Genomic DNA, 288,358 nt, shown 5'->3' with positions numbered 1-288,358 from the left:
AGTGGCAGCCAGGGACCGCACCAGCGGGTGGTCATGCAAAGCAGAGGAGCCATGCACGCATGTATGGCTACGCAGCGGGACAAGGAACTGAGCAGCATCCATAATGGTAACGGACAACAGTATCCCTGCAGGTTAGGAGGAGAGGAGCAAAGGGTTAATGCAGACATGCAGAGTAATGCCGGGGAAGCAAAGTACAAACACACCGGCGTTACACTGCCTAATTATTCTGAGACTTTCAGATATTGTGTCTCAAACCTGCACATCTGGCATGAGTTGTACCTCTATACCTTGGAGGTGTTGTACTGCCCTGTTGCTAGTGTCTTGTCTGAGCAGGTTTTTAGTGCCATCGTTGGGGGGAGTCAAAACAGACAGCCAAAATTTCAATTTATTGTTCATCAAGTCACTTAGATTCTACTTTTGCCTTGTCATATTGTGCTCCATAATGCTGGATAAAGCATTGTTCATTTCTAGTCTCTATTGAGCACTGAAATGCTCGACTGCTCGGAATGCGAATCGAGCACATCGAACTCTCCCTTCCTCTACCTTGCTCTTACTATATCTCTCTTACTTTCTTCATCTCTCTTCCTTTCTTTCTCTGGCTTAGGTAATTCATTTATGGGGATAGATGCACCCGAGCACCACACAGTACTCGGAACTGCTAGCTACTCGATTTTGCACATCGAAGCTCGAGCGAGTTTCAAGTAGTGCCGAGCACAATCGTCCATCAGTATTCAACAAAAAATATCTCCGGGAGCATTAAGAAAATTAGTTCTTGAAGGATTAAATACTATTCTCTATTCATGGCAGTGATCTTAGGAAAAATTGTGATTGATTTCACTTCCTTGAATGAAAAGCAACCCTTCTCACAAATGCTTCACTGTTGGCAAAACACACAAGACTCGCGGTAGTGCTCACCTTTTCTTCTTCATCGAGATGTTCCATACAGTGTGAAAAGTACTTCATGAGAGAAAAGGATTTCACAGGAACTACAAGAATTGGACAGCAGAGGACTTGGGAAAAGATTTTTCCTGATGAAGACCCCTTCGGACTGTTTTGGAAATCTGGAAGAATTTAGGTTTCACCTTTTTTGTAAATATTTTGACTTTCTATTCTAATTGCCTTATATATTTTTCATCTCTAAATGTCTTTGATAAGTTCAAGTTAAATGCAATAATTTTCATGCTTTATTATGAAACCATGATGGCATAACATTTTTGGGTAAATAAACAAGTAATTTCAAATGTCAGAGGTTTCCAGAGTTCTCAGAGCAGGACTTGGCACCTAAGTTGACAGTGAGTTATTAATAGAATAAAATAGCATGATAAACAACTGGTGATTAAAAATCTGTCTAGAATATATTTTTATGACATAAACCCAAATCCATTTTTAACATTTCTAAAATAATTCTAATTTTTTTCTCAGCTGAATTATATGGTACTGTGTTATCTGCAGTATTTTCATTGTAAAACATTTGTTTTTAAGTGCAACATTATTATTTACATTGTGCTTATCATTGGAATGTAACTTTAAAAAAAAAACAATGATTGTTATAAGAAGCTTTCTGGGCTATAGGCAATCCATCAGCAGAATGCCGTAAGTATAGGTATTATAAAAAAAAAAACAGAAAAAAAAAACCTGTTAATATTTAAGAGCTGTTTCACTTTTAAATGATATAATTATGATAACAGGACATATAAGTTCTTCATTTTTTAAGATTTTAAAAAAGGGTCTTAAATTTTTGCAAAAATACTACTAAGGGCTCGCTCACACGAGCACATGGCTTTGTGCAACCCGATGTTTTAACCGGATAGCAATCGGCCCAATATTATACTGTAGGGCAGTGCAGATCTCTGATTTTTTTTTCTATGCCAATTTGGCATGAAAAACAATTGCAGCATGCTTCGAGTGCATCCGATAATTGGATCACGCACACCCATACAAGTCTATGGGTGCGAGCGAAACATCGAATGGCACTCAGAGATACAATTAAGAAGATGGAGAAATTAAGTGTTCTGTCTTCTCTGCACCTGTGATGTAATTCTCTGATGCAAGAGAATCGTATCACACTAAGATGACATTCGGCTCCAGCTCTGACAAAGTATGAGCCAAGTCTTAAAGGGAATCTGTCACCTATTTTTTGGCCTATAAGCTGCTGGCACCACCATCAGGGGCTTATCTACAGCATTACAGAACCTGAAAGAGAAGAAAAATGAGTTATATTATACTCTCCCAGGGGCGGTCCGGGTCCGGTTTTGTTCCGATGGGTGTAGCGGTCCGGTCCGGCACCTCCCACCTTCTAACGGTGACATCCTCTTCTTTGCTTCCGGTCCCGGCTCCGGCGCAGGCGCACTGCTTTGCCCTGTTGAGGGTAGAGCAGAGTACTGCAGTGCTCAGGCGCTGGACCTTTTCTCTTTGCACTAAAGGGATGAAATTTACTATAGGTAAATCCACACTTTAAAGCTTATTCGCATAATGCGATTGTGCTGTTTTGTCCTTATTTACCAAAATAATAGAAAAACACAAAACATTTGCTGTGATTTTTAAAAAATCATGGAAAACCATAAATTATATAGGCACAAACTTTAGATTGATTGCTATTGTAGTATTTTTGTACAAAGCTAGTATTGGAAAGATTCATTAGTACTAGCACATTACTTGCTATCAGTGTGCAAAGAGTGGGAGAAGAGGGTTGCATTGACAATCCAACACAATGGGCAGCACTTTGAACACATTTTATAAGTTGTCATAAACTTGTAAATAACTCATGAAAGAATAAAGTTACGTTAAAACAAAGCACACCATTGTTTTTCTTGTGAAATTCTCAATAAGTTTGATGTGTCACATGACACTCTTCCCATTGAAGAAAAATAAAGTTGTATCCAAAATGGCCAACTTCAACATGGCCGCCATTGTCACCACTAGTGTTGAGCGATACCAGCCGATACTGAAAAATATCGTATCGGAATGGATCGGCCGATCTAAAAAAAAGTATCGGGTATCGCCGATTCCGATACCGGAAGTCCCATTCAAGTCTGTGAGACTTCCGGTATCAGAATAAGAAAAACCCTTTTCTGTCCTTGTACAGCCTCTCGGGGGTGTGTACGGACCTTCCGGGGGTCTGTGCCGGCCTGCCTGGGGTCTGTGCCGACTGCCCGGGGGTCTGTGAGGACTGCCGGGGATCTGTACCGGCCTGCTGGGGGGCTGTGCCGGCTGCCGGGGGTCTGTGCCGACTGCCTGGGGGTCTGTGCCGACTGCCGGGGGTCTGTGCAGGCTGCGGGGGTCTGTGCAGGCATCGTCCGATGGGACTACAAGTCCCATCGGGCTATGCCTGCTACCATGACGGTAATTGACAGATTAGCCAATGATAGGACAGAAGTAGTCCCATCATCCGGCTAATGTGTTGAATGTAAAAAAAAAAAAAAAACATACTACATACATACTACATATATACATACTACATACATACTACATATATACATACTACATACATACTACATACATACTACATATATACATAATACATATATACTTACTACATACATACTACATACATACTACATATATACATACTACATATATGCATACTATATACATACTACATATATACATACTACATACATACTACAGTCATGCCAAAAGTTTTGAGAATGACACAAATATTAATTTTACAAAGTCTACTGCTTCATTTTTTCTAATGGCAATTTGCATATACTCCAGAATGTTATAAAGAGTGATCAGCTTAACAGCAATTACTTGCAAAGTCAATATTTGCCTAGAAAATTAACTCTATCCCCCAAAACACATTTCAACATCATTGCACCCTGCCTTAAAAGGACCAGCTAACATCGTTTCAGTGATTGCTCCATTAACACATGTGTGGGTGTTGATGAGGACAGGGCTGGAGATCAATCTGTCATGATTAAGTAAGAATGACACCACTGGACACTTTAAAAGGAGGCTGGTGCTTGGCATAATTGTTTCTCTTCTGTTAACCATGGTTATCTCTAAAGAAATACGTGCAGTCATCACTGCACTGCACAAAAATGGCCTAACAGGGAAGAGTATCGCAGCTAGAAAGATTGCACTTCAGTCAACAATCTATCGCATCATCAAGAACTTCAAGGAGAGAGGTTCCCTTGTTGCCAAAAAGGCTCCAGGGCACCCAAGAAAGACCAGCAAGCGCCAGGACCGCCTCTTAAAAGTATTTCAGCTGCGAGATCGGGCTACCAGAAGTGCAGAGCATGCTCAGGAATGGCAGCAGGCAGGTGTGAGTGCATCTGCACGCACTGTGAGGCGGAGACTCTTGGAGCAAGGCCTGGTCTCAAGGAGGGCAGCAAAGAAGCCACTTCTCTCCAGAAAAAACATCATGGACAGACTGATATTCTGCAAGAGGTACAGGGAGTGGACTGCTAAAGACTGGGGTAAAGTCATTTTCTCTGATGAATCCCCTTTTCGATTGTTTGGGACATCTGGAAAACGGCTTATTCGGAGAAGACCAGGTGAGCACTACCACCAGTCTTGTCTCATGCCAACTGTCAAGCATCCTGAAACCATTCATGTGTGGGGTTGCTTCTCAGCCAAGGGAATGGGCTCTCTCTCAGTCTTGCCTAAAAACACAGCCATGAATAAAGAATGGTACCAGAATGTCCTCCAAGAGCAACTTCTCCCAACCGTCCAAGAGCAGTTTGGCGATCAACAATGCCTTTTTCAACATGATGGAGCACCTTGCCATAAAGCAAAGGTGATAACTAAATGGCTCAGGGAACAAAACATAGAGATTTTGGGACCATGGCCTGGAAACTCCCCAGATCTTAATCCCATTGAGAACTTGTGGTCAATCATCAAGAGACGGGTGGACAAACAAAAACCTTCAAATTCAGACAAAATAAAAGCATTGATTTTGCAAGAATGGACTGCTGTCAGTCAGGATTTGATCCAGAAGTTGATTGAGAGCATGCCAGGGAGAATTGCTGAGGTCCTGAAGAAGAAGGGTCAACACTGCAAATATTGACTTGCTGCATTAACTCATTCTAACTGTCAATATAACCTTTTGTTACTCATAATATGATTGCAATTATATTTCTGTATGTGATAAAAACATCTGACAAACACACATAAAAACCAGAGGGCAGCAGATCATGTGAAAATATAATATTTGTGTCATTCTCAAAACTTTTGGCCATGACTGTACATACATACTACATATATACATACTACATATATACATACTACATACATACTATATATATATATATATATATATATATATACTGCATACATACTACATACATACTACATACATACATACTACATATATACATACTACATACATACTACATACATACTGCATATATACATACTACATACATACTACATACATACTACATATATACTACATTCATACAACATACATATATACTACATACATACAACATACATACTACATACAACATACAGTACATACATACTACATACATGCTACATATATACTACATTCATACAACATACATATATACTACATACATAAAACATGCTACAGACATACAACATACATACTACATACAATACATTCATACAATACATACATATAGACATACAGTACATACAACATAGAGTACATACTCACCATTACTTGTCACTTTGATCCCCGAAGCCAGTGTCATCTAAGGAAAAATATGAAAATAACAAACCACCAAATACTCCCTGATCCACAGAAATCCACGAGTGAGTGTCCCACGCCGATCTTCCGTGGAGAGCAGCAGCATCAGCTGATGCGACCGCTCTCTACGGGGCTCAGGAATCCAGTGTCGGGAGGTAGGTATCCTTCCGCACTGTATTCCTCCGCCACTGTAAAAAAATAGTCCCTGGTCTCACTTTATGGCAAATGCTGTGTGGGAACTTTTTCACACAGCAATGCCAAAAGTGAGACTAGGGACTATTTTTTTACAGTGGCAGAGGAATACAGTGCAGAAGGATACCTACCTCCCGACACTGGATTCCTTGAGCCCCTAGAGAGCGGTCGCATCAGCTGATGCTGCTGCTCTCCACGGGAGATCGGCGTGGGACACGCATGGATTTCTGTGGATCAGAGAGTATATGGCTTGTTTGTTATTTTCATATTTTTCCTTAGATGACACTGGCTTCGGGGAACAATGTGACAAGTATTGGTGAGTATGTACTCTGTGTTATGTGTACTGTATGTCTATGTGTGTATTGTATGAATGTTTGAATGTATTGTATGTAGTATGTATGTATTTTATGAATGTTTGTATGTATGCAGTATGTAGTATGTATGTATGTTGTATGTCTGTAGCATGTTGTATGTATGCAGTATGTATGTAGCATGTATGTAGTATATATGTATGTTGTATGAATGTAGTATATATGTAGCATGTATGTAGTATCTATGTATGTTGCATGAATGTAGTATATATGTAGCATGTATGTAGTATGTATGTAGTATGTATGTATGTTGTATGCAGTATGTATGTTGTATGAATGTAGTATATATGAAGCATGTATGTAGTATGTAGTATGTATGTTGTATGTAGTATATATGTAGTATGTAGTATATATGTAGTATGTATGTAGTATGTATATAGTATGTATGTAGTATGTATATATGTAGCATGTATGTAGCATGTATCTAGTATGTATGTAGTATATATGTATGTTGTATGTATGTAGTATGTATGTAGTATGTATATATGTAGTATGTATGTAGTATGTATGTATGCTGTATGAATGTAGTATGTATGTAGTATGTATATATGTAGCATGTATGTAGCATGTATGTAGTATGTATGTAGTATATATGTATACTGTATGAATGTAGTATATATGTAGTATGTATATAGTATGTATGTAGTATGTATATATGTAGTATGTATGTAGCATGTATGTAGTATGTATGTAGTATGTATGTAGTATACATGTATGTTTTATGAATGTAGTATATATGTAGTATGTATGTACTATGTATGTAGTATATATGTATGTATTATGTATGTAGCATGTATGTAGCATGTATGTAGTATGTATGTATGTTGTATGTATGTATGTATGTAGTATGTATGTTTGTAGCATGTATGTAGTATTTATGTAGCATGTATGTAGTATGAATGTAGTATGTATGTAGTATGTATATATGTAGTATGTATGTAGCATGTATGTAGTATGTATGTATGCTGTATGAATGTAGCATGTATGTAGTATGTATGTAGTATGTATATATGTAGTATGTATGTAGCATATATGTAGTATGTATGTAGTACTGTATATATGTATGCTGTATGAATGTAGTATATATGTAGTATGTATATAGTATGTATGTAGTATGTATATATGTAGCATGTATGTAGCATGTATGTAGTGTGTATGTAGTATGTATGGAGTATGTAAGTATGTTGTATGAATGTAGTATATATGTAGTATGTATGTAGTATGTATGTATGTAGTATGTATGTATGTAGTATGTATGTTTTTTTCTTTTACATTCAACACATTAGCCGGATGATGGGACTACTACTGTCCCATCATTGGCTAATGTGTCAATCACTATCAGTGTAGCAGGCATCACCCGATGGGACTTGTAGTCCCATCGGACGATGCCTGCACACACACAAGACCCCCGGCAGGCCCGCACAAACCACCGGCAGCCGGCACAGGCACCCGGCAGTCGGCACAGGCCCCTGAGAGGCCCGTACAGACCCACGACAGTCGGCACAGACCCCCCGCAGTCGGCACAGACCCCCCGCAGTCGGCACAGACCGCGCATCTTGATGCGCACAGACCGCGCATCATGATGACGTCATTTCAGCAGCCAATCACAGCCATGCCAATAGTTAACATGCCTAACAGGATGTGCCCACACTTCTGAGGATTCCCATTGGCTGAATCAAATCGAGCAGGCTGATAGCTTTATGGGAACTTCCGATTCCGGTATCCGATACGAAAAAAGTATCGGAAGTCAGTATCGGAATTCCGATACAGCTAATATCGGCCGATACCCGATACTTGCGGTATCGGAAAGCTCAACACTAGTCACCACCCATCTTGAAAAGTTTCCCCCCTCCCATATACTAATGTGCCACAAACAGGAAGTTGATATCACCAACCATTCCCATTTTATTTAGGTGTATCCATGTAAATGGCCCACCCTGTACTTCATCATCAGCACACTGCAATTAATCAATACACGAATTCAGCTATTACTATACACATAAAAAATGTCTGGTACTTAGTTAGCATTTTTTGATCTAGAAATGAAAAACCATTCAACCACCACAAGTTGTTCCTTAATTATGGATGGTCCCTAAATCTAATGGCTCCCCTTTCAATGTACCCAAACAGAACTCATGTGAACTGGTGAAAAGATTGGATCCACTCTAATCCACCTATCTTTCCCAGAAAGGCTTTAATATAGAGCTAAGCCTGAATTCCATCTCTTCCACACATACTACATGTATATTAATGGAATCTGTCACCAGGTGTTTGCTTAGTTCCTCCGAGGACAGCATAATGGAACGGCCCAAAACCTGATTTCACTTACTTTACTTAATGTTGCAATTTTGATTAAAAACAGTTTATCTGCTGCAGACTTACCAGTTCACAGAATGCTGAGCTCCGTGTAACCCACACCATTGATTGGCAGCTCTCTGCACACTGTGGATAGGCAGAAATCTGCTCATTAGTGCTGGGGTGTGGTTGGACCTGACTGCAAGTTTACTAATTCTATAATGATAACCTCCTGCTGATAAAACAATGATTTCATAGACAAAAGAAAATACATTAAGAAGTCCAGTAAGTGATACATATGTGAAATCAGCGTCTGTGCCCTGATTAGGAAACAAAAACCTGGGGATACATATAAAGGTGATACATATATACATACAAATACACATGTATTTGTACTTTTTATATGGTGGATGGTAATGATATAATGCAAAAACTCTAGTCCATGCCCTCATCATCTCTCGCCTTGACTACTGCAACCTCCTGCTCAGTGGCCTCCCCTCGAACACTCTCGCACCCCTCCAATCTATTCTAAACTCTGCTGCCCGACTAATCCACCTGTCCCCCCGCTATTCCCCAGCTTCTCCCCTCTGTCAATCCCTTCACTGGCTCCCCATTGCCCAGAGACTCCAGTACAAAACCCTATCCATGACATACAAAGCCATCCACAACCTGTCTCCTCCATACATCTGTGACCTCGTCTCCCGGTACTTTCCTGCACGCAACCTCCGATCCTCACAAGATCTCCTTCTCTACTCCCCTCTTATCTCCTCTTCCCACAATCGCATACAAGATTTCTCTCACTCATCACCACTACTCTGGAACTTTCTACCACAACATATCAGACTCTTACCTACCATCGAAACCTTCAAAAAGAGCCTGAAGGCCCACCTCTTCCGACAAGCCTATAACCTGCAGTAACCACCAATCGACCAAACCGCTGCATGACCAGCTCTACCCTCGCCTACTGTATTCTCACCCATCCCTTGTAGATTGTGAGCCTTCGCGGGCAGGGTCCTCTCTCCTCCTGTACCAGTTATGACTTGTATTGTTTAACATTATTGTACTTGTTTTTATTATGTATACCCCTCCTTACATGTAAAGCGCCATGGAATAAATGGCGCTATAACAATAAATAATAATAATAATAATAATAATATTGTTCAGATCATGAGTTTATGTCTTTTTGGAGTTATGGACAGGGCATACAAATTTGGTAGACTTTATATGAGGTTTTACTTTAGATATTGGACATTCATATCAATTACTTTTTTATGCAAAGCTAGATAAATATATTTGATGTTGAGAGTAAATGCAAGTAAGAAAAGTTATTTTTAGCCCCTTAAGGACCCGGGGTATTTCAGTTTTTGTGTTTCAATTTTTTGCTCCACTTCTTCCCTGAGCCATAACTTTGGCATTTTTCTGTCACTATGGCCATGTGAGGGCTTGTTTTTTGCGGGATGAGTTATACCTTTCAACGGCATCATTGATTTTATCATAGTGCACTGAAACTGCCCAAAAAGTGCAATTCCACAATTGTTTTTTGGATTTTTTTTAACCATATTCATTAAATGTTAAAACTGACCTGTTATTATGATTCTCTAGGTCATTACGAATTCACAGATACCAAACATGTATAGGTTCCTTTTTATTTAAATAGTGAAAAAAATGGTTTCCTGAGACCTGTAGCGTCTTTACATTTCGGGATCTGGGGCCGAGTAAAGGCTTATTCTTTGCGCACCGATCTGTTTTTTTTTATAACATTTTGGTGTAGATACGATATTTTGATCACTTTTTGCATTTTAATACAATGTTGCAGAGGCCAAAAAAAATTAACTCTAGAGCTTTGATTTTTTTTTCGTTACGCCATTTACTGATCACATTAATTCTTTTTATATATTGATAGATCAGGCAATTTTGAATGCGTAGATACCAAATATGTGTATTTTTACATTTTTTTTAATTCTTTTATTTTGAATGGGGTGAATGGGTGGTGATTTGAACTTTTATACATCTATTTATATAATTGCCTTGTAATGTTTTCATTTCCTGTTCTGTCCAGATGTCACCGTATCCCAGAATTCCAAGTGGAGGAAGCTCACGACCGCCATATTGGGACACCCAAGTTACGGGTGTCTCAATGTGGAAACTGCTGCTGGTATCAACCTAATGCACGGTACCACCAGCGGAACACCGTGGCATCACACACATACTCTATACACCGTACGCACCACACTCAGACACTCACACTCACACACTCACCCAGCCTCTTGTGCGGTACCACCAGCGGAACACCGTCGCACTGAACCTATGCTAATTCCGAGCAGGGGCAGTGAATCATTGGGCTGATCCCGGACGCAGATGCACGATGTGTCTACAGGCAGAGGAAGCTGGTCACATTAAATGGGTTTTCCCACAAATGAAAGTTCATTTTAAAAATTGTCTGTGTCTGACCATGTACGGAGCATACCACATCTTCTGGGCAGGGGAGGAAGCAAAAGACAATACTGACATTACAGCAGCGGATCACAGAGGATTCATCTTGTGTGGTAAAATATTTCACCGATTGTTTTTAAACAATATTTTACCTCACAAAATGTATCCTCTGCAATATCCTGCTGTAACGTCAGTATTGTCTTTTGCTTCCTCCCCTGCCCAGGAGCTGTGGTATGTTCTGCACATGGTCAGACACAGAGGTGAGAGAGACAGAGCACAGGGGGAGACAGCTCAAATAGGACAGCACATGAGGGGAGAACACAGCACAGGAAGGAGAGACAGCAGACAAGGGGAATTGCACATGGGGTAGACAGGTCAAAGAAGGGAGCACAGATGGGAGAAGTCAGCACATGTGGAAACAGAGAGTGGATAGGTGGGTGAGCACATGGGGGAGAGATTCTCAATGCTGCAAAGCCTGCCCCTATCATGACATTACCGCCCTCCCGATGCGGTAGCATCGGGCCTCCATCTAGTTTTTTATATTTTTTTTTAATTTTTACTCCATGGAATCATCCAAATCACTTGTGCTTCTGTTCAGCCCTGCTCTATGTAGCAGAAAAGCTCATTTGCTATGAGAGCCAACCGCTGGTTTGAGCTCATGGCAATCCGGCAATGACAACCACAGGGCACTCCTGCAGACCCCGAGTTGTCATGCCAACCCATCGGCGACCCACGGTCATTAGACACGGGCGCCGATGGGGGGTTGTTGGCGTGCTTCCTGCGCGTGCATGTTAAATGCCGCTCTCAGAGTTTGTCAGTGGCCTTTAACATGTTAACAGTCGCGGGTGTAATGTGATTCCTCCTGCAGCTGTTTGAGGCTCATGACATCTGATCAGATGAGCTTTCATGGGCCAGAAAAGGTGCAGGCTCATCGGCAGAGCCCGCACCAAACAGTAGGAGCCATCCAATGTCTGATGTATCCATCATTGGACGTTAAGGGGTTAATCATCAGCATATTTCATTAGACATAATCTCCACCTCATATCAAGAACAAAATTTTTTGTTTACAGTTTACTAAACCTATTTCTGTTATTATGCTTACAGTTTATTTCTCTAAAAGTGTGTTGGGTGACCATTACTGTAGTATGCATTCATAATTTATTTATTTTTTCTTTTCTAGTGGACTCTAAACATATTTAGCACAAGAAGGAACACTTTTTTGTAACTGTTGATATTGATTTGTAGTTTCATGCTGTGCAGTCTCAACAAAATGAGCTTCTTATATCTTTTTAAAAATAGCCACTATTTCTGATTTAAAAAATAGTGGTCTTTCATCTGATCTGAAAAAGTATAATTACTGACTCAATTTATGATGTTCTTTTTCTAATTGTCTGTGGTCAGCAAAAAAACAAGCAAAAGAGAGGCAACAGAAGACTAGGGAGGTTAATAAGTGGCTCAGGAATTGGTGTAGGAAGGAGGGGTTTGGGTTCCTGCAGAACTGGGCCAACTTCTCAGTTGGCTACAGGTTCTACGCTAGGGACGGGCTGCACCTCAATGGGGAGGGTGCAGCTGTGCTGGGGGAGAAAATGGCTAGAATGTTGGAGGAGTGTTTAAACTAGGGACGGGGGGAGGGTATTCCTTTTATAGGAGGGGAAGACAGTGCAGATAGAGACCTGGGCACAAATAATGAAATTGGGGATGGGGATGGCATGGGGGGTGGGGTTAGAACAGTTAATAATTTAAGAAAGAATAGAGGTACAGAGAGATACATAAAGTGCATGTATACTAATGCCAGAAGCCTCGCCAACAAGATGGAGGAATTGGAGTTAATGTTGTTGGAACATAATTATGACATGGTGGGGATATCTGAGACATGGCTGGACGAGAGCCATGAGTGGGCGGTTAATTTAAAGGGCTATAGTGTGTTCACAATTGACCGAAAAAATAAGCGAGGGCGAGGCGTGTGTTTATATGTAAAATCATCCTTAAAACCCATGTGTCATGATCCAGGTCAGATCTGACAGTTTAAATGCACAAAGTAACCTTTTTTTTTCCTTTGGCTGTGTGCCAAAGATAGTTTTCCCCCCGGTGACCATTAGGGTCATTGCACTCTGGTTATCTTAGTTTGTGCACATGATTATGTAACAGGTATGATTGCTCTATAAAAGAGTATCAGGTGTGTTAATCACTGTTGGTGATTAGTCCTCAGTTACATGCAAAACCTGGGTGAAGGAGGGAGCTGAAAGAGAGTCCCGGGCAGCTCAGTGTGAGTCCTGGAGTGGCAGCTATGGTGTCTGCAAGTAGGGCTGGCATGGCTTGGTGGAGTTGCAGCTATGGTGTAGAGCTGCACTCATGATGCTGGATTCAGTTGCTGAAAAGCTGGACTCAAGATGATAGACTCTTTTGCGGAAAGCTGAACCCATATGCTGGACTCTGGTTTCTGGACAGCTGCATTCAGGTGGTGGACTCTGTTTGCTCCAAGGCTGCACTATGGTGTTGGACCCGGACGGAAGAAAAGATGCACGCAGGTGGTGGGCTCTGTTGCTGGGAGCATAAGCAACAGAGCAAAGCTAAGTGGTGTTCCTCTGTTTTGTCACTTTTCCTTATGTGTGTTTAGTGCAGTGGTGGGATTAGTTTCCACACCGACCAATTCCCTAGTGAGGGTTTAGGTGCAGGGCGAGCTAGGGTTTAAAGGTATCCTGAGCGGCGCCCGGTGTGGAAACGGCCTAGGTAACGTTAGGAGTGTAGAGACACTGACTCAGGGGAGTGCAGGAGGTCTCCACTTCCCCGTTTCCCTTTCGCAGGGCCACTATTGTTATTGTTACCCAGGTTTTTCCTTATTGTTTAAATTCGCCTTACTGGAGGCGGGTCTCCAGATTTACGTGTTACGTGTATTACCTAAATTCGCCTGTTGGAGGCGGCGTATCCAGCTGCACGTGTTATTATTTAATATCGCCCAACTGGAGGCGGTGTATCCAGGATCACGCGTGTTATCTAAATCCGCCCTGCTGTGGGCGCTGTGTCCAGCCACGCGTGACCGTGACACCATCCTTCGTGATAATATATATGAATCTAATGAAAATGTAGAGACCCTGTGGGTAGAGATAAGGGGAGGGGGGAAAAATAATAAATTACTGACAGGGGTTTGTTAGAAGTCTCCAAAAATAATGGAAGCAAGAGAGAATATCCTCATAAAGCAAATAGATGAAGCTGCGACTCAAGGAGAAGTCATTATAATGGGGGACTTCAACTACCCTGAAATACATTGGGGAACCAAACCTGCAGTTCCAGCAAAGGTAATAGGTTTTTGACAAATATGAGAGACAATTACCATTCACAACTGGTTCAGGACCCAACAAGAGGGGGGCACTGCTAGACCTAATATTAACCAACAGGCCAGACTGCATATCAAATGTAAGGGTTGAGGGTCACTTGGGTAATAGTGATCACAAATTAATACGTTTTCATGTATCCATTAATAAGATGTGTAGTAGAGGGGTTACAAGGACACTAAACTTCAGGAAGGCAAATTTCCAACGGATGAGAGATGATCTTGGTGCAATTAACTGGGACGATATCCTGAGACATAAAAATACACAAAGAAAATGGGAGATGTTTATTAGCATCCTGAATAGGACCTGTGCACAATATATACCGTATGGGAATAAACATGCTAGAAATCGGAGGAAACCACTATAGCTAAAAAGAGCAGTAAGGGGTGCAATAAGAGATAAAAAATAAAGCATTTAGAGAATTAAAGCAAGTCGGTAGTGATGAGGCATTAAATAAATACAGAAAATTAAAAATATTCTGTAAAAAGCAAATCAAGACAGCAAAGATTGAGACAGAGAGACTCATTGCCAGAGAAAGTAAAATAATCCCAAAATATTCTTTAACTACATAAATAGTAAGAAACTAAAAAATGATACTGTTGGCAACCTTAAAAATAGTCTGGGTGAAATGGTGGATGAGGATGAGGAAAAAGCCAATATGCTAAATGACTTTTTTTTCAACAGTATTTACACAAGAAAATCCCATGACGGATAACATGATCAGGGATAAAAATTCTCCATTAAATGTCACCTGATTAACCCAGCAGGAAGTCCGGCGTCGTCGAAAAATCACTAAAGTTGACAAATCCCTGGGCCCGGATGGGATACACCCCCGAGTACTGCAGGAATTAAGCACAGTCATAGATAGACCATTATTTTTAATCTTTAAAGATTCCATAATAACAGGGTCTGTACCACAGGACTGGCGTATAGCAAATGTGTTGCCAATATTCAAAAAGGGGACAAAAACTGAACTTGGAAATTATAGGCCAGTAAGTTTAACCTCAACTGTGGGTAAAATCCTGGAGGGTTTTCTAAGAGATACTATACTGGAGTATCTGGAGAAGAATAACCTCATGACCCAATATCAACATGGGTTTACAAGGGACCGTTTGTGTCAGACTAATCTGATAAGTTTTTATGAAGAGGTAAGTTCAAGACTGGACCAAGGGAATGCAGTGGACGTGGTGTACATTGACTTTTCAAAAGCTTTTGATACGATACCACACAAAAGGTTGATACATAAAATGAGAACAATGGGTATATGGGGAAAATATGCGTAGGTGGGTTAAGAGCTGGCTCAGGGATAGGAAACAAAGGGTGGTTATTAATGGAGCACACTCGGACTGGGTCACGGTTAGCAGTGGGGTACCACAGGGGTCATTTTTGGGCCCACTTCTTTTTAACATATTTATTAATAGCTTTAATGGGGATAAATGTAAGGTCATGCACTTGGGTAGAACGAACAAGATGTATAATTATGTGCTTAATTGTAAAACACTGGGCAAAACTGTCACTGAAAAAAGACCTGGGTGTATGGGTGGACGACAAACTCACATTTAGTGGCCAGTGTCAGGCAGCTGCTGCAAAGGCAAATAAAATAATGGGATGCATTAAAAGAGGCATAGATACTCATGAGGAGAACATAATTTTACCTCTATATAAGTCATTAGTGCGACCACACTTAGAATACTGTGTACAGTTCTGGTCTCTGGTGTATAAGAAAGACATAGCTGAACTGGAGCGGGTGCAGAGAAGAGCGACCAAGGTTATTAGGGAACTAGGGGGTCTGCAATACCAAGACAGGTTATTACACTTGGGGTTATTTAGTTTGGAAAATCGAAGGCTTAAGGGTGATCTTATTACAATGTATAAATATATGCGGGGACAATACAAAGACCTTTCTAATGATCTTTTTACTCTTAGACCTGTGACGGGGACAAGGGGGCATTCTCTACATCTGGAGGAAAGAAGGTTTAAGCATACTCACAGACGTGGATTCTTTACTGTAAGAGCAGTGAGACTATGGATGCCTTTCTTGAAAAGTATAATATTACAGGGTATGTACACTAGTTTCCGTAATATTGCGTTGATCCAGGGAGCTAGTCTGATTGCCGTATGTGGAGTCGGGAAAGAATGTTTTTCCCCAATGTGAAGATTACTGTTTGCCACATTGGTTTTTTTTTTGCCTTCCTCTGGATCAACATGTTAGGGCAAGTTAGGATAGGATATGGGTTGAACTAGATGGACTTAACGTCTTCCTTCAACCTTAATAACTATGTTACTATGTTACTATGTAACAATCTAAAAGTAACTAGATTAAGGCCCGATGCTATCGCATCAAGAGGATAGTGACACACCTCTTGCCATGTTAACCCTCAACACACACACCTCCTCAACACACACTTCTCTCACCTTTCACTATCTCCACTCACGTCCCCCCTCTTTCACTCCACATACGACCCTTTCTCTCACTCCGTCTCTCATACTCACGCCGTCATCGCCGCTGCTCCACGATCCCCGACATCTTCTGCCGGTGCCATCCTGGATCCAGACGTTGTCCACGTCGGTGACATGTTCTTGCGGAGATGCCATCTTGAGTATCGTGAAATCCCGTGATACTCAAGATGGCGTCGCCGCAAGAACATGTCGCCGGCGTGGACGATGTCGGGATCCAAAATAGCGTCGGCGAAATCTCGCGAGGACGATGTCTGGATCCAAAATGGCGTCGGCGAAATTTCGCAAGATTTTGCCGACGCCATTTTGGATCCGGACGTCGTCCACGCCGGCGACATGTTCTTGCGGCGACGTCATCTTGAGTATCGCGGGATTTCACGATACTCAAGATGGCGTCGCCACAAGAACATGTCGCCGGCGTGGACAACGTCTGGATCCAGGATGGCGCCAGCGGAAGAAGTTGTCAGGGATCGTGGAGCAGCGGCGATGGCGGCGTGAGTATGAGAGACGGAGTGAGAGAAAGGGTCGTATGTGGAGTGAAAGAGGGGGGGACGTGAGTGGAGATGGTGAAAGGTGAGAGAATTGTGTGTTGAGGAGGTGTGTGTTGAGGAGGAGTGGTGTGTTGAGGGTTAACATGGCAAGAGGTGTGCGGTGACGTCACCAGTTACAACTGGACGGAAGTTGTTACAACCGAAAGCTGCTTAGCGCATTTATTATTATAGATAAGAAATTAATGTTATAATTGCATACCTTTTATTAAACAATTTAATGCAAAACACAGGACAATGTGACTAATTATCCTTTTCCACGCCTCAAAGAATGTGTTTAGAAATGAATCCTGGAAACGTTAATTTCCTTGTTAACTAACTTCACCCGCCTACTGTTACTGCAAACAGTCTAAATTAATTCCATGGAATTACAGTATGTCCACACATTAAAAGCAATTAATGTTAATTCAATGTGTAATCATCAGTTATAAGCTGGGTTGTGGAGTTTCATCCACAATTTCCATTAGAAAATGAAAACTACACACATAGCTCTATAACCAAATGAATAGGTTGCATTTTAACATGGAAGAAATAGATAATTATTTCTACAAGTTAGAAGTTTTCAATTATGGCACCTTCTTCAGAACAATGGAGACAAGCAGCAAGAAATTTTTGTTTTTTAAGAGTATGATAAAGGACTGTTTGACTTGGGAACTTTTCATTTGCATTGGAAATATCTCAGTTTGCATACACATAGACAACAATGCATATATGATTATTCATATTGCTGTAAGCAATAAAAAACTCTGAATAAACTATAGGACAAAGTTTTTATATTTGTTGGAGCTAATTTGCATGTCATTTGTTTAGCTACATTTTCTGTCAAAATTAAAGAGACATATTCAAGAAAAAAAAGTGTAAATACATGTGTTAGGCTTCGGAATTCTCTCACTGCGCAAGATGGATCCCAAGCTTTGTCTGGTGCTGTGGTCTCCGATGCAGCTCTGGCCACTGCTCAGCACAGATGTCAGTCCCAGCATCTTGCTCAGGCTCATGATATACGTTTGGTTACTGCTGGCTCTCCGGCCAAGTCTATGGTAACCAGTGATATACAGGTGCAGTCTTGCGCTCTGGAGCCTAAGTCCAGAGATCACCTTACTGAGCATATTCGTGATGTGGCATCTGCTTATTGGTGGTTTGATGTTAGCTTCTCTGGTGATGCGGCAACTCTGAATTGGTCCACGGGCGATGTCTCGACTGACTGGGGTGGAGGCTAGCATATAAAAGGCTCTCAGCAGCACACATGGGTGCGCTAGTGCTGTTTAGGTTTGGTGTGTGTGGGTGGATACTCTACAAGTTTGTGTGTGTCTGTCTATGCTTGAAGACTGTACACGTTGGCAGGCAGGTATTTCATTTATGTGATTTTGCACACATGGCTTCACGCCTGAGTGTCTAGACTGCTACATGCTTTGGGTGCCGGTCAGGCACAAGTTCGGTACTGTGAGGACTGGGCTAACTAGTCTCTTGGCTTAGCATGTGTTTCGTTCTTGTGTGCGGTTAGCACAGAACAGTCACAGAGCAAGCTCAACCCTTCTGTTTTACTTCTCTATGAAGGCAACAGGGTATTGTACCTAGTTTCATAAGAGTTCATTCTTTTGGCTTAGCATCTGCTTCATTCATGTGTGCGGCTAGCACAGTTTAGTTGCAGAGCTAGCTCAATCCACGTGTTAACATCTCTGTGACGTTAACAGGGTATAGTCCTTACTAGAGTTGAGCGACTTTTGGTTTTTTAGGGTCGCGTTTCATTTCGTGAAACCCGACTTTTCCAAAAGTCGGGTCGAGCAAGATCGTCCGATTATAGGGAAAAGTCGGGGTCGTCCCGAAACACGAAACCCAATGTAAGTCAATGGGGAATAAAAGTCGGCAGTGAGAGGAGGACAGGAAACACACCTACAGTGCCCATTTGAATGCCAAAAGCATCAATTCTTCTTTCTTAAGCTTGTCAACCTTAATTAACTTCATAATACAAGTTACGCACTGAAAAATGGGGGTTATTTGGCTAAAGTTGTGGGGGGGGAGGGCTGGCTACAGGTTTTCATGTGCCCTGGGTGAAAGAGCGTCCCTTTAACACATACCACAACTCATCATGCTCCGATACGGCAGAGAAATAGCGGTATAGTACAATGAAAAATACCTCACTTTTTACATCTCATGACGAGGCCCATCTATTTCTCCATATAGAATCATTGGTCCCATATAATGTTTGAAACAGTATATGATGAGCTCCACATAATGCTACAGTATATGTTGGTCCCCATGGATGAAGCTCCACTGTCTTATGGGCCCAAATAATGCTCCAAACATAATGGGCCCCATTTCTAATGCTCTAGTGTATAATGGGCCCTGTAAATGCTGCTCCAGTGTCTGATGTCCACCTTTGGAATGTTCCAGTGTATGGTGGGCCCCATCTATCATTCTCCAGAGTATAGTGCTCCCCAAAAATTGCTGTCCCAACATTGAAAACAATCAAATAAGTCTCCTCGCTAGGGAATCCCTGTACTTGTCTGGACAGGTGCTGTAGCTTGCTTAACAGCTCGCCAGCCGTTCTCACGCCCAGTATGGATTACACGTGATTGCACAAAGGTGAGAAAGGGTACCGTATCACCAGATAACATGTATGGATAGCGTACACATTCAAAATATATGTCTCAGGAGGCAGGCTCAGACGGTGTTAGGCCCAGTATGGATTGCACGTGATTGCACAAAGGTTAGAAAGGGTACCGTATCCCTGGATAACATGTATGGATAGCGTACATATTCAAAATATATGTCTATACAGCATGAGGCAGGCTCAGACGGTGTTAGGCCCAGTATGGATTGCACGTGATTGCACAAAGGTTAGAAAGGGTACTGTATCCCCGGATAACATGTATGGATAGCGTACACATTCAAAATATATGTCTATACAGCATGAGGCAGGCTCAGACGGTGTTAGGCCCAGTATGGATTGCACGTGATTGCACAAAGGTTAGAAAGGGTACCGTATCCCTGGATAACATGTATGGATAGCGTACACATTCAAAATATATGTCTCAGGAGGCAGGCTCAGACGGTGTTAGGCCCAGTATGGATTGCACGTGATTGCACAAAGGTTAGAAAGGGTACCGTATCCCTGGATAACATGTATGGATAGCGTACACATTCAAAATATATGTCTATACAGCATGAGGCAGGCTCAGACGGTGTTAGGCCCAGTATGGATTGCACGTGATTGCACAAAGGTTAGAAAGGGTACCGTATCCCCGGATAACATGTATGGATAGCATACACAATCAAAATATATGTCTCAGGAGGCAGGCTCAGACGGTGTTAGGCCCAGTATGGATTGCACGTGATTGCACAAAGGTTAGAAAGGGTACCGTATCCCTGGATAACATGTATGGATAGCGTACACATTCAAAATATATGTCTATACAGCATGAGGCAGGCTCAGACGGTGTTAGGCCCAGTATGGATTGCACGTGATTGCACAAAGGTTAGAAAGGGTACCGTATCCCCGGATAACATGTATGGATAGCGTACACATTCAAAATATATGTCTCAGGAGGCAGGCTCAGACGGTGTTAGGCCCAGTATGGATTGCACGTGATTGCACAAAGGTTAGAAAGTGTACCGTATCCCTGGATAACATGTATGGATAGCGTACACATTCAAAATATATGTCTATACAGCAAGAGGCAGGCTCAGACGGTGTTAGGCCCAGTATGGATTGCACGTGATTGCACAAAGGTTAGAAAGGGTACCGTATCCCCGGATAACATGTATGGATAGCGTACACATTCAAAATATATGTCTCAGGAGGCAGGCTCAGACGGTGTTAGGCCCAGTATGGATTGCACGTGATTGCACAAAGGTTAGAAAGGGTACCGTATCCCTGGATAACATGTATGGATAGCGTACACATTCAAAATATATGTCTATACAGCATGAGGCAGGCTCAGATGGTGTTAGGCCCAGTATGGATTGCACGTGATTGCACAAAGGTTAGAAAGGGTACCGTATCCCTGGATAACATGTATGGATAGTGTACACATTCAAAATATATGTCTCAGGAGGCAGGCTCAGACGGTGTCAGGCACAGTATGGATTTGACGGCCCAGATTACACAGCGGAGGAGCAGGGAGAGGTAAAGATTGCAAATGCTGGGGCCCTGCCCAAGCAAGGGGGGCCCACTCGTGGGCGTCGGTACTGGCACTGGGCCCCTCATAGTACAGCGGTGTGTCTGACGGCGGGTGTGCACCACCACCATCAGAGACACTTGATTGCACTATGAGGGACCATGTGCCAGTGCCCACGCCCAAGAGTCGGCCTACCCACCTGTCCAGGGCAACGGCACTCGCACGGTGTCGTGCGGTAGGTGGTGACCCCGGCCATGGGGGGGGAGGCAGCACAGTTAGGGAGTTTTAGAAAGTGGCATATGTTGATGTTGGACATTCAGCTGATGCAAAAGGCGAAATAGGTGAAGTACCAGGAAGAGGTGGACCAAAGCAAGCCATTTTTCTGTCACCCTATGTGTCATCAGGGGAAGGTGGGACAAAATCCTTGGAAACCCATGCGTGGTTCATTTTAATGAAGGTTAGATCATCCACATTTTGGGTTGACAGACGGGTCCTTTTTTCTGTCAGGATTGATCCAGCTGCACTGAAGACTCTTTCCGATAGCACACTTGCAGCTGGGCAAGCGAGCTCCTGTAAGGCATATTGGGCCAATTCAGGCCAGGTGTCCAGTTTAGCGGCCCAATAGTCAAAGGGGAATGACCTGTGTGGGAGAACATCGATATGGGAGGAAAAGTAGTTTGTAACCATAGTTGACAACTGCTGTCTCCTGTCACTTTCCATCGATGCAGTATTACCAGTTGTGTGAACGGTATTTGAAAAATCAGTCCACAACATTGTCATGAAACCCCTGTCTCCAACGCCACTTCTGCTGTGTGCACCACGAACACCTCTGCCAAGCTGCCCCCGGCCCGTACGGCTCGTGTGAGAACCATCACCGCTGCTGTGTGCTGGGAATGCCTCAAGCAACCGATTTACCAGAGTTGCTTGTTTATTAGCCAATATTAGGTCAAGGTTCTCCTGTGGCATGATGTTTTGTAATTTGCCTTTATAGCGTGGATCCAGGATGCTGGCCAACCAGTAGTCGTCATCGTTCATCATTTTGGCAATGCGGGGGTCCCTTTTTAGGATCCGCAAGGCATAATCTGACATGTGGGCCAATGTTCCCGGTGTCAATGATGCACTGCGAGTGCTGGGTGGAGGAGCACTTTCTGGCAAATCCACATCCCTCCAGTCACGCACAAACCCTGTTCCAGACCTTGCCACGTCAACATTTTCACTTGCCCCACGAGATGCATCCTCCTCCCCTAAGTAATCATCCCCATCATCCTCCTCCTCCTCCTCTTCTTCCTCCACCTCGTCCAGGAGAGGTCCCTGAGCAGACAATGGCTGAATGTCATCAAGGATTCCCTCCTCCTCTTCCTCCTCATCAACATTGGCTGCAGACGCCTGCTCCCTAAGGTGCGTCAAAGTTTGCATGAGCAGACGCATAAGTGGTATGCTCATGCTTAGGATGGCGTCGTCTGCGCTTACCAGCCGTGTGCATTCCTCAAAACACTGAAGGACTTTACAAAGGTCTTTCAGCTTCGACCACTGCACACCTGTCAACTCCATGTCTGCTCTCAAAGTGCCTGGCCGTGTATCCTCCCACAAATGCATTATGGCCTGCCTCTGCTCGCATAGCCGCTCCACCATGTGCAGGGTGGAGTTCCACCATGTTGCAATGTCGATAATGAGGCGGTGGTTTGGAAGGTGGAGCAATCGCTGCAGCTTCTGCATACGAACGGAGTGTACAGGCAACCGGCGGATGTGCGCGCACAGTCTTCGCACCTTCTGGAGCAGGGCTGTTAACTCCAGATAATTTTTGAGGAAGCACTGCACCACCAGGTTCAAGGTGTGAGCCAAGCAAGGTATGTGGCTGAGTTTTGAAAGGGCTATGGCTGCCACAAAATTACGGCCGTTATCACTAACTACCTTGCCTGCCTCAAGATGTACACTGCCCAGCCATGACTCAGTTTGTCGCTTCAAGTACTCGGCCAGCACCTCAGCGGTGTGTCTGTCGCCCAAACACATCATCTGCAACACAGCCTGCTGACGCTTTCCACTAGCTGCTCGATAGGGGGACACATCGTGTGCAACAGTGGCAGCTGCAGATGGAGTGCTCGTACGACTGCGCTCTGTGGACGAGCTTTCGCTTCTGGAGGAGGAGGAGGAGGAGGGTCGAACGCCTACAGCCAACTGTTTCCTATACCATGGGCTAGGCAGCACTGTCCCACCACCGCTGTCCCCTGTGGACCCTGCATCCACCACATTAACCCAGTGCGCAGTGATGGACACGTAACGACCCTGGCCATGCCGACTGGACCATGCATCAGTTGTGAGGTGCACCTTTCCGCTCACTGACTGCTTGAGTGCATGGACAATGCGGTCTTTCACATGATGGTGGAGGGCTGGGATGGCTTTGCGAGAGAAGAAGTGGCGACTGGGTAGGTCATAGCGTGGTACTGCATAGGCCATGAGTTCGCGGAAAGCTGTGCTTTCCACCAACCGAAAGGGCATCATCTCAAACGAGATTAGTTTGGCAATGTGGGCGTTCAAACCCAGTGTACGCGGATGAGAGACTGAGTACTTTCTTGACCTACTCATAGCGTCTGGGAGGGTGAGCTGGACTTGAGAGCTGCATATGGTGGAAGTAGCGGTGGACAGGGCGGACTGAGAGAGGGTTGATGATGGTGATGGAGTTGGTGTTCTTTCTGATGGCCTAGATTCAGTCTTTCATTGCAATAGCAGTGTGATTCCCTGACTGCTGTGGCCTTGCAACAACACCTCAACATTTGCTGCTGTGCTAACCGGTGAGCTTACAGTGGGGGAAACAATGTAGCGTTGCTGACTACCTTCGTTGTGATCAGTTGCACATGTGGCACTTGAGGTTTGGTGTTGTGTCCACGCTTGCAAGTGCATGCTGTTTAAATGTCTAAGCATGCAACTGGTATTCAAATTTTTCAGATTTTTCCCTCGGCTAAAGGTCTTTGCGCACTTCTTACAGATAACCTTGGCCTGATCATGAGGATTTTGTTCAAAAAAGTGCCACACTGCACTCTTCCTACTTTGGCAGACATTTTGCGGCCTAGCACGCTGTGATCTTTTGACCCTCTGGACAAGCTGTCCAGCAACTCTTTTGATGTTTGGAACCTGTCTTTGGAGTGCTCCGGGCCTGCCAGATAATAGCTGTTGCGATGTCGATGTCTGCTGTGGATGCTCCTCATCTGAGCTATTGGAAGCAGCACCCTCTTCCCCCAATGGATGCCAATCTGGGTCAACAACTGGGTCATCCATCACCTCCTCTTCTATGTCATGTGCACCTTCCTCTGTGTCACCGTGTATGGTGGTATAGTGTGCGGGAAGGGGCACCTGAGTCTCATCAGGGTCAGAATCTGGCTCTGTACACTGCGAGGACAATGTAGTGCTCTGAGTGAATGTACCAGCAGAATCATCCATCAGCGGCTGTGCATCAGTGCACTCCATGTCAGATTCATCTTGGCCTGGGTAATTCACCATTTCACTTGATAATCCAGGCATGGTATGTGAAAACAGCTCCATGGAGTAATCAGTAGTATGGCCTGCGTCATCCTTCAATCTTGGTTGGGGTGAAGGACACAAGGAAAGGTGTGGTTCATGAACATGAGCCTCCAATGACGACTCAGTGCTTTTACTTTTTACAACTGAAGAAGAGGAGGCGATAGAGCTGGAGGCTGAGTCAGCAATGTAAGACAAAACTTTTTCCTGATGCTCTGGCTTTAAAAGCGGTTTGCCAACTCCTAGAAAACTAAGCGTTCGAGGCCTTATGTAGCCAGACGATGACGCAGGGTCAGCACCTCCTGCATTCGGTCCTATTTTGCTCTTGCCACTACCATCAGATCCACCACCAACACCATCATTACCAGCTGCCAACCCCCGCCCAATTCCACGGCCTCTTCCACCAGCCTTCCTCATTTTTGGTAGAAATGTAGACAAAATCCAACAAACTATATAGTAATGTAAAACAAGGTACAAGGTGTCTGTAGGACAGGGGAGATTTTGAATTTCTGCACACACTTTTGGACACTGGACACTTTTGGATTGTGTGAGGCCCACTGATATCTGAGCGCTATGTGACAGGCTCGATGGCACAGCTGTGACAAAAGTGACTAGAGGATAAGGGAGATTTTGAATTTCTGCACACACTTGTGGACAGTGGACACTTTTGGATTGTGTGAGGCCCACTGATATCTGAGCGCTATGTGACAGGCTCGATGGCACAGCTGTGACAAAAGTGACTAGAGGATAAGGGAGATTTTGAATTTCTGCACACACTTGTGGACAGTGGACACTTTTGGATTGTGTGAGGCCCACTGATATCTGAGCGCTATGTGACAGGCTCGATGGCACAGCTGTGACAAAAGTGACTAGAGGATAAGGGAGATTTTGAATCTCTGCACACACTTTTGGACACTGGACACTTTTGGATTGTGTGAGGCCCAATGAATATCTGAGCGCTATGTGACAGGCTCGATGGCACAGCTGTGACAAAAGTGACTAGAGGATAAGGGAGATTTTGAATCTCTGCACACACTTTTGGACACTGGACACTTTTGGATTGTGTGAGGCCCAATGAATATCTGAGCGCTATGTGACAGGCTCGATGGCACAGCTGTGACAAAAGTGACTAGAGGATAAGGGAGATTTTGAATCTCTGCACACACTTTTGGACACTGGACACTTTTGGATTGTGTGAGGCCCAATGAATATCTGAGCGCTATGTGACAGGCTCGATGGCACAGCTGTGACAAAAGTGACTAGAGGATAAGGGAGATTGGATTGCTTTTAAAAAAGCAGTTTGCGGAGCAGTGGGTAAACAGCAATGCCAGCCTGTCAGGAAGCCTTAAAAGGCAGCCCAACAACCAACACCACTGATACACCACTATATAGCCTCCCCTTGCACTGCACACACAGTGACTGGTGTGTTGTGCAGGCCAAATTGCTAGCAGCAGAAGCAGTTTTTTTTTCTTCTCAGCAGGACAAAAAAAAAAATTGGGATTGCTTTTAAAAAAGCAGTTTGCGGAGCAGTGGGTAAACAGCAATGCCAGCCTGTCAGGAAGCCTTAAAAGGCAGCCCAACAACCAACACCACTGATACACCACTATATAGCCTCCCCTTGCACTGCACACACAGTGACTGGTGTGTTGTCCAGGCCAAATCGCTAGCAGCAGAAGCAGTTTTTTTGTCTTCTTCCCTGCCTAACACTCTCCCTACAGAATCAGCAGCAACCTCTCCCTATACTAAGATCGGCAGAAGATGGCGGTCGGCGTGCACGCCCTTTTATACCCCCTGTGACGCCCACCAAAGCAAGCCAATCACTTGCATGCCCTTCTGAAAGATGGTGGTGACCCGTGCCTATGTCATCACGTTGCCCACAGTGTCCGTGGATCCTGATTGGCTGAAAAAGAGCGCAAAACAAACTTTTGAAACGCGACTTTGGCGCGTAAGTCGCCGACCTCATGGCCGACCTCATCCTAGGGTCGGGTTTCGTTTCATGAAACCCGACTTTGCCAAAAGTCGCCGACTTTTGAATTTTTTCGACCCGTTTCGCTCAACTCTAGTCCTTACCATTCTTAGTGCAGTACCTCTCAGTGAAGTAACTGAGCTTGGTACGCTGCATTCCATGCACACTGTGTGGTGTTAACACAGTGTGCTTAAGGCCTCTTTCACACATCAGGTTTTCGCCGTCAGGCGCGATCCGGCGCTTTTGACAAAAACCGGATCCGGCGAAATGCAATGCCGGATCCGGTTTCCCCCCCATTGACTTGCGTTAGAGCCGGATCGAGCCGGATGGTCATGCGTTTCATCCGATTTTCGCCGGATCCGGCAATGTGACGCGATCCGGCGTCTGGAAAAAACGGCTACTGTAACGTTTTTTGTCTCCGGCGAAAAAGCCGGACACGCCGGATCCGGCGTGTCCGGCTTTTTCATACAATGAAAGCCTATGAGCGCCGCAATGCGCCTGATCCGGCGATAGCCGGATCCGGCGGCCGGATCCGGTTTCTTTGGTCTGAGCATGCTCAGTAGCTCTGCCCACAAGACATATATAAAAGCAAGACAGTTGGACCCTCAGCCACACCCAACATGCCACCCAAGCCAAGAACCAGGAGCAGGAGAAGGCAGCAGACATCTGCAGCAGCACCAGCACCACCCCAAATGGAGCAGCATGCTGAACAACGGGAGGGGAGTCCAGCAGCAGATGAGAGACGGTAATTATCAAATCCCCCATTCCTCCAAACTAGGGCTATGGAATATCAAGATATTCATTGGCCCTTTGTTTCTCTTTATTCAACAGCCGCCCAATAGATGCAGCAGCAGCAGCAGCAATGGCAGCAGCAGAAACACCACCCACAGCCATGGAGTCTGGCCATGAGGAAAACATCACATCTTCTTCTGGGAGCCCTCCCTCGCATCGTCAGCATTTGACGGTAAGTTTTTATTTCCAAAATCCATCATCTCTGTAATATATGTCTATTCATTGCCTTTTATTTCAAAACAGGAATCACAAGATGAAGAGGAGCTCCCAGAAGAAGAAGGAAGGGGTGGACAGACACTTGGAGTGGGCTCACAATTTGTAAGTTTTTTGCATCAAACGCAGAAACACAACATCACACTACACACAACACATAGAAAACAATGTTCTGCAGACCACACACAGCAAACAAATGCCTACATCCAAAGACATAACATTTTTTGTTTTCTTCTCTAGTCTTCCCAATCTGGTGCTCGGCCAAGAGGTCCTCGCAGTGCCTCCCAGGGTCGTCGGCGACAGCAACGCGGCGGTCACCAGCGTGTAAGTATAAATATTTTTGCTTTGTTTTTTTTGCACTTTTTATTTCATTTCTTTTGTGGAGGCTAATTTTGTTATTTTTGTCTTTTTCTTTAACAGCCTTCACAGCGTGCTCCCGACTCTGACGGTGAGGATGGAGGGATTGATGTGGACCGCCTCATCGATCTCGTCAGAGAAAGGGAGCCGCTCTGGAATATGGCTGACCGCCGCCACGCTGACCTGATCGTTACCCGACGACTCTGGGAGGAAATCTGTTCGCTCCTTGTGGACCGCTGGGAGGACCTCGAAGCTCGGGCCCAGATTAAAGAGCGTAAGTATATACAGTACCGGTTGCTTGATTTAAACCAGTGTTTCCCGAACTCCAGTCCTCGTGGTCCCCACGGATCATGTGTTCAGGATTTCTATTTACTTTGGAAATCCTGAAAACATGACCCCTGGGGACCATGAGGACTGGAGTTTGGGAAACACTGATGTTGTATACTAACCACTTTGTCCTTTCTCGTTTCAGGGGAGAGAATTGTGAAGCGGTGGCGGTCTGTGAGGGATCGTTTCAAGAAGGAGTTCAATAAAGAGATGCGGGCCCCGAGTGGATCTGGAGGACGCAGGAGCAAGTACAAGTACGCACGAGCCCTGTCGTTCCTCCGGGAGACAATGCTCACCAGAAGGTAAATATTACACACCACATGTGACAAAAAAATGTTTAGATGTAACTTTTTTTTTTCAGCCAGGGCCATACCATGTCACTATTTTAATTGTTTTTTTTTCTCTTTATTCCACAGCACGGTGAGCAGCACTCGGGAGCCTGCACGACTGGACCCTTCTGAGGCGATCCCTGAGGAGACCGGCACCGAGGGACACTTCGACCGCCCCGGTACATCTGCACCTTCCCAGCCTTCCCACACATTCGACCCATCTGTCCCATCCACCAGCACAGGAGCATCGTGGCCGCCTACATTACATGAAGCTGCTGGTGAGGAGATCGCTTTCCCTTTACCCCACCCTTCTGCCCCTGCCACCTCTAGTACACCTGCGGGTACTGGGCGGCAGCGGCAGAGGGGTCAGGAAAAGAGTTATGCACCAGAGTTCTTGCATCTGAATGCATCTTTCCAGAACTGTCTAAAAGTCTTGTCAGAGCAAATCTCCTCAGGCTTTCAGCAGATCAACTCCAGCATTCTGGAGGTGAAGACACTTCTGCAAACCATGCATTCAGAAACAAGATCTTCGCCAAACCACACCTTTTTCAGGTCTGTTGTGGAGCGCATGGCAACACTATCTCCTACCCAGCAGATGCATGTAATGCATTCGTGCCACGGTGCTCTACAGCAGGTTACCTCCCAACCTCCACCTCCCACCACTGTAGATCCTCCACCTGCACCCCCTCCAGTCACTTTCCATCCTCCCCCTCCTATTACATCTGCACCCCCTCCAGCCACTTTCCATCCTCCCCCTCCTATTACATCTGCACCCCCTCCAGCCACTTTCCATCCTCCCCCTCCTATTACATCTGCACCCCCTCCAGCCACTTTCCATCCTCCCCCTCCTATTACATACCAGCAACCTCCCCAGTACCAGCAACCTCCCCAGTACCAGCAACCTCCCCAGTACCAGACATCTCCCCACTTCCAGCAACCTGCCCCGTATCAAACTCCTTCCCCGTACCAAACTCCTTCCCCGTACCAAACTCCTTCCCCATACAACTTTCCATCAACATCATCTGCTCCTACAGTCCCTGCCCAACCCTCCACTCCACCGCCCACCACCTCTTCTGCCTCCCACATGTCCACCCATTCTGTAGCTTTTTCCACACCATCACCTCTAACTGTTCCTTCCACACCACGATCCCAGTCCTCTCTCCACACTCCCATTGTCGAAGTGTCCCGCAGCCCCTCCAGCAGTATTTCCACCCCACACTACACAGATTTATGATGTGTTTTGTAATAAAAATGCCCAGTTGGTTTCAAACCTTTATTAAAAATTTTTTTTTAACTTTAAAAAACAGTTTACAAAAAAAAAATATTTTAAATAAAAGTTAAATTATTGTTTACACTGGTTGTCTGTCATTTCTTTCTGCGGCGAAATATGTTTAAAAAAAAGGTTAAATACAGGGTATTTAAAAGGTAAAAAGGTATTCAAAACCAGGTATATAACTGTGGGTAAATTTTAGCTTTTTGCCACAGTTGTGTTCCTGGTTGTGTTTGAAGCAAAGTATTTCACCTAAAAAGTTGTGTTTATTGTTGGTGATTTCCTAACAATGTACACAACTTTTGTTAAAAGGTGAAATACTTTGCATAAAACACAACCAGGTACACACCTGTGGCCTAAAGCTAAAAATAGAGCAAAGGTTGGCAAAGGTATATACTGTTGGTACAGAAGGTACACAAGTTTGGTTAGGGCACAAATCTTTCACACTCTGTCATCCTGCCAGTGTACTCTGCCTTGAGGTGACATAAAGTATAGTGCAAAATTGTCCCTCATTACTGAAACCGTCACAGAACTTCTAGTGGTAATGTCATGGTAATCTTGCAAGGTGGTTTCTTCAGAGGTGTCCTCAATGGAAATGGGTTCCTTGCAGATAACAAAATTGTGGAGTACCACGCAAGCTTTGATCACCTCGTCAACAGTTTCTGTCTTGAGGTTGATCGCAGTCAATAGGACCCGCCATTTGGCTGTCAGAATACCAAAGGTACATTCAACCATTCTTCTTGCTCTTGTGAGGCGGTAATTAAAAATGCGTTTTGGTCTTGTCAATCCTCTGCTAGAGTACGGTTTCAAAAGGTGTTCTGACAGCTGGAAGGCTTCATCCCCTACACAGACAAATGGCATAGGTGGACCAGATGTTTGCGGCAGCGGTCTAGGTGGTGGGAACTGGAAGGTGTTTCCATACAGTTTACGCCCCATGGCAGACAGTTTGAAAACTTGAGAGTCATTGGAGCGGCCATAGGCCCCAATATCAACAGCAATAAATTTGTATTCCGCGTCAGCAATGGCCATGAGGACAATTGAAAAATATTTCTTGTAATTGAAATATTCCGATCCCGATCCGGCTGGCTTTACAATGCGGATATGTTTCCCGTCCACAGCGCCCAAGCAGTTGGGAAACTGACATATCTGTTGAAACTTGTCAGCAATTTCAATCCACCTCTCTGTTGTGGGCTCTGGTAAAAACTCTTCAGCTAAGGAGTCCCACAGTGCACGGCATGTGTACTTCACTATTCCTGATATGGTGGAAATCCCGAGTCTGTACTGGAAATGCAGTGACGAAAGGGATTCTCCAGTTGCAAGAAATCTGTGGGGAATTAAAAAACAATAAATTAGTTTAAAATCACAGCATTACATACCAAAACTCAGCTATAACACTTGGAGATACAAACTACCACCAACAAGATTGCAGTGAAAGTGTGCTCTGATGCGATCACATCCAATAAATGTGGCTTACCTTAAAGTCACCATCAGACGCTCTGCGGGTGAAACAGAGAAGCAGCAATAGGTGTCCGCTTTTCTTATGAGGTGTGCAATGCGCTCCACCAAGTAATCAAAATTCTCCATTTTCATCCGCACATATCCAAAAAATTTATCCGGGTTTCGTCAAAGGTCCATGCAGAGTGTAGAATAGACCCCACGCGTCATTCTCTTGGCTGTGATGGGGTGGATCCACAAACGTCGTCTACGATGCCTGATGCGCTGCTGTCTCGCTCTCTCCTTCTCCAGAACAATCACCCTCAAACGATTCGCCTCCGCTATAAAATCCGCCAAATTCTTAAAAATATTTCCAATCACAACATCCATCTTCGCCAGTAACTTGCTCTTCTCTCCAACCTGCACTTTCTCCTCGACAACCTGTCAAAGAAGGGCTGTAGGAACACTCTATATATAGTTTTCCAGTAGCCAATCCCGTTCGGAAGGCCACAAGGGTCAATTTTAAAAACCGGATCCGGCGTAATCCGTCGAAAAACGGATAGAAAAACGGATGAACCGGATGAGACGGATCCTGTTTTGTCTGTCAAGAACAAGACGGATCCGGCAGAAAACTGGATCCGGAACATCAGGTTTTACAAAACATTTGCCGGATCCGGCGTTCCGGCACGACGCCGGATCGCGCCTGACGCCGAAAACCTGATGTGTGAAAGTAGCCTAAGGTAACGTTCGCAGTTTCGTTCAGTCATTATTCTCACTAGCAGCAGGCTACATCTCTGCATGGTGGACCCCGGGGTGCCAGAGTACTTTATTTATTTTTTTTTATTTAGTGCAATCCACCAACCCTAGCAACATGTTTGTTTTTCCCATTTTTCGATTAGCTCAAAGTACCACTAAATATGCTTTAACCGGTTCCCAACCTTCCAGTGTACATAAACGTCGATACTTGCTGGGTTTCATGTAGAGCACACGTTTATCAGCAGTTGGTGGTTTTACAATTCTCAGGATCCTACAAGCGCTGCGATTACAGTGTAGAGCGATAGCTCTGACAGGTGACATCATCGGGACCTGATTGGATCAGGTTCCCATGATGTTAAGCTTTTGCTATCTTCTAGATGCCGCAATCGTGGCATTTAGTAGATAGCAGAGAGAGAACAAAACTAGACTCACTAGAGATGAGCGAATATGCTTGGAAAACTATCACCAAACGTAAATTCAGCACGAATAAGGCACATTTGGATTTGTGATCGAAAACCCGAGCAAAATTTGATAAAATCAGAAATAAATCAGTAACATTCGGTAAAAAGTGCCACAAAAGAATTTTCAGCACTTTAGCAACTATTATGGATGGGGGTATATCATGAGCGTTTAGCATGTGTTTGGTGAAGGGAGGGGGTTTGCAGAGCTCAGAGGCGCGGCGTTCTTCTTCTAACTTTATGAGTGCACATTGCGGCTAGCCAATCAGGGTGCAGGAAACACCCGCAATGTTCTGACAAAATGGCTTGTGTCATTGGCTGCTCAAATCACATGTCCCTCTGTTTATAAATAGTGGACATCTTGTTTTACTGCCATTTTGACAGCAAGATTTTAAGCTAGTTAGGCGGTTGTATATCAGTCAAATAGTGTAGCGAGCTACTGTCCAGTGTGGCTGTTAAATTTACCTTTCAGCATTTTTTTTTTCTTTTTTGCACATTACTGAGGTCCACAAAGAAAGTCAGCAGGGTACGTATTGTGCACTGCTTCTACTGTGCTCCATGCACGAGTATAGCATTCAAATTAATATTTTTTCACTAGCTAAATGTGAAACAGTCTGTTGTATCCCATATTGTCATTTAGTGCTATGGTGATATAAAACTGTCTGCAGACCTAAGGCTCATTAAAAAAAGTTATAATTTTTTCTGTTGCAAAATGTGAAACAGCCTGCTGTATCCCACGCTGTCATTTTGTGGAGGTGATATGAACCTATATGCAGACCTAAGACATATTAAAAAAATGTATAATTTTTCTGTTGCAAAAAGTTAGACAAACCGCCGTATCACACTTTGTCATTTGGTTAGGTTGAAATTAAGCGGAAGAGGCCTGATCCAGAGGCCACAAAACATTCTTCTGTTATTAATGTCATACAGTAAGGGACCTGACTTTAAAATTGTTTGTAGCATAACTTCTTTGTCATACAGGCCACATCCACACTCAAACAATTCTTTTTTATGTGACTAACATGATACAGCATGCCATATTTCAACTTTGAATTTAATGTTGCTGAAATTCAGCTGTTTTCAGAGGTGGTGCAGAGTTTAAATTAAAATCTAAATTTTTGTTGCTAATACTGTGCTCCTACCACACTATCTGAGCAATATGACAGGGAAAAAGTGAGGCTGTAGTGGAAGGGGAATTAGGCTTGGTGTTCAAGGTGTATGTGGAGTAGGTGGTAATGTTTGTGAAAGCACTAGTGAAGCAACATCAAGTCATATGCAAAGACAACTGACAAATTATGTTTTTTGACAGGCTACACCACTACCTTTTTTTGGCAGACACACAGTGGTATGCCTTGTCGATGATGCCCAGAAAGAGTCTGTACTCGAGTGGATGGCAAATGCAGTTTCAAGTGGCCTCTCCTCTTCCACCATCTCAACATCACACCCAGTACAGTCAAGAGTAAGAAATCTGCACAGATGCCCCAAATTATTTTGCCTGGATCCGGGGAAGGATGAAGTACGGTCTGAACAGCATCCTGACCTTTGTCCTCCCTGGGGGGGGTGATTCTGATGAGGCTCAAATTACTGAAGCTCATGAGGACTGTACTGTGCTTTCAGGGCAAGAAGAGGAGGGTGATTCCAAGGGCAAGGAGAGGAATATGATAACACAGAGGATGATGATGATGATGAATTGTTAGATCCCAATTGGCTGGAACATAGAGGCACACAGCTGAGTATCTCATCTGAGGAGGAGGACAAGGAGGTTACGTTGCACCGTACATCGCAGAAATGTAGTGAGGCAGCCACAGTGAGCGATGCATACTCAGCAATAACTGTGCCTGTGACCAGCAGCTCGCATGGGTGGCATGGGTTGCCTAGCTTGGATCTTTTTTGACACTACAAAGGATGAGCCAACTCACATAATCTGCCAACTTTGCAAAAAAAATCTGAGTCGAGGTAAAAGGTGTAATAATTTGACTATTACATGTATGAACCTTCACGTGCGCAATCAACATGCTTTACTGGGAAAATCCCACTACGCAAAAATGCGGACCAGCGGACCTCAACAACCATCAGCCACTCCATCAATCATATCTGCTGCTTCTTCCTCATACTCTGTTACTGTGCCAACTATTGAGATGCAGGTCTTTGACCGAAGAACCTTGGGTTCTTTACCCACTCTAGTCATGCTGGCTGAGAGTCCATCTTCTGCTGTAACGGAAGTGGATATGCCTGCTGTTTTTGACTGATCTCAGAGAATGAGCACACCGCAAGTTTCTAAATCAACCGTAACATCTGCACCTCTTTCACAGACCATCAATTTTTCTGGTTCACTGTACTCTGCCCTCTCAGAACTACAGCAAGCCCAAGGTTCCGCAGTTGTGGTCACGTAAAAGATTGTTTCCTCCTACGTATGACAAAGCTAAGAGGTTGAACTACACCATCTCCAATCTGTTGGCCATGGAAATGCTGCCTTTCTGCATGGTAGAAACAGACGGTTTCCGAAAGCTGATGTCCGTCACAGTCCCCCAGTATCAATTACCCAGTCACTATTAATTTTCTAAGAAAGCTGTGCCTGTGCTACACCAGCATGTCACAAACAACATCACCCGTTCCTTGACAAAATCTGTCTGCCAGGGTGCATTTCACCACCGGCACTTGGACGAGCAAGCATGGCCAAGGGTGTTACATCTCACTGACTGGGTACTGGGTGACTCTGGTAGCTGTGGGGACAGGTGCTGCTCCACAAGTCTTGGAATCCCCAAGGCTTGCAGGTCAAACCTCTACATTTAACACTTCCTTCACTGCTTCTGCCTCCTCTGTCTCCTCTAGGGCCTCCACCTGCACCCTCAACCTCTGCCTTCACAAGACACGCATTCCATCAGTGCAGAGCGAACCCCCACCACCTCCATACTGCGCAGCCAGAGCTCACCACAATCAAGCAGTTTTAAAATTGATATGTTTCGGAGATTGCAGTCATACAGCTGAAGAGTTGTGGACAGATCTCCAGGCTGGGTTTGATCAATGGCTGTCTCCGCTGAACCTGTATCCAGGGAAGGCCGTGTCCAATAACTGTGCGAACCTGGTGGCAGCCCTTCGGCGAGGCAAGCTAACACATGTACCTTGCATGGCTCACATCGTCAACTTGGTGGTACAGTGTTTTCTCAGTGACTATCCTGGCCTGGGTGAGCTGCTCCAGAAAGCATGTAAGCTGTGTGCTTATTGCTGCCATTCGCACCCCTCTACTCATCGACTTGCATTGATACAGAGGTCTTTGTCCATGCCAGTTAACAGGTTGATATGCAATGTGCCGGCACAGTGGAATTCCATTCTGCACATGTTGCAGCGACTGTGGTAGCAGCAATAAGCCCTGATGCAGTGTGTCATGTCGCATAGCCTGGGCTAACACAGTACGGAAATGGTGCATATCACGTTTACAGAGTGGGCACAGATTAAGGACCTCTGCACCCTTCTGCACAGTTTCAAAATGGCTACTAAGATGATTAGCGCTGACAGTGCCGTCACCAGCATCACTATTCCGGTCATCTATATGATGGAGCAGACTTTGAATAGCCTGCGGGAGGAGATGGTGGTCACAAAAGAAGAGGAGGAAGCATAGGAGGCTGCAGAAGGGATTACATTGCCTCTAAGTTCAAGACTGTCATCACACAGGCGGGTGCCAAGGGAGGGTGGATTACTGCTATAGAGGGGGGCTGGTGATAACAGACAAACTGTTATCAAAGGTGCAAGATCTGAGTAACAAATGGAAGAGGAAGAAGTGATGGGCGAGAAACAGTGAGATGAAGAGGATAATCCTCCCCTCTCTGTTGTTCATGGTTGGTGGGAGGGGAGGGAGGAAACAAGCCCCATTTTTACCCAGCCACCAACACAGCATGGGCTTGGACCTAATTTTAGAGCCCGACATATGAGTGTCTTCTTGCTGCGCTATCTGCAACATGATCCTATTATAGTTATGATTAGGAATAATGCTGGGTTGCCACTCTGTTAGATCCACACTATAAAACCAAATTTTCTCAGATGATTCCCACCCTAGAAGGGGACCCGTGATTGCTGGAATATCTAAACACGCTATTACACAACCTTAAGAGAACTTTTCCCCAAGACAGTAGTGAAGCACACAGTTCTCATCACAGCTATAGACTTCCAACCTCCGGCCCATCAATTAGTCAATGTCAAAACATTAACAGCGGCAGCAGCAGTGGTGGAAGTGGAAGAAGCAATTTCTGTGAGTCCTTTGTGTCATGATCCAGGCCAGGTTTTGTTCTGTCTGTCCTTTCACGGTCTGGTCAAGTCAGGGTTTAATTTTCCCTGCCTCGTTCCTGTGCCAGGTCTACTATATATCTGTGCTGCAACCTCTGTGCAGTGCCAGTTATATTGCTTGCCTTCAGCGTGTGTAGCTGGCTCTGGTGAGGTCCTGATTTGTCCTGCTGCTTACATCTGACCCTATCCGTGTCTGTTACCTCCCTTCTGCCCTCCCCTGGTCCATATTTCTCTGTATGTTTGGATTCCCTGGTATTTGACTTTGGCTCGTCCCTGACTTGATTTGTCTCTTCCTTCTAAACCTCTGCTACTGACTGGTACTGACCTGTTGCTCTCCTGACACTGTGTTTTGGATTCCCCCTTTGAACTATGCATCTCTGGTTACTACTTGGCTCTCTGACTGTTCTGTTGCCACCAAGTGGTTGTTTTGCTGTGATACTGCTGGTCTGCTTGCGAGCTGACATTCAACTCTCTATCATCTCTGCTGCCATCTAGAGGAGTTGGTGTACTCTGTTTAACCCTCCGTAGCACAGTTTGACACTATGATACTTTTTTTAGAATAACTCGCGCTCCAGCACAACAGGGTGCAAGTCTTACATGTGGTGAATGAATGGAGAGGATGATGCAGGAGTATCTAGAACTGAATTTCAATACCATCAGGAAGGGTTTGGACCCTTTCACATTTTGGTCTTCAACATGTGATGACCTCCTAATATGTCTTGGAGGTTTTATCGTGCCTGGCAGCCAGCGTTCTCTCAGAACGTGTCTTCAGCGCTGCAGGTGGTGTCCATTTTTTAGTGTGATGCACTAATGTCACGTAACCGCACTCTGTTTTAACTTTAGTGTGGCTTCTGTAGCTGTAGTGGAAGACATCTCGGTCCCAATCATTCTATTTCTATTCTCATGACAGTTATTCCACTTCGGTGGTGTCAGGACCTCATTTCTTTAAATATGAACACTCCTTGTTGGGAGTCCATCTGCTGCATTGGGTGTAGTGGAAGACCTGTCGGTCCCAATAATACTATTTCTACTATGTGAACTTGATGCCACTTCTGTGGTGTAAGGCCCTCATTTCTTTAAAAGGAAGAGAATGCCCCCTTGTTCTTGTCACAGTCCTTGGTACAAACAGTTCATTGGAGAGATCTCTGTATTGCCCTCTGATATACTTGTACATATATATTATGTCTCCCCTAAGTCTTCTCTTTTCTAGAGTAAATAGACCAAATTTTGATAACCTTTCTGGGTATTGTAGTGAACCAACTCTATTTATCATTTTAGTAGCCCGCTTTTGAACCCTTTCAAGTTCAGTAATGTCTTTCTTGAGCACCGGCGTCCAAAATTGCACACAATACTCCAAGTGTGGTCTGACGAGTGATTTGTACAGAGGGAGAATTATGTTTTCATCTCGTGTCCCCAGATCTCTTCTAATGCATCCCATGACCTTATTTGCTTTGGTGGCAGCTGCCTGACACTGGGCACTCCAATTTAGCTTCTTATTGACTAAGATGCCTAAGTCTTTTTCCATGTCTGATTTCCCTAGCAGTCTCTCATTTAGTAAGTAATTATAGCATCTGTTTCTCCTTCCCATCTGCATAACCTTACACTTACCTGCGTTAAACCTCATTTGCCATTTTTCAGCCCAATTCTCCAATTTACTCAAATCTGTCTGTAGTTGCAAACTGTCCTCCTTTGTGTTAACTACCTTACATAGTTTTGTATCATCTGCAAATACTGATATTTTGCTGTGTAAGCCATTCACTAGATCATTAATAAATATATTAAATAGTAGGGGGCCCAATACAGAACCCTGTGGTACCACACTAGTAACCCTGGCCCAATCTGAGTATGCACCATTAATAACCACTCTTTGTTTTCTATCACTAAGCCAGCTACCTACCCATCTACACACATTTTCCCCTAGCCCAAGCTTTCTTATTTTACTTACCAATCTGTTATGTGGGACAGTGTCGAATGCTTTAGAGAAGTCGAGATAAATGACATTCAATGATTCTCCTTGGTCCATTTGAGAGCTTACATCCTCATAGAAGCTGATCAGGTTAGTTTGACAGGAGCGATCCTTCATAAATCCATGTTGATATGGAGTTAAACATTTATTAACATTGAGAAATTCCATAATGGCATCTGTTGTGAGTTCATTCTCTGGTTCACCAGTTGTGAGTTCTCCTTCCAGACTCCCTCTGGTGGTAACAGGAGGTAGTGCGGCTGATTTGATCAGTGGAAATCTGCCACCTGAGAATGAGGATGACGATTGGACCTCAGGAATCTCAGATTGGATTTAAGACAGCCGACGCCCTATTCAGTTGCTGGTGATTCCTTCTGGCTTGTCAGCTCTTGGTTTTCAGCTCTGTTCCAGTCATCTAAAGCTAAGTTTTTCTGCTAATGTTCACAATTGATTTTGTTGGTCTATTCAGTTTTTTGTGTGGTCAGCCAGCCCCGGCTGGGGGCTGTGCTGAATTTCCACTCTTATTTATCTGTATTTGCCAATTTGCTTTTTGTCCCTTACTAGTTTGGCCTCTTTTTGCTCTGTCTCAGAATATTTCAGAGTGCTGATATAGTGGGAGAAGTCTAGTGACTTCAGGGTTAATTTTGCTATCAGAAGTGTTGGACATTATTTTTGTAGGTTGTTTTTGGCAGATTGCAGACAGTGTCTTTCCTTTTCTGTCCATTTTAGTTAGCCGGGCCCCATCGTTTGCTCAGCCTATTTTCCTGCCTGTGCTTGTGCTTTCATCTTGTTTCACCGTCAATTCATGTGTGGGGGCTGTCTTTCCTTTGGGGTCTGCTCTGGGGCAGTTAGTTTTCCCCTTTTCTTGCTTTAGGCTATGTGCACACACTGCGGATTGGTCTGCGGATTTTTACCTGCAGAACCGCAGGTAAAACCGCAGGTAAAATACCTGCGGTTTTACCTGCGGTTTGGACTGCGGTTTTGCCCTGCGGTTTGCCACCTGGACAGTGGAATAGGTGGCAAACCGCAGCAGAATCCGCAGAAATAATTGACATGTCAATTGTTTCTGCGGATTTAAAACCGCAGCTTTTCCACAGTTAAAAATCCGCAGCGTGTGCACAGCAGAATATTAATCCCATAGGATAACATGCTACTGTACACTGTCTGCAGAACTGCTGCAGTTCTGCTGCGGCTAAAACCGCAGCAGAACCGCAGCAAAAACCGCAGCGTGTGCACATAGCCTTAGGCTTATTTAGTCCTCCGGCATTGAGGAGGCGTTTAGGATCATCGTAGGTACGCTCCACGGCTGCTGCTAGTTGTGTGGTAGGATTAGGGATCTGCAATCTGCATAGATACCATCCTCTCTGGTTTTCTGTGACTTAGCTTGTTTTGCTTTTTTCTCCTCGGTGACCCATTCATAACAGGTATCCCTTAGAAACCCTTCAAAAATTTTACCCACAACAGATGTCAAGTTTACTGGCCTATAGTTTACAGGTTCCCTTTTACACCGCTTTTTGAATATTGGTACCACATTTGCTTGCCGCCAATCAAAAGGAACAGACCCTGTTTCTATAGAGTCTTTAAATATAAGGAATAGAGGTCTGTCTATCACATTACTTAACTCCCTTAATACCCGAGGGTGAATGCCATCAGGGCCTGGTGATTTGTCAATTTTAATCTTACTAAGGTGGTTCTGCACTTCTTCCTGGGTTAGGCTGGTAATACTTAATGGGGAGTTTACATTATCACTTTTCATTTGCCCTGGCAAATCCTTTTCCTGTGTGAACACTGTTGAGAAAAAAGTATTTAAAACATTTGCTTTTCCCACATCGCTCTCTATGATTTCATCCTCATTGTTCTTTAAAGGGCCAACACCATCAATTTTAATCTTTTTACTGTTTATATAATTAAAGAATAGTTTGGGGTTTGTTTTACTTTCCTTAGCAATGAGTCTCTCAGTTTCCACTTTTGCTAAATGTATTTGTTTTTTACACATTTTATTTTTTTCTCTATAACTTTTTAATGCTTCTTCATTGCCTTCTTGTTTTAGCTTCCTAAATGCCTTGTTCTTGTTATTTATTGCCCTTTTTACATCCTTACTTAGCCACATTAGTGTTCTCCTGTTCCTAGCCCTTTTTTTTCTGTATGGTATAGCTAGCTCGCAGTGGGTGTGTAAAACTGATTTAAATATTTCCCATTTATTTTCTGTGCTTTTATTTTTGAGGACATTGTCCTAATCAATTCGGCAAAGGTCCTCTCTAAGCTGATCAAACTTTGTCCATCTGCTGGATTGGTTGTAGCAAAAGACCTGTCATTCCCTATTATACTTTTTATACTGTGATGAAATTGATGCCACTTTGGTGGTGTCTGCCAAAAACTTTTGGAAATGTGAGCACTCCTGGTTGGTTTTCCATCCGTTGGATTGGGTGTAGTGGAAGACCTGTTAGTCCTTATTATACTATTTCTTCTGTGGTGAAATTGATACCACTTTGGTGGTGTCTGCCAATAATTTTTGGAAATGTGAACACTCCTGGTTGGGTCTCCTTAATGCATGCTGGCTGTAGCAATAGAACTCCGACTCCACTACCTTGATCTCAACTACCCGTGTTACTATTATTAAATTTTTCTGACAATGGTAGTCTACAAAACTGATATTTTTGCCACCTGAGTGTGGCTCAGCCTGAAAGCAGGTAGACGTGTTATGTGATATCAAGGCTCCCAGCACAGGAGCCCTACACCGATCCCTCACCGACCTCGTCTTTCTGTGATGTTCAATTGAAAGCTGTAACTGTGGTCCCAGACCCCGATACCTCATGCCTGGCTGATTGCTGCAGTGCCATGCTAAAATCTGTATTGTGGGTGAATTGAGGCCACTTTCCTGGTGTCTGTCCTCATTTGATGTGTTTTGGCAGCATTCGGGGGCCGTTATAATTTGTTGTGCATGCGTTTATTTTTGCCTCCCATTGACGTGAATGGCATTCAGCTATGTTCAGCGAATATTCGATGAATTACTCTGTGAATATTGCAAAATCAGGCGAATGTAATCCGAACCCAAAATTGAAATATTTGCCCACCTCTAGTACTCACCTCTCCGACACCCCCGTTATGAGATCTGTTCATATCATGGGAGATTCAGTCATGGCAGCATGGCATGGCATGGCATGTGATGACCTCTGGGTCTGCCAACTACAGTGTAGCAGCTGCCTCTAACATGCGATCTGACAGTGTAAAACTGTCAGGTCTCATACAGTGCAATACATGTGTATTGCAGAGCATGAGACCAGTGATTAGAGAAATAAACATGAAGTCACATACACATTTGGTATTGTCGCGTCTGGAACGACCCAACCTATAAAATTGTCACATTAATTAACTCCTTCAGTGCACATCAGAAAAAAAATAAAAAACAAAGCAAAAACCTTTGCTTTTTCATTGTGCATCAGAAACGCAATCCAAAATTTAAATTGGAAATAAAAATTGGACAGTTGGAAACGTCGTCTTGTTCCACAAAAAAACAGCTACCACACAGCTAAATTAGCAGAAAAATAAAAAAGTTATAGCTCTCAGAATAAAGCAATGCAGAACAATTCTTTTTTCTATAAGGCTGAGTTCACACGTGGCGTTTTTTTCGCGTTTCCGCGGCGGTTTTAACCGCGCGATTTTGCTGCGAAAACGCAAAAAATAAGCATCCCATGCATTCCTATGGGATTCCGCAATGCTGTGCTAATGCTGCGGTTTTTACCGCGGCGGAATCGCTTTGCGGTAAAAAACGCAGCATGCTCATTATTTTGCGGAATCGCGGCGATCCCACACCCATAGGAAGCATTGTTCCGCTTACTTCCCGCATGTGGCTGTGCACAACATGCGGAAAGTAAGCAGAACAATTGCGGATGGTACCCACGGTCTGGAGGAGAGGAGACTGTCCTCCGGGCTTTGGGTACCATATCCCTGTAAAAAATAGAATTAAAAATAAAAAATATTGTTATTCTTACCTTCCGGCGTCCCGCGCAGCCTTCCCACCTCTCTCCACGCTCTCGTTCCCAGTAATCCTTTGCGAAAATGCCCGCGATGGCGTCCGTACTCACGGGATCGCGAAGTCTCGCGGTCATTCACACGACGTCATTGCGAATTACCGCGAGACGTCGCGATCCCGTGAGAACGGACGCCATCACGGGCATTTTCGCAAAGGATTACTGGGAATGGCTGCGCGGGACGTCGGAAGGTAAGAATAACACCATTTTTAATTTTTTTTTACATTCTATCTTTTACTACTGATGCTGCATAGGCGGCCTCAGTAGTAAAAAGTTGGTCACACTCGTCAAACACTATGTTTGATGAGTGTGACAACCTGTCAATCAGTTCTCCAAGCGATGCTACAGATCACTTGGAAAACCCTAGCAATTCTGCAAGCTAATTACGCTTGCAAAATGCTAGTTTTTCCGCGGGAAAATCGCAGGAATTTAAAATGCGATTTTCCAGCGGAATGGAATTCCGGAATTCTCGCGGTAATTTCCGCAAGAGTACCGTTACGTGTGCACATAGCCTAAAACAGTTTTTATTGGGTAAAAGTAGCAAAACATAAAAAAATTATATAAATGTAGTAACAGTACTGACCAGCAGAATAAAGCCACCTTGTCTATTTTACCATATGCGGAACAACAATAAAAAGAGCCCAAAAATCAATTCCTGAATTGCTGTTTTTTATTCATTATACTGCACACAAATCGGAAAAGAAAGCAATCAAAAAGTCATGTGACCGAAAATGGTACGAATAAAACGTCAAGTTGTCACGCTAAAAACAAGCTGTCACATGACTCTGTTGGCAGAAATGTGGAAAAATTATAGCTCTCAAAATATGGTAATGCAAAAACTTGTTTTTGTCAAAAGAAAAAAAACCTTTTTTAATGTGTGACAGCGGTCAAACATATATCGCAGCTGCTTTTCGTTCTGACCCAAAGTCAGATAAGCTAGATCACCAGTGAGTCCAGATTAGGAGTTTTACGCCCTTAATTTACAAGCGCTTGGAGACAAAAGAGACTGCTCACACACGGGCCATGGGCATATCACTTTATCTGATGTAATTAAATATAAGGCAATCTTTTATACCATTTACAATAATATGTACAGTTGCGGCCAAAAGTATTGACACTCCTGCAATTTTGTCAGATGATACTCAGTTTCTTCCTGAAAACGATTGCAATCACAAATTCTTTGGTATTATTATCTTCATTTAATTTATCTTCAATGAAAACACAAAAGAGAATGAAGCAAAAAGCAAAACATTGATCATTTCACACAAAACTCCAAAAATGGGCCAGACAAAAGTATTGGCACCCTCAGCCTAATACTTGGTTGCACAACCTTTAGCCAAAATAACTGCGACCAACCGCTTCCGGTAACCATCAAAGAGATTCTTACAATGCTCTGCTGGAATTTTAGACCATTCTTCTTTGGCAAACTGCTCCAGGTCCCTGATATTAGAAGGGTACCTTCTCCAAACTGCCATTTTTAGATCTATCCACAGGTGTTCTATGGGATTCAGGTCTGGACTCATTGCTGGCCACTAGAGTTGAGCGACTTTTGGTTTTTTAGGGTCGCGTTTCGTTTCGTGAAACCCGACTTTTCCAAAAGTCGGGTCGAGCAAGATCGTCCGATTATAGGGAAAAGTCGGGGTCGTCCCGAAACACGAAACCCAATGTAAGTCAATGGGGAATAAAAGTCGGCAGTGAGAGGAGGACAGGAAACACACCTACAGTGCCCATTTGAATGCCAAAAGCATCAATTCTTCTTACTTAAGCGTGTCAACCTTAATTAACTTCATAATACAAGTTACGCACTGAAAAATGGGGGTTATTTGGCTAAAGTTGTAGGGGGGGAGGGCTGGCTGCAGGTTTTCATGTGCCCTGGGCGAAAGAGCGCCCCTTTAACACATACCACAACTCATCATGCTCCGATACGGCAGATAAATAGCGGTATAGTACAATGAAAAATACCTCACTTTTTACATCTCATGACGAGGCCCATCTATTTCTCCATACAGAATCATTGGTCCCATATAATGTTTGAAACAGTATATGATGAGCTCCACATAATGCTACAGTATATGATGGTCCCCATGGATGAAGCTCCACTGTCTTATGGGCCCAAATAATGCTCCAAACATAATGGGCCCCATTTCTAATGCTCTAGTGTATATTGGGCCCTGTAAATGCTGCTCCAGTGTCTGATGTCCACCTTTGGAATGTTCCAGTGTATGGTGGGCCCCATCTATCATTCTCCAGAGTATAGTGCTCACCCAAAAATTGCTGTCCCAACATTGAAAACAATCAAATAAGTCTCTTCGCTAGGGAATCCCTGTACTTGTCTGGACAGGTGCTGTAGCTTGCTAAACAGCTGGCCAGCCGTTCTCACGCCCAGTATGGATTGCACGTGATTGCACAAAGGTTAGAAAGGGTACCGTATCCCTGGATAACATGTATGGATAGCGTACACATTCAAAATATATGTCTCAGGAGGCAGGCTCAGACGGTGTCAGGCCCAGTATGGATTGCACGTGATTGCACAAAGGTTAGAAAGGGTACCGTATCCCTGGATAACATGTATGGATAGCGTACACATTCAAAATATATGTCTCAGGAGGCAGGCTCAGACAGTGTCAGGCCCAGTATGGATTGCACGTGATTGCACAAAGGTTAGAAAGGGTACCGTTTCCCCGGATAACATGTATGGATAGCGTACACATTCAAAATATATGTCTCAGGAGGCAGGCTCAGACGGTGTTAGGCCCAGTATGGATTGCACATGATTGCACAAAGGTTAGAAAGGGTACCGTTTCCCCGGATAACAAGTATGGATAGCGTACACATTCAAAATATATGTATCAGGAGGCAGGCTCAGACGGTGTTAGGCCCAGTATGGATTGCACGTGATTGCACAAAGGTTAGAAAGGGTACCGTATCCCTGGATAACATGTATGGATAGCGTACACATTCAAAATATATGTCTCAGGAGGCAGGCTCAGACGGTGTCAGGCCCAGTATGGATTGCACGTGATTGCACAAAGGTTAGAAAGGGTACCGTATCCCTGGATAACATGTATGGATAGCGTACACATTCAAAATATATGTCTATAGAGCATGAGGCAGGCTCAGACGGTGTTAGGCCCAGTATGGATTGCACGTGATTGCACAAAGGTTAGAAAGGGTACCGTATCCCCGGATAACATGTATGGATAGCGTACACATTCAAAATATATGTCTATACAGCATGAGGCAGGCTCAGACGGTGTTAGGCCCAGTATGGATTGCACGTGATTGCACAAAGGTTAGAAAGGGTACCCTATCCCTGGATAACATGTATGGATAGCGTACACATTCAAAATATATGTCTATACAGCATGAGGCAGGCTCAGACAGTGTTAGGCCCAGTATGGATTGCACGTGATTGCACAAAGGTTAGAAAGGGTACCGTATCCCTGGATAACATGTATGGATAGCGTACACATTCAAAATATATGTCTATACAGCATGAGGCAGGCTCAGACGGTGTTAGGCCCAGTATGGATTGCACGTGATTGCACAAAGGTAAGAAAGGGTACCGTATCCCTGGATAACATGTATGGATAGCGTACACATTCAAAATATATGTCTATACAGCATGAGGCAGGCTCAGATGGTGTTAGGCCCAGTATGGATTGCACGTGATTGCACAAAGGTTAGAAAGGGTACCGTATCCCCGGATAACATGTATGGATAGCGTACACATTCAAAATATATGTCTATACAGCATGAGGCAGGCTCAGACGGTGTTAGGCCCAGTATGGATTGCACGTGATTGCACAAAGGTTAGAAAGGGTACCGTATCCCTGGATAACATGTATGGATAGCGTACACATTCAAAATATATGTCTATACAGCATGAGGCAGGCTCAGACGGTGTTAGGCCCAGTATGGATTGCACGTGATTGCACAAAGGTTAGAAAGGGTACCGTATCCCTGGATAACATGTATGGATAGCGTACACATTCAAAATATATGTCTATACAGCATGAGGCAGGCTCAGACGGTGTTAGGCCCAGTATGGATTGCACGTGATTGCACAAAGGTTAGAAAGGGTACCGTATCCCCTGATAACATGTATGGATAGCGTACACATTCAAAATATATGTCTCAGGAGGCAGGCTCAGACGGTGTCAGGCACAGTATGGATTTGACGGCCCAGATTACACAGCGGAGGAGCAGGGAGAGGTAAAGATTGCAAATGCTGGGGCCCTGCCCAAGCAAGGGGGGCCCACTCGTGGGCGTCGGTACTGGCACTGGGCCCCTCATAGTACAGCGGTGTGTCTGACGGCGGGTGTGCACCACCACCGTCAGAGACACTTGATTGCACTATGAGGGACCCTGTGCCAGTGCCCGCGCCCAAGAGTCGGCCTACCCACCTGTCCAGGGCAACGGCACTCGCACGGTGTCGTGCGGTAGGTGGTGACCCCGGCCATGGGGGGGGAGGCAGCACAGTTAGGGAGTTTTAGAAAGTGGCATATGTTGATGTTGGACATTCAGCTGATGCAAAAGGCGAAATAGGTGAAGTACCTGGAAGAGGTGGACCAAAGCAAGCCATTTTTCTGTCACCCTATGTGTCATCAGGGGAAGGTGGGACAAAATCCTTGGAAACCCATGCGTGGTTCATTTTAATGAAGGTTAGATTATCCACATTTTGGGTTGACAGACGGGTCCTTTTTTCTGTCAGGATTGATCCAGCTGCACTGAAGACTCTTTCCGATAGCACACTTGCAGCTGGGCAAGCGAGCTCCTGTAAGGCATATTGGGCCAATTCAGGCCAGGTGTCCAGTTTAGCGTCCCAATAGTCAAAGGGGAATGACCTGTGTGGGAGAACATCGATATGGGAGGAAAAGTAGTTTGTAACCATAGTTGACAACTGCTGTCTCCTGTCACTTTCCATCGATGCAGTATTACCAGTTGTGTGAGCGGTATTTGAAAATTGAAAAATCAGTCCACAACATTGTCATGAAACCCCTGTCTCCAACGCCACTTCTGCTGTGTGCACCATGAACACCTCTGCCCAGCTGCCCCCGGCCCGTACGGCTCGTGTGAGAACCATCACCGCTGCTGTGTGCTGGGAATGCCTCAAGCAACCGATTTACCAGAGTTGCTTGTTTATTAGCCAATATTAGGTCAAGGTTCTCCTGTGGCATGATGTTTTGTAATTTGCCTTTATAGCGTGGATCCAGGATGCTGGCCAACCAGTAGTCGTCATCGTTCATCATTTTGGCAATGCGGGGGTCCCATTTTAGGATCCGCAAGGCATAATCTGACATGTGGGCCAATGTTCCCGGTGTCAATGATGCACTGCGAGTGCTGGGTGGAGGAGCACTTTCTGGCAAATCCACATCCCTCCAGTCACGCACAAACCCTGTACCAGACCTTGCCACGCCAACATTTTCACTTGCCCCACGAGATGCATCCTCCTCCCCTAAGTAATCATCCCCATCATCCTCCTCCTCCTCCTCTTCTTCCTCCACCTCGTCCAGGAGAGGTCCCTGAGCAGACAATGGCTGAATGTCATCAAGGATTCCCTCCTCCTCTTCCTCCTCATCAACATTGGCTGCAGACGCCTGCTCCTTAAGGTGCGTCAAAGTTTGCATGAGCAGACGCATAAGTGGGATGCTCATGCTTAGGCTGGCGTCGTCTGCGCTTACCAGCCGTGTGCATTCCTCAAAACACTGAAGGACTTTACAAAGGTCTTTCAGCTTCGACCACTGCACGCCTGTCAACTCCATGTCTGCTCTCAAAGTGCCTGGCCGTGTATCCTCCCACAAATGCATTATGGCCTGCCTCTGCTCGCACAGCCGCTCCACCATGTGCAGGGTGGAGTTCCACCTTGTTGCAATGTCGATAATGAGGCGGTGGTTGGGAAGGTGGAGCAATCGCTGTAGCTTCTGCATACGAACGGAGTGTACAGGCGACCGGCGGATGTGCGCGCACAGTCTTCGCACCTTCTGGAGCAGGGCTGTTAACTCCGGATAATTTTTGAGGAAGCACTGCACCACCAGGTTCAAGGTGTGAGCCAAGCAAGGTATGTGGCTGAGTTTTGAAAGCGCTATGGCTGCCACAAAATTACGGCCGTTATCACTAACTACCTTGCCTGCCTCAAGATGTACACTGCCCAGCCATGACTCAGTTTGTCGCTTCAAGTACTCGGCCAGCACCTCGGCGGTGTGTCTGTCGCCCAAACACATCATCTGCAACACAGCCTGCTGACGCTTTCCACTAGCTGCTCGATAGGGGGACACATCGTGTGCAACAGTGGCAGCTGCAGATGGAGTGCTCGTACGACTGCGCTCTGTGGACGAGCTTTCGCTTCTGGAGATGGAGGAGGAGGAGGAGGGTCGAACGCCTACAGCCAACTGTTTCCTATACCATGGGCTAGGCAGCACTGTCCCACCACCGCTGTCCCCTGTGGACCCTGCATCCACCACATTAACCCAGTGCGCAGTGATGGACACGTAACGGCCCTGGCCATGCCGACTGGACCATGCATCAGTTGTGAGGTGCACCTTTCCGCTCACTGACTGCTTGAGTGCATGGACAATGCGGTCTTTCACATGATGGTGGAGGGCTGGGATGGTTTTGCGAGAGAAGAAGTGGCGACTGGGTAGGTCATAGCGTGGTACTGCATAGGCCATGAGTTCGCGGAAAGCTGTGCTTTCCACCAACCGAAAGGGCATCATCTCAAACGAGATTAGTTTGGCAATGTGGGCGTTCAAACCCAGTGTACGCGGATGAGAGACTGAGTACTTTCTTGACCTACTCATAGTGTCTGGGAGGGTGAGCTGGACTTGAGAGCTGCATATGGTGGAAGTAGCGGTGGACAGGGCGGACTGAGAGAGGGTTGATGATGGTGATGGAGTTGGTGTTCTTTCTGATGGCCTAGAATCAGTCTTTCATTGATATAACAGTGGGATTCCCTGACTGCTGTGGTCTTGCAACGACACCTCAACATTTGCTGCTGTGCTAACCGGTGGGCTTACAGTGGGGGAAACAATGTAGCATTGCTGACTACCTTCGTTGTGATCAGTTGCACATGTGGCACTTGAGGTTTGGTGTTGTGTCCACGCTTGCAAGTGCATGCTGGTTAAATGTCTAAGCATGCAACTGGTATTCAAATTTTTCAGATTTTTCCCTCGGCTAAAGGTCTTTGCGCACTTCTTACAGATAACCTTGGCCTGATCATGAGGATTTTGTTCAAAAAAGTGCCACACTGCACTCTTCCTACTTTGGCAGACATTTTGCGGCCTAGCACGCTGTGATCTTTTGACCCTCTGGACAAGCTGTCCAGCAACTCTTTTGATGTTTGGAACCTGTCTTTGGAGTGCTCCGGGCCTGCCAGATAACAGCTGTTGCGATGTCGATGTCTGCTGTGGATGCTCCTCATCTGAGCTATTGGAAGCAGCACCCTCTTCCCCCAATGGATGCCAATCTGGGTCAACAACTGGGTCATCCATCACCTCCTCTTCTATGTCATGTGCACCTTTCTCTGTGTCACTGTGTATGGTGGTATAGTGTGCGGGAAGGGGCACCTGAGTCTCATCAGGGTCAAAATCTGGCTCTGTACACTGCGTGGACAATGTAGTGCTCTGAGTGAATGTACCAGCAGAATCATCCATCAGCGGCTGTGCATCAGTGCACTCCATGTCAGATTCATCTTGGCCTGGGTAATTCACCATTTCACTTGATAATCCAGGCATGGTATGTGAAAACAGCTCCATGGAGTAATCAGTAGTATGGCCTGCGTCATCCTTCAATCTTGGTTGGGGTGAAGGACACAAGGAAAGGTGTGGTTCATGAACATGAGCCTCCAATGACGACTCAGTGTTTTTACTTTTTACAACTGAAGAAGAGGAGGCGATAGAGCTGGAGGCTGAGTCAGCAATGTAAGACAAAACTTTTTCCTGATGCTCTGCCTTTAAAAGCGGTTTGCCAACTCCTAGAAAACTAAGCATTCGAGGCCTTATGTAGCCAGACGATGACGCAGGGTCAGCACCTCCTGCATTCGGTCCTATTTTGCTCTTGCCACTACCATCAGATCCACCACCAACACCATCATTACCAGCTGCCAACCCCCGCCCAATTCCACGGCCTCTTCCACCAGCCTTCCTCATTTTTGGTAGAAATGTAGACAAAATCCAACAAACTATATAGTAATGTAAAACAAGGTACAAGGTGTCTATAGGACAGGGGAGATTTAGAATTTCTGCACACACTTGTGGACAGTGGACACTTTTGGATTGTGTGAGGCCCACTGATATCTGAGCGCTATGTGACACGCTCGATGGCACAGCTGCCTGTGACCAAAGTGACGAGAGGATAATGGAGATTTTGAATCTCTGCGCACACTTTTGGACACTGGACACTTGTGGATTGTGTGAGGCCCACTGATATCTGAGCGCTATGTGACAGGCTCGATGGCACAGCTGCCTGTGACCAAAGTGACGAGAGGATAATGGAGATTTTGAATCTCTGCGCACACTTTTGGACACTGGACACTTGTGGATTGTGTGAGGCCCACTGATATCTGAGCGCTATGTGACAGGCTCGATGGCACAGCTGCCTGTGACAAAAGTGACGAGAGGATAATGGAGATTTTGAATCTCTGCGCACACTTTTGGACACTGGACACTTGTGGATTGTGTGAGGCCCACTGATATCTGAGCGCTATGTGATACGCTCGATGGCACAACTGCCTGTGACCAAAGTGACGAGAGGATAATGGAGATTTTGAATCTCTGCGCACACTTTTGGACACTGGACACTTGTGGATTGTGTGAGGCCCACTGATATCTGAGCGCTATGTGACACGCTCGATGGCACAGCTGCCTGTGACAAAAGTGACGAGAGGATAATGGAGATTTTGAATCACTGCGCACACTTTTGGACACTGGACACTTGTGGATTGTGTGAGGCCCACTGATATCTGAGCGCTATGTGACAGGCTCGATGGCACAGCTGCCTGTGACCAAAGTGACGAGAGGATAATGGAGATTTTGAATCTCTGCGCACACTTTTGGACACTGGACACTTGTGGATTGTGTGAGGCCCACTGATATCTGAGCGCTATGTGACAGGCTCGATGGCACAGCTGCCTGTGACAAAAGTGACGAGAGGATAATGGAGATTTTGAATCTCTGCGCACACTTTTGGACACTGGACACTTGTGGATTGTGTGAGGCCCACTGATATCTGAGCGCTATGTGATACGCTCGATGGCACAACTGCCTGTGACCAAAGTGACGAGAGGATAATGGAGATTTTGAATCTCTGCGCACACTTTTGGACACTGGACACTTGTGGATTGTGTGAGGCCCACTGATATCTGAGCGCTATGTGACACGCTCGATGGCACAGCTGCCTGTGACAAAAGTGACGAGAGGATAATGGAGATTTTGAATCACTGCGCACACTTTTGGACACTGGACACTTGTGGATTGTGTGAGGCCCACTGATATCTGAGCGCTATGTGACAGGCTCGATGGCACAGCTGTGACCAAAGTGACGAGAGGATAATGGAGATTTTGAATCTCTGCGCACACTTTTGGACACTGGACACTTGTGGATTGTGTGAGGCCCACTGATATCTGAGCGCTATGTGACAGGCTCGATGGCACAGCTGCCTGTGACAAAAGTGACGAGAGGATAATGGAGATTTTGAATCTCTGCGCACACTTTTGGACACTGGACACTTGTGGATTGTGTGAGGCCCACTGATATCTGAGCGCTATGTGACAGGCTCGATGGCACAGCTGTGACCAAAGTGACGAGAGGATAATGGAGATTTTGAATCTCTGCGCACACTTTTGGACACTGGACACTTGTGGATTGTGTGAGGCCCACTGATATCTGAGCGCTATGTGACACGCTCGATGGCACAGCTGCCTGTGACCAAAGTGACGAGAGGATAATGGAGATTTTGAATCTCTGCGCACACTTTTGGACACTGGACACTTGTGGATTGTGTGAGGCCCACTGATATCTGAGCGCTATGTGACACGCTCGATGGCAGAGCTGTGACAAAAGTGACTAGAGGATAAGGGAGATTGGATTGCTTTTAAAAAAGCAGTTTGCAGAGCAGTGGGTAAACAGCAATGCCAGCGTGTCAGGAAGCCTTAAAAGGCAGCCCAACAACCAACACCACTGATACACCACAATATAGCCACCCCTTGCACTGCACACACAATGACTTGTGTGTTGTGCATGCCAAATCGCTAGCAGCAGAAGCAGTTTTTTTGTCTTCTTCCCTGCCTAACGCTCTCCCTACAGAATCAGCAGCAACCTCTCCCTATACTAAGATCGGCAGAAGTAAGATGGCGGTCGGCGTGCACGCCCTTTTATACCCCCTGTGACGCCCACCAAAGCAAGCCAATCACTTGCATGCCCTTCTGAAAGATGGTGGTGACCCGTGCCTAGGTCATCACATTGCCCACAGTGTCCGTGGATCCTGATTGGCTGAAAAAGAGCGCAAAACAAACTTTTGAAACGCGACTTTGGCGCGTAAGTCGCCGACCTCATGGCCGACCTCATCCTAGGGTCGGGTTTCGTTTCATGAAACCCGACTTTGCCAAAAGTCGGCGACTTTTGAATTTTTTCGACCCGTTTCGCTCAACTCTAGTTACAACCATTAAAGAATGAGGCCCTCATTCGGGCTGATGCGCATAGTAAACTGTATATGGCAATACATGTAGGACAGTCATATTGTTAACATGAAGGAAAGTGATGGCTGTTGGATAGACATGCTTTTAGACCTTCACTATAAAAGCACAATGAGGATATGTTTTCCAGCTCCTGAACGGCAGTCCTAGTTGACTTACTGCCAGGCTATGCTCTGTTACCTGCTCTGCAAAGCTTTGCCTAACAAACGCAATCCATGCAGCAACAACATTCATCCACATGTGCCAGAGATAGGGCTACAAGAAGTAGCCAAGACAGTATCAGCAACACCTGCAATATACTTGACGTGATAGATCAGTTGTTTTTTTCTTCAGTTGCAACAACCTGGTGTACTCCAGCAACCATAAACCCCTCTACTACCACCAATGCCGATGAACCACAGTCTACCAGGCATCTACCTATTCTTCATGTCATCTGTATGGCAGTTTTCCTACTATGAGGGTTGGGGTTGCTGGCTTTATACTGCCAAGCATCTCCTTGCTGGCCCCTTCTTAATTTTCTAACATGCTGCTCCTCCACAGCCACTGCACAGCCTTGACAGCCACACACTTTTTCACTGGCCACTGTTTTTCATATTGTTTGACTTTACTGCTGCTTGGGATGCTATTGTTGGCCCTGATCTCCCACGCATAGCTTTGTCTGCCGCATCTTATTTCTCTGCCATGCTTCTCCTGCAGCAGCGACCCCACCAAACACCACCTGGCTGACCACTGTGTTATAGTGCTACAGTTTACTGCTGCTGGGGCTGCCATTGCTGGCCCTAAAGTGCCAAGCACATCCTTGACTGTCCTGTCTTAATTTTCCACCGTGCTGCTCCTGCTATAGCCACTTCACAGTTATGCCAGCCACACACTTACTACCACCTGCATTTTATATTGCTAGACAGTACTACTGATTTTGGAAAATGTTCTCTCATGCTTTTTTCCCAAGGCAACAGCTCTGAAAGTAGAGCTAATTTTAGGAAAGTCTTAGGGAACACAAGCCATAACTTCCTCACGTTCAAAACAGAGCTACTCTTTAGTCTCTGGAAAAAGGGATACTTTTTGGATTGCTTGATAAAAAGTATTTGTAATTACCAGTTGAGGAATAAAAAAAATGGATTTTTTTCATTTCTTATTGAGAGACTATTACTTTTTCACATTCAAAAGAGTACAGCACACCTGCTCTTTCATACTAATTAAAGGTATCATTTTGGGACAGCTAATGAAAAGCTTTTACTTCTTTATCTTGCAAAGTGCAAAACCCTTTTGCAATTTTTTGAAACAAATTCAAATTTGAAAAACTACACTTAACTTTAGTATTGAGCCCTTATTAACAGTTATTAACTTGTCCTTTTAACTATGGGGACTGCAGAAACTCAGTAGAAAAAAAGATACATATAAATATCTTTATAGTGAACAAACCATAATTTCGAGTTTAAAAAAATATCAAAGCAGCTGTCATCAGCAGGAAGACATGACAAAAACAGGATCAGAAGAATTGTCAATACATCATTACTAAAACCTAAATGAAACATGCATAATAGAATTAGATCAAAACACTGGATTATCTGCTGGAAAAGTCTTATGAAATAGTGGTGTACTGCTATCAGCGGCAGATCACACAGGTCCGCTTCCAGTGTTAAACTTTGATGCAGGGGTGACACTGACAGCTTGGGGTCCCTTTGCAAGAAATGTGTCTGGGTCCCCCCTCCTTTTATGGCGACATAAAATATATATACTGTATGTACCCACACAAACATACATGTAAATTTATTACATAGTCTCCTTTATTATGTATATTGCCTTCCCTTATTACACAGTGCCCTCTCTTTAATTGTACAGCACAGTCCTTTACATATCGGATTATATAGAGCCCTGTCTTTCTTACACACCATCCTCTCCTGCTAGATACAGTGTATAATGCAATGATAGCTGTTGGAGCATGGGAAAGCTTCTTTTCTAATGGAGGAGCTGATGGATGGTCTTCTGGTCACTCGCTGATCCATCAGCAGTCATTTTATATCTAATAAGAAAGGGAGCTATGTAATAAAAGAGGGCGCTGTGAATAACAAAAATAACAAGAATACACTATGTCGGAGACAGTGCTGTACATTACAGCAGAGGAAGCTATATAATAAGGGATGGTATTATATATATATAACTAGATAGGATGCTATGTAATAAGGGACGGTGTTATACATAATAAAAGAGGAAACTATTTAACTAAGGACAGAGTTATACATAATACATGAGTACACTATATGCTAAGGGACTGTGCTATACATAATAAGTGAGAACACTATATACTAAGGGACTGGGCTATACATAATAAGTGAGTACAGTGTATATTAAGGGACTATGCTATACATAATAAGTGAGTACACTATATACTAAGGGACTGTGTTATTCATAATAAGCGAGTAAACTACATACTAAGGGACTGTATTATACATAATTAGTGAGTACACTATATACTAAGAGATTGTGCTATACATAATAAGGCTGCATTCCTATATCCGTGTGCAATGTCGGTGTGTTGCCCGCTTTTACACACGCATTGAGCATATCCTACTCTGATCCTGAAAATCGGATGAGAAAAGGACATTCTCAGATCCGTGATTTTCACATATGTGTGAGTGGACCTATAAAACTCTATGAATCCGTATGTTGTCCAATAAAAAAAATCTGGAAGCACACAGGCATATCACACAAATGTGAGAATGTAGAATAAGGGATTTTACAGATAACATTATTTCTCCAAGTCACGTAGAACAGATACAGAATAATATTTACAACCAGGAACTTACTGGTGATGTCTCGCCTAATTAGAGCTGTTTTCTGCTGTTTTTTTTTCTCCATCTGGTCAGACAGTCATGTCGACATCTCCCAGCCATAACTCATCTTGTCACAATGATAATCACAGCCTTGAAAATAACAAGATCACATATACTGTATACATACATGTGTCTCCCCCCTGAATACAGATATATACCCCACCATTAAAAATATAAAGTGATAAGCAGCACTGTTCCCCTTATTACCTATATTCTCTGCCGCCCAATGATATAAACTATTCAGTCTGTGACTCTCCCCAATTAACTGTAAGGATATGTGCACATGGAAAATATGCAAGGTTTTACAGTGCAAGCCTTGAAGTCTCATCCACACATTGCTTATTTTTCCTTGCAGATTTGCAGTTAATTCAAATCTGCATAATGTCAATTCTTGCAGCGTATTTCAACGCAACAAAAGCATGGCAAAAACATTGCCAAAAAATAAATATTTTACGCAGAATCCTTCCCTCCAACACATTAGGATATTCAGCAAAATGTTCTCCTGCAAATCTGGAATGTGTGCACAAAGTCTTAGTCCCTGTCCTGTGCCCCCTCCATTCATTGGAAGTCCTTGATAGCATCATAATGAATTTGGGGTGGGTATCAGGTACTGAGCATCCTCCACCACCTCTCAATTAATTACAAGTCGATGAAAGCATCTTCTCCCACCTTTCAGTTCATTATAAAGTGTCCTATGTAACTTATTGCCTCCTCTCCCACTCCCCAATAAATTTTAAGTCCCCGATAACATCACAATGAATTGAGATGGGGAGGACGCTATCAGGGGCTTAGCACCTTCTTCCACCATCCAATTCATTTCACATCCATATCTAATGCCCTCCTTTCCCTCCTCCTGTTCATTTGTCCATTATAAGTCCTCTTACTCCCATCCCAATCCACCACCTACATCATTTCCCTCTCCACCACCCCATCATTGCCCTTTTCACCACCTCCATCATTGCCTTCTCCCCCACCACTCCCATTATTGCCCTTTCCACCATCTCCATCATTGCTTTCTCCCTGACCACCTCCATTATTGCTCTTTCCACCACCTCCATCATTGCCTCTCCACAACTCCAATCATTGTTCTCCCTCACCACCCCCATTACTGCCCTCTCCACACCTCTATCATTGTCCTTTCCATCACTCTAGTCATTTGTCTCCTTCACCACCTCCATCATTGCTCTCTCCACTACCCCAATCACTGTTCTCCTCCACTACCTCCATCATTGCCTTCTCTGTTGTGAGTTCATTTTTCCCTTCACCAGTGAGGTCTAATGAACTCCCTCTTCTGGCGAAGGAAGGTAGTGAGGCTGATTACCAAACAACTGAGCAGGTAGATGATGACTGGGTCACAGGAACTGATGACTGGATATAAGGCAGCCGACGCCCTGCTGCCTTGCTGGTGATTTTCCTGCTGCATTCTTGGAGACCAGTCTGATTTCTGCTTCTCAAAGCTAAGTTTTGCTCTGCCTTTTGTACACTTTAGTTCTGGTTTTGCTTGCCTTGTTTTTTGGAGTTCAGCCATCCCGGCCAGGGGTGAGCTGAATTCCATTTTTGTCTCTGATCTGTTGATCTCTGGCTCTGTCTTCAGAATATACCTGAGTGCTGATATAGTCTTTTTGAAGCCTAGCGACTTCAGGGCCTGTTTTTCCTATCAGTCTGTTGGTTCATTTTTGGATAGGGTTTTTGCGGATTGCAGACACAAGCTTTTCTATCCTGTCCTATTTAGCTAGCTTGGGCCCCATCATTTGCTCAACCTATCTTTCTATCTGTGTTAGTGTTTTTTCATCTTGCTTCACAGTCATTATATGTTGGGGGCTGCCTATCGCTTTGGGGTCTGCTCTGGGGCAGTTTAGATTTCCCCTTTCTGTCTTTAGGCTAATTTAGCTCTCCGGCTGTGATCGAGGGGTCTAGGGCACCGTAGGAACCCCCCACGGCTACTGCTAGTGTTGTGGATAGGTTCAGGGGTCTGCAATCCGATAGCTTCCAACTTCTCTGGTTTTCTGGACTTAGCTATTATTTTTGTTTTTTCCTCCTTCGGTGACTCATCCATAACAGAATCACCGGCCACACCGCAGATCCTAGGGTACTCAATAGCAGGAAAGAATTGTAAGAAAAAAAAAAAAGATGTCAGAATTTCTTTGTGTATATTTTTTCCTCTATATCTCTGAGGCCGTAGGGGGATTTTTTTTTCTCTCAGTGGAGATGAAGCAATTGTCTGATTGTGTGGAGCAGCTTGCTGCGGAAGTGCGGGGAATTTCTGCCTATCTTGCTCATTCACATGCTGCTGAACCAAAGATCCCCACTCCTGATGTGTTTTTTGGGGATCGGTCTAAATTTTTGAATTTCAAGAATAATTGTAAATTATTTTTTGCCTTGAAGCCTAACTCGTCGGGGAGCTCCGCGCAGCGGGTTAAAATTGTCATCTCTTTGCTGCGCGGCGATCCCCAGGATTGGGCGTTTTCTTTGAAACCTGATGATCCTATTCTAAATAATGTGGATGCATTTTTTCAAGACTTGGGGTTGTTGTATGATTAACCTAATGCTATTGATCAGGCTGAAAAGGCCCTGTTGGCATTGAGCCATGGTCGGGATTCTGCAGAGTTGTACTGTCAAAAATTCCGAAAGTGGGCGGTCCTTACTACCTGGAATGATGATGCCTTGGCAGCTCTCTTTCGGAAAGGTTTGTCAGAAACCGTAAAAGATACTATGGTGTGATTTCCTGTTCCCTCTGGTCTTGACGATTCTATGTCATTAGCCATTCAGGTTGATCGGCGTTTGCGTGAACGCAAGACCGCACAAGAGGTGTTGCCACCTGTTGAACAAATGTCTGAACCTATGCAATGTGAAAGAGTTTTGTCCAGGGCGCAACGTCAGGAGTTCAGAAGGCATAATAAGCTGTGTCTTTTTTTGTGGAGATGCCTCGCATATTATTTCTGTCTGCCCTAAACGAGAGAAACGTTGTGCTCACACGTTTTCTGTGGGTGGTGTTCAACCTAAGTTTCTTCTGGCAATTACTTTGATCTTCTCCCTGTCCACATTTTCCGCCAAGGCTTTTGTGGATTCAGGAGCAGCTCTGAACCTGATGGACTTGGATTTTGCTAAACGTTGTGGATTTCCTATGACGCCTTTGCGGACGCCTATCCCTTTGAGGGGTATTGATGCGACTCCTTTGGCGAAAAATAAACCTCAGTTTTGGTCCCAGGTGGTAATGTGGGTTGCCCCAGACCATCAAGGAAATTGCAGCTTTTTGGTGTTGCATAATTTGCATGATACCATTGTTCTGGGGTTTCCCTGGTTGCAAATCCATAATCCAGTTTTGGATTGGAAATCTGTGTCTGTGGTGAGTTGGGGTTGTCGGTGTGCCCTTAGTAATGCTCCTGTTTTCTCCACCTCTCCCCAGTCGCATGATGTTCCTGACTATTTGGCTGACTTTTATGATGTATTTAGTGAGAATGAGTCTGCGTCTTTGCCTCCTCATAGGAGTTATGACTGTGCAATTGAGCTGAGCCCGGGGTGTAAATTTACCAAGGGTCGGCTTTTCAATTTATCTGTACCCGAGCACGAGGCTATGCGATCCTATATTAAGGAGTCGTTGGAGAAGGGTCATATTAGACCATCCTCTTCACCCTTAGGTGCTGGGTTTTTTTTCGTGGCTAAAAAAGATGGTTCATTAAGGCCTTGTATTGACTATCGTGCCCTCAACAAAATTACTTTTAAATATCAGTATCCGTTACCCCTGGATTTCTGATCTATTCTCCAGAGTTAAAGATGCTTGCTGGTTTACCAAGCTTGACCTCAGGGGGGCGTATAATCTTATTCGCATTAAGCATGGGGATGAACGGAAGACGGCATTTAATACTCCGGAGGGACATTTTGAGTACCTGGTGATGCCTTTTGGGCTCACTAATGCCCATTCTGTCTTCCAATCCTTCATGAACGATATTTTCCGAGACTTTGTGAATAAATGTTTGATTATCTATCTGGATGATATTTTGATCTTTTCCAAGGATTGGGACTCTCATGTGGAGCATGTTCGGACTGTGTTCCGGATTTTGAGGGAGAATTCCCTGTATGTCAAGGGATCGAAATGCCTTTTTGGGGTACAGAGGATTTCATTTTTGGGATTCACTTTGTCTCCATCAACTATTGAAATGGACCCGGCCAAGGTACAGGCCATTTATGATTGGGTTCAGCTCACTTCTTTGAAGGCCCTCCTGAAGTTTTTGGGTTTTGCTAATTTTTATCGGAAATTTATAGCTAATTTTTCTAGTATTGCCAAGCCATTGACTGATTTGACTAAGAAGGGTGCTGATGTGCTGAATTGGTCTCCGGAGGCTGTTTCTTCCTTTCAGGAGCTGAAGCGAAGATTCACTTCTGCTCCGGTTCTGCGGCAACCTGATGTCTCACTCCCGTTTCAGGTAGAGGTGGACGCCTCTGAGATTGGTGCATGAGCTGTTTAGTCCCCAAAAGATCCTGTGACGTCTAAAATGAATCCCCGTGCTTTCTTTTCCCAAAAGTTCTCCCCATCTGAATGTAACTATGATGTGGGGAATCGGGAACTGTTGGCCATGAAATGGGCATATGAGGAGTGGAGACATTGGTTGGAGGTAGCTAAACACCAGGTCGTGGTCCTTACTGACCACAAGAATTTGATTTACCTGGAGTCGGCCAAACGCTTGAATCCTAGACAGTTTAGGTGGGCCTTGCTTTTCACACGTTTTGATTTTGTGGTCTCTTTTCTTCCTGGCACTAAGAATGTCAAGGCAGACGCCCTCTCTAGGAGTTTCTTTGCTGATTCTCCTGTTGTGACCAAGCCTGCTACCATCTTAGGCGACGGGGTAGTTCTTTCTGCCATCTCGCCTGATTTGAGACGTGCTCTGGAAGAGTTTCAGGAGGACAAACCTGAGCGTTGTCCCAGTGGAAAGTTGTATGTTCCTGACCAGTGGAGGAAGAGAGTGATGTCTGAAGTTCATTGCTCTGCATTGGCTGGTCATCCAGGTATTTTTGGTACTAGAGATCTGATGAGTCGGTCTTTTTGGTGGCCTGCCTTGTCTCGTGATGTCAGGAATTTTGTGCAGTCCTGTGGGACTTGCTCCCGGTCTAAACCTTGTTCTCGCTCTAGTGGGTTGTTGATGCCTTTGCCAGTGCCCAAGAGGCCATGGACCCATATTTCAATGGATTTTATCTCTGATATGCCTGTCTCTCAGAGAATGACCGTTATTTGGGTGATTTGTGATAGATTCTCTAAAATGGTCCATCTTGTACCACTCCCTAAGTTGCCATCTTCCTCTGAGTTGGTGCCCTTGTTTTTGCAACAGGTAGTTCGCATGCACGGGATTCCTGAGAACATTGTGTCTGACAGAGGAATTCAGTTTGTGTCTAGATTTTGGAGGACTTTCTGTTCCAAGCTGGGAATTCAGTTGTCCTTCTCCTCTGCGTTTCACCCTCAGACCAACGGGCAGACGGAGAGAACAAACCAGACTTTGGAGTCGTATTTGAGATGTTTTATTTCGGCTGATCAGGATGATTGGGTTTCATTTTTGCCCTTGGTCAAATTTGCTTTAAATAATAGAGCTAGTTCTGCCACTTTGATGTCACCTTTTTTTTGTAACTTTGGGTTTCATCCTCGATTTTCTTCAGGGCCGGTGGAGCCTTCTGCCTGCCCAGGTGTTGACACTGTGGTGGAGAGAATGCACCAGATCTGGGACCAAGTGGTGGAGAAGTTGTCTCTCTCCCAGGAAAAGGCCCAGCGGCTTTCCAACCGGCATAGGACCATTGGTCCCCAGTTTAAGGTGGGTGATATGGTTTGGTTGTCATCAAAAAATATCGCTATGAAGGTGGCTTCTCCTAAGTTTAAGCCTAGATTTATTGGACCTTACAAGATTTTGGAGATTATTAATCCGGTCTCTTTTCGGTTGGCTCTTCCTGTCACGTTTAAGATTCATAATGTGTTCCATAAGTCCTTGTTGAAGAGGTTTGTTGAACCAGTAGTTCCTGGGGTGGCACCTCCTGACCCTGTATTGGTTGAAGGTAACATGGAGTATGAGGTAGAGAAGATACTGGATTCCCGTCTGGTTAGACGGAGACTCCAGTATTTGGTTAAGTGGAAGGGTTATGGTCGGGAGGATATTTCCTAGGTCTCTGCCTCTGATATTCATGCCGAAAGATTGGTGCGTGCCTTTCATCGGGCTCACCCTGATCGCCCTGGTGGCATGGATGAGGGTTCGGTGACCCCTCCTCAAAGGGGAGGTACTGTTGTGAGTTCATTTTTCCCTTCACCAGTGAGGTCTGATGAACTCCCTCTTCTGGCAAAGGAAGGTAGTGAGGCTGATTACCAAACAGCTGAGCAGGTAGATGATGACTGGGTCACAGGAACTGATGACTGGATATAAGGCAGCCGACGCCCTGCTGCCTTGCTGGTGATTTTCCTGCTGGATTCTTGGAGACCAGTCTGATTTCTGCTTCTCAAAGCTAAGTTTTGCTCTGCCTTTTGTACACTTTAGTTCTGGTTTTGTTTGCCTTGTTTTTTGGAGTTCAGCCATCCCCGGCGGGGGGTGAGCTGAATTCCATTTTTGTCTCTGATCTGTTTATCTCTGGCTCTGTCTTCAGAATATACCTGAGTGCTGATATAATCTTTTTGAAGCCTAGCGACCTCAGAGCCTGTTTTTCCTATCAGTCTGTTGGTTCATTTTTGGATAGGGTTTTTGCGGATTGCAGACAGCAGCTTCTCTATCCTGTCCTATTTAGTTAGCTTGGGCCCCATCATTTGCTCAACCTATCTTTCTATCTGTGTTAGTGTTTTTTCATCTTGCTTCACAGTCATTATATGTTGGGGGCTGCCTATTGCTTTGGGGTCTGCTCTGGGGCAGTTTAGATTTCCCCTTTCTGTCTTTAGGCTAATTTAGTTCTCCGGCTGTGATCGAGGGGTCTAGGGCACCGTAGGAACCCCCCACGGCTACTGCTAGTTGTTGTGGATAGGTTCAGGGGTCTGCAATCCGATAGCTTCCAACTTCTCTGGTTTTCTGGACTTAGCTATTATTTTTGTTTTTTCTTCCTTCAGTGACTCATCCATAACACTTCTCCCCCACCCCATTCATTTTTCTCTCCCACCATCTCCATCATTGCCCTCTCCAACACCCCAATCATTATTCCCCCCACCACTCCAATAATTATCCATACACACAGCACCCCTCACCTCTCTGCACATTCCCCCGCAGCCATACACATACACACACAAACAGGACTTCTCACCTCTCCGCACGTTCCCTGCAGCCGCAGCATGTCCCCACAGCATCTTCATCACCGGCAGCTTTCTGTCTGACACAGAAGCGTGCTGAATGCTGATGTCATCCAGTTGCGCTGTTGTGTCAGACAGGAAACGCGGGCAAGAAGCACAGGACGGATACCTGCAGCTCCTCTCCGCTGCCATTTTCTCCTGTAGGCAGCGAAGCTGCAGAGGTCACTCCCTACCAGCTACACATGAGGACAATCTGGCCAGGGGCCCCCAGAGCCTCGGGGCTGGAGAAACAGGCCCTCATTATTAGCCACCCTGCATGGGCCCCTCTCTACCTCTGGGCCATGATGCAGCCACACTGCCTGCACATGCAGTATGTGCACCCCTGATTAGATGATATCATCTTTCCCAGGAGCCTATGACTTCCTGTCCATCATTTAGCCTATGCATCTCAGTTTCTACGCAGCAGGCGTGAATGATGACTAAATCGCTCCTACTGCATGGAGCCTCAAGCCAAACAGTACGCAGAGCAGCACATAGTGGTAACTTGGTGAGGTGAGTAGTTTACATTTTTATATTGTCTGACCTTGTTGGGGGAATTTATGGAGAAGCATACCATGTGGGGGCTCTGAAGATTATGATTATGAGTATGGGAGCTTTTTGAGGCCATGATTCTATTTGTGTGGGCCAAGATTCTGGGAGGTTCTGTTGGGGCTTAATATTTTGATAGGAGTTGTGGAGCTCATCATACTGATTGGAGGGGACTTTGGGGCCATCATATTGTTTAGAGGGCTGTGGTGACTATCTTTTACGTCTATATTCTGGCTGTGGGGGCTATGATACTGCATGGAGGGTTGTTGTTACTGTGTGTTTAAGGTCTATGGTGGCCATTATGCTGTGTATGGAGGCAATAGTTCTGTGTGGGGGCCATTATGTGGTGTGCTATCCATCTTACTGTTGGTAATGTTGGTAATTACAATTGGTAATTGCATTGTGTGTGGAAGGCTGTGGGGGCCATGATTGTGGCATTTATGTTGGGGGAGATTTGGAGGACTTTATACTGTTAAATGGGACTGTGGTAAGTTTTACTGTGTGTGTGGTTGTGGTTGTGAGTCTGTAAAGGCCATGATACTGTTTGGTTGGGCAGGCAAGAGTCTTCCTATTATGAATGGGGCAACATAATGTGTGGGAGCACTGTACTGTGGGGGGGGGGGCAATTTTATGTGTAGCAGTTGTGGAGAGGAAACTAAGGATATCATACTGTGGGTGGAGGGTGTGGGGACCATGATATTGTCTGTGGAAGTCATAATAATATACGGGAGTGGCTGTGGACAACTCTATACTGTGTTCGAGAGAACTGTTGGGCAATCAAACTGTGTGGAAGGCTGTTAAGGCATCATACTGAGGGTACTTTTAGGACCAAAATAATCCCTGTGTAGTGGCTACAAGGACTATGATACTGTGTTGGGAGATCTTGGGCCATGAAAAGATACCACATGTGGGGATGTGGGAGCCATGATACTGTATTTGGGGGCCATAATACAATGTGGGGAATATCATATTGTGTGCAGGGCATTTTACTTTGTGGGGGACTGTGGTAAAGAAACTGTAGGGACATTAAGCTGTGTGTTTGGACTGTGGAGGCCATGATACTGTATGTGTGGGGCTAAAGGGGAAACATATTGTGTGAAGGGCTATTAGATCATTATACTGTGTGGGGACGGGCTATTAAAGGGGCTAAAGGATGCAGTGGAGAGAAATAGCCGGCCTGAAGCCAGAATAAGGCAAAGTTAACCCTTGACATGATCAGACCGGGAAAGAGAGACAGGATACAAAACCTGGTCTGGATCATGACAGTACCCTCCTCTCAAGTGGGCCACCGGACCCCCAGGCTTCCCAGGATAATGAGCATGAAAGGCCCGCGCCAAGCAATCAGCATGGACAGATCGTGCCGTGACCCATGATTGATCCTCAGGGCCGTAACCCCTCCAGCGAACCAAATACTGAAGTGAATGTGTCACGGGGGGCTTAGTTCAACTAAGGCTGTAACTCCCGGGGCCCCTGTGATGTCCCTCTAACTAGGGGAAACCCTGTCTGGCCCTCAACCCAGGGTTTTTGCTGATGGTGAAAATGCCTGAGCCTCCACCCTTTCCTTATCTCCTGCTCAGCCCTGCACTTAACCCTCCACCCTCCACCCAGTGAGGAGTCACAACACCAAAGCCCCCACACAAATATGACAGACAGGGGGAACTGCGCCGCACACACACAGGAATAAACAGTAATGTGAACAGGGCACAACTAAACACAAATATGGGAAGGAGAAAGGATAACAACGGATCATACGCCACCAGACACGAATCTCTCTCTCTGCAACACCTCCACTCCAGACCGGAACCACTTGGTATGAAACACAAGCTATAATCGGCGACGCCCATAGGCCAGCATGACTATTTAAAGACCGTGGGCGTGACTAACCATCCAACCTGGTCTCCAGCAGGATTAACCCCCGAGAGCCTGAAGATCAAGCCGGCGCCACTGAGGCTATAGTGGCTGGAGGTGGAACTACCTCTGCCTGCCGGACGCAGTGGTGTGAACAGCGTCTGACATGACATTACCCCGTCTTCTACGAGGGACCTCCGGACCCTCAAGACTCATAGGACCCGGCTTGTCCGGATGACGACGGTGAAAAGAACTGACCAGCCGATCCGCATGTATGTCTGAGGCTGGAACCCAAGACCTCTCCTCCGGACCATACCCCCGCCAGTGCACCAAATACTGAAGAGTACGGCATACTACTCGAGAGTCCACTACCTTGGCGACCTCAAACTCTAAATCGCCATCCACCATGACTGGAAGTGGCATCGGCGTTGTGTCCACAGAGCCTACCACCTTTTTCAATAAAGCCCTGTGAAACACGTTGTGTATCTTGTACACCGCGGGAAGTTCCAACCGATAAGCCACTGGGTTAATGATGGCAGAAATCCTAAAAGGCCCAATAAACCTTGGACCCAGTTTTAAAGATGGAATTTTGAGTTTTATGTTCTTCGTAGCTAACCACACCCATTCACCCACACACAGGTCTGGACCTGGCACGCGTCTACTGTCAGCCACCCGTTTGTACCTGGCACTCATGCTCAACAAAAGCTGTTTCACCCGCCTCCAGACTGATGACAATTGGGCTCCTAGCTGATCCTCCTCCGGGACACCCCCTGAGTCACCCTGACTTAAGGTACAAAACTGAGGATGTTGACCGTACACACAAAAGAATGGAGACTCTCCTGATGACTCTTGGCGGTGATTATTTAGCGCGAATTCGGCCAGGGGAAGGAAAGTAGACCACTCCTCCTGGTTGTCGGACACAAAGCATCGTAAATACTGTTCTAGATTTTGGTTCATGCGCTCAGTTTGTCCATTAGACTGTGGATGAAACGCCGATGAATGTGACAACTTGATCCCCAAACGTGAGCAAAAAGCTTTCCAAAACCTCGCCACAAATTGCGTACCCCTATCAGATACTATGTCCGACGGTACTCCGTGGAGTCTGACCACCTCCTTCACAAATACCTGAGCCAATGTCTTAGCATTGGGCAATGAAGACAATGCCACAAAATGCGCCATCTTTGAAAAACGGTCAACCACCACCTGGATGACCGTGTTCCCCGCCGAGGCTGGCAAGTCAGTGATGAAATCCATGGAGATTTCTGTCCATGGCCTATTGGGTACCCCCAGAGGCTGTAGCGTGCCAGCAGGATGGGTACGGGGTGACTTAGCCCTAGCGCACGTGATGCAAGCTGCCACGTATGAGACCACGTCCTGCCGGATTTTGGGCCACCAGAAACGACGCGATACCAGCTCTAAGGTGCCCCTCACCCCTGGATGACCAGCCAGTACCGAGTCGTGGTGTTCCTTCAACAGCTTAAGCCGAAGATGCAGGGGTACAAATGATTTGTTGGCGGGAAGTCCTGGTGGTACCTCCTCTTGGGCCTTGGCAATCTCTGCCTCTACCTCCGTCGTGAGAGCAGAGACCACTACCCCTTTCTGGAGGATGGGTACCGGCTCTTCCCGAGGTTCTCCCCCCGGAAAACACCTAGACAAAGCATCCGCCTTGGTGTTTTTAGCCCCGGGACGGTAAGTCACAAGAAAATTGAAACGAGTAAAAAACAATGCCCAGCGAGCCTGCCTAGGAGACAGACGCTTGGCAAACTCCAGATAGAGCAGATTCTTATGGTCGGTGATGACTGTGACCTGGTGAGCCGCCCCCTCCAAGAAGTGTCGCCATTCCTCAAAAGCCAGTTTGATGGCCAACAACTCCCTGTTGCCGATATCATAATTCCGTTCGGCCGGCGACAGCTTCTTGGAGAAGTAGGCGCATGGATGCATCTCGCTCAAGGACGAGCCTTGAGACAGTACTGCCCCCACTCCCACCTCCGACGCATCAACCTCCACCACGAAAGGTTTAGACATGTCTGGTTGCACCAGAATGGGGGCTGAAGCAAAACTATTCTTCAGACGCTCAAATGCACGTATAGCCACCTCAGGCCAGTTCGCTAGATCGGCACCCTTTTTTGTCATGTCCGTGAGCGGTTTGGCGATAGTCGAAAAGTGTCTTATAAATTTCCTATAATAATTGGCAAACCCAAGGAACCGCTGCAGTGCTTTCAGACTCTCCGGCCTCTCCCATTGCAGCACCGCTTGCACCTTAGCGGTGTCCATTTTAAACCCGGCTGCGGACACAATATATCCCAAAAAGGGCAACTCCTGGACAAAAAATAAGCATTTTTCCAGCTTAGCATAGAGCTGATTCTCCCGGAGCAACTGTAACACCTGCCTGACATGCTCCAAATGAGTGTCCCGATCGCTAGAATAAATGAGGATATCATCCAGGTATACAATCACAAATCTCCCCAGGATATGAGCAAATACATCATTAATAAAATGTTGGAAAACGGCAGGAGCGGTGGTCAACCCAAACGGCATAACCAGACTCTCAAAATGACCCTCAGGAGTGTTAAACGCCATCTTCCACTCATCCCCCTGATGGACCCTTATGAGGTTATATGCCCCCCTGAGGTCCAGCTTGGAAAACCATTTCGCCCCCGCTACCTGGTTGAACAAATCCGGGATTAACGGCATTGGGTAGGGATCACGGATAGTAATCTGGTTTAACTCTTGGAAATCCAGACACAGGCGTAACCCCCCATCTTTCTTCTTAATGAAGAAAAACCCCGCGGCTACAGGCGAGGACGAAGGCCGGATGTGTCCTTTGCTCAGACTCTCCGCGATGTAGTCTTTCAGAGCTTGTCTCTCAGGACCAGAAATATTAAACATCCTGGCCTTAGGTAATTTGGCCCCGGGTTTTAACCTAATAGCACAGTCATAGGCTCTATGTGGAGGCAGTTCTGAGCAACCCTTCTCAGAGAAAACATCCGCGAAATCCTGCAAAGCCTCCGGCAGGCTGGGCGTCACGGCGGACACACATGTGGCCAAGCAATTGTCTTGGCAGAAACCACTCCATTGTACTATGTCCTGAGTTGTCCAATCAATTACCGGGTTGTGCCTGGACAACCATGGAAAACCCAGGACCATTTGTGCTGGGAGATTACGGAGGACCCTACATGTAACCGACTCAGAATGTAGGACCCCAATGTGGAGTTTCACCTCTGCCACAAACTCCGTAATCTCCCCTTGAGGGAGGGGAACAACATTAATGGTCACCACCTGTATGGGGTGAGGAAGTTTTTCGATCTTAAACCCGGCGGTGTGTGCAAACTTCTCATCTATGAGATTGGTGGCGGAACCGCTATCCACAAATACTGATATTGGTAGCTCTCTGCCCGCGATAATAACCTTGGCAGGGAGCATACATTGAGATACCATCATGGAGGATATGCATACTCTCAGTTGGGTCTCCTCCATACCCACTGAGCTTAACAGTTTTCCGCCGATGTGACCCTCTTAGGTAGTACCGGGCAAAAGTTAACATAATGACCAGTTTTACCACAGTAGAAACATGCTCCGGGCTTCCGGAATCCCGGAGCGCGACGCTTAACCTGTGCCACGCCAGCAATCTGCATAGGTTCAGAGAACTCATCAACTTCAACCACACTTGCACCTCTGCTTTCCCCCAGAGGTAGCGTCTCCTGTGCCCCCTGACGAAAACGGCGATCAATACGTATCACCAAACTCATGGCAGACTCCAACGATGCCGGAGTCTCATACATCAGGAGGGCTTGTTTAACCCTCCCTGATACCCCATGAATAAACTGGCTCCGCAGGGCTGGGTCATTCCACTGTGTGTCTACGGCCCAGCGGCAAAATTCTGAACAATAGTCCTCTGCCAAGCGCTCCCCCTGGCGGAGGGCGCGGATTTTAGATTCTGCTAGAGCCAGTCGGTCAGGATCATCGTAAATGAGCCCGAGGGCAGAAAAAACATTATCAACAGAATGAAATGTAGCAGAGTCAGCTGGTAAAGAAAATGCCCATGCTTGGGGGTCACCACTCAGTAATGACAACACTAGCCCTACCCGCTGGGCCTCATTACCTGAGGAGATTGGCCGCATGCGGAAGTATAACTTGCAGGCCTCCCGAAATACGACATATTCGCTGCGATCCCCTGAAAATCGTTCTGGCAGCGGAAACTTCGGCTCTGCACCGATACCTGCAGATGCCGTTTGCACCTTCGCTACTACCAGGGCCTGCTGCTGAACTGCCCCTTTCAACTCGGAGACCTGTATGGACAGCGCCGCCAACTGGCGGGTTATGGACTCTAATGGATCCATGGACTCTTGAAAAAATGTGGGCCGATTATAATGTCACGGGGGGCTTAGTTCAACTAAGGCTGTAACTCCCGGGGCCCCTGTGATGTCCCTCTAACTAGGGGAAACCCTGTCTGGCCCTCAACCCAGGGTTTTTGCTGATGGTGCAAATGCCTGAGCCTCCACCCTTTCCTTATCTCCTGCTCAGCCCTGCACTTAACCCTCCACCCTCCACCCAGTGAGGAGTCACAACACCAAAGCCCCCACACAAATATGACAGACAGGGGGAACTTAAACTGCACTGCGCCGCACACACACAGGAATAAACAGTAATGTGAACAGGGCACAACTAAACACAAATATGGGAAGGAGAAAGGATAACAACGGATCATACGCCACCAGACACGAATCTCTCTCTCTGCAACACCTCCACTCCAGACCGGAACCACTTGGTATGAAACACAAGCTATAATCGGCGACGCCCATAGGCCAGCATGACTATTTAAAGACCGTGGGCGTGACTAACCATCCAACCTGGTCTCCAGCAGGATTAACCCCCGAGAGCCTGAAGATCAAGCCGGCGCCACTGAGGCTATAGTGGCTGGAGATGGAACTACCTCTGCCTGCCGGACGCAGTGGTGTGAACAGCGTCCGACATGACAGAATGTCAGACCATACGAGAATCCACAATCCGTTCCATTTCATTTTCAGTCTGACAATCCACAGAGACAGGCAGCGGAAGGGATGGCGTCCCAACAGAGGAAGGTACAAATGACTTCAGAAGGGACTTATGGAACACATTGGGGATCAGAAGCGACGAAGGAAGGCGCAAACGAAAGGCAACTGGAATGACAACCTCCATAATTTCGTAAGGGCCAATAAACTTGGGACCCAGCTTAACAGAAGGAACCTTCAACCATAAGTTCTTGGTAGACAACCACACCTTATCTCGTACTAGAAATACTGGCCCTAAAGACTGTTGCTTGTTCACAAAATGTTTATGTTTGCCCTGAGCCTCCCCAATGTTCCTCTGAACCTCCCTCCATACCTCCCCCAACCACTGAATAGCAGAATCAACCACTGGACACCTTGAATTCAGCCCGGAAAATTCACCAAAATGGGAATGAAAACTGTAGTTACAAAAGAACGGAGAGGTGCCAGTGGATGATTAATCTGATTATTAAATGCAAACTCAGCCACTGGCAATGAAGAACACCAATCATCCTGCTGAACCGTGGCAATACACCGCAAAATTTGTTCAAGTGACTGATTGGTCCTCTACGTCTGACTGTTAGTCTCGGGATGGTAGGCCGAGGAGAAAGTCAAGATAATACCTAACCTTTTACAAAAAGCCCTCCAGAATTTGGACACAAATTGTATCCCTCTATCCGAAACCACGCTCAGAGGCACGCCAGTAACCGCACCATGTGCTCAACAAACAACTTAAATAGTGTTTCTGCACTAGGCAGACCTGCCAAAGGTGCAAAATGCACCTGTTTACTGAATCTGTCATCCACCACCCGGACCTCAGTTTTGCGATTGGAAGGATGGAGAACAGTGATAAAGTCCATGGACAAATGAGTCCAAGGTCCATCCGGAATTGGCAATGGCAGCAATTCCCTGGCCAGCCGGTTATGGGGAGCTTTAGCACGGGTACATGTATCACAAGAAGACACAAACACGGCGACATCGGAGGCCATAGAGGACCACCAAAACAGCCTAGTAATAGCTCTTCGAGTGGCAGAGATTCCAGGATGCCCACTAAGAACAGAATCGTGGAACTGCCGGAGCACCCTCAACCAATACTGAACAGGGACGAAGAGCTTGCTATCAGGCAATGATGGAGGAGCAAGAGATGGAGCCTTACGAATCTCTCGCTCCATTTCTGAAGCATCCCTGCCACGACCACCCCATGCTGAAGAATGGAGGAAGGAGGTTTGGCAGGTGATATAGCATCCACACTGCGAGATAAGGCATCAGCCTTGACATTCTTGGAACCACGTCAAAAGGTGATGAAAAATGAAAACATGAAAGAAAAAATGACCACTTCGCCTGTCTAGGAGTCAAACATTTGGCAGACTCAATGTAGGACAGGTTTTTGTAGTCCGTAATCACCGTGATCCAATGAACAGGTACCTCCAAAAAGTGCGTCCATTCTTCAAAAGCCAACTTGATTGCTAATAACTCCCGATTCCCAACATCGTAATTTGCCTCAGCAGGAGAACATTTCTTGCAGAAGAAGGCACAAGGTCTTAATTTAGTTAAAGTGATGGGTCCTTGGAACAACACCGCCCCCACCCCAACATCCAACGTGTCCTACTCAACAATGAACGGTTCAGAAGGATCGGGCTGGACCAAAACAGGGGCAGACATAAAACATTCCTTTAATGAAGAAAGCGCCGCCACTGCCGGAGCTGACCAGTTTTTAAGATCAGTCCTCTTACGAGTAAGATCAGTGAGAGGCTTGACCACCTGCGAAAACCCCTTAATGAATTTCCTGTAATAATAAAAGGGCAGACCTGGTCTGGTTCATCAAAAAGAAATCCTAAGACCTCAAAGAACCTATCCACAGACACACATTCAGGGGCAGTTGCAGGTAAAGAGAAAGCCCATGATTGAGGACCCTCCCACAGTAAGGAAATAATAATCCCTACCCGCTGACTCTCATCTCCAGAGGATCGGGGTCTAAGAGGAAATAGCAGCTTACAACTCTCTCTGAAATTATGGAATTTCTCCTTTTCTCAGGAGAAGGTATCTGGGACTCTGACCGTAGGTTCAGGAGAGTGCAGCTAAATATCAACAGTGTCAGAGTGCTTACAGACAGATTGGGAAATAGAACCCTGAAAAAGATTTAACTGTCTCAGAAAGCTCCATCTGCAATTGGTTATGAGATGTGGCCAGAGCCCTATTTTTCACAGACAAGTCCTACATCATTTGCGTTAAACTAGACATCTGATCCGCCAAGGTACTGAGCAGATCCAAACCAAGGGGAGCAAAAAAATAAAAAATTGTCTTCGGTCAGTTATAAGGTCACGCTGCTGCTAAACAGGTAGATGCAAGCTTCACTAGATGGCAACAGAGTATAGGGAAGACTGCACACAGCAAGAGCAGACATGCAGCGCAGCAGTGAGGCTACCAGCAGGTGGCAACAGAATAGTCAAACAAGCCAGGTCGATATCAGTCTGTAGCGCAGTACCAAAGGAATAAACAAACACAGAGTCAGAACAAAGCCAAATGGTCAGTATCAGTCAGGAGCAGATATGCCAAAGACAAGAGACAAATAGCAGGTCAGGGTCCAAGCCAAGTCAAATACCATAGAGTCCAAAATATGAAAGGGGGAACACAGTCGGGAAGCAAGGGGGGAACAAAACAGGCATGGGCAAAGTCAGCACCAGCAGGAGGACCAATCAGGGTATACACGGAGTCAGCTACTCATGCTGTAGGCAGAAACTATAACTGACACCACCTGCAGGATGCAGTGGAGAGAAATAGCCGGACTGAAGCCAGAATGAAGCAGAGAAAAGTTAATCCTTGACATGATCATTCCGGGAAAGAGACAGGATGCAAAACCTGGCCTGGATCATGACAGCAGTCTTATGAATCCCCCCCCACACGCACTGTGCTCAGTGGGGATTCACCAGTTTCTACTCGGGACCAGAAGGTACAGTTGTGGGCAAAAGTATTGACACCCCTGCAATTCTGTCAGATAATACTCAGTTTCTTCCTGAAAATGATTGCAAACACAAATTCTTTGGTATTATCTTCATTTAATTTGTCTTAAATGAAAAAACACAAAAGAGAATGAAGCAAAAAGCAAAACACTGATCATTTCACACAAATCTCCAAAAATGGGCCAGACAAATGTATTTGCACCCTCAGCCTAATACTTGGTTGCACAACCTTTAGCCTAAATAACTGCGACCAACCGCTTCCGGTAAACATCAATGAGTTTCTTCAATGCTCTGCTGGAATTTTAGACCATTCTTCTTTGGCAAACTGCTCCAGGTCCCTGATATTTGAAGGGTGCCTTCTCCAAACTGCCATTTTTAGATCTCTCCACAGGTGTTCTATGGGATTCAGGTCTGGACTCATTGCTGGCCACCTTACAAGTCTCCAGTGCTTTCTCTCAAACCATTTTCTAGTGCTTTTTGAAGTGTGTTTTGGGTCATTGTCTTGCTGGAAGACCCATGACCTCTGAGGGAGACCCATCTTTCTCACACTGGGCCCTACATTATGCTGCAAAATTTTTTGGTAGTCTTCTGACTTCATAATGCCATGCACACGGTCAAGCAATCCAGTGCCAGAGGCAGCAAAGCAACCCCAAAACATCAGGGAACCTCCGCCATGTTTGACTGTAGGGACCGTGTTTTTTTCTTTGAATGCCTCTTTTTTTCTCCTGTAAACTCTATGTTGATGCCTTTGCACAAAAAGCTCTACTTTTGTCTCATCTGACCAGAGAACATTCTTCCAAAATGTTTTAGGCTTTTTCAGGTAAGTTTTGGCAAGCTCAAGCCTGGCTTTTTTATGTCTCGGGGTAAGAAGTGGGGTCTTCTTGGGTCTCCTACCATACAGTCCCTTTTCATTCAGACGCCGACAGATAGTACAGGTTGACACTGTTGTACCCTCGGACTGCAGGGCAGCTTTAACTTGTTTGGATGTTAGTTGAGGTTCTTTATCCAACATCCGCACAAACTTGCGTTGAAATCTCTTGTCAATTTTTCTTTTCTGTCCCCATCTAGGGAGGTTAGCCACAGTGCCATGGGCTTTAAACTTCTTGATGTCACTGCGCACGGTAGACACAGGAACATTCAGGTCTTTGGAGACGGACTTGTAGCCTTGAGATTGCTCATGCTTCCTCAAAGTTTGGTTTCTCAAATCCTCAGACAGTTCTTTGGTCTTCTTTCTTTTCTCCATGCTCAATATGGTACACACAAGGACACAGGACAGAGGTTGAGTCAACTTTAATTCATGTCAACTGGCTGCAATTGTGATTTATTTATTGCCAACACCTGTTAGGTGCCACAGGTAAGTTACAGGTGCTGTTAATTGCACAAATTAGAGAAGCATCACATGATTTTTCGAACGGTGCCAATACTTTTGTCCACCCTCTTTTTTATGTTTGGTGTGGAATTATATCCAATTTGGCTTTAGGACAATTCTTTTTGTGTTTTTTCATTTAAGACGAATTAAATGAAGACAATAATACCAAATAATTTGTGTTTGCAATCATTTTCAGGAAGAAACTGAGTATTATTTGACAGAATTGCAGGGGTGTCAATACTTTTGGCCACAACTGTTTCCCCCCCATCCTGTCCTGGTATGCATGACTCCTTATCGCCTATCTTACTCACCCAACAGCATGCCCTCGCAGTGTGTTGGTGGTCCCGGCATCTTCGCAACATCTCCATGGTTCCGGCTTCCAGCAGCTCTTCTGGCACGATCACAATGTTTGGTGAGTAGGATGTCTTCTGGAAGCCGACGGCTGTCACTGGGCGCTGCTATAAGAGAAATAAATATTAATTTCTCTTTAGCAATGGGCACAGTTACAGCCGCCCGCTCCTGCCTCCTGAGACCCGCTGCTCTGCTACTCCCCCTCCCCCGCCAGCTTTCTGGGCAATTGACTCGTGTATAAGCCAAGGGGGCATTTTCAGCACACAAAAAATGTGCTGAAAAATTTTGCTTATACATGAGTATGTACGATAGATAGATAGATAGATAGATAGATAGATAGATAGATACACTTGTCCATCAGTAAATATGCAATAAGTTATGTAAGTTTCTTAATTTTAGCCAAAACATTCTTTTCAGAAACTATGTGTAGTTTAATATTGCACATAAATACAAATATGTTGAGACTTTGACAATTAGACAATACATTTGACTTTAAGTAGATCACATAATGAAACTGTAGTTTAGCAAAAAATGCTAATTAGTTTTAATGTTATTAATTATGATAGGATTAGGAGGCATCCTGGAGTTATGCCAGAATGTATTTTCTCCTTTAGTCACTTAATTTAATTTTCTTGGAATTTCAGATATAATTTTTCTAAGACGTTTGTTCCTTTGGGTAATCAAAATTATAAATGAATGTGAGATAGTTTTGCTAATTTGTACTACCTGATTTATATTCATGCTGCAACAAAAGCACAACGGAGACTGGTGCTCTGAATATACAATGGTTGTCTAGCTATAGAAAAATATTTATTTAATATAGTTTACAAATTTTGAATAAGGTTTTTAGTATACATGTTATTGCACAAGAAAAAATGTTCACTTCTCCCATTTTTGCGTTTGGTTATTCCTTGCTTACCTTTATCATCATTTTGTATCTAGGCTTTTAAAATCTTTACAATTTGGTATTTTTAGACATTTAGTAATACTAAATATTGATAACATAGAGGTATTAATTGTTACCCAGCCATTTAAAATTGATAATTTTAGGATAAGGCATCAATAATAGATTTGTGTAAATCAAACAATGCTGCAACATCATAAGTCCCCAAAAAAAGTAAAATATGGTGCAGTCAGGTATGATTCAGCATAAATTAAAGCTAAAAAGGTTGGATTACCCCTTTAAGTGCCAGCTTATCAGATGCTGTTCACCAGTATCATAAAAATGTGAACACATACAAGTTACCCCTTAAAGAGAACCTTTTACCAAATTTTCACGTTAAACTGGACATATGATGTAATACTTTTCAGATAAAGGTCCCCATGGGGAGAGGGGCACCTCTGCTGTGTCACATTACAAGCCCTTATATCAGCTTTTCTCCTCTCCTAGCACTGTCAGCAGAGGCAAGAAGTTAAGCTTGGGGGGTTGGGTGGGGACAAAAATGGTGGTGCACTGATATTACATCCATATGGTGATCATATAGTAGTAGATACCAGTCCTGCAGAACATACAAGCGAATATAGCAGAGTGATATATAAAATAATAACTTACAGCTGAAGTACTTTCTGATGGAGTCGTTCATTTTTCCCATCTTTTCTTTCTGGCCCAGACTGACATGACACCTTCCAGCCATGACTCATCTACAGAGATTACAACAAAGACACATTTGACTTCACACATTTTCAGCACAGTCCCTACTCATTCTCAACCTGCACAAACACCTCATCCTACTGATACCCCAACACTGCTGCCATATGTAGCCCTATTAGGGCTCCTGCTGTGTTGTACAATAACAGCACGCGTTTTAGTGCCCAGCATAATAATGCAGGCTACTGTGCCCCTCTAGATGGTAAAGTTGCCCCCTAGAAAATATTAATGTTTTGTGCAAATGTCCTGGAAAGCAGTGTACACATTTTGCCCCTATAAAATAGTGCCTTTTAAGTTCCCTAGTAACATGTAATAATGTCCACTGAGTCCCCCAGTTTACAGCTCATCTATACACAGTATGATGGGCACACAGTTCCCTTATACAGAGTATAATGTTCCCACAGCTTCACTACACACAGTATGATACCCCCAGAGCTCCTCTATACATAGAGGTATAGTATAGTGACCACAGTATAGTGACCACCAAAAAAGCCCTCACACTGTATAATGGCCCACACAGTAGAACTCACACTGTATAATAGCCCTCACACTGTATATTTAGGCTGTCACAGTAGTCTCCATACTAGCCTTCAAACTGTATATTGGCCCCTACATTACCACCCATGCTGTGTAATATCTCACACACTTTATGAGGACCCCCACATATGTCCCTATAATGTATGAGAGCCTCCATACTGTATGAGGACCCCCACAGTAGTCCCTACACTGTGTGATTGCTCCCACAGTAGGCCCCAAACTATACAATGGTTCTCACATTAGCCTCCAAACTGTATAATAGCCTCTACACTGTATAATGGATCCTACGTTAGCTCCAAAACAGAATAACTGCCATCACATTAGGCCCCAAACTGTATAACTGCCCCACGTTAGCCCCCAAAATGTTTAATGGCCCCACATTAGCTTCCATGCTGTATAATGGCCCTACATTAGTGCCCAAACTCTATATTGGCCCTCACATTGATCCCCAATCTGTATAATGGCCTCCTCATTAGCATTAATGCTGTATAATGGCGTCTGCACTAGCCCTTAAACTGTATAAGGCCCCTGCATATTTGCCACCGCATTAGCCTCCAAAACTGTGTAATGGCCCTCACATTGTATAATGGCCCTCACATTAGCCCCCAAACTGTATAATGGCTTCCGCATTACCTCTCACACTGTATAATGGGCTCCACATTTGCCCCTAAACTGTATAATGGCCACTGCATTAGCTCCCAAACTGTATAATGGCCTCACATTAGCTTCCACACTATATAAGCTTCCACGCTGTGTAATTGTAGGTACCAGCAGGTTCTCAGGATTCAGTGATGAGACATGAGACTGGGTGTGGTTTTGTAAAGCAAATTTTATGAACTGGAACCAGTAGGGCTGTGCTGAGCCACCCAAAAAGGGATAACACCAATTGTCCACGCAGGGACTCAACAACAATAACAGTACTTTGCTTATCAAGAATGCGACTAACCCCGCAAAGCCGGCTATTATGGGCCAAGAAACGGCCAACTACGGGTCGGTCCTTATCTCCTAAAGTCAACTTATCCTTCCAGACGTCCTTCGGCATTGCTGGTGTGTCTGCTTTGCAGACGCCGAGGTGCCTGTTTCGACGCCGCGGGTGTGGCTGCTTTGACGTCGCAACCGCTGAGTCCAGCTGCTGAAGAATGGCCGCGACTTCTGGGCATTTCAACAACCAGGAGAAGTTGGGCACAACAGGCACTGTAGGATCTTGGCTGTTGGGGCACAACAGGCCCTGAGGTAATCCTCTGGGAAATGACCCCCTGTAAACTCAGCAGGGATGGACTCTCAGAAAGTCTCAACCAACTCCCGTCTCCAAAGCGGTAATGCGTCACAGTTGCAGAAGTGACGGTTGGCAGGCCTACACTCGGGGTCCCTCGGTAGGCGGGGAGTAGGCCTCGATTTATGACTGTGGCGAGATGACGCCCACTGTAGTCGGTGATGAAAAGGCCACTGCCGTGGGCTGAGGCAGGGAGTCAGTGTACAGGCCGCCACAGAGGGCTGATGTATTGTCACAGCGGAGACTCAGGGTCGCGGGCCAGCCGCACCAACGCGAGAAGCAGAGGTAACGGCTGCGGCTGACCGCAGGCAGAGAGCGGCCCCGGATTCAGGTAAAGCACGAGTCTTTTGCCAGTGTGTTCGTCGCTTACCCTCCACAGACCCCTGACGGTCTTTCCACGGATCAACGTCTGTCAAACCAGCCCTCTCTACCTTCCAAGGATTCCTGTCTCCTGTCAGCCTTTCTGCCAACTGCCCTCTCAGCACGCTCCCTCCTCCTTTTATCCTTGCCCCGCCCCCTGCTGCTCTGTCCCCTTCAGTCGCCCGCTCTTCTTCATTGTCCCCCGGGTCCCGTTACTTCCGGAACCCAAATGGCAGCCCCCTTGGTTCCGGCCCAGACACCATACGGGTGTCCTCCTCAGTACATAATGATCCCCAGATTAGCCCCCATGTTGTATAATGGCCATTGCATTAGCTCCTGTGCTGTAGAATGCTCCCTGCAGTAGCCCCCAAACTGTATAATGGCCCCTGCAATGGCTTCTACACTGTATAATAGGTCCAACTTTAGCTTCCATCTGTATAGTGGCTATTGTATTAGCCCTAAAACTATTAAGTGCCCCTACACTTTATAAGGGCCCCCACAGTAGTCTCTATAGTGTATGAGGACCCCCACTGTTTCAGGGTCCCCCCATTATTTATGAACCTACCACAAGATTTAATCAAAATAAAAACATTATATACTCACCTAATCCAGGAACCTGATGAGCTCTATGGGCAGCCCAACGCATTGTCATACTGTCGACGCACGCACAGGACATCAGAGTTGTGATGCAAATATTTCACCACACCAGGACTCAGACATCATGTGCATGCATCACTATTGTGATGACCATGTAGTAAACCCAGGGCACCACTGAATGGTATATAAAATAAAAATATTCTTTATTGACAATAATTAAAAATAGATATCAAGACAAGGTATTGAATAAATGAAGAGGGAGACACTGGCCATGGAATCACCACAAAACAATTCTGCATTACGCATTTAACAGATTTCACAATTTAATTAAATCCATAAAGGACCACAATGTCCTGCCATAAACTAGTCATGAGCCAAAAAGAGGCATACATATATAAAGGACTGCGCATCCACTTATCACCAATTATATGCTGGCCTGTGCCAATGCAATACTGTGAATAGATCTTAATGAAAAAATGTGCCTGTGTACATAATAGCGGTAGATCGGTGGTGATCCCTGGACGTCCCTCTGCTCTCTCATGCATTTATATGCACTTTATGGTTTTGGATATAGATAATATTAGATTGTTATCATCACTTTGTCACTTTACATTTTATTCATGCATTTACATGCTTTTTACATATATGATGTATATGTTTTATGAAATAGTTGAGCCTGTCATTTTATATGCCTTTAATACAACGTATGTTTAAATATTATATTGCCACTGTAAGGGATGCGTACCCAAAGTTTTATATATTTTGCGTATATTCATTTTAGTATTAGGTCACATTCTTCAAATGTCACATTTTTTTGGGTTGTCACATTTCTAGTATAGGCCTCTTGAGACGCATTATTATGATTATGCACCGGATTTGCTCAATAGGTCACATTCATTATACACACTTCTTACAGTTATCTTTGCACATTATTCATGCACTTTCATATAGGAGCAGAGCGCATGCACATTTTGTGGGCTGCTGAGAGACAAAGGGTGATCTTTAGTGGTCCCGATGTTCTAGAGTCCTCTTGGATCTGTGAATCACCGGGTCACGTGATCACCTGCTGTCTCTCCCATTGGTGTTCGCAGACCCTTTATTTATGCATGCGCCGTTCTTGGCTGTTAAGGGCTAGCGGAATGCACCAAATAATTATGATGGTAAGAGGTGCGTTCGCAGCCCGAGGTCCACCGTGCAGGGCTGTAACCTGCTGCTAGGTAATGGCGGATAATAGCACACTCGGGTTACCGCACCCAGAGAGTATAAGGCGAACCCTGTTACTTCACCGTGTCGCACTAATAAGAAATGAGGGCAAGCGATGTGGTCACAGAACTGTGCCCAGAGGCATGGGGTCAGAGTCTTTCTAGACCCACTTGCGCCCGGAGCTGCTGCAGCGGCTCTAGAGAATGATGCTAGGAGAGTGCTGTGCCCTGTTAGCTTTCACAGGGTGCAGCGGATAGACTTGTATCGCCCAGAGGTACCGGAGATATGGCGGCACTATGGCGCTAGCCTTTGTGCTATGACTGGAGCACTGTGGCACATGCTTTGCCATCATGAGGCGCTGACTCTAGCTAAACTAACCCTAACACATACGTATCAAATGGATGGGTTATTTAATGAGTCAATCACCTGCTCCATGCATCCATCATCACTAACACAAGTCTCAACAAAAGTCTATACTAGCGCATAGCCGAGCGGCCATGCGACTCTTTTACACTGTGTTCCAAATTATTATGCAAATGATATTTTTCTATGATTTTCCTAAATAGTCAGTACAAATGACAGTCAGTCTAATAAAAGTCATCACCTGTTGGATTATACATCGAATTTTATTGAAGAAACCTCCCAATGATAACAGTATAATCTCCAAAATGAATAAAAACTCAAATTGCACTGTTCCAAATTATTAGGCACAGTAGAATTTCTAAACATTTGATATGTTTTAAAGAACTGAAAATGCTCATTTGTGGAATTTGCAGCATTAGGAGGTCACATTCACTGAACAAAAAAGCTATTTAACTCCAAAACATCCTAACAGGCCAAGTTATATGTTAACATAGGAACCCTTCTTTGATATCACCTTCATAATTCTTGCATCCATTGAACTTGGAAGTTTTTGGAGAGTTTCTGCTTGTATTTCTTTACATGGAGTCAGAATCGCCTCCCAGAGCTGCTGTTTTGATGTGAACTGCCTCCCACCCTCATAGATCTTTTGCTTGATGATACTCCAAAGGTTCTCTATAGGGTTGAGGTCAGGGGAAGATGGTGGCCACACCATGAGTTTATCTCCTTTTTTGCCCATAGCAGTCAGTGACTCAGAGGTCTTCTTTGCAGCATGAGATGGTGCATTGTCATGCATGAAAATGATTTTGCTCCTGAAGGCACATTTCTGCTTCTTATACCATGGAAGACAGTTGTCAGTCAGAAACTCTATATACTTTGCAAAGGTCATTTTCACACCTTCAGGAACCTTAAAGAGCCCTACCAGCTGTTTCCCCATGATTCCGTCCCAAAACATGACTCTTCCACCTCCTTGCTGATGTCGCAGCCTTGTTGGGACATGGTGGCCATCCACCAACCATCCACTACTCCATCCATCTGGACCATCCAGGGTTGCTCGACACTCATCAGTAAACAAGACTGTATGAAAATTAGTCTTCATGTATGTCTCGGCCCACTGCAACCGTTTCTGCTTGTGAACACTGTTTAGGGGTGGCTGAATAGTAGGTTTATGCACCACAGCAAGCCTTTGAAGGATCCTACACCTTGAGGCTCGAGGGACTCCAGAGGCACTAGCAGCTTTAAACATCTGTTTGCTGGTTTGTAATGGCTTTTTAGCAGCCGCTCTCTTAATCCGATGAACTTGCCTGGCAGAAACCTTCCTCATTCTGCCTTTATCAGCACAAACATGTCTGTGCTCAGAATCAACCACAAATCTCTTAACAGTACGATGGTCACGTTTAAATTTTTGGGAAATATCTAATGTTTTCATCTCTTGACCAAGGCATTGCACTATTTGATGCTTTTCAGCAGCAGAGAGATCCTTTTTCTTTCCTAAATTCCTTGAAACCTGTGCCCTGCTTAATAATGTGGAACATCATTCTTAAGTAGTTTTCCTTTAATTGGGCTCACCTGGTAAACTAATTATCACAGGCGTTTGAGATTGATTTCAGTGATCCAAAGAGCCCTTATACACAATACTATCTATGAGTTTATTTGAAAAACAAAAAATTACCTCTTTATGACACTTAAATCCAATTTGCATAATAATTTGGAACACAGTGTATAGTGGCGTCCTTCCGGGACCTTCCCAGTAGTGGACCAATCAGAACCGGAATGGGACCTGCGCATGTGACCTCCGACCTCCAATGAGAGGTCGTTCCACGGGCATGCTCAGAAGGCAAAATACAGGACTTAGTCCCTGGAGCGTCTGCTTGCTGCTGATTCAAGCATGGTGTTACAGCAGAGCCTGATGGAGCAATCAGAATTAGCCTGGGCAAGACACCTGGACCGACGCCTCTGCTGAGTAGGAATCTCTGCGGCCACAGAGGAATGGGAGTCTGCAGAGGACATGGCTTGAGATTCCCCCTGTGCAGTAGGGGAAACTCGACGCCTAACATTACCCCCCCAAACCCCCCTCCCCCCTGAGCCTCGCTATGCTCAAAGACCGCAATGAGTAGTGGAGCGTGGATGTTCTCCACTGGCTCCCAGGTCCGATCTTCTAGGCCATGACCCCTCCAATCCACCAGATAATACTTTTTTCCATGTACCACCTTACAGCCCACAATAGCTTTCACTTCAAACTCATCCGAGGACAAGCTTGATGTCCCGGCAGATGACTCGGAGAACCGGGACATGTGAACGGGCTTGAGGAGAGAAACGTGGAAGGTATCAGTGATACCCAGGTGTGGGGGAAGGGCCAGCCAGTAGACTACAGGGTTGACCTGTTCAAGGACCTTGAAAGGACCAATGTAGCGAGGTGCGAACTTAGTGGACTGGACCCGCAGCCTGATGTTACGGGCAGAGAGTCACACTAAGTCACCAGGGGAGAAGGTCAGAGCGGGGCACCAGTGTGCATTGGCGGAAACCCTCATTCTCTCCTTGGAGGCCCGGATGGCATCCTGAGTGCGGTCCCAAATGTCACGTGCCTCCACCGCCCAGTCTGCCACCCTAGAATCGGAGGAAGACACGGGCATGGGAAAAGGGACGCGAGGATGCTGGCCGTAACTGAGGAGGAATGGGGTCTGACTAGTGGAATCGGCCACAGCATTATTCATCGCAAACTCCGCCCATGGTATCAGGGGTGCCCAGTCGTCCTGCCTTGCCGAGACAAAGTGTCATAGGTAGGTGAAAAGGGTCTGGTTGACCCTCTCTACCAACCCGTTCGTCTCGGGATGATAGACCGAGGAGAGATTCAGCTCAATGCTGAGCGGACTACAGAGTTCTCTCCAGAACCGAGACGCAACCTGGGGATCCCGGTCACTGACTACCTTGTCCGGCATACTATGTAAGTGTCACCAGGCCCTGTGCAGAAGGCAACCTCGAGAGAGGCATCAGATGCACCATTTTGGAGAAGTGATTTTAGTGACAACCCACATAACCGTGCTGCCCCTGGACTTGGGCAGACCCACCACAAAGTCCATGCCGACCATCTCTCAGGGCCTGTCTGCCACCGGTAGGAGGTAAAGTAGCTCAGCGAGTTGTTGCCAGGGAGACCTGTTCTGGTCCCAGGAGACGCACGCCTGAATGTAGTCTCCGATGTCCCGGGCCATATGCGGCCACCAATATGTTCTCGACAGGAGCTCAGTTAATAATAATATAATAATAAATTTTATTTCTATAGCGCTGACATATTCCGCAGCACTTTACATTTCAGAGGGGACTTGTACAGGCAATAGACATTACAGCATAACAATAATCACATAGATCATAACAGATACCATGAGGAATGAGGGCCCTGCTCGCAAGCTTACAATGTATGAGGAAAAAAAGGGAGACACAAAAGGTGGGTGGTAACAGTTGCCCTGATTGTATGGACCAGCCATAATGTTAAGTGTGTAACAGTACAGATGCAGAGGGCTAATGGATGCATAAAGCATGTAGGAACATGATGCGGGGAACCTGGTTATGGTAAAAACTTTTGGCTGTGCCACATAGGGATAGATTAGGTTAATGTGTTGAGGCGGTAGGCCAGTCTGAATAAATGAGTTTTCAGGGCACGCTTTAAATTGTGGGGATTGAGGACTAATCCTATTGACCTGGGAAGTGCATTCCAATGAATTGGCGCAGCATGTGTAGTTGTCCATTTCGTCCCGAAGTGTCCACCCACCCTGGACGCGTGAGCCCAAGAGAGGACCTCTGGTCGCAGACGGGCAGGGACAAAAGTCTTGCATGGGGGCACCAACTCTAGGGCGACCGGAGCCACGGTCCTCAGGCTCTCAGACGGGACGATCAGCCATGGCTCAGTCTCCTCCTCCTTCAATGACACTAGGGAGCGAGATAGAGCATCGTCCCGGACGTTCTTCTCACCGGACAGAAAATGAAGGTTGAAGTGGAACCGGGAGAAGAAAAGCAACCATCTGGCCTGGCGAGAATTTAGCCACTGGGCCGTCTGCAGGTAAACCAAGTTCTTGTGGTCAGTGTATACCAGGAAAGGGAAGCGAGCGCCTTCCAGGAGGTGTCTCCACTCCGAGAATGCCAACTTCATTGCCAGCAACTCCCTGTCCCCGATGGAATAGTTCCTCTCTGCCTGTGAAAAGGTCTTGGAGAAGAAGAAGCATGGATGCTTCCGACCTTGAGCGTCCTTCTGAAAAAGAACTGCTCCGGCACCAACGGAAGAGGCATCCACTTCCAAAATAAAAGGTTTATCCACATCGGGATGGTGGAAGATGGGAGCACCGGCAAAATGAGTTTTGATGGAGGAGAACGCCTTGGAGACTTGTTCTGACCACAACTTGGGGTTGGCTCCCTTCTTGGTGAGGGCCACCAAGGGAGCTATCAAGGTGGAGAAGTGAGGAATGAACTGGCGGTAGTAGTTTATGAACCCCAAAAAGCGCTGCACCGCCTTGAGGGAGTGGGGTTCCTGCCAGTCCATTACCGCCTGCAGTTTGGCAGGGTTCATAGCCAAACCCTGGGCTGAGATGATATAGCCCATGAAAGGCAAGGATTCCTGCTTAAACAGGCACTTCTCCAACTTGGCATAGAGGGAATTCGCCCGTAAACGGTCGAAGACCTTGCAAACCTCTCTCCGGTGGGACTCCATATCTGGAGAGAAGATGAGGATCCAGATAGACCACCACCGAAGAGGAAAGCATATCTCGGAAGATGTCATTTACAAAGCCTTGGAAGACGGCCGGGGCATTACAGAGGCCAAAGGGCATGACCAGATACTTATAATGGTCATCCCTGGTATTAAAAGCCGTCTTCCACTCGTCTCCCTCACATATGCATATCAGGTTGTAAGCCCCCTGCAGATCGAGCTTGGTAAAGACTCTCGCTCCCTGCAACCTATCAAACAGTTCTGATATCAGCAGAGGGTACTTATTCTTAACGGTGATGGCGTTAGGACCCCTGTAAGGCTAGTTTCACACTTGCTTTTTTTTGCAGCGCGTTTTTCCCGCAAAAAAACGCATTGAAAAAACGCATACATAAGCATACAACTGCTGCGTTTTTTTCAAGCATTTTTATGAGCATGCATGAAAAAAACGCAGCGTTTTTATGCGTTTGTATGCGTTTTTAGCGCGTTTTTACCGCGTTTGCGTTTTTTTCCAACATTTTTAGGTGGCCCCTCACACTACCCAAACCATGACTTTACTAACCCTAACCCTGACCCTAACCCTAACCCTAACCCTGACCCTAACCCTAACCCTAACCCTGACCCTAACCCTTAACCAAATCATACTTAACCCTAACCCAAACCCTAAACCCTAACTAACCCTAACCCTAACCCTGACCCTAACCCTAACCCTAACCCTAACCCTGACCCTAACCCTTAACAAAACCATACTTAACCCTAATCCTGACCCTAACCATGACCCTAATCCTTAACAAAACCATACTTAACCCTAACCCTGACCCAAACCCCAACCCTAACCCTGACCCTGACCATAACCCTAACCCTAAACCCCCTTAACTAACCCTAACTCTAACCCAAACCCCTAAATTCCATGGTTTAAAAAAAAAACGCATATGCAAAAAAACGCATACATGAGCATGCCAGTGCGCACATATGCGCATCCATAGGCTATAATGGCCATTTTTAGCGCAAAACGTGCGCATATGTGCGCATGCGCTTTTTTGCAGGGCCAAAAAATGCAACATGCTGCGTCTGGAAAATCCCAACGCACACCCCAAAAAAACGCAGCGCATGAAAATCGCATACATGCGCTTACCAGCGCGCAGGTATGCGCACCCATGTTAAATATAGGGGAAAAAACGCATGCGCAGGTGTGCGTTTTTTTCCAGCGCTAAAAAACGCAAATGTGAAACCAGCCTAATCGATGCAAGGCCATAATTCTCCATTCTTCTTCTGAACAAAGAAGAATCCCGCCCCTGCTAGTGACACCGACGTCCTAATAAATCCTCTTGCCAGATTCTCCCTGATATACTGTGACATGGCCTCCGTCTCCGGGAGAGACAGCAGATACACACGACCCCGGGGAGGCTCTGCATCAGGCAAGAGATCTACAGGACAGTCATAGGGGCGGAGCAGCAGAAGAGTCTCTACCGCTCTCTTGAAGAACACTTCTGAGTACTGCTGATAGTGTTTAGGGAGCGAAGAAAGATCTGCGGGGGCCACAGTGGAGGCAACCTGTACGCACTCGCTCAGATATCTACCCTCACAGGACTTACTCCAACTAAGAATTCTCCCCGAGGACCACTCTATATGGGGAGAGTGGCAACGCAACCAGGGAACTCCTAAGAGAACCTGATCGATACCCTTGGGCATTATAAGGAGGGACACTGTCTCGTGATGGGACAGAGACAGCGAGAGCCTTAGTGGAGCAGTTTGATGCGTAATCTGCTAGGGTAGTGTCGAGCCGTTCACCACTCTGATGGTGACCGGCTGAGGTAGCATAACCAAGGGGATTGCGTGCTGAAGAGAGAAGGCTGAGGACATAAAATTACCCTCCGCTCCGGAATCTACACAAACCTCTACTGCCAGAGTGGAGGAGCCGAACTCTCACATCCCCTTGAAGGTGAGCTTGGAGGAGAATGGTGTGTTGTCTAGTAGACCTCCTCCTATTGCCACTAGACGTGGGCGTTTCTCCGAGCGCTGTGGGCATCTATTGGCAAAGTGACCAGACTGTCGGCAGTGGAAATGGGCTGTGGAGGTTCCAACAGAGCGGGACTTAGTGCCCGTGCGAGGCACCTCCATAGCCACTGACAGCTCGGACACTCGATCGGGTGGTTCCAGAGGTTTAAAGAAAGTTGGTGCCAACCTAAACCTCTGTCTGGACTGGGAGCGCTCCAACCCTCGCTCTAAGAAGCGGAGATTAATGTGGGTGGAGATGGTAATACGCTCTTCTGGAGTGACGGGAACCTCCCAAGTGGCCAGAGCGTCCTTAACATGGTCAGCAAAACCCCTCCAAAAAATTGGTATAAGGGCCTTGTCTGACCATTCCAACTCGGAAGCCAGTGTACAAAAATGGATGGCATACTGGCTGACCGGGGATGAACCCTGTGTCAGAGCCAACAACCGGAGTGCGGTATCTTGTGTGACCCGTGTCCCAGAAAAACCTGCTTCAGAGAGACTAGGAACTGAGGCTCTCTGTACGACGGGGTCACCACGCTCCCACATTGGGGTGGCCCACTCCAGAGCCCTGCCAACCAAAAGGGAAATTATGAATCTCACCTTAGCCCTCTCAGAAGGGAATCGCGCAGCCAGCAGCTCTAACTGAATAGCGCACTGGCTCATGAAGCCCCTGCAGGAGGCACTATCGCCCGAGAACTTCTCGGGCAGGGGGAGGCGGGATAACATCGGTGCAGGGATGATAATGGGGACACAGGAGACAGCCTCTGCGGCTACCTGGGCAGCAACCGCAGTAACATCCGCAGCTGAGATTAAATGCTCGAGAGCCGCCAACCTGCCCTCCAGCTGCCGGATGTACTGCAGCAGTCGCTGTTCATCCACCATCACCAGCCAGACCCTGGCGCTAGTAAAATGTTAAGGGCTAGCAGAACGCACCAAATAATTATGATGGTAAGAGATGCGTTCACAGCCCGGGGTCCACCGTGCAGGGCTGTAATCTGCTGCTAGGTAATGGCAGATAAAAGCACACTCGGGTTACCTCAACCGGAGTGTATGAGACGAACCCTGTTACTTCACCGGGTCACACTAATAAGAAATGAGGGCACAGAACTCTGCCCAGAGGCACGGAGTCAGAGTCCTTCTAGACCCACTTGCGCACGGAGCCGCTGCTAACCTTTGTGCTATGACTAGAGCACTGTGGCACATGCTTTGCCACCATGAGGCGTTGACTCTAGCTAAACTAACCCTAACACATACGTATCAAAGGGAGGGGTTATTTAATGAGTCAGTCAATAGTTCCATGCATCCATCATCACTCACACAAGTCTCAACAAAAGTCTATACTAGAGCATGACCGAGCGGCCATGCAACTCTTTTATAGCGGCGTCCTTCCGGGACCTTCCCTGTAGTGGACCATTCAGAGTAGGAACAGGACCTGCGCATGTGACCTCCGACCTCTGCTTGCTGCTGATTCAAGCATGGTGTTACAGCAGAGCCTGATGGAGCAATCAGACACCTAGAATTAGTTTGGGCAAGACACCTGGACCGATGCCTCTGCTGAGCAGGAATCTCTGCGGCCGCAGAAGAATGGGAGACCGCAGAGGACAAGGCTTGAGATTCCCCCTGTGCAGTAGGGTAAACTCGACACTTAATATTGGCTCCTTTTTTTAGTATATTATTATTATATCTATCCAAGGAATTGGGATGCATAATGAGCGTTAGATTTACAGACCCTTATCCATTCATTTTTGGCCTGAATTATATGCATGAACAGAATAGGAATAGGACCTTTTGATATTAGTCATGTGACCATGGGCCGCTATTTTCATTGGTCCATTGTAAAGTATGTAGAATAGGACCTTCCTGTGTTCATTCGCAGTACAGGGGAAATGTTCACGCTGGATACTTGTCACCTGGACACATGAATGCAATTAGGAGCGTCCAATGGTATTAGTTGGCACATTATTTAAACCGGATCGCCCCCTCCCAAAGAAGCTGTGCGAAACATGCATCAAAAAGGGGCAGAGGGACGTCCAGGGATCACCACTGATCTACCGCTGGTATGTACACAGACACATTTTTTCATTAAAATCTATTCACAGAATTGCATTGGCACAGGCCAGCATATAATTTGTGATAAGTGGATGCGCAGTCCTTTTTATATGTATGCCTCTTTTTGGCTCATGACTAATTTATGGCAGGACATTGTGGTCCTTTAGGGATTTAATTAAATTGTGAAATCTGTTAAATGCGGTAAGGCAGAATTGTTTTGTGGTGATTCCATGGCCATTTATTCTGCACCTTGTCTTGATTCATTCAGTCTGTGTTATATAGTAACCCTCTATTGTTATGGGGATATTAAGGTTTTTGGGCATTTCTGTGAATTAATCATGTGCATGCGTCTATGCCTTGGCCATTCTGTAGACCACAGGTTTAAAGCTATGTGCTGTCTACAGGACAGAGAGCGGCAGTGCAAGGAGATTCTTCTCTATCATGGGGCTTAACTGTATTTGGCTATAATTTTATTAGCAATTGTTCACATTTTCATGAACCTTTTAGAAACTTAATTTTAGGAAGAAATTCAGTTCTCAAATGGCTTTGAGGCACCAATACATTACAACCCCCCACAAATCATTCAATTTAAAAAGTGCAACCTTAAAGTATTGTGAATGTGAAATATAAATATTTCCTTTTTATTAGATATTCAATTTTATTCTAATTTTTTCAGTAATACAGAATTCCAAACCTGAACTGGACCATAGAGCAATGGTTGAAGGTGGTCAGGATTGATTTATCATGTTTTCTTTCATTTAATGTGGATGACTGGGTGCACACTTGTTGCCTTTTTTGAGGAGATGATATTAAGATGCACTTTGGCAAGAATGCAAGCTAGCAGTGGTAGTGATTAAAGATGAACGAATATTTCAATGTTCGGTTCGTATTACGATCGCTGAATTTGCAATATTTGCCGACTTATTTGTCTAATATTCATCAACCATAACTGAACACCATTAAAGTCAATGGGAGGCAAAAACAAATGCATGAACAACACCTTTAAATGGCCCCAAAAGCTGCCAAAACACATCAGATTAAGGAGACACAACACAGGAAAGTGTCATCAATTCACCCACAGTACAAATTGTAGCATGGCACTGTAGCAATCAGACATGCATGAGGATCTGGACCAACATTTACTGCTTTCAATTGAACGTCAAAGTAAGACGAGGTGGGTGAGGGATCGGTGTAGGCCTGCTGTGCTGGGAGCCCTGATACCACATGCAACAGCTCAACCAGCTTTCATGCTCAGCCACACTCAGGTGGCTCAAATATCAGTTTTGTAGACTACTATTGTCAGAAAACTCTAAGAATAGTAACACGACTAGTTGACTCAAAGAAAATGGAGGCCTGATGGTCTTGGAGGCTTACTGTTATAGGCAACATGCATAAAGGAGACCAAACCAGGAGTCTACACATTTACAAAAATTAGTGGCAGACACCAACAAAGTGACATCAGTTGCAATAGAGTAGAACTAGTATAGCAAGGACCGACACCTCTTCCACTACAACCAACTCAGCAGATATAGACTGTATCAGGCAAGGCGGTGGAACCACTGTGCCGTATCCCTTGGAAGGCTTGGAGGGGTGCAACTAGGTGGCCTACTAAAACTCGGATAAGTAGCAGCAGGTGAAAACTGCGACCCAAGGAGGAACAAGTAGGTGGCACCAGGTGCTACTCCAGGGCTGACCTACAGAAGTTGGCATCTGAGTCGGCTGCTATGGCCAGAAAGAGGGATGAAGAATGCAGGCAGGCACTGTTAGGGACATTGGAACCACAGTTGCAGATGGGAGCAGCTGAGGAACAGAAAAGCACTGGCAGGTGCGGGCTGGATCAGGTGTTAAACATACCATAGGAAAGTAGCCTCACCAAAACCTTGTCAAATGAGAAATGCACTATTGGCCGTCTGTCACTGTGTGGTGCATATATAGTGCTGGACAGCCTGCCTGCCAATACTATGGGTGTGATCAATAAGCTGTTATCCAGACACTTTGCATCACACGTACCTGGGTGACTGGCGTTCTATGCAAGCCTTATTTGTGTGCATTTTTACTACTAGGCAGACAACCCCTCCATAATTTGCCAGGTGAGTGGGTGGCTGTTTTTTTCAGTAGCTTGCACCTGTGCTACCCCTGTCTTTATCAGTGGGGACCTACTGCATCCTGCTAGTGCATTTGCCATTTGACAAGGTTTTGGTGAGGCTATTTTCCTATGGTATGTTTTTCTGAATTTTTCTGTTTGCTGTTTTTGAAATTAGTGTTAGGACTCACAAGCATGAGGACCCTTGGCGTGGATTTCGAGCTTATCTATTTTGTCTAAAATATTAACCAATACCTCATACCTCATTTAATGTATTTATTATGTGCATTAATATTTTATTATTTTTAATTGCACTTATTTTTTTGCAAGATGCAGATAGGCCCTTTATTTTGGCTTGGTGTGCTGGGGCGTCTGTCACTGTGTGGTGCATACATAGTGCTGGACAGCCCGTCTGCCAATACTATGGGCGTGATCAATAGACTGTTATCCAGATCCTTTGCATCACACTTACCAGTGTGACTGGCATTCTATATTTTCTAATTTTTGAAATTAGTGTTGGGACTCGCAAGCATGAGGACCCTTGGCATGGGTTGCAAGTAGTGATGGGTGAACCCCCCGATGTTTGGGATTGGCGGGTTGGCCCGAGTTTTGTTGTAAAGTTCAGGTTCGGGGCCAGAGATGACGCGAACTTGCGTCTGAACCCGAACTCGGACCTTACAGCTTGAACATCACCATCTTCAATCTACTATTAATAATAACTTTTATTTATATATCGCAAGCAAATTCTGCATAGCTTTACAAGTCAGCAGTTCATATAAAACAGACAAAAGTTACAAAGCTTAAGATAATCAAACAATTAAAGCAAAAATATTGACGACCATGCTTTTCAGAGCTTACAATCTACACTAAGGTGAGGGTGACGCAAATTACAGGTGCTTATTTACAATGATGGTAAAACCATCTTGAGAAAATGGGGGGTAGATAAAGGCTGCATGAGGCTTTTAGGTATGGTTGAGTTTGATGGTGAATTATGTTCAGAGAAATACCTTTTAGGGAGCAACTAAAAATGGCTAAGTTACAGACGATTTCCAAACGCTGATGGCCGTTACAGTCCCCCAGTACCAGTTGCCCAGTCACCATTACTTATCTAAGAAAGATGGGCCTGTACTACAGCAGCAAGTCGCAGACAAAATCACCCATTCCCTGAGAAATGCTGTCTGCCAGGGTGCATTTCAACACTGACACCTGGACGAGAAATCATGGATAGGGGAGTTAGATCTCGATGACTGGGCACTGGGTGACTCTGGTGGCTATGGGTGAATTCTGAAAAGGGGCTGCTACACAAGTGTTGCAATCCCCAATGCTTGCAAGGCACTTGGAAATGGAGAAATAAACCACTACATACCATAAGATGGATAACTAAACTACTAGACAAGAGGGGTTGTAGAACTAAACCACTACACATCATAACATGGATAACAAAAATAATAGACAACAGGAGTTGGAGAACTAAATTACTAAACAGCTATGATTGCTGAAGGAAACTAACACACATCAAAACATGGAGAACTAAACTAACAGACAACAGGTGTTGGAGAACTAAAATACTAAACAGCTTGGTTGGAGAACTAAACTACTACACACCAGCGGATGAGAACTAAAGCAGTAAACACCAAGGTGTCACTAGACACCAAGTCTTGGAATCTCCAGGGCTTGCAGAACAAACCTCTTTATGCAACAGTTCCTTCAGTGCTTCTGCCTCCTCCACCTCATCAAGAGCCTCCACCTGCACCCTCAACCTCTGCCTGAATTAAACACACGTTCCAACACTGCAAAAATAATCCCCCCACCTCCGTACTGCGCATCCTGGGCTCACTGCAATCAGGCAGTGTTTACATCAATATGACTTGGAAATCACAGTCAGACAGATCAACAGTTGTGGTCAGCCATCCTTGCCATGTTTATGCAATGGTTGTCTACACTCAACCTGGAGCCAGGGAAGGCCATCTGCGATAACAGTGCAAACATGGTGGCGGCCCTACGCCGGGCCAACCTTACATACATGCCTTGTATAGATCACATCCTCAACCTGATGGTACAACAATTCCTCCAACACTGTACCTGCCTGAATCCTCTGCTGCAGAAACCACTGTCATTGTGTGCTCACTTTCACCATTCCACTTAAGTTGGCATAGAGATCTTTCAGACAGCCGGTTGATATGTGATGTGAGCACATTGTGGAATTCAACTCTGCACATGTTGCAGCAACTCTGGCAGCAGTGCCAAGTCCTGGTGCAGTATGACATTTTTCATAGCCTGGCACAACGCAGTTGGGACGTGGTGAATTTCACCCTTGCGTAGTGGACACAGATGAAGGACCTCTGCACCCTTTTGCACGTTTTATTAATGGCTACTAAGATGGTTAGTGGTGATGATGCCATCATAAGCATCACTATTGCTGTCATAAACATGCTGGATACCACGTTAAATAGTCTGAGTGAGGAGGTGGTGATGGTGGTCCTGGGGGTAGAGGAGGAAGCAGAGAAGGATGCCTTTAGGGTTATCAATATCTATAAGTTCAGGTCTGTCATCTCACAGGCGGTGGCCATGGGAGGAACAAATGGATGAGATGATGGACTCGCAACAGTTAGGAGATGAAGATGATAATGATTCCCTCTATATTGTCCGTGGTTTTCAGGAGGGGATGGAGGAAGAAAGGTTGAGTGTTATACTACCAATAACATACTGTGGAGTTGGATCTCATGAAAGATACTGACCCATGAGCGCCCTCATACAGCACTCTCTGCAACATGATTGTTACCCGTTTAGTTATGATTTCAAATAGTGCTGAAAAAAGGGTTGCCAGTGTGTTCTATCCACAATACAAAAGTAAATTTTGCCAGTTGCTTCTCGCCCCAGAAAGGGACACGCCCATGCTGCAGCATCAAAACATGCTGGAGGAAAATCTTGAAAGTGTTTTTCCCCAAGACAGCAGTAAGGCGCACAGTTTGTATTGCAGTGTTCCAATTTGGCTTCCAAACACAGAAACATTCAGTCATCAACACAAAAGAAAACATTAGCAGCCTTGCAGCGATGGAGTCCTGTATACCAACCCCACCAAGGACAGGATCTGCAAAGAGTTTGTATGTTCTACCCGTGTTTGCGAGGGTTTACTCCCAGTAATTATTTTTCTACCCACACTACAAAGACATACAGATAGTAAATGTAGATTGTGAGTACTAATGGTGATATTGTCAGTAATGTCTGTAAATGTTTGTAAAGCGAAAGCTTAATTATTGGCGCTATATAAGTGATAAAACAAAGATAAGTTGAAATAGATGCTCAGCCACAATCAGGAGGCACACATATCAGTTTCATAGATTACTATTGTCAGAAAAATGTAAGGCTACTAACATGGCTATTTGGCTCAAAGAGAGTGGAGGACTGCCAGTATCAGAGGAATACTGCTACCGGCAGCACACATGAAGGAGACCCAACCAGGAGCTTGTACATTTACAAAAAATTATTGGCAGACACCAACAAAGTGGCATCAATTTAACCACAGTAGAAATAGTATAATAGGGACCAACAGGTCTTCCACTACACTTAACCCAGCAGATGAACACCCTATCAGGAGTGTTCACATTTAAAAAAATTATCGATAGCGTGGTAGAGTGGATCACTCGGCTGCACACGGAGGTAGACGCAGGTACACTGCGGCTTTAAGAACTTCCTTTGGTTTATTATAGGCAGCATAAACCAATGGGTGGTAGTAAAGAAAATACAGCCCACTGGGCAAAACAGGAAAGCAAAACAAATTGATGGCAGAACAAACACAGTCCTTCTGTGAGCGGGGTTCCTCCAGCTCATGGCTGGCAGAACTCAAACGGTTCAAGTTCTCTTGTCCATGGACCACTCTCCTGCAGTGCTCTTTCTCCAGGCCCACACACTGAACAATCAAAGTTCTTTCCTTCAGCCATTTAAGCTTAGACCATGTGACTCCTCCACCATGTGACTGATCACATGAATGTGATCTCACCCAGGTCCTGTCAGCACACAATGTGCTAGATCTATAAGGGGAGACATGGGGGGACACTCTCCCACCCGCTCTATGAATGTCCCTCTAAAAACCAGCCCATAGCATAACTTAACCCTTGCAACACTTACTGTGCTAGAGAAAATAACACTCAGAATTTTATATCACTGACGCCATTAGACGTAGTGAAACATATCTCCCCTCAATTACATTACCAGTGACTCTGTCACAGTAGACACCATCAAAGTAGCATCAATTTTACCACAGTAGAAATAGTATAAGAGCGGCCGACAGGTCCTCCACTACACCCAACCCAGCAGATGGACGGTTGGACACCCCACCTGGGGTGTTCACATTTCCAAAAATTAGTGGCAGGCACTAACAAATTGGCATCAATTTTACCTTAGTAGAAATAATATAATAGGGACCAACAGGTCTTCCACTACACCCAACCCAGCAGATGGACACCCAAGTATGACTGTTCACATTTCCACAAATTAATGTTAACATCTCCAGCAGCAGCAGCAGCAGCAGCAACAGCAGGAACAGAAGCCCCATTAAATATATTAGAGATAGCAATTACGCGAAAACAATGCAGCACACGAAAAAAAAATACAGTAAATTACTGATAGGGGTTTGTTATAAGTCTCCAAAAATAAAGGAAGCAACAGAGAATATCCTCATAAAGCAAATAGATGAAGCAGCGACTCAAGGAGAAGTCATTATCATGGGGGACTTCAACTACCCTGAAATACATTGGGGAACCGAAACCTGCAGTTCCAGCAAAGGTAGTGGGTTTTTGACAACTATGAGTGACAATTACCTTTCAGAACTGGTTCAGGACCCAACAAGAGGGGGGGCACTGCTAGACCTAATATTAACCAACAGGCCAGACCGCATATCAAATATAAGGGTTGAGGGTCACTTGCGTAATAGTGATCACAAAATAATAAGTTTTCATGTATCCTTTAATAAGATATGTAGTAGAGGGGTTACAAGGACACTAAACTTCAGGAAGGCAAATTTCCAATGGATGAGAGATGATCTTGGTGGAATTAACTGGGACGATATCCTGAGACATAAAAATACACAAAGAAAATGGGAGACGTTTATTAGCATCCTGAATAGGACCTGTGCACAATATATACCATATGGGAATAAACGTGCTAGAAATAGGAGGAGACCACTATGGTTAAATAGTAGTGTTGAGCATTCCGATACCGCAAGTATCGGGTATCGGCCGATATTAGCGGTATCGGAATTCCGATACTTAATTCCGATACTTTTTTCATATCGGATTCCGGGATCGGAATCGGAATAGGAAGTTCCCATCATGCTATGAGCCTGCTTGCTTTGATTAAGCCAATGGGAATCCTCTGAAGTGTGGGCACATCCTGTTAGGCATGTAGGCATGTTAACTATTGGCATGGCTGTGATTGGCTGCCGAAATGATGTCATGATGCACTATAAAAGCCACCGCAGCCGCCATTTCTGGTCACTCTGCTGTGAATTCAGTTAGGGACAGGCTGCTGTAGAAGACTGTGAGGGACAGTTAGAAATAGCGATTCTAAAAACAATATTGTGCTTTATCCAGGCTACATAAACCACCACTGTAGCTTGCTTTTCCCTAGCAGCGCTGTTTTCACAGCTGTCTGCAAGGGCTGTGTGAGTGCAGCTCACGCTGTGGAGTGGGTCCTGCAGCCACGTCAGGCTGTAGGCCACCCAGTGTGATCACTGCTGCCTCATACATCTTTTATTTTTTGAGCTGCATTTTTTAAATAATTTCAATCTAGTGTGCTTCCATCCGTATCCATATACGTTGGTTGCAAACACTAGTAGTAGACAGCGGAGCCTTTCTGCAGCCTTTCAGTGCTAGTGTCCACTTTGCTGCACTGTTCACGGCTGTCTGAGAGGTCTCTGACTGTGTGTGAGTGCAGCTCACGCTGAGTAGTGTGTCCTGCAGCTACGTCTGGCTGTAGGACGCTCAGCGTGCGTCACTGCCTCACACATATTTTTATTTGAGTGCAGCTCATTTTTTCTTCTATTAGTGTGCATCCATCCGTCTCCATCTACGGTGGTTGCAAACACTATATAGGAGTACACAGCGGAGCCTTTCTGCAGCCTGTCAGTGCCAGTGCCCACTTAGCTGCACTGTTGACGGCTGTCTGAGAGGTCTCTGACTGTGTGTGAGTGCAGCTCACGCTGAGTAGAGTGTCCTGCAGCTACGTCTGGTTGTAGGACGCTCAACGTGCGTCACTGCCTCACACATATTTGTCTCTGAGTGCAGCTCATTTTTTCTTCTCCTATTAGTGTGCATCCATCCGTATCCATCAACATTGGTTGGTTGCAAACACTATATAGGAGTAGATAGAGGAGCCTTTTTTTCTGGCTTGTGCCCTGCCGGCGCAGCCAGATTAGTATTACCCAATTTTTTTGGAGCCTCATCTTTTGCATTGTAGGTTACCTGCCTGCATTGTAATAGCTCCAAAAAGTTGGTGATACTATCAGTTTCAATTCTTTGTTCTCATACTTTGAGTTTGTTTCAAACAAAGAAACCACATAAAAAGTTCACCAAACACTACATTTTGAACTTGTGTAGGCCACATCAGCTCCTATTAAAGTCTAGTCCACACACACACACTTCATAAAATTAGTGTTTCTTGTACCTGTAACCAGCTGTTCAGGAATAAGCACACTAAGGCCCCCCTTTGTCCTTTTTTGCCTATCTTAAGCAGTCTTGCAAGATGAAGAAGGCAGGGAGTAAGGCGCGGGGGCGTGGGCGTGGAGTTTCAGCAGGGAGAGGACGTGGGGATTCTGCAGGGAGAGGACGTGGGGATTCTACAGGTAGAGGACGTGGGGATTCTGGGCCTGCTGCGGGCACCAGTGGATCAGCATCCCCCAGTTTTAGCAGGCAACAGTCCTTTATGCGCAGCTTTGTAGGACCTCAACGTACCCCACTGCTGCGGGAGGAACAAATTGAAGCCGTTGTCGGATGGATGGCAGCTAACGCATCGACTTCAATTACTTCCGCATCCTCTCAGGGTCAGAGCACCGAAGAGCAACCATCTGTCTCTTCACCACCTGCCAAAGTGCCCAGGCAGTCAGAGAGACATGGACAGGAGCCATCACAATCTCTACTTCTGTTCTCGGAATCTGTTGGCTTGGAAAGAGGGGGCCAGCCAAGCAGCATTCCTGAATGTGAAGAAGAGGGAGTATGCAGTGATGCGCAACTTCTTTGTCCCTCTGAATCTGAAGAGGCGAGTGGGCCAGTGCCTATGGTCAGCACACCTCAGTACGCATCAGATGATGACGAGACTCAGTTGCCACTTTCTGGTGCGTACGGTGCTGGCGAGACAACCCCGGAGAAGCAGCTGTTTGAAGAGGGGAGGGAAGATGATGAGGTCCTTGACCCATCATGGCGTGAGCAACAGGAAGGTGGTGGGAGCAGCTCGGAGGAAGAGATTCCCCTACCGGCCAAAACAGGAGGCAGAGGGAGGGGGAAGACTTGGTTGCCTGTACCCTCCACTTCGGCACCCGTTAGGAGCATTCCTCCTTCCAAAGGCAAACCGGGCGCTCACAAGAGTTGCAGTGCGTGGTCCTTTTTTGACACAGTTGCAGATGACATTTGCTTTGTCAAATGCAAGCTGTGTCATCAGAGAGTCAAAAGAGGGAGAAATGTCAGCAACCTCAATACCACAAATATGTGGAAACATGTGCGCACCAAGCACGAGTTGGAGTTGCAGAGACACCCTCAAGACGTAGGCCAACGTACAGCACCACCTACCACCTCTTCAGTTCGTGTTGGGCCCTCTTCCTCCAGCTCACACACTGCTGGTTCGGCTTCCTCACAGGATCGCCAAGGAAGAACCTCTGCCACTGTTGTCCGGAGACCCTGTCAGATTCCACCCATAACAGCACGTTCCCATCCATCACAGCCATCGGTAGCACAGGCATGGGATAAAAGGCGCCCTTACTCGGCAAACCATCCCCGAGCACAGTCTCTGAATGCTGGCATTGCCAAACTTCTGGCAGTTGAAATGCTGTCATTCAGGCTGGTGGACACTGACACCTTCCGGGACTTAATGGCATTGGCAGTCCCCCAATACAACGTGCCCAGCCGCTTTTATTTCAGCAGGCGAGCCGTCCCTGCCCTGCAGAAACATGTTGAGGGCAAAATAAAACATGCGCTACTAAACGCCGTTAGTAGCAAGGTCCACCTGACCACCGATGCGTGGACCAGTAACCATGGACAGGGACGATACCTTTCCCTCACTGCCCACTGGGTCAATGTTGTGGAGCCGGGTACGGATCTGGAGAGTGGCGCTGTACGTGTTCTTCCAACGCCACGGATTGCAGGACTCCAGTCTGTACACATAGACTCCTCCTCCTACTCAAGTTCCTCAGAAACAGCAGAGCAGGAGCCTGTTACGACCGATATGAGCACAGCCGTGGCCAAACGTCAACAGGCTGTACTCAAATTAATTTCTTTGGGGAATCGAAGCCACACAGCGCAGGAGCTCTGGAATGCTATCAAGCTGGAGAGCGATGTGTGGTTTGGGCCAGCGAATCTCCAGCCGGGCTTGGTAGTGTGTGACAATGGCCGAAATCTGGTGGCAGCTCTTGGCCTAGGCAACCTCACACACATCCCATGTCTGGCACATGTTCTTAACTTGGTCGTGCAGAGCTTTCTGAGGGACTATCCGGATCTTGATGCACTGTTGCACAAGGTCCGCATAGAGTGCGCTCACTTGCGACGTTCCAGCACGGCAAGATCGCGCCTCGCTGCTCTGCAGCGACGATTTGGCCTTCCAGAACATCGCATCATATGTGACCTACCCACCCGGTGGAATTCAACGTTACATATGTTGGAGCGGTTGTGTGAGCAGCAGGCAGCAGTCATGGAGTACCAGCTGCATCAGGCGCAAACAAGTCGCACTGTGCGCCGTTCACACTTCAGCACCATTGAGTGGGCCTCTATGAAGGACATCTGCCTCGTTTTGCGTGCCTTCGATGAATCCACGCGGATGGCGAGTGCAGATGATGCACTAGTCAGCATGACTGTCCCCCTTATCTGCCTGCTTCAACAAACACTGCAAGCACTAAGGGATGAGGTTTCAGAAGAGGTGGAGGATGAGGAGTCCCAAATGCCATCTGCTTCTGGACAGTCTGCGCTACGTGTTTCCTCACAAAGGCCTAGGCAGGGGACACTTTGTGAGGAGGATGAGGAGGAGTCGATGGAGGAGGAAGACATCTCTCCAGAGGAGGGAGGTACACAAACCTCTACTCAGTATGTACAGCGAGGGTGGGGTGATGCAGAGCAGGTCGAGGTCACGCCTCAAACAGGGGACAGCGGTTCTTTGGCAGTTGGGAGTCTGCAGCACATGGTTGATTTCATGCTGCAGTGCCTGAGAAACGACCGCCGCATCGCCCACATTCTCGTCTCGGCTGATTATTGGGTGTACACCCTCCTAGATCCTCGCTACCGGGACAGCGTACAAAGGCTCATACCAACGTTGAACCGGGAGCGTAAAATGCGGGAGTACGAAGAGTCACTGGTGCAGTCCATAATGTTTTCCATTCCACCCGACAGCATTGTTGCAAGTGCTTTACAAAGCAGCTCTGTGCGTCGAGGCAGTGGAGGAAACTCTGCACAAAGAGGGAGCAGAGGCAGTGCCGCAGCACAAGGCAAGACCACTATGGCCCAAATGTGGCAAAGTTTTGTGTGTCCACCACAATTGTCTACACCATCAGCGACGCCTCGAGTCAGCAGGAGGCAACGCTTCCGTCAGATGGTGTCAGACTACATGTCTTGCCCTGTCGCTGTACTCCCAGATGGCTCTTCCCCCTTCAAGTTTTGGGTCTCTAAGCTGGATACATGGCCAGAGCTTAGCCAGTATGCATTGGAGGTGCTGGCTTGCCCTGCTGCCAGTGTATTATCGGAACGTGTCTTTAGTGCCGCAGGTGGTGTACTAACAGACCGTCGCACGCGACTATCTTCCGATAATGTTGACCGGCTGACTTTTCTGAAAATGAACAAGGCCTGGATCTCCAAAGACTTTGCCATTCCTCTTACAGACTAAATTAGTGGTTGGCAACTGTATCCAGGTCTGCTGGTGTGTTCATTTTTCTACCACCTGAACTATAATCCCTGTGCTTCAACACAGCCAGTTGTCGCTCAGATGTGTCGTCTGCACAGAGAAACACACTAGCTCCTGTGTTACTGGGGTTCAGTAATGCCAGCTGATCCCCTGCTGTGTGGACGGCAGAGTCACCAGCTCCATCAACATTCAAACCACTACTGATTTTTAACCGTGCCCAACTTAGGTCTCTGGCTCCACTGTCTCTACTATTTCCCCTGGCCTCCAACCCCACCATCTACATCTCTGAAGTGGCGTCAGCACAATCTACACTTGTTCCTGTGTTCCTGTGGCTCAGTCCCATCAGTTTATCCCCTGATGTGTGTCCGGCAAGGTCTCCTGCTCTGTCCACATTCCCATAACCAGTAGTGGGAATGAGGACAGAGCTGGCGAACTTGCCGGACAAACATCAGGGGATCAACTGATGGGACTGAGCACCAGTAACACAGGAACAAGTGTAGATTGTGCTGACGCCACTTCAGAGATGTAGCTGGCGGGGTTGGAGGCCAGGGTAAATAGTAGAGACAGTGGAGCCAGAGGCCTAAGTGGAGCATGGTTAGAATCAGTAGTAGTCCACAACCTCCATAAAAACCGCTGCCCATTGGCCTCTGCATGCGGCATGCGTAATCCTGGGCACCAACAGCGTCAGTTGGTGTTCAGAAGTGTCGTCTCCACAGAGCCAAACACATTCGTTCAAGTGTTAGTGGGGTTCAGCACTGCCAGCTGTTCCCCTGCTGTGGAGATGGCAAGTCTCCTGCTGCCTTCACCTGCCAAAATCCAGTAGGCCCCAGCCTGCTCCTCGCCTAATCCTGGGCTCCAACAGCGTCAGTTGGTGTTCAGAAGTGTCGTCTCCACAGAGCCAAACACATTCGTTCAAGTGTTAGTGGGGTTCAGCACTGCCAGCTGTTCCCCTGCTGTGGAGATGGCAAGTCTCCTGCTGCATTCACCTGCCAAAATCCAGTAGGCCCCAGCCTGCTCCTCGCCTAATCCTGGGCTCCAACAGCGTCAGTTGGTGTTCAGAAGTGTCGTCTCCACAGAACCAAACACATTCGTTCAAGTGTTAGTGGGGTTCAGCACTGCCAGCTGTTCCCCTGCTGTGGAGATGGCAAGTCTCCTGCTGCCTTCACCTGCCAAAATCCAGTAGGCCCCAGCCTGCTCCTCGCCTAATCCTGGGCTCCAACAGCGTCAGTTGGTGTTCAGAAGTGTCGTCTCCACAGAGCCAAACACATTCGTTCAAGTGTTAGTGGGGTTCAGCACTGCCAGCTGTTCCCCTGCTGTGGAGATGGCAAGTCTCCTGCTGCATTCACCTGCCAAAATCCAGTAGGCCCCAGCCTGCTCCTCGCCTAATCCTGGGCTCCAACAGCGTCAGTTGGTGTTCAGAAGTGTCGTCTCCACAGAGCCAAACACATTCGTTCAAGTGTTAGTGGGGTTCAGCACTGCCAGCTGTTCCCCTGCTGTGGAGATGGCAAGTCTCCTGCTGCATTCACCTGCCAAAATCCAGTAGGCCCCAGCCTGCTCCTCGCCTAATCCTGGGCTCCAACAGCATCAGTTGGTGTTCAGAAGTGTCGTCTCCACAGAGCCAAACACATTCGTTCAAGTGTTAGTGGGGTTCAGCACTGCCAGCTGTTCCCCTGCTGTGGAGATGGCAAGTCTCCTGCTGCATTCACCTGCCAAAATCCAGTAGGCCCCAGCCTGCTCCTCGCCTAATCCTGGGCTCCAACAGCGTCAGTTGGTGTTCAGAAGTGTCGTCTCCACAGAACCAAACACATTCGTTCAAGTGTTAGTGGGGTTCAGCACTGCCAGCTGTTCCCCTGCTGTGGAGATGGCAAGTCTCCTGCTGCCTTCACCTGCCAAAATCCAGTAGGCCCCAGCCTGCTCCTCGCCTAATCCTGGGCTCCAACAGCGTCAGTTGGTGTTCAGAAGTGTCGTCTCCACAGAGCCAAACACATTCGTTCAAGTGTTAGTGGGGTTCAGCACTGCCAGCTGTTCCCCTGCTGTGGAGATGGCAAGTCTCCTGCTGCATTCACCTGCCAAAATCCAGTAGGCCCCAGCCTGCTCCTCGCCTAATCCTGGGCTCCAACAGCGTCAGTTGGTGTTCAGAAGTGTCGTCTCCACAGAGCCAAACACATTCGTTCAAGTGTTAGTGGGGTTCAGCACTGCCAGCTGTTCCCCTGCTGTGGAGATGGCAGTCTCTCCTGCTGTCTCCGCATTACAAAGACAGTAGGCCTCTGCCTACACCCTCCTATTTCCTGGGCTTCAACACAGCCAGTTGTAGTTCGGAAGTGCCGTCCACACGGAAAGAGATACTTGCTCCCGTGTCTCAGTGGGGTTCAGTAACGTCAGCTGATCCCCTGCTGTGTGGATGGCAGTCTCTCCTGCTGTAAACTCATTCAAAATACAGTAGGCCTCTGCCTACACCCTCCTATTTCCTGGGCTTCAACACAGCCAGTTGTAGTTCGGAAGTGCCGTCCACACGGAAAGAGATACTTGCTCCCGTGTCTCAGTGGGGTTCAGTAACGTCAGCTGATCCCCTGCTGTGTGGATGGCAGTCTCTCCTGCTGTAAACTCATTCAAAATACAGTAGGCCTCTGCCTACACCCTCCTATTTCCTGGGCTTCAACACAGCCAGTTGTAGTTCGGAAGTGCCGTCCACACGGAAAGAGATACTTGCTCCCGTGTCTCAGTGGGGTTCAGTAACGTCAGCTGATCCCCTGCTGTGTGGATGGCAGTCTCTCCTGCTGTCACCTCATTCAAAATTCAGTAGGCCTCTGCCTACACCCTCCTATTTCCTGGGCTTCAACACAGCCAGTTGTAGTTCGGAAGTGCCGTCCACACGGAAAGAGATACTTGCTCCCGTGTCTCAGTGGGGTTCAGTAACGTCAGCTGATCCCCTGCTGTGTGGATGGCAGTCTCTCCTGCTGTCACCTCATTCAAAATTCAGTAGGCCTCTGCCTACACCCTCCTATTTCCTGGGCTTCAACACAGCCAGTTGCAGTTCGGAAGTGCCGTCCACACGGAAAGAGATACTTGCTCCCGTGTCTCAGTGGGGTTCAGTAACGTCAGCTGATCCCCTGCTGTGTGGATGGCAGTCTCTCCTGCTGTAAACTCATTCAAAATACAGTAGGCCTCTGCCTACACCCTCCTATTTCCTGGGCTTCAACACAGCCAGTTGTAGTTCGGAAGTGCCGTCCACACGGAAAGAGATACTTGCTCCCGTGTCTCAGTGGGGTTCAGTAACGTCAGCTGATCCCCTGCTGTGTGGATGGCAGTCTCTCCTGCTGTCACCTCATTCAAAATTCAGTAGGCCTCTGCCTACACCCTCCTATTTCCTGGGCTTCAACACAGCCAGTTGTAGTTCGGAAGTGCCGTCCACACGGAAAGAGATACTTGCTCCCGTGTCTCAGTGGGGTTCAGTAACGTCAGCTGATCCCCTGCTGTGTGGATGGCAGTCTCTCCTGCTGTAAACTCATTCAAAATACAGTAGGCCTCTGCCTACACCCTCCTATTTCCTGGGCTTCAACACAGCCAATTGTAGTTCGGAAGTGCCGTCCACACGGAAAGAGATACTTGCTCCCGTGTCTCAGTGGGGTTCAGTAACGTCAGCTGATCCCCTGCTGTGTGGATGGCAGTCTCTCCTGCTGTAAACTCATTCAAAATACAGTAGGCCTCTGCCTACACCCTCCTATTTCCTGGGCTTCAACACAGCCAGTTGTAGTTCGGAAGTGCCGTCCACACGGAAAGAGATACTTGCTCCCGTGTCTCAGTGGGGTTCAGTAACGTCAGCTGATCCCCTGCTGTGTGGATGGCAGTCTCTCCTGCTGTCACCTCATTCAAAATTCAGTAGGCCTCTGCCTACACCCTCCTATTTCCTGGGCTTCAACACAGCCAGTTGTAGTTCGGAAGTGCCGTCCACACGGAAAGAGATACTTGCTCCCGTGTCTCAGTGGGGTTCAGTAACGTCAGCTGATCCCCTGCTGTGTGGATGGCAGTCTCTCCTGCTGTCACCTCATTCAAAATTCAGTAGGCCTCTGCCTACACCCTCCTATTTCCTGGGCTTCAACACAGCCAGTTGCAGTTCGGAAGTGCCGTCCACACGGAAAGAGATACTTGCTCCCGTGTCTCAGTGGGGTTCAGTAACGTCAGCTGATCCCCTGCTGTGTGGATGGCAGTCTCTCCTGCTGTAAACTCATTCAAAATACAGTAGGCCTCTGCCTACACCCTCCTATTTCCTGGGCTTCAACACAGCCAGTTGTAGTTCGGAAGTGCCGTCCACACGGAAAGAGATACTTGCTCCCGTGTCTCAGTGGGGTTCAGTAACGTCAGCTGATCCCCTGCTGTGTGGATGGCAGTCTCTCCTGCTGTCACCTCATTCAAAATTCAGTAGGCCTCTGCCTACACCCTCCTATTTCCTGGGCTTCAACACAGCCAGTTGTAGTTCGGAAGTGCCGTCCACACGGAAAGAGATACTTGCTCCCGTGTCTCAGTGGGGTTCAGTAACGTCAGCTGATCCCCTGCTGTGTGGATGGCAGTCTCTCCTGCTGTAAACTCATTCAAAATACAGTAGGCCTCTGCCTACACCCTCCTATTTCCTGGGCTTCAACACAGCCAATTGTAGTTCGGAAGTGCCGTCCACACGGAAAGAGATACTTGCTCCCGTGTCTCAGTGGGGTTCAGTAACGTCAGCTGATCCCCTGCTGTGTGGATGGCAGTCTCTCCTGCTGTAAACTCATTCAAAATACAGTAGGCCTCTGCCTACACCCTCCTATTTCCTGGGCTTCAACACAGCCAGTTGTAGTTCGGAAGTGCCGTCCACACGGAAAGAGATACTTGCTCCCGTGTCTCAGTGGGGTTCAGTAACGTCAGCTGATCCCCTGCTGTGTGGATGGCAGTCTCTCCTGCTGTCACCTCATTCAAAATTCAGTAGGCCTCTGCCTACACCCTCCTATTTCCTGGGCTTCAACACAGCCAGTTGTAGTTCGGAAGTGCCGTCCACACGGAAAGAGATACTTGCTCCCGTGTCTCAGTGGGGTTCAGTAACGTCAGCTGATCCCCTGCTGTGTGGATGGCAGTCTCTCCTGCTGTCACCTCATTCAAAATTCAGTAGGCCTCTGCCTACACCCTCCTATTTCCTGGGCTTCAACACAGCCAGTTGTAGTTCGGAAGTGCCGTCCACACGGAAAGAGATACTTGCTCCCGTGTCTCAGTGGGGTTCAGTAACGTCAGCTGATCCCCTGCTGTGTGGATGGCAGTCTCTCCTGCTGTAAACTCATTCAAAATACAATAGGCCTCTGCCTACACCCTCCTATTTCCTGGGCTTCAACACAGCCAGTTGTAGTTCGGAAGTGCCGTCCACACGGAAAGAGATACTTGCTCCCGTGTCTCAGTGGGGTTCAGTAACGTCAGCTGATCCCCTGCTGTGTGGATGGCAGTCTCTCCTGCTGTAAACTCATTCAAAATACAGTAGGCCTCTGCCTACACCCTCCTATTTCCTGGGCTTCAACACAGCCAGTTGTAGTTCGGAAGTGCCGTCCACACGGAAAGAGACACTTGCTCCCGTGTCTCAGTGGGGTTCAGTAACGTCAGCTGATCCCCTGCTGTGTGGATGGCAGTCTCTCCTGCTGTAAACTCATTCAAAATACAGTAGGCCTCTGCCTACACCCTCCTATTTCCTGGGCTTCAACACAGCCAGTTGTAGTTCGGAAGTGCCGTCCACACGGAAAGAGATACTTGCTCCCGTGTCTCAGTGGGGTTCAGTAACGTCAGCTGATCCCCTGCTGTGTGGATGGCAGTCTCTCCTGCTGTCACCTCATTCAAAATTCAGTAGGCCTCTGCCTACACCCTCCTATTTCCTGGGCTTCAACACAGCCAGTTGTAGTTCGGAAGTGCCGTCCACACGGAAAGAGATACTTGCTCCCGTGTCTCAGTGGGGTTCAGTAACGTCAGCTGATCCCCTGCTGTGTGGATGGCAGTCTCTCCTGCTGTAAACTCATTCAAAATACAGTAGGCCTCTGCCTACACCCTCCTATTTCCTGGGCTTCAACACAGCCAGTTGTAGTTCGGAAGTGCCGTCCACACGGAAAGAGATACTTGCTCCCGTGTCTCAGTGGGGTTCAGTAACGTCAGCTGATCCCCTGCTGTGTGGATGGCAGTCTCTCCTGCTGTCACCTCATTCAAAATTCAGTAGGCCTCTGCCTACACCCTCCTATTTCCTGGGCTTCAACACAGCCAGTTGTAGTTCGGAAGTGCCGTCCACACGGAAAGAGATACTTGCTCCCGTGTCTCAGTGGGGTTCAGTAACGTCAGCTGATCCCCTGCTGTGTGGATGGCAGTCTCTCCTGCTGTAAACTCATTCAAAATACAGTAGGCCTCTGCCTACACCCTCCTATTTCCTGGGCTTCAACACAGCCAGTTGTAGTTCGGAAGTGCCGTCCACACGGAAAGAGACACTTGCTCCCGTGTCTCAGTGGGGTTCAGTAATGTCAGCTGATCCCCTGCTGTGTGGATGGCAGTCTCTCCTGCTGTCACCTCATTCAAAATTCAGTAGGCCTCTGCCTACACCCTCCTATTTCCTGGGCTTCAACACAGCCAGTTGTAGTTCGGAAGTGCCGTCCACACGGAAAGAGATACTTGCTCCCGTGTCTCAGTGGGGTTCAGTAACGTCAGCTGATCCCCTGCTGTGTGGATGGCAGTCTCTCCTGCTGTAAACTCATTCAAAATACAGTAGGCCTCTGCCTACACCCTCCTATTTCCTGGGCTTCAACACAGCCAGTTGTAGTTCGGAAGTGCCGTCCACACGGAAAGAGACACTTGCTCCCGTGTCTCAGTGGGGTTCAGTAACGTCAGCTGATCCCCTGCTGTGTGGATGGCAGTCTCTCCTGCTGTAAACTCATTCAAAATACAGTAGGCCTCTGCCTACACCCTCCTATTTCCTGGGCTTCAACACAGCCAGTTGTAGTTCGGAAGTGCCGTCCACACGGAAAGAGATACTTGCTCCCGTGTCTCAGTGGGGTTCAGTAATGTCAGCTGATCCCCTGCTGTGTGGATGGCAAAGTCTCCTGCTGCCTACACAGTCGTACCACTACTGATTTTTAACCGTGCTCCAATTAGGCCTGTGGCTCCACTGTCTCTCGTATTTCCCCTGTCCTCCAACCCTGCCAGTTACAGCTCCGAAGTGGCGTCTGCACAATCTACACTTGTTCCTGTGTTACAGGTGTTCAGTCCGATCAGTTAATCCCCTGATGTGTGTCCGGCAATGTCGCCTGCTCTGTCCACATTCCCATTATCGGAATGTGGACAGAGCAGGCGACATTGCCGGACACACATCAGGGGATTAACTGACCGGACTGAACACCTGTAACACAGGAACAAGTGTGGATTGTGCAGACGCCACTTCGGAGCTGTAACTGGCGGGGTTGGAGGACAGGGGAAATACGAAAATCAGTGAATCCACAGGCCTAAGTGGAGCTTGGTTCAAATTAGTAGTCTACAACCGATCTTAAAATTTCTTCAATGCAGCCTAAGCCTGCTCCGTGCTTGTCCCTGGGCTTCAACACAGCCAGTTGTTGCTCGGAAGTGCCGTCTTCACAGAGTAAATCACTAGCTCCTGTGTTTGTGGGGTTCAGTAACGTCAGCTGTTCCCCTGCTGTTTTGATGGCAATCTGTCCTGCTGCCTCCCAATTGACAGCACATCAGGCCTCAGCCTGCTAAGTGCTTGTCCTGGGCTCCAACATCGCCAGTTGCTGCTCATAACTGACTTTGGCACGGGTACTCCCTCCTGCCCAGCTTGGTTCCAGCCCTGCCTGCTGTTTCCGGGAAGTGTCAATGTCAGTTTGCCACCCCAAGTTGCCATGTCGTGTTGCGGTTGGGTTAGCCGAGGCTAGGGTGCCAGCAGTTTAGGTGCTTCCTATGTGGACTGCGGGTTCTGGTAAGAAAGGTTTGTTCCATAGTGCCAGTAGGACAAGCACCCCCTGTAGGACTGTGTGATTCGGTAACTGCGGCCAGCTTGCGGCATGCCAACTTTGCTTTTCAGGGGTAACTTCTGATACCCCTCCGGGTTCCAGCACCGTCAGCTGGTTCTCATCAGAGCCTTTGGCCTAGGTGCCTCCATCTCGGTATCCGAGTTCCAGCAACGTCTGCTGGTCCTTGGTAGTGCTTTGTAGCACAGGTACCTCCTGCTTAGTAACCGGGTTCCAGCACCGTCAGCTGGTCCTCGGTTGTGCCATTGGCTCTTATTCCTTCTGCTGCCCCTCCGGGTGCCAGCACTGTCAGCTGGTCCTCGCTATTTCCATTTGCTCTTGCAGCTTATGCTACCCCTCCGGGTTCCAGCACCGTCAGCTGGTTCTCGTCAGAGCCTTTGGCCTAGGTGCCTCCATCTCGGTATCCGAGTTCCGGCAACGTCTGCTGGTCCTTGGTAGTGCTTTGTAGCACAGGTACCTCCTGCTTAGTAACCGGGTTCCAGCACCGTCAGCTGGTCCTCGGTTGTGCCATTGGCTCTTATTCCTTCTGCTGCCCCTCCGGGTGCCAGCACTGTCAGCTGGTCCTCGCTATTTCCATTTGCTCTTGCAGCTTATGCTACCCCTCCGGGTTCCAGCACCGTCAGCTGGTTCTCGTCAGAGCCTTTGGCCTAGGTGCCTCCATCTCGGTATCCGAGTTCCGGCAACGTCTGCTGGTCCTTGGTAGTGCTTTGTAGCACAGGTACCTCCTGCTTAGTAACCGGGTTCCAGCACCGTCAGCTGGTCCTCGGTAGTGCCATTGGCTCTTGTTCCTTCTGCTGCCCCTCCGGGTGCCAGTACCGTCAGCTGGTTCAAGAGGACAAAGAACAGGAAGACAACCACCAAGATGCAGAACAACAAGAGAGAGAAGACAAAGAAGCATAAAAAAAACAAAGCAGAAGAACATTAAGCATAAGACTAATACTCTGAGCAAATGATATCATCTTATTTATAAGCAGAAGAAGACTAAGCAGTGTATGGGGGTGAGTCCGTTCCTCCTCGTGGTGCCCCTGGAAAAGGCCTGCTTCTGCAGGCCAAACTGAACGCGGACAAATCCTGTTGTAAATCTTTTGTGACAGGCAGAACGGAAGGTGTAAACTTCTAACTTTTCTAGATAACAACTACAGGAATGCCTGACACAAACAAGAATATGATGAAGAAGAATAGGAAGAAGATGAAGAAGCTGAATATGTAGAATAATAATTGTTGAATAAGAAGAATATGAAGAATGTAAGAAAAGGAAGAAGAAGAAGAAGAAGAAGAATGTAAAAAAAGGAAGTAGAAGAAGAAGAAGAAGAATGTAAAAAAAGGAATAAGAAGAAGAATGTAAAAAAAGGAAGTAGTAGAAGAAGAAGAAGAATGTAAAAAAAGGAAGTAGAAGAAGAAGAAGAAGAATGTAAAAAAAGGAAGTAGAAGAAGAAGACATACATGTCTGGCAAAATATAAATGAGGCTAACATAGTCAATATCTTTGTAACTCCTAACATCTTTAAAAAAAAAAGTTTAATTCCTGCTATTCCATTTGATTGGGCTAAACCTCTATGGCTTTAATGTCTCCTCCACCTCCCACAATACATTCTACATTATTCTTAGTTGTTTTTCTTCATGTAGAATTAACCTACAAGGAAAGAAAGGGTTTTTTTTAATTCCGATATTTTGGCCCCATTGACTTGCATTGGTTCCCGGTATCGGAATCGGCGATACCGATACTTTTTTTTAAGATCGGCCGATCCATTCCGATCCGATATTTTCAAGTATCGGCTGGTATCGCTCAACTCTATTAAATAGAGATGTAAGGGGAGCAGTAAGTGACAAAAATAAAGCATTTAGAGAATTAAAGCAAGTTGGTAGTGATGAGGCATTACCTAAATACAGAAAATTAAATAAATTCTGTAAAAAACAAATCAAAATAGCAAAGATTGAGACAGAGAGACTCATTGCCAGAGAAAGTAAAAATAATCCCAAAATATTCTTTAACTACATAAATAGTAAGAAGCTAAAAATGATAGTGTTGGCCCCCTTAAAAATAGTCTGGGTGAAATGGTGGATGAGGATGAGGAAAAAGCCAATATGCTAAATGACTTTTTTTCAACAATATTTACACAAGAAAATCCCATGACGGATAACATGAACAGGGATAAAAATTCTTCATTAAATGTCACCTGCTTAACCCAGCAGAAAGTACGGCGGTGTCTAAAAATCACTAAAATTGACAAATCCCAGAGCCCGGATGGGATACACCCCCGAGTACTGCAGGAATTAAGCACAGTCATAGATAGACCATTATTTTTAATCTTTAAAGATTCCATAATAACAGGGTCTGTACCACAGGACTGGCGTATAGCGAATGTGGTGCCAATATTCAAAAAGGGGACAAAAACTGAACTTGGAAATTATAGGCAAGTAAGTTTAAACCTCAACTGTGGGTAAAATCCTGGAGGGTTTTCTAAGCGATACTATACTGAAGTATCTGGAGAAGAATAACCTCATGACCCAATATCAACATGGGTTTACCGTTCCTGTCAGACTAATCTGATAAGCTTTTCTGAAGAGGTAAGTTCCGGACTGGACCAAGGGAATGCAGTGGACGTGGTGTACATGGACTTTTCAAAAGCTTTTGATACAGTGCCACACAAAAGGTTGATACATAAAATGAGAACAATGGGGATAGGGGAAAATATGTGTAGGTGGGTTAAGAGCTGGCTCAGGGATAGGAAACAAAGGGTGGTTATTAATGGAGCACACTCGGACTGGGTCACGGTTAGCAGTGGGGTACCACATGGGTCAGTTTTGGGTCCGCTTCTTTTTAACATATTTATTAATGACCTTGTAGGGGGCATAGAGAGTAGAATTTCAATATTTGCAGATGACACAAAACTCTGCAGGGTAATCAATACAGAGGAGGACAATTTTATATTACAGGAGGATTTATGTAAACTAGAAGCTTGGGCTGATAAATGGCAAATGAGCTTTAATGGGGATAAATGTAAGGTCATGCACTTGGGTAGAACAAACAAGGTGTGTAATTATGTGCTTAATTGTAAAACTCTGGGCAAAACTGTCACTGAAAAAGACCTGGGTGTATGGGTGGACAACAAACTCTCATTTAGTGGCCAGTGTCAGGCAGCTGCTGCAAAGGCAAATAAAATAATGGGATGCATTAAAAGAAGCATAGATGCTCATGAGGAGAACATAATTTTACCTCTATATAAGTCAATAGTGCGACCAAACTTAGAATACTGCGTACAGTTCTGGTCTCCGGTGTATAAGAAAGACATAGCTGAACTCGAGCTGGTGCAGAGAAGAGCGACCAAGGTTATTAGGGAACTAGGGGGTCTGGAATACCAAGACAGGTTATTACACTTGGGGTTATTTAGTTTGGAAAATCGAAGGCTGAGGGGTGATCTTATTACAATGTATAAATATATGCGGGGACAATACAAAGTCCTTTCTAATGATCTTTTTACTCTTAGACCTGTGACGGGGAAAAGGGGCATCCTCTTCGTCTGGAGGAAAGAAGGTTTAAGCATATTCACAGACGCGGATTATTTACTGTAAGAGCAGTGAGACTATGGAACTCTCTGCCATATGATGTTGTAATGAGTGATTCCCTACTAAAATTTAAGACGGGACTGGATGCCTTTCTTGAAAAGTATAATATTACAGGGTATATACACTAGTTTCCTTAATATTGCGTTGATCCAGGGAGGTAGTCTGATTGCCGTATGTGGAGTTGGGAAGGAATTTTTTTCCCCAATGTGAAGCTTACTGTTTGCCACATGGGTTTTTTTCGCCTTCCACTGGATCAACATGTTAGGGCAAGTTCGGACAGGATATGGGTTGAACTAGATTCCTGGATCCTCCTGCGAGCACTAAGCGCTGTATCTGTTTGCAGAGCCTGCACTCCTAGCGTTGTTAACCCATTCCTGTAGCCCTGCTTTATCAAGTCACATTTATCCAATTCCAACCAGATAGACTCGTGCTCCAGCCTCTATATAATACCAGCATAGACTTTGCTACTACCTAAGGATATCTATTACCCTATCTGTATCTTTTGCAGTTTTCTACCAAAAGAAACTAAAAAAAACCCTTCTGATGAAGGCCCGTTGTTGGACCGAAAATGTTCAATACGATATGAGTCTATTTTTCCCTACTGTATTATGTTAGCAGCAGAAGTATTTTTGGGGGCCTATCGATGAGGCCTGAATAACATTGACTACATGCTCCAAACAATTTGAAAGTAAGATGTCCCATACTGTATTACAATGGTAGCAGAAGAATTTTTTGTGTCCTGTCGATGAGGCCTGTATAACATTGACTACATGCTCAAAGTAATTTCGAAGGCTACTTTCACACTTGCGTTTTTTTTGCACTGCGCACCGTGCGCAGTGCAAACACACATAAAAAAACGCATCATGCGTTTTTGTGGGCTTTTTTTTAAACATGCGCACGTCAGCGCACCCATAGACTAAGATGGGTGGTTGGGTGAAAAAAACGCATTGCGTGCACATGCTTTTTTGGGACAAGTTGGACGCACAAAAAATGCAACAAGATGCATTCTGTGCGCCCAAACGCACACTACAAAAAAACGCATGCGCATACAAACGTGTACAAACGCATGTGTATGCGCACCCATGTAAAATATAGGGAAAAAACACATGCATTTTTTTGCGCAAAAAAACGCAAGTGTGAAACCAGCCTTAGTGAGATGTCCCCTACTGTATGACATTAGTAACTGACAAAATTTTGGGGGCCTGTGGATGAGGTCTGTATAACATTGAATAGATGCTACAAACAATTTCTAAGTGGGATGACCCCTACTGTATTAGGCTACTTTCACACTTGCGTGTTTTTATGCTGTGCTGCGTACGCAGTGCAAATGTGCATAAAAAACGCATCATGCGTTTTTATGCGTTTTCTTGTTTCTTTGCGCATTAGTTTTTACAAAAAAAACGCATGCGTTTTTTTGCACTGACATGCGCACGTCAGCGCTCCCAGAGACTATAATGTGTTTTTGGGTGAATTTTGTGCGCATGCGTTTTTTTGAGACAGGTCGGACGCACAAAAAATGCAACAGGATGCATTTTGTGCGCCCGGGCGCACACTACAAAAAAATGCATGAGCATACAAACGCGTACAAACACATGACTATGCGCACCCATGCTAAGTATAGGGGAAAAAAACGCATACGCATGTATGCTCAAAAACGCAGCGCAAAAAAACGCAAGTGTGAAACCAGCCTTACATTAGTAAAAGAAGAATTTTTTTTGGCTTGTCAATGAGACCTGTATAACACTGACTAGATGCTCAATACAAATTCAAACTAAGATTTCCCCTTCTGGATCATGTTAGTAGCAAAAAAAAATAATTTTAGTGTGGATGAGGCCTGTATAATCTAGAAGATTGTCAGTGGCATTGGAAAGCCTTCTTTCCTACAGTTGCTGCTGGTAAGGTACAAGTTTGCCAGAGAAATATGGCCAACATTAGATGAGCTGATCAGGAAAAGGGTTATGAAGATGGTGAGAATGGGAACATACAATAGGATCAATAACAGGGTGGCTATAGGAGTTATGAGATCCAAGATCCAGTCTACAACGATTAGTCGTTTACCCAACACGAAATTACCAGATGCTCATCAGAAGATAGGTGTAACAGATGCACGTTTGAAGCTAGGCATAAAAGATGCACGTGAGAAATTGGTTAACAAAGATACATATAATCTAGAAAATAGGCGCAAAACAATTTTGAACTCACATCCTGGCTGCTGTATCCCGTTTGTTAAAAAAAATAAATGCTTTAATGTGCAATAGCTCTGCACACAGAACAATTTCAATGCCGCTAAATGAAAAGATTGAATAAAGTGGACTGTATCACGTTTCGTAACAGTAAAATAAAATTATATTTTAATGTGCGTGAGGTCTGCAGACAGTGAGCACTGTGAGAATTCAGAAATCTGCAGTCACATAGAATGACTGCAGACTCAGCACAAACTTGGACAACCCCTTTAATGCTCCTAATATAAATAAAAACATGAGAATTAGTCAGTTTCACAAATAATATTTACCTCCAGGTACCTTAAGGATGTCATAGTCTCTGGAGTCGTTCTCCTTCTTTTCTTCTTCTTGTCCAGACCCACAGGGGAAGAGTCTTGAGGAGATCATTTGCATATTCCCAGTGCCTTCTGGGATAAGTGAAGAGTCTCCGCGAGCTCAACGATCACTGGGTTTTGGCCGTTGCAGCTGAAAAGAGGAAATCGGAAAACCAGGGGAAGAGTCTTGAGGAGATCATTTGCATATTCCCAGTGCCTTCTGGGATAAGTGAAGAGTCTCCGCGAGCTCAACGATCACTGGATTTTGGCCGTTGCAGCTGAAAAGATGAAATCGGAAAACCAGGGGAAGAGTCTTGAGGAGATCATTTGCATATTCCCAGTGCCTTCCCTATTGGCCGTTGCAGCTGAAAAGAGGAAATCAGAAAACTGTGCGCCTGTCGGCGCGCGAATTTTGGCTCATCTTTCATCGTTTTTAAGAAATCTCAATATGGAAGAGGCCAGGAGCCATTTGGTGAGCTGCATTTCATGCTACATGTTCACAGACTTACCAGTGGAAAAGCCAAACTTCACATGCCACAAATGCAAGCTTGTGTCCCTGTTGGAGGAAAAGTTGCAAAATCTCGAAGAGAGGTTAGCTACGTTGAAGATCATTAAGGAAGGTGAAGAGTTCTTGGACAGAGCAGAATTATCTCTTCATGTTACAGAAAGAGAAGAAATTCGAAGTGCACCTGAAGAAACAGAGGAATGGAGACATGTGACCCAGAGAAGCAGGAGGATCAGGAGGCAGTCAGCACCCATACTTCTCAGGAACCAGTACCAGGCTCTCACACAGGAAAACGATGAAGAAATACATCAGAATAAGACTTTGCCAATAAACAGCAACCTTGTACGCCTTCAGAGTCCTCCTGGATGGAGAAAGAAAAATGTTGTGAAGAAGAAACGGAGAGTGGTGGTCATGGGGGATTCCCTGTTGAGAGGAACAGAGGCCGCTATCTGCAGACCGGATATAACTTCAAGAGAAATGTGCTGTCTTCCAGGTGCAAAAATTAAAGATGTGTCTGACAGGATATCAGGACTCCTCAGACCTACAGATGAATACCCATTCCTGCTACTACATGTGGGGACAAATGACACCACAAGAAATGACCTGGAAACCATCTGCAGAGACTTTGAAGACTTAGGCAAGAAAGTGAAAGAACTGGGAGCGCAGGTGGTCTTTTCTTCCATCCTCCCAGTGGATGGCCATGGAACAAGGAGGTGGAATAAGATTCTGCAGGTGAACAACTGGCTACGTCGATGGTGCCGTCAGCAAAGATTTGGATTTCTGGATCACGGAGTGAATTACTTATATGATGGACTACTTGCTAGAGATGGGGTGCACCTTACGAAGACTGGAAAGCATGTATTTGGAAGTCACCTTGCTACACTTGTAAGGAGAGCTTTAAAGTAGAACAACATGGGAAGGGAAGCAAAAGACCAGAAAAAGCCATACACCTGACAAATGCTATTGAGAACTCTACTATTAGAAGTGGAAAGGAAAAACAAAGACAAAAGAATCTAATTAATAAAAATATTGGAGAAAGAGAAACCTATCACAAACTAAAATGTTTCTATACTAATGCACAAAGCATGGGCAACAAACAAGGAGAATTGGAACTACTAACACAGGAAAAGAAATATGATGTCATTGGAATCACTGAAACTTGGTGAGACGCTACACATGATTGGAATACAAGACTAGAAGGATACAACTTATTTGCAAGAAACAGACTTGATAAACGAGGAGGAGGTGTCGCATTGTATGTTAGAAACGCGTATATCTGCACAGAGATTGAAGCTTCAGAGACTGGGAGTTCTGTGGAAACTGTTTGGGTAAGAATACAAGGACAGAACAATGGAAAGGACACCATTGTAGGCATTTACTACAGGCCGCCTGTGCAAGCTGAAGATATGGATGAACTCTTTATGCATCAAATGGCCAAGTTCTCCAAAAAATATGACATAGTTGTCATGGGAGATTTCAACTATCCAGACATTTGTTGGGAATCTCTCTCAGGCAAAACTAACAGGTCAAGGAAATTCTTATCCTCTCTTGCTGACAACTTTTTCTTCCAAAAGGTAGGGGAGGAAACAAGAGGAACTGCTACCTTGGATCTAATCCTTATAAGCAGGGAGGAAATGGTTGAGGAGGTAAAAGTGGCTGGGACCCTAGGAGGTAGCGACCATGCTATTTTAGAATTTTGCATAACTAGAGGCGGAAGACCTGTGAAGACTCAGACGTCAAGGTTAGATTTCAGAAAGGCAGATTTTAAGGGATTCAGAAAGAGAATTGGAGGGATCCAATGGCTGGATATCCTTAAATACAAAAATGTCCAGGAAGGATGGGAAATCTTGAAAAATGAAATTCTCAAAGCACAGTTGTTAACAATTCCGAAAAGAGGGAAGAATAGGAAGCATTTAAGGAAACCAGGATAGATGAACACAGAACTTAAGCACATGCTAAATAGGAAGAAAAAAATGTTTATAAAATGGAAAGAGGGAGGCATATCTAAAGAAGAATATAATGCTGTCTGAAGAACCTGCAGGGCACAGATCAGATTACTAAAGCTGAAAATGAATTGAGGCTTGCAAGAGATGTCAAAAGCAATAATAAAGGATTTTGGGGATATGTCAAAAGTAAAAGAAAAGTCAAAGATGCTATAGGATTTTTACAGAATGAAAATGATGAAATGGTAAGACAGGATGCTGAGAAGGCTGAACTTTTAAATTCCTATTTTGCATCTGTTTTCTCTGAGAAAGGAAATGTAACATCAACTGTTCTTCACTGTCCTATTAAGGGAATAGAAGAATCCAGGATATCTATAAACAGAAATATAGTGAGGAAACACTTAGCTAACCTAAATGAATTCAAGTCTCCAGGTCCAGATGAATTACACCCCAGAGTACTGAAGGAGATAGCAGAAGAAATTTTTGAACCCCTCTCCATAATCTTTGAAAATTCTTGGAGAACAGGAGAAGTGCCAGAAGACTGGAGAAGAGCAAATGTTGTTCCTATCTTCAAAAAGGGGAAGAAGGTGGACCCAGGCAACTATAGGCCGGTGAGTCTGACTTCTATACCAGGAAAGATCTTTGAACAAATTATTAAACAACATGTATGTCAGTACCTGGATAAGAATGAAGTGATTAAACAGAGTCAGCATGGGTTTGTAACTAATAAGTCATGTCAGACTAACTTAGTTTCCTTCTATGACGGAATCACTGATTGGGTGGATCAAGGAAATGCTGTAGATATAGTATATCTTGACTTCAGCAAAGCATTTGACAAAGTCTCTCATACAATCATTGTTGAAAAAATGACTAAGTATGGAATGGACAAGGCAACTGTTAGGTGGATTCATAACTGGCTTAGTGATCGGACCCAAAGAGTGGTCGTAAATGGCTGCACATCCAGTTGGAAGAATGTCTCAAGTGGGGTACCACAGGGCTCTGTCCTGGGCCCTGTATTGTTCAACATCTTTATCAATGATTTAGATGAAGGAATAGAGGGTAAACTGATTAAATTTGCTGATGACACAAAGCTAGGAGGGATAGCTAATACTAGAGAAGAGAGAGAGAGGATTCAAAAAGACATAAATAAACTGGAGAAGTGGGCAGCAACTAACAGAATGGTTTTTAACAGGGAAAAATGCAAAGTAATACATCTGGGCAATAAAAATGAAAAAAGCATATACAGAATGGGAGGAATAGGGCTAAGTGACAGCACATGTGAAAAAGACTTGGGTATACTAATAGATCACAGACTGAATATGAGTCAACAGTGTGATGCAGCAGCAAAAAAGGCAAATGCAATTCTAGGATGTATTAACAGAAGCATACAGTCTAGATCACGTGAAGTCATTATTTCCCTCTACTCCACTTTGGTCAGACCTCATCTGGAATATTGTGTCCAGTTTGGGGCACCACATTTTAAAAAAGACATCAACAAACTGGAGCAAGTTCAGAAAAGAGCGACCAGAATGGTGACCGGTCTGCAAACCCTGTCTTATGAGGAAAGGTTGCAGGATTTGGGAATGTTTAGCTTGCAAAAGAGAAGACTGAGAGAAGACTTAATAGCTGTCTATAAATACAGTGGGGAAAAAAAGTATTTAGTCAGTCAGCAATAATGCAAGTTCCACCACTTAAAAAGATGAGAGGCGTCTGTAATTTACATCATAGGTAGACCTCAACTATGGGAGACAAACTGAGAAAAAAAAATCCAGAAAATCACATTGTCTGTTTTTTTTTTCATTTTATTTGCATATTATGGTGGAAAATAAGTATTTGGTCAGAAACAAGCAATCAAGATTTCTGGCTCTCACAGACCTGTAACTTCTTCTTTAAGAGTCTCCTCTTTCCTCCACTCATTGCCTGTAGTAATGGCACCTGTTTAAACTTGTTATCAGTATAAAAAGACACCTGTGCACACCCTCAAACAGTCTGACTCCAAACTCCACTATGGTGAAGACCAAAGAGCTGTCAAAGGACACCAGAAACAAAATTGTAGCCCTGCACCAGGCTGGGAAGACTGAATCTGCAATAGCCAACCAGCTTGGAGTGAAGAAATCAACTGTGGTAGCAATAATTAGAAAATGGAAGACATACAAGACCACTGATAATCTCCCTCGATCTGGTGCTCCACGCAAAATCCCACCCCGTGGGGTCAGAATGATCACAAGAACGGTGAGCAAAAATCCCAGAACCACGCGGGGGGACCTAGTGAATGAACTGCAGAGAGCTGGAACCAATGTAACAAGGCCTACCATAAGTAACACACTACGCCACCATGGACTCAGATCCTGCAGTGCCAGGCGTGTCCCACTGCTTAAGTCTGTACATGTCTGGGCCCGTCTGAAGTTTGCTAGAGAGCATTTGGATGATCCAGAGGAGTTTTGGGAGAATGTCCTATGGTCTGATGAAACCAAACTGGAACTGTTTGGTAGAAACACAACTTGTCGTGTTTGGAGGAAAAAGAATACTGAGTTGCATCCATCAAACACCATACCTACTGTAAAGCATGGTGGTGGAAACATCATGCTTTGGGGCTGTTTCTCTGCAAAGGGGCCAAGATGACTGATCCGGGTACATGAAAGAATGAATGGGGCCATGTATCGTGAGATTTTGAGTGCAAACCTCCTTCCATCAGCAAGGGCATTGAAGATGAAACGTGGCTGGGTCTTTCAACATGACAATGATCCAAAGCACACCGCCAGGGCAACGAAGGAGTGGCTTCGTAAGAAGCATTTCAAGGTCCTGGAGTGGCCTAGCCAGTCTCCAGATCTCAACCCTATAGAAAACCTTTGGAGGGAGTTGAAAGTCCGTGTTGCCAAGCGAAAAGCCAAAAACATCACTGCTCTAGAGGAGATCTGCATGGAGGAATGGGCCAACATACCAACAACAGTGTGTGGCAACCTTGTGAAGACTTACAGAAAACGTTTGACCTCTGTCATTGCCAACAAAGGATATATCACAAAGTATTGAGATGAAATTTTGTTTCTGACCAAATACTTATTTTCCACCATAATATGCAAATAAAATGAAAAAAAAACAGACAATGTGATTTTCTGGATTTTTTTTTCTCAGTTTGTCTCCCATAGTTGAGGTCTACCTATGATGTAAATTACAGACGCCTCTCATCTTTTTAAGTGGTGGAACTTGCACTATTGCTGACTAACTAAATACTTTTTTTCCCCACTGTATCTAAAGGGCTGTCACACTGTAGAAGGATCAACTTTTTTCTCATTTGCACAAGGAAAGACTAGAAGCAATGGGATGAAACTGAATGGGAGGAGACACAGATTAGATATTAGAAAAAACTTTTTGACAGTTAGAGTGATCAATGAGTGGAACAGGCTGCCACGAGAAGTGGTGAGTTCTCCTTCAATGAAAGTCTTCAAACAGAGGCTGGACAGACATCTGACTGGGATGATTTAGCGAATCCTGCTTTGAGCAGGGGGTTGCTCCTTCAATGGAAGTCTTCAAACAGAGGCTGGACAGACATCTGACTGGGATGATTTAGCGAATCCTGCTTTGAGCAGGGGGTTGGACCAGATGGCCCAGGAGGTCCCTTGCAACTCTACGATTCTACGATTCTATGAGTTTTCTCATCCACATCTCGTCTCTGCAGACTTGCATCTTCTCCGGTCTTCTGCAACAAATCTCCACATGATACCCTTAAAGATAGAAGTGTCATTTTAATGCTCCCAAATAAAATTATCTGCAGTACACTGAGCCCCTGAATAAATAATTGCCCCTCACTATATTGACTACACAAAATATGACCCCACACTGTCCCTCTTATGGTACATGCTCTTCGCACTGACCTCTCCTTTTGAGACTGGGATACCTTTTCACACTGCCGTCTCACACTGTGTCCTCCCTATAGGGCTCAGTCTCTATACTGTATCTTTTCATCACACTCCCCCTCCTTTGTATACTTTCCCCTCCTGGCTGTGCCCTTACACTGTCCCCCCTTGCTACACCCCCACTACTTATTCTCTATTCTGTGCCCACTCACTTTTCTCCCTAATACTGTCGCCTCACACTATTTCCTTTGGTCCTCATACTGTCTCCTCTAACATCCCCCCTGTTCACCATACTGTCTGCTTATATATTTACCCCCTCACTCTCTGTACATACCCGACTCCCCATACTGTGTCTGCACACATCCCATCACCCTCACTTCCCATACTGTGTCCACATACATTTTTCCATCGCTACTCATACTGTATCCACATACATTTACCCATTCGCTCCCCATACTGTCTGCACCCATCCCCCCACTCACTATACTGTTTCCTCATACATGCCCTCATACATACATACTCTTCATTTTGTGTCCTCAAATCTCCCCACACACATTAAATGCCCCATCTCCACTCCAAATCCCCCCACACATATTAAATCTCCCCCATCCCAACTACAAATCCCCCCACACACTAAGTACCCCTCATCTCCACTCCAAATCCCCCCACACATATTAAATCTCCCCCATCCCAACTACAAATCCCCCCACACACTAAGTACCCCTCATCTCCACTCCAAATCCCCCCCAACCATTAAATCCCCCATCCCCACCCCAAATCCCCACACACATTAAATCCCCCATCCCCACCCCAAATCCCCACACACATTAAATCCCCCTATCCCCATCCCAAATCCCCCACAAAATAAATCCCTCATCCCCACCCCAAATCCCCTCACACATTAAATCCCCCATCCCCACTCCAAATCTCCCCACACACATTAAATCCCCCTATCCTCATGCCAAATCCCTCCCACACATTAAGTACCCCCCATCCCCACTCCAAATCTCCCTACACATTAAATAACACCCATCCCCACTGCAAATCCCTCACAAACATTAAATAACCCCCATCCCCACTCCAAATCCCCCACACATTAAGTATCCCCTATCCCCACTCCAAATCTTCCTACCCAATAAATAACCCCCCATCCTCACTCCAAATCTCCCCACACAATAAATAACCCCCATCCCCACTCTAAATCTCACCACACATTAAATAACACCCCATCCTCACTCTAAGTCCCCCCACACATTATGCACCCTCTTCCCCCCTCCCCCTACCTCAATCTTCGGTGGTTTCTTCAGCTCCAGAGTGGAGCAGACTTACCACCGATGCTTCTGGGCACCGGCGAGTGATGTCAGCAGCATGATCACAAGACCTGATCATGCTGCTTGCTTTGCTCTGACCCGGCGGTCATAGCTTCAATTGTACTGGCATCTTGACAGCCAACACAGAGAATGTCAAACTCCCAGTCTAGGGGTGGCAGAATGTAGCCACCGGGGGAGACACTGTGGATCGCCACATTAGGTGGCCTGACTGTGCCAACCTGACGGATGCACCATGGAACATGCCCCAACTGCCCCTTCCCTAGATATGCCTCTGGGATCATTGTACTGTAGGAAAGTCCAATTATGTCCAGTCTACAGTTTCCAACTCATGCAAGGATGGTGTTTTCAGCTAGGATTTATTGATATTTTGCTTTAATCCATCTAGCTCTCCACCTGCTGCCTGTTTCCAGTGCCAGAACAAGCAAAGCAGCTCCAGAAGATCATTAAACCATCATCAGTCTTCATTGTAGGCATTTTGGCCCTTTCAGTGTATTTTCCATTCTTCATCGTTTTGACATACATCTGTAGGCTAAAAAAGGTTCCAGTTTTGTTATATAGCTGCACAGAACAGAATCGCAAAAGTTCTGTGGCTTCTTCATACTTTAACTATGTGACGTTTTAGGTACAAACTACGTCAGAGTGTACCCTCTGGATCGCGGATCCGGAGCCCCTGAGCCAAGCACACCAGGTGAAGACCGACTCCTATACAGGGATCGTTTGGGGCAGGACCACAGAGGACGGAAGCGCGACAGCCTGAACCAAGAGGGACGGCTCCACGGACAAAATAAGGACTAGGGAGATGGACGGAACCAGGAGAGGCTGAGCAGGGTTACTGGGCAGGCAGGAGCGGAGTCAGAGGTAACGGAGCAAGGTACAAGGAGAGTGGGAAGACAGAGGAGAGATCCCCACGAACAGGATAGCAACTGAAGGATAGAGAACAGGGCTAAAACAGAGGACAGGAGAAGCACAGCACCAAGGACGGCAGGGAACAGAGGCAGGACAATCTGGAGACAAGGGAAAGCACTATACAGAGGACAGCAGGGAACTACAGGAGAACTGTAGTGGCCAGAGGGTGCAGGAAGACTACACGATCATCAGGCGCCCTCCTCATAGAGAGGACGCCTGAAATATCCTGGCACCCGGAAGTGCGTCCCCTGACCCTGCCCCTCAGCGACGCCCACCGCTGGAGGGAGAGAGCAGGAGGGTGCGCACGCGTGACCGAAGGCTGATGCCTGGAGCCGCAGCAGGGCGGGACACAAAGCGAGCGCGCACGCAGACGGGGGCGCGCAGGTGAGAGGACGCCGCGGAATGCACCGCCGCTGAAGGGGCATCGGCGGGCATAGCCGCCGATGTCACAGTACCTCCCTCCTTACGTTCTCCCCTTCTGAGATTGGCCAAAAAATTTTTCAGGATCAGGGGGCATTGATATTCTCTCGAGGCTCCCAGGACCTCTCCTCGGGGCCAAAACCCCTCCAGTCGATAAGAAAAAGAGTTTTTCCCTTGACTCTTTTCATAGCCAAGATGTCTTTTACTTCAAAGATGTCTTCTGAGCCAATTGGTGAAGGAGAGGCAGTGGAAACTGGTTGGAACCGATTCAGAACCACAGGTTTCAAGAGCGAGACATGGAAGGCGTTGGGGACCCGGAGCGAAGCAGGCAACCTCAGTTTATAAGCCACTTCATTGATGCATCCAATCACTTCGAACGGCCCGATGTACCGAGGACTCAATTTGTAAGAAGGGACTTTCAGACGGATATGTTTGGTTGAAAGCCAGACTTTGTCACCAGAATGATACGGAGGAACGTCCCTCCGTCTCTTGTCCGCATGTTTCTTGATTCGGGTATTGGCACTCTTGAGCGCCTCCCTGGTCTCCCTCCAAATTTGCGAGAATTCCTTGGCGAGCGAATCTGCTGCGGGCACTCCCGTAGATGTGGAAAAGGGCAGCGGAACACCTGGATTCTGACCGGTTACCACAAAAAAAGGTGACTTGGCGGTAGATTCGCTGGGAAGATTATTGTGCGAGAATTCAGCCCACGGTAGGAGAGCGACCCAATTGTCCTGATGCGCGTTGGAGAAGTGACGTAGGAAGGTAGTCAACACCTGATTAATCCGCTCCACTTGCCCGTTGGTCTGAGGATGGTATGCAGAGGAAAAGTCGAGGGATGTACCCATAAGCCGACAGAGAGCCCTCCAAAAGCGAGAGGTAAACTGGACTCCCCGATCCGACACGATCCGCTGAGGAAGACCATGCAGCCTGAAGATCTGGTGGATGAAGATCTCGGCCAACCTCGGAGCGGACGGCAGTCCTGGTAAGGGAATGAAATGGGCCATCTTGGAGAAACGATCTGCTACGACTAAGATGGTGGTACATCCAGCTGAGCGGGGTAGATCAGTCACAAAATCCATAGCAATTTGTTGCCAAGGAGCCTCTGGAACAGGTAATGGGTGAAGAAGTCCGGAGGGCAGAGCCCTAGCCACCTTGTTCTGGGCACAGGTTGGGCACAAGGCTACATAGTCCGTCACATCTTGGAGAAGAGCAGGCCACCAGTAATACCGGGAAAGCAGGAAGAAAGTCTTCTTAGTCCCAACGTGCCCAGCAACTTTGGAGGAATGCCCCCAGCGCAGCACCTCCGAATGTCTGCCTTGAGGAACGAATGTTTTACCTGGCGGATGAGTGGAAAAATTCACAGGAGCCACGGTGATAATCTTAGCAGGCTCGATAATATAGGATGGATCTTCATCCCTCTCTGGCGACTGTAAGGACCTGGAAAGCGCATCTGCTTTGATGTTCCTATTGCCAGGTCGGAAGTGCAGCTTAAAATCAAAACGGGAGAAAAACAGAGCCCACCTGGCTTGCTGGGCATTGAGTCTCTGGGCAGACTGCAGGTAGGCCAGTTTCTTATGGTCCGTGAGGATGGTGAAGGGGTGTACTGACCCTTCGAGTAAATATCGCCACTCTGCCAAGGCCATCTTAATGGCAAGTAATTCCCGGTCTCCAATGGAGTAATTGCACTCCGCAGGCGAGAAGGTTTTAGAAAAAAAACCGCAAGGTACCAGATGTCCAGATGAGGCCTGCTGGGACAGAACTGCCCCAGCTCCGGTGGAGGAGGCATCCACTTCTAGGACGAAGGGCCTGTTGGCTACCGGGCGATGTAAGATGGGTGCAGATGCGAAAGAACGTTTCAGAGCCAGGAAGACGTCTTCAGCTTCGGGGGACCAGCTGTTGGACTTTGTTCCTTTACGGGTCAAAGCCGTGATGGGTTTGGTAACCGTAGAAAAATGAGGCACGAATTGTCGGTAATAGTTTGCGCACCCAAGGAACCGCTGGATGGCCTTTACACCCACTGGACGGGGCCTCTTAAGTACTGCACTGAGTTTTTCAGGATCGATCTTCAGGCCGGAATCGGTGACGATATATCCCAAGAAGGGTAACGATGTCTGCTCAAAAAGGCATTTTTCAATCTTGGCGTCGATTCTCTCGCAGGCGATGCAAGACCAAGCGTACACTCTTCCGATGAGAGGACAGATCAAGCAAGAAAACGAGAATGTCATCTAAATACACCACTACACAGGAGTAGAGTATATCCCGGAACACCTCGTCAATGAATTCTTGAAATACGGCCGGCGCGTTGCAAAGACAAAATGGCATGACTAAGTATTCATAATGCCCGTCCCGGGTATTGAAGGCCGTCTTCCACTTATCCCCTGCGCGGATCCAGATCAGATTGTAAGCTCCCCGCAGATCTAACTTCGTAAAGATCCGGGCCCCTCTCAGCCGGTCAAAGAGTTCCGGAATCAGCGGAAGAGGATACCGGTTTTTAACGGTGATATTGTTTAGGCCCCGGTAATCTATGCAAGGTTGCAGTGATCCATCCTTCTTCCGGACGAAGAAAAAACCCGCACCCGCAGGGGATGAGGACTTCCGGATAAACCCTTTGGACAGGTTTTCTTGTATGTATTCCGTCATGGCCGTGGTCTCAGCTGGGGAAAGAGGATACGTTCTTCCTCTGGGGGGAGCAGCTCCAGGCATCAGGTCGATAGGGCAGTCGTAGGACCGATGCGGTGGCAGAGAATCCGCTTCCTTCTTGCAGAAAACATCGGCGTACGCGTGATATGGAACAGGAAGGCCCGGGAGGTCGGCTGGCCTAGGCAGGAAATGGGGACAAACAAGGGCCCGCAAACAGTGTGCATGACAGGCGTGCCCCCAACGCAAGATCTCCCCCGAGCACCAGTCGACAACTGGCTCATGCTGCCTGAGCCAGGGTAACCCTAAGAGAATGGCGTGGGACAATTGAGGCAGGACTTAAAAGGCTATCTTCTCGAGGTGAAGCGCACCAATTTGCAGGTCAACTTCGGTGGTAACTGTGGTGATAAGTTCAGGTAGAGGTTTGCCATCGATGGAGGTGATAGCACGCAGGTTCCTTAGGGTGACCACGGGAATCTGGAGTTTGTCCACCTCTTCCTGGCGGATAAAGTTGCCCGCTGCGCCCGAGTCCACATACGCCTCCACAGATCCACGCTCCTGACCTGTAATAATCAGAGCTGAAAAGGTAAGTGGGAGAGAGGAGTTATGATCACTTAGGAGGCCCTCTCTTACCTGGCCTAGGTGGATGCGTTTCCCGGTTTCTCAGGACAGGTGCGTACAAAGTGGTTGGCTCCACCGCAATACAAGCAGAGCCCATTAGTCATCCTCTCCCTGCGCCGTTGTTCGGACAGCTTGACGTGATCTACCTGCATGGGCTCAGAAGCAGAGTCAATAGGAGGAGCAGCAGAGCGCGGAATAGGGGCTTGATACAACCTGAAGGGCCCTCTCTCCCTAGCTGACTCTCTGCTACATTTCAGAAAACGCAGATCGATACGAGTAGCCAGAGAGATGAGATCTTCCAGGGTGGTTGGAGTGTCACGCCCGGCAAGCTCGTCCTTGATTTTACCAGAAAGACCCCTCCAAAAGGCGCCTACAAGGGCTTCATTATTGCACCCCAGCTCCGAGGACAATGTCCGAAAGCGGATGGCATATTGCCCTACTGTAAGGGATCCCTGGCGAAGGTTAAAGAGGGCCTCCGTAGTGGAAGCAAGGCGCCCGGGTTCATCAAAAACCTTGCGGAACGTTTCGAAAAAAGTCCGGATACTGGTAACCACCAGGTCATCCCTCTCCCACAACAGATTCACCCAAGCCAGCGCCTCTCCCTCGAGATGGGACACGATAAAGGCTACTTTAGCACGGTCCGTGGGATATTGTTGGGGCAGAAGCTCAAAGTGCAGTCTGCACTGGTTTAAAAAACCCCTACATAACTTCGGGTCCCCACTGTACCTGGGGGGCTTTCCCAGGCGGGGAGGTGGAGATGAGACAGCGTCCCGGGCTTGGGTAGAAGCCGCCGCAGAGGACTGCAGAGAAAGGAGTCAATCATCCACGGACACCATATGCCCCAAAATGTGAGATTGGGCATCGCGCTGCTGCGCGAGCTCCTGCTGAAGGCTGGCTAAGAGAGGAGGATGCCCTGGGTCAGTGGTTTGCAGGGCGGAGAGCCGGGTGTCCATGGATTTCATGAAGGACATAATCCGGGTCTGATTCTCCCTTAAAAAAAGCAGTTCCTTCTGAGTGGCAGCCGCGGCACCGGCGGGGTCCATGGCCTGATGATACTGTGACGTTTTAGGTACAAACTACGTCAGAGAGTGGACCCTCTGGATCGCGGATCCGGAGCCCCTGAGCCAAGCACACCAGGTGAAGACCGACCCCTATACAGGGATAGTTTGGGGCAGGACCACAGAGGACGGAAGCGAGACAGCCGGAACCAAGAGGGACGGCTCCACGGACAAAATAAGGACTAGGGAGACGGACGGAACCAGGAGAGGCTGAGCAGGGTTACTGGGCAGGCAGGAGCGGAGTCAGAGGTATCAGAGCAAGGTACAAGGAGAGTGGGAAGACAGAGGAGAGATCCCCACGAACAGGATAGCAACTGAAGGATAGAGATCGGGGCTAAAACGGAGGACAGGAGAAGCACAGCACCGAGGACGGCAGGGAACAGAGGCAGGACAATCTGGAGACAAGGGAAAGCACTATACAGAGGAAAGCAGGGAACTACAGGAGAACTGTAGCGGCCAGAGGGTGCAGGAAGACTACACGATCATGAGGCACCCTTCTCCTAGAGAGGACGCCTGAAATATCCTGGCACCCGGAAGTGCGTCCCCTGACCCTGCCCCTCAGCGACGCCCACCGCTGGAGGGAGAGAGCGGGAGGGTGCACGCGCATGACCGAAGGCTGATGCCTGGAGCCGCAGCAGGGTGGGACACAAAGCGAGCGCGCGGACGGGGGCGCGCAGGTGAGAGGACGCCACGGCATGCACCGCCGCTGAAGGGGCATCGGCGGGCATAGCCGCCGATGTCACAACCTAGAGGTGAGTAGATCTCATAAAAATAGATTTCACCAAACCATGTGGATTTTACTGGGAAATTCATTTTGCTTCAAGGAATTGAATGTTCTCTACTAGGCATTGGGATCTCTCTAGAACCCAGGGTATAACAAATGTAACATATAAAAATAAAACATTGTAATTCTCACCTCACCTCACTATCCAAGCGCCACTGCTGCCTCTTATGTCCACTGCCCACTTGTTTAGTCCTCAGAACTTCTTCTTTACGTAGTCCAGCAATGGTGTCTTTAGGCTAGGACAGCACTCTCGGTCACGACCAAGCCTTGGAGGTTAAGGCGCTTTGTGATATTATGACCTGCGATCTCTATGACCTGGAGACAGCTGGCAGTCCTGTTCTAAAGTGAAGATGGCGACACATAAGTATAGAAAGAAAAGACCTTGAGGACTGGACAAATTTCTGTAAAAATTATATATATAGAGACTGATGTCAAATAAAGACTGCCCTGAGTACGATATGCTATGTCCATAAATAGCAGCATAAAATAAAGTGCACAGTGCAAAAGGCTGCAAAACCAAGTGGCAGATCAATCCTATTTTAACACCAGCCAAACCTTAATGATGTAACACAAAATCCAAATTCTATCTAATACTCAATATTGTTACATAGCAAATCCTGCAATACTTACAACAAAGTGTCTTTCCCGGTGTTTTGAATAACCTGGCTGTAAATTTTGTGAATATGATCAGTATTAGGCTTATGAAGGTTTTTTGAGATGGAATTTTTGCATTATGTACTTTACTTTTTGCTGCTATGTATCAATATACCTCGTGTTATGTGATCTGTTTCAGTCACTTTTTTCTGTACATTATATTTGTAAGTGTTGCATTCTATGTTACTATCACTGTCTTTTTTTATACCCCGGCTTTTTTAGCTACATGAGGACTCCTTGCTTGAGGAGTTTATGTTTTTATTATCATGAATAAAATTGATTTTATTTATTATGCCGGTGCCTCTGTATCCCTGTTCATGAATGAGGATGATGTATAGAATGTTTAATTGAAGGTTGGTTAATTATTGCAAATTGAATATAAACACATATGCCATGCACACAGTGAACAAGTCTGTAGGACAGTGTTCGCACCACCAAAAGACTGAAACACAGAAAAACGCAGTTTAAAAAAACGTATAAAAATACTATCTTGTAAAAAAGTAACAGTAAAAAGCAAGTGCTAGTAAAAATACAATAACAAAACGGGGTATTTGGTTGATACGTTTCTTTGCAAAAAATGTATACTAAGCTGCTCTACCAAACGGTTATTAATAAATATGTTAAAAAGAAGCGGGCCCAATACTGACCATATGCACTACAGATACTGCGTTCCCTTGGTCCTGTCCGGAAATCACCTCTTCATAGAAACTGATCAGATCAGTCTGACAGGAATGGTCCCTCGTAAACCCATGTTGATATTGGGTCATGAGGTTATTCTTCTTCAGATAGCATCTCATAGGCTGGGGTCACACTGGCGAGGAATATGGCCGAGTGAGAGGCACTAAAAGCACGCATTAGACACGGACAAATGATTCTCTGTGGGGTCCCTCGCACCAGCCGTATATTTCTCATCCGTATTCTACGCTCCGTGCCAATCGCTGCATGCTGCGATTGTCAGCGTACTACGGCCGTAGTACGCCAATGCAAGTCTATGGGTGCGCAAAAAATACGGATTACACACGGACCACACATGTGACTTGCGAGAAATACGCACCAGGTGTCTTTTAGCAAAGCCGGCAATTCAGTGCGCGATACAGTAAACTCACACTGACAGGTTTAATAAAGAAACGAAAGAATAGATATATACACATAGAATACATACAGTATATACACTCACTGGCCACTTTATTAGATACACCTGTCCAACTGTGTGTTAAGACTTAATTTCTAATCACCCAATCACATGGCGGCAACTCAGTGCATTTAGGCATGTAGACATGGTCAAGACAATCTCCTGCAGTTCAAACCGAGCATCAGTATGGGGAAGAAAGGTGATTTGAGTGCCTTTGAACGTGGCATGATTGTTGGTGCCAGAAGGGCTGGTCTGAGTATTTCAGAAACTGCTGATCTACTGGGATTTTCACGCACAACCATCTCTAGGGTTTACAGAGAATGGTCCGAAAAAGAAAAAAAATCCAGTGAGCGGCAGTTCTGTGGCCGGAAATGCCTTGTTGATGCCAGAGGTCAGAGGAGAATGGGCAGACTGGTTCGAGCTGATAGAAAGGCAACAGTGACTCAAATTGCCACCCGTTACAACCAAGGTAGGCAGAAGAGCATCTCTGAACGCACAGTGCGTCGAACTTTGAGGCAGATGGGCTACAGCAGCAGAAGACCACACCGGGTACCACTCCTCTCAGCTAAGAACAGGAAACTGAGGCTACAATTTGCACAAGCTCATCGAAATTGGACAGTAGAAGATTGGAAAAACGTTGCCTGGTCTGATGAGTCTCGATTTCTGCTGCGACATTCGGATGGTAGGGTCAGAATTTGGCGTAAACAACATGAAAGCATGGATCCATCCTGCCTTGTATCAACGGTTCAGGCTGGTGGTGGTGGTGTCATGGTGTGGGGAATTTTTTCTTGGCACTCTTTGGGCCCCTTGGTACCAATTGAGCATCGTTGCAACGCCACAGCCTACCTGAGTATTGTTGCTGACCATGTCCATCCCTTTATGACCACAATGTACCCAACATCTGATGGCTACTTTCAGCAGGATAATGCGCCATGTCATAAAGCTCGAATCATCTCAGATTGGTTTCTTGAACATGACAATGAGTTCACTGTACTCAAATGGCCTCCTCAGTCACCAGATCTCAATCCAATAGAGCATCTTTGGGATGTGGTGGAACGGGAGATTCGCATCAGGGATGTGCAGCCGACAAATCTGCGCCAACTGTGTGATGCCATCATGTCAATATGGTCCAAAATCTCTGAGGAATGCTTCCAGCACCTTGTTGAATCTCTGCCACGAAGAATTGAGGCAGTTCTGAAGGCAAAAGGGGGTCCAACCTGTTACTAGCATGGTGTACCTAATAAAGTGGCCAGTGAGTGTATATAGATATATATATCTATATACATGTATTCTATGTGTCTATATCTATTCTTTGGTTTGTGTTATAAACCCTGTCATAGGGCTCCATTACATGTTCATTTTGCAAGCCTGCGAGAAAATCTCGCCATACGGATTACATACGGATGCTGACATGCGCAAAATACGCGACCACACCTTGATTACGGATGACATACGGATCACTATTTAGGGGCCATTCATCCGTATTACACCTGTAAAATACTGACCGTATTTTGTGTCGTTTAGTGTGACCCGGCCTTAGAAAAACCTCCAGGATTTTAACCACAGTTGAGGTTAACTCCTTAATGACCAGGGGTATTTTTGGTTTTGCATTTTCATTTTTCCCTCAACTTTTTCCAGAGCCATAACTTTTTTATTTTTCTGTCTATATGGCCATGTGAGGGCTTATTTTTTGCGGTACGAGCTGTACTTTTAAATAACACCATTGGTTTTACCATGTTGTGTACTCAAAAACGGGGAAAAAATTCCAAGTGCGGTGAAATTGCAAAAAAAGTGCAATCCCACACTTGTTTTTTGCTTGGCTTTTTTGCTAGGTTTACTAGATGCTAAATCTAACCTGCCATTATGATTCTCCAGGTCATTATGAGTTCATAGACACCAAACATGTCTATGTACTCTTTTATGTAAGAGGTGAAAACAAATTCCAAAGTTTGCTAAAAAAAAAAAAAATTTGTGCAATTTTCCGAGACTCGTAGCGTCTCCATTTTTCATGATCTGGGGTCGGCTGAGGGCTTACTTTTTCCATGCTGAGCTGATGTTTTTAATGATACCTCTTTTGTGCAGATACATTTTTTTGATTTCCCGTTATTGCATGTTAATGCAATGTCTTGGCGACCAAAAAAACGTAATTCTGGCGTTTTGAACTTTTTTCTCGCTATGCCGTTTAGCGATCGGGTTAATGCTTTTTTTTATTGATAGATCGGGCGATTCTGAACGCGGCGATACCTAATATGTGTATGTGGGATTTTTTTTGCTGTTTTATTTTGATTGGGGCGAAAGGGGGGTGATTTGAACTTTTAGGTTTTTTTAAATTTTTTTTATTTTTAAACATTTTTTTTTTTTGGCATGCTTCAATAGCCTCCATAGGAGGCTAGAAGCATGCGCAACCCGATCGGCTCTGCTAGATATGGGCGATGAGCAGATCGCCCATATGTAGCAGATTTACTGCTGTGCATTCAGCGCCGACCACCGGGTGGCGCTGAGAGCCATATGCCTGGAACAACCATAGAGGTCTCATAGAGACCTCTGGTTGTTCAGGCAACATGACGCTGACCCCCGATCACGTGACGGGGTCGGCGATGACGTCATTTCCGGCCCGGCAGCCGGAAATGCTATTTAAATGCCCGCTGTCAGCTTTGACAGCGGGATTTAGCTAGTTGATAGGCGCGGGCGGAGGGCGATTCCGCTCGCGCCTATTGCGGGCACATGTCAGCTGTTCATAACAGCTGACATGTCCCGGCTTTGATGCGGGCTCAGCTCCGGAGCCTTCATCAAAGCAGGGGAGATGTCTGATGACGGACTGTGCACGTCATTGGACATTAAGGGTTTTTTAATCTTATTGGCCTATAATTTCCAAGTTCTGTTTTTGTCCCCTTTTTGAATATTTGCACCACATTTGATATACGCCAATCCTGTTGTACAGACCCTGTTATTAAATATTAAATATATTAAAAATAATTTAAATATTAAAAATAATTGTCTATCTATGACGGTACTTAATTCCTGCAGGACCACTTTTTTGATAACCTAAGTATATTTGTGAAGTGAACATGAGAAGTAGGTTATTATCTACAAGAGCACTGCAAGAAACTAGTGTCTGTCTATGCATCACATTTACAGCAGGTTATAACAGCCAAAGTGTGTTTTACTATGCTCTAAAGGCTTCATTTTGTGTTGAGTTTGGAGAAACCATATATGTTGTATTAGTTGTGTTGAGATTAGTGTTGAGCGATACCATCCGATACCCTAAAATATCGGATCGGATGGTATCGGCCCGATACGAAAAAATTATCGAGTATCGCCGATTCCTATACCGGAAGTCCCATTCAAGTCTATGGGACTTCCGGTATTGGAATAAGAAAAACCCTTTTCTGTCCTTGTACAGCCTCTCGGGGGGGTGTACGGACCTTCCGGGGGTCTATGCCGACTGCCCGGGGGTCTGTGCGGACTGCCGGGGGTCTGTACCGGCCTGCCGGGGGGCTGTGCCAGCCTGCCGGTGGTCTGTACCGACTGTCCGGGTGTCTGTGCAGGCTGCGGGGGGCTGTGCCGGCCTGCCGGTGGTCTGTACCGACTGTCCAGGGGTCTGTGCAGGCTGCGGGGGGCTGTGCCGGCCTGCCGGTGGTCTGTACCGACTGTCCGGGGGTCTGTGCAGGCTTCGGGGGTCTGTACCGGTCTGCCGGGGGCCTGTGGCGGCCTGCCGGTGGTCTGTACCGACTGTCCGGGGGTCTGTGCAGGCTGCGGGGGTCTGTACCGGCCTGCCGGGGGCCTGTGCCGACTGTCCGGGGGTCTGAGCAGGCTGCGGGGGTCTGTGCAGGATCATCGGGTGATGCCTGCTACCATGACGGTGATTGACACATTAGCCAATGATGGGACAGTAGCAGTCCCATCATCCGGCTAATGTGTTGAATGTACAAAAAAAAACCCACCATACTACATACATGCTACATACATGCTACATACATACTACATATATACTACCTGCATGCAACATACATACATACAACATATATACCACATGCATGCAACATACATATATACAACATATATACTACATGCAACATACATACTAAATATATACTACATGCATGTAACATACATATATGTTACATGCAACATGGATACTACATATATACTACATGCATGCAACATACATACATACTACATATATACCACATGCATGCAACATACATATATACAACATATATACTACATATATACTACATGCATGCAACATACATGTATACTACATGCAACATGCATACTACATATATATGCAACATACATACTACATATATACTACATGCATGCAACATACATGTATACTACATGCAACATGCATACTACATATATACTGCATGCATGCAACATACATACTACATATATACCACATGCATGCAACATGCATACTACATATATACCACATACAGTATATACTACATGTATGCAACATACATATATACTACATACAATACATTCATACAATACATACATATAGACATACAGTACATATAACATAGAGTACATACTCACCATCACTTGTCACTTTGATCCTCGAAGCCATTGTCATAAGTGGAATAAATATTAAAATAACAAAGCACCAATATACTTACCCCTGATCCGCAGAAGTCCACCAGTGTCCCACGACGATCTTGCGTGGAGAACAGCAGCATCAGCTGATGCTACCGTTCTCTACGGGCTCCAGGAAACCAGTGTCGGGAGGTAGGTATCTCCGCCCTATATTCCTCCGCCACTGTAAAAAAAAAAAAGTCCCTAGTCTTATTTTATGGCATTGCTGTGTGAGAAATTTCCCACGCAGCTTTTGCCATAAAGTGAGACTAGGGACAGTCGGTACAGACCACTGGCAGGCCGGCACAGCCCCTTGGCAGGCCGGTACAGACCCCCGCAGCCTGCACAGACCCCCGGACAGTCGGTACAGACAACCGGCAGGCCGGTACAGCCCCCCGGGCAGTCGGCACAGACCCCCGGGCAGTCGGCACAGACCCCCGGCAGGCCGGTACAGACCCCCGGCAGTCCGCTCACACCCCCCCAACAGTCGGTACAGACCACCGGCAGGCCGGCACAGCCCCTGGCAGGCCGGTACAGACCCCCGCAGCCTGCACAGACCCCCGGCAGTCCGCTCAGACCCCCGGACAGTCGGTACAGACCACCGGCAGGCCGGCACAGCCCCCCGGCAGGCCGGTACAGACCCCCGCAGCCTGCACAGACCCCCTGCAGTCCGCTCAGACCCCTGTACAGTCGGTACAGCCCCCCGGCAGGCCGGCACAGCCCCCCGGCAGGCCGGTACAGACAACCGGCAGTCCGCTCAGACCCCCGGACAGTCGGTACAGACCACCGGCAGGCCGGCACAGACCACCGGCAGGCCGGTACAGACCCCCGCAGCCTGCACAGACCCCCGGCAGTCCGCTCAGACCCCTGGACAGTCAGTACAGACCACCGGCAGGCCGGCACAGCCCCCCTGGCAGGCCGGTACAGACACCCGGCAGTCCGCTCAGACCCCCGGACAGTCGGTACAGACCACCGGCAGGCTGGCACAGACCACCGGCAGGCCGGTACAGACCCCTGCAGCCTGCACAGACCCCCGGCAGTCCACTCAGACCCCTGGACAGTCGGTACAGACCACCGGCAGGCCGGTACAGACACTCGGCAGTCTGCTCAGACCCCCGGACAGTCGGTACAGACCACCGGCAGGCTGGCACAGCCCCCGGCAGGCCAGTACAGACCCCCACAGCCTGCACAGACCCCCAGACAGTCGGCACAGCCCCCCGGCAGGCCGGCACAGCCCCCCGGCAGTCCGCTCAGACCCCCAGACAGTCGGTACAGACCACCGGCAGGCCGGCACAGCCCCCCGGCAGGCCGGTACAGACCCCCGCAGCCTGCACAGACCCCCTGCAGTCCGCTCAGACCCCTGTACAGTCGGTACAGCCCCCCGGCAGGCCGGCACAGCCCCCCGGCAGGCCGGTACAGACAACCGGCAGTCCGCTCAGACCCCCGGACAGTCAGTACAGACCACCGGCAGGCCGGCACAGACCACCGGCAGGCCGGTACAGACCCCCGCAGCCTGCACAGACCCCTGGCAGTCCGCTCAGACCCCTGGACAGTCAGTACAGACCACCGGCAGGCCGGTACAGACACCCGGCAGTCCGCTCAGACCCCCGGACAGTCGGTACAGACCACCGGCAGGCTGGCACAGACCACCGGCAGGCCGGTACAGACCCCTGCAGCCTGCACAGACCCCCGGCAGTCCACTCAGACCCCTGGACAGTCGGTACAGACCACCGGCAGGCCGGCACAGCCCCCCCGCAGCCTGCACAGACCCCCGGCAGTCCGCTAAGACCCCTGGACAGTCAGTACAGACCACCGGCAGGCCGGTACAGACACCCGGCAGTCCGCTCAGACCCCCGGACAGTCGGTACAGACCACCGGCAGGCTGGCACAGACCACCGGCAGGCCGGTACAGACCCCTGCAGCCTGCACAGACCCCCGGCAGTCCACTCAGACCCCTGGACAGTCGGTACAGACCACCGGCAGGCCGGCACAGCCCCCCGGACAGTCGGTACAGACCACCGGCAGGCTGGCACAGCCCCCCGGCAGGCCGGTACAGACCCCCACAGCCTGCACAGACCCCCAGACAGTCGGCACAGCCCCCCGGCAGGCTGGCACAGCCCCCCGGCAGTCCGCTCAGACCCCCGGACAGTCGGTACAGACCACCGGCAGGCCGGCACAGCCCCTCGGCAGGCCGGTACAGACCCCCGCAGCCTGCACAGACCCCCAGACAGTCGGTACAGACCACCGGCAGGCCGGCACAGCCCCCCGGCAGGCCGGTACAGACCCCCGGGCAGTCCGCACAGACCACCGGCAGGCCGGCACAGCCCCCCGGCAGTCCGCACAGACCCCCGGGCAGTCGGTACAGACCCCCGGCAGGCCGGTACAGAACCCGGGCAGTCGGCATAGACCCCCCGGAAGGCCCAAACTGACGGCGCATCATGATGAGCACAGATCGCACATCATGATGACGTCATTTCGAAAGCCAATCAGAGCCACAGCAGTGGCTCTTTGCATTATGGGAACGTCCGATTCCGATATCCGATATTGAAAAAATATCGGTACTCGGTATCGGAATTCCGATACAGAGAATATCGGCCGATACCCGATATTTGCAGTATCGGAATGCTCAACACTAGTTGAGATACTTAGTTTTTTTTTCGTTGGTTTAAAGAAAACAGCATAAAGTTTGTTTTGCTCATAATCATAAATCTAATTTGCAATTGGGGTTGAATAATTTTGATTGCAACTGTGATCAGAGTTCCTTTTTATAAGGTCATACCACAATGCTTCAGTCATGACATTGCTCGCATTTACAGTACCATCAGTATGCTCCAGTTTATAGTGCCACCAGATTGCCCTCATTTATAGTGACAACAGAAAGTCTCTATTTATGATGTCTTCAAAATGCCTAGTTAGCGCTGCTTTATTCACAATGCCAACACAGTGTCCCCATTTCACAGCCACAGGTGCTTCTCACAAAATTAGAATATCATCAAAAAGTTAACTTATTTCAATACAAAAAGTGAAACTCTTATATTATATACAGTGGGTACAGAAAGTATTCAGACTCCTTTAAATTTTTCACTCTTTGTTTCATTGCAGCCATTAGGTAAATTCAAAAAAATTCATTTTTTTTCTCATTAATGTACACTCTGCACCCCATCTTGAGTGAAAAAAACAGAAATGTAGACATTTTTGCAAATTTATTAAAAAAGAAAAACTGAAATATCACATGGTCATAAGTATTCAGACACTTTGATCAGTTTTGAGTAGAAGCACCCTTTTGAGCTAGTAGAGCCATGAGTCTTCTTGGGAATGATGCAACAAGTTTTTCACACCTGGATTTGGGGATCCATTGCCATTCTTCCTTGCAGATCCTCTTCTGTTCCGTCAGGTTGGATGGTGATCGTTGGTGGACAGCAATTTTCAGATTTCCCCAGAGAAGTTCAATTGGGATTAGGTCAGGGCTCTCGCTGGGCCAGTCAAAAATGGTCACAGAATTGTTCTGAAGCCATTCCTTGTGTTATTCTAGTTGTGTGGTTAGGGTCATTGTCTTGTTGGAAGGTGAACCTTCGGCCAAGTGAGATGTCCAGAGCACCCTCTAAGAGGTTTTCATCCAGGATATCTCTGTACTTGACCGCATTTATGTTTCCTTCAATTGCAAGCAGTCATCCTGTCCCTGCAGCTGAAAAACACCCCCATAGCATGATGTTGCCACCACCATGCTTCACTAGTGGGATTGTATTGAGCATGTGATGTGCAGTGCCTGGTTTTCTCCACACATACCACTTAGAATTATCACCAAAAAGTTGTCTCTTCATCAGACCAGAAAATCTTATTTCTCATAGTCTGTGAGTCCTTCATGTGTTTTTTAGCAAACTCTATGTGGGCTTTCATATGTCTGGCACTGAGGAGAGGCTTCTGTTGGGCCACTCTGCCATAAAGGCCCAACTGGTGGATGGCTGCAATGATAGTTGACTTTGTGGAACGTTCTCCTATCTCCTTACTGCATCTGTGAAGCTCAGCCACAGTGATCTTGGGGTTCTGCTTTATCTCTCTCACTAAGGCTCTTTTCCCACGATTGCTCAGTTTGGCTGGACACCCAGGTCTAGGAAGACTTCTGGTAATCCCCAACTTCTTCCATTTAAGGATTATGGAGGCCACTGTGCTCTTGGGAACCTTGAGTACTGCAGAAATTCTTTCGTAACCTTGGCCAGATGTGTGCCTTGCCACAATTCAGTCTCTGAGCTCCTTGGCCAGTTCCTTTGACCTCATGTTTCTCATTTGGTCTGAAATGCACTGTGAGCTGTGATGCCTTATATAGACAAGTGTGTGCCTTTAAAAATCAAGTCCTATCAGTTTAATTAAACATATCTGGGCTCCAATGAAGGAGTAGAACCATCTCAAGGAGGATCACAAGGAAATGGACAGCATGTGACTTAAATATGAGTGTCTGAGCAAAGGGTCTGAATACTTATGACTAGAGTTGAGCGAAACGGGTCGGAAAATTTCAAAAGTCGCCGACTTTTGGCAAAGTCGGGTTTCATGAAACGAAACCCGACCCTAGGATGAGGTCGGCCACGAGTTCGGCGACTTACGTGCCAAAGTCGCGTTTCAAAAGTTTGTTTTGCGCTCTTTTTCAGCCAATCAGGATCCACGGACACTGTGGGCAACGTGATGACATAGGCAGGGGTCACCACCATCTTTCAGAAGGGCATGCAAGTGATTGGCTTGCTTTGGTGGGCGTCACAGGGGGTATAAAAGGGCGTGCACGCCGACCGCCATGTTACTCATGCTGATCTCAGAATAGGGAGAGTGTTAGGCAGGTAAGAAGACACCAAAAACTGCTTCTGCTGCTAGAGATTTTGCCTGTACAACACACCAGTCACTGTGTGTGCAGTGCAAGGGGAGGCTATATTTTGCTGGATCAGCGGTGTTGGTTGTTAGGCTGCCTTCTAAGGCTTCCTGACGGCTGCATTGCTGTTTACCCACTGCTCTGCAAACTGCTTTTTTAAAAGCAATCCCAATTTTTTTTTGTCCTGCTGAGGTACTGAGCGTGCGTTTTTCAGTGCGTAACTAGTATTATGAAGTTAATTAAGGTTGACAAGCTTAAGTAAGAAGAATTGATGCTTTTGGCATTCAAATGGGCACTGTTGGTGTGTTTCCTGTCCTCTCACTGCCGACTTTTATTCCCCATTGACTTACATTGGGTTTCGTGTTTCGGGACGACCCCGACTTTTCCCTATAGTCGGCTGATCTTGCTCGACCCAACTTTTGGAAAAGTCGGGTTTCACGAAACGAAACTCGACCCTAAAAAAACAAAAGTCGCTCAACTCTACTTATGACCATGTGATATTTCAGGTTTTTTTTTTAAATAAATTTGCAAAAATGTCTACATTTCTACATTTTTTTCAGTCAAGATGGGGTGCAGAGTGTATATTAATGAGAAAAAAATTAACTTTTTTGAATTTACCAAATGGCTGCAATGAAACAAAGAGTCAAAATTTAAATGGTCTATATACTTTCTGTACCCACTGTAGAGACATTACAAACAGAGTAATCAATTTCAAGTGTTTATTACTATTAATATTGATGATTATATTTTACAGCCAATGAAAACCCAAAAGTCATTGTCTCAATAAATTAGAATAATTTACAACAAAAACCTGCAAAGTAAATTTGGCTTTTCATTTGATAATCAAGGTCCCAGAGTCAGGAGGAAGAGTGGGGAGGTACAAAATTCAAGCTGCTTGAGGTCTAGTGTAAAGTTTCCACAATCAGTGATGGTTTGGGGAGCCATGTCATCTGCTGGTATAAGTCCACTGTGTTTTATCAAGACCAAAGTCAGCGTAGCTGTCTATCAGGAAATTTTAGAGCAGTTCATGCTTCCCTCTGCTGACAAGCTTTTTTGAGATGGAAATTTCATTCTCCAGCAGGACTTGGCACCTGTCCACACTGCCAAAAGTACAAATACCCAGTTTAAAAAACAGTATCATTGTGCTTGATTGGCCAGCAAACTCGCCTGACCTTAATCACATAGAGAATCTATGGGGTATTGTCAAGAGGAAGATGAGAGACACCAGACCCAACAATGCAGATGAGCTGAAGGCCACTATCAAAGCAACCTGAGCTTCCATAACACCTCAGCAGTGCCAAAGGCTGATCGCCTCCATTCCAGGCTGCATTGATGCAGTAATTGATGCAAAAGGAGCCCAACCAAGTATTGAGTGCATTTACTGAACATACATTTTCGTAGGCCAATATTTCGGATTTTAAAATCATTTTTCAAGCTGGTGTTATATTCTAATTTACTGAGATAATGACTTTGGGTTTTCATTGGCTGTAAGCCATAATCATCAATATTAACAGAAATGAAAACTTGAAATAGATCACTATGTTTGTATTGACTCTATATATGAGTTTCACTTTTTGTATTTAAGAACTGAAATAAATTAACTTTTTGATGATATTCTAATTTGGTGAAAAGCTCCTGTACATCAAAGTGTAATCATAATGTGATGTTCATACAATTATCTTCATAGCCCTATTAACCCCTTCACGACCTTTGACGCCACGTAGGCGTCATGAAAAGTCGTGCCAGAACGACCCATGATGCCTATGTGGCGTCATGCCTTTAAAGCCCCCCCTGCGGGTCGGGTGACCTAGGTCACTGAAAGGTCACCCGACCCGCAGATACAGGGGGCTTTGTTCTTCACCACAGGGGGCGTGGCTTCGCCCCCCATGTGGCTACGATCACTCTGATTGGCTGTTTCACTTTTAACAGCCAATCAGAGCGATAGTAATATTTCATCAATGAAAATTGATGAAATATTACAATCCAGCCATGGCCGATGTTGCAGTAGCATCGGACATGGCTGGAGACCGTGATCCGACCCCCCCACCGGCTCACGGGGCCAATCGGCCCCCGATACCGACTGACGGAGGCAATGTGCCTGCCGCCGTCATCATCGGCTCCCCTCCCCCTTCTCTGTGCTCCCCCCACCTTCCGACCCCACCCCGGTACCTCCGATGTCCCCCTCCACCTCCCGGTGTCCCGCGGTCCTGGACCATGGGCGCCGCCATCTTGAAAATGGCGGGTGCATGCGCAGTCTGCCCGCCGGCTGCAATTTCCCTTCATTCTATTATGATCACTGTGAAAAACTCTCACAGTGATCAAAATAGAATGAAAAGTAAATAACCCCCCCGTTTATCACCCCCATAGGCAGGATCAACTAATAAAATAAAAAAATTATTTTTATTTTTATTTTTCCATTAGGGTTAGGGTTGGAAAGAGGGTTAGGGTTGGAAAGAGGGTTAGGGTTGGAATTAGGGTTAGGGTTGGAACTAGGGTTAGGGTTGGAACTAGGGTTAGGGTTGGAATTAGGGTTACGGATAGGGTTAGGGGTGTGTTGGGGTTAGGGTTATGATTAGGGTTGGGATTAGGGTTAGGGATGTGTTGGGGTTAGGGTTGTGGTTAGGGGTGTGTTGGGGTTAGGGTTGGAGTTAGAATTATGGGGTTTCCACTGTTTAGGCACATCAGGGGGTCTCTAAACGCGACATGGTGCAACCATTGATACCAGCCAAATTTGCGCTCAAAAAGTCAAATGGTGCTCCCTCCTTTCCAAGCCCCGACGTGTGCCCAAACAGTGGTTTACCCCAACATATTGGGTATCAGCATACTCAGGAAAAATTGCACAACAACTTTGGTGGTCTAATTTCTCCTGTTACCCTTGGGAAAATAAAAAATTGGGGGCTAAAAAATTATTTTTTTGGAAAAGAAATGATTTTTTTATTTTCACGTCTCTGCGTTATAAACGTCTGTGAAGCACTTGGGGGTTCCAAGTGCTCACCAGACATCTAGATAAGTTCCTTGGAAGGTCTAGTTTCCAAAATGGGGTCACTTGTGGGGGTTTCTACTGTTTAGGCACATCAGGGGCTCTGCAAACGTAGCGACGACCGCAGACCTTTCCATCAAAGTCTGCATTTCAAAATGTCACTACTTCCATTCTCAACCCTTACGTGCGCCCAAACAATGGTTCCTCCCCACATATGGTGTATCAGCGTACTCAGGACAAACTGGACAACAACTTTTGGGGTCCAATTTCTCCTGTTACCTTGGGAAAATAAAAATTTGCGAGCTAAAAATCTTTTTTTCTTATTTTCACAGCTTTGCGTTATAAACTTCTGTGAAGCACTTGGAGGTTCAAAGTGCTCACCACACATCTAGATAAGTTCCTTGGGGGGGTCTAATTTCCAAAATGGGGTCACTTGTGGGGGGGTTCCACAGTTTAGGCACACCAGGGGCTCTGCAAATGTAATATGATGCCCGCAGACCATTCCATCAAAGTCAGCATTTCATAATGCCACTACTTCCCTTCCGAGCCATGACGTGTGCCCAAACAGTGGTCCCCACCCACATATGGGGTATCAGTGTACTCAGGACAAACTGGACAAGAACTTTTGGGGTCCAATTTATCCTGTTACCCTTGTGAAAAAAAAATGGTGAGCTAGAAATCTTTTTTTTTTGAGGAAAAAAATTATTTATTTTCACGGCTCTGCGTTATAAACTTCTGTGAAGCACTTGGGGGTTCAAGGTCCTCGTCATACATCTAAATAAGTTCATTGGGGGGTCTAGTTTCCAAAATGGGGTCACTTATGGGGGGTTTCCACAGTTTAGGTACATCAGGGGCTCTGCAAATGTAACATGACGCCCGCAGACCATTCCATCAAAGTCAGCATTTCATAATGTCATTACTTCCCTTCCGAGCCCCGACGTGTGCCCAAACAGTGGTCCCCACCCACATATGGGGTACCAGCGTACTCAGGACAAACTGGACAACAAATTTTGGGGTCCAGTTTCTCCTGGTACCCTTGTGAAAATAAAAAATCGTGCACTAAAAAATAATTTTTTGAGTTAAAAAAATATTTTTTATTTTCACGGCACTGTGTTATAAACTTTTTTGAAGCACTTGGGGGTTCAAAGAGCTCACCACACATCTAGTTCCTTGGGGGGTCTAATTTCCAAAATGGGGTCACTTGTGGGGGTTTCCACAGTTTAGGCACACCAGGGGCTCTGCAAATGTAACATGACGCCCGCAGACCATTCCATCAAAGTCAGCATTTCATAATGTCACTACTTCCCTTCCGAGCCCCGACGTGTGCCCAAACAGTGGTCCCCACCCACATATGGGGTACCAGCGTACTCAGGACAAACTGGACAACAAATTTTGGGGTCCAGTTTCTCCTGGTACCCTTGTGAAAATAAAAAATTGTGCACTAAAAAATAATTTTTTGAGTTAAAAAAATATTTTTTATTTTCACGGCACCGCGTTATAAACTTTTTTGAAGCACTTGGGGGTTCAAAGTGCTCACCACACATCTAGTTCCTTGGGGGGTCTAATTTCCAAAATGGGGTCACTTGTGGGGGGTTTCCACAGTTTAGGCACACCAGGGGCTCTGCAAATGTAACATGATGCCCGCAGACCATTCCATCAAAGTCAGCATTTCATAATGCCACTACTTCCCTTCCGAGCCATGACGTGTGCCCAAACAGTGGTCCCCACCCACATATGGGGTATCAGCGTACTCAGGACAAACTGGACAACAACTTTTGGGGTCCAATTTATCCTGTTACCCTTGTGGAAAAAAAATTGCTGGCTGAAAATCATTTTTTTTAAGCAAAAAATATGATTTTTTGTTTTCACGGCTCTGCTGTCATGGTCCAGTCCGGAGTTTATCTTCTTCTGTCTTCACTCCGGACTGGTCATGCAGGGGTTAATCTCCTCAGGCTCGTTCTGGAGCTAGCTCGGCTATTTAAATCCCTCACAGCCTGCTGACCAGTGTTAGTGATAGCTCAAGCTTGCAGTTTAGAGCCGCTGACCCTTGTACCGTGGTGATCCTCCTGCCTTTGACTGATAGTCACGTGTATGACCCGGACTGATTTCTGACCCCGTCTCTTGGTATTCGTCTCTGCTGTTACGTTCCCTCTCTGGCACCTGACTCCCTGGCTTGTACCCTGACCACGTATTTCGTCTCACGTTTTGGACCCCGTGCTCATGTTCTGGCTTTCTGACTCTCGGCTTTGGTATTTTGACTATGTGTATTGCTGCTCCTTCAGGTACGTCTGCTCCTGTTAGTTTCTGACTCGGTTCGTCTGACTATTCTCTCTCGTTACCTGTGGCACCTGTGCTGTTGCTCAGGGTTGCTGCTCTAGTGTATAACCTCTCTTCCCTCACCAGCTCCCCCTGGTGGAGGTTTCACTACATTATCACTAACCCCACATTTAAACGGGATTTTGCTTTTTTTTTTCTTTGGCCATGGATCTGCTGCATAACTTGGCAGATCAAGTGTCCAGTTTGACGCAGATGGCGCAGGACTTTTCTGTGAATCATCAGTCCCTTGTCATGTCTCAGACCCTCTTACAGAAAGAACTGACTGAGACTATTAAGACCATGCAGGGAAACACCTCTCATATTGTTTGTCCACCAGGTGACTCTGTAGATGTTATTTTGCACTCTCTTGAACCCTCAGTTAAACTTCCTGACACATTTTCTGGCGAAAAAGATAAATTTCATATATTCAAGGAGAGTTGTAAATTATGGTTTTCTCTTTGACCCCGATCGTGTGGGGATGAGACTCAGCGGGTGGGGATTGTTATCTCCTTACTTAGGGAGGGTCCCCAATCCTGGGCTTTTTCGTTGCCCCCTACTGCCCCTGAACGGATGTCGGTAGATAGGCTCTTTGAGGCCCTAAGAATTATCTGTGACGAACCGGACCGTGTTAGGGTGGCAGAGGACACTATTTTAGGTCTGGGGCAAGGGAAGCACTCAGCCGAATGGTACAGCTCTGAATTCCGTCGATGGTCCACTGAGGTGTCCTGGGACGACTCTGCACTGAGATGTCTGTTCAGGAAGGGACTGTCGGATTGCTCGAAGGACGCTCTGGCTCTCCATCCACCTCCCAGTTCATTGGAGGAGGCTATGAGTCAGGCTATCCGTATGGATCGGAGACTACGGGAGAGAGGTGTTACTCAGCGAGGGGTTCCGTTTTTCCCTGCTAACCCTGATGTCTTGCTTCCATCTGAACCTATGGAGGTGGGAGCCACCAACCCCCAGGAGAAAGAGAGGAGACAGCGACGTGATGGAAAATTGTGTTTTTACTGCGGAGATCAAGGACATTGGAAAAAAGACTGCCCCTCCTGTCCTCCGACTAACAAGCGGCTGAGTCTGAGTGATAATCGTGGAGGTCACCCAGACTCTCAGGTACCTTTTTCTTCCTTTTCAAGAGTACTGCTAAAGGTGGAACTTGGTGTTGAGAACGGCTTTTTCCATACTTCGCCTTTTGTAGACTGTGGGTCATCCCTGAACCTGATTGACTCTAAGCTGGTGGCTCGCTGTAGATTAGGGACAGTTAGGTTGGGGACTCTCTTAAAAAATGTGGCTATTGATTCTACACCTCTCACTAAGGATGGTCTCCATTTCAGTTCTAAAGAATTTACCCTCAGGGTGGGGGCCCTACACCAGGAGCGCATGTCATGCTTTGTTTTGGATAACCTCCCTGCTGGCCTGGTGTTAGGGTTTCCCTGGTTGCAACGGCATAACCCAGTTATTGACTGGGGGTCCCGGGATATTGTTAAATGGGGACCTGGGTGTTCTGAAAATTGTCTTGCTACTGTGTCTATGTCATCCGTCAACCTGGAGGGTATTCCGGAGTACCTAAAGGGTTTTAAGGATGTGTTCTCCGAAAAGGAGGCTGAGGTTCTTCCACCACACCGCCCATTCGATTGTGCCGTGGATCTTGTTCCCGGTGCCAAATTGCCCAAAGCCCAGCTGTACAATCTCTCCGGCCCTGAGCGGGCTGCTATGAAGGAGTATATCTCTGAGAGCCTCCGTAAAGGGCATATACGGCCATCTGTCTCTCCCGTGGCAGAGGGGTTCTTTTTTATAAAAAAGGAGGATGGTGGTTTACGCCCATGCCTTGATTTTCGAGAACTGAATAAAATAACCATAAGAAACGCCTACCCTCTCCCACTGATACCTGATTTGTACAATCAATTGTCGGGGGCCAGGTGGTTCTCTAAGTTGGACCTCAGGGGAGCATACAATCTCATCCGTATGCGGGAGGGGGTTGAATGGAAAACTGCATTTCTCACCTCTGAGGGTCTGTTTGAAAATTTGGTTATGCCCTTCGGTTTGACTACCGCACCAGCGGTATTCCAGAATTTCATTAACCATGTTTTTTCTGATTTTATTGGACGCTTTGTAGTTGTTTATCTTGACGATATACTTATATATTCTTCTGATAGACAAAGTCATATGGGTCATCTTCATGCAGTTCTCCAGAGGCTCAGGGAGAACTCACTCTTTGCCAAATTGGAGAAGTGTTCATTTTTTACTCAAGAAGTGTCCTTTCCAGGGGTCATCCTGTCCGCTGAGGGGTTTCGTATGGACCCTAGGAAGGTACAGGCCATTGTGGATTGGGTGCAACCCAGAGATCTCAAGGGTCTTCAGCGATTTCTGGGTTTTGCCAATTATTATAGAAAATTCATCAAGGGGTTCTCTCAAGTGGTCAAACCCCTCACTGATCTCACCCAAAAGGGAGCGGATCTTAAAAACTGGTCAGCTCCAGCTGTGGCGGCGTTTTCTTTGTTAAAAGAACGTTTCATGACTGCTCCGGTACTGGTGCAACCTGACTTGTCTAAACCATTTATCGTAGAAGTGGATGCCTCTGAGGTGGGAGTGGGGGCTGTGTTGTCCCAGGGGCCCACCACATTAACTAACTTAAGACCCTGTGCCTTCTTTTCTAAAAAAATTTCCTCTGCTGAAAGGAATTATGATGTGGGTAACCGAGAGTTGTTGGCCATTAAATTGGCTTTTGAAGAATGGAGGCATTTTTTGGAGGGGGCAGTCCATCGTATCACTGTCATTACAGATCACAAGAATCTGTCTTACATCGAATCCGCCAAATGTCTGACTCCGAGACAGGCAAGGTGGTCACTTTTTTTTTCCCGATTTCAGTTTTCCATCACTTTCAGACCAGGTTCCAAGAATGTGAAGGCGGATGCCTTGTCTCGCAGCCTAGATCCGGTAGCACCTCCGGAGCCTCCTTCCTCCATTCTTCAGCGCGGGGTGGTGGTGGCTTTGGTGTCCCAGAGATTGGAGCAGGAGATTCGTGAGGCCCAATCTCTTGCTCCCCCGTCCATACCTGAAAATAAGCTCTTTGTGCCCGTCCAGTATCGGTTAAGAGTGCTTCGGGAGTTCCACGACTCAGCTCTGAGTGGGCATCCAGGAATCTCGGCCACTCGTAAAGCCATCACTAGGCTGTTCTGGTAGCCCTCGTTGACTTCTGACGTCACTGGTTTTGTGTCCTCCTGTGAAACTTGTGCCCGCGCTAAAGCCTCCCACAACCAGCCGGCCGGGGAATTGGTGCCACTGCCAATTCCGGATAGACTGTGGACTCACCTGTCCATGGATTTTATCACCGATCTCCCACCCTCTAATGGCAAAACCGTGATCTGGGTAGTTGTGGATAGGTTCAGCAAACAATCACATTTTGTACCCTTAACGGGCCTTCCTAATGCTGAGACTCTATCTAAGCTATTCATTGAGCATGTGATTCGGTTGCATGGTGTGCCTGTCAGTGTGGTGTCTGATAGAGGGGTGCAATTCGTGTCAAAATTCTGGAGAGCTTTTTGTAAAAGGCTGGGCATCAGTCTGACCTTTTCATCGACCTACCATCCCGAGACCAATGGTCAGACTGAAAGGACCAATCAGTCTTTAGAGCAGATCCTGCGGTGTCTTGTCACATCCAGACAGGATGATTGGTGCTCTATGATACCTATGGCGGAATTCGCCTTCAATAATCGTGTCAATCAGTCTACTGGTACTTCTCCTTTCTTCTGCAACTATGGGTTTCACCCTCATTTTGGTGAATTATCCAGACTAGATTCGGAGTGTCCAGGGGCTGATTCAGCCTTTTTGCGGTTGGAGGAGGTTTGGAGGGAAGTTCAGAGAAACATTGGGGAAGCTCAGGGCAAATATAAGTTTTTTGCAGATAAACGACGCTCGGTGCGGCCGACTTATCAGGTGGTGGATAAGGTATGGTTATCCACCAAAAACATAAGGCTGAGAATTCCCTCTGCTAAGTTGGGTCCCAAGTTTATTGGTCCATATGAGATTTTAGAGGTGATTAATCCTGTGGTCTTTCGCCTGCGATTGCCTCCGTCATTACGGATTCCTAATGTGTTCCATAAAGCGCTTCTGAAGCCGTCGGTGCCTTCCTCTGACGAGCCTCCCTCGCACCCGCCGCCTGTTATGGTAGATGGGCAGACCGAGTACGAGGTGGAACAGGTGGTGGATTCTCGTATGCTCCGTCGTTCACTTCAGTACTTGGTCCATTGGAAAGGATACGGTCCTGAGGATCGGTCATGGGTGCCGGTGCGTTCGGTCTATGCGGATCGGTTGGTCCGGGCCTTTCACGCTCATCATCCAGGGAAGCCTGGGGGTCCAGTGGCCCCCCATTGAGAGGGGGGTACTGTCATGGTCCAGTCCGGAGCTTATCTTCTGCTGTCTTCACTCCGGACTGATCATGCGGGGGTTAATCTCCTCAGGCTCGTTCTGGAGCTAGGTGGGCTATTTAAATCCCTCACAGCCTGCTGACCAGTGTTAGTGATAGCTCAAGCTTGCAGTTTAGAGCCGCTGACCCTTAGAGAATCATAGAATCATAGAATCGTAGAGTTGGAAGGGACCTCCTGGGCCATCTGGTCCAACCCCCTGCTCAAAGCAGGATTCGCTAAATCATCCCAGTCAGATGTCTGTCCAGCCTCTGTTTGGAGACTTCCATTGAAGGAGAACTCACCACTTCTCGTGGCAGGCTGTTCCACTTATTGATCACTCTAACTGTCAAAAAGTTTTTTCTAATATCTAATCTGTGTCCCCTCCCATTCAGTTTCATCCCGTTGCTTCTAGTCTTTCCTTGTGCAAATGAGAATAAAGTTGATCCTTCTACAATGTGACAGCCCTTTAGATATTTGTAGACGGCTATTAAGTCTCCTCTCAGTCTTCTCTTTTGCAAACTAAACATTCCCAAATCCTGCAACCTTTCCTCATAAGACAGGGTTTGCAGACCGGTCACCATTCTGGTCGCTCTTTTCTGAACTTGCTCCAGTTTGTTGATGTCTTTTTTAAAATGTGGTGCCCAAAACTGGACACAATATTGTACCCTGGTGATCCTCCTGCCTTTGACTGATATTCACGTGTATGACCCGGACTGATTTCTGACCCCGTCTCTTGGTATTCGTCTCTGCTGTTATGTTCCCTCTCTGGCATCTGACTCCCTGGCTTGTACCCCGACCACGTATTTCGTCTCACATTTTGGACCCCGTGCTCATGTTCTGGCATTCTGACTCTCGGCTTTGGTATTTTGACTACGTGTATTGCTGCTCCTTCTGGTACGTCTGCTCCTGTTAGTTTCTGACTCGGTTCGTCTGACTATTCTCTCTTGTTACCTGTGGCACCTGTGCTGTTGCTCAGGGTTGCTGCTCTTAGTGTATAACCTCTCTTCCCTCACCAGCTCCCCGTGGTGGAGGTTTCACTACATCTGCGTTATAAACTTCTGTGGAGCACTTGGGGGTTCAAAGTGCTCACCACACATCTAGATAAGTTCCTTGGGGGGTCTAGTTTCCAAAATGGGGTAATTTGTGGGGAGTTTCCACAGTTTAGGTACATCAGGGGCTCTGCAAATGTAACCTGATGCCTGCAGACCATTCCATCAAAGTCTGCATTCCAAAACGTCACTACTTACCTTCCGAGCCCCGACGTGTGCCCAAACAGTGGCCCCCACCCACATATGGGGTACCAGCGTACTCAGGACAAACTGGACAACAACTTTTGAGGTCCAGTTTCTCCTGGTACCCTTGTGAAAATAAAAAATTGTGCACTAAAAAATAATTTTTTGAGTTAAAAAATATATTTTATTTTCACGCCACTGCGTTATAAACTTTTGTGAAGCACTTGGGGGTTCTAAGTGCTCACTATGCATCTAGAAAAGCTCCTTAGGGGGTCTAGTTTCCAAAATGGGGTAATTTGTGGGGGAGCTCCAATGTTTAGGCACACAGGGGCTCTCCAAACATGACATGGTGTCCGCTAACGATTAGAGGTAATTTTAATTTCAAAAAGTCAAATGGCGCTCCTTCCCTTCTGAGCCCTGCCGTGCGCCCAAACAGTGGTTCCCCCCACATATGGGGTATCGGTGTACTCAGAACACATTGCACAACAACTTTTGTGGTCCAATTTCTCCTGTTACCCTTGCAAAAATAAAAAAAATAGCGTGCTAAAAAATCATTTTTAGGAAAAAAAATGATTTTTTTATTTTCACTGCTCTGCGTTATAAACTTCTGTGAAGCACCTGGAGGTTCAAAGTGCTCATTACACATCTAGGTAAGATCCATAAGGGGTCTAGTTTCCAAAATGGTGTCACTTGTGGGGAGTTTTCACTGTTTAGGCACACAGGGGCTCTCCAAACGCGACATGGTGTCCGATAACGATTGGAGCTAATTTTCCATTCAAAAAGTCAAATAGCGCTCCTTCACTTACGGACCCTGTCGTGCGCCCAAACAGTGGTTTATGATGACATATGAGATATCGATGTATTCAGGAGAAATTGCACAACAAACTTTAGGATCCATTTTATCCTGTTGCCCATGTGAAAATGAAAAAACAGGCTAAAAGAAAATTTTTGTGAAAAAAAAAAAGTACTTTTTTTTACCGATCAATTTGTGAAGCACCTGGGGGTTCAAAGTGATCACTATGCATGTAGATAAGTTCCTTGGGGGGTCTAGTTTCCAAAATGGGGTCACTTGTAGGTCGGGGAGCTCCAATGTTTAGGCACACAGGGGCTTTCCAAACATGACATGGTGTCCGCTAAATATTCCAGCATGTTTTCCATTCAAAAGTCAAATGGCGCTCCTTCCCTTCTGAGCCCTGCCGTGCGCCCAAACAGTGGTTTATGACCACATATGAGGTATCGGTGTACTCAGGAGAAATTGCCCAACAAATTTTAGGATCCATTTTATCCTGTTGATCATGTGAAAATGAAAAAATTGATGCTAAAAGAAAATTTTTGTTGTAAAAATTAAAATGTCCATTTTTTCTTTCCACGTTGCTTTAGTTCCTGCGAAACACCTGAAGGGTTAATAATCTTCTAGAATGTAGTTTTCAGTAGCTTGAGGGGTGCAGTTTTTAGAATGGTGTCACTTTTGGGTATTTTCTGCCATATAGACCCCTCAAAGTGACTTCAAATATGAGGTGGTCCCTAAAAAAAATGGTTTTGTAAATCTTGTTGTAAAAATGACAAATCGCTGGTCAACTTTTAACCCTTATAACTTCCTAACAAAAAAAAATTTGATTCCAAAATTGTGCTGATGTAAAGTAGACATGTGGGAAATGTTATTTAGTAACTACTTTGTGTCACATAACTCTCTGGTTTAACAGAATAAAAATTCAAAATGTGAAAATTGCGAAATTTTCTAAATTTTTACCAAATTTCTGATTTTTTCACAAATAAACGCAAAAATTATCGACCCAAATTTTCCACTATCATGAAGCCCAATATGTCAGGAAAAAACATTCTCAGAATCGCTAGGATCCGTTGAAGTGTTCCTGAGTTATTACCTCATAAAGGGACACTGGTCAGAATTGCAAAAAATGGCCAGGTCATTAAGGACAAAATAGGCTGGGTCATGAATAGAGTTGAGCGATACCGTCCGATACTTCAAAGTATCGGATCGGAATGGATCGGCCGATCTTAAAAAAAAAAAAGTATCGGTATCGCCGATTCCGATACCGGAAGTCCCATTCAAGTCTATGGGACTTCCGGTATCGGAATAAGAAAAATCCTGTTTTTCCCTTGTACAGCCTCTCTGGGGTCTGTACGGGCCTTTCGGGGGGCTGTGCCGGCCTGCCAGGGGGTCTGTGCAGGCTCCGGTGGTCTGTGCCGGCCTGCCGGGGGGCTGTGCCGGCCTGCCAGGGGGGCTGTGCAGGCTCCGGTGGGCTGTGCCGGCCTGCCGGGGGGCTGTGCCGGCCTGCCGGGGGGCTGTGCAGGCTCCGGGGGGCTGTGCCGGCTTCGGGGGTCTGTGCAGGCATCGTCCGATGGGACTACAAGTCCCATCGGGCGATGCCTGCTACCATGACAGTGATTGACACATTAGCCAATGATGGGACAGTAGTAGTCCCATCATCCGGCTAATGTGTTGAATGTAAAAAAAAAAAAAATTTACATGCTACATACATACAACATGCATACTACATACATGCTACATTCATACTACATACTACATACATGCTACATTCATACTACATATATACTACATGCAACATACATACTACATACATACTACATGCAACATACATACTACATATATACTACATGCATGCAACATGCATACTACATATATACTACATGCTACATACATACTACATATATGCTACATATATACTACATGCATGCTACATACATACTACATACATACTACATATATGCTACATACATACTACATGCTACATACATACTACATATATACTACATGCATGCTACATACATACTACATGCTACATACATACTACATATATACTACATACATACCACATACATACTACATACATACTACATGCTACATACATACTACATATATACTACATGCATGCTACATACATACTACATGCTACATACATACTACATATATACTACATACATACTACATACTACATGCATGCTACATACATACTACATGCTACATACATACTACATATATACTACATGCATGCTACATACATACTACATGCTACATACATACTACATATATACTACATGCATGCTACATACATACTGCATGCTACATGCATGCTACATACATACTACATACATACTACATGCTACATACATACCACATATATACTACATACATACTACATACAATACATTCATACAATACATACATAGACATACAGTACATATAACATAGAGTAACATACTTACCAATACTTGTCACATTGTTCCCCGAAGCCATTGTCTTTTACGGAATAAATATTAACATAACAAACCACAAAAATACTCACCCACGATCCGAAGCAGTCCACGAGTGTGTCCCACGACGATCTTGGGTAGAGAACTGTAGCATCAGCTGTTGCTGCCGTTCTCTACGGGCTGCAGGAATCCAATGACGGAAGGTAGGTATCCTTCCGCACTGTATTCCTCCGCCACTTAAAAAAAAAAAAAGTCCCTAGTCTCACTTTATGCCATTGCTGTGTGGGAAATTCCCACGCAGCAATGGCATAAAGTGAGACTAGGGACTTTTTTTTTTTTTAAGTGGCGGAGGAATACAGTGCGGAAGGATACCTACCTTCCGTCATTGGATTCCTGCAGCCCGTAGAGAACGGCAGCAACAGCTGATGCTGCAGTTCTCTACCCAAGATCGTCGTGGGACACACTCGTGGACTGCTTCGGATCGTGGGTGAGTATTTTTGTGGTTTGTTATGTTAATATTTATTCCGTAAAAGACAATGGCTTCGGGGAACAATGTGACAAGTATTGGTAAGTATGTTACTCTATGTTATATGTACTGTATGTCTATGTATGTATTGTATGAATGTATTGTATGTAGTATGTATGTAGTATATATGTGGTATGTATGTAGCATGTAGTATGTATGTAGTATGTATGTAGCATGCATGTAGCATGCAGTATGTATGTAGCATGCATGTAGTATATATGTAGCATGCATGTAGCATGCAGTATGTATGTAGCATGCATGTAGTATATATGTAGTATGTATGTAGCATGTAGTATGTATGTAGCATACATGTAGTATATATGTAGTATGTATGTAGCATGTAGTATGTATGTAGCATGCATGTAGTATGTATGTAGTATGTATGTAGTATATATGTAGTATGTATGTAGCATGTAGTATGTATGTAGCATGCATGTAGTATATATGTAGTATGTATGTAGCATGTAGTATGTATGTAGCATGCATGTAGTATGTATGTAGTATGCATGTAGTATATATGTAGTATGTATGTAGCATGTAGTATGTATGTAGCATGCATGTAGTATATATGTAGTATGTATGTAGTATGTATGTAGCATGCATGTAGTATGTATGTAGTATGTATGTAGTATGTATGTAGTATGTATGTAGTATGTATGTAGCATGTAGTATGTATGTAGCATGCATGTAGTATATATGTAGTATGTATGTAGCATGTAGTATGTATGTAGCATGCATGTAGTATGTATGTAGTATGTATGTAGTATGTATGTAGTATATATGTGTTATGTATGTAGTATGTATGTAGTATGTATGTAGCATGTAGTATGTATGTAGCATGCATGTAGTATGTATGTAGCATGTAGTATGTATGTAGCATGTAGTATGTATGTAGCATGCATGTAGTATGTATGTAGTATGTATGTAGTATGTATGTAGTATGTATGTAGTATGTATGTAGCATGTAGTATGTATGTAGCATGCATGTAGTATATATGTAGTATGTATGTGTTATGTATGTAGTATATATGTGTTATGTATGTAGTATATATGTGGTATGTATGTAGTATGTATGTAGCATGTAGTATGTATGTAGCATGCATGTAGTATGTATGTAGTATTTTTTTTTTTTTTTAACATTTAACACATTAGCCGGATGATGGGACTACTACTGTCCCATCATTGGCTAATGTGTCAATCACTGTCATGGTAGCAGGCATCGCCTGATGGGACTTGTAGTCCCATCGGACGATGCTTGCACAGACCCCCGGACATCAGCACAGCCCCCCGGCAGGCCGGCACAGCCCCCCGGCAGGCCGGTACAGACCCCCACAGGGTGCACAGACCACCGGCAGGCCGGCACAGCCCCCCGGCAGGCCGGTACAGACCCCCACAGGGTGCACAGACCACCGGCAGACCGGCACAGCCCCCCAGCAGGCCGGTACAGACCCCGGGCAGTCCACACAGCCCCCCGGCAGGCCGGCAGAGACCCCCGGAAGGCCCGAAATGACGGCGCATCATGATGCGCACACACCGCGCATCATGATGACGTCAGGCTGTCAATCAACTTTGAACTTCCGATTCCGATGCCGACTTCCGATATTGAAAAAATATCGGAAGTCGGTATCGGAATTCCGATACTTGCGGTATCGGAATGCTCAACACTAGTCATGAAGGGGTTCATGAAAATTTTACATTGACCTGTAATATAAACATAAATGGGTTATGATTCATTCAACAATCACATCACATTATAACTGATTATTAATGTTCTTGTCAGAAAGACATCAATATTATCTGGAGCTTGGAAAGCATTATAAGCTCTATGTTTAAAAATGTAAGATGTTTAATTCCATTTTTATCTCTGAGTCATTTCTTTGCTTGGCAATGCCCTAACAAGCCTAAATGTGATAAACAGGAGAACAAATCCAGCACTATACTATGCCCTGATCCTGTGCCAAAATGCTTGTATAATTAGCTTGGACTGCAACTACTGACATGTTTCCAATATAGTATATACTTAGTGAGCATTGTGAAGGTTAACGTTTAACATGAATATGCCGTTCAAGGAAAAGCAAGACATATCTTGATTCTTTAGATTCATTTTCTACTTCTAATGCCATCTGTAATGTTTTTAGGATAAGATTCACAACAAACCGAGAGTGTTTTTTAATAATGTGATGTTTTAATACATTTTTTCCTAATTTTTTGCTGTTGCTGGACTCTTTTTCCACCTCTCTCAATGGCTCACATTGCTCAGGAATGGGCTTGAAGTCTCCTTGCAACACACCCATATTCATGGATTTTCTATACCAGTGAGCTGATATTTGTTTTTTTAATTTTAGCTAATGTAACATTAATGACCTATCTTTAAGATAGGTCATAATTATAGGGTCAGTAGAGTCCAACTTACAGCACCCCCATGGATCAGCTTTTACAAGCTTTGCTGCTGAGTTGCCAATGCTGAGAACTGCAGATCAGCTATTAGTCCCTTAAATAATCTCTAATTAAATAGTCAGGGACACCCTTAGGGGTTATGGGAACCCAGCATGCTGTGTGGCTTCCGACAAGCCTACATATCTAGACTGTGAAACCTCACAGGTTATCTCAAAATCTTGGTGTTCTCACTAAACAAAAGCATTTTTGTGTCATTAATATGACTGAAAATGATATGTATACTCTTGGTCACATCCCGACTAGACTGTTTCTGACTTCACTCAATACACTGTGAGTACACATTAAGCGAGGCCACACCCATCTAGTCAAAATGTGATCAGGAGTAAGCATATCGACACTCCTAGCAGTAGCCATGGAGAACCCTTACAGTACACGAGTACAAGTCTGTAGTCATATGAAGTGACTGCAGACTTGTAGTTTTAGACCAAACAACTCCTTAAGTAGGGGAATAGCCTCTTCAAAGAGGAAGACAAATTGAACTCTAGCACCACCCATTGAATGTAACATCCTAAAAGTCAATATTGACCATCTATTGAGCTTTGCCACATGACCTACTAAAAATAGCCAAACCACTCACTCCATTTGCAGACTTGCACTTTGGGGTGTATACCTCTCATCAAGGCAAAGCAGGAAGTCTTATTTAGGTAAGTAAGATGCCTCTGATTGGAGATATGAAAATGTGTCTACTTATAGAGAATGCCAAGCCAGTGTAAGGCGACTTATAGACTGTGCAATGCTCTTTTGAGAATTTAAATATGAAAATAACCCCTTCAGCAATTAACAGGACTTGAATTCTTGTGCCAACTACTGTATAGATTTTAGCAATCTTAAAAGTTAATATTAACCCTGTAGAAAAATATTCAGGATTGAGAGTCCTCAGTAGTTGATACCTTTTAATGGCTAACTGAAAAGATGGTAATACATTGCAAGCTTTCGAGACTACTCAGGTCTCTTCATCAGGCTAGACTAATACAAAATCTGAAGTCACATATTTATGCACAATACAGCCTATTAACCCTGTAAGGAGCCATGATTTAGGAAAATAAGCCAAACCATTAGCCATATTCCTTTTCCAGACACATGTTTTGTGGTGTTTGCTCTTCAAATGTACAAAGCAGGAAATTTGATTAGGCTAGGTGAGAGGACTCTTACAAGTGGCTTAAGAAGGAATGTTTCTTCTTGTTGAAAGTGTAAATAGAGTGTCTGGTCTGGCTTGACTTAACCTAAGTCATTTTGCAATACTCATTTAAGAGTCAAATTGATTTTTAAGATTTCTACATCCAATAAGTGGCACTAGAGTTGAAGTCCTTTACCTTTTCTACAAGAAAAAATATTTTTCCTTAGACTACTTATAAGTATAAACTTTTATGTAATTACATATTCTGCTAGTTGTAAAATAAGGTTCCTTGTGGAAAACCAGCAGGGTGTTTGCAGGGTGACATTTTTTTACAATATGAAAAAAAACAAAAAACTTTACCAAACGTCGAGTCGAACGAAATCGGCCGACTATCGGCAAAAGTCGGAGTTCCGACCGAAACCCAACCCCAATGCAAGTCAATGAGGAATAAAAGTCGGCAGTGAGTGGAGGATAGTAAACACACCTTCAGTGCCCATTTCAATGGCAACGACATCAATTCTTATTACTTAAGCTTTTCAACCTTAATTTTCTTTGTAATAATAGTAACGCATTGAAAACTGGGGGTTATTTGGCTCAAGTTGTGGGGGGGTACAGCCCAGTTAGGGAGGTGGAAAAACTGGCATATGTTGAGGTGTAGGCTGGATGTTCAGCAGCTGCAAATAGAGGAATTGGAGAAGTCGGAGGAAGAGGAGGACAAAGCGAGCCATTTTGCTGGCAACCTATGTGTCATCAGGGGAAGGTGGTACAAAATCCTTTGAAACCAAGGCATGGTTCATTTTAATGAAGGCAAGATCACCTACATTTTGGGTTGACAGCCGGGTCCTTCTTTCTGTCAGGATTGATCCCGCAGCACTGAAGCCTCTTTCAGATAGCACACTACCAGCAGGGCAAGCGAGCTCCTGTAAGGCATATTGTGCCAATTCAGGCCAGGTGTCCAGTTTACAGGCCCAGTAGTCAAAGGGGAAAAAACTGTGAGGGAGAACATCGATAGAGGAGGATTTTGAGCAACTGCTGTCTCCTGTCTGTTGCAATCGATTCAGTATTACCAGTAGTGTGAGCGATACTCGAGAAATCAGCCCACAACATGGTCATGAAACCCCTGTCTCCAACGCAACTTCGGCTGTGTGCACCACAAACACCTCTTCCATGTTGCCCAGTACGGCTCGTGGTAAAATCTGCACGGCTGCTGCATGCTGGGAATGCCTCTAACAAATGGTTTACCAGAGTTGCTTGTTTGTTCACCAATATTAGCTCTAGGTTCTCCTGTGGCATTATGTTCTGTAATTTGCCTTTATAGCATGGATCGAGGATGCTGGCCAACCAGTAGTTGTCATCCTTCATAATTTTGGCAATGTGGGGGTCCCTTTTTAGGATCCGCAAGAGATAATAACACATGTGGACCAATGTTCCAGGTGTCAATGATGCACTGCCAGTGGTGGGTGGCGGAGCACTTTCTGCCAAATCCACATCCCTCCAGTCATGCACAAACCCTGTACCTGACCTTGGCAAGCCAACATTTTCTCTTGCCCCCTGAGAAGCATCCTCCTCCCCAAAATAATCATCCTCCTCCTCCTCCTCTTCTTCCTCCACCTCATCCAGGACAGTTCCCTGAGCAGACAATGCCTGACTGTCATCAAGGCTTCCCCCCTCCTCCTCCTCCTCCTCCTCCACTGCAAATGCATGATCCTTAATTTGAGTCAAAGTTTGCATGAGCAGACGCATAAGTGGGATGCTCATGCTTATGATGGGCGTCATCTGCGCTTACCAGCCGTGTGCATTCCTCAAAACACTGAAGGACTTTACAGAGGTCTTTTAGCTTTGACCACTGCATACCCGACAACTCAATGTCTGCCCTCATACTGCCTGCCCGTGTATCCTCCCACAAATGCATTACAGCCTGCCTTTGTTCGCACAGCCTCTCAGCCATGTGCATGGTGGAGTTCCACATTGTTGCAACGTCTATGATTAGGTGGTGCTTGGGGAGGTGTAGTGATCACTGCAGCCTCTGCATACGACTGGAGTCTACGGGAGAGCGACGGATGTGCGAGCACAGTCTTCGCACCTTATGGAGCAGGGCTGGTAACTCTGGATAATTATTTATGAAGCACTGCACCACCAAGTTCAAGGTGTGAGCCTGGCAAGATCTGTGTCTGAGTTTTGCAAGGGCTATGGCAGCCACAAAATTACGTCCGTTATCACTGACTACCTTACCTGGTTCAAGATGTAGACTGCCCAGCCATGACTCAGTTTCTCACTGCAAGTAGTCGGCCAGTACCTCCGCGGTGTGTCTGTTGTCGCCCAAAGACATCATCTTTAAAAAAGCCTGCTGACGCTTACCACTAGCTGTTCGACAGTGGGACACCTCGTGTGCAACACTGGCAGCTGCGGATGGAGTGCTCGTGCAACCGCGCTCTGTCGGCGAGCTTTCGCTTCTGGAGGAGGAGGCGGAGGGTTGAATGCCTACATCCAACTGTTGCCTATACCGTGGGCTAGTGATACAGACAAGGCGTGCACTCTGTGGATAGGAGGTAGGTGCAAGCTGAACCTGGAACTTAGTCCAGACGGTCATCCAGTGAAGAGAAAGCAGCTGCACTCTGGGAAATTTTGATTTTCAATGCAAAAAATGTTTTATTGAAGACACCACAGGGGAATAGTGCATTGAGGTAACGTTTCAACCCTATGTCGGGTCTTTTTCAAGCCTCACTAGAAAAGACACATACTGACTGCTTTGGCTTTGCTGCGACACCTCAACATTTCTTGCTGGTGGTGTGCTAACCGGTGGGCTTACAGTGGGGGAAGCAATGTAGCGTTGCTGGCTACCTTCAGTCGGAGCAGGTGCACGTGTGCTACCTGAGGTTTTGTAGTCTATCCACGCTTGCAAGTGCATGGTGTTTACATGTCTAAGCATGCAACTGGTATTCTAATTTCGGAGATTTTTCCCTCAGCTAAAGGTCCTTCCGCACTTCTTACAGATAACCTTTGCCTCATCAATAGGATTTTGGTCAAAAAAGTGCCACACTGAACTCTTCCTACCATGGGAAAAATTTTCAGGGCTTGCACGTATGGCCAAGCTGTCCTGCAACTTTTTGTTTTTTTTAACACATTTTTGGACTGCTACGGGCCTGCCAGATAACCTCAGCTGTGATGTCGATGCCTGCTGCGGATCCTCCTTCTCTTCTGAGCTATTGCCAGCGGCACCCTCTTCCCCCAATGGATGCCAATCCGGGTCAACTGGGTCATCCATCACCTCCTCTTCAATTTCATCTGCACCTTCCTCTGTTTCACCATGTAAGGTGGTATAGTATGCGGGAAGGGGCACCTGAGTTACATCAGGGTCAAAATCTGGCTCAGTAGACTGCGAGGGCAATGCAGTGCTCTGGGTGAATGTACCAGCAGAATCCTATAGCACTGGCTGTGCATCAGTGCACTCCATGTCATATTCATCTTGGACTGGGGAATTCAGGATTTCACTTGATAACTTAGGCATGGTATGTGAAAAGAGCTCCAGGAAGTAATCTGAAGTGTGGCCTGCTGCATCCTTCATTTTTGGTGGGGGTGAAGGACACAAGGAAAGGTGTTGTTCCTGACCAGGAGCCTGCACTATATATATGGAGATGGTGCACACTCAGATCTAGGGTGAGGTAGGTGCTGGTGAATTGGACCACTAGGGCCCTGCACATATAAAAAGAATTATTCACCGCACTCAACACGTTGATAATATGCAAAAACTCATATTTATTGAATGTGTCCAATCCATCATCAAAAAAAGGGGGGTGTGCCCAAGCAAGATTAAAGAATGTACAATCAGAATACCCGACGTTTCGATCCTCCCGGATCTTATTCTTGGGCTACACTTAATATAATTAGTAGCGGACCTAGGGCACTTGAAAAGGATATGCATCCCCTTAAGGTAACTGGAAGGTTTAGGTATTGTAAAAGATAGCTTGAATGGATTCTGTCCAGTGAATGCAATGGAAATACCATAAGTAGTTTTCAGCTTGATAGTTGTTAAAAATCTGGTTTCTATGATGCCTATGCAGGAATCCAGATTCTCACATTTGTATACAGAGGCTAAGTCCTTTTTTCCAGCTTCTGAGCATGCCCATGGGACGAGCTCTCATTGGAGTTCAGGAGTCAGGTGCTCAGGTCCTGCTCCTGATTTTATTGGTTCTGCTCTGGGCTCTGGAGATTTCTGGAAGGTCCCGTACGCTATAAAAAGTGTGCATGGCTGTTCTGCCATGCGCTAGTATTTCTCATACTTGCTGCTGTGTGTTTGATGATGGATGCTTGGACTGGTGACTGACGCTCAAGCTTCATCTATTTCAGCAGCTAAGCGTCCTGCATCGCGCTTGCGATATTGCGGTTGCAGTCTTTTCAGGCGTGCGCAGTTGCGATGCAGAGCACACCTTCTTCTACGATAAGTCCGCTCGGTTGTAGTGACGTTTTAACTGCTCCTGTTACTGGCTACCGTACGTGTGCTGCTGAGACTCTGTGCGGTTAACAGACTCAGCGTTACTACATTTTCCATTATTTACCTGTGCAGCTCTGTGTCCTTTAACAGAGATTGCCTGTTTGCACCTGGGTGAGTTAGAACCCTGTGCACATTACCGCTTTAGTGCTCTGCCTCTCTCAGCAGCGGTTTTGCCATCCACCGCAAGGTGGACCCCGAGTGGCGAAGGCACTTTATTTATTTTTTTTGGTGTCTTCCGCCACTCATAACAATAGTGTCATAGAATGGTTCCAGCTTAAGGTAGGTAGGTTTTAGCTTGAGGAAGCAATGGCCATCATTAAGAGGTTTCCACCTGAAGTAGGTAGGTTTTAACTTGAGGCTGCAGTGGCCGTCATCTAAAGATTTCCATCTGGGGGGTCCTGAGAGGAAGGAACAGGTAATGTAGGTGGCGCTCCCGCGCCCTGCCTTGGAATAGATGGGTCCTTCCTCTCAGGACCCCCCAGGTGGAAATCTTTAGATGACGGCCACTGCAGCCTCAAGTTAAAACCTGCCTACTTCAGGTGGAAACCTAATAATGATGGCCATTGCAGCCTCAAGCTAAAACCTACCTATCTTAAGCTGGAACCATTCTATGACACTATCAAGATGAAAACTACTTATGGTATCTCCACTACATTCACTGGACAGTATCCGTTCAAGCTATTTTTTACGATACCTAAACCTTCCAGTTACCTTAAGGGGATGCATATCCTTTTCAAGTGCCCTAGGTCTGCTACTAATTATATTAAGTGTATCCCATGAAAAAGATCCGGGGGGATCGAAACGTCGGGTATTCTGATTGTACATTCTTTAATCTTGCTTGGGCACACCCCCCTTTTTTTGTTAATGCATTGGACACATTCAATAAATATGAGTTTTCGCATATTATCAATGTGTTGAGTGCGGTGAATCATTCTTTTTACAGGAGCCTGCACTGACAACTCAGTGCTTGCACTTTTTGAAACTTCAGAAGAGGAGGCGATAGAGCTGGAGGCTGCTTCGACAATGTAAGCCAAAACCTGTTCCTGATGCTCCGGCTTTAAAAGTGGTTTACCTACTCCCAGAAAAGGGAGCCTTCCAGGCCTTCTGGAGCCAGATGATGACGCAGGCTCAACACCTCCTGCCTTAGGTGCTATTGTGCTTTTGGCACTACCAGCAGATGTACCAGCTGCCCCCCCACCCACGTCTGCCTCTTCCACCATACTTCCTCATGTTTGGGAAAATGTACCAAAAATACCAGCAGATATATGATACTGTATGAGGAGCGTATTGATGTATACGGTGTAGGGAAAAATTTAAATCTCCGTATATATTTCCGGAGTCACACACAGACGCTCACTCAGTATGGATTTGACCGTAATACAAACAGCAGATATACGGTACTGTATGAGGTGCGTACAGCTGTATACGGTGTAGGGGAAAATTTAAATTTCCATATTTATTTCCGGAGTCACACACAGACGCTCTCTCAGTATGGATTTCATCGTAATACAAACAGCAGATGTACGGTACTGGATCAGAAGCGTACAGCTGTATACGGTGTAGGGAAAAATTTAAATCTCCGCATATGTTTCCGGAGTCACACACAGACACTTCACTCAGTATGTTTTTGACCGTAATACAAACAGCAGATATACGGTAATGTATGAGGAGCGTACCGCTGTATACGGTGTAGGGAAAAATTTAAATCTCTGTATTTATTTCCCGAGTCACACACAGATAGTCAGCATGTATTTGTCTGTGATACCAGCCAGTACACAGTAGTGTGTGAAGAGCGTACAGCTCTATACAGTGTGAGAAAAAATGAACGGTCGGTAACTGTGCAGAAATAAAGAATAAAAGTATTAGTGCTGTGTAAAAAGCAGTCTGCACAGCAGTGTACACACAGCAATACAGCTATCAGGCAGCCTAATAACCAGCGCTGCTGCACTCAAGAAAATCCTCCTCTGTCACTGCACACTAACTGTACAGCACAATTGCTATCAGCACAAGCACATAGGTGTAATTTAGTGAAGTCTGTCCGAAATACCATGGGGTTGCCGGAGAGTAAGGACCCCAAGACCCCACAGGACATAATGTTTGCGGGTATTTCCCGTAGAGAGGTACGGGCATTCCCAGTGGTCCCAGCTGTAAAAGACCTAGTTAAAAGGGAATGGGAGAAACCAGGTCAGAGAACCTTCCTCCCCTTAACGTCAAAGCGTAAGTACCCCTTTGACGATGAGGAGTTAACAGCCTGGTCGAGAGCCCCCAAGGTGGATGCGGCAGTGGCCTCTACCTCTCGTAGATCCTCCTTGCCGGTAGAGGATTCGGGAACTTTGGCTGATTCCTTGGATCGTAAAACCGATACATTCCTTAAAAGATCTTGGGAAGCTTGTACGGCAGCCTTTAAGCCCGCAATAGCGGCCACGTGTACGGCAAGATCAACGTTGGTGTGGCTGAATGACTTAGAGGACAATATTAAGAATGGAGTAGCTAGGAATAGAATTCTTTCCTCTATGCCCCTCATTAAGGGAGCAGCGGCCTTCCTCTCCGACTCCTCCGCGGACTCTCTCCGGTTATCGGCTAGAGCGGCAGGACTGACCAATGCAGGCAGGCGGGCCTTATGGTTGAAGGGGTGGAAAGGAGACACACAAACAAAGACTAGATTGTGTGCTATACCCTGCCAGGGTAAGTACCTGTTTGGCACGGAGCTGGATGAGATTTTGACAAAAGCGGGGGAGAGGAAGAAGGGGTTTCCTAACCCGTTTGTTCCGTTCAACAGGAGAGCCTACAGGAAGCCGCCGTTCGGTAAAAAGAAGGACTTTAGACCCCAGGACTGCTGGGGAAATAAGGACCCCAAGCAAAGGGGCAACCTATTCGGGAAACGTCCCTTCAGGGGAGACAGATCCCGATAAAACCATTACACCGGTAGGTGGCAGGCTATTAAAATTCAGCCGCCAATGGGAGAAGGTGACATCAAACCCGTGGGCCATAAATATTGTGTCATCAAGCCTAAAATTAGAATTTGTTCGGTATCCACCGAACTCCTTCCTATTGACTTCTATGAAGTCCCGAACACAGCAGGAAGCACTGGAGATGGAGATTGCAGTACTGCTAACTAAACAGGTCCTAGTAGAGGTCCCAGGGGACGAAATAGGAATGGGCTTTTATTCTCCTCTAATTTTTAGCCCCAAAACCGGATGGCTCTTTTAGGACCATAATAAATTTAAGGAAGCTTAATACCTTCTTAAAGCTGAGGTCGTTCAAAATGGAGTCGATAAAGTCTGCAATAAAGCTTTTGTTCCCCAGGTGTTATATGGCAGTCTTGGACCTAAAGGACGCCTATTACCATCTACCCATACATCGTGGGCACCAGAGGTTCCTGCGGGTAGCAGTCTGGTTCAAAGGTCGGATTCAGCATTTCCAGTTTGCGGCAATGCCATTCGGACTATCCATGGCTCCTCGGGTATTTACAAAATTGATGCTGGAGGTGATGTCGTATGTAAGGCTGAATGACACCTTAGTTATCCCTTACTTAGATGACCTACTCATAGTAGGAAACTCTGTTTCACAGTGCGAAGCCAGAATAGCTAAGATTATCTCATCTCTAAGAACACTAGGCTGGCTAATTAACTGGGAGAAGTCCACATTAGAACCAGTAAACTGTCAGAGGTTTCTGGGCCTGCAACTAGACTCCGTAACTGAGGAGTGTTTTCTGCCACACGCCAAAGTGATAGCCATAATCAATAAGATACGGAATACGGCAGGAATACCTGTAATTTCATTGAGACAGGGTATGTCCTTGCTGGGGTCGCTAATATCATGCATTCCAGCGGTGCAGTGGGCCCAGTTCCACTCCAGAGAACTACAGTGGGCTATTCTGCAGGAAACGGATAGACTGCAGGGGTGGTTGGAGGGGAGGATGTCCCTATCGCCCGAGGTGGTTGAATCCCTAAGATGGTGGTTAAATCCTTCCAATTTATCGAAGGGAGTACAATGGTGGGTGACTCCCTCCAAAATACTCACCACGGATGCCAGCCCCTTAGGTTGGGGAGCCCATCTAGAGGAGCACATGGTACAAGGCTGGTGGCGTAATGATGAAATAGAGACCTCCTCTAATGTAAAGGAGCTAACAGCGATTTTTTTTTTTATGCGATATCTCATTTTCTCCCGCAGTTAAGGGGCGCCCACGTAAAAATCCAGACAGACAATACCACCGCAGTGGCCTATATAAACTGGCAAGGAGGCACGCGGTCACTGCCACTGATGTCTATCGCGGGAAAATCCTGGAAATGGCCGAGGTCCATCTTCTCTCCTTGTCAGCTCTCCATATAAGAGGAGTAGACAACTCCCGGGCAGACTATCTCAGTCGCCAAGCCCTATACCAGGGCGAGTGGGTCCTCAGTAGGCACATCTTCGAAATGATAGCGTCAGAATGGGGCAGACCAGAGATAGACCTATTCGCGACCAGAGCCAACAGGCGCGTAAAAAGGTTTGCTTCACTCTACAGGTCGGACAACCCAGACATTCTAGATGCCCTCCAAGCACCCTGGACATTCCAACTAGCCTATGCCTTCCCTCCAATGGTTCTACTACCAACAGTAGTCAGGAAAATAAGACAGGAGAGGACGAGGGTCATCTTTATAGCCCCGTTTTGGCCAAAAAGACCGTGGTTTTCATGGCTAAGAGCCATGTCGGTAACCGACCCGTGGATCCTGCCGCTGCACCAGAATCTTCTCTCGCAGGGACCCTGCTACCATCCACAGGTCAAAGCCCTGCACCTAGCAGCCTGGAATTTGAAAGGGAGCTACTGAGGCAGAAGGGTTTCGCAAAGAACCTAATCAATACCCTGCTGCAAAGTAGGAAGGAGTCCACAACAAAAATATATGCTAAAGTGTGGAAAAAGTTCCTGGCCTTTCACCCAGCAAAACTAACTGGTGAAGTACCCATTACGGCCATTCTAGAATTTCTGCAAAGAGGCCGAGAATTAAGGCTCTCGGTAAGCACTCTAAAGGTCCACGTGTCAGCTCTAGGAGCCCTATTTAACTATAACGTGGCAGCAAATAGATGGGTGACCCGTTTCATCTCAGCTTGTCAACGCTCAGAGCCGGTGCATATTCCTCAGCTACCAGCATGGAACCTTACTCTAGTTTTGGATGCTTTCACTCAGGCACCATTTGAGCCTATAAGCTCAGCGTCAGTGAAGTGCCTCTCTTTAAAAACTGCTATGCTAGTAGCCTTAGTATCGGCTAGAAGAGTGAGTGATCTTCACGCTCTCTCAGTAGACCCTCCGTTCCTGTCAATAACACGAGACAGTCTGATTTTAAAGACAGACCCATCCTACCTTCCAAAACGGGCAACTAAATTTCATAGATCTCAGGAGATATACCTACCTTCCTTCCATGAGAACCCGTCAACACAAGACGAGATAAAATGTCACACTTTAGATGTGAAAAGAGCAGTGCTAGCCTACCTAGATAGGACCAGTCCCTGGAGGCAGAGTAGGTCTCTTTTTGTCTCCTTCCAGGGTAGCAGGAAGGGGTCTGCAGTTACATCAGGCACCATATCCAGATGGATTAGAGATGCTATCACAATGGCGTATCTGGCAAAAGGAGAAGACCCTCCACTGGGGATTAAGGCGCACTCTACTAGAGCCATATCATCCTCCTGGGCCGAGAGAGCGAACGTCCCAATTGAACAAATATGTAAGGCTGCAACCTGGTCTTCTCCGTCTACCTTTTATAGTCACTATAGACTAGATTTATCCTCTACCGAGGATTTGACTTTTGGTAGATCAGTCCTTAACACGGTGTGCCCTCCCAAATGATTATCTCTGGAAATCTCTCAGTGGGTGCTGTCGTGGCAAAGAGGAAAAACCGGATTACTTACTGGTAATACTCTTTTGTAGAGTCCACGACAGCACCCGCTCACTTCCCTCCCGTAAAGATTTTTTCACACATGGGTCTCCTTGGTGGTGGAGATTATGAGTTAAGTTAAATAGGTGATTAAACTTAGTAAACATAAAACTACATAGGGGTAAGATAGATGAATCGCCCAAACAAATTGACTAAAACATGTATGGCGGTTCCTCCGTTGTTCTCGGTAACACAAACTGAGGGAGCGAGGGGGATCGCCCCATTTCTCTCTGTAGGTTTCCTGTTCCGGGGGCGGATCCCCTCTCTCAGTGGGTGCTGTCGTGGACTCTACAAAAGAGTATTACCGGTAAGTAATCCGGTTTTCTGTGTCGCACAAAGACACGGTGGTTGGAACCAAAGATCTCAAATTTGGACTCATCAGACCAAAGCACAGATTTCCACTGGTCTAATGTCCATTCCTTGTGTTCTTTAGCCCAAACAAGTCTCTTCTGCTTGTTGCCTGTCCTTAGCAGTGGTTTCCTGGCAGCTATTTTACCATGAAGGCCTGCTGCACAAAGTCTCCTCTTAACAGTTGTTGTAGAGATGTGTCTGCTGCTAGAACTCTGTGTGGCATTGACCTGGTCTCTAATCTGAGCTGCTGTTAACCTGCGATTTCTGAGGCTGGTGACTCGGATGAACTTATCCTCCACAGCAGAGGTGACTCTTGGTCTTCCTTTCCTGTGGTGGTCCTCATGTGTGCCAGTTTCTTTGTAGCGCTTGATGGTTTTTGCCACTGCACTTGGGGACACTTTCAAAGTTTTCCCAATTTTTCGGACTGACCTTCATTTCATAAAATAATGATGGCCACTCATTTCTCTTTACTTAGCTGCTTTTTTTCTTGCCATAATACAAATTCTAACAGTCTATTCAGTAGGACTATTAGCTGTGTATCCACCAGTCTGCTGCACAACACAACTGATGGTCCCAACCCCATTTATAAGGCAAGAAATCCCACTTATTAAACCTGACAGGGCACTCCGGTGAAGTGAAAACCATTTATGGTTACTACCTCTGAAGGTCATCAAGAGATTGCCAAGAGTGTGCAAAGCAGTAATCAAAGTAAAAGGTGGCTACTTTGAAGAACCTAGAATATAAGACATATTTTCAGTTGTTTCACACTTTTTTGTTAATTATATAATTCCACATGGTTAAGTCATAGTTTTGATGCCTTCAGAGTGAATCTACAATTTTCATAGTCATGAAAATAAAGAAAACTCTTTGATTGAGAAGGTGTGTCCAAACTTTTGGTCTGTACTGTATGTTTTTATTCATTTTCTCCCAGACTGTGTATTTAAAATAAATGGAAAATTTATGAAGAATGTTATTCTTTCTTAAATAGGACATTCGGTCAAAAGTGTGCAGTTTTTTTCTCTTATTTTACTCCCACTTCTCTGAGAATTTTCCTTTATTTTGCTTCTCAAAATCAAAGTGAAAAATCAAATTACAGGCTGATCTTACTTCAGTGGAAAAGCCTCAAGACAAGGAAATGATGCTAAATAGCGTGTGTGGCCGCCACGTGCCTGTATAAACTCCCTACAACACCTGGGCATTGTTGTGATGAGGCGGTGGATGTCCTCCTGAAGGATCTCTTTCCAAGACTTGGATTAAAGCATAAGTCAACTCCTGGACAGTCTGTGATGCAATGTGGAGTTGGTATTTGGAATGAGACATGATGTCCCAGATGTGCTGGATTGGATTCAAGTCTGGGGAATGGGCAGGCTTGTCCATAGCATGAATGCCTTCATCATGCATTAACTGCTGACACACTTCAGCCACATGAGGCCTAGCATTGCCAGTGCACCTGCATATGGTCTCATAATGGGTCGAGGATCTTATCTCAGAATCTAAAGCTGGATGGCAAAACAAGTGCTAGTAATATCCCAAAAGTAATAGGAATGAAAAAATAACTTTTAACCATGCCAAAAGAGTTGAAAAGAAATGTCTTGAGTGAGAAAAGGAAGGGCTCAATTCTGGCTTTACTGGGATATAGAGGGATACAGTGAGCGTCATATTGCCTCCATCCTTAAAATTTCTAAGACTTCAGTCCATTACATGAGGTCAAGCAGCAGACATTTGGAACAACAAAGCTACTAACCGACAGAGGGCAAAAATGACTCTCCACTGACCGGGATGACAGTCATTTTATTCGAAATGTCACTCAGCAACTGCAGGATGACATCAAGTGACCTAAAAGAGGAATGGCAAATGGCAGCTGGGGTGAAGTGCATAGCAAGAACAGTTTGTAACAGGCTCCTAGAGGCAGGGCTCGAGTCATGTAAAGGTAGAAAAAAGCCTTTCATCAATGAGAAGCAAAGGAGAGCCAGACTGAAGTTTGCCAAAGACCATAAGGATTGGACCATAGAGGACAGGAGTAAGGTAGTCTTCTCTGAGTCTAATTTTTAGCTTTGCCCAACACCTGGTCGTCTAATGGCTTGATGGAGAGCTAGTGATGCGTACAAGCCAAAGTGTTTTGCACCCACTGTGAAATTTGGTGGAGGATCGGTGATGATCTGGGGATGCTTCAGCAAGCCTGGAATAGGGCAGGTTAATCTTTGCGAAGGATGTATGAATCAAGCCGCATACAAGTTTACCCTGGAAAAACAGTTGATTCCTTCTGCTCAGGCAATGTTACCCAACTATGAGGACTGATTTGTCCAGCAGAACATTGCGCCATACCATACAGTTACGTCAATCAATATGTGAATGAAGGACCACCACATCAAATCCCTGTCATGGCCAGCCCAATATCCAAACCTGAACCCCATTGAAAACCTCTGGAAAGTAATAAAGGGGAAGATGCATAGTCACAAGCCATCAAACAAAGAAGAACTGCTTAAATTTTTGTACCTTGAGTGGCATAAGGACACCCAAAAGCAGTGTGAAAGACTGGTGGAAAGCATGCCAAGACACATGAAAGCTGTGATTAAAAATCTTGGCTATTCCACAAATATTCGTGGTGCAGCACGGTGGCTCAGTGGATAGCACTGCAGCCTTGCAGCGCTGGAGTCCTGAACATCTGTATGTTCTCCCCGTGTTTGCGTGGGTTTCCTCCCACATTCCAAAGACATACTGATAGGGAATTTAGAATGTGAGCCCCTGTCCCAGTGATGATAATGTGTGCAAACTCTAAAGTGCTGCAGGATATGTTAGCGCTATATAAAAATAAAATAAAACAAAAAATATTGATTTCTGAACTCTTCATGAGTCTAACCATTAGTATTGTTGCTTCTAAATGATTATGAACTTGTTTCTTAGCATTATTTGAGGTCTGCAAGCACTGCATTTTTTTGTTATTTTGACAATTTCTCATTTTCAGAAAATAAATAAAAAATTTAGTGCTTGGAAATTCAAAGACATGTTGTCAGTAGTTTATAGAATAAAATTGCAATTTACATTTTACTCAAAAATATACCAATAAAGAGAAAACTCAGACAAACTGAAAATTTTGCAGTGGTCTCTTAATTTTTGTCAGAGCTGTATATACAGAAGTGAACCAGTGACCAAATTTCTATGCGGATAATTTGGTTCCATAACAAAATGGTGGAATTGAAAATAAATAAATAATTTAATTAATTTAAAAAAGCAGTGGGAACTGTCCACTTCTGATCTGGTGACTTGCCCTCTTTAACGCCTAGAGTGTATATGCTCACAGGGGGAGAAGATGACTGGCGAAGGGAAAATTATATTGAAAATTGACAGATAAAAAGAAAGATGATGGTGCCAGTGAGAAGTAGTTATATATATTTAATTCTTTACCAAAAGGGAATTTTATAATTCGCATATTTGATTCCTCAAATAAATTCTACACATTTCATTTAGTTTTCTATTAAAGCTAATATCATTATTACAATACACTTTGTTTAATTTATGTTTTCACAAAATTCTAAACCTGCAAGGCTGCATTCATAAAAGTCACAATGTGGTAATAATCATGCATTAAGCCTTTTTAAGGCAATATTGAAAGAGTCATGGATTTAAAGTAGCTTATAAAAGTCCCATTAAATAGTTTATATTACACTAATAGGCAGCTCTCTGCTTATGCACAATGTACACAGAAAGCTGTCAATCAGTGGTGTGGTGGGGTTATACAGAGCTCAGCATTTGAAGAACTGGTATATCTCAACTTGAACTGGTAGATATTCAGCAGATAATATAGTGATTTTACAAAAATGATGACATGCAACCCATTAAGTGATATATTGCTGGATTGTGGATCTCTGCCCCTACATCAGGTTGCTCTCAGAAGGTTAAACAAGAATATGGTGACAGATTCCCTTTAATAAAACAAAAGCCACTGCTTCATTTGATAAATACTGGTGCTTCTCACTAAATTAGAATATCACTAACGTCCGGTACCTTCCCTTCTGCTTTCAAACATGCCACAATCAGGCATTTCCTTATTAAACCAACCCTCGACCCAACCGCTACGTCCAGCTATCGCCCAATATCACTGCGCCCATTCGCTTCTAAACTCCAGGAGCAGCACGTCCACGCTGAACTTTCCTCCCACCTATCATCTAACTTGCTCTTTGACAAGCTAAAATCTGGTTTCTGCCCCATCACTCCATTGAGACAGCCCTGACCAAAATTACTAACGACCTACTTACAGCCAAATCAAACGGAAAATATTCTATACTCCTGCTTCTAGACCTGACCTTTGCATTTGACACAATTGACCACTGCCTCCTACTACAGATCCTCTCCTCCTTTGGCATCAAAGACCTCACCCAATCCTGGATCTCTTCATACCTTTCCATCCACACATTCAGGTCTCCCACTCCCACACTACCTCCTCATCCCACCCTCTCTCTGTTGGAGTCCCCCAAGGCTCTGTTTTAGGACCCCTACTCTTCTCAATCTATACACTTGGTCTGGGGCAACTCATAAAGTCCCACAGATTCCAGTACCACCTTTATGCTGATGACACTCAGATCTACCTCTCTGGCCCAGACGTCATCTCTCTGCTGTCCAGAATCGCAGAGTGTCTATCAGCCATATCCTCCTTCTTCTCCTCTCGCTTCCTCAAGCTCAATGTGGACAAATCTGAACTCAACATCTTTCCTCTATCTCACAGATCTTCCTTACCTGACCTATCTATAACAATTAATGACACCACGCTTTCCCCAGTACCGGAGGTCCGTGCCTCGGAGTAACCTTTGATTCTGCCCTGTCCTTCAAACCACACATTCAAGCTCTTTCTACCTCCTGTCGCCTCCAGCTCAAAAATATTTCCAGATTGGTCCTTCCCTCAACCCGCAATCAACTAAAATGCTTGTGAATGCCCTCATCATCTCCTGCCTCGACTACTGCAACATCCATTTCTGTGGTCTCCCTGCTAACACCCTCGCACCTCTCCAGTCCATCCTTAACTTTGCTGTCTGACTAATTCATCTTTCTCCTCGCTACTCCTCTGCTTCTCCCCTCAGCAAATCTCTTCACTGGCTCCCATTCCCTCAGCGTATCCAGTTCAAATTACTAATATTGACCTACAAGGCCATCTATAACCTGTCTCCCCCATATGTTTCTGAACTAATCTCCCGATACCTTCCCTCACATAATCTCCGGTCCTCCCAAGACCTCCTTCTCTCCTCCACACTTATTGGCTCCTCACCCAACTGCCTCCAAGACTTCTCCCGAATAGCCCCTATCCTTTGGAATTCTTTGCCCCAACATGTCCGACTATCAACCACATTTGGATCCTTCAGACGAAACCTGAAAACCCACCTCTTCAAGAAAGCCTACAGCCTGCAATGACCTCGCTACCTCCTCAACACTAACGGAGATATCGCCTCAACCAACATCGGAACTTCTGCAACCCACCAACCTACTGTCTCCTTCCCCACCTTCCTGTAGCATGTAAGCCCGAAAGGGCAGGGTCCTCTCCCCTTTGTATCAGTCTGTCATAGTTAGTTTGTTTACTGTAAGTGATATCTGTAATTTGTATGTAACCCCTTCTCATGTACAGCACCATGGAATCAATGGTGCTATATAAATAAATAATAATAATAATCATCAACAAAAAGTTAATTTATTTCAGTTCTTCAATACAAAAACTAAAACTCATATATTATATAGTCATTACAGAGTGATTTATTTCAAGTGTTTATTTATGTTAATGTTGATGATTATGGCTTACAGCCAATGAAAACCCAAAAGCCATTATCTCAGAGTGCTGTATCCAAACTTACTAATGGAAAGTTGAGTGGAAGGAAAAAGTGTGGTAGAAAAAAGTACACAAGCAACCGAGATAACTGCAGCCTTGAAAGGATTGTTAAAAAAAGGTCATTCAACAAACTAGGTGAGATTCACAAGGAGTGGACTGCTGCTGGAGTCATTGCTTCAAGAGCCACTGCACACAGACTTATCCAGGACATGTTCTACAAGTGTCATATTTCTTTTGTCAAGCTACTCATGACCAATAGACAATGCCAGAAGCGTCTTACCTGGGCCAAGAAGAAAAAGAACTGGACTGTTGCTCAGTGGTCCAAGGTGTTGTATTCAGATGAAAGTAAATTTTCAATTTCACTTGGAAATCAAGGTCCCAGTGTCTGGAGGTAGAGTGGAGAGGCACACAATCCAAGCTGCTTGAGGTCTAGTGTGAAGTTTCCACAATCAGTGATGGTTTGGGGAGCCATGTCATCTGCTGGTGTAGGTTCACTGTGTTTTATCAAGTCCAAAGTCAGCGCAGCCATCTACCAGGAAATTTTAGAGCACTTCATGCTTCCCCCTTCCAATAAGCTTTTTGGAGATGGAAATTTCATTCTCCAGCAGGATTTGGCACCTGTCCACACTGCCAAAATTACCAATACCTGATGTAAAAACAACAGTATCCTTGTGCTTGATTGGCCAGCAAATTTGCCTGACCTTAACCCCATAGAGAATCTGTGGGGTATTGTCAAGAGGAAGATGAGATACACCGGACCCAACAATGCAGACAAGTTGAAGGCTGCTATCAAAGCAACCTTGGGCTTCCATAACACTTCAGCAGTGACACAGGCTGATCGCCTTCATGCCACACCACATTGATGCAGTAATTGATGCAAAAGGAGCCCTGACCACACTGCCAAAAGTACAAATACCTGGTTTAAAAAACAGTATCATTGTACTTGATTGGCCAGCAAACTCGACTGACTTTAATCACATAGAGAATCTATAGGGTATTGTCAAGAGGAAGATGAGAGACACCAGAATCAATATTGCAGACAAGCTGAAGGCTGCTATCAAAGCAACCTGGGCTTCCTTAACACCTCAGCAGTGCCACAGGCTGATCGCCTCCATGCCATGCTGCACTGATGCAGTAATTGATGCAAAAGGACACCTTACCAAATATTGAGTGCATTTACTGAACATACATTTCAGTAGGCCAACATTTCGGATTTTAAAATCATTTTTCAAGCTGGTGTTATAAAGTATTCTAATTTACTAAGATAATGACCTTTGGGTTTTCATTGGCTGTAAGCCATAATCAATACTAACAGAAATAAAAACTTGAAGTAGATCACTCTGTAATGTAATGACTCTATATAATATATGCGTTTCACTTTTTGTATTGAAGAACTGAAATAAATTAACTTTTTGATAATATTCTAATTTAGTGAGACGCACTTGTACATATTTACGTGCACCTTTACTTTTCCTCTTATAATGAGATTCCATTGACATTATTTACGCATGTGTACCATTGAAATTTTTTTTTTAGTTTTCTTAATTGTATTTTTTATATGTGTCACCTGTTATTTAAGGTGAAAAGATGGAAGCCTTTTCTTACCAAGAAAAGCATACAATCCTGGCTATGTGCTGCCAAAACCTTGAAAATGTCTACCAAAAGCCTGTGGGAAAATGTATTATGGCTTGATGAGACCAATTTTGAATTTTTAAGCCATAATTCCAAAAGGTATGTTTGGTCAATGCCATCACTGCACATTTTCAAAGAAACATCATAACGACCTTGAAGCATAGCAGAGGCAACATGATGCTTTGGATCTGTTTTTTAGCAGCTGAAACTTGGGCTTTAGTAAATTATGAACAATTCCAATTATCAGTCTATTTTGCAACAAAACCTTCAGGCCACTGGTAAAAAGGTGAAGTTGAAGAGGATTGTCTGCTTAAATCACAACAATTACACTAACTATACCTCCCAATCAACAAAGATATGAATTGACCAGATGAATATCAAATTTTTTGAGTGCTAACACAAGAGAGAATGAGCAACCATGAATAAAACACTAATGGGTAAAACTGTCACAGTGACGAAACTCAGACATTGTTAACAATTGTACAATATTTTTGTGTTTATGAACAAACTTGCCTGAATGAGGCCTAATAGCTTTGTAAACTATGGTGCTATCTCAGTGCAAGAAATAACCTCAATACATGAGATATAAACAAAAAACTAACCATCTGCCATCAAAAAGACAGCAAAAGATATCCAAAGAGACACCGAAAAGCATGTCTTTCCAAAAACAAAGCTGGTATTTTTCTGAAGTGTTTTTCTTGGAAAAAAAATGAAGGTACAGTAGCATCTATAATACATATTCTATGTGTCTAAAAGACATATGTATAAGACATATAAGATAAAATTCCCTTAAGGGTCCATTTTTTTTGCAAAATCTAGGGCCAACAGTGTGTTCTCTGGTAATGGTGTTGGAAGCCATACCTTGTGATGAATGCTTTCATGTTCACCTTCTTATACTTCTCTGTTATCTGGTGACGGAAATATTTATAGAATAACAAACTAAAATGTCATACTAATGTCTCAAAAAATTGGCCACAAAGTGCAAATTTTTTCTTTCTTTTTTCTTCTTTCACTACGATTCATATTCTGGATTTATTTGTAGTAAATTGGCTCTTTGTCCTTGATTTCAAAGTTTCCTAAGCTATCAAAGAGATTTATATTATCTGAGCAAAACTGATAGGCATATTGATTTTTAAAACATATTTTCAGCCTTTGTAATGTTAAGAACTAGAAAAAGCCCTTCTTATAGTGGCAAGCGTAAACTGCTCAGTTGTGTCTAAAACTTTTTCTTTTAATTCCATCCGTCCAGCAGAGTTTATGTATGTTTCACATTACTTTTTAATTAACTTAGCCATACTTAAAGATGGCTATCATGAAAGTCTGTACCCTGGCCACTAGCACACTATAATTATGTATGATATACAGAATTTTCTTCTTTGGTTTGCTAGTTCAAAGTTGGTCTTTAACATTAAAATTCAATGGAAGAGAAGGTTGATACAGCAATGAAAAAGAAAATTAATCCCTGCTCACTATAAAATGGTCACCACAGGTACAACAATTCAAATTTATAAAGGTGCAATGGAGGATAATCATATATTGGTAACAGATGCTTAAGCTATGTAATATGAAATTACTTGTTCACCTTTTTACATGAAAGTATAAAAGCATTAAAGGGATTGGTCCTTTTCATAAACTCACAGTTGCTGAGTGTAGCTAGAAAGCCAGACTTAGCTTTTCTATCCCTTCCTGGATTCACTGAGTCTCAGACGCTGCTTCTTGTATCTGGTATTGGCAAAAGAGATGATGTCACATCAGCAGAGCTGCAACCAATCAGTGACCTCAGGAGCTCATTCACCCTCTTCCATCTCTTTATCTAAAACTGAATCTTTGCAAAACTGAGCAACTCCCTCCACTATCCTTCCTAAATCCAACATTGATACCTCTCTGTAGGTGGTTCTACCATAACTGTCAAGCAGCACGCTTTCTATCTTGAGGTTTTATTTGATCTTTCTTTCTCATATCTTGTCCACCATATCACTACCAGCAAAGAGGATGAATGGACTGACAGCAATATAGAAGAGAGGGATGGTGTAATGAACACAAATTATGTGTCCATGTATAACACCTAACAAACACTCAAGAAACCACACTCCAATCCCAGTTAGAAATACGTAAAGCAGTGGACATGATAATCATGTATATCAAATGAAATAATCCTTAATATTGACCAGAAAGAAGAATAGACTAATACTCAACATATCTATTAATGTTGTTATGATTTCCAGGAGAAACTTTTGAGGAATTACAAAAAAAATTTGATTTTAAAAATCTTAAATGGCCACACTTCAAATGAAAAACTAGCAAGATTAGGGTCATCCTCAAACTGAGAGAAAATGTGTGAATATGCTTCATCCATTGAATATCCATAACATATACAATCATTAAAATACCAGCTCAAGACTAGAGATGAGCGAATCTGAACTTTAAAGTTTCTGGTTCGTACCGGACAGTTAGTGTCCCGTGCTAAAAGTCGAGCAATAACTTCTCCCAGAAGACCATTGCAATGTTCGAAGTTCCGAAAAAAGAGAGAGAGTGAGATTTCCAGGATCATCATTAGCCATTTCCTTTATTATACAATCGGAATATTTCCTTATTCTAGTATTTCAAATCTTTTAACCACTTCTTATGCTTTGCAATCTATAATGTTATATCTAAGTAAGACAGCAGTGATTTTATCTCTATTTGTAAAAAAAAAAATCATATCTAGTAATATAATATCCATAGGACATCAATTGCAATTCTGTTTGAACTTAATATAAAAAGTCACATGATTTGGAAAAAGTGTGAGTTTTAGGTGTTTTCTAAGTCCCCATGGGATTCTCTGACAGCTTCAGTATTCATGTAGCGTTGACTGGTATATTTCTTTAGTAATAGTATATTTCAAGTAGATGGTAAGCAACACATAAAAAAACCTTACAAAACTTAGTACTCTTGGTGTCTAATCTTTTCAACTGCACATGCGCGCGAATGCTATTGCGCAGCCACAGATTTCCTCCAAGGACCTTGAGACCAAAAAAGATGAAAAAATCTAATACTTCCATAATATTATAGTTATGTGACATCAGATAATAAGATGTGATGAAAGCAATTCTTTTTGTAATATAATGACCATTCCCAGTCTAAAATTTGCAGCTAACCAATGTCAGTTTCTCCAGATGTGATAAACATAAATTGTAGAATATTCATACCTAAAGTGTTTGTCCCTTAATTTTATTTCAGGAGTAAATAGCTTCCAGGATTCCTGGCTTTCATCTTGCTGTGGGGGATGTTCTCCTAATTGACTGACAGTTCAGACAAGTATTATTGTTATGCCTCGAGCCCGAGATGTGTAATCTCCAGTTCTGCTATGAGTAGAGTAACTCTGAAGCTGGTCAGGTTTGGGAGCTAGCAGCACAAACCAACAATTCAGCCAGCTACACTGCAGTGCTTACAATCTCATAAAAGAGTTTGAAAGCACTTTGCATATTCAAGCACCACAGCACTGGCATTTATCCTAGGCAACAAACTATGCAGTAAATAATAATGCAATAGTAATTATTGGGGACTGGTGCAGAATTGTAACACAAACTAAAATGAAAAGTTGTTACAAGCACTTACACTGTAAGATGCTCCTGTTTTTACAAGCACTTTCTAATTATGTCCATAGAAAAAAGCAAACCCGCTCACCTGGACGGTCGATGGTGCATGGAAGCAGGGAAACATGTGGCCACATATGGAGGCAATGAAGAGAAAAGAACAGAGTTTTAAAAAGAACACAGTGTTAGTGTTTGAAAAGCGTTGCTCTCTGATCGCCATGAAATCTTTGCAATCAAGCTTTTAATATTTGGAGAATATAAACTTTTTTTTGCATTTGAGAAGCAGGATCCAAAATCTTTTTATTACTTTCCAATTATATCCATCTTTTAAGGAAAGAATAAACTTCTAAGGTGTCTGTTAATTGGACATTTAAAAAAAAATGCATTCCGCTACACAACATAATACCTCTACTTTTGTGCCGCTCTTTGTCCTCTTTTCTCATTTTATTCTTCCTCAGCTGCTTTATCCAATTTCAGTACTACTTTCAGATATCTCAAGAGCAGAAAGTGGGTACTGCCTTGTTTACCAAGCAGTATGTCCTCCTGTCTTCCTTTCCCTTAGTTCTGGCACTGCCGTGCTTGAATTTCCCCTGAGAATGTGAAATTAAGAGGAAATTGAGAGAGAACAAATATACTTGGAATGAAGGGGGAATTGGAGAATACAGTTGCAAATGCACTATTAGAAACATGGAAGCACATGAAAAACACATGGAGAGTAAGATGTCAGATAAAACGAACAAGTGGAGGGGAAGAGCATAAGAGATAAACAAGTGCTACTGCTGATATGATTTGGTATCCTAGTGGGCAAGTAAGAATAGCAAGAGAATCACCAAGCCATCAACCAGTCATGATGAAGTCCCATAGCTCACTACTGTGTATTGTGCTGTGTTGAGCTCTCTGCAGCAAGCAGATTTTACCCATTGTATATAAGAGGTGTCAAAAAGATACAATTCCATTTCCTATCTTTCTAGGTAGTCTGTAACTATGGATGGATCAGTCTGAACAACAGGCAAATGGAAAGCAAATTCCAAGGAAGAAATATACCTAGTCACCATAACTTTAAAAATAATTTTTCACCCAAAACTCAACATTGTTTTTTAATACATTATACTTTTGATATTATCTACTTTGTCAATAACATCTAAGACGTATAAGCTTGTTAAAACGACAATGACAATTTAATGTTGTCACTAAGGGCCCTGTCACACATAGCTATCTCGCTAGCTAGCTAGTTTTTTGTCTCACCAGCGAGATCAGTGTGTGACATCGATCAGCGACCGGCCCCCCTGCCGATAACGCTGATTGCTCTTGGAAAGCCCTGGACATTTCTTTGATCGCTGGTCTCCCGCTGGCCCTCACGCATTGCTGCGTGTGACAGGCGGGAGACCAGCGATCAGCTGGTAACAAAGGTAAACTCAGGGTTTCTAAGCACCGTGCAATGCCTAGAAACCCTCTGTGTACCTTAGTTACCAGCGCGCTGATGCAGGGAGCTGGTAGCTAAGGTACACATCGGGTTTCTAAGTGACGCACGTCCTTTAGAAACCCGATGTGTACCTTAGTTACCAGCTCCCTGCATCAGCACGCTGGTAACTAAAGTACACAGTGATGTCGGGCGCTTGCGTCGCTGGTGAAGCTGTCTGTTTGACAGCTCACCATCGATCACATAGCGACTCACCAGTGATCATGACACGTTGATATCGTTGTCGGGATCGCTGGTGAGTCGCTATGTGTGACGATACCCTAAGACTGTTAAAACTCGCTAAACGCATGGGGTAGGATTGTGACATTTGGCTGTGATGCGAAACAGGTGGATTTCCTTTGCAAGTGTTGTTGGTTCCATCAATGCTTACCAGAATTTTCATTGGTCCCAAATCCAATCCTGAAATTTATTGAATACGTGAAAGAAGACTATTTGCATTGAGTAGTTAAAACCTTCACTCATTCATGAATTTTATTCATGCCATATGGATTCTAATTGAACCAGAATTTTCAATCTATTTATATTTTTTTATTGATAAGTACCGGTAAATGTTGACCTAATTTATTTTGCTGCTCATTCAATTTACTGACCAGCAAACATACCAGATGGCTTAATCTTGAGGAATTCACAAGGAAAGCTTGACAACTTAGTAAACAGCACCGAATGTCATTGTTATGCACAGAAACAGTATAATAAGGATGAATAAATTATAACCTCAGCCGTGGAGCATTTAAAAGCATCTTCTCTTCCCATCTTTACACAGCAGGTTTTTACAAACGCACACACATTTTCATTTTAATTTCAACATAATTGCTTCTGTTATTCAGCTTGGTTTGAGAAAGTATTTAAACCAGAAGTCTGTTTAGTAACACCGATGATGTAAAGATAAGTGATATAGCAAGCCAAGGGAATAAGTGAGGTAGCATGAGCAAACTATACTTTCTAAATCAATACGCTAGTTGTATGTGTAATGTATGAGTGAAAAAATGTTTCCATTTTCCACAATGTAAAACTCTGCATCTTCAGCCATGTTTCTATATGGGAAGAAATTAGCTTCTAATACTACAGATGAGCGGATCTGCTCAAATTCAAATTAAGCAAATTACGAGGATTTTTCAGCAAAGTTATTCTCTGCGAATTGACTATTCCTTTTTGTGCTCTGGGGTTGCTTCAAATACCACAGCTTAATAAACATAGTATATAGAAAATAATAATACAATACCACTCACCTGTTCTGCCATCTTCTTAGCCTGCAGTTTGGTCCTGCCTCTTTTTCTTTTTCTCCTTCCTCTTTGTTTCTTCTTTCTCCTAGCTCAAATTATTTTTGACCTTTTCACACCAGACCAAACTTTTCAATGCAACCAGACCTTAGACATCACAGCATACTGTGTCTAAGAAAATAGGAGGTAAGGTCCTGGATGGCAGATATGTGAAAGCAAGGTGGTTGGCCTCAGTATTGTAAAATCTGTACCAGTAAAAGTGAGTTATTGAAAATGTTAATTTGACTGTATTTTGGGTCCGGAATTTAAGAGCAACCAAAAAAGTCTGGGTAATATAAGTCATTTCCATAATCTAGTCCAGGGCTTAAAAACTTAAGAACAGCAGCTGATTAACTCAGCAGTGGAGATTGGGTAGGAGCTGAACAGAGCTGTATTTGTCTGGTGAATGAGGTTAAACTGCTGAAGCTACTACAGCATGAAAATTCTTAATTGGGGCAGGCTGTCAGTGAGGGTCTGGGGTGTGGTTACAGTCACCGTTCTGTATTCTCAGAGCAGTGACTGAACCAGTGCCTGCACCACCTCTGTGTCTGAAACTCAAATGCTGCAAGAGGAATAAAGTTAATTTTCTCCCTGAAGGATTCAGCTAAGTGCACATGATGGGCAGGTTAATAAAGTGGTTAGTCTGCAGATTAACACCATATTTGCAGGTAAATAGCGTTTTTTTGTAGTGAAAGGTTCCATTTAAAGTGAAAAAAACATGTGTAGAGGAAAAGAAGAGGTGGTGAGAGGTGGAAAGTAAGCTGCATTTTCAATAGGACTGGTGAGTGGATAGTATTAATTCATTTTTTTCTTTTCAAATATTTTTATTAAACTTTTAGTTATTAATAACTAGCTGAAGAGCCCGGCGTTGCCCGGGCATAGTAACTAACTGTGGTTAGTTATAGCAAATTATAATTATCCTCCATCCCATAGTCCCAATCCCATAGGCCCATGCCCATATACCCAACACACATCCTCCATCCCATAGTCCAGTGCCCATATACCCATCATACATATCCTCCATCCCATAGTCCCGTGCCCATATACCCGTCATACATATCCTCCATCCCATAGTCCAGTGCCCATATACCCATCACACATCCTCCATCCCATAGTTATGACATCATAATGAGCGGCGGGGCTTGCAACCTATGATGACATCAGCGTCGCCATGGCAACCATTATGACATCATAATGAGGGGTGGGGCTTGACACACACACACTTTTTCCCCATTATGTAGATGGGGCAAAATTGTTTGGTGAATTGGAATGCACGGGGTTAAAATTTTGGCTCACAACATAGCTTGGGACACTCTCGGGATCCAGACGTGTGACTGTGCCAAATTTTTTGGCTGTAGCTGCGACGGTGCGGATGCCTATTCCGGACTATTAGATAGGAAAAGAGGGAAGGGACAGGGAGGGAGGAAAAGGGAAAATTTATAAAAGTTAGAGAACCCGTTTGACACAGTTTGATTGTCGCAAAAATGTAATTATAAATAAAAGGTAAAGAGTACAAAGAAATCACTTACAATTATACTGATAATAATGACACAGTGCATAGTAGAATAATATAGTCTATCTAACTATACAAAATCAAACTAAAACTAACTAATAAGTTACCCGAACCAGAGCAAAATAAACATTTCTGTTTCAAAGCCCCATACATTTAGCATTCCATTTGTCCCATTTTTTATAGTATTTACTCAAAAAAATCATTGTTTATGGCAAATCTATAATACAGCTGACTGTGTTGTCGAAGAACATCCTAAATAATTGAGAAATTAGGAACATCCTCCTTTTTCCACTAGGAAGCCAAAAGGTTTTAAATAACTAAGAAAATATGTATTATGACATACTTAGCCGTTGGGTCAATATTTTCTAGATCAAGAGAGAACAAAGCCATATGAGGAGTGATAATAATCTTATGATTTGTTAAGATGTTGATGTGTAAAGTTGTTTCTCTCCATATACTCTTTAATTTTGGACAACTCCAAAATATGTGAAACATATTGCCTGGAATGCCACAACCCCTCCAGCAAAGAGGGGAGTTATCCGGACCAATATGGGCAAGTCGTGTAGGGACATAGTACCATCTTAATAAGATCTTAACATAAGATTCCTGTAGAGACATAGCAATTGTAGAGTTACAGGTGTTTTTAATGGCTTGTTCCCAATTTTCCATTGGGAAAAATGAGTTAAAATCTGTTTCCCAACGAGTAATATAAGCATTTTTAAGCAGGTTGGTGTCTTTATTAAAAAAGTTATAGATGTTTCTGAGACTCCATAACATTTTATGGTTAGGATTCCCAAATAATAAAGAGAAAACTTTTAGGTTAATGTATTTACTTTTAAGTAATAACTGAATCTTCTCCTTTAAGAAAATGAAAGAATAAAATTCTGAGGAAGGCAGTCCATATATCCTTTTAATATCGCTAAAGGATAGAAAAGGTGAGTCATTATAAATGTTGCCCACATTTTTAATTTTAGCTTCTAACCAGCATTTAGGTAGAGAGAAATGAAATATTGAAGTCAATATTTGCAGCGAAAAATCTTTAATATGAGTCTCTCTATCTTCCCCTTTAATAGGCCTCGTAAGACTCAACCAGGCAGATATGATAGAATTAAATACTGGGTGAGGATGGTCACTCAAGGAAGGATTAAATAATTAAATCTTGCATAGAATTAGATTTATTACAGAATAATTCAATATCTAGCCAAGCAGAAGGGGTCGCCCCCAACCACACCTGACTTTTTTATAAGCCAGACTTGATGATAAGCCTTAATGTTGGGAAGACCCAAAACCTCCATTCCTCCTGTTTTTATGCAGAATATCTAAGGCCACTCTGGCCTTTTTTTCCCCTCTAATAAAGATTTTATTTAAATTTTGGATTTTCGCTATTAATGAAGGATGGATAGCCAATGGTAATGTCCTAAAAATATATAGAATTTTTGGTAAAATGAATGACTTGACCACCAAAATTTTGCCCAACACTTAACATTATGGCTGGTCCATACAATCAGGGCAACTGTTACCACCCACCTTTCGTGTCTACCTCTTTCCTCATAGATTGTAAGCTTGCGAGCAGGGCCCTCATTCCTCTTGGTATTTGTTAGAATCTATGTGATTATTGTTATGCTGTAATGTCTATTGTCTGCACAAATCCCCTCTGAAATGTAAAGTGCTGCGGAATATGTCGGCGCTATAGAAATAAAATGTAGTATTATTATTATTATTATTATTATTAAAGATCAATGAGGTCAAATTTAACAAAATCCAATGAGATTATTTTAATAAGAGCATCTATGTTAGTTGGAATTATTTTTTTTAAATTGTTGGTAATTATAATTCCCAAGTATTCAATACCAGTCTCTTCCCAGATAAAGTTTGTCAATTTTTTCAGTTTCTCGAGTGAGCTATGATCCACATTAAATTGAAGAATTTTGGATTTAGATGGATTAATCTTAAAGTACGAAACCTTTAAAAACAAGTCTAATTCCAGAGATAATGCTTCTATAGAGCTGATAGGATCTGTTAAAGAAAAAAATAAATCATCTGCAAACAAACCTATCTTGTAATGCCGATGTTGGCTTTTAAAACCACTGGTAAGGCTGGTTTCACACTTGCGTTTTTTTGAGCTGTGTTTTTGCGCATACATTTTTTTCTATACTTAACATGGGTGCGCATAGTCATGCGTTTTTACGTGCTTGTATGCGCATGCGTTTTTTTGTACTGTGCGCCCGGGCGCACAAAATGCATCCTGTTGCATTTTTTGTGCATCTGACCTGTCTCAAAAAAATGCATGCGCACGCAATGCACACAAAATTCACCCAAAAGCACATTATAGTCTATGGGAGCGCTGACGTGCGCATGGTCATGCGCATGTCAGCACAAAAAAAGCATGCATTTTTTTTGTAAAAACCATGCGCAAAAAAACAAGAAAACGCATAAAAATGCATGATGCGTTTTTTATGCGCGTTTGCACTGTGCATGTAGCGCAGCGCAAAAAAACGCAAGTGTGAAAGTAGCTTAGGCTAGTTTCACACTTGCTTTTTTTTGCAGCGCGTTTTTCCCGCAAAAAAACGCATTGAAAAAACGCATACAAAAGCATACAACTGCTGCGTTTTTTTCAAGCATTTTTATGAGCATGCATGAAAAAAACGCAGCGTTTTTATGCGTTTGTATGCGTTTTTAGTGCGTTTTTACCGCGTTTGCGTTTTTTTCCAACATTAGGTGGCCCCTCACACTAACCCAAACCATGACTTTACTAACCCTAACCCTGACCCTAACCCTAACCCTAACCCTGACCCTAACCCTAACCCTAACCCTGACCCTAACCCTTAACCAAATCATACTTAACCCTAACCCAAACCCTAAACCCTAACTAACCCTAACCCTAACCCTGACCCTAACCCTAACCCTAACCCTAACCCTAACCCTGACCCTAACCCTAACCCTAACCCTGACCCTAACCCTTAACAAAACCATACTTAACCCTAACCCTGACCCTAACCCTAACCCTGACCATAACCCTAACCCTAACCCTGACCCTAACCCTAACCCTAACCCTAACCCTGACCCTAACCCTTAACCAAACCATACTTAACCCTAATCCTGACCCTAACCCTGACCCTAACCCTTAACAAAACCATACTTAACCCTAACCCTGACCCTAACCCTGACCCTAACCCTAACCCTGACCCTAACCCTAACCCTAACCCTGACCCTAACCCTTAACCAAACCATACTTAACCCTAATCCTGACCCTAACCCTGACCCTAACCCTTAACAAAACCATACTTAACCCTGACCCTAACCCTGACCCTAACCCTGACCCTAACCCTAACCCTAACCCTGACCCTAACCCTTAACCAAACCATACTTAACCTTAATCCTGACCCTAACCCTGACCCTAACCCTTAACCAAACCATACTTAACCCTAACCCTGACCCAAACCCCAACCCTAACCCTGACCCTGACCCTAACCCTAAACCCCCTTAACTAACCCTAACTCTAACCCAAACCCCTAAATTCCATGGTTAAAAAAAAAAACGCATATGCAAAAAAACGCATACATGAGCATGCCAGTGCGCACATATGCGCATCCATAGGCTATAATGGCCATTTTTAGCGCAAAACGTGCGCATATGTGCGCATGCGCTTTTTTGCAGGGCCAAAAAATGCAACATGCTGCGTCTGGAAAATACAAACGCACACCCCAAAAAAACGCAGCGCATGAAAATTGCATACATGCGCTTACAAGCGCGCAGGTATGCGCACCCATGTTAAATATAGGGGAAAAAACGCATGCGAACATATGCGTTTTTTTCCAGCGCTAAGGCTGGTTTCACATTTGCGTTTTTTAGCGCTGGAAAAAACGCATATGTGCGCATGCGTTTTTCCCCTATATTTAACATGGGTGCGCATACCTGCGCGCTTGTAAGCGCATGTATGCGATTTTCATGCGCTGCGTTTTTTTGGGGTGTGCGTTTGTATTTTCCAGACGCAGCATGTTGCATTTTTTGGCCCTGCAAAAAAGCGCATGCGCACGTTTTGCGCTAAAAATGGCCATTATAGCCTATGGATGCGCATATGTGCGCACTGGCATGCTCATGTATGCGTTTTTTTGCATATGCGTTTTTTTTTTTAACCATGGAATTTAGGGGTTTGGGTTAGAGTTAGGGTTAGTTAAGGGGGTTTAGGGTTAGGGTTAGTTAAGGGGGTTTAGGGTTAGGGTTGGGGTTTGGGTCAGGGTTAGGGTTAAGTATGGTTTGGTTAAGGGTTAGGGTCAGGGTTAGGGTCAGGATTAGGGTTAAGTATGGTTTTGTTAAGGGTTAGGGTCAGGGTTAGGGTTAGGGTTAGGGTCAGGGTTAGGGTTAGGGTTAGGGTCAGGGTTAGGGTTAGGGTCAGGGTTAGGGTTAAGTATGGTTTTGTTAAGGATTAGGGTCAGGGTTAGGGTCAGGATTAGGGTTAAGTATGGTTTGGTTAAGGGTTAGGGTTAGGGTTAGGGTTAGGGTTAGGGTCAGGGTTAGGGTTAGGGTTAGGGTCAGGGTTAGGGTTAGGGTCAGGGTTAGGGTTAGGGTCAGGGTTAGGGTTAAGTATGGTTTTGTTAAGGGTTAGGGTCAGGGTTAGGGTCAGGATTAGGGTTAAGTATGGTTTTGTTAAGGGTTAGGGTCAGGGTTAGGGTTAGGGTTAGGGTTAGGGTCAGGGTTAGGGTCAGGATTAGGGTTAAGTATGGTTTGGTTAAGGGTTAGGGTCAGGGTTAGGGTTAGGGTCAGGGTTAGGGTTAGGGTTAGGGTCAGGGTTAGGGTTAGGGTTAGGGTCAGGGTTAGGGTTAGGTTTAGGGTTAGTTAGGGTTTAGGGTTTGGGTTAGGGTTAAGTATGATTTGGTTAAGGGTTAGGGTCAGGGTTAGGGTTAGGGTTAGGGTCAGGGTTAGGGTTAGTAAAGTCATGGTTTGGGTAGTGTGAGGGGCCACCTAAAAATGTTGGAAAAAAACGCAAACGCGGTAAAAACGCACTAAAAACGCATACAAACGCATAAAAACGCTGCGTTTTTTTCATGCATGCTCATAAAAATGCTTGAAAAAAACGCAGCAGTTGTATGCTTTTGTATGCGTTTTTTCAATGCGTTTTTTTGCGGGAAAAACGCGCTGCAAAAAAAAGCAAGTGTGAAACTAGCCTTAAAAACGCAAATGTGAAACCAGCCTTAAGGTTGTTATTTCAAATTTTTTCAGCTAAAGGCTCGATAGCTAATACAAATAGCAGGGTGACAGAGGGCACCCCTGCCTCGTGCCATTGGTTATTGAGGATGTACTAGATAGTTGGTTGTTAACAAATACACTTGCATTTGGGTTGGAGTACAAAGCAAAAACAGACGATATAAAACGTTCGTTAAATCCGAACTCAGACAGGGTTGTTCTGAGATAGGCTGAATTGGGCCTATTGAATGCCTTTTCCACATCAATGGTTACAAAAACAGATGGTATGTTAGATGTTCTAATAATGTTTAGAATGTTTAAAATTCTGCGTGTACGGTCTGGTGCTTGTCGTCCGGTGATAAATCCGATTTGGTCATCATTGACCAAATAGGGAAGCACTCTTTTGAGACGATCCGCAAGAATTTTGGAGTAGATCTTTATATCTCCATTAATGAGAGAGGCCTGTAATTTTTTGCTAGTTCTAGATTCCCTTTTTCTTTTGGAATTAAAATGATAGACGCCTCCAACATCTCTCTAGGGAATTGTCCTTGAGATGAAGCTAGGTCAAAGATTTTTTTCAGATATGGGGAAAGACTGTTAGCGAAGGATTTACAGTAATCATTCGAAAACCCATCGGGTCCAGGCGCTTTATGAGTAGTGTTGAGCATTCCGATACCGCAAGTATCGGGTATCGGCCGATACTTGCTGTATCGGAATTCCGATACCGACTTCCGATATTTTTTCAATATCGGAATTCGGCATCGGAATCGGAAGTTCAAAGTTGATTGACAGACTGACGTCATCATGATGCGCGGTGTGTGCGCATCATGATACGCCGTCATTTCGGGCCTTCCGGGGGTCTCTGCCGGCCTGCCGGGGGGCTGTGCCGGCCTGCCGGGGGGCTGTGTGGACTGCCCGGGGTCTGTACCGGCCTGCCGGGGGGCTGTGCCGGCCTGCCGGTGGTCTGTGCACCCTGTGGGGGTCTGTACCGGCCTGCCGGGGGGCTGTGCCGGCCTGCCGGTGGTCTGTGCACCCTGTGGGGGTCTGTACCGGCCTGCCGGGGGGCTGTGCCGGCCTGCCGGTGGTCTGTGCACCCTGTGGGGGTCTGTACCGGCCTGCCGGGGGGCTGTGCCGGCCTGCCGGGGGGCTGTGCTGATGTCCGGGGGTCTGTGCAAGCATCGTCCGATGGGACTACAAGTCCCATCGGGCGATGCCTGCTACCATGACAGTGATTGACACATTAGCCAATGATGGGACAGTAGTAGTCCCATCATCCGGCTAATGTGTTAAATGTTAAAAAAAAAAAAAAAAAAAATACTACATACATACTACATGCATGCTACATACATACTACATGCTACATACATACTACATATATACTACATACATACTACATACATGCTACATACATACTACATGCATGCTACATACATACTACATGCTACATACATACTACATGCATGCTACATACATACTACATGCTACATACATACTACATATATACTACATACATACTACATACATGCTACATACATACTGCATGCTACATACATACTACATGCATGCTACATACATACTACATGCATGCTACATACATACTACATGCATGCTACATACATACTACATGCATGCTACATGCATGCTACATACATACTACATGCTACATACATACCACATACATACTACATACATACTACATACTACATATATACTACATGCATGCTACATACATACTACATGCTACATACATACCACATACATACTACATACATACTACATATATACTACATGCATGCTACATACATACTACATGCTACATACATACCACATACATACTACATACATGCTACATATATACTACATGCATGCTACATACATACTACATATATACTACATGCATGCTACATACATACTACATGCTACATGCATGCTACATACATACTACATACATACTACATGCTACATACATACCACATATATACTACATACATACAATACATTCATACAATACATACATAGACATACAGTACATATAACATAGAGTAACATACTTACCAATACTTGTCACATTGTTCCCCGAAGCCATTGTCTTTTCCGGAATAAATATTAACATAACAAACCACAAAAATACTCACCCACGATCCGAAGCAGTCCACGAGTGTGTCCCACGACGATCTTGGGTAGAGAACTGCAGCATCAGATGATGCTGCCGTTCTCTACGGGCTGCAGGAATCCAATGACGGAAGGTAGGTATCCTTCCGCACTGTATTCCTCCGCCACTTAAAAAAAAAAGTCCCTAGTCTCACTTTATGCCATTGCTGCGTGGGAATTTCCCACACAGCAATGGCATAAAGTGAGACTAGGGACTTTTTTTTCTTTTTAAGTGGCGGAGGAATACAGTGCGGAAGGATACCTACCTTCCGTCATTGGATTCCTGCAGCCCGTAGAGAACGGCAGCAACAGCTGATGCTGCAGTTCTCTACCCAAGATCGTCGTGGGACACACTCGTGGACTGCTTCGGATCGTGGGTGAGTATTTTTGTGGTTTGTTATGTTAATATTTATTCCGGAAAAGACAATGGCTTCGGGGAACAATGTGACAAGTATTGGTAAGTATGTTACTCTACGTTATATGTACTGTATGTCTATGTATGTATTGTATGAATGTATTGTATGTATGTAGTATATATGTGGTATGTATGTAGCATGTAGTATGTATGTAGTATGTATGTAGCATGCATGTAGCATGCAGTATGTATGTAGCATGCATGTAGTATATATGTAGTATGTATGTGGTATGTATGTAGCATGTAGTATGTATGTAGCATGCATGTAGTATGTATGTAGCATGCATGTAGTATATATGTAGTATGTATGTAGCATGTATGTAGCATGCATGTAGTATATATGTAGTATGTATGTAGCATGTAGTATGTATGTAGCATGCATGTAGTATATATGTAGTATGTATGTAGCATGTAGTATGTATGTAGCATGCATGTAGTATGTATGTAGCATGCATGTAGTATGTATATGGTATGTATGTAGCATGTAGTATGTATGTAGCATGCATGTAGTATATATGTAGCATGCATGTAGTATATATGTGTTATGTATGTGGTATGTATGTAGCATGCATGTAGCATGTATGTAGTATGTATGTAGTATATATGTAGTATGTATGTAGCATGTAATATGTATGTAGTATGTATGTAGCATGCATGTAGCATGCAGTATGTATGTAGCATGCATGTAGTATATATGTAGTATGTATGTAGCATGTAGTATGTAGCATGCATGTAGTATATATGTAGTATGTAGCATGTAGTATGTATGTAGCATGCATGTAGTATATATGTGTTATGTATGTAGCATGTAGCATGCATGTAGTATGTATGTAGTATATATGTGGTATGTATGTAGCATGCAGTATGTATGTAGCATGCATGTAGTATATATGTAGTATGTATGTTGCATGTAGTATTTATGTAGTATGAATGTAGCATGTATGTAGTATGTAGTATGAATGTAGCATGTATGTAGTATGCATGTTGTATGTATGTAGCATGTAATTTTTTTTTTTTTTACATTTAACACATTAGCCGGATGATGGGACTACTACTGTCCCATCATTGGCTAATGTGTCAATCACTGTCATGGTAGCAGGCATCGCCCGATGGGACTTGTAGTCCCATCGGACGATGCCTGCACAGACCCCCGGAGCCTGCACAGCCCCCCGGCAGGCCGGCACAGCCCCCCGGCAGGCCGGCACAGCCCCCCGGAGCCTGCACAGCCCCCCGGCAGGCCGGCACAGCCCCCCGGCAGGCCGGCACAGCCCCCCGGAGCCTGCACAGACCACCGGCGGGCCGGCACAGACCACCGGAGCCTGCACAGACCCCCTGGCAGGCCGGCACAGCCCCCCGAAAGGCCCGTACAGACCCCAGAGAGGCTGTACAAGGGCAGGAAAGGGTTTTTCTTATTCCGATACCGGAAGTCCCATAGACTTGAATGGGACTTCCGGTATCGGAATCGGCGATACCGATACTTTTTTTAAAGATCGGCCGATACCATCCGATACGATACTTTGAAGTATCGGACGGTATCGCTCAACTCTATTTATGAGATTTCAGATTTTTGATAGCGTAACAAATCTCCAAATCCGAGAAAAGTTGATTTATATATTCCAAATCTGAAGAGCTTATTTTAGGAATATTCAAGTTTGCTAAAAAAATCTTAAGCTTTCTTCATTAGAAATGTGAGTCGAAGAGTCCTGGTTTAAATTATATAGTTCTTTAAAAAAATCTGCAAATGCATTAGATATGTCCAAAGGATGATATTTAACTTCCCCTGATGCTAATTTAATTCTAGATACCCTTCTATTGATGCGCTCCTGCTTCAACTTAGACATCATATAACAAGTAGGTTTATTAGTTGAGGTGTAATTTTTTAACTTAGATGCTCTGATTACCACATCGCAATCTGAAATAATTACTTCTTTTAAATCAGAACGTAGTTTCATTATTTCTATTTGAATCTCATGTGAAGGTTTTAATGATTTGCTTTGTAGTTCTTCTTTTGACTTTATTAGATTTTGTAACTCTACTATTTTTTCCTTCCATTTTCTTTTAATTCTAGATGATAGTTGTATAATGGAACCCCTAACAACTGCCTTATGGGCGTTCCACAAGGTGAACGGGTAGATCTCTTCCAAGCAATTCTCAGCAAAGTAATTATTAATCGTCTGCTTAATTATCTCTCTGCATTCAGGAATGTGAAAAAGAGCTGAGTTTGCTCTCCTGAGAAAATTGTTCTCTATAGGACTTCCCAAGCTAAACTCAGCCCTAACTGGTACATGATCTGATATTGATTTATTAAGAATTTCGATCTTCTTGAACTTTAATAATGTAAATATGTCCATTAAAAAAAATCTATTCTTGATGATGTTTTATGAACATCAGAATGATGAATATACTCTCGAGATGTTGAATTCAGGCATCAAAAGGCATAATATAGTTTGTTTTGGATAATCCATCTAGATAAAGACTGGTAATTTTGACGGACCATAGAAGATGAATCCAAAGAGCTGTCCGGGACCATGTTGAAGTCCCCTGCTATAATTAACTCTCCTTTTTTAACCTCATTGATCCTCTTCATCAATTTGTTGAAAAAAGAAATATGTTTGCTGTTAGGGGCGTATTCAGGTAGCATATGAGGATATGAAACCTGCCTTGTGGGTCGACAACTTCATCTTCAAATTGAAAGGGGAGATTTTTATTAATAATAGTGATAACACCTGCCTTTTTAGTACCCTTAAGGGACTTGAACATGTGGGGAAATTTTTTATTCTGAAAAATTGGGTGGTTCTCTCCTTCAAATTACACAAATTATGTCAGCTTTAAAATTTTTAGCCTCTTTCCAAAATGTGAAACGTTTATATGGGGCATTAAGTCCTCTAATGTTATAAGTAATAATATTAATCTTCATACTATTATTATAACAATAACTGGATCCGAGCAATTTCAAAAACAACAATAAAAAAAAGAAAGACAAGCACATAAAAGAAAAGATTGATACAAATTACTGTTTAGTCTGTGAAATCTAACTGCCTACCTAAAAATCTAAATAATAAAAGAGAATACCTCACTATTAGAGTCCTCCTGGCGGATTCCCACTAATTTGGAATCTCACCTTTTTTGGGGACTACAAAAGAAAAAAGTGGCTAAGATCCCCTAACCACTTTCATATGTATATCAAGAAGATATTAATCCTAGTTGAATCACTAAGAAAGAAAATCTATCCATTTCCTTTATCTTTAAAAGTACCTCGGACGGAAGACACAAAACCCAGACCCTCCTCTGGAGTATTAAGTGGGACATTTTTGCCTCTATGCCACACTATTAATTTAACGGGGAACCCCCATATATATGAAATATTCATATCTCTAAGTTTAGTGGTGACCTCTGTGAAATTTTTCCTAGCGTCCATGCTATTTTTTGAAAAATCAGAAAATGTCTTGATATGAGTGTAAGGTGCGGGGAAGGAGCCCTTCTCTTTTGTGAAATTAAGTATTTTTTCCTTAGTAATTTAAAAGTGAAAATTTACTATTACATCTCTAGGTTTATCTAAAGGTAAGCCCTTGGGATGGGGCAAGCGGTGCACTCTTTCTAAAGTAAGATCTAAGTCCGTCATGTTAGGTAGAAGCTTTTTGCAAAAGGATTTAACATAGCCAGGAAGATCTTTCAGTGGAATTTCATCTGGGATTCCCCTAATTTTAAGGTTACTCCTTCTATTTCTGTCCTCTAGATTGGTTAACAAAGATCGAAGGAAATTAACCTCAGCTTTCAAATCTGAGTTCTGTTTGGACAAATCATCTGTTTTACTTTCTATAGAATTGATTCTAGACTCGTTTACCTCAAATCTTTGGGTGAAATCTTTACACGTGTCTTGGAAAGTTTTTGTTTTGACCTTCAAAACCCCATCTAATGGATTCATTAATAGATCTACATAGTCTAGCCAACATACCCTCAGTTGCTTGTTTCTCTGATGTGAAGTCATCAAGATCAATAGGAATAAATTCTTTGTTTCCCGAAAGTTCTCCTTTTTTGAATTTTGTTTAAAAGGATTATCATTGGGGGAAATGTCCTCCGAAGCACCCTCTGAATCCGATGAAAGCAAACCCTCCCCTTTATTTTTATCCCCGTCCCCCATCCTTTTACCTGATTTTGATAAATCCATTTCCTCCTCAGTAGCAGAATCAAAAATAATGTTTTTAGGTTTAACTGAGGGGGAAGACAAGGATGAAGAGAGAGGATTTAAGGTTTGTTTAGTCAGTGAGACTAGATCTCCTTGCACAGACTTATTGTATGACATTGCGGTCTTTAAGGGTTTATTGATTTTATTTTCCCCTTTAATGGGCGATCAAGACCTTATAGGACTGTGTAAATTGGGAGAATCACCAACCGGATAAGAGTGTGATTGGTACGAGGTATTTCTTTTTTCTTTGAGTTTTTATCCAGTGGAGAATGCCCCTTTTTCTGGGACATTTTAGAATCCACACCCTCAATGACTACAATATAATACTGTAAGAGTAAAATATATCGTTCAAGTAGATGTCCAAAATAAAAATAAGCAAAATATCTCCAAAGGTCCTTTAAATAGTCTAAAATAAGCTTCCCAAATCTAGCAGAGCTGGGAAAGCCCTCCAAGCAATAACTATGCAAAGACCTAGTAAGTGTAGTTCACTGAAAAAGCTTTAAGGTTATTCATCAGTTATAAAGCTTAGAGAGACAACAGAGATTAGAAAAAATATATATGCCTATTATATAATATAGAACTTATTCTTTCAAAACATCTTTCGAGTGGAATATGTTCCTGCAGAGTAGCTTAGATCTCCTGTGCAGGATATCTAATGTATGCCCATATATTAGAGTTGAGCGACTTTTGCTTTTTTAGGGTCGCGTTTCGTTTCGTGAAACCCGACTTTTCCAAAAGTCGGGTCGAGCAAGATCGTCCGATTATAGGGAAAAGTCGGGGTCGTCCCGAAACACGAAACCCAATGTAAGTCAATGGGGAATAAAAGTCGGCAGTGAGAGGAGGACAGGAAACACACCTACAGTGCCCATTTGAATGCCAAAAGCATCAATTCTTCTTACTTAAGCTTGTCAACCTTAATTAACTTCATAATACAAGTTACGCACTGAAAAATGGGGGTTATTTGGCTAAATTTGTGGGGGGGGAGGGCTGGCTGCAGGTTTTCATGTGCCCTGGGCGAAAGAGTGCCCCTTTAACACATACCACAACTCATCATGCTCCGATACGGCAGAGAAATAGCGGTATAGTACAATGAAAAATACCTCACTTTTTACATCTCATGACGAGGCCCATCTATTTCTCCATACAAAATCATTGGTCCCATATAATGTTTGAAACAGTATATGATGAGCTCCACATAATGCTACAGTATATGTTGGTCCCCATGGATGAAGCTCCACTGTCTTATGGGCCCAAATAATGCTCCAAACATAATGGGCCCCATTTCTAATGCTCTAGTGTATAATGGGCCCTGTAAATGCTGCTCCAGTGTCTGATGTCCACCTTTGGAATGTTCCAGTGTATGGTGGGCCCCATCTATCATTCTCCAGAGTATAGTGCTCCCCAAAAATTGCTGTCCCAACATAGAAAACAATCAAATAAGTCTCCTCGCTAGGGAATCCCTGTACTTGTCTGGACAGGTGCTGTAGCTTGCTTAACAGCTCGCCAGCCGTTCTCACGCCCAGTATGGATTGCACGTGATTGCACAAAGGTTAGAAAGGGTACCGTATCCCTGGATAACATGTATGGATAGCGTACACATTCAAAATATATGTCTACACAGCATGAGGCAGGCTCAGACGGTGTTAGGCCCAGTATGGATTGCACGTCATTGCACAAAGGTTAGAAAAGGTACCGTATCCCCGGATAACATGTATGGATAGCGTACACATTCAAAATATATGTCTATACAGCATGAGGCAGGCTCAGATGGTGTTAGGCCCAGTATGGATTGCACGTCATTGCACAAAGGTTAGAAGGGGTACCGTATCCCCGGATAACATGTATGGATAGCGTACACATTCAAAATATATGTCTATACAGCATGAGGCAGGCTTAGACGGTGTTAGGCCCAGTATGGATTGCACGTCATTGCACAAAGGTTAGAAAGGGTACCGTATCCCTGGATAACATGTATGGATAGCGTACACATTCAAAATATATGTCTATACAGCATGAGGCAGGCTCAGACGGTGTTAGGCCCAGTATGGATTGCACGTCATTGCACAAAGGTTAGAAGGGGTACCGTATCCCCGGATAACATGTATGGATAGCGTACACATTCAAAATATATGTCTATACAGCATGAGGCAGGCTCAGACGGTGTTAGGCCCAGTATGGATTGCACGTCATTGCACAAAGGTTAGAAGGGGTACCGTATCCCCGGATAACATGTATGGATAGCGTACACATTCAAAATATATGTCTATACAGCATGAGGCAGGCTCAGACGGTGTTAGGCCCAGTATGGATTGCACGTCATTGCACAAAGGTTAGAAAGGGTACCGTATCCCCGGATAACATGTATGGATAGCGTACACATTCAAAATATATGTCTATACAGCATGAGGCAGGCTCAGACGGTGTTAGGCCCAGTATGGATTGCACGTCAATGCACAAAGGTTAGAAAGGGTACCGTATCCCTGGATAACATGTATGGATAGCGTACACATTCAAAATATATGTCTATACAGCATGAGGCAGGCTCAGACGGTGTTAGGCCCAGTATGGATTGCACGTCATTGCACAAAGGTTAGAAGGGGTACCGTATCCCCGGATAACATGTATGGATAGCGTACACATTCAAAATATATGTCTATACAGCATGAGGCAGGCTCAGACGGTGTTAGGCCCAGTATGGATTGCACGTCATTGCACAAAGGTTAGAAGGGGTACCGTATCCCCGGATAACATGTATGGATAGCGTACACATTCAAAATATATGTCTATACAGCATGAGGCAGGCTCAGACGGTGTTAGGCCCAGTATGGATTGCACGTCATTGCACAAAGGTTAGAAAGGGTACCGTATCCCTGGATAACATGTATGGATAGCGTACACATTCAAAATATATGTCTATACAGCATGAGGCAGGCTCAGACGGTGTTAGGCCCAGTATGGATTGCACGTCATTGCACAAAGGTTAAAAGGGGTACCGTATCCCCGGATAACATGTATGGATAGCGTACACATTCAAAATATATGTCTATACAGCATGAGGCAGGCTCAGACGGTGTTAGGCCCAGTATGGATTGCACGTCATTGCACAAAGGTTAGAAGGGGTACCGTATCCCCGGATAACATGTATGGATAGCGTACACATTCAAAATATATGTCTATACAGCATGAGGCAGGCTCAGACGATGTTAGGCCCAGTATGGATTGCACGTCATTGCACAAAGGTTAGAAAGGGTACCGTATCCCCGGATAACATGTATGGATAGCGTACACATTCAAAATATATGTCTATACAGCATGAGGCAGGCTCAGACGGTGTTAGGCCCAGTATGGATTGCACGTCATTGCACAAAGGTTAGAAAGGGTACCGTATCCCTGGATAACATGTATGGATAGCGTACACATATAAAATATATGTCTATACAGCATGAGGCAGGCTCAGACGGTGTTAGGCCCAGTATGGATTGCACGTCATTGCACAAAGGTTAGAAAGGGTACCGTATCCCTGGATAACATGTATGGATAGCGTACACATTCAAAATATATGTCTATACAGCATGAGGCAGGCTCAGACGGTGTTAGGCCCTGTATGGATTGCACGTCATTGCACAAAGGTTAGAAGGGGTACCGTATCCCCGGATAACATGTATGGATAGCGTACACATTCAAAATATATGTCTATACAGCATGAGGCAGGCTCAGACGGTGTTAGGCCCAGTATGGATTGCACGTCATTGCACAAAGGTTAGAAAGGGTACCGTATCCCTGGATAACATGTATGGATAGCGTACACATTCAAAATATATGTCTATACAGCATGAGGCAGGCTCAGACGGTGTTATGCCCAGTATGGATTGCACGTCATTGCACAAAGGTTAGAAGGGGTACCGTATCCCCGGATAACATGTATGGATAGCGTACACATTCAAAATATATGTCTATACATCAGGAGGCAGGCTCAGACGGTGTCAGGCACAGTATGGATTTGACGGCCCAGATTACACAGTGGAGGAGCAGGGAGAGGTAAAGATTGCAAATGCTGGGGCCCTGGCCAAGCAAGGGGGGCACACTCGTGGGCGTCGGTACTGGCACTGGGCCCCTCATAGTACAGCGGTGTGTCTGACAGCGGGTGTGCACCACCACCGTCAGAGACACTTGATTGCACTATGAGGGACCCTGTGCCAGTGCCCGCGCCCAAGAGTCGGCCTACCCACCTGTCCAGGGCAACGGCACTCGCACGGTGTCGTGCGCTAGGTGGTGACCCCGGCCATTGGGGGGGAGGCAGCACAGTTAGGGAGTTTTAGAAAGTGGCATATGTTGATGTTGGACATTCAACTGATGCAAAAGGCGAAATAGGTGAAGTACCAGGAAGAGGTGGACCAAAGCAAGCCATTTTTCTGTCACCCTATGTGTCATCAGGGGAAGGTGGGACAAAATCCTTGGAAACCCATGCGTGGTTCATTTTAATGAAGGTTAGATCATCCACATTTTGGGTTGACAGACGGGTCCTTTTTTCTGTCAGGATTGATCCAGCTGCACTGAAGACTCTTTCCGATAGCACACTTGCAGCTGGGCAAGCGAGCTCCTGTAAGGCATATTGGGCCAATTCAGGCCAGGTGTCCAGTTTAGCGGCCCAATAGTCAAAGGGGAATGACCTGTGTGGGAGAACATCGATATGGGAGGAAAAGTAGTTTGTAACCATAGTTGACAACTGCTGTCTCCTGTCACTTTCCATCGATGCAGTATTACCAGTTGTGTGAGCAGTATTTGAAAAATCAGTCCACAACATTGTCATGAAACCCCTGTCTCCAACGCCACTTCTGCTGTGTGCACCACGAACACCTCTGCCAAGCTGCCCCCGGCCCGTACGGCTCGTGTGAGAACCATCACCGCTGCTGTGTGCTGGGAATGCCTCAAGCAACCGATTTACCAGAGTTGCTTGTTTATTAGCCAATATTAGGTCAAGGTTCTCCTGTGGCATGATGTTTTGTAATTTGCCTTTATAGCGTGGATCCAGGATGCTGGCCAACCAGTAGTCGTCATCGTTCATCATTTTGGCAATGCGGGGGTCCCTTTTTAGGATCCGCAAGGCATAATCTGACATGTGGGCCAATGTTCCCGGTGTCAATGATGCACTGCGAGTGCTGGGTGGAGGAGCACTTTCTGGCAAATCCACATCCCTCCAGTCACGCACAAACCCTGTACCAGACCTTGCCACGCCAACATTTTCACTTGCCCCACGAGATGCATCCTCCTCCCCTAAGTAATCATCCCCATCATCCTCCTCCTCCTCCTCCTCTTCTTCCTCCACCTCGTCCAGGAGAGGTCCCTGAGCAGACAATGGCTGAATGTCATCAAGGATTCCCTCCTCCTCTTCCTCCTCATCAACATTGGCTGCAGACGCCTGCTCCTTAAGGTGCGTCAAAGTTTGCATGAGCAGACGCATAAGTGGGATGCTCATGCTTAGGATGGCGTCGTCTGCGCTTACCAGCCGTGTGCATTCCTCAAAACACTGAAGGACTTTACAAAGGTCTTTCAACTTCGACCACTGCACGCCTGTCAACTCCATGTCTGCTCTCAAAGTGCCTGGCCGTGTATCCTCCCACAAATGCATTATGGCCTGCCTCTGCTCGCACAGCCGCTCCACCATGTGCAGGGTGGAGTTCCACCTTGTTGCAATGTCGATAATGAGGCGGTGGTTGGGAAGGTGGAGCAATCGCTGCAGCTTCTGCATACGAACGGAGTGTACAGGCGACCGGCGGATGTGCGCGCACAGTCTTCGCACCTTCTGGAGCAGGGCTGTTAACTCCGGATAATTTTTGAGGAAGCACTGCACCACCAGGTTCAAGGTGTGAGCCAAGCAAGGTATGTGGCTGAGTTTTGAAAGGGCTATGGCTGCCACAACATTACGGCCGTTATCACTAACTACCTTGCCTGCCTCAAGATGTACACTGCCCAGCCATGACTCAGTTTGTCGCTTCAAGTACTCGGCCAGCACCTCGGCGGTGTGTCTGTCACCAAAACACATCATCTGCAACACAGCCTGCTGACGCTTTCCACTAGCTGCTCGATAGGGGGACACATCGTGTGCAACAGTGGCAGCTGCAGATGGAGTGCTCGTACGACTGCGCTCTGTGGACGAGCTGTCGCTTCTGGAGGAGGAGGAGGGTCGAACGCCTACAGCCAACTGTTTCCTAGACCGTGGGCTAGGCAGCACTGTCCCACCACCGCTGTCCCCTGTGGACCCTGCATCCACCACATTAACCCAGTGCGCAGTGATGGACACGTAACGGCCCTGGCCATGCCGACTGGACCATGCATCAGTTGTGAGGTGCACCTTTCCGCTCACTGACTGCTTGAGTGCATGGACAATGCGGTCTTTCACATGATGGTGGAGGACTGGGATGGCTTTGCGAGAGAAGAAGTGGCGACTGGGTAGGTCATAGCGTGGTACTGCATAGGCCATGAGTTCGCGGAAAGCTGTGCTTTCCACCAACCGAAAGGGCATCATCTCAAACGAGATTAGTTTGGCAATGTGGGCGTTCAAACCCAGTGTATGCGGATGAGAGACTGAGTACTTTCTTGACCTACTCATAGTGTCTGGGAGGGTGAGCTGGACTTGAGAGCTGCATATGGTGGAAGTAGCGGTGGACAGGGCGGACTGAGAGAGGGTTGATGATGGTGATGGAGTTGGTGTTCTTTCTGATGGCCTAGAATCAGTCTTTCGTTGATATAACAGTGGGATTCCCTGACTGCTGTGGCCTTGCAACGACACCTCAACATTTGCTGCTGTGCTAACCGGTGTGCTTACAGTGGGGGAAACAATGTAGCGTTGCTGACTACCTTCGTTGTGATCAGTTGCACATGTGGCACTTGAGGTTTGGTGTTGTGTCCACGCTTGCAAGTGAATGCTGGTTAAATGTCTAAGCATGCAACTGGTATTCAAATTTTTCAGATTTTTCCCTCGGCTAAAGGTCTTTGCGCACTTCTTACAGATAACCTTGGCCTGATCATGAGGATTTTGTTCAAAAAACTGCCACACTGCACTCTTCCTACTTTGGCAGACATTTTGCGGCCTAGCACGCTGTGATCTTTTGACCCTCTGGACAAGCTGTCCAGCAACTCTTTTGATGTTTGGAACCTGTCTTTGGAGTGCTCCGGGCCTGCCAGATAACAGCTGTTGCGATGTCGATGTCTGCTGTGGATGCTCCTCATCTGAGCTATTGGAAGCAGCACCCTCTTCCCCCAATGGATGGCAATCTGGGTCAACAACTGGGTCATCCATCACCTCCTCTTCTATGTCATGTGCACCTTTCTCTGTGTCACCGTGTATGGTGGTATAGTGTGCGGGAAGGGGCACCTGAGTCTCATCAGGGTCAAAATCTGGCTCTGTACACTGCGAGGACAATGTAGTGCTCTGAGTGAATGTACCAGCAGAATCATCCATCAGCGGCTGTGCATCAGTGCACTCCATGTCTGATTCATCTTGGCCTGGGTAATTCAACATTTGACTTGATAATCCAGGCATGGTATGTGAAAACAGCTCCATGGAGTAATCAGTAGTATGGCCTGCGTCATCCTTCAATCTTGGTTGGGGTGAAGGACACAAGGAAAGGTGTGGTTCATGAACATGAGCCTCCAATGACGACTCAGTGCTTTTACTTTTTACAACTGAAGAAGAGGAGGCGATAGAGCTGGAGGCTGAGTCAGCAATGTAAGACAAAACTTTTTCCTGATGCTCTGCCTTTAAAAGCGGTTTGCCAACTCCTAGAAAACTAAGCGTTCGAGGCCTTATGTAGACAGACGATGACGCAGGGTCAGCACCTCCTGCATTTGGTCCTATTTTGCTCTTGCCACTACCATCAGATCCACCACCAACACCATCATTACCAGCTGCCAACCCCCGCCCAATTCCACGGCCTCTTCCACCAGCCTTCCTCATTTTTGGTAGAAATGTAGACAAAATCCAACAAACTATATAGTAATGTAAAACAAGGTACAAGGTGTCTATAGGACAGGGGAGTTTTAGAATTTCTGCACACACTTGTGGACAGTGGACACTTGTGGATTGTGTGCGGCCCACTGATATCTGAGTGCTATGTGACACGCTCGATGGCACAGCTGCCTGTGACCAAAGTGACGAGAGGATAATGGAGATTTTGAATCTCTGCGTACACTTGTGGACAGTGGACACTTGTGGATTGTGTGCGGCCCACTGATATCTGAGCGCTATGTGACACGCTCGATGGCACAGCTGCCTGTGACCAAAGTGACGAGAGGATAATGGAGATTTTGAATCTCTGCGTACACTTGTGGACAGTGGACACTTGTGGATTGTGTGTGGCCCACTGATATCTGAGCGCTATGTGACACGCTCGATGGCACAGCTGCCTGTGACCAAAGTGACGAGAGGATAATGGAGAATTTGAATCTCTGCGTACACTTGTGGACACTGGACACTTGTGGATTGTGTGCGGCCCACTGATATCTGAGCGCTATGTGACACGCTTGATGGCACAGCTGCCTGTGACCAAAGTGACGAGAGGATAATGGAGATTTTGAATCTCTGCGTACACTTGTGGACAGTGGACACTTGTGGATTGTGTGCGGCCCACTGATATCTGAGCGCTATGTGACATGCTCGATGGCACAGCTGCCTGTGACCAAAGTGACGAGAGGATAATGGAGATTTTGAATCTCTGCGTACACTTTTGGACACTGGACACTTGTGGATTGTGTGCGGCCCACTGATATCTGAGCGCTATGTGACACGCTCGATGGCACAGCTGCCTGTGACCAAAGTGACGAGAGGATAATGGAGATTTTGAATCTCTGCGTACACTTTTGGACACTGGACACTTGTGGATTGTGTGCGGCCCACTGATATCTGAGCGCTATGTGACACGCTCGATGGCACAGCTGCCTGTGACCAAAGTGACGAGAGGATAATGGAGATTTTGAATCTCTGAGTACACTTTTGGACACTGGACACTTGTGGATTGTGTGCGGCCCACTGATATCTGAGCGCTATGTGACACGCTCGATGGCACAGCTGCCTGTGACCAAAGTGACGAGAGGATAATGGAGATTTTGAATCTCTGCGTACACTTGTGGACAGTGGACACTTGTGGATTGTGTGCGGCCCACTGATATCTGAGCGCTATGTGACACGCTCGATGGCACAGCTGCCTGTGACCAAAGTGACGAGAGGATAATGGAGATTTTGAATCTCTGCGTATACTTGTGGACAGTGGACACTTGTGGATTGTGTGCAGCCCACTGATATCTGAGCGCTATGTGACACGCTCGATGGCACAGCTGCCTGTGACCAAAGTGACGAGAGGATAATGGAGATTTTGAATCTCTGCGTACACTTGTGGACACTGGACACTTGTGGATTGTGTGCGGCCCACTGATATCTGAGCGCTATGTGACACGCTCGATGGCACAGCTGCCTGTGACCAAAGTGACGAGAGGATAATGGAGATTTTGAATCTCTGCGTACACTTGTGGACAGTGGACACTTGTGGATTGTGTGCGGCCCACTGATATCTGAGCGCTATGTGACACACTCGATGGCACAGCTGCCTGTGACCAAAGTGACGAGAGGATAATGGAGATTTTGAATCTCTGCGTACACTTTTGGACACTGGACACTTGTGGATTGTGTGCGGCCCACTGATATCTGAGCGCTATGTGACACGCTCGATGGCACAGCTGCCTGTGACCAAAGTGACGAGAGGATAATGGAGATTTTGAATCTCTGCGTACACTTTTGGACACTGGACACTTGTGGATTGTGTGCGGCCCACTGATATCTGAGCGCTATGTGACACGCTCGATGGCACAGCTGCCTGTGACCAAAGTGATGAGAGGATAATGGAGAATTTGAATCTCTGCGTACACTTGTGGACAGTGGACACTTGTGGATTGTGTGCGGCCCACTGATATCTGAGCGCTATGTGACACGCTCGATGGCACAGCTGCCTGTGACCAAAGTGACGAGAGGAAAATGGAGATTTTGAATCTCTGCGTACACTTTTGGATACTGGACACTTGTGGATTGTGTGCGGCCCACTGATATCTGAGCAGTATGTGACACGCTCGATGGCACAGCTGCCTGTGACCAAAGTGACGAGAGGATAATGGAGATTTTGAATCTCTGCGTACACTTGTGGACAGTGGACACTTGTGGATTGTGTGCGGCCCACTGATATCTGAGCGCTATGTGACACGCTCGATGGCACAGCTGCCTGTGACCAAAGTGACGAGAGGATAATGGAGATTTTGAATCTCTGCGTACACTTTTGGACACTGGACACTTGTGGATTGTGTGCGGCCCACTGATATCTGAGCGCTATGTGACACGCTCGATGGCACAGCTGCCTGTGACCAAAGTGATGAGAGGATAATGGAGATTTTGAATCTCTGCGTACACTTGTGGACAGTGGACACTTGTGGATTGTGTGCGGCCCACTGATATCTGAGCGCTATGTGACATGCTCGATGGCACAGCTGCCTGTGACCAAAGTGACGAGAGGATAATGGAGATTTTGAATCTCTGCGTACACTTTTGGATACTGGACACTTGTGGATTGTGTGCGGCCCACTGATATCTGAGCGCTATGTGACACGCTCGATGGCACAGCTGCCTGTGACCAAAGTGACGAGAGGATAATGGAGATTTTGAATCTCTGCGTACACTTGTGGACAGTGGACACTTGTGGATTGTGTGCGGCCCACTGATATCTGAGCGCTATGTGACACGCTCGATGGCACAGCTGCCTGTGACCAAAGTGACGAGAGGATAATGGAGATTTTGAATCTCTGCGTACACTTGTGGACACTGGACACTTGTGGATTGTGTGCGGCCCACTGATATCTGAGCGCTATGTGACACGCTCGATGGCACAGCTGCCTGTGACCAAAGTGACGAGAGGATAATGGAGATTTTGAATCTGCGTACACTTGTGGACAGTGGACACTTGTGGATTGTGTGCGGCCCACTGATATCTGAGCGCTATGTGACACACTCGATGGCACAGCTGCCTGTGACCAAAGTGACGAGAGGATAATGGAGATTTTGAATCTCTGCGTACACTTTTGGACACTGGACACTTGTGGATTGTGTGCGGCCCACTGATATCTGAGCGCTATGTGACACGCTCGATGGCACAGCTGCCTGTGACCAAAGTGACGAGAGGATAATGGAGATTTTGAATCTCTGCGTACACTTTTGGACACTGGACACTTGTGGATTGTGTGCGGCCCACTGATATCTGAGCGCTATGTGACACGCTCGATGGCACAGCTGCCTGTGACCAAAGTGACGAGAGGATAATGGAGATTTTGAATCTCTGCGTACACTTTTGGACACTGGACACTTGTGGATTGTGTGCGGCCCACTGATATCTGAACGCTATGTGACACGCTCGATGGCACAGCTGCCTGTGACCAAAGTGACGAGAGGATAATGGAGATTTTGAATCTCTGCGTACACTTTTGGACACTGGACACTTGTGGATTGTGTGCGGCCCACTGATATCTGAGCGCTATGTGACACGCTCGATGGCACAGCTGCCTGTGACCAAAGTGACGAGAGGATAATGGAGATTTTGAATCTCTGCGTACACTTGTGGACAGTGGACACTTGTGGATTGTGTGCGGCCCACTGATATCTGAGCGCTATGTGACACGCTCGATGGCACAGCTGCCTGTGACCAAAGTGACGAGAGGATAATGGAGATTTTGAATCTCTGCGTACACTTTTAGATACTGGACACTTGTGGATAGTGTGCGGCCCACTGATATCTGAGCGCTATGTGACACGCTCGATGGCACAGCTGCCTGTGACCAAAGTGACGAGAGGATAAGGGAGATTGGATTGCTTTTAAAAAAGCAGTTTGCGGAGCAGTGGGTAAACAGCAATGCCAGCGTGTCAGGAAGCCTTAGAAGGCAGCCCAACAACCAACACCACTGATACACCACAATATAGCCTCCCCTTGCACTGCACACACAGTGACTTGTGTGTTGTGCAGGCCAAATCGCTAGCAGCAGAAGCAATTTTTTTGTCTTCTTCCCTGCCTGACGCTCTCCCTACAGAATCAGCAGCAACCTCTCCCTATACTAAGATCGGCAGAAGTAAGATGGCGGTCGGCGTGCACGCCCTTTTATACCCCTTGTGACGCCCACCAAAGCAAGCCAATCACTTGCATGCCCTTCTGAAAGATGGTGGTGACCCGTGCCTATGTCATCACGTTGCCCACAGTGTCCGTGGATCCTGATTGGCTGAAAAAGAGCGCAAAGCAAACTTTTGAAACGCGACTTTGGCGCGTAAGTCGCCGACCTCGTGGCCGACCTCATCCTAGGGTCGGGTTTCGTTTCATGAAACCCGACTTTGCCAAAAGTCGGCGACTTTTGAATTTTTTCGACCCGTTTGGCTCAACTCTACCATATATGGATCGACAGATAGTGACATTACACAGGTATTCCCCAAGTAGCAAAGAAAAAGTATTTCCCGAGTAGTATAAGCAATCTTCATTGATTTAGTAAGAAATAAATGAACATGTGAAGTCCCTCTATGTTATCACCACCCATTGAGTAGAAATCCCCTTCTTTTGAAGTCTCTATACCACTGTCTCCTGAAGGTGATATCCTCGCTGTATCTCCTTCTCGAAAGGTGTGACCAATCCTCAGAATGTCACAGATAAATATAAATCCAGGCATCCAAGAATGAATATGAGCAGTGACCAGTTTTAACCAGGTATTGTATGCACCATCACCTCTCTGCAGCTCTGCTTCCACTGGGCAATTTCTCCATTGTGATTACTTGCAAGTAGTAGACACCAAACTCCACCAACTTCAGTATGTGAGAGCAGATCAATCAGCAGGAGTCACTGATGTCCATGGATCTGGGTCTTTTCTGTCACAGCATGCCTCTCCAAACAGCTGAGGGGAATTCCCAGCTACTGCACCTCAGCTGACAGGAAATCCCCTTCCTGCAGCTCCTGGTACCACTGGCTTTAATTACTTGTAACTTTGCTGTACTTTCTCCCTAAAAGTCGGTTCCAACTCCAGATATGTCAGTGATCCAGTCTCTTATCTCCTCTTGTCCCTCAAGTCCTGGCACCGATCAGCAAGTGAAGATCCCCGCCTTATAGCGCTTCTGCCAGCTTATACAAAAAATGTCAGACCAGCACTTTGCAGCACCCAGGACCACTTCACTCCACCAACCTCAGTAAAGGAGAGCAGATCCAATAACAAGAGTCCCTGATGTCAGTGGAGCTGAATCTTCCTTTCTGTCACAGCAGGCAGCTCTGAACAGCTGATAGGAATTCCCAGCTCTCTGCACCTCAGCTGACAGGAAATCCCCTTCCTGCAGCTCCTGGTACCGCAGGCTTTAATTACTTATAACTTTGCTGTACTTTCTCCCAAAAAGCCGGTTCCAACTCCGGACCTACTGTAATCAGAAAGGATAAGATAGCGACCCGAGTCCACAGATCTCTGCAAAGTAGATTCTAGCTGATTGAACACCAGGGCTGGTCTCTAGCCTGGAGCAGGCCAGTGAGTCAGCAAAAATTAAAGTTGCTTGTAGCTTTGGTCCAGATAGAATAAAATTCTTGAAATTTGTACCAGGTGTTCAGGGTACCTTCTGAATGATTCCTCAAAGAATATTGATATTAGAAGCCCGTAGTCGCTTAAAAAGTTGCTTTGAGAAAGTGGCAAAGGGAGAGCTTAGAGCTCAGACATCCACCATCCTCGGAGCTCAAGCCACACCCTGTATTAATTCATTTTTTAACAGTTTGCATGGCTCTTAATCTTTCAGCAAAATGGCCACTGCAACTGGATATCATTTTGCTGAATATCAGAGGAGCAAGTTACAAAATTTATGGAGAATACAATTCATTGACAATTCATTTCCACAATTTTTTTCTCTCAATGTATAAATATAGCAACAATAGCAATTAATTTCTGGTAAAAGCTTTTCAAAAGTGAAAAACTCATCACTAAAAAGCTTGTTGACAGAGGGAAGCATGAAGTGCTCTAAAATTTCCTGGTAGACGGCTGTGCTGACATTGGTCTTGATAAATCACAGTGGATCTACACCAGCAGATGACATGGCTCCCCAAACCATCACTGATTGTGGAAACTTCACACTAGACCTCAAGCAGCTTGGATTGTGACCTCTCCACTCTTCCTCCAGACTCTGGGACCTTGATTTCAGAATGAAATGCAAAATATATTTCCATCTGAAAACAACTTATTGGACCAATGAGGAACAGTCTAGTTCTTTTTCTCCTTGGCCCAGGTAAGTCGCTTCTGTCATTGTCTATTGGTCATGAGTGACTTGACACAAGGAATGCGACACTTGTAGCCCATGTCCTAGAGTCCTAGATACATCTGTGTGTTGAGGCTCTTGAAGCAATGACTCCAGCAGCAGTCCACTCCTTGTGAATCACTCCCAAATTTTTTAATGGCCTTTTCTTAACAATCCTTTCAAGGCTGTGGTTATTCAGGTTGCTTGTGCACCTTTTTCCACCACACTTTTTAACTTTCCATTAATATGCTTGGATACAGCACTCTGTGAACAGCCAGCTTCTTTAGCAATGACCTTTTGTGGCTTACCCTCCTTGTGGAGTGTGTCAGTGACTGCCTTCTGGACATCTGTCAAGTCAGCAGTCTTCTCCATGATTGTGGAGCCTACTGAAACAGACTAAGGGGCCTTTTTAAATGCTTAGGAAGCCTCTGTAGACGTTTTTTATTTATTCTAATTTACTGAGATAAAGACTTTTGGGTTTTTATTGGCTGAAAGCCATAATCATCAACATAAACAGAAATAAACACTTGAAATAGATCACTTTGTTTGCAATGACTCTATATAATATACGACCTTCACTTTTTGTATTGAAGAACTGAAATAAATTAACTTTTAAATGATATTCTGATATTGTGAGATGCACCTGTAGACATTTAGTAAAAACAATAAAACATCAATTCCGTTTTGTGTAAAACATGGTCATAAACCATAGATACAATGAGAATGGCCATTTGTTACTTCTTTGTGCCACAGGATTTTTGAGTTATTCTTATCAAGAAGCAAAGCTTCTATGCACCGAATAGTCTCATAATGTGGCACGCAATAGAGCAAGTCATAATTTTTTTTTTCAGATTTTGTAAGAATCCAGAATAAAAATTGTTTATGTATCTTTAAATGAAATTGGCACAGTATTTCTGTGTGTCATATTACAGCTTCAAACAATTCTCTGTAAAAGCAATAAAAATACTTTAAAAAGCACACGCTGGTGGATGAAAATCTCCTGCTGAAAAAGTTTGAGGGTTTCTTTATTCAGACAATGCATTTCGATGCCATAACAGTGTCTTTTTCAAGTCAGAAATACAATAGATATGTCGGTCTTTTGTGACTTAAAAAAGACGCTGATAAGGTGTTGAAACGCACTGTATGAATAGCAAAGCCCAATTATTTTCAGCAACAGACTTTCCTCCATCAGTGCAGCCTTTTTAAAGCTTTTTATTCTTATTACAGAGATTTTTACCTGAGGGCTCCTCCCAGTCACATAGCAGTAGCAGGTGGAATCTTTAAACAGGAGCAACACACCATCCCCTAGTTGACAAACACCTTTTTTACTTATTCCTCCTAAAATAGGGTTACCCTATTGTATCCATTTCTGCCACACAGCTTATTCTTCAGCTTCAAACAATTGAGAGCTTTACTTGAGCTGTAACAAAGCCAGCTGAAGTTGTGGACTTACTCCAATTACTAAGACTGGTTTCACATTTGCCTCTTTTTGCGCAGCGTTTGATCCACATAGATCCGCATGCGTCATGCGTACATATATTTAACATGGTGTACTCAGGGACATGTGTTCACATGCGTTCACATGCTTTTGTGTACGCATGTGTCATTTCGCAGTGTGCCTCAATGTTACATTTTTTGAGGCGTCAAAAATCCATCTAGTGTGCGCAGGCATGCGCATGCGGATGAGTGTGTCAAAAAAACACATTATTGTCTATGGAAACGCATTGGGAAACAAGGACATGCATACGCATGCATTCGTTACACATGCGTTCTTCAAAATGAAAATAGAAATCCCATGAGACATGCCCATTTTTGCCTGATGTCATATTGAATGCATGCTCATAAACAATGCAAGTGCATGCAAAAATGCATACAAATGCATGCACAAGCAGCTTTTTTTTCTGTCATGCGTAAGATGATGTGCATAAAAAACGCTGCACAAACATGCATTTTGCATGCGTTTGTGCATGCGGATGATACACAGCAGACTGAAACACTAATGTGAACCTAGCCTAATACTGTAGACTTGGCTTACAACTAAACCAGAAAGTAGAGTCTAAGCGATTGTCGTTCACTCTTAACCACCACAAGGAAATACTGGAATGTAGAAAAACATGAATGATGAAGTCACATTGCATGTGTTGAGACAGGCAGATTTTTGTTATGACCAGTAGACAAGCACAGATCAGGATGAGCAGCAAACAAAAAGGCATGGTCAAAAGCAGAAGCTGGGTCAATGTCAAACAGATCTTAAACAAACACAACATGAAAAAAAACAAATGATACTATGAAAATAGTAGAAGGAATAGACCTTTTTATTGTTCACTGTTATTGCCATGGTTCTGGCAAAAGTCCAGGCAGTACTGGATTATGATCACCCTGAGGACCTAAAGGCATTTTTAAGCTTTTTTGGGTTTCGTCAACTACTACCGAAAGTTCATCAAAAAATTTTGTCAGTGGACAAACCTCTGACTGATATGTCCAGGAAAGGGACTTTTTGAAATGGTCCAGACCAGCCTGGAAGGATTATCATACCTTGAAAAGATGTGTTTGAACTGTACTAATCCTTATACTGCCTGATGTCACTAAGCGATTTATTGTAGAAATTGATGTCTCTGAAGTGGGGGTGGGGGCTGTATTATCGCACAGGGCATCTTCTAGTAAATGATGTTCCTGTGCATATTTTTTAAGGAACTATCTTTCGCTGAGAAAAACTATTGGTAATATGGAACTCTTGGCAAATAATTGAGCTTTTGAAGAGCGGTGTCATTTTCTGGAAGGGGCAGTTAATCCGATCATGGTAATCACTGATCATAAAAATCTTTTATATTTATAATCTGCTAAGCATCTGACAGGCAAGGTGGTCTTTGTGCTTTATCAGATTCAACTTTTTTGTGACGTGTAGGCCGGGGAATATAAATGTTAATGCCTCATCCTCTTGTTTTTCTGGGGGTGAAGATTATTGGGCTCATTTGTCAGTGGATTCCTTCACTGATTAACCCCTATGTGTGGGTAATACAGTTATTTTGGTGGTAGTGGACAGGTTCAGCATCAGGTCTCATTTCATTGCACTCTCCGCCTTACCCAATGTCACGGACCGGGGGTGTGACCTTTTGCCGCACATGGCTATCACAGGCACAGGGGGGCTTATCTTTGTTATCCCACTGCTGATACCATGTATTAAAAACAGCAAGCTAGTCTTGCCCTAACAATTTACCGCAGGGGGGTTTATTTTAGTTACCCACCACTGCCACAATGTTACAAGCTGTCGGTATTTATGTATATCTCACTTTCCAGTTTCACTTTGGAACTTGCAGCTCTCCAGTGCCCCCCTTACCCTCAAGTCAGTCAGGGAACTACACCTAGGATAATTAGTCGCCAGACGAGCTACTTGTTGTACAATGGCTATTAGGCCTGCTTGCAGTGAGGGAGTTATAAATGCTTTGGCCGCAGCCACACAATCAGCTTAAAAAGCCCGCTCAGGTCACTGCCAGTGCTACCCACTTAGCCAGAACACACTTTGCTGCCACCAGATTCAGATTACTCTTATTAATATGTGAAATTAATAGAGGGGTATGAAGCAAATGCCAAATCAGTAGCGTAATTAGCTTACAGGCACGTGAATTCGTCACAGAGCAGAGACTGAACAAATACATTTTATAGTTTTTTCCCAAAAGATGGGCAGTGTTTACTGAAGATAAAAAGGTTTTACGATATGAGACAATAACAGTATGTACAAATAAAAGGGATTTAAAAACAGAGAAACTTACATATTGCTTAGATCACTTCAGGCAGAAACATGCTGGGGGTGGAGCCAGACATCATAGTTCATGGATGAGGTCTTGTGGCAACAGATCCCAAGCAGCAACTCTGACTGGGGGGCTCAGTTGCAGACTTATAAGTCTGGGCTTGTGACCTCACCAAAGGGACTGGCTTGTGACGGTCCTCCCCCCTGCTCTTACATTTACAATCTGGCTGAAAAACTTATCATAACCATAATTTGCAGAGGGTACCTCATATAGAAACACACATAGTATCATCTTTTCAAGCCTGTCTCTGGCATTCATCCAAAACCAAACTCGATCTACTTATTCTACACCGTTCAGGAGAAATCCATTTCTCTGGTTCTGTTGGCACTGGAACTTAGCAAGAACCACTGTAGTGAAGCTCGCTCGGAGCACGTCCCAATAGGTTATTTTCATATTTCTGTCGAAATCTGGCAGCTTTTTATGACCAAATGATTAAATTCTCATTATTGTCTATGAGAGCAGCTAAGCACATGTTGAGGACAAAGAATATTCTTTCTACTAATTAAGACATTCCTGAGGAAGGGGGGGACAGGAAAGAGCTAGTGTAGTGTTACAAGCTGTGAATGCAGATGGAGGCAGGGGGAAAGGAAGGGGGGGTCGAATCTACAGCGTGTGTGTGAATAGAAGAGTCTGGAATGTTCTGGACTATTTTTTTTACAGTGGCAGAGGAATACATTGCGGAAGGATACCTACCTCCCGTCATTGGATTCCTGGAGCCCCTAGAGAGCAGTCGCATCAGCTGATGCTGCTGTTCTCCACAGGAGATTGGCATGGGACACTCGTGGATTTCTGCGGAACAGGGAGTATTTGGTGGTTTGTTTTTTTCATATTTTTTTCACAGATGACACTGGCTTCGGGGAACAATGTGAGAAGTAATTGTGAGTATGTACTGTATGTTATATGTACTGTATGTCTATATGTATTGTATGAATGTATTGTATGTAGTATGTAGTATGTATGTATGTAGTATATCTGTAGCATGTTTTATGTATGTAGTATGTAAGTATGCTGTTTGAATGTAGTATATGTGTAGTATGTATGTATGATGTATGAATGTAGTATATATGTAGTATGTATGTAGTATATCTGTAGCATGTTTTATGCATGTTGTATGTATGTAGTATATATGTAGTATATATGTAGTATGTATGTAGGATGTATGTTGTATGAATGTAGTATGTATGTATGTTGTATGAATGTAGTATGTATGTATGTTGTATGAATGTTGTATATATGTAGTATGTATGTTGTATGAATGTAGTATATATGTAGTATGTATGTAGTATGTATGAATGTAGTATATATGTAGTATGTATGTAGCATGTATGTATGTATGCTGTAAGAATGTAGTATATATGAAGTATGTATGTAGTATGTATGTATGCTGTATGAATGTAGTATATATGTAGTATGTATGTATGCTGTATGATTGTAGTATGTATGTATGTATGTTGTATGAATGTAGTATATATGAAGTATGTATGTAGTATGTATGTAGTATGTATGTTTTTTTTTTTTACATTCAACACATTAGCCGGTTGATGGGACTACTACTGTCCCATCATTGGCTAATGTGTCAATCACTGTCATTGTAGCAGGCATCCCATCGGATGATGCCTACACACACAAACACAGACCCCCGGCAGGCCCATACAGACCGCCGGCAGCCGGCACAGACCCCCGTCAGCCGGCACAGACCCCCGTCAGGCCCATACAGACCGCCGGCAGCCGGCACAGACCCCCCAGCAGCTGACACAGACCCCCGTCAGGCCCGTACAGACCGCCGGCAGCCAGCACAGACCCCCGGCAGGCCCGTACAGACCCCGGCAGGCCCGCACATCATGATGCGCACAGACCGCGCATCATGATGACATCATTTCAACAGCCATTCACAGCCACAACAGTGGCTCATTGCATTATAGGAACTTCCGATTCCAGTATTCGATATTGAAAAAATATCGGTACTCGGTATCGGAATTCCGATACAGCGAATATCGGCCGATACCAGATATTTGCGGTATCAGAATGCTCAACACTAGTCCTGAGTACACCGATACCCCATACGAGGGGGGAACCACTGTTTGGGCGCATGGGAGAGCAATGGTGCAGAAACCATTGTTTACAATTACAGAGGTCAGACATTTTCTGTAGTTCTTGACCAAGTTTTCACACACTGCAGCATCGATTTTGGCTCACTCCTTAATACAAGTCTTCTTCAGATCTTTCAGGTTTCGGGGCTGGGCATTATTGAATTTTAGCTCCCTCCAAAGATTTTCAAACAGGTTCAGGTCTGCAGACTGGCTAGGTCACTTCAGGACCTTGAAATTCTTCTTACCAAGCCACTTAGTTGCTCTGGCTGTGTTTTGGATCATTTTCTTTCTGGAACACCCAGCCACAACCCATCTTCAATGTTCTTACTGAGGGAAGGAGGTTGTTGGTCAAAATTTTGCGATACATGACCCCCTATCACCTCCCTTGAATACGGTGCTGTCATCCTGTTCCCTTTCAGAAAAGCACCCCCCAAAGTATGATGTTTTCCCCACCATGCATCACAGTTGGGAAGGTGTACTCATCTTTTTTCCTCCTCCAAACACAGCGAGTGGAGTTGATACAAAAAAGTTCTATATTGGTCTCATCTGACCACTTTATGTTCTCCCATGCCTCCTCTGCTGCATCATCCAGATTATCATTGGTGAATTTCAAATGGCCCCGGACATGTGCTGGAGTGAGCCGGGGAAACTTGAGTGCCCTGCAGGATTTTAATCCATGACGGCTTAGTGTATTACTAGCAGTATTGCTTGAGACAGCTCTCTTCAGGTCATGAAACAGGTCCTCCTGTATAATACTCGGCTGATTCCTGACCTTTCTCAGAATTATCCTTACCCCATGAGGTAAGATCTTCCTGACCTTTCTCAGAATTATCCTTACCCCACGAGGTAAGCTCTTGCATGGAGCCCTAGACTGAGGAACATTGACAGTCACCATGTGTTTCTTTAATTTTCTAACAACTGTGACATCAGTTGTTGCCCTCGCACCATCAGTTGTTGCCCTCTTAATTTAAAAATCATGCAATGTGATTTTCTGGTTTTTATTTTTAGATTCTGTCTATCACAGTTGACACACCTACAATAAAAATGACAGATCATTCGTTGTAGGTGGGAAAACTTGCAAAATCGGCAATATATCATATACATATTTTCCTCACTGTATTTGACAACAGTCAATTGTTTGAACAAAAATATTTTTGAACTGCATGAGGCCAAGCTGTTTTTAAAAATGTTAACTTAATTTTACCACAAAGCACCTTAAACTGCATGGATGAATAATTGACTCCATAAACAATTTTTGAAGAGTTTTTTTGTAGTTTAATACGCCACCATAACGTAACAAGAACTGTGTTAAACGGTATGGATAAATAATTGAATCCATACAGTTTTGTTTTTTTGAAGGTTTTCTTGGAGTTTTATATACCACTGTAATGTCATAGAAGCAACCAAATACTATATGGATGACAAATTGAATACAGAAATTTTTCAATTGCTTTTTTGGAGTCTTATATGGCTCTGAAATTTTACAGAAAGCACAGAATATTGTGTGGATGACCTATTGAATCCAGACAAATTTTGAATGATTAACTGAAAGCATTTAATACTCTATTGATGACTAATTAAATACAGACAAATTTTTCACTGCTTTTTTAGACTGTTATGTACCATCAAAATGTCACAGAAAGCACTTAATACTCTCTTGATGACTAATTGAATACATACAAACTTTTCAAACCTTTCTGGAATTTAATACACCACCTAAATGTCGCAGAAAGCATCAAATACTATATGGATGACTAAATTAATACAGGCAAATTTTTATACAATTACTTTGAGTCTTATATACCTCCAAAATTATATAGAAAGCACTTAGTGCTCTATGGATGACTAATTAAATACTGACAATTTTCTAAATGCTTTTTTGAAGTCTTGTATACCATTGAAATTTTACAGAAAGCACCTAATACAGTATGGATGACAACTTGAATCCAGAGACATTTTTAAATGATTTTTGGGGTCTTATATACCACCAAAATGTCACAGAAAACACCAAATACTATATGGATGACTAATTTAACACAGACACATTTTTCATTGATTTTTGAAGTCTTATATACCAGTGAAATGTAACAGTAAATATCTAATACTCTATTGATGACCAATTGAGTACTGACACATTTTTCAACACTTTTTAAAGTCTTATTTACCACCAAAATGTAACATAAAGCACCTAATACTCTATGGATGGTTAATTGAATCCAGTACAATTTTTCCACACTTTTTTGGAATGTTATATACCACTCTAATACTCTATGGATGACTAGTTGATTTCATACAAATTTGTCAATGCTTTTGGTGAAACGTTACAAAAAGCACCAAATTTTATATGGATAACTAACGGAATACAAACAAATTTTTAAATGCTTACTTGGAGTTTTATGTACCACTTAAATGTCACAGAAAGCATCTAATGCTCTATGGATGACTGAATACAGAAAACTTTTTCAACACTTTTTTGGAGTCTTATATACCAAGTACAAAAATGAAAATATATAAAATTGCACAGATGTCCCCTATTTATTTTAAAGCCTAGTAAAAAACGGGCTATTACAGTGCTGGAAAGAGATATGGTATAACAGTTAAACCAAATCTAACCAGCTGGATCTGCCAATACAATCATATGGTCAGAAAAATCTGAATCCAAGCAGTTAAAAACTGCAAAATACTATTCTAGCCCAAAAACCTCAAAAAACGGAAAAAAGGAAATGGACATAAAGAGAATATATAAAAATTGATAATACGTGCTACCATCTAATAACAATTTAGCTCAGCCGATGTGAAGAAAAGAGTGACCTGGCCCTATACAAAATGACTGTCTGAACAACTACCTAGGTGCGGAGGTTGGTGTTACGCGGGGCTTAGTTCAAAGAAGGCTGAAATACCTGGGGCCCCTGCGGAGTCCCTCCAACTAGGGAAAACCCTGTCTGACCCTCAACTCAGGGTTTTTGCTAATGGTGCAAATGCCTGAGCCTCTAACCTTTCCTTATCTCCTGCTCAGCCCTAAGCTGAACCCTCCACCCTCCACCCAGTGAGTCGTCAAACCACCAAAGCCCACACAGTAATGACAGACAGGGAGAACTTAAACCGCACCGCGCCGCATACACACAGGACAATACCGTAATGTGAACAGGGCAAAACAAAACACAAATATAGGAAGGCGAAAAGGTAACAATGGATCATACGCCACCAGCTACGAATTTCTCTCTCCAACACCTCCTCTCCAGAGCGGAACCACTTGGCATAAAACACAAGCTATAATCGGCGACGCCCATAGGCCAGCACGACTATTTAAAGTCCGTAGGCGTGACCAAACATCCCACCTGATTTCCAGCTAGATTAACCCCCAATAACCTGAGTAAAATCAAGCCTGCGCCACTGAGGCTATAGTGGACGGAGATGGAACTACCGCTGCCTGCCGGACGCTGTGGTGTGAATAGCGTCCGACATGACAGTTGGCACCCTAAGAAATACGAGAATGGCACCCCTGGTCTTCCACTGCTGCACCCTGTTCCTCCTGACTTGGTGACTTAACAACAACCTGGCTTATCAGCAACTCTGTCTCATCATCATAGTAACATAGTAACATAGTTTTGAAGGCTGAAGGAAGACCTTATGTCCATCTATTTCAGCCTATTTTTAGTGCAGCTGTTCTGCACTGTTGATCCTGGGGAAGGCAAAAAACCCACAGAGTAGAAGCCAATTTTCTCCATAGGGAAAAAAATTCCTATGAGTCATCTTCCTCCCTTGACAAAATTTGCCATTCCTCACGATCATTTTCTTGTGGCCATGTGTGCTCAGTTTTCTGCATCACTAAACAGCATCTCCTCCTGTCCCACTTGGAATATGGAGGGTGAGAGACCTCAATCAAGTAGTGATGTCATAAGATCTTTGGAGTGTTCTAGTGTGGGTTTGTTAGTCTCCTAGTACTCAACATGGTGACAGAAAGGTGGATCATGGTGATAATTATGTGATCCAGACTTTTGTCTGATGAGAATGGACTGTGCGGAAGGCTGAGTGGTGCTGAGAAACATGTTGGATGCACAGGTGCTTCTCACAAAATTAGAATATCATCAAAAAGTTAATTTATTTCAGTTCTTCAATACAAAAAGTGAAATTCATATATCATATAGAGTTATTACAAACAGAGAGATCTAAGTCAAGTGTTTATTTCTGTTAATGTTGATGATTCTGGTTTACAGTCAATGAAAACCCAAAAGTCATTATCTCAGTAAATTAGACTACTTTATAACACCAGCTTGAAAAATGATTTTAAAATCTGAAATGTTGGCCTACTGAAATGTATGCTCTGAAAATGCACTCAATACTTGGTCGGGCTCCTTTTGCATCAATCACTGCATCAGTGCGGTGTGGCATGGAGACGATCAGCCTGTGACACTGCTGAGGTGTTATGGAAGCCCAAGTTTCTTTGATAGCAGCCTTCAGCTCATCTGCATTGTTGGGTCTGGTGTTTCTCATATTCCTCTTGACAATACCCCATAGATTCTCTATAAGGTTAAGGTCAGAAAAGTTTGCTGGCACAGTGATACTGTTGTTTAAAATCAGGTATTGGTACTTTTGGCAGTGTGGACAGGTGCCAAGTCCTGCTGGAGAATTACATTTTTATATCCAAAAAGCTTGTCGGCAAAGGTAAGCATGAAGTGATCTATAAATTTCCTGTTAGATGGCTGCACTGACTTTGGTCTTGATAAAACACAGTGTACCTACACAAGCAGATGAAATGGCTCCCCAAACCATCACTGATTGTGGAAACTTCACACTAGACTTCAAGCAGCTTGGATTGTGTGCCTCTCCAATCAGACTCAGGGGCCTTGATTTCCAAATTAAATGCAAAATTTACTTTCATCTGAAAACTACACCTTGATCCACTGAGCAACAGTTCAGTTCTTTTGCTCCTTGGCCCAGGTAAGATGCTTCTGATGTTGTCTATTGGTCATGAATGGCTTGACACAAGGAATGTGACACTTGCAGTCCATGTCGTGGATAGGTCTGTGTGGTGGCTCTTGAAGCAATGACTCCTGCAGCAGTCCACTCCTTGTGAATCTCCCACAGCACCCCATACAGCTGATAAAATGTTGTTTAGAGGTCATAATTGAAAAAGCTTAGTAAGACCAGATATGCTTACTGCTAGACAATTCCCCTACCAAGAGACCATAATATAGCTGACACCTAAAAGTTTATATGAAACTGACAAAGCTAAGCTGCTGTTTGAGCCCTCCTGGGGCTGCAGACTCAAGCCACAAGATTCATCACGCTTCGCGTAATAAAATCTTTTAATTACAATCTCCTAGTCTAACCTGGGTGGCGGGACTGCTTCATTGACTGTAAATGAGATTGGGCTGATGTCTCCTTTGTATACCTGATTTACATGGTGTGCAAACATGATCTCCATGCCATTACAGATGTTCCCCAAATGCTCACTTATCCATACTAGTAATTGCCTTTAAGTCTTGCCTATGCAATTCATAGAACAAGCACAGGTACATAGCTACACCACCCTAGAAGTTCTACAATTAGCAAAGTCTCTGATTGTATATTTCCTGCCGGGGCTGGTGCTCTGAAATGATTTACATTGGGTGACATATCTGCAAAAATTGCATAAACCACATCTAAATGTACACAACGATTTGCAGTGCCAGAATATTTTGGGGACTTATAGCAGCTGTGCACCAGATGGTCTCTCAGAGATCTATCCTTCCTAAGAGTAACTGATGGTGCTGGTGCAATGCACATTTATTAACATCTGAGTCCACCCTAAGTATCCCCCCATAACCTCTTCCGAATGCCCCCATGACCTTGTCTGTTTGGTTGTCATACGTCTCTATGAGTCGTGTTATGTCAACACTGTCCCTCTTTGATTGGGATGTTAAAAGGGACCTCATATCCTTCAAAAGTGCACGACGATACACCTCATTGATGACATAATCAGGATATCCTCCTAAACCTCACCTTCAAATCAGAACTCAGTGGAAGTCACTAAAATTGTAACAGTTTTGCAGTACGTTTAAAAATTGCCCCTTAGGGTTCCCCTTCAGTAAATTCTTGGGATGATGTCTCTCCCATTTCAACATATTGTTTGTAGATGTCTTTTTATAAAACAGAGATTTTAAGAGATCCATCACTTTCTTTCTTGATTGTGACTTCTAGAAACATAATCTCATCACCTCCTACATCACAACAAAAGGTAAGGTCTACATTGAAATTATTCAGATGTGTTAAAACGGTCTGAAATGATGGCTGGTCACCCACCAAGAGCACCAGGATGTCATCTATGTAGTGCCCCCCAAATAGGATTTATGGGCACCACACAGTATCCTCCTCCCTGACCACGATCGTATTCTCCCACCAATCCACCAATCCAGGAGCAAAATTTGCGTAAGTTGGAGAACAAGGGTTTCCTATGGCAGTGCCCCTGAGTTGGTGGTAGTATCTATATATAAAAAATGCAAAATTTGTAGTAGCCCGCTCTATACAAATCCACAGTTCTCTCTCGATTTGGGTGAAATTTGGCACGCCCCCTCCACCCACAGGAGCAGAATATAAGATTGAGATTGGGGGCCCCTGAAATTAGGCCCTATACATATAATGGAGAAATGTGAAGGTGAAAGTAAAAGTGCTGAGGGGAAAACAACAGTTGTGACTGACAGGGATGGATTATAGCGATGGCACCAAAGAGTCGCTGCTAAAGGGGCCGCACCACCACACACAACACACAAACATTTCACAAACACCATACAAACATCACACAGACAGCACACATATACCACACAAGCACAACACCACACAAATACCACAGCACACCATGCAAACAACAGACCATTCTAGACACACACAAAACAAACACCACCCCACATATACCATAACACTACACCATAAATACCACATATACACTACACACACATGCAAGGACCACACATGCATGCAAACATACTCAGATGGATGCACCCTACGCACACAGATGAACATTACTGAGCAGCAATATTGCTCAGGCGAAAAATGCCTCATAGTAAGATTGTCATTATTGCTTACTATACAGGGAGCTTTCATCGCTGAAGCCGCTGAGGTAAAGGGAAAGCTGATCTCTGATTGGTTGCTAAGGGCAACTAGACTAGTCTGCCTGTGAGGTGGTTTTTATTACTGAGATGTGAGCTCCTTCAGGTCATAGTAATACTTTGTGAGAGATGCTCTGTATTTACTATTAATCCTATTACATCTCTTATCAGTGTCAGGTAAATACTAAAGGGTCATAATACTAAGGACTGTTTTTTAAAATGCCGCCCAAAAAACAACCATCTATTGGGCAAGTTCATCCAAAAGCTAAGAAAGCAAAATTGTGTCAAAGAGCTGAGAAAAGTGAACGACATGACTCGCGGCTTGAAAAGAAATGGATGAGACAGGTTAAATGTAAGGCAGCTGAGACATCTTAGGCCTCTTTCACACTTCCGTTTTTGACAATCAGTCAAGATCCGCCAATTTTGAAAAAAAACGGATCCGCCATTTTTCTTTGCGGATCCGTTTTTTTCCCCATTGACTTTCATTATTGGCGGATCCTGACTGATTGCCGTCTGTTGCATCGGTTTTTTTGAGGATCCGCCACAATGTTAGTGTCCGTCAACATCCTCAAAGATTTCCAAACGGAGTTTGCAACTTTTATTGGCCAGCGGATCCTCCAGACACTGAATTAACCCCAAAATCTGTCTAGGTGCCGGACAAAAAAATTCTCTCTCTCTCTCTCTCTCTCCCCTTCCCGGCCAGCGGTTCCTTTAAATTTCCTCGATCCTGTGCCATCCGTTCACATCAGTTGACAACGGATCCGCTTGTCTCCCTTTTTGGCGGATTTTAACTGATGCAAATAACTGAAGTGTGAAAGAGGCCTTAGCAACGGGAATGGCATCTTCACAAGAATAGGATAAGGCAAGCTGAATCAAGAAATATGGAAACATCTGAACAAAAGGATGAAAGTTGTGAAAATGACTGCATACAACATAAGCAACATGGGCAAAGATGTAGGCAGGCAGATTTGAGTTTGGAACCATTTCACTACAACCCAATTCAAGACTATAGGTCACATCAGAGAGTCATATTTGGCAAAATGGACATAATATGCAAACATTGTCAAGGAAAGAAGTTTAACTTGGAATCACTTGGTATGTGCTGCTCAAATGGCAAAGTCAGCTTGCCACCTTTAGATCCACTTCCTGAACCACTTCTTTCATACATGTCAGGAGCAACTCCTGATTCCAAGCATTATCTGCAAAATATTAGGATATACAATTCATCTTTCCAGATGACATCCTTTGGTACGACAGCTGTACTCCAGGAAGCAGGATTTATGCCAACTAAGTCCAGTGCCAAATATGTCACAAAATCGGTTCAATGCTTCCTGTAGCAAATGAAGATCCAAAGTTTTTACAAATGTATTTTTTGGGAGACGAACAAATGCAAGCTGATAGATGTTGTGAAGCTACACTTGAGACAAAAAAAGAGATTGTGTTGAATTTGCAAAGTTTTTTCCATGAGCACAATCAGTTAGTAAACCTTTTTAAAATAGCCTTAGAAAGAATGCCAAGGGATGAATATCAAGTTGTAACAAGAGCAGACAAGACAGCGGTTGGCGAGAATGAAAGGCGATTTAATTCTCCCACTGTTAACGAAGTAGCTATTATAATGGTCTAATGGACAGGACTTTCAAAGCCGAGATATAATTTTTCAGCAACAAAGCGATAATCTTCAATGTATTGCAGAAACACATAGATCATATGATGCTCTGCAATATCGGATAATATTTTGGAATAGCCAAAATGGCTATCACTTTACCTAACACAGACTGATCCCAAGACTGCTAGGCCAACCAATAAAAAAAAATATCAGCTATGGACTTTTATGACTACCAAATAATGATCAGACATGGGTCTTCTAACCACATTTTGCAATGTAGGCAACATTTTCATCAGTTTATAGTTGATATGTATGCCAAGGTGCAAAGTGAGCATCTTTTATACATATGTTGGAACCAACAAAAAGTGGATAAATACATTCATTTAAGGGATGCTGTTGCTAATGATGGCAACATGGCTGACATTGGGCGTATGTCTATTTTACTGGCTACATTTACTGGAAGTCCCAGACATATGCATGAGTATGCTCAGGACACCATGACATATGTTCGGATATATGGTCATCCTGATTTGTTTATTACATTTACGTGTAATCCAACTTGGCCAGAGATAAGGGAAGAGCTTCTGAATGGTCAGGGCCCCTCTGATCAACATGTTTTAACAGCAAGGGTTTTTAAACAAAAAATGATCAAGTTCATGGACGTAATTACAAAGTGTTACATTTTTGGTGAGTCAGTGTTGGATGTATTCAATTGGCAAAAAGAGATCTTCCACATGCTCATTTACTGATATGGCTGAAGGATAAGATACGCCTTGATCAAATTGACAGTGTTATTTCTGCTGAGCTTCCAAATCCAGAAGAGGACACCGTAATTTTTGAAACTATTTCTAAAAATTCAAACAAGAAAAATTATAGCCAGCTCACCCAGTTAGACGTCCTTAGTGGTTCTGCTCACTGCCAGGAAGCCGCACGAGTTGTAATGGGAGAGGCACACCCATGTTGCAATAGAAACAAAAACCAGCAAATAATTCCAGCGGATGCTTCCTACTTGGCCATAAAATCCATTTTATTTTTAGCTTTTAAAATAGTTCCATGTGGCAGAAACCCAAATATATACAGGGGGTCAGAAGAAAAAAAGGGCACACTGCTGCTTTATGCATGCAGACTACGCGTTTCGACCTTACTAGGTCTTCTTCTAGGTCTTCTAGGTCTTGACCTAGAAGAAGACCTAGTAAGGTCGAAACGCGTAGTCTGCACGCATAAAGCAGCAGTGTGCCCTTCTTTTCTTCTGACCCCCTGTATATATTTGGGTTTGTGCATTAAGAGTCTCATTCCCAATGTTAGTGAAGCCACTATTCTTATGGGAAACTCTAAGGGAGCAAGTGTTTTTATTCCGCGTATTCCTTTGCTACCAAGCGACATGCCCTTCAATTTTAAGCGTCTGCAGTTCCCAATCCAACTTGCATTTGCTATGACTATAAACAAACCACAAGGTCAATTAGTTAAAGTAGCCGGCATTAATTTGGAGAGCCCGTGTTTTCACATGGACAGTTGTAAGTTGCTTGCTCTAGAGTGGGAAACCCCCCAATTTTTTTCATATATGCACCTGAAGGTAAAACCAGAAAAATTGCTTACCAAAAAGCACTACAATAGATAGTTGTTTAACTGTAAACCAATTTTACTCTTTTGTCCGTGAACTACTTATAGATTACACTGGAGGGAGGGGGGAAGGGTTGCACTATGTTGTCAATTGGTGTAAATGTTTTATATGTTTGTGTAAGGTGCATAAATTTTCATTTTTGATAAAAAATAGTTTAAAAAATAGTTAACTTTAGCTACCGTAACCAACAATTTAACATATTTTCCATGAGTGAAGCCGCGGGTATTCTACTAGTTAATCATAAAACAAGAGGAAGTTATGTAAGACATATGAGGTTCTTGGATAATATAATGTGGAACACTGAGTGTGTTCCAGACCAGCACACCATCATCTCTATAGGAAAGAGTGTCCTGTTGTGAAATCTTCCTCCACCTGTATGGCCCCCCTGATAGACACCTACCAATAGAGAGGGGGAAATGTGTAAGGATGAAAACTAGAACATTTATGAGGATAAGTAGCTTCTTGACATTATATATTTATATGTCGTGTTTTGGACTGTCAACTATTCTGATGTTCCTGTGTATCTGCATGACTTATATGGTGGCCTGGTCATTTCCTGACTCATAAATATTTACCTGGTTATATTTTTTATTATCTTATCATAAACAACTTTGTACAAATTCCCTACTTAATTTAAGCCCCCGTTACACACTGCGATATCGCTAGCAATATCGCTGTAAAGTCACCGATTTTGTGACGTTGCAGCGATATTACTAGCGATATCGCTGCATGTGATACTTACCTCCGACCGGCTCCCCCGCTGGTTATCGCTGATCGCGCGAGAAGCTGCTGGATCATTCCTCTTCGGTCACTTCCTGCGGCGCTTCCTGTGGCGCCGACGAGCGACGCGTGGAGCCGGGCGGGAGGATGCAGGATCGCCTCGTCTGACAGGTAAGTAGCGACCCCCGTCCCCAGCGATGTCGCTGGTGAGATCTGCCTGTGTGGCAACTCACTAGCGACCACCTAGCGATGCACCAGTGATCCTGACCGCGTCATATCGCTGGTCGGGATCGCTGGTGAGTCGCTAGGTGTAACGTTACCCTTAGGCTATTGGACATGTGCAATGTAAAGGTATATTTGTATTACCAGCAGGACAGTGACTATGATTTTCATTGAGATTATTCAGGGACACCTTAGGGCCATAGGGACTGTGCAATACATACCCCCCCAGAAATGCCAAACTAATTTTTAGGGATTAGTAAGGAATATCAGGGCTTTTGTTGGTCACTAAAAAACCTTCGCTATACCTATTTGTTTATCTCTCTATTATGAGGTATATGTAATTTAAATGGATGCATTGAGAGCCCTTTGACATTAACATATGCACATTTGCACTATTAGCACCATTTTTTATATCTTTCTTTTGCCACATCTATCTGTACATTACTCTTTAAAATCTGTGGGGCCACTCCCTTAGTGTCTTGCCATGGTCATTGAGGGTGAGTCAATGCTGAGTGGGGACACCATGTCAACTGTTAGCATGCTCATCTCCACAGCTAGGTAGGTCTGATTTGTTATATGCACATTACCTATCAAGAAGTTCATTTTATGACCCTCATAAGTGTCTGTGTGCTTGCTGTCTATTCATGTTGGTGCCATTCTTCTGCACGGTTTTACAGGTCATCCAGTGAGGGTGAGCCGATGTCAAGTGGGTGTGTCTCTTCATTCCCCCTATGGTGCCAACCTCCGCGGTAAGGTAGGGAAACCATGAGACCGTTAATAGGGTCAATATCCCTACCCACCCATAGAACATGTTTTTAAAATCAAGCTGTCCAAATGCTACTTGCTGATACTTTGAGATAACTTCTGTACCTTAGACACTATTGCAATTTGGAAGGAAAAAATTAACATTTTACTTTTCTTCATAAAAATTTGACTTTAGCCCACAATTTTTTTTTCAGCAGAGCAACAGGAGAAACTGGAAGGTAAAACTTGTTGTGCAATTTCTCCTGCGCATGCCAATATCCCATATGTGGGGGAAAACTACTGATGGGGCTCATGGCAGATCTTGGAAGGGAAGCAGCACCGTTTTCCTTTATGAAGGCAAGAATTTCTGGAATCAAGACCGGACGCTATATTGCATTTAGAGAGCCTCTGATGTGCCTAAACAGTGGAAACTCCCACAAGTGAATCCATTTTGGAAACCAGACCCCTCAAGGAATGTAACTAGATGTGAGTGGTGAGCACTTTGAACCCTCGGGTGCTTCACAGAAGTTTATAACGTAGAGCCATGAAAATAAAAAAATCTAATTTTTTTCATAAATGTTTTTTTGCCCCCAAGTATTTTATTTTGATAAGGGTAACAGGAAAAAAATTATATAATTTGTTGTGCATTTTTTCTGAGAATGCTGATACCCCATATGCAGGGGAAATCTACTATTTGGCACACGGCAAGGCTCCGAAAGGAAGGAGAGCCATTTGACTTTTGAAGAATAAAATTGCCTGGATTCATTATTAGACGCCATGTTGTTTTTAGAAAAAGCCCCTGATGTGCCTAAACAGTGGAAACTTCCCAAGAATAATCCCATTTGTGAAACTACACTCCTCTAGGAGCTTAAATAGATGCATTGTGAACACTTTGAACTCCCAAGTGCTTCAAAGAAGTTTATAACATAAAGCCATGAAAATAAAAATAAAAATCTATTTTTTTCCACAAAAAGTTTTTTAGCCCAATTTTTTTTTTATTTTCACAAGGGTAACAGGAGAAAATGGAACCCAGAATTTCTTGAGCCATTTCTCCTGAGTACCCCATATGTGCCTTTTTGAGAGGCATAATGAACAAAAACAAGCAATCCAAGATTTTTTTATGCCATTCCATGTGTGGTAAAATTGGTAAGAGAGCTTAAGGCTGTGTGCACACGCTGCGGATTTTGCTGCGGTTCCGCAGTGGTTTTGGCCGCTGCGGACCCGCAGCAGTTTCTGCTGCGGTGTACAGTACAATGATTCCCTATGGGAATCAAAAACCGCAATGCAGACGGTGCGGAATTTTCCGCGCGGATTATCTGCGGTTTTCAATCCGCAGAAAGAATTGACATGTCAATTCTTTCTGCGGATTCCCCTGCGGTTTGCCATCTCCTCCATTGAGGAGATGAAAAACCGCAGGGCAAAACCGCAGAGCAATCCTCAGGTAAAACCGCAGGTCTTTTAACCTGCGGTTTCACCTGTGGATTTTACAAAATCCGCGCGGATGAATCCGCACCTAATCCGCAGCGTGTGCACACAGCCTTATTCTTCGGGTTCGTATGATTACAGCGATACCACATTTATATAATTTTTTTAATCTTTTTAGTGTTTTTACACAATAAAAACTATGTTATGGGAAAAAATAATTATTTTTACTTTGCTTTATTCTAAGAGTTATAACTTTTTTATTTTTCCATTGATTGAGCTGTGTGACAGATTGTTTTATGCAGGACAAGATGTTGTTTTCAGCTATAACATTTTTATTCACATTTGTCCTTTTGATCGCATTTTACTATACTTTTTATCCTAAGGTATGATTTTTCTAACTTTAATTTTACTTTTTAACTTAGTCCCTCTATGGGACTTTCACTTTTAGCAGTATGATAGCTGTTATAAAGTATTGCAATGCTTCATAACTGTCAATGCTGCACTGACACAACTATATAGGATTAAAAACACATGCACAAGTGTGAACAAGTCAGTAAGACAACGTTCACACCACCCACTAACTGAGACACAACAAGAAAACAGATTTGCAAAAACGTTCACACCACCCATACTAAGAAGCGCCTGTCCGAATCCTGTTCATTTTAGACACTGTTCAGATGTTCAGGTTTTAAATACATTAGATAGGGACTGCTTCAATACGTGTTACCTTGACACGGTGAAGCAGCTTGGTGTACATTTGTTTGCAAAAAAAGTATCGACTAAATACCCTGTATTTGTTATCCAGCACTTGCTGATTACTGTCATATATTTTACTGCAGAGTATTTTTACAAATCTGTTTTCTTGTTGTGTCTCAGTTAGTGGGTGGTGTGAACATTGTCTTACGACTTGTTCACACTTGTGCATGTCACATGTGTTTTTAATCCGTTTTTTCCTTGCCTAGCATGGTTTGAGAGACACCACCCCTCTCTTCTGTGGCATGCACAAAAGTGCTGTCTTGCACCACAAGCCCATACTAAGAAGCGCCTGTCCGAATCCTGTTCATTTTAGACACTGTTCAGATGTTCAGGTTTTAAATACATTAGATAGGGACTGCTTCAATACGGGTTACCTTGACGCGGTGAAGCAGCTTGGTGTACATTTTTTTGCAAAAAAGTGTATCGACTAAATACCCTGTATTTGTTATCCAGCACTTGCTGATTACTGTCATATATTTTGCTGTAGAGTATTTTTGCAAATCTGTTTTCTTGTTGTGTAACTGACACAACTATGTTCTATGCATGATCTAAGGGGCTTGGTGACCCAGATATCTTAACGACCTCATGTCATAATGGCAATGATCAGTCACTGGCAATGATATAGCAGGGGCGCAGATTGGAAGAGAGGGGACTTCCTCTTTCTGTCTTCTAAATGCTGCTTCATTTAGGAGGTTAAACTGCAGGGAGCGGTGCCCTGGCTGTGAGAGCTGGGTGTCAGCTATGATATTAGTTGAACACCCGGATCCTGTGAACGCAAAATCGCCATGACTTATCCCATGCGTCCAAGGTTGGGAATTCATTCCCTTCCATGACTTACGGGATACGTTGGGAAGGGGTTATATTTTTTTAACTATTTTTGTAATGAAATTCAACCCCTTTTTTCCCAAAATAACAAAAAAGGGCAAGTACAATATGTATGTGTCCAATAAGCAACAGGACCCTGTATTGGTGTGTCATGTATGGATGTTAAATTTGATTAATAAACCAAAAGTTCAAAAATGAAAACAATTCTTATATTACACACTTTGTGAGGTACACAGTTGCATTTACTGTATATATCTGTGTCCTTGAGTAATTAACAGGCAGCAGGCCAAGATGAAAGCCCTCCTTGAGTATAATTACTGATCAACCACACTTACTCTACTGCTGGCATCTTTCACATTTCTCTCCTTCAATGGAAAATATTAATTATTTGTAGACTGCTACTCCCATATACTAACCTGTGCAAATTGAGGTAGTCTATATAGGTTGCAACACCCCATTGCATTTCTTGCCTCATGTTTTAGCTATTTATAATGATCTTGGTTCCCTACACTGTACCGTGCAATGTGTCAGCTGTAAAGCATTTTGAGGAAACCAGCGTGGCCACGCCAGATATCATGTGAGTCTACTTTGGCTTATGCAATCTTTGGAAATGTGCAAATAGATACTAAGCATTTTTTTGGTGTTTCAAACAGATTGAATTACAAATTGATCAAATTTGCAAGGACTTGTCAATATCATTAAATTTGACACAAATTCAATCAGCATATAACTGATTCACTCATTTCTTCAACATTGTTTCCTTAGCACAAAAATATGTTTTTTCTCACTTCAGAAATCTCATTCACTTTTCCAATAATGTATTTTTTTTCAAGAATTATAATCTTGCATACTGAGTTGTCCAAGTAGACAATTAGCTAATACACAGCTTTTGGCATTGCCTCTACCATGTCCTTTCTCATTCTTATTATTATGTTTATTTCTAGCCATTAAGTAAAGTTTAAAAAATGAAAGTAACTTAATTTCAGAACAGGTTTATTATCCAAAAATATGAAACACTCTGGTAAAGCATTAACCACAATAGGACAAAAAAAGGAGCACGGTTTCTCAAAATAAATATCGGTTGGCAAAATAAGTTGTCTCATAAAGCAGGAAAACAATGTCATTGGCAAGGAAGGAAATTATAGGTTTCAGTAGCCAATGAAAAATATGAGCCAGGCTGCTTGATGTATGGTTTTTAGAGATGGGAATAAACTGGGACTATGCTGGCAAAATGCATAAATAACATACCATATTAGGAACCTGTAAGAACGATTTATGAAACTTATTTTCCACCCCTGAAAAATGTTTGAATTAGCCTTGAAATACATTCTACTTGAAGTGCATTAGCCCTCATGTTCCTTTCCTTGATTGACACATCCTTAAAGGTTATTCAAATGACTGGATTAGTGAAATCTAAGGGGTAAGGTTTCTCCTTGTGGAGAGTGACATGCCAGCTCTTGCTTGTCAAGGTAAGGAGGCTTATTCGCCGTGCCATGTCAATTAAAATTAGAAGTACCAGGCTATGATTCAATCTATTTATCCAATGAAGTAACTAAAGTTCTATTGGCCCCGATGTAAAATTTGGACCTAAAGTCCCACCAGCATGCTGATGAGATGTATGAACCCTTATTATAATGTTCTCGATCCCAGTCCCTATCCTGTAAAAATGTCCTCTGTCCTCTCACCCTTCCTGTAATAATGTAATCAATCCTGTTGCCCATCCTAATAATTTTCACTATCCTCTCACAATGTCCCCTCTTTTGGCTTCCATGATGTAATAATGTCTCCTATCTTGTAATAATGTCCCTCAAGCGGTAATAATATCACCCATCTTATAATAATGTCCCCTATCATAGCCTCCATTCTGTAATATTTTTTGTCCTATAATAACATCCTCCATTCTTGCCTTTATCTTGTAATACTTCTACCATCCTATAATAATGTCCCCCAAACTATAATAATGTCCATTCTGTAATAATGGTCTCATTCTAGCTTCAATCCTGTAGTATTATCCCTCACTCCTCTAATAATGTCTCGCATCCTATAATAATGTGCCCATTCTGGCCTCCACCCTCTAAAAATGCTCCCAACCATATCATATTGTCCAGAACAAGTAGAACCAACAATCTGACACATGTCCCCCTGTGATGCGAACTTTGTCACTCATTGTACTTAGCCTCTCACTCTCTCTCAGGAAAATAATAAATAAAAAAGTCAATGCATCATACAAGAACCAAACGCAACACAAAGACTAGGGAACCCTGGTCAAAGCAATAGGAGAAATGCGCACTGGTCACAATGTCTTGCTGTGGGGGTTGTATCTTGTATGATGCATTCTCTTTTTTTACTTATTTATTATTTTTATAATTTTTGTATCTATTCATGTCCTCTCTTCTGATTAATAGATTGAACATGGGCACATTATATATTTTTGTTTTCTATTCATAAACTATTGATCTCTTGTAGTATGTTACTTTAATTAGGAGTAGCGATGGACGAACCTGAACGGGACACCTAATGTTCGTGCACGGACCCCAAACACGGACTTCTTTCAGAAATTCTTGCTACTGTTCACGTTTTGCAGCCCAAGCAAGCTTTTCCTGTGTAGTCATTTCCAGGGCCATCAGAGCCATGTCAGGTATTGGCATGGCTGTGTTTGGCTGGCACACTGTGTAAAAAAATGACTTTGGGTCCCTATTCTTGATAACTAGCACAAGTAAGTGTTGTGAGTTCATTTTCCCCTTCACCGTTGATGTCTGATGAACTCCCTCTGCTGGTGAAGAGAGGTAGTGAAATTGATTGGGTTGGGAAGAACCTGTCATCTGAACAGATGGAGTCTGATTGGACACCCGGAATCACTGAGTGGATATAAGGCAGCCGACGCCCTACAGGGGTGCTGGTGATCCTTTCTGCTCTGAGCTCTTGCAAACCAGTTCAGTACCTGTCTTCTGAAAGCTAAGTATTTGCTCTCTTATTTTTCCATGAGATATTGTCTGTTTACTTAGTGTTTGGTTCTGCCTGCCCTTGTTGGTACAGGCTGAGCTCCATTTTTGTCTCTGGTCAAGTTGATCTTTTGCTCAGTCTTCAGAATATACCTGAGTGCTGATATAGTGATTTTTGAAGTCTAGTGACTTCAGGGCCTTTTTCTTATCAGACGTGTTGGACATTATTTTGGCAGAATTTTTGTGGATTGCAGCCAGCATCTTTTCTGTCCTTTCCTATTTAGTTAGTTGGGCCCCATCGTTTCCTCAACCTGTCTTTCTGTCTGTGTTTGTGTTTTCATCTGCTTTTCACCAACAATACATGTTGGGGGCTGTCTATTGCTTTGGGGTCTGCTCTGGGGCAGTTTAGATTTCCCCTTTCTTTCTTTAGGCTTATTTAGTTCTCCGGCTGTGAACGAGGGGTCTAGGGAACCGTAGGAACCCCCCACGGCTACTGTTAGTTGTGTGAATAGGATCAGGGGTCTGCAATCCGATAGCTACCAACCTCTCCAGTTTTTCTGGACTTAGCTTTTATTTTTGTTTGTTCCTCCTTCGGTGACTCATTCATAACAGTAAGGCTGCAGCCCTCAGCAGTCAGCTGTATCCTTGCTGGTTATCAAAAATAGAGGGTTCTCCATGTCCATTTTTTTACAAATCATCTAAGTAAATAAAAATCAGACAGCTGGGGGCTGATATTCTCAGGTTGAGAAGGAGCCATGTATATTGACCCAATTCTAAAAATAGAAGCCCAAAGCCACCCCATCTATTAGATGCACCAATTCTGGTTCTTTGGATGGCTCTTCCCACTTACCCTGTAGCTGTGGCAAGTGGGGTTCATATTTGATGTCTCTTTGGTTGATGTCTCTTTTGTATTGTCAGGTGACATTGAGCCCATGGATTACTAATGGAAAGGCGTATATAAGACACCTATCTATTACTAAAGCAAACACATGAAGGAGGACAGGTGACTGGCACAGCTGCACAACTTTGGAAAATCAAGGCAACATCAGCTCCTGGGACACGGGTGCAAAACATATGAAATAATGCTGACTCAACGTCCAAATTCACCATTCAATGAAGAAAATGGCACACACCATCCCAGACAAATATCCTTTATTGTGGATTAACATGAACAAAGACAGGGAAGCTTGCTGGTGGAAACATACTAGACGACGGCAGTTTTGTGCTACAATGCACTTTTATGGGTCCCCATTGTATTATTGACCCAATCCAGCATAAAAATAACCGTCCCATCAATTAGATGCACCAATTCTGGTTCTTTGGATTGCTCTTCACACTTCACTGTAGCTGTGGAAAGTGGGGTTCATATTTGTGGGGTTGATGTCACTTGTATTGACAGGTGACATTAAGCCCATGGATTACTAATGGAGAGGCATTGGACACCTATCTATTACTAATACCATACCAATTTACCATATAACTATTGCTATAGTTATATGGTAAATAAAGGCAGAGCCAGAATAAAATATTTTATTTGAAATAAAACAAAACACTTACTTTTTTATTTAAAAATAACATACACAGCTATATTCACCTAACGTCTAGTTCCACTGAATCCCTTGTCTTCTGTAGTAAAAAAAAAATAAAAATCAACAATATCCCTCACCTCTCTATCATTCTATACCACACCCTAATCCATGTGTGGGGGACAATCAGTTTTTAACCTGGACGATGCTAAAATGTGACCGTCCAGGCTGAGATCCACTGATGAATGAGCTGCTGCAAGCAAAGTATAAGTGACCAGAGGTGACATAATTGAGGTTACTGCTGGTCACTGAGGCTGTGTTTCCAGCCAGGCTGCACTGCAGTGACCTTGGTGAGAAACTCGCTAACACCTTGAGAAAGTCTCACAGTGCAGAGGTGAGTTCACAACAGTTCACTGGGAGAATTTCACTGTGGTGAATTTTATTGTAATAATTTTCATAAAAACAGATACATGAATACAAGCATTAAAATATTGATTGAAAGGGCAGCAACACCTTAGTGCCACATGTGGGCAGAGTCACAGTGTAGGAGTCCATAAGAATAATTAGTTGATTAGTTGTTAGAAAATATCAGGGGGAGCACAAAATATATGTGTAACCACGCAGGAAAAGGACTGTCATAGAAAGTAAACCATACAAGAATAACATGTGCTAAAACACATGCATAAGATCTGTGGGGCAGTGTAAAGTACACATAAGAAAAAGGTAATTACTGCCAGCTGTAGATGATATGCATATGCATAAGTAGCTGTAATTAACAGTAAATATGGTCCAGAAGACCTAATGATAAATAGTTAACACCCAGCTAAGGAGGAATTATAATAAGACATGCCTCTCCCACACTGTGCAGCAGGTTGGTTACTTGGTTCCACTAATTTATTTCTCCACGCTATAGACTTAAAAGCCAGGAATTACCCCCACCAGGAGATTTTACTATATTGACTTAGTTTTTTTTGTACTTCATCATAATTCCTTTTGCGTGCATATATTAACGAGTTCACACCACCACACCGATGCTGATTCTTCCTTGGACCACTGAGATTGCACCATTGGATTTTGTGTCAAAGTCATTGTACCCATAACAGTGTGTAATGAAGGTCCTTGCTGACCGAAACGTCAGTTGTGTTTGAGTGCCAAGTTTCTCTATATTCCACATGGTCTAGTCTCATCAGCCTAAAGTCTTTATCATTCAATCCTCACCCTGATCTGCCTTCCTCCCACCATATTGAGTCCCAGGATACTAGTAATCCCACACTAGGAGATTTTGTGGAGCTCTTTACAACATGATTTCTTGATTGTGGACTCTCAATCTGCCTGCTTCAAGAAGGACAGATTGGCAAGCTCCCACATGTACCATGCTTGGCACATGTGCTTACCTTGGTAGTTCAGCAGTTTCTGAAAACATACCCAGTTTTTCTACAGCTTCTGGTCAAGGTACGCCATGTCAGCGACCATTTTTTGCAAGTTTGCTACAGCTGCAGCCGTTCTGCTCCACTGCAGCAGCGCATGCAAATTCCTGCTCATCAAATGATGTGCGACATCACCAATTGTTGGAATTCCACACTTCACTGCTGGCAAGGCTTTGTGAGCAAAAGAAGCCAGTCGTTGAGTACGAGGTCCAAAATGTCCGTTGAAGACTTTGAGGACTTCACAAAGATGGTGACGCCATAGTCAGCGCAACTATGCCGCTTTTTTGTTTACTTTAACAGTCGCTGCTCACAATTAAACATGAATGCTTTGCATGCAAACCAGGTCAGAATGGAGGAAGACAAAACACAAAGAGAGTTTAGCCAGCCCAACCTCATCTCATCTGCTCAGTATGGATGGGGTAACAATGGGGAAGTGGATGCTGAGGAGGAGGAACAGGAACTGGTGGCTACTACAGACACTAGTAGCTACACAACCTTCTTCCAGTTTCTCCTATGTGGATCGGCTGAGGATTGGAGTGAGGAGGAAGAGCGGTTGGAGGAGAAGGTGCAGATTGAGAATAGTCATCATAGTGGAGTTAGGGAAGTGTTGACTGTATGGAGCTTGGCACTTATGGCCAATTTTATGTACCTTTCCCGTGACCCTCACGTTACATTCATCTAAGCCAAAAAAAAGTACTGGTTGTTCACCCTGCTAGACCCACACTACAAGGAGAATTTTGCATCTCTTCTTGCTGAGGTGATTCTCATTTCCAGGACCTAACCTAATGTCAATCCTCTCTTAGACCAAAGTCTTCATCTGTATGGGAACCTAATGCGAATCATCTCTTGGACTGAAATCTATATCTCTGTGGAGGGGTAGGGTCCTGCTGTGATTAAAAATGCCTGAAGCTAAGGGGCAGAGTGCACAGTCAGAAGGCTAATGAATACAAATTTCAAAAAACTAACCATCACATCCAAACATAAACTAGATCTGAACAGGTGCTTACCTAGCGTCATCAACTCATATACAATTGAAAAGAAGCACAGCATCTATATCCCTTGAGCAGAGATATAGATTTCAGTCCAAGAGAGGATTCACATTAGGTTCCCATACAGATGAAGACTTTAATCTAAGAGAGGATTGGCATTAGGTTAGGTCCTGGAAAAGAGAATCACCTTAATTTGGCTTCCAGGTACAGATGAATTGGCCAATTTATGCACTAAGCATTCTCAATTTTTCATATTTCTAGTGCAATAATGCAATTCAGTTTTCATATTTTATATTTGCATGCTATGGAGCTACAGAGTGCTGCTTTTATTTGTTTGTTTATGAGTTGGTGACTCTAGGTAAGCAGCTGCTTAGATCTAACTTATGTTTGGATGTGATGGTCAGTTTTTTAAACCCGGGGTACATTTTGTGAGATTGGAGAGCTCCGGGAGTTGAACCCTCAGGACCGCGACGACGAACCTCCCTCGGGCAAGCTGACCAGGTGTACCACCCCCTATACAGGGAGCATTAGGGGCAGACCCAGGGGAGACTATCGCTGGGGAAGCTGATACCTGGGAACAGCCGGAAGGAGACGTACGGGCGACCAGATGGGAGATGGCGACGACCACAGGGTAGACTGCTGTAGCCGCGAGGACAGAGGTGGACAGCAAGGGAGGAGGCAGGAACAGGTTCTGGGTGAGACACTGGAACAGGCAGACGAAGGCAGGAACGGACTGGACCTGGAAGGGAACACAGGGAGGTCACAAGTAGGGAACTAGCAGAGGACCAGGAAAGGTACAAAGCGCAGAGACAGGAGGAACGCAGGAGAGCGTGGACCCGATATCAAACGTGAACCACAGTTGATAGTCAGGCAGAGAGCATAGGGTGAGGCTGCCCGATAGAGGGCATGCTGCAGAACTTCCGGGTCAGGGTGCAGCAGTGTCATGGGGCCAAGGGAGAGGGCGCCTAGTCTAGGGGGGCATGCCTAGATTTGCGCCTGCGTACCTGAGAGGGAGCAGTGGCCGACCAAAGGACAGGAAGAGAGGCAGTTGATGGACATGCGCCAGCAGTGGGGGCGGGACGAGAGGACCGGGAGCGCCGGACAGCCCTGGGCAGCCTGGAGGCACGGGAGGCGGCGGGAACCACCGGTGCTGTGACAAGAGGAGCCATGGCAGAGGCAACAGAGCGGCTGTGGCAGGAGCACGGTCAGGGGGAGCTGCGGCAGCGGCGGTCAGAGCAGCAGCCGCAGAAGCCGCAGGGCGAGCGGGAGCCGTGGAACAAGAAGAAGAGGTGAGCATAACAGTACCCCCCCTCCTTACGCCCCCTCTTCTTAAGACCAGAATGGAATCTGCCCAAGATACGAGGAGCCTGAATGTTTTCCCGGGGCTCCCAAGATCTCTCCTCAGGACCGAAACACTTCCAATTGATTAAGAAGAGGGTCTTACCTCTGGATTTTTTAATTGCGATAATGTCTTTAACTTCAAAGACATCCTGTGCGGACACAGGCGGGGGCGAGCAGCCAGTGGAAGGATGAAAGCGGTTAAGTATTACAGGCTTTAAGAGAGAAGCATGGAAAGAATTAGGAATCCTTAGCGAGGCAGGAAGTTTTAACTTGTAGGCCACATCATTGATACGAGCTAAGACCTCAAACGGACCTATATACCAAGGACCCAGTTTATAAGATGGTTGCTTCAGACGGACACATTTTGAAGACAGCCATACTTTATCTCCGGGTTGGTAAGTGGAGAATCCAGGCGTTTATCGGCATGTCTCTTGATACTGCCTTGAGCACGATCAAGCGCGGTTTTGGTCTCCTGCCAGACCCTGGAGAACTCCTCGGTCAGAAGATCAGCCGCCGGCACACCCGAAACAGGAGGTACCGGCAGAGGAACACCAGGATGTTGCCTGTAGACAATAAAGAAGGGTGATTTGGAGGAGGATTCACTGGTATGGTTGCTGTAGGTCAATTCGGCCCACGGGAGCAGGCTGGACCAGTCGTTCTGGTGGGCATTGAAAAAATGCCGGAGATAAGTCACAAGGATTTGATTTGTACGTTCTGCCTGGCCGTTGGTCTGGGGATGGTAGGAAGAGAAGTCCAACGTGACTTCGTTCATGCTGCACAGGGCCCTCCAAAACCGCGAGGTGAACTGAACCCCTCTGTGGGAAACGATATGCTTGGGGAAGCCGTGAATCCAGAAAACATGGGTGACGAAGATCCTTGCCAACTCGGGCGCAGAGGGTAAACCTGGCAGAGCAATAAAATGGGCCATCTTGGAAAATCGATCCACCACGACCAAGATGACGGTGTGGACAGAAGACCGAGGCTGATCAGTAATAAAGTCCATTGCGAAATGCTGCCAGGGAGCCGAAGGAACCGGAAGCGGATGTAAGATTTGAGAGGGTAGGTGCCGAGGGACTTTGTTTCTGGCACACGACGGGCAGGAGGAGATACAACTTCGGACATCTTGAAGAAGAGATGGCCACCAATAGAAACGAGAGATGAGAAGGAGAGTTTTCTTGAGGCCCACGTGGCCAGCTAGCTTGGAGGCATGACCCCAGCGTAACACTTGCTTCCTCTCGCTTTCTTGCACAAAAGGTATTACCCTGCAGCAATGAAGTCAAGTTAATGGGTGTGACCATGATGACTTTACTGGGGTCTACAATGTGTGATGGCTCTTCCTCATTATCGGAGACCAGAAAGGATCTGGATAAAGCATCTGCTTTGAGATTCTTGTCACCGGGACGGAAATGAAGCTCAAAATCGAATCGGGCAAAGAATAGCGACCACCTGGCTTGCCAGGGATTGAGTCTTTGTGCTGACTGGATGTATGCCAGGTTCTTGTGGTTGGTGTAGATTTTGAACGGATGTACAGCTCCTTCCAGAAGATACCACCACTCCTCCAAGGCCAATTTGATGGCAAGCAGCTCTCTGTCACCAATGGCGCAGGTTCTCTCTGCGGTGGAAACCATCTTAGAGAAGAAACTGCAGGTGAGCAGTCGACCAGAGGAAGATCTCTGGGAAAGAACAGCCCCGGCTCCGATGGCCGATGCACCTACCTCGAGGATAAAGGGTTTGTTAACTTCAGGACGATGGAGTACGGGTGCTGTAGTGAAAGCTTGTCTCAAGGTTTGAAAGGCATTTTCGGCTTCCGGGGTCCAGAGGTGGGGGTTGGCTCCCTTACAGGTTAAGGCGGAGATAGGAGCGGTTAAGGTAGAAAAGTGTGGAATAAACTGCCGGTAGTAATTAGCAAAACCAAGGAATCGTTGGATCGCCTTCATTCCCTGGGGACTGGGCCATTGGAGCACGGTGGACACTTTTCCAGGGTCCATACATAGGCCAGAGTCAGAAATTATATAACCCAAGAACGGCAGGGAGGACTGCTCGAAGGCGCACTTCTCGAGTTTGGCATAGAGACGATGGTCTCTTAAACATAGTGAGACTTGGCGGACGTCTTTCTGTGGGTAGCCTGGTCCGAGGAAAACACAAGGATGTCGTCCAAATACATAACCACACAGGAGTAGAGAAGGTCTCGAAACACGTCGATGACAAACTCCTGGAACACTGCGGGAGTATTGCACAGGCCAAAGGGCATGACCAAATATTCATTGTGGCCGTCTTGGGTATTGAAAGCGGTCTTCCATTCGTCTCCGGAATGAATGCGGATCAGATTATAGGCCCCTCGTAGATCCAATTTCGTGAAGACCCGTGCTCCCCGTAGATGGTAGAATAGCTCTGGAATGAGAGGCAGCGGATATTTGTTTTTGATGGTGATATCATTGAGACCCTGGTAATCAATGCAGGGATGAAGGGATCCATCCTTCTTCTTGACAAAAAAGAACCCTGCTCCTGCAGGTGAAGACGACTTGCGAATAAAGCCTCTGACCAAGTTTTCTTGGATATACTCGGTCATGGCCAGAGTCTCGGAGGGCATAGAGGATAGATCCGACCATGGGGTGGAGTAGAACCGGGGACAAAGTCGATTGGGCAATCATAGGGCCGATGCGGGGGCAGGACTTCCGCCTCCTTCTTGTTAAAGACGTCAGAGAAATCCCAATTTGGCCGAAGGTAAATCTGTAGAGACAGAAGTGGGAGGCGTGAAGTTCTTCGGGTGAACGGAAGACAGACTTTTGTCTTGACACGACTGTCCCCAATGCAGGATATCCCCGGAGTGCCAGTCCAAGATAGGCTCATGAGTTCTCAACCAGGGTAGGCCCAAGAGGATGGTATGAGATAGCGAGGGCAGCACATAAAAGACTATCTTCTCCCGGTGTAAGGCTCCAATCTGAAGTTCCACTTCTTCGGTGACCAGAGTAACGGACATCCGCAAGGGTCAACCGTCGACTGAAGTAATCTGCCGAGGAGTCTCCAGGGATCCGAAGTCTCTTAACCGCCTCGAACTGAATAAAGTTGCCAGCTGCGCCCGAATCAATGTAAGCCCACTCAGAGGAATGTTTGGAGCCTATATGCAAAAGAACGGAGAGAATCAAAGGTAGAGAGGAATCACAATTACCGAAGGAGGCCTCTCTTACCTGTCCTAGGCGGAGGCGTTTCCCAGGCGTATAGGACAGGAGCGGAGGAAGTGGGATGCACTCCCACAACAGAAGCAGAGTCTCTGTTCGATCCTCACTCTCCAACGCTCCTCCACCGGTTTGAGACGATCCACTTGCATGGGTTCTGATGCAGGAGCCGCAGAAGACGACACTGGGCGGGAGCGGGGCGGACTACGAGCGGCTGGAAGAACGCGAGGTCTTCTCTCTCTAGCTGCCTCTCGGAATCGCTCCTGAAAGCGTAGGTCGATACAGGTGGCCAAGGAGATCAGATCTCCAGGGAGGCTGGAGTATCTCGTCCCGCAAACTCGTCCTTAACTCGACCAGAGAGTCCCCGCCAAAAGGCCCCAACTCTGAGGACAGGGTGTGAAACCGAATGGCGTACTGACCTACCGAGAGCGTGCCCTGGTGGAGATTATGCAGCGCCTCGGTAGCAGAGACCAAGCGACCTGGTTCATCGAACACCTTCCAAAAGGTGTCCAAAAAAAATGGGGAGTTGGGAGACAATGGGGTCGTCCCGCTCCCAGAAAGGGTTTACATAAGCTAGAGCCTCACCCTCCAAGTGGGACACAACAAAAGCCACCTTGGCCCGGTCAGTAGGGTACTGCAGAGGGGACAGCTCAAAGTGTAGCTGACATTGATTTAGGAACCCTCTGCATAATTTGGGATTGCCGTTATGCCATGGGGGTTTCGCCAAACGGGGTGGTGGGTGGGGGGTTGCCGCCTGGGCTGGAGCAGAGGCCACGGTCTGGAGAGCCAGGAGAAGGTTATCCACTAAGGCCATGTAATTTAAAATATGGGTCTGAGTGTTGCACTGCTGTGCGAGCTCCTGCTGGAGACCTGTCATCTGGGGCGTGCTAGGGGAGTAAGAGGCCTGTAAGGACGACAGATGGGATTCCATAGATTTGAGGAAGGACATTATCCTCATCTGGTTCTCCTGTAAGAACAGAAGTTCCTTTTGAGTCGGGGTCGAGGTACCAGCGGGGTCCATGGCCTGACTATACTGTGAGACTGGAGAGCTCCGGGAGTTGAACCCTCAGGACCGTGACGACAAACCTCCCTCGGGCGAGCTGGCCAGGTGTACCACCCCCTATACAGGGAGCATTAGGGGCAGACCCAGGGGAGACTATCGCCGCGGAAGCTGATACCTGGGAACAGCCGGAAAGAGACACGGGCAGGGGACGTACGGGTGACCAGATGGGAGATGTAGCCGCGGGGATGGAGGTGGACAGCAAGAGAGGAGGCAGGAACGGGTTCTGGGTGAGACACTGGAACAGGTAGATGAAGGCAGGAATGGACTGGACCTGGAAGGGAACACAGGGAGGTCACAAGTAGGGAAGTAGCGGAGGACCAGGAAAGGCACAAAGCCCAGAGACAGGAGGAACGCAGGAGAGCGTGGACCCGATATCAAACGTGAAGCACAATTGATAGTCAGGCAGAGAGCATAGGGTGAGGCTGCCTGATATAGGGCATGCTGCAGAACTTCCGGGTCAGGGTGCAGCAGTGACATGGGGCCAAGGGATAGGGCACCTAGTCTAGGGGGCATCCCTAGATGTGCACCTGCGTACCTGAGAGGGAGCAGCGGCCAGCCGCAGGACAGGAAAAGAGGCAGTTGATGGGCAGGCGCCAGAAGTGGGGGCGGGCCGAGAGGACCGGGAGCGCCGGAGAGCCCTGGGCAGCGTGGAGGCATGGGAGGCGGCGGGGACTGCCGGTGCTGTGACAAGAGGAGCCATGGCAGAGGTGGACAGAGCGGCGGTGGCAGGAGCACGGCCAGGGGGAGCTGCAGCAGTCAGAGCAGCGGCCGCAGAAGCCACAGAGCGAGCCGTGGAACAAGAAGAGGTGAGCGTGACACATTTTAGTGATATATAACACTAAATAAAAAAGTTTAAAAATTTTGCTGGGTTACATTTCTCAGCCATACAGTATTACATGTTCTTGGGTACATTTCGTATGGTCACAAATACCTTCATCCAGGATCCAGGAACTCATTAATAGCTACAGGAAGCGACGAGAGGCTGTTATTTTTGCAAAAGGAGGATCTACAAAATATTAATGTCACTTTTATGTTGAGGTGCCTATACTTTTGCACCGGTCAAATTTTGTTTAAATGCAGATTGCATATTTTCTGTTAGTACAATAAACCTCATTTGAACCCAGAAATATAACTGAGTCCATCAGTTACAGTGGGGCAAAAAAGTATTTAGTCAGTCAGCAATAGTGCAAGTTCCACCACTTAAAAAGATGAGAGGCGTCTGTAATTTACATCATAGGTAGACCTCAACTATGGGAGACAAACTGAGAAAAAAAAATCCAGAAAATCATATTGTCTGTTTTTTTTTCATTTTATTTGCATATTATGGTGGAAAATAAGTATTTGGTCAGAAACAAAATTTCATCTCAATACTTTGTGATATATCCTTTGTTGGCAATGACAGAGGTCAAACGTTTTCTGTAAGTCTTCACAAGGTTGCCACACACTGTTGTTGGTATGTTGGCCCATTCCTCCATGCAGAGCTCCTCTAGAGCAGTGATGTTTTTGGCTTTTCGCTTGGCAACATGGACTTTCAACTCCCTCCAAAGGTTTTCTATAGGGTTGAGATCTGGAGACTGGCTAGGCCACTCCAGGACCTTGAAATGCTTCTTACGAAGCCACTCCTTCGTTGCCCTGGTGGTGTGCTTTGGATCATTGTCATGTTGAAAGACCCAGCCACGTTTCATCATCAATGCCCTTGCTGATGGAAGGAGGTTTGCACTCAAAATCTCACGATACATGGCCCCATTCATTCTTTCATGTACCTGGATCAGTCGTCCTGGCCCCTTTGCAGAGAAACAGCCCCAAAGCATGATGTTTCCACCACCATGCTTTACAGTAGGTATGGTGTTTGATGGATGCAACTCAGTATTCTTTTTCCTCCAAACACGACAAGTTGTGTTTCTACCAAACAGTTCCAGTTTGGTTTCATCAGACCATAGGACATTCTCCCAAAACTCCTCTGGATCATCCAAATGCTCTCTAGCAAACTTCAGACGGGCCCGGACATGTACAGGCTTAAGCAGTGGGACACGTCTGGCACTGCAGGATCTGAGTCCATGGTGGCGTAGTGTGTTACTTATGGTAGGCCTTGTTACATTGGTCCCAGCTCTCTGCAGTTCATTCACTAGGTCCCCCCGCGTGGTTCTGGGATTTTTGCTCACCGTTCTTGTGATCATTCTGACCCCACGGGGTGGGATTTTGTGTGGAGCACCAGATCGAGGGAGATTATCAGTGGTCTTGTATGTCTTCCATTTTCTAATTATTGCTCCCACAGTTGATTTCTTCACTCCAAGCTGGTTGGCTATTGCAGATTCAGTCTTCCCAGCCTGGTGCAGGGCTACAATTTTGTTTCTGGTGTCCTTTGACAGCTCTTTGGTCTTCACCATAGTGGAGTTTGGAGTCAGACTGTTTGAGGGTGTGCACAGGTGTCTTTTTATACTGATAACAAGTTTACACAGGTGCCATTACTACAGGTAATGAGTGGAGGAAAGAGGAGACTCTTAAAGAAGAAGTTACAGGTCTGTGAGAGCCAGAAATCTTGATTGCTTGTTTCTGACCAAATACTTATTTTCCACCATAATATGCAAATAAAATGAAAAAAAAACAGACAATGTGATTTTCTGGATTTTTTTTTCTCAGTTTGTCTCCCATAGTTGAGGTTTACCTATGATGTAAATTACAGACGCCTCTCATCTTTTTAAGTGGTGGAACTTGCACTATTGCTGACTGACTAAATACTTTTTTGCCCCACTGTATTAGATATATGAAACTGAAATAGCTGTTGCAAAAACCAAAATTGTTATAAAGAAAAAAGGTTAACATTAATAGGGGTGCCCAAACTTTAACATATGACTGTATAACCCTCAAAAAACTTCAAAATTTATTGGTAGTAATTGCTCATACATATCATATTACAACTTGTTAGGTAAACTTAGTTGCTGTACAGGTGTCAAAAAATTGTTCAAAATTCTAATCAGTATTATATTGCCTATCCATAGACTATTACATCGGCCGGAGCACATTTTCTTGGTTTATAAACCTCCTAAATCTTGTTTACTAAATGTATTGGTATTATTTTGCTCATCCATAGAATTTTACATATTCTTGGGTAGATTACAATGTTATGCAACACTCAAATTTTTTTTTAAATTTATTGGTATTATAATGGTCACCTATAGACTATTCTGTGGTCTGGAGTGCATTTCATTGGTATATAACCCTCAAAAAACTTGTTCAAAATTCATCGGTATCATGTTGCTTACTCATAGGGTATTACATTCTGTTGGGTATATTTATTTGCTATATAAGCCTACAAAAACCTGTTCCAAATTTACCAGTATCATATTCCTCACACATAGGGTATTACATGTTCTTGAGTACATTTAGTTATTAGTGATGAGTGAGCGAGCTCATCACTACTCGTTACTCATGCAAACATCAGTGTGCTCAGGATGCTCGTTACTAGGCGAGAATTATTTAATGCAGCAGAGAACCACTGGTGACTGAATTGCTGCGAGCGCAGCCACAGTGATTGGCTGTGACATCATCAAGGTTACCTCCAGTCACTGAGGCTGCGTTCCCTGATGGGTTGAACTGCTGTGACCTCAGCGAGATCAGCTAGCACCATGAGAAAAACTCTCAAACTGGATGGTCGCATCTTGGCACCATCCAGGTTGAAAACTGTTTTTCCCCCTGACATGGATTATGGCATTGGACAGAACGATGGACAGGTGATGAATATTGTTGTTTTTTTTATTTTTGGTTTATTACAGGAGATCAAGGGCTTCAGTGGAATTAGGCATTGGGTGAGCATAACTGTTTGTTATTTTTAAATTAAAAAGTAAAACTGTGTTTTGTTTTATTTCTAATAAAGGACTTTATTATGGCTGTATCATTATTTACCATATAACTATAGGATTAGTAATGGATAGGTGTCTCATAGATGCCTCTCCATTACTAAATCATGGGTTTGATGTCACCTGACAATACAAAGTGACAATGACCCCATAAATATGAACCCCAATTGCCAACACTACAGGGCAAGGGGAAAATCTGGGCAAAGCACCAGAATTGACACATCTAATAGATGTGTCTTTTCTAGGTGGCTGCGAGCTGCTATTTTTAGGCTGGGGGGCCAATATCCATATCTGCTTACCAGCCCACAGCTGTCTGCTTTAGCAAGGCTGGTTGTCAAAAATGGGGGGAGCCAATGCCATTTTTTTACATTATTTATTTTAATTAAAACACAGCATGGGTACCCCTCTATTCTTGATAACCAGACTTGTTGAAGCAGACAGCTGAGGGTTGCAGCCCCCAGCTGTGAGTTTTGCCTGGATGGTTATCAAAAATACAGGGGAACACAAACCGCTTTTTAAAAAAAATTATTTATTTATAGCGCCGGAGCCGGCTAATGAAGACACCCATCAGCTGCTCCTGCTCTTGCTGTTATTAGCGGTAGCAGGTGTCGGATGATGATAGCAATAGTCCCATCAGCTGACACGAGTGACCTGAGGTAAACTTTATAACTCCGATCACAGCTGAGCACTCATGCTGTCTTTTGACAGCATAGAAACCGTGGCTTTCTGACCGGCGGGGATGAATTCACTGCTGATCAGAAGTGGTGTTTGCCTCGCTGCCATGCACATGACAGCTTGTCAAACAACCAGTGTTCGGGTAGCCGAACCCGAACAGTAACACGGGCTTCTTGGTAAAGTCCATGTTCGGTATCCTTGCCAGATAGGCAGGTGTTCGGTACGGACGTCGAACTTTACTGTTTGGGCTCGCCCATCTCCATATAAGACTCATAACGCCATGCTCGCTACACTGTACCCAGGAAATAGTTTAAGCAGTGAGAAGTGTTGATGAAAGCTGGACAGAATTGTAGTTGCATATTAGCCAAAGATTCAACCACATTAACATTTCTTTTAAATGCAACAGCCCTTCTTATTCAATAGTAATACTGCTGTTAGCAGTAGATAGAGAGAGATTGTGCTGAAGGAATAGTGTAGGACAGGATAGTATGAATTGCACGTATTTTAAGCTGCATCCTGCAACAAATACCAAAATCCCTTCTCATGGCTAATGATATTGTTTTTAGTCTTAATCCTACAAATTGTTCTGAGCAGGGAAATATTATACACCATTTTTACTGCAGCAGTTGTGCATCAAAAGAAATATGGGCAATATTGCTCTTGAAGGGTAACATGTCCATCTGAGGTGTGCAAATATTCCTGCAATAGTAATACTGCAATTTTTTTCAGCTGTGAAATTTTATACAGCATTTATTTACTCCAGTTATGCCTCAAAAAACACAAAAAAATTGTTTGGTTAGAAATAGCATTGCTATATTGATTATTGGTAATGGTTATTATTAATAAAATGTTAAACATACTGGCTGCATGTATACTATCAAAACAATTGTAATTCACTCCAAATTATAATAAGATGACTGCTTCATTCAGAACTCCTAAATATATCCAATGTACTAGTTATGCCTTATCCAGCGCACAATCCAAACAGATCAAGGTTTCACAGCGCATGTCTTCTAAAAAAAAATCTTTTTTTAAATATTTTGTGAAAATATATCTTAAATGTCTTACTTTGCCTGTACTCTGTCTGCCCTAATGTTAAATTAATAACAATTACCTTATTGTAACAATTATAATTTTACATATTTTATCACACTGAAAACGTCAACCGCTTATTTTATAAAAATGAAGATAATAGTTATTGTCTGACTAAGATGACAGCTGTCATAATGCCAAGAATTCCAATATTGGAACAAGCAAAGAAATCTGTTCATTCATTATTATCACTAATTTACTATGTACAGTGCCTTGCGAAAGTATTTGGCCCCCTGGAACTTTTCTTCCTTTTCCCACATATTATGCTTCAAACATAAAGATACCAAATATAAATTTTTGGTGAAGAATCAACAATAAGTGGGACACAATTGTGAAGTTGAATGAAATCAGTGAGCCGCCTGTCAGCATTTTCTGTTGACAGGCAAAAGCACCTGTCTGTTATGACCCCCGACAGCACTAAAAACCAACTCATAAAAGACACCTCTACGACATAGAGGGTCAGCTAATTCCAGATGTCCAGCTTTGAGACATAACAATTGAAGGTCACAGAGGAATTAGATCATATGCTGGAATGGTCATCCAAATATTGCTTGTCCATCTCTAAAAACTTTTCCATCCTTGTCAAAAATACCAAGTCATTAGGGCTTGGATGTTGGGAAAATTGGATGTTGTCATGAAATTGTCCCAGGCCTTTGACAGTGTACCCCTGCCCCTGCTGTACTTGGTGTGTGTCTCCTTCTCCTCTCCTCCTTGGTTGATCAAGGAAGCTTGCCCCCTGCCACTATCGTTGTTTGATGGGAATTCTTTGAACACATTTTCAACAATGGCCTACTGGTATAGCACCATTGTAGTAGGCTTCACTGCCTCAGGAAAGAGAAATGCAAGGTTCTCCTTGAAGCATGGGTCTAACCAGGGTGAGCAACCAGTACTCTTTTTTTTACCAAGATGGATATACTGTAACTCGAGGGTCATGGGAAAGGCAGCGGTACATAAAGTCGACCATATGTGTCAAGCTCCCTACATCTAACACTTCCCTATCTCCACCTTGATAATGACTCTCCATCTCTCTCTCTCTCTCTCTTCTTATTCCCCTCCTCAGCCCATTTATGTAGGAGAGAAGGGACAAAGCTTGCGTGGGTACTAGTCTCTTTTGATCCAACAACCTCCTTAGCCTCCAAATCCTCATTGCTACTCAATCCATGCTGAGCAGGTGCGATGAGGCTAAGGCTAGTTTCACATTTGCATCTTTGTGCACAGTGCATCGTGCGCAATTAGAAACATGCAAAAACGCACATGCGTTTTTGTATGCATTTGCGTTTATGCGCATGCATTTTATAGGTGTCACATTTCACAGGAGGAAAATCCTTGAAAAGTCCTTGAAACAGACTCCACCAATGGGACCCCAGTGGGCGTGTGTCATGGGAAGGGGGTGGTTTAAACCAGTGTCTAGACATGTTTACTCTTAAACGCATGCGTACGCAAACGCAGGCATACACATGTACATGCGCACACCTGCGTTCCCATAGACTGTAATGCATTTTTTTGACGCATTCTGTGCGCATACGCATGCGGTTTTTTGCAGACTTTGGACCCAAAAATGCAACATGTTGCATCTGGCATGTCTAGACGCACAGCTGGAAAAACCGCATGCGCACGAAAACTCAGACGAACGCATGCAAACGCAAGACCATGCGTACACCATGTTAAATATAGGTACACATGGCGCATGCGCACGGATGCACACGATGTGCTGCGCACAAAAACGCTAATGTGAAGCCAGCCTTGTAAGTCGAGTAGTATCTTCTTGTCTCAAGCCTTCTTCCATCTCCACCTGGTCTACATGCAAAGGTTTAAATTTAATTGTGAACAGCGAATGTTTTAGTAGGCAAAGAAGCTGGGTTGTTGCACCGATTATGGCATCATCACCGCTCACCATTTTTGTAGAGTCCTCAAAGTCTTCAAGAAAGGCATAAATGTCAGACATCCATATCCTCTCTTCAGTTGTTATGTGCGTAGGCTGACCAGAATACCAACGGCCATGTTGGAGCTGGTATTCAACAACTGGCTTCTGCTGCTCACAAAGCCTTGCCAGTATGTGCAGTTTGGAGCTGTCACTTGCATGCACTGCTGCAGCACTGGAAGAGCAGAAGTGGTTGTAACTGACTTGCAAAAATGTGCACTGATGCAGCGTACCAGAAGCTTACGCAAATCTGGGTATAAACCTTTTCAGAAACCACTGAACTACTAAGTTGAGCATGTGATGTGGGCCAAGCATGGTATGTTGGTGAGCTTGTGTATAGTAGGAGTTACTTTTAATGACTTCAACACTCCAATTAATTATTTTACTGATATATATATTTCCCCCACATGTGCTCAGAAACCCCTCCTCCAGTTTGCTGTATTCTGCCATGTGTTACACATGAGGCCCCCTCCTCCAGCTTCCTGTATTCTGGTAAAACAGGTTGGATTCAGGATTGAGGGGGATGAGCTTTTAGTCAATGGACAATAGACTTGTGACATCATTTCCAACACGGTGGGGCTTGACACACCTCTTTTAGCTAGACATAAAGAACTAGGTGACGTGTTTCTCTTTTGCTTCCTGAATAATGTAACATATGAATAATGCTTGATTCTGATTGATGCATATATATTTGTAGTTTATACTGTTTATTATTTAATCCTATCATTATTAAGTAAATCAATTTAAGTAAATTCCATTCCTGTGTGAGCATTTTCTTATTCATTACAATCCTTGGAACCCCTTACAAAACAAAATGGTGTCAGAATTGGGATTGTTTTGAATAAAAATGTTTGCAAAATTGAATTGTTTGTCAAGAATAGGAAAGCAGTTGAGTAGTAGCGTCAGACCCTTGCCAGAATGGGTGTTATCAGGAAAATGGTCCCCAATGACACATGAATGTAATAAATATATGGAGGGAGAGTGCTTATCAAATCCCCAGGATGTGGATGCCCAATTTGATCTCTCAAGGTGTCATGCAAAAGAGCAGAAATCATCAGCATCCGTTCGATGGGTATGTGTCCAGGCACTTCAAAGTTTGAAGGAGGAGATTGATAACTTGCATTTAGTGCTGCATACAGCTATAGTGCAAAAGATTAGCTTGCAATCAGCATGACAATATGCAAGGGAATTTTGAAGCTTATGTAATGAAAAATGTGAATAAGAATAGTCGCCGCAGGAGACGGCTGCCAGTGTCAGATATTTGTACTGCACAGATTAGGACCATGATTGCACATGAGAAATGGTCAGATTTGCTAGAATGGGATTGCTCTGACAGTGATATAGACGAGGTAGAGAGGCAGGCCAGACCAGTTGTATTAAGAAAGACTAAGAGAGAAGTTACACAGCATAGTGGAGATAGCATGGATGTAGGAAATGGAGCTATAGGAGCACAAGCCGCCATTACAGAAGAAATTAGGAATTATACAGGTGGAGAATTCACAGAATTAGCTACCAGGTACAGGCAGCAAGCAGGAGAACATTTGTTAGCATGGATTCTCAGATTATTATTATTAATATTGATTCCATGGTGCTGTACATGAGAAGGGGTTACATACAAATTACAGATATCACTTACAGTAAACAAACTAACAATCACAGACTGATATAGAGGGGAGAGAGGACCCTGCACTTTCGGGCTTACATTCTACAGGATGGTGGGGAAGGAGACAGTAGGTTGGGGGGGTTGCAGCAGCTCCAGTGATAGTAAGGCGATGGCTCCAGTAGTGGTGAGGGGGCAGCGGGGATCATTGCAGGCTGTAGGCTTTCCTGAAGAGATGGGTTTTCAGGTTCCGTCTGAAGGATCCGAATGTGGTTGATAGCAGGACGTGCTGGGGCAAAGAATTCCAGAGGATGGGGGCTATTCGGGAGAAGTCTTAGAGGCGGTTGGGTGAGGAGCGAATAAGTGTGGAGGACAGAAGGAGGTCTTGGGAGGATCAGAGTTTACGTGAGGGAAGATATCAGGAAATTAATTCAGAGATATATGGAGGAGACAGGTTATAGATGGCCTTGTAGGTCAGTATTAGTAATTTGAATTGGATATACTGAGGGAGTGGGAGCCAGTGAAGAGATTTGCAGAGGGGAGAAGCGGAGGAGTAGCGAGGAGAGATGAATTAGTCGGGCAGCAGAGTTAAGGATGGACTAGAGAGGTGCGAGGGTGTTAGCAGGGAGGCCACAGAAAAGGAAGTTGCAGTAGTCAAGACGGGAGGTGATGAGGGCATGCACAGGCATTTTAGTAGAGTGAGGGCTCATGAAGGGACGGATTCTGGAAATATTTTTGAACTGGAGGCGGCAGGAAGTGGAGAGAGCTTGGACGTGTGGTTCGAAGGACAGGGCAGAGTCAAGGGTTACTCCGAGGCAGCGGACCTCTGGTATGGGGGAAAGCATAATGTCGTCAATTGTTAAGGATAGGTCAGGTAAGGAAGATCTGTGAAAAGGGGGAAAGATGATCAGTTCAGATTTGTCCACATTCAGATTATGGGATCAGAGAGCCGATACGATAATTTTGAACCGTCTTGAGGCAGTAGGCATTGGGAGTATTTGTATTGATCCTATGGTACGTCAAAAAATGAGACGTGCAAGGGACACTGCAGAGAATTTCTCTGTTGCAATTGGTGAGGGATTCTGTGGCACAAGTGTATGATTCTCCTATTGAACTGATACCTCAAACACGATGGGAGTCTCTTGCAGATGGAGTTCAGAGATTGAGAGAAATGACAAACATGGATGGTATAACTCGTAATCCTTTGACAGATCGGAATGTTCAGTTTACTGTTGTTGAGGATTGGAAGGGACCAGATGCTGCAATATTGATAGTTTTAATGAAGAATAAGTTCATAGAAGGTGCCTCAGATGCTTACAAAGCCCCATTGTTCAGTATGTTCAGTGCCTTTACGGGAAATTCCACTAATGTCTACACAGCATGCAATTTAATCTCTCAGTTATCTGCTCTAGGGAGAGAAAAAGTGTCAAAAAATAGTACAGTAGAGAGAGTAGATCAAGGAAGGAGAAAAGAAGATGATATCCAAATTAGAAAGAGCAGGAAGGAGTTGTTTTGTGTCCTGATAGCTAGTGGAATTCCATTCCAGGAGATAGATGGGATCTCTACAAACGACCTGTTGAGGAGATGGCAAGGTCTGAGGAGGAAAAGTAAACTGCAACTCGCTAGGCCCAGGCTGGTGGCGACAAATGAGATGGGGGTTGGAAAGATAGAGGTGGGACACCTGATGGAGGCATGCAAAGCCCCTTCTGTAACCGCCCCTTAGACTCCTCCAATGCCATGGCATACTACACCCCTGCCATGATTCCCTCATGGACTAATTTTAAATGCAGATTTTAGATAAAAATTGTGGAACATCCCTGACATTTGTTGTTTGAACAGTTTTGCCATTTTTTGATGCCTAATGATGCTTGTTTTCATTCTAGAGTTTTTTTAAGAAGAGAAGTATTCCTGTAAGCATACTATGACATATGCGCTGGCTGAGATATGATGAATTGGGTTTGGTCTTGGTGATGCATAAATGTGCATTTCTCACTTGAGGGTTTGTAATAAACCTTGATGTTTTAAAAGGCAAACGTCCACAGCAGATGTAAAATGATTCTGTATGTGGGAGCCATGTGAGAGAAATATACAAGGAAAAGAGGGAGTGACAGTACAGACAATGAATTTAAGACTGAGCTAAAGTTAGATGACTGATAATAAACTTGGGGTTGACTAAAGAAATAGATGACTTATTTGTACTACATGTTGTTTTGTGTCACTGTATGTTCTTTGTGTATTTGTCATGGATATCCCTGGTTAAATTGGTTCACAGACAAAGAAAAATCCATGTGGTATTTTTATTTTTTATTTGGTATCTTTATTTTTATTTCTTATGAGCTCATTCTTTCAATTTTGTTTGTACTGTGTTTAGCATTCTTGGTTTTTAAAAGGAACTTTTTTTCTCTTTTTAGTCCACTAAATGTTGGATTGGGGGGTGGGAGGTGTAATTAACCTTTTATTTGCTTGCAGGATTGAAAGAAGAAACCCTTGGCCATTTAATTAACATGTAAATACAGTGCACAGTAAATAGTTCATTTCTGCTGTACTGAAACAGGAGTCCATCTACCTAAATTTAGTGACTTTTCTTTTTTTTTAGTTTTTCACATTATAATTTTTTTGGGAGCTCCTGTGCATATTGGGTTTTGAAAACGTATACATTAAAGAAATGATTTCAGTGAATGTTTGTTAATGTCAGTCTTTTGTTCTTGGTACAGCTTTGCACATACACCCGAGTACAATACAAATGTGTGGTTACCCAAAGTGTGTGTGTTTGTTTATATGTAAATGAGAACATATCCTGCTAACTGAGTGAATTGATTAGTTGAAGCCAGGGACAGTGTGTTGATGTAATGTGTATGTTATGATTAGTGTTGAGCGATACCGTTCGATACCCAAAAATATCGTATCGGATGGTATCGCCCGATACGAAAAAAATATCGGGTATCGCCGATTCCGATACCGGAAGTCCCATTCAAGTCAATGGGACTTCCGGTATCGGAATTAAAAAAAGCCCTTTATTTCCTTGTTGGCTAATTCTACATAATTGAAAACAAATAAGAATCATGTAGAATGTATTGTGGGAGGTGGAGGAGACATTAAAAGCATAGTGGTTTATTCAAATCACATGGCATAGCATTAATTCCAATTTTTTTTTTCAGTACGTTCGGAGTTAAAAAGATATTGACTATGTTAACCTTTTTTATATTTTGTCAGATATGTATGTTTCACAACTTCCATGCTCTTCATGTTCTTTTGTACTTCTCCCACACTTTCTCCTTCATGATCCGCAGCAGTAGCATTTTTTCATCAACTTTTTCTTCACCTTATTCATCTTCTTCTTCTTCATCTTCTTCCCATTAATTTTTTTTTCCATTCTTCATATTCTTCTTATTCAGCTATTATCAATTTTAATATGCTATTTCTTCATCTTCTTCCTATTCTTCTTTGTCTTCGTTTTCTTATGGTGACAGGCATTCCTGTAGTACTTATCTATAAAAGTTATAAGATTACACCTTACGTTCTGCCTGTCACAAAAGATTTACAACAGGATTTGTCCGCGTTCAGTTTGGCCTGCAGCAGCAGGCATTTTCCAGGGGCACCACGAGGAGGAACGGACTCACCCCCATTTACTGCTTAGTCTTCTTCTGCTTATAATTTGGATTTCTTCTAAGCTGATTTTTAGTCTTATGCTTAATGTTCTTCTGCTTTCTGTTCTTCTGCTTTTGCTTCTTCTGCTTCTTGTTCTTCTGTCTTTTGTTCTGTATCTTGGTGGTTGTCTTCATGTTCTTTGTCCTCTTGGTCTTATTATTTAGGGTCATATTTCTGGTCTTCTTTGGTGTGGTCTTCAGGGTCGTCGTCATCAGGGTCGTCGTCATGGAGATCAATAAGGATTACCAAAGACAATTTCAAAAAGCTTGATCTTGGAAATGTAGCAGAAGGTACAAGAAGGCTGAGAAACTGGTGAGAACCAGCAGACAGTGCTGGCACCCGGATGGGTAGCAGAAGGAACAAGAGCCAATGGCACTTCTGAGGACCAACTGACGGTGCTGGACCACGGTTACTAAGCAGAAGGTACCTGTGCTAAAAAGCACTACCAAGGACCAGCTGACGGTGCTGGACCTTGGATACCGAGATGGAGGCACCTAGGCCAAAGGCTGTGGCGAGAACCAGCAGACAGTGCTGGCACCCGGATGGGTAGCAGAAGGAACAAGAGCCAATGGCACTACCGAGGACCAAATGACGGTGCTGGACCACGGTTACTAAGCAGAAGGTACCTGTGCTAAAAAGCACTACCAAGGACCAGCTGACGGTGCTGGACCTCGGATACCGAGATGGAGGCACCTAGGCCAAAGGCTGTGGCGAGAACCAGCAGACAGTGCTGGCACCCGAGAGGCGCCGCCGGGGGCGCGTCCTTCTATCCCCGGTGACGTCACCTGATCTCTTCCCCCTTGCCGCTGTACGCCGGCGGCGCCTCTCGGCCGGAGTGCGCCGCTATCTTTTCAGCGTGTCCAGCGGCCGTCAGCTGAAGGGACGCTCCTGCACCATCGTTTACAGGAGGGACGCCTCCTAGGTGCTGCGTCTCCGGTCTCCATTGGGGCACAGCCATTTTTTTCACATGGCATATGCTGGATTTATCTGCAGCCCCTCAGTTCATGGGAAGTAAGTACATTATTCATTTATGATCCAATCCACATGTGTTCCTGTGTTACTGGTATTCTGTAATGTCAGCAGATCCCCTGATGTGTGTCTGCCACTGTCTCCTGCTCTGTCCACATTCCCACCGCTTGCAGTGGGAAGGTGGACAGCGCAGGAGACAGTGGCGGACACATATTGGGGTATCTGCTGACGTTACAGAACCCCAGTAACACAGGAACACGTGTGGAATGCGTGGACGGCAACTGTGAGCAGGAACTGGCGGTGTTGGAGGTCAGGGGAAATACTAGAGACAGAGTGGAGACAGAGGCCAAATCAGAGAATGTTTAAATCTGAAGTAGTTACAATTTGGAGGCAGCAATAGTTTGCCCTCCACACAGCAGGGGATCAGCTGACGTTACCGAACCCCACTTACACATGAGCGAGTGTTTTGTCTGTGTGGACAGCACTTCTGAGCAACAACAGGCGTTGCTGTAGCCCAGGAAATAAAGTTCAGGTCATAGAAACATGAACACAACAGGAGACCTGGATCCTGTTGCCAGCCAATTATTTATTCTGGAAGAGGACTGGCAAATTCAGGTGAGATCCAGGCCTTGTTCATTTTCACAAAAGTAAGCCGGTCAACATTATCGGCGGATAGTCGCGTGCGACGGTCTGTTACCACACCACCTGCAGCACTAAAGACACGTTCCGATAATACACTGGCAGCAGGGCAAGCCAGCACCTCCAATGCATACTGGCTAAGCTCTGGCCATGTATCCAGCTTAGAGACCCAATACTTGAACGGGGAAGAGCCGTCTGGGTGAACACTAACAGGGCATGACAAGTAGTCTGTCACCATCTGACGGAAACGTTGCCTCCTGCTCACTGGAGCCGTCTGTGATGGTGTAGCCGTTTGTGGCGGTCCCACAAAACTTTTCCACATTTGGGCCATACTGGCCTTGCCTTGTCCTGCGGCACTGCCTCTGCTACCTCTTTGTGCAGAGCTTCCTCCACTGCCTCTACCCACATGGCTGCTTTGAAAAGCACTACCAGCAACACTTGTGGGGGGAATGGAGAACATGATGGCCTGCACAAGTGTTTCTTAGTACTCCCGCATTTTTCGCTCCCGGTTCAACTGTGGTATGAGGCTTTGTAAGTTGTCCCGGTAGCGAGGATCTAGGAGGGTGTACACCCAATAATCAGCCGTGTGGAGAATGTTGGCGATGCGGCGGTCATTTAACAAGCACTGCAGCATGAAATCAACCATGTGCTGCAGACTGCCAACTGGACCGGAAATGCTGTCCCCAGCTTGAGGCAGCATCTCTGCCTGCTCAGCATCACCCCACCCTCGCTGTACACACTGACTACTAGAGCCTTGTGTACCTCCCTCCTCTGGAGAGATGTGTTCCTCCTCCCCCATTGACTCCTCGTCATCCTCCTCACTAAGTGTCCCCTGCCTGGGCCTTTGTGTGGAAGCATGTTGCGCAGACTTGCCAGAAGCAGATGGCATTTCTGACTGCTCATCCTCGACCTCTTCAAAAACCTCCTCACTTAGTGCTTGTAAGGTTTTTTGAAGCAGACAGATGAGGGGGACAGTCATGCTGATTAGTGCATCATCTGCACTGGCCATCCGCGTGGAGTCATCGAAGGCACGCAAAACTTGGCAGATGTCCCTCATAGTGGCCCACTCAGTGGTGGTGAAGTGTGTCCGGCGCACAGTGCGACTTGTTTGCGCCTGATGCAGCTGGTACTCCATTACTGCTGCCTGCTGCTCACACAACCGCTCCAACATATGTAACGTTGAATTCCACCTGGTGGGGAGGTCACATATGATGCGATGTTCTGGCAGGCGGAATCGGCGTTGCAGAGATGCAATGCGCGATCTTGCCATGCTGGAACGCCGCAAGTGAGCACACTCTAGGCGAACCTTGTGCAGCAGTGCATCAAGATCCGGATAGTCCCTCAGAAAGCTCTGCATGACCAAATTGAGCACGTGTGCCAGACATGGGATGTGAGTGAGGTTGCCTAGGCCCAGAGCTGCCACTAGATTTCGGCCATTGTCACTCACTACCAAACCTGGCTGGAGATTCGCTGGCACAAACCACACATCGCTCTCCTGCTTGATGGCATTCCAGAGCTCCTGTGCTGTGTGGCTCCGATTCCCCAAAGAAATTAATTTAAGGATGGCCTGTTGACGTTTGGCCACACCTGTGCTCATATCTGGCCTAACAGGCTCACGCAGTGCTGATTCCGAGGAACTAGAGTAGGAGGAGGACTCAATAGGTACAGACTGCATTCCTGCAATCCTTGGAGTTGGCAGAATACGTACAGAGCCACTCTCCAGATCTGTACCCGGCTCCACAACATTGACCCAATGGGCAGTGAGGGAAAGGTATCGTCCCTGTCCATGGCTACTGGTCCACGCATCGGTGGTCAGGTGGACCTTGCTACTGACGGCATTTAGTAGCGCATTTTTAATTTTTCCCTCCACATGCTTTTGCAGGGCAGGGACATCTTGCCTGCTGAAATAAAAGCGGCTGGGCACATTGTATTGTGGAACTGCCAATGACATAAAGTTCCGGAAGGTGTCAGTCTCCACCAGCCTGAATGACAGCATCTCAAGGGCCAGTAGTTTGGCAATGCCGGCATTCAGAGCCAGTGCTCGGGGATGGTTTGCCGAGTATGGCCGCTTTTTCTCCCATGCCTCTGCTACCGATTGCTGGTGAGTGGCCTGGGAGTGTGCTGATGACTGCGAACGTGGTTCAGTGGGTGGAATTTCACTGGGTCTCTGGACAACAGTGGCAGTGGTTCTTCCATGGCGTTCCAGTGAGGAAGCCGAACCAGCTGTGTGTGAGCTAGAGGAAGAGGCCCCAACACGAGCTGAAGAGGTGGTAGGTGCTGCTGAAGTTTGGCCTACATCTTCAGTGTGTCTGTGTAACTCCACCTCGTGCTTGGTACGCACATGTTTCCACATATTTGTGGTATTGAGGTTGGTCACATTTTTCCCTCGTTTCACTTTCTGATGACACAGCTTGCATTTGACAAAGCAAATGTCATCTGCAACTGTGTCAAAAAAAGACCACGCACTGCAAGTCCTGGGAGCGCCCGTTTTGTGTTTTGGAAGAGGATTGCTCCTCACGGGTGCCAAAGTGGAGGCTACAGGCAACCAAGTCTGCCCCTGCCCTCTCCCTCCTCTTTTGGCCGTTCGGGGAATCTCTTCCTCAGAGCTGCTCCCACCACCTTCCTGTGGCTGACGCCATGATGGGTCAAGGACCTCATCATCTCCACTCCCCTCTTCAAGCACTGGCTGGTCCTGGGTTGTCTCGCCAGCACCGTACGCACCAGAAATTGGCAACTGAGTCTCATCATCATCTGATGCATACTGAGGTGTGATGACCATAGGCACTGGCCCACCCGCCTCTTCAGATTCAGCGGGACAAAGCAGTTGCGCATCACTGCATACTCCCTCTTCTTCACGCTCTAGAATGCTGCTTGGCTGGCCACCTCTTTCCAAGCCAACAGATTCTGAGAACAGAAGTAAAGATTGAGATGGCTCCTGTCCAGGGCTCTCAGACTGCCTGGGCAATTTGGCAGGTGGTGAAGAGACAGATGGTTGCTCTTCAGTGCTCTGGCCTTGGGAGGATGCGGAAGTCATTGAAGTGGATGCGTTAGCTGCCATCCATCCGACAACGGCTTCAATTTGTTCGTCACGCAGCAGTGGGGTACGGCGAGGTCCTACAAAGCTGCGCATGAAGGACTGTTGCCTGTAAAAGTGGGGGATGCCGGGTCACTGGTGGCCGCAGCAGACACCGAATCCCCACGTCCTCTCCCTGCTGAATCCCCCCGTCCTCTCCATGCTGAAACTCCACGGCCACGACCACGTGCCTTACTCCCTGCCTTCTTCATCTTGGTAGACTGATAAAGATAGGCAGAAAAGTAAAAAAGGGTTGGCTTAGTGTTCTTATTCCTGAACACCTGCTAACCGGTATAAGAAACACTAATTTGGCTAAGAGTGTGTGTACTACACTTTAATATGATCTAATGTGGCCTAGACAACTGTAAAGTGGAGTGTCTGGTGAACTTTATTTCCTTTTGTTTTGGGGGGGGGGGGGAAAGGATGTGACCAAAGTTTGAAAGCTATAGTATCACAAACTTTTTGGAGCGATTACAATGCAGGAAGCTAACCTACAATGCAATTGATGAGGCTCCAAAAAATAGGGTGATACTAGCCTGGCTGGCCCTGAAGGGCACAAGCCAGCAAAAAGGCTCCTCTATCTAATCCTATATAGTGTTTGCAACCAACCAATGACAATGGATGCGGTTGGAAGCACACTAATATAGGAGCAAAAATCTGGCTAAATTAGCTGCAAAAAAAGGACTATGTATGAGGCAGTGACGCACGCTGAGCGGACTACAGCTAGCGGTGGCTGTAGAACACACTGCAACGTGAGCTGCACTCACACACAGAGAGACCTATCAGACAGCCAAAAACAGTGCAGAGAAATGGGCTATAGCACTGAAAGGCTGCTGAAAGGCTCCGCTGTCCACTCCTTTAGTGTTTGCAACCAACGTATATGGATACGTATGGAAGCACACTATAGAGGAGAAAAAAAAAGCAGCAATAAAAGAAAAATGTGTATGAGGCAGAGACACACGCTGGCCGGCCTACAAGCAGACGTGCCTGCAGGACACACTACACAGCGTGGGTCTGCACTCACACAGCCCTTGCAGACAGCTGTGAAAACAGCGCTGCTAGGGAAAAGCAAGCTACAGTGGTGGTTTATGTAGCCTGGGTTAAGCACTATATGTTTTGTGGAATCGCTATTTCTAACTGTCCCTCACAGTCTTCAACAGCAGCCTGTCCCTAACTGAATTCACAGCAGAGTGACCAGAAATGGCGGCTGCAGCGGTTTTTATAGTGCATCATGACATCATTTCAGCAGCCAATCACAGCCATGCCAGTAGTTAACATGCCTACATGCCTAACAGGATGTGCCCACACTTCTGAGGATCCCCATTGGCTGAATCAAATCGAGCGGGCTCCTAGCATTATGGGAACTTCCGATTCCGGTATTCGATATGAAAAAAGTATCGGAACTAAGTATCGGAATTCCGATACAGCTAATATCGGCCGATACCCGATACTTGCGGTATCGGAATGCTCAACACTAGTTATGATGTAAAAATAATAATTTGCTAGAATTAGGTTAATAGCATGTTGGTTTGAGTTCTGTTTTCCTTAAAAAAAAAATATAGAAACATGTAATTGTACTGATTTTGATTTAGTTGTAGCATTATTTTATGATCTCAAATAACATGATTGTACTGGTAATTATGATCATCATTATTATGCAAATGTGATTGACATGAATTTGATGTGTTTGATATTCCGGAGATATGATTTATTTCAGTATATATGTCCATACATATGATATATTTTATTTAGTAGTTATCTAGAATAGAAATATTTATTTGCTACAGTAGAAAATTTCAAAGGTCGTTCTGGGCACAGTTAATTTAGACCAACAAACCTACAGTAATTTTGTTTTATTCATTTGATCAAGGGGTGGAAAAAACAAGCCACCAGGACTGAGTTATCTTGGACAAGTTAGGCTGTGTTCACACGTTCAGGATTTTTTGTGATTTTTTAGCATTTTCCCCTGCAAAAATGCATAAAAAAAGCATACATTAAGCATCCTATTATTAGAATGAAATTTTTGTGCACATGATGCATTTTTTTCCCGCAAAAAAACGCATTGCTTAAAAAAACGCAGCATGTTCAATAATTTTGCAGATAATCTGTGGATTTCATTGTATTAGGATGCTCCGGGAAAAAAACACAAACACACAAAAACGTGATAAAAACGCGAAACAAAAATTGCGTATTTCCTGGGAAAGAGTCCGTTTTTTCCTCAGGAAATTTCTGCATACGTGTGCACATAGCCTAAATCTATCTTGGACTGTTGCTTTTGACATGCGTTAGCTCTGCCAAGACTTTGGAAATTTTTTTTCAAGCATGATTTTGAATTTCACTTTAACACAGTGCAGGCTATGTCTTGTGGATAGACTGAAGATGTCCAATTGAGCGCTGAGACTAAGCCCAGATGCTGCTGAACTGTCACCAGGGTGAATCCTCATAACTGCCAGCTGATGACAAGCGAGGGGAGAACTAACCCTAAAAGCTTCTGCCTGAAGCCAAATGGCATTTAAAGAGAGACCCTGAACAGCGGCAGCAATAGAAGATGAAGGGACTCTTATGCTCAGCCGTGGACACCTGCACTCCCCTCACCCATTGCTTTGGAGAAACGAGGGGTTAATGTCATAAAGGGCAGGGACAGATTACCCTTTAGAGTCTGTTCTTTTGCCAACCAGGGAAAGTAGTGAAGTCACCTTGGCATTAGGTTTTTGGTGATGAGGGCATAGTACTCCCCATGCTTCCAAAACAGGTTAAACTGTATGAATGATAATCAATTTTTGCACAAAAAAAATTTGATCACCTATAGAGATGAGCGAACATGTTCAAAAAACTTTCATCCATCTCAAATGAGGAACGAAAATAGCATTGTCACGACTGCAGCCGCAGACGCGGCCCAGCAGGCGCCTCCACGCCGATGGCGAGGGGCGGGCATCTCCCGGGGACACAATATGGACCCTCTATACCACAGTGGGGGACCCGGGCCTACCTGAACTAGGGAAGGGCAGCGACCGGAATTCTGAGGCAGCTGAGCATGTGGACAAAGAAGACACGTAGGACTAGATAACACCGCACAACTTCAGGTATAAATAAAGTAAAGTTTACTTAAAGTAAAGTCACAGTACATAGACAAAACAGGGCTAAACCAGGCTCCCGATTCAACATCTCCAAGAAGGGTACCACCCAGTGGACCCCAAGGCACCATCGGATCACCGAGGCACTCATAAGCGGGACATCGGGACACAGGCAGGACATCAGGACACACGAGGTCATCAGGACATCAGGGTACACGAGGTCATCAGGACATCAGGACACACAAGGTCATCAGGATACACGAGGTCATCCAGACACAGGCAGGACATTAGAGTCACCCACAGGACATCAGAGTCACCGGCAGACATCAGATGGGAGTCGTTTGGTTCCGGACAGCAAACATGACCTACAGGCACCACTGCAGTCATCCAGCTCCAGGCAACGGTCATCAGGTTCCAGACTGCGGTCTTCAGGCTCCGGGCATCGGACCTTGGAAGGAACTCAAGCGTGATGGTGCTAACACAGCAGGAATGCTGGGCCTGCATGGAGCTAGCACCACATGGTAGTCAGAGCACAGCATAGTAGATGCTCAGCAGGAACACCGGTTACAAGAGTCTCAGAGTCACTGGGTGCAGGGCTCCAAACACAGAGGGATTCCAGGAACACAACATAGCAGACAGTTCAGACATGGTCAGGTACAGGACAAGTACAGGATCAAGGATTCAAGCCTGGATACACCACCTCCAGGGCAGGGTGAATTTAGACAGGGTCAGGTACAGGATAGGTACGGGATCAGGAATTCAAGCCTGGATACACCGCCTCTAGGCCAGGGCGAATTTAGACAGGGTCAGGTACAGGATAGGTACAGGAGCATGGATTCAGGCCTGGATATACCGCCTCCAGGGCAGGGCGAGGGAACAGGACAAAGCAGGAATCAAGGCAGGGAATTTGGTACCATAACTGGGACAGACAAGATCCACAGACACGAGACACATAGCAAAGTCCAGGAGCTTTGTGAGTTGTGAGTAGCTCTTGCCCCGCCCATAGGGCAGGGTAAGTTTATAAAGGAGCTGCCCCTCAGCAATTGGCTGGGGACAGCATTTCAAATATACACACTAACCCTGATAAAAGCAGGGGAGGTGTGGCCGCACACACCCTAAGCACACACAGAAACCATTGCAGCACAATCAGTGCAGGAACTGCAGCTTAGAGCACCTGGCATCGTCTGCAAGCCTAGACACACGTGGAAAGTCATGCACCAGCTGCAAATGACCTCACAACCCACGGACAGCTTCCACAGCGGCGACCAGGGACCGCACATGCGAATGGTCAAGCAGCAGAGCAAAGACCTAACACCACATGTACAGCTACACAGCAGAGCAGGGAACTGAGCAGGCTCCATATAGGTAACAGCCAGCAGTATCCCAGCTCAATTAGGGGGAAAGGAGTAAGGGGTTACAGCAAACACATGCATTGTCACGCCGACAACCAAATACAAACAGAACGGCGTGACAAGCATATTCAGATTCGTGTTCGCTTTCACAAGCATTTTTACTCAAAGTTGGCAAAGTCGGTCACAATTTGGTAAATCATTGCACCTCCACTAATGCTTTAGTATTACTTAGGCAAGGATACTGGTGATGTATTATGACCAGGGGAGGTGGGTGGGATGACGTATTTGATGAGGGGAGGGGGTGTGAAAGGGTTAAAGGAGCGTGAGAAGAGATTAATGGAGCGGTGAGTGCTTTTTTGTAACTTTATGCATGATTCCGGCAATCAATCAGGGAGCAGTAACCATCCACAACATCATGACACAAGGTCTTCTGTGATTGTTGCCGAAGTCACATGTCCCTGACCATACAAAAAGAGGACATCTTGTTTTGCTGGCACCATTTGCTCAGTGTCACAGTACAGAGAGGCTGTTCCTGCGCTAGAGCTAGTGCTGCTGAGAGTGAACTTGTCAGTGAAATAGAGAGTTACCTGTCCTGTATGAAATCGATTTTCCAACATGGAAGTAGATTGTGAAAATACTGTGTGGCTCTCTCTGGAAGCCCCATTTGCTACTCCAAATTGTTTGTGCTAAAACTGTGTTTCAGTAGCAAATCAGAAGGCCAGATTTCCACTTAAAAATTGTTAGACCTCACATAGTGGTGCAGCCACTAGGTACAATTAGCTAATCCAAATGCTTTGTGCTAAAACTGTGTTTCAGTGGCAAATCAGAAGGCCAGATTTCCACATAAAAATCATTAGGCTTACTATACTTGTGCAACCAGGAGCCCCAATTAGCTACTCCAAATCGCTTGCGCTAAAACTGTTTCAGTGGCAAATCTAAAGCCAGATTTCCACTAAAAATTCATTTAGCCTAATATAGTGGTGCAGCCACTAGGCGCAATTAGCTACTCAAACCTTTGTGCTAAAACTCTGTTTTAGTGGCAAATCAAAATGTCATATTTCCATGTAAAAATCATTAAGCCTAATATAGTGGTCCAGACACGAGGTCCAATCAGCTACTGCAAACAGTTTGTGATAAAACTGTGGCTAATTGGAAGGCCAAATTTCCACTTAAAAATTGTTAAGCATAATAAAGTATTGCAGCCACGAGGTCCAATTAGCTATTCCTAGTCATTTGCGCTAAAACTGTGTTTCAATGGCAAATCAGAAGGCCAGATTTTCACATAAAAATTATTAGGCCTACTATAGTGGTGCAGCTGTAAGGGGGTGAAGAGGAAGAAGAGTCAAAAAGGGGTTACCTTTCCTGCTCCTTGCTTTAACCCCTGAGGTTCCAGCTTCATCCAGAGGAGAGACTACAGAGACTGCAAGCGCCGCTGTTGTCGGTGGCAACGTCGGAGAAAAAGACCCTTCAATCAAGCTTTCCCCGGACTGATAAGTTATAAGAATCCCAGTTTAACTGTTTCAACTCTGCATAACTGTTTAATAGTTTTCTTTAGTCTATTTAGCTGTTTTTCTGTTTACTCTGTTTATAGGGCAGCACGGTGGCTCAGTGGGGTCCTGGGTTCGAATCCCACCAAGGACAACATCTGCAAGGAGTTTGTATGTTCTCCCCGTGTTTGCGTGGGTTTCCTCCGGGTACTCCGGTTTCCTCCCACACTCTAAAGACATACTGATAGGGAATTTAGATTGTGAGCCTCATCTGGGACAGTGATGATAATGTGTGCAAACTGTAAAGCGCTGCGGAATATGTTAGCGCTATATAAAAATAAAGATTATTATTATTATTATTATTATTACTCTGTCACATTTAACCCTCCACTGCGTCTCCCTGCGTGGAGAGTAAAGTAACTGTAAATAAACCTTTAACTCTTGGTCTGTCTCGGATCCGTGGCAACATCCTCAGCACCTGCAGCATATTACACAACCACGAGGCCCAATTAGTTACTCCACATCATTTATAGAGTATTCAGGTGACATGTGCATATTTCCAACATATAACAGTTCTGTTTAAGTTCTGTTTAAGATTATGGAGAACGTGAAGAGTTGGACAGCACCTGGCCCAGATGTGATCCACACCTACTGGCTAAAGAAATTAACAGCAGTACATGAACGCATGGCAAAGCAGATGAACCAAGTGCTAGAAGAAGGCCACCATCCAGCTTGGCTAGCACAAGGTAGAACAGTGATGATCTTGAAGGACCCTGATAAAGGAACAGTTCCATCCAACTACCACCCAATAACCTGCCTTACAACAATATGTTAAGTGCATTGTGCACGAAACGGCTGTGGTCCGTCGTTTTGCATTTCTCCCGTGCCATTGCCTATGCTTTATTAATATGAAATAAAGTGAATCATTTCAAGAGAATGGTGAGTGCCATCCTGCTGTCTTTTTCAACTATGATATTTCATGTTTTTTCTTCACATGGATAGAGCACCCGTTCAGCAAGGGTTACAGGTGTCACACTGATAGCGGTTATAAGTGGCTTTGTGGGTATTTCATTCTCAGGGACAGTGCCGGATGTTTCTTTTTTCTTTGACAGTTCCATCCAACTACCACCCAATAACCTGCCTTACAACAATATGGAAACTCCTGTCAGGCATCATAGCCACCAAGCTACAGAACCATATGAACCAGTACATGAATCCAGCTCAAAAAGGCATTGGGACCAAGACCAGAGGCTCTAAGCATCAGCTCCTAGTAGATACAGCAGTCACTCAAGACTCAAGATCCAGACAGACCAATCTCAGCACAGCCAGGATTGACTACAGGTGAGCCTATACAATGCCACACACAAGGATCTGTGAATGCTTGGCTCACTACAATGTCAACAGGAAATTAAGAACCTTCCTCAGAAACTCAATGGGGCTATGGAGAACAACATTGGAAGTCAACTCAAGACAACTAGCACAAGTGACCATCAAATTCGGCATATACCAAGGTGATGAACTGTCCCTATTGCTGTTCTGCATAGACTTGAACTCCTCAGTCAGATAAATACAGAGTCTGGCTATAGATACAAATTCAAGAGTGGAAGCACCATCAGTTACCTCCTCTACATGGATGACATCAAGCTGTATACGAAAAACGAAAGGAGACATCGATTTACTGATCCATCTGACAAGGATCTACAGTGAAGACATTGGGATGTACTTCGGACTAAAGAACCATGGCCAGTTGGTAATAAAGAGAAGCAAGGTAGTCAAGACTGGTGTAGTGGAATTACCAGCAGGGTACGTAGCAGATGTACAGACATGCTACAAGTATCTCAACATCCCACAGGAATACGGTAAAAATGATGAGGCAAGGAAAGCAGCATCATCCAAATGCCATCAAAGGGTAAGACAGGTTCTGAAGAGCCAGCTCAATGGGAAGAATAAAATCTGCACCATCAATACATATGCCCTGCCAGTTATCAGATACCCTTCTGCCATAGTGTGCTGGCCAAAAGAAGAGATGGAAGCTGCAGATGTGAAGACATGAAAGCCCCTCAAAATGCATGGAGGCCTCCACCCTAAGTCTAGCACCCAAAGATTGTATACCAACAGAAAGGAGAGTGGTCGAGGTTTGATAAGCATCCAAGCCACCAACCCGGATGAAACAAGGAATATTCAGGAATACAACAGAAGAATGGCGCCAAATAAGGAGATGCTGAGAGAAAGCTTAAGGCAGCAGCAACAACAGATCTGGAAGGAAGAAAAGGAATATGAAGTGCCAAGGCAAGACAAGCCCCTGTATGGGATGTACCATCAACAGATAATGGAGGTGGCTGACACAGAGAAATCCTACCAATGGCTGGAGAAATCTGGACTCTGAGACAGCACAGAGGCACTAATCATAGCAGCACAAGAGCAAGCACTAAGTACCAGATCCATAGAAGCAGGATTATACCACAAAAGTCAAGACCCAAGGTGTAGACTATGCAAAGAAACCTCAGAAAACATCCAACACATAGCGTCAGGATGTAAAATGCAAGCAGGAACAGTGTATACTGAATGCCACAGCCAAGTAGCAAGAATTGTATACAGGAACATCTGCACAGCATATGGGCTAAGTCCTCCTAAGTCCAAGTGGAAGACACCAGAAAAAGTGTTGGAGAATGAAAGGGCTAAAATCCTGTGGGACTTCAAGTTCCAGATGGATAAGCAGATGTTGGCTAACCAACCAGACAATGTCATAGTAGACAAGGATCAGAAGGCAACAATGATAATAGATGTGGCAGTGCCAAGTGACAGCAACATCAGAAAGAAGGAATATGAGAAGCTGGATAAATACCAGGGCCTCAAAGAACAACTGGAGAAGATGTGGAAGATGAAGGCAACACTGATTCCAGTGGTGATAGGACCACTTGGAGCAGTGACCCCTGAGTTGGAAGAATGGCTACAGCAGATCCCAGTTACAACATCTGAGCTCTCTGTCCAGAAAAGCGCAATACTGGGAACAACTAAGATCCTACGCAGAACGATCAAACTCCCAGGCCTCTGGTAGAGGACCCGAGAATGAGAAAGGGCAACAAAGACCACCCCCAGTAGGGGTGAGAAGGAAGTTTTTTTATAATATTTCTTTAGTTCTTATACTTATTTATATTATTTTCTGTACAGTTTAAGTAATTCTATATTTTGATCAGACTTTCGCTGAGAGCGTTACAAAATACGGTACGTCTATTTTTTACATAAATGTATTCCTTTTTATATTGGAAAAGGGGGAATCTTTCAAACTTTCATGCTACTTTTACTTTAGTTTTTAAAAACATATTTTTTAATTTTCTTTTATAGTCCTCCTATAGGACATGCTTTGTTTGACTGTTTCTACTATATTCTACAATATTTGCATATTGCAATCTATTGAAAGCACCAATTTTCAACAAAGCCCATCCAAACACTGGGTTTCACAGGTGAACAAAGATACTGTGTCAACCCATTGGCACTCCACAATCACAATGGTTAGAATAATGGATGCCAAAATGGAGAGACAGTAATATTGCAATACTTAAATGCCAGTCAGGACTAGCATTGGCAATTAATGAGTTAAACAGCAACAAGTGGATTTAGCTCTGATTGCTGCTGTTAGAGGAAGTTGGGGCTATATAATACAGGTGTCACCTGTTGTGTATGGTGTGGTTTAAGCTCGGTAGGCCGGCGTCACACTTGTGAGAAACTCGCACGAGTCGCGCATCTTAATACCCGCCACTGCCGCTGGCACTCAGGACCAGAGTGCTCAGCTGCATAAAAATACATGCAGTTGAGCGCTGCGGTCCCGAATGCCGGTGGCAGTGCCGGGTATTAAGATGTGAGACTCTTGCGAGTTTCTCGCAAGTATGATGCCGGCCTTAGGGTATGTTTCCATGCTCCGTTAAAAGCAGCACTTTGGACACAGCTCTGCCCAAAGCGCTGCCGGCTTTTCTATGCACGGTGATTCCATATGTGTTCATTGAACATGTGTGGAATCACCGCATCCTATACATAGACTGTGTAATTTATCTTGCGGAGACTAAGCATCTCCACAAGATAAATAGACATGCTGAGGTCTATAAAGACGCGCCGCATGTGTGTACACACAGGTCTACCACCTGAATCTTTGAATGAACACATAGTGGAGATGGGAATTCATAAAATCCCCTCCACTATGCTGCAACATCTGGCCGCTGCGGATTGGACGCTGCGGCCGTAAGTGGCGTCCAATCCGCAGCGTTTTCTGACTGTGGAAACATACCCTAAGCGCACTCCATGCATGAACATTCAGTATCTGCTGTGCACGTTTCATGTCTTTTGAGAACTGTTTAACTGGGAATCCTTCTGAGATTTTCATTTATTTGAAAATGTTTATAAGGCTACAGTTAGTTTTGCTGGCATGCAAATAATATTTTTGTTGTCCGCATACAGAATACATTATAAAGCAAACTATTTCTATAAGCAATGTTTAAATTAATATAGAAACTACTTTGACCCAAAAAACCTTTTTATAACATGTTCCACAAATGTAGATTGAACAAATAAATATAACAGGAACAGAGAAAACGTTTGAAAATGCTCCAAAATATGAGCTGTGAAACACTATGAAATGAGAAATAGTATACATTGATTGCTTGAAATTATTTTGAAATGCTGATTTTCACCTTCCAATAGCTTTTGCGAGGAAGAAAAAATGAACAATGTAGCAAAATAAATGTAGCTTTCAATAAGTACTTGAATTTTCAATTTGGTGTTATTAAATACAGAATGACCTGCCTGATATACTCCGTTTTAAATAAATGAAACAACCGGTCGTCCACGATATGGCCAATTTGGTATTTTTTTATTGTTAGGATATATATTAACTAGAGTTGAGCGACTTTCGGTTTTTTAGGGTCGCGTTTCGTTTCGTGAAACCCGACTTTTCCAAAAGTCGGGTCGAGCAAGATCGTCCGATTATAGGGAAAAGTCGGGGTCGTCCCGAAACACGAAACCCAATGTAAGTCAATGGGGAATAAAAGTCGGCAGTGAGAGGAGGACAGGAAACACACCTACAGTGCCCATTTGAATGCAAAAAGCATCAATTCTTCTTACTTAAGCTTGTCAACCTTAATTAACTTCATAACACAAGTTACGCACTGAAAAATGGGGGTTATTTGGCTAAAGTTGTGGGGGGGGAGGGCTGGCTGCAGGTTTTCATGTGCCCTGGGCGAAAAAGCGCCCCTTTAACACATACCACAACTCATCATGCTCCGATACGGCAGAGAAATAGCGGTATAGTACAATGAAAAATACCTCACTTTTTACATCTCATGACGAGGCCCATCTATTTCTCCATACAGAATCATTGGTCCCATATAATGTTTGAAACAGTATATGATGAGCTCCACATAATGCTACAGTATATGTTGGTCCCCATGGATGAAGCTCCACTGTCTTATGGGCCCAAATAATGCTCCAAGCATAATGGGCCCCATTTCTAATGCTCTAGTGTATAATGGGCCCTGTAAATGCTGCTCCAGTGTCTGATGTCCACCTTTGGAATGTTCCAGTGTATGGTGGGCCCCATCTATCATTCTCCAGAGTATAGTGCTCCCCAAAAATTGCTGTCCCAACATTGAAAACAATCAAATAAGTCTCCTCGCTAGGGAATCCCTGTACTTGTCTGGACTCCTCGTCGTCCCCATCTTCCATCTCACTGCACAGTATTTCAACTTTGCAAGTGCTGTGATCCTGAGCAAGCAGGGGGGGCCCACTCGTTGGCGACGGCACTGGCACAGGGCCCCTGATAGTACGGTGGTGTGTCTGATGGCGGGTGGGCCGAACCTGCACTTTCATCTGCAGCTTCCTCTTTGTCACCGTGTAAGATGGAACTGTATATGGGAAGGGTAACCTGAGTTTCATCAGGGTCAGATTCAGGTCGTGTAGCGTGCGAGGGGAATGTAGTGGTCTGGGTCAACGTACCAGCAGATTCATCGAGCAGTGGCTGGGCATCAGTGCACTTGTGTCGCCCCCAGGAGTACGGTCGCCACAGTGGCATTACCTTCTTCCTAGGGAGTGTGATGTCATGCTTGGGAGCAACGAACGATCTCTCTAGCAGGTTAACTGATTGGGCGGCGTTATTCCCACGAGTCATGACCCTCCAAACAGCGTTCATGAAGGCAAAGTGTTTGTTTTACGTGGGCAGTATGGTTGCAAAGCTGAACTTTAAAGGAATGTCCAGAAGGGCACCACCAGGAGTGGAGCCTACGGTTAAATTCGACTCCACCTGGGAAACCTCAACCATGCCAGCTACAGAACAGATGCACACATTGCAAGCTTAATTCCGTTAACGAACGAGACTCCGTCATGCCCCGCGGTCCGAGTCCGGCTTACTAGAGGGACACGTGAGGCTCTAGCACATGAGATTGGCCAATAACTGGTGTGTCATGCCCTTACATGTCCGTGGCTGCATGTGCGCTACACTGAAAAGGCCAGCGTTTGTCGCTTACAGGTGCAGATAACCCGCTGAACAACGTTAGTGATGGGGATCACTGATTACAATTATTACCCACGAACAATGATTTCCCAGTAAGTGCAGGTCAACCGCAGTTCCGGAATTAGGCCTAACCGTCATTCCTGAAAAAATGAAAAACTTACGTGTGCAAACCACAGGTGCTGTAGCTTGCTTAACAGCTCGCCAGCCGTTCTCACGCCCAGTATGGATTACACGTGATTGCACAAAGGTGAGAAAGGGTACCGTATCCCCAGATAACATGTATGGATAGCGTACACATTCAAAATATATGTCTATACATCAGGAGGCAGGCTCAGACGGTGTTAGGCCCAGTATGGATTGCATGTGATTGCACAAAGGTTAGAAAGGGTACCGTATCCACAGATAACATGTATGGATAGCGTACACATTCAAAATATATGTCTATACATCAGGAGGCAGGCTCAGACGGTGTTAGGCCCAGTATGGATTGCACGTGATTGCACAAAGGTTAGAAAGGGTACCGTATCCCCAGATAACATGTATGGATAGCGTACACATTCAAAATATATGTCTATACATCAGGAGGCAGGCTCAGACGGTGATAGGCCCAGTATGGATTGCATGTGATTGCACAAAGGTTAGAAAGGGTACCGTATCCCCAGATAACATGTATGGATAGCGTACACATTCAAAATATATGTCTATACATCAGGAGGCAGGCTCAGATGGTGTTAGGCCCAGTATGGATTGCACGTGATTGCACAAAGGTTAGAAAGGGTACCGTATCCCCAGATAACATGTATGGATAGCGTACACATTCAAAATATATGTCTATACATCAGGAGGCAGGCTCAGACGGTGTTAGGCCCAGTATGGATTGCACGTGATTGCACAAAGGTTAGAAAGGGTACCGTTTCCCCGGATAACATGTATGGATAGCGTACACATTCAAAATATATGTCTATACATCAGGAGGCAGGCTCAGATGGTGTTAGGCCCAGTATGGATTGCACGTGATTGCACAAAGGTTAGAAAGGGTACCGTATCCCCAGATAACATGTATGGATAGCGTACACATTCAAAATATATGTCTATACATCAGGAGACAGGCTCAGATGGTGTTAGGCCCAGTATGGATTGCACGTGATTGCACAAAGGTTAGAAAGGGTACCGTATCCCCAGATAACATGTATGGATAGCGTACACATTCAAAATATATGTCTATACATCAGGAGGCAGGCTCAGATGGTGTTAGGCCCAGTATGGATTGCACGTGATTGCACAAAGGTTAGAAAGGGTACCGTATCCCCAGATAACATGTATGGATAGCGTACACATTCAAAATATATGTCTATACATCAGGAGACAGGCTCAGATGGTGTTAGGCCCAGTATGGATTGCACGTGATTGCACAAAGGTTAGAAAGGGTACCGTATCCCCAGATAACATGTATGGATAGCGTACACATTCAAAATATATGTCTATATATACATCAGGAGGCAGGCTCAGACGGTGTTAGGCCCAGTATGGATTGCACGTGATTGCACAAAGGTTAGAAAGGGTACCGTATCCCCAGATAACATGTATGGATAGCGTACACATTCAAAATATATGTCTATACATCAGGAGGCAGGCTCAGACGGTGTTAGGCCCAGTATGGATTGCACGTGATTGCACAAAGGTTAGAAAGGGTACCGTATCCCCAGATAACATGTATGGATAGCGTACACATTCAAAATATATGTCTATACATCAGGAGGCAGGCTCAGACGGTGTTAGGCCCAGTATGGATTGCACGTGATTGCACAAAGGTTAGAAAGGGTACCTTATCCCCAGATAACATGTATGGATAGCGTACACATTCAAAATATATGTCTATACATCAGGAGGCAGGCTCAGACGGTGTTAGGCCCAGTATGGATTGCACGTGATTGCACAAAGGTTAGAAAGGGTACCGTTTGGGGCGGGGCCTAGCTCTTGATGTGAGAAGTCGGGTGGCTGTGCTTCTCTGCCACCATTAGCCTCAATTATCCTGCACAGAGCCCGAACCAGCTAATTCCTTTACCAGGATCAGATATCTGAAGGTCCCAGGAGTCAGGGGTGAGCTTCTGCCAGACTCAGAGAGACAGACATGGGCCGCAAAAGGCAGAAAGATGTCGGAGCCTGCAGCAGTGCCTCAGTCCAAGATGGTGCTGAGAGAGAGGAGGAGGCGGGAAGAAGAAACACAGCCTTTTGCACAGAGGCTGGAAGTCTCAGCCCGGCTGAACAGGTATGTGAAGGGCATAGAGACAGATGAAGAAGGACATGGAGAGAGTGAGAAGCACAGAGATGAGGAGGAAGACGATGAGGAGATGCCTGTGCTGAATGCAGAGCTGGAGCAGGAGGAAGAGGGGGATGGTGACACTGTGCAGTTAGCTGAAAGTGCAGATGTAGCAGAGCCCACCCTGCGGGATGTATTCCAAGCTGTCTTATACTGCAAGACTGCCTTAACTGCTCTAACAAAGCAAGTGAATTGCCTGAAAGAAGAAATGGGAGGCATAAAAACATCTATGCAGAAAGTTACAGCCAGATTAACTGAGGTGGAGGACAGAGTTGGTGTAACAGAAGATCACTTAACCTCAGTGCAAAAGACACAACAACAGCACACTCAGAGGATTACGGTAGTAGCCAATAAAAATGATGACCTGGAGAACCGGTCACGTAGGAACAATTTGCGCATTGTGGGCATCCCTGAGAGAGCTGAGGGTGCTGACCCCACAACCTTTATTGAAACCTGGCTGCTGGACAAGTTTGGTGCTGATAACTTGTCGAGAGTGTTCGGTGGAGCGTGCCCATCGCGTACCCATGAGACCCCCAGTGCCGGGAGATGGACCTCGCACGATGCTAGCCAGAATCCTGAATTGCAGAGACAGGGACACTATCTTACGAAAGGCTGCAAAGTTGACAGATCTTAACCTGGAGGGCAAACGAATCGAAGTATACCCGGATTACTCAGCCGAGGTGCAAAAGTTGCGACTGCGGTATGGCGAAGTGAAGAAACAGCTCCGCTCTTTGCATTTGAAATACTGTACAATTTATCCTGCTAAATTAAGAGTGGAAGCTTTTGGAAAGGTCATTTTTTTCCCGTCACCGGTTGAGGCTGCTTCGTGGTTGGAGCGCAACCGGAGCAAATTGAGAGAAGATAATGGCAATATGACCACATGACCTTGCTAGACTGATCACTGGACAGGGTTGTGGCGCTGCTTTACTCTGTGAAATAGGAGCGCAGGGGGGGAGAACTCCCCACTGGGATCTACGTATTATGGTTAATTGTTTGACTAATGGTTCGGGACTATGCATACTGTTGACAATATGGCGGAGAGGCTGCCAATGATGGAGGAGGACACGACGCATGTTGAAGTACGGAATACTGAGAAGTTGCTCAGGTTCTTTGAGCTCCCACTCTCACGTTGGGGAGAGAGTGACAAGTGCAAAAGGGGAAGGGTGGGGGGAGGGGAAGCGGAGAGGGATGGGGGGAGGTGGGTGGGGTGGATTTGTAGGGAGATGGGGGTTTTCATGCTGTTTGACCGGGTATGATTGGGACCACAATGTAATGATGTTACTTGATGATGATGGATTGTTCTTTCTAATGCACAATGAGTAACCGTACTGTTCAGATGTTAAGTTGGAATGTACGTGGTATATCTGATAAGGTTAAGAGGGCGGCTGTTCTGAATCATATCAAATCCTGTGAACCTATGATCGCGTGCTTGCAGGAGACACATCTCACTAGAGTCACTATGCACTGGTTGTCAAGAGCCTGGATGCTAAAGACATATCATTCTACTTATTCCTCATACTCCAGGGGGGTGTCAGTCCTAATACACAAAAACACACATTATGAAGAGCTGGAAGTGCATGTAGACAGTGAAGGGCAGTATGTATGGATTGCTTGGAGATTGTTCGGACACAAAATGATTTTAGTGGCTTTATATATCCCTCCACCTTACTCTAAAAAGAAACTACAAGCAGTACTGGAACTGACGGGCAGATGGGGGGAGACTCCATTGTTGATTATGGGAGATGTCAATAACACTATGAATGATTTTTGGGATAAAGTGCGACCGGCAGGTACGGAAGCTGGACAGGACAGGATGATTGCCTTTGGCAAGTATGTAGGGGAACTTGGGCTGGTAGATCTGTGGAGAGTACGAAATGAGGGTAAGAGGACTTTTTCATGTCATTCGGCAACACATGGAACACTGTCGAGGATAGACCTGGCTTTGGGGGATACCGCTATGGACGGGATGGTGGGGGAGGTGGAATACCTACAGAGGACTCTCTCGGATCATGGTCCTATGGTGGTCACGCTTCTGGTGAGATCTGCTCGGGGTCAGAGGGGAGGTTGGCGTCTACACCAGACGTGGCTTAAAGTGGTGGACATGGGTGGCATAACCAAAGAGCTAGAGCACTTCTTCCAAATGAACGAAGGGAGTACTGAGGCCACAACAGTATGGGATGCCATGAAGGCATTTATGAGGGGACTTTTTATAAGTGAGATTGCGAGGTGTAAGACCAAAACTAAATTGGCAGATCAACAAATAAAGGATGACCTGACAAGAGCGGAGGCAGACATGATTTTGGCGCCAACGAGTGAAGCTCACAATAGACTAAAATTGGCTCAGGAGGCAGTTGATAAACTGCACATGATGCAAGCTGAGAGGAAAAGGGCATTTCAGCAAGCTCAATTCTTTGAAGAAGGAGAGAGAGTAGGTCACTTGTTGGCGGTGATATCTGCGGCACAAAGGGAGTCTTCCAGGGTGTATAAACTGAGAGATCAAACAGGGGCGACTCTGACAGACACAAAGGACATACTGGAGGTCTTCAAGGCATATTACATGGCACTGTACACTTCGAGAGCACGGGACACACAGGGGGATGTGGAGAAATTTTTGGAAGGCATTTCACTACCTAAATTGTCTGAGGAAGATAGGTTGAGGTTGGAAGAACCTGTGAGTGTGAAGGAGGTGGAATGTGCAATACTGTCTATGCCCAATAACAAATCACCGGGAGCTGATGGTCTACCTGGGGAGGTGTACAGGGAGTTAGTGGAACTGCTGGCTCCGAAATTGAAATCTGTGTTTGATGAGGCTTTAGTGACGGGGGCACTGCCGAGATCAATGGAGGAAGCAGTGATAGTGGTTCTGCCGAAGGAGGGAAAAGATCCCATGGATGCGGAGTCGTACAGGCCCATTTCGTTGTTGACAACGGATGTCAAAATACTCGCTAAGATCCTGGCCACCCGGCTCACCGGGGTTGCGCATAACATTATACACGAGGACCAGTCGGGCTTTATGCCTAACCGCTCCACGGCTGTTAACTTAAGAAGATTATTTCTTAATATGCAACTGCCTGCTGATAATGGTGGCAGGAGAATAGTGATGTCATTGGATGCTAGGAAAGCATTTGATAGCATGGAATGGCAATACTTATGGAAAATCATGGAACTGATGGGATTCGGCCCCGCGTTCATGGCCTGGGTGAAGTTATTGTACTCATCCCCAAAGGCGGTAGTTAAGGTGAATGGAGAACAGTCCGGGATGTTTGACTTGCATAGGGGCACAAGGCAGGGGTGTCCGCTGTCCCCGCTATTCTTCGCTGTGGCAGTGGAGCCCTTGGCGGCCAAGATTAGAGCTGAGAGGGGAGTGATCGGATATAAATTTGGGAAGCTGGAAGAAAAAATATCATTGTATGCCGACGACATCCTGTTGTTTTTGGAAAGTGCAGGAGAGACACTGGGGTGCGCGATGGATGTAATTAAACAATTTGGGAGCATTTCGGGACTAGAGATAAATTGGCACAAGTCTTATGTCATGGCTGTGGATAGAGCAATAGAAGCGGAGGAGATAGATGAGAGGGGGAAACAACTCCAGCTAGTTTCACAGTTTACATACCTAGGGATATGGGTAGCTCTTCCACTGTCCCGATTCACGGATCTGAATTTGGTTCCTCTGCTAGAGAAATTTAAAGGGAAAATAGGTGCATGGTGCAAATTGGCTTTAACGGTAACGGGTAGAACTAACCTGATTAAGATGGTCCTTATGCCACAACTAATGTACGTTTTGCACAATTCGCCGATATGGCTACCAAAAAAACGGTTTCGGGGCATTGATTCTATCTTCAGATCCTTGATATGGGGCAAGAAGCAGGCACGGATTAAATTTGGAACTCTGCAAAAAGGAAAGGAAGAGGGAGGACTGGCCGCACCAAATCCATGGGTCTATTTCTTGGCAGTACAGGGCCAGCATGTCAGGGGATGGAGAGAGCTCGATTGTGGAGGAGCAGCTCACCGGGTGCTGGTACATGTGACGGGGAGACGCCCACTTATCCAAGGTCTAGAGGATGGTACCTTTAAGAAACTGGGAGCACCATATCCTACCATAGGCATGATTCAAAAGGTATGGGACACCATTAAAAGGATCAGAGGGGTGGATGAGCTGACTAGGTACTCACCGGTGTGGGACAATGAGCATCTGCCGGAACTTAATAAGCTGCGTCAAATGGGCAATTGGAAGGCCAAAGGAGTAAGATATGTGTGCCAGCTGCAGAGTGGAACGGACCTGAAGACCTTTGAGACATTGAGAGAGGAATTTGATTTGCCTTCGGTATGGGGGTTTCAATACTATATGCTTCAACATGCTTGGAGGGCACAGTGTAGATTGGGAGCCATGACGGTTCAGGGCGACATTGTACTAGAATTGTGTGTATGAAAGGAGGGACGAGGGGAGTTATATCGAGCATATATCATGATCTACCACACTCCTATCTGGGGGACAATCGCCACACTGCAAAGAGTAAATGGGAGAGGGAGGTGGGTACCCTCACAACAGAACAATGGGAGACTATTCTTGAATATGTCCCGAAGATCTCTCTAAGCGAGCAGGCACGGCTCTCCCAATTATATGTAATACATAGAACATACAAAACACCGCTGGTCCTATTCAAGGCGGGCTTGAGGGGAGATTCTAGCTGCCCTAGATGTGGCACAGACCAGGCCGGACTGTTACATATGTTATGGTCGTGTCCGCGGCTGGTGGCATACTGGCTGGTCGTTATCAACAAAATTGAGAGAGCTTATGCTTGTACGCTCGACAGGAATCCAGTGCTGTGTGTTTTGGGGGAGGTGGATGGGATACCTGTCTCAGAACATTACAAAGTGGCAATAGCGAGGTTGCTGTATGTGGCACGCAAACTAATAGCACGAAAATGGAAGGATTCGGAACACCCCACTAGGAGGGAATTTAATGCTCAGACACGTACGGTAATGCATTTAGAGGAAAGCATTTACAGGCGAAGGCATGGTGAAAGCACTTTTGAAAAAATATGGTCCGCCTGGATGGCGGTGATATGATTGCTAAGACTCTCAAGTATACCCGGCATAAGGAGTATAGGGGGAGGGGGAAGGGGGGGATGGCTTTGATTGTATTACTACAAGATATGTGAATTGTTACATGTATATTGATATCCACTGTTTATTGTTTAAAATCTTTTGAAACCTAAATAAAAATAACTGGTTTAAAAAAAGAAAGGGTACCGTTTCCCCGGATAACATGTATGGATAGCGTACACATTCAAAATATATGTCTATACATCAGGAGGCAGGCTCAGACGGTGTTAGGCCCAGTATGGATTGCAAGTGATTGCACAAAGGTTAGAAAGGGTACCGTATCCCCAGATAACATGTATGGATAGCGTACACATTCAAAATATATGTCTATACATCAGGAGGCAGGCTCAGACGGTGTTAGGCCCAGTATGGATTGCACGTGATTGCACAAAGGTTAGAAAGGGTACCGTATCCCCAGATAACATGTATGGATAGCGTACACATTCAAAATATATGTCTATATATCAGGAGGCAGGCTCAGATGGTGTTAGGCCCAGTATGGATTGCACGTGATTGCACAAAGGTTAGAAAGGGAACCGTTTCCCCGGATAACATGTATGGATAGCGTACACATTCAAAATATATGTCTATACATCAGGAGGCAGGCTCAGACGGTGATAGGCCCAGTATGGATTGCATGTGATTGCACAAAGGTTAGAAAGGGTACCGTATCCCCAGATAACATGTATGGATAGCGTACACATTCAAAATATATGTCTATACATCAGGAGGCAGGCTCAGACGGTGTTAGGCCCAGTATGGATTGCACGTGATTGTGTTTATATGCACTTACATTGTGCATACACATTAACTTACTTTTCTCAGTTCAGATTTGTTTTTTATTCATTTCATTGTGCATTCAGTGCATATATGGGTGTGACCGCCCTCTTTCTGAGCTGGGAAAGCCATCCAGTCTGGCCTAAGCTGTTACAAGTGGTTCAGCCGCTCGACCCTTATTCACATTCACGCCACTTGGCAAGTGAAAAGGTTTTAAATACTAGAGTAGGGACTGTCCCACAAGGGTTGCCGTGACGTGGCGGGATGGCTTGTTCATTATTTTGATCAAAATTATGTTTACTAAATACCCTTATTATTATTATTATTACCTTTATGCATTATTTGCAGTATATTTTTTACTTTTAGTTCAGGATATTTGTGTTTTTTGCTTTTTGTTTTCTCTGGTTAATGGTCATGTGTTAATATGCACTTACATTGTGCATACACATTAACTTACTTTTCTCAGTTCAGATTTGTTTTTTATTCATTTCATTGTGCATTCAGTGCATATATGGGTGTGACCGCCCTCTTTCTGAGCTGGGAAAGCCATCCAGTCTGGCCTAAGCTGTTACAAGTGGTTCAGCCGCTCGACCCTTATTCACATTCACGCCACTTGGCAAGTGAAAAGGTTTTAAATACTAGAGTAGGGACTGTCCCACAAGGGTTGCCGTGACGTGGCGGGATGGCTTGTTCATTATTTTGATCAAAATTATGTTTACTAAATACCCTTATTATTATTATTATTACCTTTATGCATTATTTGCAGTATATTTTTTACTTTTAGTTCAGGATATTTGTGTTTTTTGCTTTTTGTTTTCTCTGGTTAATGGTCATGTGTTAATATGCACTTACATTGTGCATACACATTAACTTACTTTTCTCAGTTCAGATTTGTTTTTTATTCATTTCATTGTGCATTCAGTGCATATATGGGTGTGACCGCCCTCTTTCTGAGCTGGGAAAGCCATCCAGTCTGGCCTAAGCTGTTACAAGTGGTTCAGCCGCCCGACCCTTATTCACATTCACGCCACTTGGCAAGTGAAAAGGTTTTAAATACTAGAGTAGGGACTGTCCCACAAGGGTTGCCGTGACGTGGCGGGATGGCTTGTTCATTATTTTGATCAAAATTATGTTTACTAAATACCCTTATTATTATTATTATTACCTTTATGCATTATTTGCAGTATATTTTTTACTTTTAGTTCAGGATATTTGTGTTTTTTGCTTTTTGCTTTCTCTGGTTAATGGTCATGTGTTAATATGCACTTACATTGTGCATACACATTAACTTACTTTTCTCAGTTCAGATTTGTTTTTTATTGTTTTTTATACATTCAAAATATATGTCTATACATCAGGAGGCAGGCTCAGATGGTGTTAGGCCCAGTATGGATTGCACGTGATTGCACAAAGGTTAGAAAGGGTACCGTTTCCCCGGATAACATGTATGGATAGCGTACACATTCAAAATATATGTCTATACATCAGGAGGCAGGCTCAGACAGTGTCAGGCACAGTATGGATTTGACGGCCCAGACTACACAGCGGAGGAGCAGGGAGAGGTAAAGATTGCAATGCTGGGGCCCTGCCCAGGCAAGGGGGTCCCACTCGTGGGCGTCGGTACTGGCACTGGGCCCCTCATAGTACGGCGGTGTGTCTGACGGCGGGTGTGCACCACCACCGTCAGAGACACTTGATTGCACTATGAAGGACCCTGTGCCAGTGCCCGCGCCCAAGAGTCGGCCTACCCACCTGTCCAGGGCAACGGCACTCGCACGGTGTCGTGCGCTAGGTGGTGACCCCGGCCATGGGGGGGGAGGCAGCACAGTTAGGGAGTTTTAGAAAGTGGCATATGTTGATGTTGGACATTCAGCTGATGCAAAAGGTGAAATAGGTAAAGTCCCAGGAAGAGGTGGACCAAAGCAAGCCATTTTTCTGTCACCATATGTGTCATCAGAGTAAGGTGGGACAAAATCCTTGGAAACCCATGCGTGGTTCATTTTAATGAAGGTTAGATCATCCACATTTTGGGTTGACAGACGGGTCCTTTTTTCTGTCAGGATTGATCCAGCTGCACTGAAGACTCTTTCCGATAGCACACTTGCAGCTGGGCAAGCGAGCTCCTGTAAGGCATATTGTGCCAATTCAGGCCAGGTGTCGAGTTTAGCGGCCCAATAGTCAAAGGGGAATGACCTGTGTGGGAGAACATCGATATGGGAGGAAAAGTAGTTTGTAACCATAGTTGACAACTGCTGTCTCCTGTCACTTTCCATCGATGCAGTATTACCAGTTGTGTGAGCGGTACTTGAAAAATCAGTCCACAACATTGTCATGAAACCCCTGTCTCCAACGCCACTTCTGCTGTGTGCACCACGAACACCTCTGCCAAGCTGCCCCCGGCCCGTACGGCTCGTGTGAGAACCATCACCGCTGCTGTGTGCTGGGAATGCCTCAAGCAACCGATTTACCAGAGTTGCTTGTTTATTAGCAAATATTAGGTCAAGGTTCTCCTATGGCATGATGTTTTGTAATTTGCCTTTATAGCGTGGATCCAGGATGCTGGCCAACCAGTAGTCGTCATCGTTCATCATTTTGGCAATGCGTGGGTCCCTTTTTAGGATCTGCAAGGCATAATCTGACATGTGGGCCAATGTTCCCGGTGTCAATGATGCACTGCGAGTGCTGGTTGGAGGAGCACTTTCTGGCAAATCCACATCCCTCCAGTCACGCACAAACCCTGTACCAGACCTTGCCACGCCAACATTTTCACTTGCCCCACGAGATGCATCCTCCTCCCCTAAGTAATCATCCCCATCATCATCCTCCTCCTCCTCTTCTTCCTCCACCTCGTCCAGGAGAGGTCCCTGAGCAGACAATGGCTGAATGTCATCAAGGATTCCCTCCTCCTCTTCCTCCTCATCAACATTGGCTGCAGACGCCTGCTCCTTAAGGTGCGTCAAAGTTTGCATGAGCAGACACATAAGTGGGATGCTCATGCTTAGGATGGCGTCGTCTGCGCTTACCAGCGTGTGCATTCCTCAAAACACTGAAGGACTTTACAGAGGTCTTTCAGCTTCGACCACTGCACACCTGTCAACTCCATGTCTGCTCTCAAAGTGCCTGGCCGTGTATCCTCCCACAAATGCATTATGGCCTGCCTCTGCTCGCACAGCCGCTCCACCATGTGCAGGGCGGAGTTCCACCTTGTTGCAATGTCGATAATGAGGCGGTGGTTGGGAAGGTGGAGCAATCGCTGCAGCTTCTGCATACGAACGGAGTGTACAGGCGACCGGCGGATGTGCGCGCACAGTCTTCACACCTTCTGGAGCAGGGCTGTTAACTCCAGATAATTTTTGAGGAAGCACTGCACCACCAGGTTCAAGGTGTGAGCCAAGCAAGGTATATGGCTGAGTTTTGAAAGGGCTATGGCTGCCACAAAATTACGGCCGTTATCACTAACTACCTTGCCTGCCTCAAGATGTACACTGCCCAGCCATGACTCAGTTTGTCGCTTCAAGTACTCGGCCAGCACCTCGGCGGTGTGTCTGTTGCCCAAACACATCATCTGCAACACAGCCTGCTGATGCTTTCCACTAGCTGCTCGATAGGGGGACACATCGTGTGTAACAGTGGCAGCTGCAGATGGAGTGCTCGTACGACTGCGCTTTGTGGACGAGCTTTCGCTTCTGGAGGAGGAGGAGGGTCGAACGCCTACAGCCAACTGTTTCCTATACCGTGGGCTAGGCAGCACTGTCCCACCACCGCTGTCCCCTGTGGACCCTGCATCCACCACATTAACCCAGTGCGCAGTGATGGACACGTAACGGCCCTGGCCATGCCGACTGGACCATGCATCAGTTGTGAGGTGCACCTTTCCGCTCACTGACTGCTTGAGTGCATGGACAATGCGGTCTTTCACATGATGGTGGAGGGCTGGGATGGCTTTGCGAGAGAAGAAGTGGCGACTGGGTAGGTCATAGCGTGGTACTGCATAGGCCATGAGTTCGCGGAAAGCTGTGCTTTCCACCAACCGAAAG

General features: G+C 45.0%; 1 long non-coding RNA gene across 1 annotated transcript; it reads left to right on the top strand.

Moving 5' to 3' along the window:
* Positions 1–90,673: 90,673 nt before the first annotated feature.
* Positions 90,674–232,090, top strand: LOC141092788 (uncharacterized). Its single transcript, XR_012232919.1, has 3 exons — positions 90,674–90,732; positions 230,696–230,772; positions 230,978–232,090. It is a non-coding gene; the product is annotated as an uncharacterized lncRNA (long non-coding RNA).
* The last annotated feature ends 56,268 nt before the right edge of the window (positions 232,091–288,358 follow it).

The sequence above is a fragment of the Dendrobates tinctorius genome, unplaced genomic scaffold, assembly GCF_039654945.1.
Source record: "Dendrobates tinctorius isolate UK_male_01 unplaced genomic scaffold, ASM3965494v1 ptg000060l, whole genome shotgun sequence".
Classification (NCBI taxonomy): Eukaryota; Metazoa; Chordata; class Amphibia; order Anura; family Dendrobatidae; genus Dendrobates; species Dendrobates tinctorius.
The sequence above is the reverse complement of the archived record's forward strand: the minus strand, read 5'-3'. Positions and strand labels throughout refer to the sequence as shown.